We start from the raw sequence: 213,586 nt of genomic DNA, 5'->3' as shown, positions 1-213,586 counted from the left end.
AAGGCTGGATAATTTATAAAGAAAAGAGGTTTACTAGGCTCACAGTTCTGCAGACTGAAAAAGCATGTTGCCAGTATCTGCTTCTGGTGAGAGCCTCCAGAAGCTTCTACTCATGGCCAAAGGCCAGTGCAGGGCAGTCATCAAATGCCAAGAGAAAGGAAGCTAGAGAGAGTGGAGGGCGGAGCCAGGCTCTTTTAACAATCAGTTCTCGCAGAACTAATAGAGTGAGAACTTATTACTTGGAGGACAGCACCAAGCCATTTATGATGGAGCAGCTCCCCTGACTCAAACACCTTCCACCAGGCCCCACCTCTAACATTGGGGATCAAATTTCAACATGAAATTTGAAGGGACAAATATCCAAACTATGTGAGGCTGTGAGCTGCTGTGTCCTAAGCAGCCCTATGGAAAGAGCTTCATGGTGAGGAACTGAGGCATCCTGCCATCAGCCACGTGTGTGAGCTTGCAAGCAGATCCTCCCACCCACTCAGGCTTCAAATGACAATAGCCCCAGCCAGCATCTTGACTGCAACCTCGGCAAAGACCCTAATCCAGACCACCTGTCTACACTGTCTGGATTCCTGCTCCTTCCTCAGAAATGGTAAGATAATAAATATTTATTGTTTTAAACTGCCAAGTTTCAGGGTAATTTGTTACATTGCAATAGATAACTAATGCAGTAATTGTCTCAAATTTCTACACACTTGATTTTAAAGGCTGTCTAGCCTAATGCAGTTTCCATTAATATTTTATCACAATATACCAAAAGGGGTTAGGGTGGTTTCAGTTGGAAATTAGAGACTACTGTCAACTCTATACTTCGATACTGAGTCTGTAACTAGAGTGGTTTCAGGATGAAGCAATTTACAGACAGCTACCTGCCATTTCCTTATCAGTTAATAGGGCCACAAGGTTGTCACATGCATTCTTGTCTTGGACTTTCCCCTAGTATGTATGTATGATCCACGTATTTATCAGCTAACCTATTGACCAAGTACCAAGATACCCAGGACATAGATCTTTCATGGTTTATAATACTACTAATAGCCAACATTTATTAAATACTTATTATGTGCCAGGTGCTACTAGGTTGGTGCAAAAGTAATTGCAGTTTTAGCATTGTTGAAATTTGCCATTGGATATTGGAATACGTTCTTAAATAAATGTGGTTATGTTATAATATTTTAATGTACATTTCTTGCTTTGTGTTTTTTTGCTAATGACTTATTACTTGCTGTTTATTTGCTCTTTATTTTAGACTATGGAAACAATGTTAGACAAAAAGCAAATTTGAGCGATTTTCTTATGTGAGTTCAAAATGGGTCGTTAAAGCAGCGGAGACAACTCGCAACATCAACAACGCATTATGCCCAGGAACTGCTAACATGTACGGTGCATTGGCGGTTCAAGAAGTTTTGCAAAGGAGATGAGAGCCTTGAAGATGAGGAGTGCAGTGGCTGGCCATCAGAAGTTGACAATGACCAACTGAGACCAATCATTGAAACTGATCCTCTTACAACCACACGAGAAGTTGCTGAAAAACTCAATGTGGACCATTCTATGGTTGTTCGGCATTTGAAGCAAATTGGAAAGGTGAAAAAGCTTGATAAGTGGATGCCTTATGAGCTCACTGGAAATAAAAAAAATCTTCTTTTTGAAGTGTCATTTTCTCTTATCGTAGAGAACAACAAGGAACCATTTTAGATTGTGACATGTGATGAAAAGTGGATTTTATATGACAACCGGAAATGACCAGCTCAGGGGGTGGACCAAGAAGCTCCAAAGCACTTCCCAAAGCCAAACTTGCACCAAAAAAAGGTCATGGGCACCGTTTGGTGATCTGCTGCCAGTCTGATCCACTACAGCTTTCTGAATCCCAGTAAAACCATTACATCTGAGAAGTATTCTCAGCAAGTCCATGAGATGCACCGAAAACTGCAAGCCTGCAGCCAGCATTGGTCAACAGAAAGGGCCCAATTCTTCTCTACGACAATACTCAACCACGCATCACACAACCAATGCTTCCAAAGTTAAACGAATTGGGGTATGAAGTTTTGCCTTATCCGCCATATTCACCTGACCTCTTACCAACCAACTACCACTTCTTCAAGCATCTCAACAAGTTTTTGCAGGGAAAACACTTCCACAACCAGCAGGATCCAGAAAATGCTTTCCAAGTGTTTGTTGAATCCTGAAGCATGGATTTTTACGCTACAGGAGTAAACAAATTTATTTCTTGTTGGCAAGACTGTGTTGATTGTAACAGTTCCTATTTTGATTAATAAAGATGTGTTTGAGCCTAGTTATAATGATTTAGAATTCATGGCCCTAAACCACAATTATTTTTGCACCAACCTAATATCTTTGTCATAGTTTAAACATTTTTTTCCAATGGTAGATACCTAGAAGTAGAATAACAGTGATTAAAGACATAAACAGAAAAGAAAGCCATAATTAAAGGAGAGAATACAGGTGAATATTTTTAAACACTTTCAATGGGGATTGTCTTATTGAGACAACAAAATAGCAGCCTTTTTTTTTTTAATTTTTAATTTTTTCTTTTTTTTGTGCCGTGACTTGGTTAGCAGCCTTTTTTTTTTTTTTTAATTTCAAAATATTAAGGGGGAGGTACAAATGTTTTTGCCACATAGATGCCTTTCATAATGCTTAAGTCGGGGCTTTTAGTGTGCCCATCACACAAATAGTGCTCATTGTACCCAATAGGTAAGTTTTCACCCTACCCCTTCTCCCCTATTCTTGATTTCCAAAGATATTTACATTTCTTTATGTCCATATGTGCCCATCAATTAGCTCCCAATTATTAGAGAGTACATGTGATGTTTGTTTTCCATTCCTGAGATATTTAGATTAGTAAATACCTATTTGAGCCTAGTTATAATGATTTCAAATTCATGGTCCAAGACTGCAGTTACTTTTGCACCAACCTAATATTTTTGAGTGATTTTTATATATTTACTCATTTATTTTTATTCCCATTTTATAGATGACAGAAGTTATGGTTCACAATCATTAAGTGTCAAAGCTAGGATTTGAACTCAAGTAAACTGCCCCACTATTGACCACTATGTTAAAATTCTTGTGAGGCAGAAGTTACTCTTAGAAGAAGATAGAAGGGTTTCAAGGGCTAACACCCACCAAGTAAAGGGCAAAAGAGTTAGCAGCAAGTTAAGTTTATCTTTCTCCTGATAATGTTCTCCCAACCCTGGGAAATTACAAAATGTTTTTTTGGGGGGGTGGAGAACTCTTCCCCCACCCCCTCCTTAAATAAGCATTGTTCAGAATGTCCATTTGGGATTTAGACTGGAACTTTCTGTGCCCTAGTTTCTATATTGTCCAGCCAGGCAACAAAACAAAACAATTCTCCTAAGGTTCTAGCAGCCATATAGATCTCAGTCATCTTTTTAGTCACACTGGGACTCACAAAGTCCTCTTAACTGAAAAGGATTCCTGGCTGCCTATCAAAATGCACACGTGTTATGCTTTACATCTGGATTAAAGTAGTCAGCAAAAGCTGGTCTCAGAGGAATTTCTTCCTTTAGAGCAGAGGCAATGTGTGAGATTTAAGACTTGCGTATCTGGCAGACCTTTCTCTTTGAATCTCAGCTCACTACTTGACATAGAGTAAGGAACATTTCTGAATTTCATATAAATCAGAAAATGACAGGACCCAAGCTGGTGCACAGCAAGCACCTAACATTGTAGAAGGCATTCAATAACTGCTTGCTATAGAGTAAATAAGTGCTTGATATTCATTCAGCAAATAAACGCTTGATATTGAAATTATTATTTCAGTCATTGATCCATGAACGACAAAATTGTGCATCATAAACATTTACTCTTGAGCAAACATCGATTATTAAAAACATATGTTCAAATTCTATTATCCATTCTATTTAATCAAATGCTTGAAGCTCTTGCAGAGCTTAAGTTTGTGATTTGAGCCTGTTTGCTTTTCAAATGCATCTTTCTGAAGAGATTAAGAAACTGCAAGGCCGGGCGCGGTGGCTCACGCCTGTAATCCTAGCACTCTGGGAGGCCGAGGCGGGCGGATTGCTCGAGGTTGGGAGTTCGAAACCATCCTGAGCGAGACCCCTTCTCTACTAAAAATAGAAAGAAATTAATTGACCAACTGAAAATATATATACAAAAAATTAGTCGGGCATGGTGGTGCATGCCTGTAGTCCCAGCTACTTGGGAGGCTGAGGCAGAAGGATCGCTTGAGCCCAGGAGTTTGAGGTTGCTGTGAGCTAGGCTGACGCCACGGCACTCACTCTAGCCGGGGCAACAAAAGTGAGACTCTGTCTCAAAAAAAAAAAAAAAAAAAAAAAAGAAACTGCAATTTGAACACCCATCAGTGTAAGGTTACCTTTTAATATAGAATGTGCGAAATGGTCTATTGTGGGATCGGGTATCAGGTGATCTCACTTTTAGCGTCTTGATGTTCTGAGATATGGCACAGCCACTTTTAAAATACATATTATTGCACAGTAGTAAAAACCTCTACATGTTGAGTGCTTTCCTTGTGTATGATTATGTAAACTATAGACGAAAAATACCCCTGGATTTATGTGCGTGTGGACGTACAATCCGAGATGGTTGTAAAAGCTTGAAAGCGAGCCCAGCCTCTAAAGACTGGTCCTCTGAGTCCCAGCAGTGGATTTACACGGTCGCTAGGCAGGCCAGTGGCCCAGACGAAAAAGCCAATCTCGGTGCTAGGGACCCAGTTGTCTTCCCGCCCCGCCCCGGCCTAGCAGCCCCGCCCCGGGTCTCGGGCCACGCCCCCAACTGTACTGCCTGCATCTCCCGTGAGCCTCTTCGGTTGTCCCTCTTCAGAAAGGAAGTGACGTCTCACTGGGGGCTGTTAAAGTGCCAATCACCGTGGTCGTCGGCCGTCGCGGGCCAGGCGGGAGGCGGGGCTTCCGCTCCCTCGCGCGTGCGGCCGTCAGGAGGCGGAAGCGCAGCGGGGGCGGGAAGGTTGTAGTGCCGCGCGCGTAGCTCTCCTTTTGCCTGTCTCTGAGTGGTCGCGCCCCCCTTGCGAGCTGCATTAGCAGGCTAGGCAGGCCCGGGCGCCCTCGCGTCCCAGGTAAGTAGGACAGCCTAGCGGCGCCGGGGAATGGAAAAGTGTGGCTCCCGCGCTGACTTGCCGCCGCCGTCTTTGTTGCCATAGGGCAGCGGCCTCCCCGCGACCTTGCCACCAGATGTTTCTCGCCCCCCACCTTCTTTCTTCCATTGTAGCTGCGGCCCAGCCTGTCCTCCACGCCCGCAGGCAGAGAGTTTCTGGGACGCCAGTCCAAGCACTGTCACATCCGTGCTTAACGTTCACTCTCACAAGATGGCCCTGTGTTCCTCCAGCCCTAACCCGGCTTTGCTAGGCATGTGCTTCAGCCGCTGAAAGCACCTAACGACTCATTTATTAAAAACCGACATCTGTTTTCTACCCCTTGTCCCTTTCCTGTGCTCCCTGGAAGGCATCACTCATTACTCCAATAGAATTTGTTCTCTGCCTCCTGGGCACTGACATGCCTTTTAAAGAGCGCGTTTATTAAGCTTTTTTTTTAGTGTGGTTGCTTTTCCTTTTTAGCTTTTAGTGTACAGTTCTGGGTATGTTTTTTAAATGAGTGTAGGAGAGGCACCATAGTTGAGTCATTTTTCTTCCTCACATTGTGATCATGTTGATCACATATCAATTGCTTAATATATTTGGTAATATTTGGTAAATACAACGTGATATTTGTTAAAGACAGAGTAATATTAAATGTTAGTATTAGCATCTGCAAGAAGAAACAACATTACTTAATTAAATGCTTGAGGCATTTGCAGAGTTTAGAGTTGTGATTTAAGTCTGTGTGCTTTTCAAACGTATATTACTGAAGAGATTAAGAACTGCAGACATTTCAGCTAGCTTTTCCGGACAACTTTTAGTTTGTGATTAAAATATAGTGCATTTTATGTGTGCACACGTATTTTTTACAGGTGATTGTAAAGTGCTTATTGGTTGCCACTGGACATAATTGAAACATTAGGAAGATGGCAGCAAATTCTTCAGGACAAGGTAATGCATGCTGGAATTCCTTTCATTACTAGGAACTTTTCCTCCATATAGTAACTGTATTTGGTTAGGAGAAAATTAGCATAGGGAAGTTACTGTAGCCAGAATAAGAAATGAATGGCAAAGTAAAACCTCACATTTGAAATACACTTATGTACTACATAATGACATTTCAGTCAACTCTGGACTGCATATACAGTGGTGGTCCCATAAGATTACAGTGGAGCTGAAAAATTCCTGTCCCCTAGTGACATCTTGATAATCCTGACCCTAGGCTAATGTGTGTGTTTGTGTCTTAGTTTTTAACAAAAAAATTTAAAAAGTAAAAATTTTTTTTTAAATTTTAAAAATAGAAGAAAGCTTATAGAATAAGAATGTAAAGAAATAAACTATTTTTGTATAGCTGTACAAAAATATTTTTATTTTAAGCTAAGTGTTATCACAGAAGAATCAAAAAGTTAAAAAATTAGAAACTTGATAAAGTAAAAATGTTACAAATAAGCTAAGGGTAATTTATTATTGAAGAAAGAGAATTTTTTTTTTTTTTTTTTGAGACAGAGTCTTGCTTTGTTTCCCAGACTAGAGTGAGTGCGGTGGCATCAGCCTAGCTCACAGCAACATCAAACTCCTGGGTTCAAGCAATCCTACTGCCTCAGCCTCCCAAGTAGCTGGGACTACAGGCATGCGCCACCATGCCCGGCTCATTTTTTCTATATAAGTTGGCCAATTAATTTCTTTCTATTTATAATAGAGACAGGGTCTTGCTCTTGCTCAGGCTGGTTTCGAACTCCTGACCTCTAGCAATTCGCCTGCCTCAGCCTCCCAGAGTGCTAGGATTGTAGGCGTGAGCCACCGTGCCCAGCCAAGAAAGAATTTTAAAATACATTTAGTGTAGTGTAAGTGTATGGTGTTTATAAAGTCTATAGTAGTGTACAGTAATATCCTAGGCCTTCACATTGACTTACCACTCACCTCCCCAGCAACTTCCAGTCCTACAAGCTCCTTCATGATAAATACTCAATACAGGTGTACCATTTTATTATTATTTTTTAAGACACAGGGTCTTGCTCTGTCACCTAGGCAGGAGAACAGTGGCTCAGTCGTAGCCCACAGGAACCTCAAACTCCTGGGCTTAAGTGATTCTCCTGTCTCAGTCTCATTAGTAGCTAGGACTAAAGGCATGTGCCACCACACCCTGCTTTTTAAATCTTTTTGTACTATATTTTTGCCATCCATTTTCTGTGTTTAGATATGATTAGATATGATTAAATGCACAAATTCTTAACATTGTGTTACTATTTCCTACAGTATTCAATACAGTAACATGCTATATTGGTTTATAGCATATGAGCTATAAAAACTCACAAATCTAGGTTTGTATACGTACACTCTATGATGTTCATCATTGTGTGATGATGAAATCTCCCAATAATGCATTTCTGAGAATGTGTCCCAGTTGTTAAGTAACACATGATTGTGAGTCCAACATTGTATTGGCTATATGGTATCCTTAATATTATTAATACTATATTTTAATCTGTGTTAAGATTATTCATATTGAGATTATAGTCACATTGTAAACCCTATATCCTCCTATGACATACCTATTTTCTTGCTCTTACTCAAAATCAGAACCACTTTTAAAGAAGTTATGTTGTCATTAGGCAATTTCTGTGCCTCTGTCTTCATTGCTCTAAAAACTTTTGTAAACATTTCAATTGTGTTAAGATCTCTCTGAAACAAATAAGCTAGACACATTTGCTGCTGTCAAGGAGTTTTTATTTGAAAATGTTTTATAAAAGTAAAATTTAACCTTTAGAAAGTATTAAATTCCACTTTGTAAGTAGTTTCCTACTTAAAAACTTGAAGGAAGCCTATATTTCCTTTCTGTATCAAGTTTGAACACATGTTCAAATCTTGTGTTTGACCCTCATAATATTTTTTTATTACTCACCTCTGTTTTGATTTTGTTGTCTTAGTTTTGTCTTTTTTTTTTTTGAGACATGGTCTCACTCTGTTGCCCAGGCTATAGTGCAGTGGCATCCTCGTAGCTCACTGCAACCTCAAACTCCTAGGTTCAGGCAATCCCCCTGCCTCAGCCTCCTGAGTAACTGGGACTAGAGGGGCATGGCTGATTTTTCTGCTTTTCATAGAGGTGGGGTCTGACTCTTTTTCAGGGTGGTCTTGAACTCCTGAGTTAAAACGATCCTTCCACCTCAGCCTTCCAGAGTGCTAGGATTACAGGCATGAGCCACCTCATCTAGCTTTAATTTTGTCTTATCTTAATAGAAAGAGAATCATGAAGTATGTACTCCTTTGTGTCCAGCTTCTTTCACTCACCATACACTCTGTGAGATTTATATATATATATTATGCCTGGATCAATAGTTCACTTCTTGTTTTTGTGGAGTCGAATTCCATTGTATGAGTATATCTCAGTTGATTTATTCCTCCTTCTGTTTGTGAATTTTGAGGTTTGTGAGCTTTGGGGTTGTTTTAGTTTTGGCTGTTGTGAATAAAGCTGCTATGGGCATTTGTTTATAAGTTTTGTTTTGTTTTTGTTTTGAGACAGAGTATCATTCTGTTGCCTGGGCTAGAATGCCATGGCATCAGCCTAGCTCACAGCATCCTCAAACTCCTGGGCTCAGGTGATCCTCCTGTCTCAGACTCTCAAGTAGCTGGGACTACAGGCATGCGCCACCATGCCTGGCTAATGTTTTCTATATATTTTTAGTTGTCCAGCTAATTTATTTCTATTTATAGTAGAGATGGGGTCTCGCTCTTGCTCAGGCTGGTCTTGAACTCCTGAACTTGAGCGATCCTCCTGCCTCGGCCTCCCAGAGTGCTGGGATTATAGGTGTGAGCCTTTTTATTTTTTTAATGGTGTTTTTATCCTATGTGTAATATGTTCCTTTTCTCTAGCTGTTTTTAACATTTTTTTCCTTTGTATTTCAGCAGTTTGAGCATAATATACATAGAGATGGTTTTCTTCCTTGCAGTTTGTTGAGCATTTGGATCTGTAGGTTCATGTCTTTTACTAATTTTGGGATGTTTTCATGCATTCAAAAAATTTTTTTTGATGGAGCTTTTCTTCTTCTTCTGGGACTGAAATTATACATATATTAGATAACTTGTTATTGGCCCACAGATCTTGGCCCCAAGGCTTTGCTTATTTTTCCTCAATATTTTTTCTCTTTGCTTTTCAGATTAGATAATGTCTGGTGCTCTAATGTCAGGTTTGATGACTACTCTGCCATCTCCAATCTGCTGTTAATTCAAACCAGTGAACATTTTGTTTCAATTATTGTACTTTTTTAGCTTTAGAATTTCCATTTGGTTCTTTTCTCTACTTCATATTTCTCTGTTAAATGCCCCTTTTATTTATGATGCGTCTGTTTTCCTCAAGTCCTTGAACATATTTATAATAGCTGATTTTAATCGTCTGGATCATCTTGGACCCATCTTGGTTTCTGTTGACAGCATTTTTGTTGACTATGGGTCATATTTTCTTTTTTCTTCCTACAATTAGTGATTTATTATTGGATACTGGGCAATATATGACTAATACATCGTAGAGACTCTGGATTCTGTTGTAGTCTTCTGAAATGTGATTTTTGTTCTAGCAGACATCCTCGCTCAACTCAAATTCCAAACTCTTGTCTCCCTTGTGTTGGGCAGCAGCTGAAATCTTGCTCAGGTTTTTCAGCTTCCAGCTGCTGATTTATTACCTGGCTCCCTGGAGTCTCACCTATATGTATGTAGTTCCACAGTGAAAGAGTGGATTTTATATGCATGGATTGGGCTTTATTCCTTCTGCTTTTTTCTCGCAGGGGTTTCCTCTAATTTTTTGGGTGCTCTGCCAGCCCTGAACCGCTGATACTACAAGCTAGTAAGGCGAGAGTAAGGCAAGGCTATCTAAGCTGTTTTTGGACTGGATGGGGAGTGCTTCAGGCAGAAGACCACAAATTCCCAAATTTTATCATTTTATTTATGGCAGGGTTAGTCCAACTAAACTACTCTGCCAACTGGAAGTTGGAAGTCTGCTGATTCTGTTTTAGTTTATCAGTTGTATGTAGGACAAACTAAAGGTTATATAAGTTTTATAGAAGAGCAGTATTGTGAAACGTTAACTATGGTGACAGCTTTACCAGCTGTAACCAGCTGATACTGTTCTATTTTCCTCCCAAATAATCATATGTGATTTTTGTGCTCTATGGACTAATCACAGGTCAACATTCCCTTATGGTAGTTGGCCTCTTCTTTTTTCCATTAACTTATACAGGCTCAGATTTAAAATAATTTAATTTTAGCTAAAATGAAAACTAAGAGAAGTCTACTTTGGAAAGAAAATATACTGCTAAATGCAGTCCAAATGAAAATACATTTTCTATATTTAGTATGACCACCCTTTGAAGTTGTTACTATTATCCTCATTGGTCCTAGTACATGGTGAGGTGATTTTCCCAATATTAAATAGTAAGTGGTAGTACTGAGATGAGGACCCAAATTGATTCTGTGACCAAATTCCTTGTTCATTCTGTCTTTCTCATACTGCCCTTCAATTGGCAGATTAGAACATTCTAGTTACAGCATCTAAGAAAAAAAAATGGGAGCTCTAGACTAGGAGCAAAATACCTTTTCTTAGTCTTATACCTCTTCCGCATTGGTTATTAAGCAGAAAATCCTTAAAATGAAAATGACTTTTGAGTTTATCTGTAAGAAAAAAAGAAAAATTGGCTGGGGTGGGAAGAAAGGTTGATTCATGCAGCAGATACTTCATCATCTCATTTAGCCAGTCTTGAAGAAGAGAAACTTCAGATAGAAAAGGTGGCAGTAGCTTAAGAGGGGCAAGTCCTTGGGGCCCAGGTGAGAGAGAACATGAACACAAGGAGATCATCTGGGCAGACATTAGGGCTTACTCCTTTTCTTTGATATGTATTTTCAGTAAATGCCAAAAGGCAGCCAAGGGTTGAATAAATTTTTAATCTTGCAAGATATGTGAAACATTCACCATTAACTAGATTTAGGAAAGGGCAAGAAAACGGATTCTCTCCTAGTGACTCCAAAAAGGAATGCAGTCCTGGCAACACCTGAATTTTAGCCAAGTGAGACTTCTCACTTACAGATCTGTAAGATAATAGATTTGTGTTCTTTTAAGCCACTAAGTTTGTGATAATTTATTACTTGAGCAATAGAAAACTAATATATGATCTAACTACATGAGCCAAAGATCTAGGAGCCATCCATGACTCCTTCCTCATTCCTTACTTCATATTCAATCCATCAGTATTCTATTGATTTAACTTCCTAAATAGCTCTTGGATCTGTTCATGTCTCTCCATTTCCATGGGCACTAATAGCTTCTATTATCTCTAGCCTGTTCTGTAATAGTCTTCTGACAATTTTCTCTTGTCTAGTCTAATTTCAACATTGTGGCTAGAGTGATCTTTTTAAAGGGGGAATGATTGGTTATTCCCTCCACCCCTTTAATTAACCTAGTTAACTTATTAATCCTTTAGATTTCAGTTCAAGCATCACTTCCTTTGGAAGCCTTCTCTGACACTGTTCCCCCCAGTCCCAGTCTAGGTCAAGTTTATTCAATATTCATTCCTACAATAATGATTGTTACAAATGCTCATAGAATGGTATTATTTCAGACTAGTCATCTTAGATCTTAATATTCATTTGTGTGATTATTTGATCTCTATTTTCACTGGACTGTTTGAAAACCACGAGAGCTAGAATCATGTCAATTTTGGCTTATCATTGCATCTTTAGAACCTTAGTGCCTGTATATGATGGATGCACAATAAATATATATTGAATCAATAAATAACTTAAAACATGTTGAGCTAATAGTGCCACAATGACTTTCCTCTAATAGTAAACGTAGGTGTCTTAAGTATGATACTTTGATTTGCCATACAGTTGTGAAGATAACTTGTAGGATAACCACTTGAAAGGATTTAAATATTTTAAAATATCTTTATAAAATCATTGTTTTAAAAGTGATATAACAAAAAAAAAGTGATATAACAGCTGTGATGGGGAAATAAGATTATCCATTATCCTACTGATCCAAATAATTTTCATTCTTTAGTTTTAGATTTTTTTCAATAAAAAATTCCAGTTAGTTAAAAGTGTGAGAGAGCTATTAAAGAAAAGCAAATACCAGCTTTTAGGTTTTAAATGCAATTTGTTATGATACTGGTTACTTGAGAATGTTTTTAGTGACAAATGTGTAGGAGTTAAATGTTTCTATGAATATATGAGAAAAGAATATACATGATTATGAATGGAGATAGGGTTATAGTTTTAAAAGTGGAAATATTTTTACAGTGTGCTATTTGGTTCTTAGAGAAGGGGTTAGTTACAAAAGGATGTGAAATAATTACTACTGTACATGAGATAATACATTAAATATCTTTAATACCCTTGTACTTCTGAGAATGAAAAAGAGGCATATTAAATTATGGCAGGAGACCATATAGGTTTAAAAAAAACTCTCATGTAGTGAGTATAATATAACATTGTTAAAAGTCACATATTAATTCCCTAGTTAGAGCAAGTTTGTATGAACCCTGAAGGTGGGAGAATCTTATTATAGAAAATTATACTTCACATAACCAGTTAGACCACCCTATCTGTGGACTTTCATGTACTTTTATAACATAAATATTTTGTTCAAAAGTGACATGTAAATTAAGACTAGGTTATTTTTTATAGCTCAAGAAGGAAGGATAGATTTACACTAGGATTAGACAAGATCAGAAAATAAAAGCCTAATACATCTGACCATAGACAGTCCTTTCCCTGTAGTACCTCTTGTGGCTCCCGGCTACCTAGAGATAGACCATAAGCTTTAGAATGTTATGTAACAGATAACCTTGCCTGAATTAGACTGTGGAATAGCAATTCAGAGGAGAAACTATTCTAGAAACACTTAGGTAAAATTGGTTGTCCTAGGTGATTGGATGTGGATAGAAAGGAGGAGGTGGGAGGCATTATAAAGATAAAACTCAGGCTTCAGGGGGTGAGAGGAGAATGGGGTATTAAGTGAGATAATGAGAGAGAGTTTATCCCATCTTAATCAAGGAAGGAACTGATCATTAGGAGAGGTTAAGTAGATTCACCCAAGACCACATAGTTAAGTAAAGGAGCCAAAATTCAGATCAAAGCTCTTGGTCCCAAAGCTTTTTTTTTCTGCTATACCAACTGTCTGCAACCTCAAGTCAACATGTTCAAAATATAAAGGCATAGAGAAAAACTAGGCTTTAAAAAAAAAAAAAAAACAAAACATGTTCAAAATAGAATAGAGTCTTTCCTTGCTTCGCCTCATTTGTATTTGATCACTGGTTCCACCATCTAAGTCCATTTTATCTAGAAGTTACTATAAGCACAGTGCTTACGGCACTAGCTTTTCAAAGGTCTATATAAAAATGTTTGAAACCTGAAAAAATGTTTGTTTCAAAATACAAAAGTAAAACTGAAATTTTGAGATAAATGAATGCCTCAAAAGTGAAACATTGTGACCTATACAAAATGTTTAATAGTCTTTTAAGTTTTCATTACATTTTAACACCACATGTGAATTTGATATTTTTTTGGTTTGTAGGGATTCCAGAGTATTCTGTATGATTACCAAGCAATTCCAACTAATTATAAATTAAGTTACTTATAGCCATAATTTCAAAAGCAAAGAAAAAAAATCCTTTGAAAAATTTTATTTTTATTTTATTTCTTAAAATTTTTATTTATTTATTTATTTTTTTGAGACAGAGTCTCACTCTGTTGCTGGGCTAGAGTGCCGTGGCATCAGTCTAGCTCACAGCAACCTCAAACTCCTGGGTTCAAGCAATCCTACTGCCTCAGCCTCCTAAGTAGCTGGGACTACAGGCATGTACCACCATGCCCAGCTAATTTTTTCTATATATTTTTAGTTGACTAATTAATTTATTTCTATTTTTTTTTTTTTTTTTTTTGAGACAGAGTCTCGCTTTGTTGCCTAGGCTAGAGTGAGTGCCGTGGCGTCAGCCTAGCTCACAGCAACCTCAAACTCCTGGGCTCAAGCGATCCTCCTGCCTCAGCCTCCCGAGTAGCTGGGACTACAGGCATTCGCCACCATGCCCGGCTGATTTTTATATATATATATATTAGTTGGCCAATTAATTTCTTTCTATTTTTATGGTAGAGACGGGGTCTCGCTCAGGCTGGTTTTGAACTCCTGACCTTGAGCAATCCGCCCGCCTCGGCCTCCCAGAGTGCTAGGATTACAGGCATGAGCCACGGCCTAGCCCAAAAATTTTATAAAAATAAACATTTTAATATGGGATATGAGCTCATTTTAAAATGTTGGTTTTGATGTGATATGAACCTTCTATAAGTCAAAGCACCCAGGGTTTTTAAAAGCCTAATATAATAGTAACCCTGCAATCACCTACTAGTGATTCAAGCTATAACCTTAGAGTCATCTTTTTTCCCCCCTCTAGTCTTGTTGATTTCATCTGCATTATTTCTTGAATTAGTATCTATCTCACTGCCCAGCTTTGATCCTTGATTAACTGATTTCTCTGTGGCAGGTCTCTTCTACCCGGTAATCCCTTCTCTTTCACCACCAGAGGGTGTTCTAAACCATGCAGAGAATGATCTCTGCCTTGTCCCTTTCTAAATACTCTTAGTAGCTCCCCATTGCCTATTTGATAACACTTAAGATCTATGTGTAATACAAGGTCCTTAAATATCTGGCTCCTTCTCATCTTCTCAGCTTCTTTCACTGCTTTTTCACACATAATTTGTTTTAGAGTTACTTGGATTTACTTGACAGTCCACAAGCATTACATTCCATTTGATGCTTTATTCAGTTCTTTAATGTCTGAGGAGATTTGGGATGGAGAAAAATGTTCGTCCCTGCTCATAATTTAATGTTCATTTTATTACACCTGCTTATCTAATACCCTAAAATTCTAAAATAAAAATTTAAACATTGAGACATTAATTGCAAGCTTATTTAGTTAAATTATCTTTAATGACAGTTTAAATTACAACTATAATTAATATAGTTTATATAAAATATTTCACTTTATGTAGTGATCACAAAACTTCTTAAAACTTACTTAAAATTAAACCTATTAAAATATTGACCCATTGGTTTAATTCAGAAATATAGTAATTTTTCTATACTTTCCTAGGGTTATGGCAATCTTAACATTACTAAAACAAAGCAAAATTTCAGATTAGACAGAGTTCAAGGCTTTTGGTGGAGTTGATTGTTAGTTAAGACACAGTTTTTGGTTATGCCCAAAGCTTAACAAAAAGCTGTGTTGGCCGGGCGCTGTGGCTCACGCCTGTAATCCTAGCTCTTGGGAGGCCGAGGCGGGCGGATTGCTCAAGGTCAGGAGTTCAAAACCAGCCTGAGCAAGAGCGAGACCCTGTCTCTACTATAAATAGAAAGAAATTAATTGGCCAACTGATATATATATAAAAAATTAGCCGGGCATGGTGGCGCATGCCTGTAGTCCCAGCTACCCGGGAGGCTGAGGCAGAAGGATCACTCGAGCCCAGGAGTTTGAGGTTGCTGTGAGCTAGGCTGACGCCACGGCACTCACTCTAGCCTGGGCAACAAAGCGAGACTCTGTCTCAAAAAAAAAAAAAAAAAAAAAAAAAGCTGTGTTGATGGCAACCTAAAGCTGTATTGGTGGCATTGATTCCCTTTTATAATATAACTTTACCTGCTAAGTTATTGCTATTTTTTTTAAAACTCATGCCTTTCTCGTAGACATAGTTTCTTGCAACTTGGAGTTATTTCCTGAATTGAAATATGAAATACTCTTTTTTTTGTGTGTGACCAGTGTTTCTTAACCCATTGTTTTGTTATCATTATGAATTGCCTTTTTCTGGTAGCATTATTGCCAGGAATTATACAGATCTCCTCTTCAAGAGATCAGGGATCAGGTCTGTGCTAGTAGCTGTCTTTAGGGTATTCGACTGATTCACCCCGTTAGAACTCAGTTTCTACTTGGTCATTGTGTGTAACCATGGGTGCTCAACAGCCACTGGATCTCCTTTGAAATCGTGTGTGGCGCTGGCCCTGGTGGCTCAGGCCTATATTCCCAGCTGCTTGGGAGACTTTCCCTTTTGTATCTCATTATGAATTCATAGCTTATCACGGACTCATTCTATTTAGCTGTAATTATTGTTATTCTCTTTTTAATGTTCAAATTGTGATAGCCGGGCTGACCTCAAACTGGCTTTTTTGTCCTTTTAGCACTATCTTGGATCTTTTTTTAAAAAGTCTTCTTGCTTTCTGTCAAAATATTCCAAGCACATCTTGATTTTTTCCCCCCTGACCTAAGACATGGAACTAGTGTTCTCCCAAAAACTCTGGTTCCTTTTTAATGGGGAATAGTATTAGAGACCAAAATCTGTTCCATGTGGAGTTGACAATAAGGAGGAGGCATTGTTGCTGGGCGTTGTGGTAACAGAACAGGAAAGCGTGTTTCTTTTGGATCATATGTTCATCATGGCAGTCCAATTTAACGTTAACATTACTAAATCTTTTTCTGTCTTACCATTTTTCTTCACTACAAGGTTCTGTTCACCAGTAACGCTATTATATTGACTTATGGGGCTGTCAGGAAAGTATACAGCCGTGTAACCGTTCTGGTTATATTAACAATGGCTGGATACTTTCTGGGAAGCCTTTGTATATCTTTCTATATGAAGCTCCCGGGTCCAGGAATGCCTCCTCCAACCCCTTTTGACTACTTGGCAAACTTCTTTGTAAAATGAGAGAGGGGGGAGAATAAATTTTATTTAAAGCTCAACCTAGGCCTGGCGCGGTGGCTCACGCCTGTAATCCTAGCACTCTGGGAGGCCGAGGTGGGTGGATTGCTTGAGGTCAGGAGTTAGAAACCAGCCTGAGCAAGAGCAAGACCCTGTCTCTACTATAAATAGAAAAAAATTAATTGGCCAACTAATATATATATAGAAAAAAATAGCCCGGCATGGTGGCGCATAGTCCCAGCTACTCGGGAGGCTGAGGCAGTAGGATCACTTGAGCTCAGGAGTTTGAGGTTGCTGTGAGCTAAGCTGACGCCATGGCACTCACTCTAGCCTGGGCAACAAAGTGAGACTTGTCTCAAAAAAAAAAAAGCTCAACCTTGTTCTGAAATGTTAAACAGAAGCAGAGCAATTGAATAGTCTTATATATCTTGAAATATTTTTATTGAACTCAAGGTTTTCTTCCATTAAAAAAAAATCCTGTAAACAATATTCAATCCAGCTACCCTAACGTGACAGCCTGTTGTTTTATTTGAAAATCATTTGCATAATTATATTATACTCTTACTGTCTGTAAATTTTTAGTACTTCTAAAAATTACTGTTTTTTGTGGGTTTTTTTTTGAGACAGAGTCTCACTTTGTTGTCCATGCTAGAGCGAGTGCCATGGCGTCAGCCTAGCTCTCAGCAATCTCAAATTCCTGGGCTCAAGCGATCCTCCTGCCTCAGCCTCGCCAGTAGCTGGGACCGCAGGCATGTGCCACTATGCTCGGCTAATTTTTTCTAGATATATTCGTTGGCCAATTAATTTCTTTCTATTTATAGTAGAGATGGGGTCTTGCTCTTGCTCAGGCTGGTTTCAAACTCCTGACCTTGAGCAATCCCCCCACCTTGGCCTCTCAGAGTGCTAGGATTACAAGTTCGTAGTGCTAGTTTGAAAGTTTTTGTTAAATCCTTGTATTATTTGGAATATGAGCTTTTTATACAGCTTTATTTCCTCTTTCTAATGCTGTCTCTTAGGTGCTTTGGAAACAAAAATATTTTTGTGAGATTGTAATTTTCAATATTACTAATCAGATTGTAGACATTTAAAAAATAATTTATATAAGTTTATATACATTGAAGGGCATTGAAAAACTCATTGTACTCATATGCATGTGATGACCAGATTATCTTTATGTTGTCATTTTAATGCTTTTTTCATTATTGTCTATACTTCATATAATTTCTATTGTACAATTACTTTACTGACAGTGGCCCCAGAATATTTTTGTGTAAACAAATTAATCTTGAGGGAGATTGATATTTCTGTAAATAGCACATCAGGACTTCCCAGTGTAGTGACTTATTTTGATCATCACAAAATTTAGATATTATCAGATTTTAAAATTTGCTTTTCAATAATTTTTTATTTTATATTTAAAGTATCTCTAAAACTCTAAAAAATGGAACCACATAATTCTCTTCTAAAAATGCATTAGCCTCTTCTGAGTAAAGGAAATAAGTCTTGTCCTATTGTTAGAAATGTAGCTAGTGGTGCACTTGCCTTAAACATATGCAATTCATATATATAAATGAGAGAATACTAATTTTCCTTGGAAAACATTCTTCACTTTACAAGAACTCACTTTTGGATTCCTCTAAATAACACATTCCAGTATACTTGAGTCTTTCCATAATTATCTTACCTTAATTTGTATTAGCTAACTTTTAGGAGAAATTCTATTGTATAAAATCAATAATACCTATATTCTACACTTTCCCATTTGATCCATTGTCAGAGTATGATTTATTTATTTGGTTTATAGGCTCACTATGAGGTAGTAAACAAATTTGAGAACAACAGAGCTCTACTTAGTCAGCTGCTTTTATAACTATATTAATATATAGTTGACTAACAGCCAAAGGAATTGTATTAATACTAGTTTAGAGCCTACAGTTACAGATTTTCACATTTGATTTCCGCAATAACAGGAAGATAACTATAGCTACCTATGCTCTCTGATTGTCAAACATACATGAAATTTTTAAAAATGAGGCTATTCCCTTGACCAAATGAAGCAAGACCTATAAATATGTAATTATAAAAAAAGTTGGTGAATCCTATCAAATTGTTTTTGTAGGTAGAAAATAGTCAAATAATAGGCAATGTAATAAGTTTTAACTTAATGCATAAAAGTTCTCTTGTAGTAATTATGTTTGTATAATATCCCTTATATAAACATGAGTCGATACTTATGGTTTGTGATGGCCATACTTATTGGAGAAAAACATCTAAATCTATGAGGCTATTTAATTGTTAGAAGATATTTTATTATACCTTTTATTTGTATAGTACCTAATTTGTAAATCCTTTTGGGGGATTGATAAAATGGGAGAGAAAGTGCCATTCATTTGCTTTGCTAGTGGTTGAAGAAAAAGCCTAAAGCTGTGGTTAGCAAACTGTACACCATGACATCCCTAGGACACCATGGAGATCCTAGAGGCCTCATGGAAAATTATTTTCAAATGAAACACAGTAATACTTACATTTGCTGGACACCACATGAAATAGTTTCAAGTAGTTTACAGTTTCAATAGTGCACTGTATTCCTTTCAATGACATATCTTTACAAAGTTGGGTTTTTGGCAATTGCTTTGATAACAAGTATTGTGTGAAAATCAGTATGGAATAGGGAGTGAGGATTGGTGGTATCTGAACTGATTCCAGGTTTTCAAAAATTGTGCAGTGCCCAGGCACACGCCCATTAATAAGAGATTATGGTTATTTTAAAATGAAATTAAACATTTTTTCTTTGAATTTATATGTATCATTTCTAAAAACAACTACAAGATGGTAGGACATAAATACTTATTAGGTTGTTTGGACCTAACTATTTACTAAGCAGAACTGTTAAGTATTTCTGTGTCCGGCAGGTGTCATGCAAAAATTGCTGAGATACTGAGGACACACTGTGAACTGGGAAAGTTTGGGAATCTCTCGTTTAAAGTAATTAGACTATTCAATCAGAATTCATGTGGCTGACCAAGTAATTGATGGACGCACACATGCAACTTAAATTTCTAATGCATAAAATGTTTTGAGTTTTCACCCCATTCTACTTGTTGTATTATGTGACAAGCATCTATGCAGTAGTCTAGTCCCTCCTTATCTTTGGGGGATACGTTCCAAGAACCCCACTGGATGCCCTGAAATTGCAGATAGTACTGAATCCCATATATACTTAGGCATAGTTAAGAGATTAACAACAATAACAATAAAATAGAATAATTATAACTATACTATAATAAAAGTTATGTGAATGTGGTCTTTCTCTCTCAAAATACCTTATTGTACTCAACTATTTTTGGACCATGGTTGACCACAGGTAACTGAAACCGCAGAAAGTGAAACCGTGGATAAGGGGTGACTACTGTACATATTAAATTTAATTCTGATTTACTATTACAGAGAAAGAATCCTTTTTAAATAAAAATAATAATGCAAATAAAAAATTTCCTGAAAGATGTCTCACATATTAAGATACCTAGAAATTCAGAAAATCAGTGAAAAGAATACTGTAGCCTGGAATTCAAACATTATTGAAGTCTGCAGAACAATGGTCTTCTCTGTGGCTGTTTCTAGGGAGACATACAGCCATTAAATGAGAGTCACTATGGTATTCCAAAATGCCAGAAAGAGACAGTCCATTTTTCTGCTTTTCAAAATAGTTATCTGATCAGCATTGTCTTTAAAACTGGGAATCTGAGGATCTCTTAACTCCATTTTGTCTTGAAGAAAGATATTAATACTAAGATAAACAATTGCACGTCACATGGCAGTGGGGTTGGTCAGAGTTGGGGTACATTTTATTTCTGCCCTCATTTCTCTATGCCTGCCAGGTAGTTGTTATTTCTAATTCTCAAGATCAGTGGAATTGTAATTATATATTGCTTGCTAATGATGTTTCCCTAACAATATTTTGACAGTTTCAACTGTTATTACATATGGCACCTTTTACCATGTACTACTATTCACAGGCATAAATATCACTAATATTAAGATAGCTGAGAATTTTCAGAGGGGCAGGCATTCGGGGAAGATTATGGAATCTTCATGTGTTGGAGATGGAAAGAGCCTTTGAGGACTACTTTAACCATCTCTTTTTTTTTTTTTTTTTTTTGAGACAGAGTCTGACTTTGTTGCCCAGGCTAGAGTGAGTGCCATGGTGTCAGCCTAGCTCACAGCAACCTCAAATTCCTGGGCTCAAGTGATCCTACTGCCTCAGCCTCCCAAGTAGCTGGGACTACAGGCATGCGCTACCATGCCCAGCTAATTTTATATATATATATATAATTAGTTGGCCAATTAATTTCTTTCTATTTATAGTAGAGACAGGGTCTTGCTCTTGCTCAGGCTGGTTTCGAACTCCTGACCTCGAGCAATCCGCCCACCTCGGCCTCCCAGAGTGCTAGGATTATAGGTGTGAGCCACTGAGCTTGGCCTAACCATTTCATTTAACATGAATTAATTTGCCTACCTTTGGAGACTTTAAGCAGATTCTCCTAAGCAAGTAACAACTGTTTATGAAAGGATTTCCATACGTGATGATGCTTTCAGAAGTCTGATACTGAGACTGAGAGGAATTTTTCATTGATTCAAACTTCGATATTACCTACTACTGTTCTGCCTCATTTCTTCTAAATTCATTAATTCATATCCTAAATTGAGATAGAAACATACCTTCTTACTGTCCTTTTAGAAATAACCAATTGTGTAAATAGTACTTTCATGAAATTTAACTGTTGTAATATTGTGATATAATAAAAAATATAGGTTTGGTCTTTGACCTCTGGTTCCTGACATAGAGCTCCTAAAACCCTTGTAACTTCCTGAGCACTAGGATCTTTTGTTCTGATATTTGGTCTTTTATCCCATTTCCTAACACAGAGCTCCTAAGACCTTTGTAGTTTCTTGGTTATAGGAGTGTCTTTTGTTCTAATGAGGTGACTCTTGGTGGGCTCTGGATGGAGGCTGGTTGCCAGGGGAACCAACCTGCAATTAGAGAACTTTCAGCCCCACCCTCTGACCTCTGAGGGGGAAGAACTGAAGGTTGAGTTAATCAGTGGTTAGTGATTTAATCAACCATGCCTATCTAATGAAGCCTCCATAAACCCCCAGAAGGACAGGGTTCAGACGAGGTTCTGGATAGCTGAACATGTGAAGATGCTCTGCTGGGGAGAGGGGCAGAGATTGGCCAGGATGGTGTAGGCTGTGTAAGGAGCGTTCTTACTGAGATTGGGCTGAACTAGAAACAGCTGAAATTGGCAGTGTTTTCAACTAAATCTGCTCTTCAATTTGGCATTAGCATACTGGCTGTGGCCGGGGTTACAGGCAAATGTGTTTCTGGCACCTCCATTTTAGGAATCTGTCATCTCCTATTTTCCCCCTCTGCCCACTCACGCTATATCACCAAATTCTGCTAATAGCAGGCTCCCTCTTTTTGAATGAGATCATTCACAATACATTCTGGTACCTCTGAAGAGAGTTGTATGAGCCTTCCAGGTGATTCTTCATCTACCCTCATCCTAACTCCAATACCCTTTTCCTGCCCAACCTCTTAGTCTTCAGGGGGAAGAAGCTCCATGGGGCCTTTACAAGCCCCATGATTACTCGCTCCACTACCCTATAGACAGGCATGTCTCAGGAGAAGCCTCCTACCTAAGGAAGCGTTTAATCCAGCTCTGAGAGACAGAGGAAAAACCAAACTCTTTTTCCTACTCTCTACTCTCACTCAACACAACACTTCTGGCACCAGATGTCATCAAGCACCCCAGGAGAGGAGGAAGTATACATCCTACCAGTTCTTCCTCTTTATAATCAGCGTGAACTTTTTAGAATCCCTCATGTGTGGGTGCCCTCTCCCCTGTATTCATTCTTCTAGCCTGGCGATTCTAGTCTCCTGAGCTGTAGTCATAATCGTTTTCTTTTTTTTCTGCAGACCTGTCCAGTCCTTTAATCCTTCCATTTGTTTTCTTCTAAATTAGGGATCAGGATTGGGATTGTAATAAGCTGAAGAGTGCCCAGCTAAAGAGGACCATTATTTCTTAGTTCTAGTTAATTGTTGCCATGAGGACATACCAATCCCTTGTTGCCAGATTTTGATTTATGTTTCAAGAGAAGCCAGATTTATGTTTCAAGAGAAGCTAGAAATCTGAGAATTTACTGTGCAGTTTCTCATTGCTGACATGTTGGTTTTTAATTCAGATTTCTAAAACATAGCTGGGTGCTGCTCCTGGTTCAGGACTTTGCAACCTTTGCTCTAGATGTTATGAAAGTTTGAAGCTCAAAATCAAGCTCAGTATTAAGTGTTTGATATAGGACATAGCTATTTTGTTTTGTTTTCTTTTTGTTTGTGTTGCCCAAGTTGGACTCAAACTCCTAGGCTCAAGTACAGGTGCATGCCACCGTGCCCAGCTCAAGGACATTTCTCTTAGTATCCTGTCAGTTATGCTCCATTTCTTTCTCAGGATTGCTTTCTGGTCAGTTGGCAATTTTTTGACATGTTCTTTGAAAGATTGTGTGTCATTTCTAAATGGAAGCAGTTGAGAAAAAGAAATACTGTTTTGATCTGAGAGTATGTCTAATGCTTTTTCCCCCATGAAAGAGGCATTCACAAAGAGGCCTAAAATTGAGGACTTAGAAAATCTTCACTTGCAGAGATTAATGTGCAGGATAGAGACTGGTCCCTGAGCATTTTGGGGCTCAAAGATTTTGTTAAAAAATAAATGCTGTAACTTATACCTTGGTGATAAAAATTCTTTAAAACCAGTCTTAAAAGGCTTCAGTCAGTATTATACTCTAAATATAATATATATTATACTTTGCATATATATCCATGTATTATGCTATTAAAGGTGCTGGGAAATAGGCAGGAGGAGAAAAGTAACCATTTAGGAAAAGTACTTACTAGTGAGTTCATTATCATGTTAGAGAGTAGGAATTTTGCTTTCTGAGTTCTAGATGGCCTAGGTATATAAAATAGATCTAAAATGTTTCTCATTTCTCTCTCTCTCTCTTTCTTTTCTCCTCTATCCTCTTCTCTTTTTGTAGGTTTTCAAAACAAAAATAGAGTTGCAATTTTGGCAGAACTGGACAAAGAGAAAAGAAAATTACTTATGCAGAACCAATCTTCAACAACTCATCCTGGAGCTAGGTATTGACTACTATTTATATTTTTAGGAGAATAGATGGAAATATTTATTTTATTTTACTTTATTTTTGTTAGGTACACAAATTTTAAAGAAGAATAATGTTTTTACAGTCAGTGATATAAAAAATTTATTGGACCAGGTAACTCAAATTGGTGGGCAGTGGTTTCTTTCTTTAACACTGCAATTTATATGTTGTGTTTTGTTTCTGTAGGGGAGGCTAGACTTTACCTCTACCCATCTTAGTTCTTAGTTAGGATGGGACCCTGTAACAAAAGACAGATTAATAAGAGAAAAATAAGTTTATTAATGTGTGCAGTGCACATTATTACAAGAGAAACCTCAATGAAAAGTAACTCAAAATGGTGACTTGGATGGCACTTACCATCTTCAACAAAGAGCAATAAATTTGTAGAGAAATGATCGGACAAAGGAAAGGGATTTTAAGCTTCCAAGGGTAGGAAGCTGTGAGAAGAAGGTAAATATATGGGAGAAAACTAATGGAGTAAGGTTTGTTTGCAGATTCCTCTGGTGCTGTCTCTGGATTAAGAATCTAGAGTTGTCCTCCAGTAAAGGAGAATTTATACCCTGGTTTTAGGCAGAAAGAGGGGAGGATAGAGAGAGCTTTCCCTTAGTTTGCTGCTGCTTAATTGATTTCTTTATGTCAAAGAGACATATTTTGGGTGACATATTCTGGCTTTCTTCATTTTCTAGTTAGACTTTTAAAAATTAAACGATTTAATTAATTAAATTCTAAATATTCTAATATGAATATTTAATTTTCAGGTTGGGCGTGGTGGCTCACGCCTGTAATCCTAGCACTCTGGGAGGCTGAGGCGGGAGGATTGCTCGAGGTCAGGAGTTCAAAACCAGCCTGAGCAAGAGCGAGACCCCGTCTCTACTATAAATAGAAAGAAATTAATTGACCAACTAATATATATAGAAAAAAATCAGCCAGGCATGGTGGCACATGCCTGTAGTTCCAGCTACTCAGGAGGCTGAGGCAGGAGGATCGCTTGAGCCCAGGAGTTTGAGGTTGCTGTGAGCTAGGCTGACGCCACGGCACTCACTCAAGCCTGGGCAACAAAGTGAGACTCTGTCTCAAAATAAAATAAAATAAAATAATAAAATAAAATAAAATAAAAAATTTTTTTTCAGTATGGCTTTCTTTAAAAAAAAAAAAAAGAGTCTTGTATGGTGTTTGTTACTGAAATTGTTGCCAGCGGACTGGGCGAAGTGGCTCACGCCTATAATCCTAACACTCTGGGAGGCTGAGGCGGGCGGATTGCTTGAGGTCAGGAGTTTGAAACCAGCCTGAGCAACAGTGAGACCCCGTCTCTACTATAAACAGAAAGAAATTAATTGGCCAGCTAATATATATAGAAAAAATTAGCCGGGCATGGTGGCACATGCCTGTAGTCCCAGCTACTTGGGAGGCTGAGGCAGCAGGATTGCTTGAGCCCAGGAGTTTGAGGTTGCTGTGAGCTAGGCTGATGCCATGGCACTCACTCTAGCCTGGGCAACAAAGTGAGACTGTCTCAAAAATATATATATATTGTTGCCAGTGGCCCACTTTTTAATCATTCTGCAAAGTAGGTTAAATTTAGGTAGCTTAATCCTCTTTATTATACATAGTTAGTCTCTGCCATATTCAGTATCTTCCCTCAGATCCATCATCCCATTCAGTCACCAACCTAACTCTCCTCTCTCTCTTTCTCTTACTTTCTCTTAAAGTAGTTGTCTGTACTCATCTGTACTTACTCAATTATTCACTCCTCAGCCCACTGCAGTCTGACTTCCAGGCCCTCCTTTTCCTTCCACCAAAGAATATGTTCTTGCCTAGGTCACTTGTAGCCTCCTTGTAGACTCAGGTCTAGCAGACCAGAAACCTTGTTTTATCAAACATGTTGGTGTTATTTGACACCACTGATTACTCCCTCTTTCTTTAAGTTCTTTCTTTCCTTGGCTGCCATTTGCTCACTCTTTGAACATAAAAACCAACAGGAGGAGACTATCTTGATTTCTTTTGCAGGCATTTCTCCACTGCCTGTCCCTTGACTGTTGACATTCCTTTGAGTTCTAGACCAGGCCTTCCATTCTATATCTATTCATTGGACAGGTGCATCCGCTCCCACAACATGTTACTTATGTGCTGATAACGGAAACATTTGCAGGTCTAGTCCAGTCCTTCTAAGTACCACACTGCCTCTTAGACAGCTCTACTTTGATGTCCAACAAGCATTTTAAATTTAGAATGTCCCAAACTGAACTCATTCTCCCTTCCCTCTCTCCAACTAACTACTTAATATTCTTAGGTTCCCTGGCTCCGTGAATGGCACAATCTACCATGTACTAGTTACCAAATTCAGAAATGTGAACTTCAGTTGTTTATTATTTCTTTTCACTTCCATCTCTAAGCATTTACCATTTTCCTGTAATTCTACTTTAAATGTATCTCAAATCTGTCCATGTTTCTTCATTGCTATCCAGGATATCTGATGCTATCCTGGTTCCTGGCCGCTCTCATTTCTAGCCTCAATTACTACAACTGCTTCTTCACTAAATTTCCTGTGGTCTTATTCCTCTTGAATACATTCATCAATTTTGTCAGTTAGGATGTTTTATTCTGGCAGTAACAGAAAACCAACAAAATTGGCATAAATATCAGTATATATGTTACCCAGGAGTGTAAAAATAAGGTAGTTTCAGAGTGGCTTAATTTAGTGGCCACAACAATGTCATTAGTGATGCAGCTTCCTTCATCTTTCCTTTCTGCCTTCATGGGTCAGTGGCTCAGGTCCAAATATGACTGCAGTGGCCTAGTCATCAGCTCCACACTGAGCTACCAGAAAGGTTCCTATGCTATGTCCTATTTGTAAGAGGGAGGAAAACATTCTTAGAAGCCTTCTAACAGACTACCCATCAAGTCTGGTTTCTTAGATTGTGTACCTTTCTCTTGCCTAAATCAAAAACTAGCAAGGGGAATGGCATTATCTTATACCAATCAAGGTCCGCCACCTGTGGCATGAGCCTGACCTGCCCTAAAGCATCTGACTGCTAATAATTAAACCAAGTTTGGGTTCCATTAGCAAGGAGGAAGGAGATAAACAGCTGTCAAGGAGGTGACCAACACTGTCAGTAGTGGTCTTCCTGAACCACAACGTGATATTCTGATCATGTCACTCCCCTGCCACTTAACACTTTTCTGAGGACTCCTATTACTCTTAGGATAAGGTCTACCTTTTATAATGTTTTCCCTGACCATTATCCTTTCAGCTATTACTATATTAAGTGTCCTTATTCCCCCTTTATAGCATATATCACATCTCATCATAATTGCTATCATCTGTGAGCTTTCCCTGGCATATTATCATATTCCTCGTGTTTAACACAGTGGTAAGCATCTAGTAGCTGCTCTAGAATCTGGTGAAAAAGTACCTCTGAGCTTGATTATTCTTAACAGTTCAGTCTATGTGGAACATGGTTATGATCATTTAATTATTATACAAACAAAAAAATGTGGTTTTACTGTTGATGAATATCATGTGATTTAATTATTTTAATAGTAATTAATAGGGATTATGATAGACTGTATGTAGTACCTCAAATCTGTTTGAAGTAGGGACCATAAACTATAAATTTTTTTGAAAATTCATTTGAAATCCTAATCAATAACATAGGCTTTCTTCACATAAATCAATGTAAATAGCGGGAGAAGGAAACAAGACTTAATTCTGGGAGATCTTTTTTATCCTTTTAAAGAATATATTGCATGTACTACTAGTCCTCTATAAATAAGTAAGTTTAAAGTAAAGCAACTTGAAACTCTACACAGGGCTTGTTTTCCAAAGAAGTATTGTTTAGAGGAGCAAAATTATAAGCCCTACCCATATGTGTTGTAAAACTGTTTTGAAAAGTGAGGCTTGTGAGTAGAAGTGTAGTGCCTGAGTCACAATCCACTCAAAACTTGTAACAAATACAGATAAGTTAAAAAGTTGGAAAAAAAAAAGGAATATATAATGAAAGATGTGATTCAGAAGGACATCACTTTAAGAGATTATTGAACAGCATGATGACTATATTTAATGATATATACTTGAAAACTGCTAAGAGAATAGATATTAAATATTCCCACAACAAAAAATGTTAAGTATATGAGGTGATAGATATGTTAATTAGCTTGATTTAGCCATTTTACAGTATATACAAATATCAAAACATCATATTGTACACTGTAAATATATGCCATTTTTATTTGTCAGTTATACCTCAGTTAAAAAAAGATAATGTGCTGTTACCAAAAGAAAAAGAAAAAGTAAGGATGTCTCTGCCTGAAGTAGCCAAGTAACTGAGATTCCCATTTCAGCATCGCACTCTCCAGACCTTCTCTGAACAAGGACTTCCGGGACCATGCCGAGCAGCAGCACATTGCAGCTCAGCAGAAGGCAGCTTTGCAGGTAAGCAAAGTGTAACTGACATTCTTGTCTCATTGGAGATTTCCTGGGTCTTAGAAGCCAGCACAGTAGTTATTTTATATTTCAGTAGAGCAATATCAATAATGTTCCACACATAATTGCAATGGTTTGCTGATGTTCAATCATGCCCAAAGGATTTGAAGGACCAATACAGCAGTAATGAAAGTATCTTTTATGGTGTCGACCCGGTCATGATTGATTCTGTGTTGAACCTGCCAAGGGATTGCTTGTGCACAAAAGAGTTTAGGATAGTTGGATGGACAGGAATGATCTTAAAAATTGAACTGGCTATTTTAATGGTACATATATTTTTTTCAAATTTGTCATTACATCCTTTGATAGTCTCTTTTTTTTTTTTTTTTTTTTTTTTTTGAGACAGAGTCTCGCTTTGTTGCCCAGGCTAGAGTGAGTGCCGTGGCGTCAGCCTAGCTCACAGCAACCTCAAACTCCTGGGCTCGAGCGATCCTTCTGTCTCAGCCTCCCGAGTAGCTGGGACTACAGGCATGCGCCACCATGCCCGGCTAATTTTTTTTATATATATATTTTTAGTTGGCAAATTAATGTCTTTCTATTTATAGTAGAGACGGGGTCTCGCTCTTGCTCAGGCTGGTTTTGAACTCCTGACCTTGAGCAATCCGCCCGCCTCGGCCTCCCAGAGAGCTAGGATTACAGGCGTGAGCCACCGCGCCCGGCCTGTTTGGATTTTTTTTAAATGGTCAGCGTGACTTATGCAGGAAATATTTTAAAGCTAACTCTTACTGTAGGATTAGGAATGTGATGCTTCACCAGTTTAAAAAAATATTCTTCAGAGTAATAAATGGTTTTTTTTTTTTTTTTTTTTTTTTTTTTTTTTTTTGAGACAGAGTCTCGCTTTGTTGTCCAGGCTAGAGTGAGTGCCATGGCGTCAGCCTAGCTCACAGCAACCTCAAACTCCTGGGCTCAAGCGATCCTCCTGCCTCAGCCTCCTGAGTAGCTGGGACTACAGGCATGCACCACCATGCCCGGCTAATTTTTTATATATATATCAGTTGGCCAATTAATTTCTTTCTATTTATAGTAGAGACGGGGTCTTGCTCTTGCTCAGGCTGGTTTTGAACTCCTGACCTTGAGCAATCCGCCCGCCTCGGCCTCCCAAGAGCTAGGATTACAGGCGTGAGCCACAGCGCCCGGCCCAATAAATGGTTTTAGTGTTAATATTCATCTTGGATAATTTAAGATTCCCAGAGACCTTGAACAAGACATCTTTTTTTTCCTAGGCATAATTTAATTGCCTCTACTTTTAAACCTTATAATCCCAGAATTGGAAGGGACATTATAAAGACCATCTCACTTTAGATGACCTAAAAACAGTCCTTTTTCTAATGACAGAGGGAAGTCACTGGTGGTTTTCTGTTATTTACATTCCAACATTCTCTACAAAATGTTGGTATTTTAATCACCAGTAATTACTTCCTTTTCTCCCCTCTCCTTCCAGCTTTCTTTCCCTTCTTTCTCAGGCTCATGCTTTGTTGATCAAGAGCAGAGTACTTTGGGCCCTTTAAGGCTAATTTTCCTCCCTCCAAGGAACAAAGCAATTCATGTCTTTGACTCATTTATTGACTGAAGAGAATCACTGGGGAGATAATGGGATGACAAATGTGTACCTGGTGCAATTTGTTAATCCAAATTTTGTAGTATTATCCATCTCCCATGTGTTTAAATAAAATTGGCAGCATAAGAACTGATTTTTAAATAAATTTGGTCTCAAGCATTCAGAAAGGATAAGTAATTTTAATGCCTTGGTTTAAAAAATTGTGACTCTTAGTAGCTTAATTGCCTTTTTTTTTTTTTTTAATCTTTCCCAGCATGCTCACGCGCATTCATCTGGATACTTCATAACTCAAGACTCTGCATTTGGGAATCTTATTCTTCCTGTTTTACCTCGCCTTGACCCAGAATGAAGGAAATATTTGTGATGAAAGTGACTTTGTAATACCAAATACCAAAGCTACTATCATTCAGTGCTATACAAACAGTGACTTTCAGAATTTCAGTGAACTTTTATATTTTTTGCTTCTTTAAAAGAAAGCAATATGTAAGTAAGTGAAAGCAAAAAGAAGGGTAACTAGGATGATGAGAGCTTTGGAAGCTGTATTGTCTGAGGAATTGATTATGCTGCCCATGACAGCAACTGTTTTGAAATGCTGTTTGATTTTAACTCTAAATCAGACTCTGAATTGGATGGTCACATAAAATCACGCCCTAGCCCCCTGCAAGTTTAACTGAATATATCATGTCCATAATAGATTTTCAAGAGCCATTTATAGTACTTAACTTTAAAGAAATGAGGGTGCTTTTTAAACATATGAACCAATAGGCTTAAATAAGTTACATTCACATGTGATGTTTATAGGATTGGTATCAGTATACCTTTTGAGTGTATAGTTAACATAGGAACCCGAAATATTCTTTGTGAACTCGTAAGTACTTCCCCTATCCTCAATTCTAAACAAAAACCCAAGATAAGACTAAATTACCATCTTAAACATCTTTTATAAACATATGCCGTTATAAACGATGTGACTAAATGCTATTAAAAACAATTATAAGAAATGTGGTGGTTTTTAAATTTGTACATGCTCTTAGTGAGTATTACTACATACATGGTGTGCTTGTGTGGTTTTATTGTCCATTTTTGTTCTAATTAAAAACTTATGCAAGTTGAGCCCCCTATTAATGCCTTTAAGTAGGAAGTAGTTAAGCATGTTTCTCAACATGACCCATCATTTTTAACAGAACCTGGGGTGCTTATTTAAATATGCAGTCCACACTGCCCTTCTCTAGTCCTACAGAATTGGAATCTGATTCAAAATAAAGTCTGAAAACCATGGGTTAGAGAATTCTATAATATATATTGTATACAATTTTCATTATATATTTATATACTCTTGGATTTATAGATTCCTAAAACTTGGAGGTCATTTATTAATAGCTAAAATCTACTTTTTTTTTTACTTTTAATAGGATTGAAATTATATTTTATACTATATCACAGATAAACTATTTTATATAATTTTTTATAACTGACCTCATTTTGGCCTTGAGTCCTGTCCTCTGGTGGTAGGACAAAATTTAAACTTAAAATTCCAATTTGGGTTAATATTTAGTCAAAGTTCTCTCTTTTCAAAGAGTTTCTTCTCCCCTTCCTTCCCTAGATATTCTCACCAACCACACAGCCCCATTCTACCCAAACTAAATGAAGCAGGGGTGGACAACTCTAGAGTTGGATGTGCCATTTAGATTCTTGAGAATTTGATTTCCTTCATTTGGGTGAGTTGGCAGCTGTCTCTATTGTAATGGCCACCATTATAGCAAAGAGCGCCTTTCTCCTGCTGAGGAGCTACTGAGGGAGTTCTGGCTCCTGTCTCACCTCAGTTTCCTCCAGCTATCCGTGGGCCTCCTTATAGTAACCCTCATTTTTGAATTTAATTTACTGTTTCTTTTCTCTGATTGCAACATACTGACATGGTTCTAAATCTCTGCTGATACTAGGGAGATAAAATATTTGTATAGTTTTTACACTACTGAAGACTTTACCTAATGTGTGACTTTTGTAACTCAGGTAAAGGGATCTTTTTACCAGTAGTATCCTTTCTAGTCTCTTAGCCTTTTAAAAACTGGCCTAAATCCTGCAGTCCTGGCTAGGAAGCACTTCCCCCACCCCTCTGCTCTGAGTCACTTACAAATTCAATTTAATTTCTTATGTATTTATTAATACCTGTTCTGTAAAGCACTGTGCTTTGGGAGACACACAGATGAGTGAGATCTGTCTGTCTTAAGGAGGTCACAGTGAAGAGGCCCCTATTCTGGTACACCGGTAGTTATAAAAAGCAAGCCTGAGTGCAGTAGTGGCACGAGAGAGGCATCCTAGGGCACGGCACAGTCTGGGTAGTCTTAGAAATATTCATGTCATTTTACCTGGCAAGGGAGGGAAGAGCTGCCCCAGGCAAAGGTCAAGATTTCATAACCAAAGGGAAGTGGGAACTGAGCCAGTACGAGCACCACAGAAGATGATAGAAAAGGCAGCTCTGGGGTAAAGCTTCAGCATTGCTTCCCTCAGATTGTCAGGGAGTTTGGGTAGCTCACTTAGCCTCTCTTTGCATGTCATTCTATCTGTAAAATGGGAACAGCACATGCTCTGCCTTTATCAGACATGATTGTCTAGACCAGCATTTTTCACAGTGTAACTCTCAACTCACTGCTGAGTTGAGAAGCCAACTTAATGGTTTAGTGGGGTGTGACCAGCTTTTAAAAAAAAAAAAATAGAAAACATCCAAGTGTACTACATGTAGTGATAGGTAGTTTTATTTCATGAATCTTCTGTTTCTATGTGTTCGTTATATGTGTGCATTTTACTTATTTTGTTTATTGCCTGTTCCACTAGTATGTAAGGTCTTTGAGGGCAAGGATTTGTTTCTGTCCCTCTTTTCCTTTCTTCCTCTTTTACTTTGTTCACTGCTGTATTCTGCATAGAATAGTATTTGGCATATGGTAGGTCTTCAGTGCCTACTTATTGAAGGAATGAATGAAAGAATATACATGACCTGAGTTGTGATGTAAAATGTATTTTTTTTTTTTTTTTACTGTGAGTCATGGCAAAAATGCTTTGAAAGCCACTGCTAAATAATACAGATGACAGTGCTTTGTATGACCCTGGAATAAAAACTGTAATGACTCAATAATTTCAAAGGCAGATTTTTTTTTTCCTGAACAATTTGTGAGCTGTTTCATTAAGTTGTCTCAGTTCTTTGCTTCACTTTGACAATAGAAGCTCAGCCATTATATGAGTTTAAGGCCTATGGAGGCAAGAGATTTGGCAAATATGGTTATACTGAGAACAGAAGATCAATAGAAGAGTGAATTCACTAGTGCAGTTCCACCCAACTGCCGGAATCCTATCAGCTAGCACAAGTCCCATTTCAATAGCATTAAACTCAACCAATATTTACTGAGTGATTTTTTTATTCACCTCTGTATGCATGGTGACTGGTACACAGACACCCACAAATTTTTTTAAATGGGCAAATAAAGAATCAACATATACAATGAGGAGGAGGAGAAGGACACAGTCACTGTCCTCAATCTGACAATCTAGAGCAAGACAAGCACACAATAATACTGGGAGCAACTAGGGAGGAAAGAATGAGGACATGAACCTGAAAGCACCAGTGAGGGCTACATCAGAGAGCAAACATTTGAACTTGGCTTTCAAGATGAGAAGATTTCAGCCAGGAAAGATAGGAGAGCAACATACAAAGCAAAGGCAACGCCTGCATAGAGGCAGGAGCAGAGCAGGTGTAGGGGCCATCGTGAAGCAACCTGAAGTCATCGTGAAGCAATTCAGCTGGAGCACAAATAGGTTTGTATGGATGGATCATTAGAAATAAGGCTAACAGGAGGCGGAATTCATCCTCCAGAGCGTCTTGAAGCCCAGGGTGAGGCAAATATCTTTAGCTTGATACACAGCTGGGAGCCATTGACCACTTTGGGAGGGTAGGCAGGTATAGGGATGAACCCACTCAGCCCTCATCAGTTCTTGGGAAAGGGGAACTTGGGAGGTTCCAAAAGAATATTACTCTTAATTTCTGAGAATTCAGAGACAAGTATGTTCTATTTGCATCCACCTATCAATTCTAGCCCCGTCTGCCTTTGATATGCCTTCCATCTAGTTTTGGACCCTTCCCTAAATCTCTGCTCACCTTCCCCACCCTCCCTCCAACTACCTTTCTTCTCTCTTCCAGTTTTCTTCTATATCTCTACCTCCAAAAACCTTTTAAGAAGGAAAAAGCAAGGCATCCTCAAACAGTATTCATTTAATTTTCCCAACAGCTCAATGAGGTATGTGGCGATGCTTAGTAATCTGCTCAGCACGACTTCTTCCTTTCCCCCTTGCTATTGGGGAAGGGGGAAGCTGTGTCCTCCAGGGGAAGCTGACTCGGCCCCAACAACAGGAGTGTGCCTTACATGCTCCAAACCAATCAGGATAATTCCCTTTGGCCACAGTGATTGCTTCAGGTAACTTGTGCGCACACCAGTTAGCATGTGGTATTTCCAGACTCCAGGAAAGATTTGCTGAGCTTATGGAAAGGATGCATTTTCACCTTTCTGAGAACATTACCAAAAGAAACTCTTTCTAGATGTGTAAGATGCAGCATACAGTCCCCATGGTTGTGGGCAGCCGTCTGAGACCATGAAGTGAAGCCAGTTTTAGGATGAAGCCACCACCCTAAAAGGTACAGCAGAGAAATATAAAGAAACTGTGTCCTTGATGACACCATTGGGTTGCTTAGTCAAATAGTTCCTAAGGTGCTAGCTACTCCTCTGGAATTCCTAGTTAGGGGAGGTAATAACTCCTCATTATTGTTTAAGCCAGATTCAAGTAGGCTTTTTTTGTCACTTGTTGCATAAATATCCTAACACAAGGTGTACTAACTCGCTAGCTCTTAGCCACACAGCTAAGCAGAATCCCAAAACTCCAACCTCTCCCCATGACCACACCATGCTCCCCTCTACTCCCTTCCTATGCCCTTCTTGACCATAACCAGAGTTGGCTGCCTGTGTATCCCTCCCCTGCAGGTCACTCTCCTCCCCTGCACCTGCTGACCTGACCCTTCCACGACACACCCTTTCCTGCTGATTTCCCTCCTGTGATCGCTGGAATCCCTTTGGTTCAATCATCAAAATATATCTGTGCATTTCCAGTTTCCTCAGTGCCCCCTTTGTCTCCATTCTTAGTGATACCCAGCTTTCTCAGCTTTCTTGTGACATCTGCGGGGCCTTTTGTACCTCTAAGAGGGAGGCAGCTCATGATGAGCTCACATCCTGGCTGTAGACTCAGCCAGCTTCTGGCTCAGTCACCATTGTCGCTCCAGAATACTGTTTTAACTTTATTTCAAAATTCACTTCTTAAAAACACATGTCTTTTCCCCCCTTAAAAAAAGCCATGCTAAGTGTCATCATTGCCAAGTTCTGTGGTGGGGGGGGGGCACTCCCTCATATCCCTCAAGGACCTTGACTCTTCACGGGCTTCAATTCTGCATTACTCCTGCTGCTCTCCTGAGAACACTGATAGCCACCTTGTATGAGCTGAGCAACCCCTAGTCTCCCAGGTGCTTGACATCCTCTGCTCCACAGGCTGCCTTCTCCCCTCTGTAGTCGCCACACTGGCCATTCCCTGAACCTGGAGTCATATATCCACACTCTCCTCCCCAGTTTCTGCATCCTATTCTGCAGCCACATACCCTGACATTGCACACTGTCAGTTACGTCCTTCTGCTTCCACCTTTCCCCAGAATCATGCTTTCTGCATATGTTAATATATGTGCATCTTCCAATGATCTTACGCCCTTTTTAAACCTGGACTACTCTAGCCCTTCACCACCAGGCCACACCTCCCACAACCACCCCTAACCACTCTCCTTGCATTTGTGACCATACACTCTTCCTTTCTTAATTAATGGGTAGATGGCTCTTGCTCTCTTTGAAGGCTACATTGTCTCCCCACGACCTACATCCCATCCCATTATTGCTCCACTTCTTGGCTTCCCTGTGTAACAAACTCCCCAAAAGATTGTATTAGCTGTCTCCAATTCCTCTCTTCCCACTGTCTCTGGAACCCACCCCAGTCAAGCTTATGTCTCCACAAATTCACTGAAATTATTCTCGTAAAACCACTAGTCATCTCCACTTGGCCAGATAAAATTGTCAATCTTCATCTCTTTTACTTAAACTCTCAGCAGCATTTTCTACAACTGGTTCCTTTTCCTTCCTTCCTCCTTTCCCTTCCCTTTCCCTTCCCTTTTCTTCCTTCCTTTCCTTTCCTTTCCCCTTTCCTTTTTTCCTTTCCTTTCCTTTTTTCCTTTCCTTTCCTTTTTTCCTTTCCCCTTTCCTTTCCTTTCCTCTTTCCTCTCCTCTCCTCTCCTCCCCTCCCCTCCTCTCCTCTCCTTTCCTTTTTTTGAGAAAGGGTCTCACTCTGTCACCTGGGCTAGAGTGCAGTGGTGTCATCATAGCTCACTGCAACCTCAAACTCCTGGGCTCTAGCAATCCTCCTCCCTCAGCCTCCCAGGTAGCTGATACTATAGGCACATGCCACACTAGGCTAGTTTTTCTTTTCTTTTCTTTCTTTCTTTCTTTTGTAGAGATGGAGGGGGTCTCACTCTTGCTCAGGCTGGTCTTGAACTCCTGACCTCAAGTAATCCTCCCACCTTGGCCTCCCAGAGTGCTAGGATTAGAGGCGTGAGCCACCATGCTGTGCTGGGCCTATCCCTCTTTCTTGGAACACTGTTTCACTTGACTTCACCAACACCACACTCTCCTGGATCTCCTCCTATCTTATTGGCTGTTCCTTCCTATTCTCATTGGCAACCTTACCCAGCAGCACAACTTTAGGTACCAACTAACTTTTGATTACTTCCAAATTTATGTCACCATCCCTGATAGCTCCCTTTGTGGTGGTTAGTCTCCAACGATGGCTGTATTGATTCCTCCCATCCCTTTAGGCATATGCCACTGTTCTCTTCAAAAGGTGGAGTTTGTTTCCCCTCCCTCACATATGTGCTGACCTTGTGACTAGTTTTGACAAATAGGATATGGCAAGAGATGCTATGTCAGTTCACAGCTAGCCTTTAAGAGGCCTGACAGCTTCTGCTCTTGTTCTCTGTGGAAAACCAGCCATTACGTAAGAAATCTGACTCCATGCTTTGAGGAAGCCCAAGCTGACCACATGGAGAGGCCACATGGAACACTGGGGTGCCAGACATGTGAGTGAAGCCTTCTTGGATCTTCCTGCTCAGCACAGCCACCAGCTGAATGCAATCAAATGAGTGTCATCAACTGACATCACATAGAGCAGAACTGCCCAGCTGAGCCCAGTCAACCCACAGAATTGTAAGAATTAATAAATCATTGCTGTTTTAAACTTCTAAGTTTTAGGGTGGTTTATTATGCAACAAAAGATAACAGAAACACTCTTGATCTCCAAATTCCTATATCCATTGTCAACATCTCCACCTGGAAGTCCAGTAGGAATTCAAACTTAACATGTCCAAATTGGACTCTTGATGTCTCACCCTCCCAGCATACACTTCCCCCAGCATTCCTCATCTCAGTAAATGGCCATTTGCATGGACCTAAACATACACAAGTGTCATGGCCCGATTGCAGGATGAGGGATGAACACATAAGACATAGACATAAGACACAGGACAGAGTTGGCTGCAGTCCCAGAAAAACAAAGTACACAGACACAAAGACAGTTGAAGACTACAGCACCTTAAAGCACCAGTTGTTTTATTTTTATAGTTTAATTGGGCAGGCGTCCCGCAGCTATTTTCTCATGCCAGTGATTTTCCCAGCTACTTATTGGTACGTGACTTCCCACAGCCAACAACACCTGTTTCTCCAGTCAAAGCACAAGAGATGCTCTTCAAAGATGTTTACATTCTCTCTTCACTGTCTGTTACCGTGTCCGGATAACAAACTTAGCTCGTGTGCAAAACCACAGGTTCTTGGCCATCTGCAAGGTCTGGCACCGCGTGCAGGATACCAGACAACCTTGGCTTGCATGCGAGACCACAGGCCCTTGGCCATTTGCCCAGAGGAACAGTTTTCTCTGCTGGTCAACAAGTCACATCCTGCTAATTGTGGGAACAAGCAATGGGTTCCCGTTCTGCTGACTTTGAGTCTTGGCCAATCTGACCCAGGGATGGCTTACGTCATACAAGTCATTCTAGACTATTCTTTCTCTCACATTCCTCTTTCAGTTCTATCAGCTGTAGCCTCAAAATACATTCAGGGTCCCATGAATTCTTACCTCCTCCACCACAATCATCTTGTTCCAGGCCACCATCCTCATTTGCCTAGACTACTGCAACGGCCTCATAAATGGTCTTCCACCTCCCTTGTTATTTCCCCTGCCCTCCATCCCACCCCACAGTTGGGGATATTCATCATAGCAGCCAGAGTGGCCCTTTAAAAGTAAGTAAGGCACATGAAAGATGGTCAATATTACTAATCACTACAGAAATTCAAATCAAAACCACAATGAGTTACCACACCCCACCCAATAGGATGGCTACTATTAAAAAAAAACAACAAAAGCAAAACCAGAAAATAACAAAGACTGGTGAAGATGTGGAAAAACTGGAACCCTGTGTGCTGCTGGTAGGACTGTAAAATGGTGCAGCCTCTGTGGAAAACAGTATGGTGGTTCTTCAGAAAATTAAACATAAAATCCGTCATTTGATCCAACAATTCCACTTCTGAGTGTATACACAAAAGAATTGAAAGCAGAAACTTGAACAGATATTTGAACACCCATGCTCATCGCAGCACATTATTCACAATAGCCAAAAGGTGGAAACAACCCAAATGTTCATCAGTAGATGATAAACAAAATATGGCATATGCACACAATGGAATATTATTCAGATTTAAAAAGCAATGAAATTCTGATACATGCTACAACATGGATAAACCCTTAAGACATTATGCTAAGTGAAATAAGCCAGACAGGAAACAACAAATATTTTATGATTCTACATATATAAGTTTCCTAGAATAGTCAAATTCATAGAAAGCAGAACAGTGCCCAAGGGCTGGGGGTAGGGGAGAATGAGGAGTTATTCTTTAATGGGTGCAGATTTTTAGTATGGGATGAAAAAGTCCTGGTGTCAGTTTGCACAACAATGTGAATGTACTTAATGCCACTGAACTATACGCTTAAAAATGGTTAAAAAGGTAAAATTTATGTTAAGTATATTTTACCACGATAAAATTAAACAAACAAAAAAAAAAAACAACTAAGGAGTTTTCGGCTGGGCATGGTGGCTTACACCTATAATACCTAGCACTCTGGGAGGCCAAGACGGGAGGACTGCTTAAGGTCAGGAGTTTGAAGCCAGCCTGAGTGAGACCCCATCTCTACAAAAAATAGAAAAATTAGCCAGGTGTGATGGCATACACCTGTAATCTCAGCTACTAAGGAGGCTGAGGCAGGAGGATCACAAGCCCAGGAATTTGAGGTCACAGTGAGCTATGATGATGCCACTGCACTCCAGCCTGGGCAACAGAGTGAGATCCTGTCTCAAAAAGTAAATAAAGTAAAGCTAAGGAGTTTTCATCTAACTAAGAGTAAAAGCCAAAATCTTTAAAATGCCTTACAAAAGTGGACTGACCTGGGCAGCTCAGCCCTTCCACTCTGCCAGAAGGTGATGGTGTTTTCTTAGCCCCTGCTGTCTGCCTTCATGTCAGGCAAAAGCAACTTTGAAGAGTCTTCTGGACACCTCTGGGACCTCAGGGCCTTTGCACCTGCTTTCCCCTCTCCCTAGCATGCTATTCTTCCCCACACCCATGTAGCTCGCTCCCTCAGCAGCCTCGAGTCCCTACTTACATGTCATCTTTTCAATGATGCTTTTGTGGACCACTCTATTTAAAATTTCTTTTCCCTTTCCCAATACAACCTTGTTTAATTTTCCCCTTAGCAGTTAGCACCCTCTAACATAGAATGTAAATTGCTTTATTTTGTTTGTCTGCCTTCTTCAACTAGAATCTAAGTGTCATACATGCAGATATTTCTCATATATATTTCTCTCTAGTGCTTAGAACAGTGCCCAGAACATCACAGCAAATGTTAAAATATTTTAACACATTAACTGCCGTGTGAGTTATATTTAACTCACACTAACTTTTAGCCTGGGGGCTTGGGAAGTGGCTGTAACTCACGTGTCACTTTTCCTTGGGAGCCGCGTGGTGTGCAGGCAACTCGCTGCCATGCTGCCCCATGCATGTTACGTGCTGGATGGCCCCTGGGCAAAACCCTGCAGCTGATTTGTGAAAATCTTACTTCTTGATGTTCTTATTATTAATACTGACAATTCAATTCTAAAAACGTGGATTAAAGGAATAGAAGTCAATACATTTCATTTTTCTATTTATGTTGACCTCAAAATTACACTTAAGCCTGACAAGAAAAACACTTAACCCTTATGAACTATTTTTCAAGTTTTTACATGACTAATTTTCAAGTTTTTATATTACTTTTTTATTGAAAAAACCAGAAAACAATAAAAAAAATAACAAATTGTTCATTAATTTAGAAAGGATCATTTTGTTTTCAAAGTTTTTATTCTATTTTTGTAATAAAACACCATGGCCCCAAGGGAAAACATTTTTTTCCTAGTGTGGCAGTCAATGGGTTAATGAATAAATGAAATACGTCTGACTGTACAAGGGGAAAAGTGGCATCTCGGTCCTCAGCAGTGGACCCTCTGGACAGTGGCCTGTCTCCCCGAGTGAAATGTACACATGCACATACACAAAAAACTAAGCCTATAGTTTTAGGAGGTCCCTGGACTCCTTGAAACCCAGCCATGGATCCCAGATTAAAACTCTTTGATTAAAAGGAATTTAGCCGCTACCTCACTGGATGCTTCTCCAATACAGTCTTTTGGAAATTGCCTCAATGCCCCAGATCTGGAGCCTGGCAGTACCGTAGCAAATACAGCGAAGCTGGCAGCATAGTTCTGTTAAGGAAACAGGAAGCTTGTGCGCCAGTTCCTCCACCTTCATTGCTGGGCCTATGAATTCCAGTTTTCTCAGGGAAACATCTAGCAGTGAAAATCCAGGCTCTGAGTAGCCGCAAGCTGAGGCACGGACCTCCGTCCTGGGAGGCACAGACCTCCACTAGAGAAATGAGTTCTTTCCCCAATTCAGCCACTTAGCGCGGCAAATGCTCACAGGTGCAAAGCTGCTCCCTTTAATAAACCTGGCTCCTTGGGATGGCAGATGCCTTGCAGCTGGTGCCAGGGGTCGGCTTGCAGGTTCTGTTCAACACTGCTGTCCTCTGAGGCAGCAGAATCCAAGAGGACTGGCCTGCTCCTCAGAGGAGGAGCTCACGTGCACAGCGTGCCAGATGAGAACTGAAGACTAAGTAAGAGATTTGCAAAAGCCAGGCATGATGGCAGAGGAGCAGGTGGGAGCGAGGGAGTCCTAGGCAGGGATGAGGAGGACAGGCAGAGAGGAGGGAGGGCATGGCATAAAAGCAAGACGTGGCAGTCCATCTGGTAGGTTGGAGCTTTTTCAGAAGGGCTTTGGAGAGCCACGAAAGGGGAGATGACAGAGTAAGATTTGTGTTTAGTGAGGTTTTCCTGGGCAGCAGTTGGGCAAGGAGACCACTAAGGTGGCTTTTAAGTGATCACAGGGCAAAAGAGTGTAGGCTGACCAAGTTGGTGGCAGTGAGGAGAATGAGAAGGGAAGAGATTCAAAGGATTTTAAGGCAGGTAGAATGATCCGACAGTGGAAACTGATTATGGAGGGTGGAGGATGAAGGGGGAAAGAGGAGAGGGAGGAGGGAGGTGCTAGAGTAACTGTCAGTTTTCTGGCTTGGGCAACAAGGTGGATATAGGTGGCCGTTTCTTAGGAAAGGCAGGATGGGACAGGGGGTTGAGGAGCCTTTGTCACCTAGGGTTCCACTAGAGAAGTAAGCACTCAAGGCCCAAGGCCTAACTATCTGAAATGAATTAACATCTCTCCCTTGCTTCCAGAATGGTACTAGTTATTAATATAGACCTCAGTTCTCCGTGGGGGACTGAGAAAATAGGCCCTCGGGTCATTTTCTGCATTCTGTAGTTCAGATGAAGAACCCAAGTTGGAAAAGATTTAGATAATCTAGGTGTACTTATGCTAAGGCCACAGGAGTGGATGAAGATGTCCTGAGAAAGTGTATAACATTGAATCCAGGCTGGGCGCAGTGGCTCACACTTGTAATTCCAGTGCTTTGGGGAGCCAAGGCAGGAGGATCGCTTGAAGCCAGTAATTCAAGACCAGCCTGAGCAACATAGCGAGGCCCCGTCTCCTCAAAAAGATAAAAAATTAGCCAGGCGTGGTGGCGCACGTCTGTAGTCCCAGCTCCTTGCGAGGCTGAAGCAGAAGGGTTGCTTGAGCCCAATAGTTGAGGTTATAGTGAACTATGATCGGGCCTGCATTCTAGCCTGGGTGAGAGAGTGACACCCTGCCTTTGAAAACGAAAAAAAAAAAAAAAAAATTGAATCCATGTAAATGAGAGTGTCAAAGGATAAAGAGCCTGAGAAAGAGAATCTAGAGACTAAATGGAAAAATCAGGAGACGGTGATACTTGAGCTTTCATGGAAGCCAAAGAGAAGATCATTTCAAAGGGGGGAATGGGGACAGCTGCTTCCCAAAGTGTGGTTATTGTGCCACTGGTGATGCTAGAGACGATTCTTACAGTATATATGGGCAAACATGTTTAACTTTAGTAGTTACATATTTATATCTATTTATTGCAAGTAAAACAGCATTTATGTAGTAATATAAATAACCATATCTAAAATTTACTATTACCAGGCAGTATTCTAAGTGCTTTATATGTATTAATAGTCTTATTTTTTGCTTTATTAAAAATTCAAGTTAATCAATTTAAAGAAAATATCAAATAATAGAACAAGTGGACTCAGCTATCACAAAAACTGTGAAGGTGGTACATAAATGATTGACACTTGGGAGATGGTTTCCCAGCTGGAAAGTTACATTAAGAAATAATGAGAGAGGAAGAGAAACACATGGTAGTAAACTCTTCATAGTCTACACGTGTACTGAGACTATAGGACCAAAGGAAATGTCTGAAGCATAGTTTTCTCTGCCTGGAGGGAAGTCAAACTGCACCCTTCAATTCTGGGCCATTATCCAAGGGACAGACAGTAACAACAAAGCACAAATACAGTATTAACTATTAACTGTCACAAATATATTTGTTATTATGGGGGTTAGACTCTTTAATAATGTCCTAAAAGATTCACCGGGTTCTTTATTTTATTTTTATTTTATTTTTTGAGACAGAGTCTCGCTTTGTTGCCCAGGCTAGAGTGAGTGCCATGGCATCAGCCTAGCTCTCAGCAACCTCAAACTCCTGGGCTCAAGCAATCCTCCTGCCTCAGCCTCCCAAGTAGCTGGGACTACAGGCATGCGCCACCATGCCCGGCTAGTTTTTTCTATATATTAGTTGGCCAGTTAATTTCTTTCTATTTATATTAGAGACGGGGTCTCGCTCTTGCTCAGGCTGGTTTTGAACTCCTGACCTCGAGCAATCCGCTCGCTTTGGCCTCCCAGAGTCCTAGGATTACAGGCGTGAGCCACTCACTGGGTTCTTTAAATTTGGCCAAACTCTTAAACATTATTACCATAGTTAAGCGTACTCGAAATGTGCTAAATTACTTCCTTGATTCCATTTTGAACATTTCAACAGCTGAGTACATTGTAAATACTCCAGCAGGAATTTTTATTTCTCATCCTTATTTCTTTGGGATCCCCGGAGAAATGCAAGAATCTTGTTTATTGTTGACATACATCTTGTTTAATGTCTTTCATGTCTGTCCCTGGTGTCTTAGCAGAAAAAAATGGCAGTAAAATGCTCCTAAGCAGAAGAAGGGACAAAACAGGGAGATGGAAAGGAGGAGGAAAGGGAATGTATCGGGGAAGGAGGATGGGGACAGGCACCTTCTGAAATAAGCCCAAACGTACTGGTCACGGGAGACTCCCTCCGCCATGGGACACATCAGTGACAGTGGGCACACCAGGCACCCAGATGTCCCACCCACCACCACATCTACCCTGTGCCCCACACCCGTGGTGGTGCCTGCCTGGAGTTGGTCCCCTTTTTTCAAGTAGCAACTCCGAGGACTTGCTATCCTGGGCCCTGGGAGTCCTTGGCTCACTCTGCCAGTTTTCACAGTGCTCTGGTGTGACTGGATTGTGTCTCGGTTTGTCACAATTATAGCTCTCTTAGGGCTGCTGGAACCAACCGCAAAATTTCCATGCATCTACATTCTGTATTAAATGGAGACGACAAAATGTGGTCCCAGGCTCCACCATGTGGTAGGTACAAATGAGGCCATGTAACAACTCAAACTTCACTGGCTCTTGTCATCACGGCTACACCCCAGGTGCTCACCTGAAAATCTGGCTCGTGCCTTATCTGCATTTGTCATTATGGTCATTCTCCTTTCTCCTCCTGTCCCTCCCTGCAGCATGAAGATTCTGTGATTCTATGAGACTGATGAGGAGGGTTGTGGAATCTCCAGTATAGGAGTTTTCTTTCTTTCTTTCTTTCTTTCTTTTTTTCTTTTTAACTCTTCTTTATGGAAAAATTTTAAACATATACAAAAGAACAGAGACGAGAATAATGAACTCTCACGTACTCACTGCTTTCCTTTAACAATGATCTGCTCAAGGCCAATTTGTATATCATCTATACCTCCATGTACTCAACCCCTCTGGATTATTTTGAGGTAAATCTTTAAATCTTTAGAGTATACCTCAAAAAGACAACTGTCTTAAAAATATTTCTAGCGCAGGAGTTTTAAAACCTAGATTTCTGTATGTAAGAAGTTATATGCATATATGCATTTTACTGAGAAAAATGGTCCAGAGCTGTCATAAAATTTTTAAACTGGTCCAGGAGTCTGAAGTTTAAAAATCATTGCTGGAGTAGAACAGTGAGTATAGAGTCAACTTGTCTGAGGGTCAATTACTTTCAATGAAACATCTCATCTTTTCACCATTTCTACAATTAGACTCTATCAGAAATATTTTTCAGACATGTTTCTTAGAAATGAAACATGTTTCTTTTACCTGTTGTATATTCAGAGCAATAACTTTCTACTTTAAAAGTTCTGAGGATTAAATGTAGTCTCCAAAAGTCAAAATAACAAAGACCAGAAAAACATTAATTAGAGGCATGTACACAATGGGTGATATCCGATCACCATATGAGCTTTCTGAATGGGGCCTTGGTCTGCCCAGTGAAGCAAATCCAAGTCAGGGGACCAGAGAGAGTCATGGGAACGACTGTTTCACCCAGAGCACTGGCTCAGAAGCATAGAGTCTAGGTACTGAATTGCTCGTAATGTCCTAAACATTGCAAGCTACAAAGAAAAACATTACTTCCAGGAATGTGATATTAAAGTAAAAGTCAGAAACCATACATACTGTTGAGTTCAAATAATTATTTTAAGAAGACAGACAAAATATACATTAAATTTTTTTATTTTTCAAAAATCTGGGTTAAACAGTCAAGTTGCATATACATAAATGAAACCAAATAACAAATGACAATTAAAAAAAAAACAAACAAACCCAGAACCTTGCAAATTGTTAACAAACTCTACTAGACTATCAACTAGAAGCCTGGACTAGATGAACAAGAAAACCCCTTCCAATGCTGACACGCCATGACAGAAAACAGAAGGGACACGCGCTTCCCACCCACGAGGGCACAGGTGCAGCCACCTGGGGGAAGAAAGAAAAAGTTGGAAATGGTACAATAAAATCATTCAGGTTACAGACCATTTCCTACACCATCCAGGATGATGTTTCCAGTGTTAAGAAATTATGGGTATCCTCCTCTACGTTAAAGAAAAACTACAGAACAGTGAAAACATTAGGACACAGTTTTGTTGCTATTATTTGGAAAATACAGCCACATAGAAAATATTACATTTTTAAATAAAAGCATTGCATTTCTTATCTAAGTGGTTAAATGGAACAGACTTTTGTCAGTCACAGCTAAGCAAGAGGACCCTGGGAAAGGCTATACTTGGAATCTACCCAGAAGAGATTCTTTCCATCTTTTGGGGAAGAAGTTTTGCTGTGTTTCAGAATGAAAAACTAAGCAAACGCAAAGCAATCCATGAACTATTCTATTGCTCAATTTGAAGCAAACATGCTTGTATTGTTGAAAATTTGGAGTTTAAATGGACAAGACAACTTGGGGCACAGATAAAACTTTTATATTGCCAGGAAGGAACTGAGCATCGAAGCCAAAGACACTCTACATTCCTTTGTGTTTTCAAGTCCTTTAGCGCAAGCAAAGGAAAAAACAGAACAACCCACTTCAGTTCTAATGCTGACATTGTAGATTCCAGAATTAATTTTTTTTAACTGCTTTTATTCCCTTAATATCTGAATTTAAACAGAGTTCCATGAAACTTCAAGTACAGCTAAGGAAAGCACCTCTCTGCCCACCAGGCCACCTTCCTGTTGTTGAAATCGAACTTTTCTTGTATTTGTATTCTAAAACAAGTTTTGTTTTTTCTTGATCACTTTTTACAACACGGACATATAGTCCGTAATTTCTAATTTTGTGCATCTTCTTAGTTCTGAGTTTGAGGAGAGTGGGGAAGCACATGGGATGGGGTCAACAAGCTCTAGTCTAGGCTTTCAGACCCCCAAAGCAGGGGACCCCCAGCCTTTTCTTAATTGGAAGCAAGAGACTCTTTCAGGATAGTGTGTTTTACATGGTGTTGGGGAAAATGGAGAACAATTTATATTTTATTAGTAAAATACATATCTGAATTTCTTATTTACACTATAATTATCATGATTTCAGTAATAAAAATGAAGAAACATGATGCTGTGGTGTGGCAATTATTTTTAGATACGTCTTCTTGTATTAATTTAGCCCATTCATGTGGGGACTTTGGGTACTTTTAGACATGTGGCCTCTAGCCCATATTATCTATTTAAAAGCATACATTCCTTCCTTTTAGTGGATAATGACCAGCTATTTAATACCCCAGAGTCCCTTGAAATTATGATACTAAGCAAACATTGTTTTATTTAAACCAAGCTTTGTAGCTTGCAGTACATCTTATTATAAGAATATTACATAGCTGGTATATTTCCTAGATGCTTGTCATAACTAAAAATATAACATATCTTAACATATAAACTGTGTATAAAATTCCAAAGTCACAATTTTTCCCTTCAAAATTCCCTATTGTTTCCTGGCATTTGGTGTTATGTTATAAAGCAGAATTCTGAAGCCAGACTGCTCCTTTGTTTCCTTATAGGCAATTTGTAACTTTTGGACAGGATACCTGCAGGATTTTTCATTCCCTAGGACTTTAATATTTTTGCCGGGAGGTACTTAGGTATTGGTCTCTTTCATGGTTTTGTTTTTTTTTTTTGGCTTAGAATGCAAATTTATGTACACAGATTTTCATTCTTTCTAGGAAAGATTTCATTTCTATAGTCTGATATTCTTTCCTTATAGAGTCTTTCCATCAGAAAAGCAGGCCGGGCTTGGTGGCTCACATCTGTAATCCTAGCACTCTGGGAGGCCAAGGCAGGAGGATGGCTCAAGGACAGAAGTTTGAGACCAGCCTGAGCAAGAGTGAGACCCTGTCTCTACTAAAAATAGAAAGAAATTAATTGCACAACTAAAAATATATAGAAAAAAAATTAGCTGGGCATGGTGGCTCATTCCTGTAGTCCCAGCTACTTGGGAGGCTGAGGCAGGAGGACTGCTTGAGCCCAGGAGTTTGAGGTTGCTGTGAGCTAGGCTGACGCCACTCTAGCCTGGGCAACAGAGTGAGACTCTGTCTCAAAAAAAAAAAAGCAAATGCCAGTAATGTTAGCTACTGTTCTGTCTTCCAAATCTATTCTTCTTCTCCAATTATTCATTTACTTCTTTTAAAGAAAACAGGAATAAAATCTCAAGTTTGTCCTTCACATAATTGACTTGAGTTTTTGAAGCTTCAATATTGTTCTTTTCTGCTTTCAATGTGGATTTCAACCTGCTATTGTGTTTCTGGCTTCCTTGAAATCCTTCTTTCTATTCTTTTCCTCTTTGTTCTATTGCCTTTTTCTCTTAGCCCATTGCCATCTTAAGATAGCTCACTCACTATTGCTGTACAGAAGCAATTCTTCTGTTCTTTCAATTATGACAAGGAGAATCCTACCATTTTCTTGTTTCCTGCATTGTATCACTTTTATTTTCAAGAGTATTCTGGAAGCTGTTCATTTTTTTATATGCCTTATCTCACTTTTTTCTCTGTACTCATCCTTAAATGTGGTCCTTCCTTCCCAGACCCTGTCCACTTGAGTGTTTTGTTGAATCCCCTTTTTTGTCAAATCTCAGGTCCATGGTTAAGGTGAAGTGCATATCTCTAAGTACAATTTCTAGTTTACCACTTTTCTGTGGAAGTAGCTTCCTTTTCCTCTCTATTGCCTGGTTTTCTGGATCTCTGAAACCAACATCATACATGAAAAATCATGATATTTGCATGTTCTGCTACTCGATCATTTATTGTCTGTTTCTGCCTTCACCTAAAGGGCTTTATTCTCAGAACAAACAATTCGTCTAACAGTCTCCCTCTACTTTCTGCTCACCTTTTAGCCCTAGGGTTTAGTCTTGGACTGAATGGAGGTGGGGTTGGAGAGAAGAGAGTGGGATATAGAATCTTTTCACTGTGTAGCATCTGGCTAAGAGCATCAGCCAGAATTTCTCTGGCTCAGGAGCTCTGGCCCAGAGTAGGGAGACAGATATGATTGGGGAAGAGGACAAGTACTAAATAACTTCCAAAGTTTTAATTTCACAGGGCTTCTGTTTCATGAAGTGAAGCCAGGCTTTAAGTTATATCAATTCTGGCCGGGCATAGTGGCTCACGTCTGTAATTCTAGCACTCTGGGAGGCTGAGGCGGGAGGATTGCTCAAGGTCAGGAGTTCAAGACCAGCCTGAGCAAGAGTTAGACCCAGTTTCTACTAATAGAAAATGGAAAAAATTAGTTGGACAACTATATAGAAAAAATTAGCCGGGCATGGTGGTGCATGCCTGTAGTTCCAGTTACTCTGGAGGCTGAGGCAGAAGGATTACTTGAGCCCAGGAGTTTGAGGTTGCTGTGAGCGAGGCTGATGCCATGGCACTCTAGCCTGGGCACCGGAGTGAGACTCTGTCTCAAAAAAAAAAAAAAAGAAAAAAATTATATCAATTTGTTCTAGATTCTAGAATTGAGATCTGGGCTTCTTTTGGGTCTTTATGAGTGTTTTTCTGGGAAGATAGGAGAAGCTCACTGGGGGCTTCTGCTAGCCAGATGGCATTCTATAATTACTTTTTAAAAATCCAAATCTTCCCAGCTATGAGATGAAGGAAAGAGCTGTGGACTAGTTTTCTAGTCCTGAATTCTACTACGTATTGTTTGGCTGACCTTGGATGGGCCCTTTATTATCCTTGGTCTTTAATTTCCTTATTGGTAAAATGAGGGAATATGACTAGATGATCTCAGAGTTACCTATAATCTATTGCTTTTTAAGTCTCAAAAAAGGAAAACAAACATGCCCTGATAGAGGAAAGAACAGGAAACAAATGACTAAGTATATTTGGCTATGAGAGTGCCTTAGCCCTGCAGTCCCCAACCTTTTTGGCACCAGGGACCGGTGTCATGGAAGACAATTTTTCCACGGGAAGGTGGGGGAGGTGGAACTCAGGTGGTGATGCGAGTGATGGGGAGCAGCTGTAAACACAGATGAAGTTTTGTTTGTCCGCCACTCACCTCCTGCTCTGCAGCCCAGTTCCTAAGCTTTACGGAAGACAATTTTTCCACAGACCATTGGAAGTGGGGTGCAGGGGTGGGGTGATGGGGTGGAGCTCAGGTGGTGATGCTTGGCCCCCGTTCCTAACAGGCCACAGACTAGTACCAGGCCAAGGCCCAGGGGTTGGGGACCACAGCTTTAGCTTAAAGATTGTAAAAATCCTCTGACAAAAAAATTAAAAAGCAAAACTAAAAAACCTGATTATGTAATTGTGGCATAAGTTAGGAATGCCTTTATATTTTAAGCAGTGATTCCAGTGTCAAAACAGGTGTACTTTATAAACCAATTGATATCTATAAGAATATACTGGCATGACTATCTGCCCTTTAAGGTAGATAACAGGTAATATAAATTACTCATTGGACAGAGGGTTCTCAGCAGAAAGAAAATATTATATTCACTCATAGAAAACCATCATGCTTTTCAAGAACTATTAAATTATACTGGACGATCAATCAATTAGTAAGAGAGTACATATAAGGTATGACACAGTATGGCTCAAGAAATAGAATATTTCCCAAGCAAATATAAACTGTGTTTAATTTTTAAAAAGTTAAATGGTTTAGGTGGGCAGGGTGGTTCACACCCACAATCTTAGAATTCTGGGAGGCCAAAGCAGAAAGATCCACTTGAGGCCATGAGCTCAGACCAGCCTGAGCAAGAGCAAGAGCAAGACCCCATCTCTCCAAAAATGGAAAAATTAGCTGGGCATGATGGCGTGTGGCCGTAGTCACACTACGCAGGAGGCTGGGGCAGGAGGACAGCTTGAGCCCAGGAGTTTGAGATTCCAGTGAGCTCTGATGAGGCCAGCCTGGGCCACAGAGATTCTGTCTCCAAAAAAAAAAAAAGTTAAAGGGACTTCCGAGGCAGTTTTGCCTAATGGACTGAGTACTGGATTTTGAGTCAGAAGACCTGTGTTCAAACTTAGTACTCCAATTCACTATCTCTGTGAGACAATGAAAAATTTAATTAACTTCTCAGCGCCTGGTTTCTCAATATGTAAAATGGGAATAATTAGACCCTTGTGGAGCTGTTGTAAAAATTAAATGAGAATGTGAGGCAGCTTTGAGAAAGCACTTAATACTGTGTCAGTCAAATCGGAACCTTCTAGAAACTTTTACTAGAACAAATCAGTAGATGTAACAATAACCACAGTTAAATGCGAATTAATCCAATCAATGGACCATAATGTATTTAGGAGCCAATTCCCATTCCCATTCCTATCTCAACGGGGGATGGAAGATCTATCTAATCACTATTAATAGTATGGAACTAATATGTATCTCCATATTATGCAATGATTTTTTGGGGGGTCTTAATAAGTATTTCCTGAAATAATGAATTTCTGTATGAGCTGCATTAGATAAATAATGAAGCACTTTAATTTAGTGTAACAATCTGATTCTGATCAACTAAACAGGGAAATCTCTGGATTTCTTGGACTGTAATGAACTAAAAGTACTCAAAATCATAAAAATAATGGGCAAACTTTGTCTGAAGGATGGGCGGCTTCCCTCAAAGGAGTTTTGGGAAATCCTGTGATATAAGAATACACACGTCAGAAGTAGGAATTTCCAGAGATGTTAGTTTAATTATCATCCCCCACAGCCTCCTCTTCTCTGGGAAAGGGAGCGCAGCTGTAGGTCACAGCCAATCCCTCCCCATTCTGTTTCCTCCCCACTCCTGTTTTAATTAAGGTGATTCATTTATATGGGAAAGTGCAACAAAGATCTCTACTTAAGAACATGGCTAAACAATGGAATGCTTTTCCTTTAACACAGGTCATTAAAAATTCACCCCAAAGGCAAAAGCATTGAAAGGTGTATACAAATTTGAAACTTTGAATGAATTCTTTTGTTCAGAGCGGTTAACAGTTGCTGTATGTATGGGTCTTAGACTTCAATTAGATCATGCAGAGAAAATGAGGTAACTCTTCTTGGAGGTCTTCATTGTTTGCATTCATTGATGCTTAAAGGTAACTGACCAGTTACTACCGGTAGCTCAACATTTTTTAGCAATTCACATCTCATAAAAGCAACAAAGTGATGCATGTTTGATAAGGATAATATTTAGAAATTCTTTTTACTTTAAGTAGCAACAGTGTGGCTTAGCATTAACCTAAGCTGAGAAAAATAATCAACATTCTGTTGTCTAGAGACAGCAAAATAATTTCAGAAGTTGTGGAACTTGAAAATTCAAGAATGGCATCTTGGGCCAGGCGGGGTGGCTCACGCCTGTAATCCTAGCTCTCTGGGAGGCCGAGGCAGGCGGATTGCTCAAGGTCAGGAGTTCAAAACCAGCCTGAGCAAGAGCGAGACCCGTCTCTACTATAAATAGAAAGGAATTAATTGGCCAACTGATATATATATAAAAAAATTAGCCGGGCATGGTGGCGCATGCCTGTAGTCCCAGCTACTCGGGAGGCTGAGGCAGAAGGATCGCTCGAGCCCAGGAGTTTGAGGTTGCTGTGAGCTAGGCTAACGCCACGGCACTCACTCTAGCCTGGACAACAAAGCGAGACTCTGTCTCAAAAAAAAAAAAAAAAAAAAAAAAAAGAATGGCATCTTGTCTTGGGAAGACTGAAATCAATATGAATTTTCTCTGTTAAAAAAAAAAAGAAAGAAAAATCTTATTCCTGTAGAAGTCATCCCCATGTTGTGAGAAGCACTACATTAGGAGATTAACTATCTGATTTTCAGGAATTAGGAATTTTGCATCCTAGCTTTGCCACCTCCTAATTATATGACCTTGAAAAACTGCAGAAGCGTGACATTGTTCACCTTGGAGATGATCCATTCCATTGATCCCACTGTATGGCTGAGGAAAGTGACACCAGCATTAGCCCAAGTGAGGAGTGAAGTAGCTCCTAGTCTAGGAATCTTTCCATTACAGCAAGAGGCTTCAGTTTTTACATGAGTTATTATTTTGTCCAGATTCTCCTAATGACTGTGAACATGTAGGAGAGTGAATGCTATATAGTGCTTGATGCTTTTAATAAGGTTGAATTAAAATAAAAATCAAAGTAACAGAATTTCACATTTCTTCAAATACTATTTATCAGTCAGGGCAGACTAATGCAGCAAAAAAATCCAAGGAAAATTGGAAAAATGCCACATGACCAAGGAAACTATTTTTTTTTCCACAGCTTTGGTTAGGTACTCATAATATTCCTTTTTGCAAACACACTAAACAATGGCAAAACTTTCTCATAAAGCTTCTCAAGCCTTTTCTGTTCTTCCTTAACTTGTTTTTGCTTATATCTGAGGTATCAGGGCTTGTGTTGGAGGTAGAATTCACGGGTGAAAATATGTTAACTTGACCAGATGATTAGGTTTGGTTTCCTCTTCAAGTTTAACATTTTAAGGGAGAGAAAAATCTCCATAATGGAAGAAATAAGTGACATAATGCAGATTAATTATTATCAAAAGTTATAACTAAGATAGGTAACATTTCTCACATGCTTAGGATGTGCCTCGTACTGTGCTAAACCCTTTAGATTTAATTCAATTTGACACCTATCATCTCTGCCAGAGTAAACTTCCAACAGGAGACCTGCTAGACTCCAGGGAGTCAGTATCAAGAAAGCAGGGCTCACGTTAGAGCAGACGCAGAAGGTGCTGCAGGCAACTGGTGCCTAGGTGAACGTGAGAATTCTTGAAATTCATTCCCGCTTTAGAGCATTAAAAACCCAAAGGCAAGTGGAGAAAATGCTCTTAATCGCCCCTCTCCCTTCTCTTGGGATTCTGCTTGCTCCAGCTTAGGCCAAGAGCAGAAGAAGATCATGGAGCCCCCAGCAGGTAAGGTTTAGAGCAGACTGGAAGCCAGCGAGAACACCAGCGAGAACTGCCTACTCTGGCCCCCCTTAGGATCCTCGAGGGACGGCCTTGGCCATGCACATGGACAGGCGCTTTGCCATTTTAGCAATTCACCAGGCTTTAACACGTATAAATTTAAAGTGTGTGAATGTGCACACACACATATATACAAATACATACTAGAGAAACTACCTAGTACAATGTGTGGCACATGGCAACATTTGATGGAAGTGTTTTCCTTCTTGTTCCCATTCCCAAGGAGGCATGTAATGAATGGCATTTAGGATGCTGAGATACAATTCTTTCATCCCATCAGGTATCACTGAAGATGTCCTCTCCTGATTTTTTATTATAATCATTCACTTCAGAACTCTGGTGATTTATAGTACATCAAATAGGTGATAGGCAACAAATCTGAAGCGGAGATGGCTATTCAGCTTATGAAAAGCCACTATCAATAGAACAAACTCTGGATCAGTTATTGCTAGAATTGGAAATGTTAAAATCTGAAAAGATTACTAATGGCAATTTATTCTTGAATCTAAAATAAAAGTGGAGGTTTATTTAATTAGGCTGCAGGTTCTGCCCAATAGTTCACATAGGTTATATTTCAGTTTTAGTGCAGAACTGACAAGAAAATGACCATCTGCTTTCAACAAACAAAAATATCCTTTGGGTGTTCAGCAAACTAAAGGAAACTGTATCTAATGTTTTGTCTATTTCTTTTTCATCAAAACCCTAAAATCACTACAGGGAACCACAACAGAACAGTATACAATATCAAGTCATAACAATGATTATTAAATATTACCTGTTATTTATATACAGATGAAGATATATCAAAATTAATCTCTACTCAGGAAAGGTCAACTAGTAAATAAAATTATCAATGCACAGTAACTCAAAAGGGAACAACATTACACGTTAAGGCAGCATTGGTTGAGTCTTCTCTGGTAAAGGAAGTATTACATATTTCAATGACTAGTGAATGTTCTTAAAAACAATTAATTAAATACTAAAATAATGTTTTGAAAAAGAAATAGGACTGATTTTAAGACTCCTGCAAAATGAATTTGCATTGGAATTTTAATTTGGGATTAGAAAGCATACACAGGAACATAATGGTATAAAGTTGTAGTAGTTTTTCCTCAAATACAAAATAAAGATCCCTAGGAATTATTATTATCGTTAATTAGTACTCTTTGGGCTGCTTATTCATTTACTGTTGCATTCATAGTAGTTATTAGAAAATTCTGCTGATGTTTAAATAATGTGATCAGGTTGAATTTTACCTGAGTGAAATGGTTTCAAATTGCATTAATAATCTATATTATGTTCTGACTTTACAACTATATCCTTAATGCTGGGTTTGCTTACCTGGTAGGTTGTCTAAATCATCATGTCCCAAGCATTGGTGCCAACCTAAAATGATAATATCTATTGTGGCTGAAAAAAGTCATGCTTTGACAAGAATATTTCAAAGCTCTTTAATAAACGTTATTTTGGGATTTGTTTTCATTGCAGCTTGTTTTGTTGGATTTTCTTGGTTAAGCCTGACAATTACCTTTAGTTGTTTTAATAGATCCAGTGCTATATGCTGACAGAACTATCACATGAAGAACAGATTAAAAACACTAAAAAAAATATGTTCAAATGAAAAGAGCTCTCATGTGGTGCTGAGAAATAAAACATAGGCACTTCTGCTTCAGGAGGTTTTCACATTTTGATCACAGATGGCTTTTCCAAGCCACTTTCTTTCACTACTGGAAATTCTCCCACATTACAAACCACCTAGTCGCTGGAAAGCTTGTTCTCACAAACACCCTTCTGGTGCATTAATTTTTTTTTCATGAAATTGTCTCTATTGACAGTCGAGATGGAGTTCCTTCCACTGCAGAGAGCTGTAGGAGCAACCCTGTCAGGTGACTGAGTGTAGCTCTGGGCTCTTCCTCCAGCGACGCTGCTTGCTCCAAGTTATCCACCAGCAAAATATAAAGCAATGTCAAGTGCAATTTTTCTCCTGGAGATAGTTAACACGTCTGCCTCTCTCTAGTTCTTAATTGTGAGTGAGATTCAACAAAGTGTATAGTCTTTATAACATTCTAAAGCTACTGGGCTACTGGGATTTTTTTTTTTTTAGTGACTACTTAAACAGTTTCCTTTTTTTTTTCTTTTCTTTCTTTCTTTTTTGAGAAAACCTGTGCTAAAAAGGCACTAGATAAAATGAATTTCCTCACTCTTGTATGTAGCAATTATACATTGTGTTAGATTCTAAAAGTTAACAAAGGTGACACACATTTAGATAAAACATCTGAATTATTCAGACTCATCTACTTTCATTTAAAAAACAAACCCCAAGTCAAAGGACTAGTGGGCCACACTGATGGAGACCACCCTGACAGTGAAGTCCTGCTTGCCCAGCCCCTGCCTCTCAGAGCTCTGGGGGCCGCTGACTCTGGCCCTGGTGGCCTGGGGGAGCTCCGGCCTAAGAGGATGAGCAGGGCAGGGGGCCGCGCCCAGGTGGGCTCACTGGCAGCAGCTGTGGGAGCCAAGCCTCCTGGAGACCTGAGTAAACGAGACGAAGGTAAAGTTCTCACAGTTTTCCAGCTTGACCTTCTTGGCTAAGTTTGGGACAATTCCCCGAAGAGACCGCAGTCCCATCCTCTGCTCCTCATACCACACGCTGCCCATGTCTGCAGCCTCCTTCCTGGCAGTAAGGTAGAAGGGGGACTTGGCCTCCATTTGGGTGGGTGGCCGATGGATGTACATGTACTTGTAGAGGAGGCAGTAAGGGCACTGTTTGTGTCCCCTGGAATGCTCATGGTAGATTTTCCCATGACACACTCGAGTGGAACCACTCCGACTCTCCCGCTTGACGCTGTCTGTCCGGGCAAAGTAGGGCTGGTTTTGTGGGTCTTTGAGCAGCTCGATGTCACCATACATCAGATCTGCATGCTCCTGCAGCGTCCGCATGTTCAGGTACTGGCTGTTGTACTTGACCACGGTGGACAAGAGGGTGATAGGGCTGTCATCCCCCAGACACCCTGCCTGCCACATCTCCTCCTCATCAGAAAGGGAGAAGTAGACGATGTTGCGCGAACGGGCACCCGACATGCCTGCCTTACTCAGCACCCACAGCTTTTCCTTGAGTTTCTTGGTGGAAGAGCTGAAGGTGCTGCTGGTGATGGAAAAGCCCACACCTGCATTCTTCAGGATGCGGTCCAGGCCTCGGCGAATGGCATGCAGTGAGGTGGCCAGGAAGTCTGAGCCGTCACTCTTCTTAACGGTGACGTAAAAGTTCTCGAGCAGCTCATTCAACTTCACTGCAGGGATCTCAAATGAGACAAACACTGAAGTTACACACTTGAGGACACCCACCTGGCTAGACCCCTCCTTTCTTCTATCCTCACCTGGGGCTGTATTGTGGACATGTTGTGGCCTCTAAAGGGCTGACCCCTTAGCATGACGTAGGGGAAAGAACAGCACATTTCAAGCTGGAAGAACTTCACACTTGCTCCACCTGATCTCTTAAACCTCTGTGTTTCAATTTGCAAAACAGGACATAATAACCAATACCTTCTCATAGGATTGTTGTAATGCTTAAAGTAGTGGACTGTGAAAAGGTCTGCAAATAGTAATGAACACAAATGCGCGCACACACACGTGTGTGTCTGTAAATACATACATATATATTATTATATTATTTTTTTTTGGCCTTTTGTAATTTTCACTATTCCTCTCTGGAAGGCCTTTTCTTTTCTTTGCTCGCAAATCATTTGCTTCCTTCCCCTTCAATAAAATTCAGCCATCTTCTCTGAAGGATTCCTGAACTAAACTTAAACTCTAAATCACTTCAGCATTAATTTCCTTGACATATGCACACACTGTTTGGTCCTGCTGTTACTAAACATAGTGCTCCAGGGAAAGACAACTAATGTCTCCACTTTGCATGGCAAGTTAATGCTCCTTGATTTGTCACTTTGAATTTATCTGAATAGGCGCTGAAATATCTCTGGCTTAATGATCCATAGATTTTCAATGTCAATTATTTGTTAAAAAGAAATGAAACAATGACTATTCTGACAGAGCTCCTTATATGGGTATGGTAGGAAGAGAAGGAAGCTTGGCTAGTTAAGAAAGCTTTATTTTCAGTGGCTCACGCCTGTAATTCTAGCACTCTGGGAGGCCGAGGCGGGTGGATCATTTGAGCTCAGGAGTTTGAGACCAGCCTGAGCAAGATTGAGACCCCATCTCTACTAAAAACAATAGAAAGAAATTAGCTAGAAAATTAAAAATATATAGAAAGAAAATTAGCCGGGCATGGTGGCACATGCCTGTAGTCCCAGCTACTCAGGAGGTTAAGGCAGAAGGATTGCCTGAGCCCAGGAGTTTGAGGTTGCTGTAAGCTAGGCTGACGCCATGGCACTCTAGCCCAGGCAACAGAGTGAGACTCTGTCTCAAAAAAAAAAAAAAAGCTTTACTTTCAAGATGGAGCTACAAAGAGCAAACTAGACCTTGCTCATAGTTTGTTCAGGCTGAATATATATTCTAAGACAATAACAAAGTCTCAGTAAAAAAATTTTTATTGAGTAAAAACTGAACAGATAACATTCATTCATTCTTCTAACAGCCCTGAGTCAAAGAGAAAATAAAAGCTGAATTAGAGATTAAGAATTAACCAAAGGGAAAACATTACATATCAAAATGTATGAGATATTGTAAAATATATTCCAATAACATCATAGTCTTGAATGACTTTGTTAGAAAACTTTATTCAGAATAAGCAAACTGATTATTAAATTCAAAAAGCTAGAAAAAGTAAACCAAATTAAAAAATAATAGAATGAATCAATAAAAATATAATAGACTAGAAAAGATATAAATTGGAGTAGATAAAAATAAACATATGTAATCTTTGAAAATACATATAGAGTCAACAAACTTTTAGCAGGTAACTTTAGAAAGAGAGAGAAAAGGAAGGAAAGAAGGTATGTATACACTTAAACAATATTAGGAATAAGAAAGACTATAGAAAAGGAAGAGATTAAATAATGTAAAAAATCATATGAGTATTACTTTAAAAATCTAGATAACCTGAATAATTTTCTAGAAAAATATGAATTACAAAAGTTGGTTCAATAAGAGGTAAAAGATCTGAATAGCCCTAAACAAGAGAAGAGAGTGCAATAATTGTTCAAGATGGCTTTATCAAGTCAATTCAGCTTTTCTTTTGTATTTAAACAGTATTACGGCATAGGAAAAAGACATTTTTTCTAATGCAAATTTGATCAACATTGCACCAAAACCATAGTATATGAATATAAATGTAAACTTTCTCAAATAATATAGTGGCAATTTTCATTTTATACTTCACTATATTAAATAAAATTTGTGTACATTAATACCATGCAAAGCAAGGACATGACTGAGATATGCACAAGTCCTCCAGTTCACATGGTACCTTGCAAAACAAGGAATGCCTGTATTATCAAGTAAAATTCAGGATGGCAGTATAGCAATACTGCATCAAAACAAGTGGGGATTATTGTAGAGTATAAAAATTATTTGATTTTAATAAATATTTTAATATAATTGACATTCATACATTAAGAAGAAAAATAATATGAACTTGATACTGAAAAAATACTTGAAAAAAATGTGATAGCCATTTCAAATTTTTAAAAATACAAGTTAAATTTAGATTAGAAGAAAAAAGATCCTCTTACTATGATAAAGAGTATTGTACAAGGCAAGAACTATAAAAATTATGCCCACAATGAAACATTTGAATCTTTCTTATAAAATCAGGAATGGGATAAGCATACCGAATATCATTGTTATTATATATAACACTATTCTGGAGAGCATAGCCAACCATATAAGACAAGAAAAATAAATTTCTTTCCTATATAACAGGAAAGAAAAAGACAAAATATAATTGTTTTTTTTTTTTTTTTTTTTTTTTTGAGACAGAGTCTCACTTTGTTGCCCAGGCTAGAGTGAGTGCCGTGGCGTCAGCCTAGCTCACAGCAACCTCAAACTCCTGGGCTCGAGCGATCCTTCTGCCTCAGCCTCCCGGGTAGCTGGGACTACAGGCATGCGCCACCATGCCCGGCTAATTTTTTATATATATATCAGTTGGCCAATTAATTTCTTTGTATTTATAGTAGAGACGGGGTCTCACTCTTGCTCAGGCTGGTTTTGAACTCCTGACCTTGAGCAATCCGCCCGCCTCGGCCTCCCAAGAGCTAGGATTACAGGCGTGAGCCACAGCGCCCGGCCTATAATTGTTTTCTGATAATCTGTTGGTCTAGGAAACTCCAAGAGATTCAGCTGAAAAGCTATCAGAGTTGGGTGGTTGTATACAAAATATAAGAACAGCTTTCTTTTATACCAGCAATAACCAGTTAAAATAATTTTCCAATAACCATTATACTCAAAGTCAGCTGACTTTGGATTTCTATGTTGTCAGTTGCAACTCTCCACTTGCAGGTATTAACCTCTCTTTATACTAGTTGGGACTCCTTTGGTTGCAAGAGATAGACTAAATTTGAAGAAGCCTAGGCAGAGAGGGATGTCAGACTTAGTGGGCTCCAAGGCCATCAGGACTCTCTCTATTTCTCATCTCTGCTTCTCTGTGCAGACTGGCTTTTTTCATATAGCTGCAAACATATACCTAGTACTCCCCAGGGTTTACATCTTAAAGCTTCAGGTTTTTAGCAAGAGTCTAACTCTCATTTTCAGTAGAAAAACAATCTAAAAGAAAGATTCTGATTGCCCCACTCCTAATTCAAACAACTCACCAAAAAGTGGTCCATCCTGCTAATGTGATGGCTTCTATAATAACCATGTGGATTGTGGGAGAGGAATGAATCCTAAAGAAGGGGTGCTGAGGAGAAAATCTTATTTTTTACCTTAGTACTTTAAACGAAAAACCAAAAACCAAACTTCTGATAGCTTCCTGTTGCCCTCGGGATACATTCTAAACTGTTTATGTTGTATATAAGTCTTCCCAATCTGCTTCCATCCTGTGGTAGACTGTTGGCAAAGATAGCTACAACAATTCCCCTCCCTGTGCACCTGCTGCTTGGCAATGTGACTTTGCTGCTTCTCCCATCAAGAATTGGAATCTGTTTTTCTACCCCTTGAAAGTGGCCTGGCCACATGACTTATTTTGACCAACAGAATATGGCAGAAGTGACAGTATGTGAATTCCAAGCTTAGGCCTCAAGGGGTTCTGCTTTTGTAATATAGGTTCTTCCTGGTCTTAGTGCATGGTGTTGTCATATGAGAAAGCCCAGTTAGACCATGGAAATATAGGGACAAGTTGTCTCCTATCTAACATCCAGATGACTGTACTCATATGAGTACTTCAAGGGAGGAAATACTCAGTTGAGCTCAGCCCAAAATGCTAACACAGCAAACCACGAGCAACAAATAAAATGAATGTTGCTTTAAGTTACTAAGTTTTTGGGTGATTACACAGCAATAGATAACTGGTACACACCCTATTTCTCTAGCCTGCTCTTTTGCTCTCTTTATTTTCTAGCCTCATTTGACTTTTTGCCATTCCCAGAAACCAAAAGGCCCTTTCATGCTTCTAAGTCTTTGCACATACTACTTCTTCTGCCTAGAATGCTTTAGTTCTAACCTCTATTTGGAAAATTTCGATTCATTCTTCCAAAATTAGCTCAAATTCTGCTTTCTATATAAAAGATTCTGCACCTTCCCTAGGCAAAGTTACTTTCTCACCTGGGAATCCCACGGCACTTAGTTTAAGTTTTTATTATGGTCCTTTCCATATTGTGCGGTCTGTTATCTATTTCTTTGTCTCTCTCTCAAAATAGACTGAAAGCTCCTTAAAGGTGAGAACTATATCCCATTCATGACTAGGTCTTCAACACACACCAGAAGACCAGAAATATATAACTGGCACCCAGTGAATTGATAATGATGGGTTAAATCAACAAATTAACCTTGGTGTCAGGAGAACCAAGCCAACTTAGGATACAGAACATTTTTCTTAATTTCCACAGAATACCACAGGTTTCAAAGTAAAATCACCACAAAAGCAATTCCTAGAGAAATATTAAGTCACAAAATTTATATTGTTTGCACACAAGAAACAGTTCATTCTGGCCTGTGTTGGCTGCCTTTTTTGTTTTCTCAGACCCAGTTTTGGTTGCTGATTATTCCTCCAATTTACAAAGGTATTTAGTTGGTTAATAAGATGTTGCAAGAAACCATTTTCCTTCATTTAAATGGTCTGAATTGATTTACTGCAACAAGATTCACCATGGATTAGAAACTTGGCTTCCGTGATGTAAAAATGACCAAAGAGAAGTAAGGGATTGGACTGATGACCCCAGGTAGGAAAGAATAAAATAAGAAAAAAACTGACTTGCCTGGCAAACTCCAAAGTTCTAGAAGTACATATCAATCCTTGACACTTGGAAGAGACAGGTGATAAGACAAGTAAAACCAAAAGTTGCTTTTTGGGAAATGCTTCAAACTCTTCTTTATAATAATCTTGTCTCTATTTTTTTCCAATATTGTTTTGTAGTTTGCAATGTATAATCTGGAACTTTTTTGTTAAATTTAATTCTAAATATTTTATTCTTTTTGATGCTATTGCAAATAGAATTATTTTCTTAATTTTATTTTTGGGTTGATGATTGCTACTTTAAAAGCACAACTAATTTTTGCATATTGATCTTATATCCTGCAACCTTGCTGAACTTATTTATTATTTCCGATCATTTTCTAGTAGTTTCTTTAGGATTTTCTATATATACGATCATGCCTTTTGCAAAAAGAGACAATTTACTTCTTTTCCATTCTGGAAGCCTATTTCATTTTATTGCCTAATTGCCCTGGCTTGAACAATGTTCAATAGAAATGGCAAGAGCATGTCTTATTCCTGATCTAAGGGGGAAAGCATTCAGTCTTTTACCACTATGTGTGATGTTAGATGTAGGTTTTTCTTATTAGGTTTCTTATTAGGTTAGATGTAGATATCTCTTATTAGGTTGAGGAAGATCCTTTCTATTTCTGGTTTGTTGAGTTTTTGTTTATCATGAAGGGATGTTGAATTTTCTCAAATACTTTTTCTGTACCTATTGAGATGATTATGAGGCTTTATCCTTTTGTCCTTTATCCTATTAATACGGTATATTATATTAATTCATTTTTAGGTGTTAAACTAACTTTACATTTCTAGGATGAAGCCCACTTGATCATAGTGTATAATCCTTTTTATATGTACTGAATTCAATTTGCTAGTGTTTTAATGAGGATTTCTGTGTGTATATTCATAATAGGTATTGGTCTGTGGTTTACTTGTAATGTCGTTGGTTTTGGTATCAGGGTAATACTGGCCTCATCGAATGAATTGGGAAGAGTTCCTTCCTCTATTTTTTTTTAAGACTTTGTGAAGGACTGGTATTCACCAGTAAAGCCATCTGGGCCTGAGCTCGTCTTTGTGGGTAGTTTTTGTTATTGCTGTTATGAATTCATTCTCTTTATGTGTTACAAGTCTATCATATTTTCTATTTCTTCTTGAGTCAGTTTTGGTAGTTTGTATCTTTCTATGAATTTGTTCATCTAAATTACCTAATTTGTTGGCATATGATTGTTCACAGAATTCCCTTAAAATCCTTTTTATTTCTGTAAAGTTGGTAGCAATATCCCTTCTTTCATACCTGGTTTTAGTAAGTTGAATCTTCTCTATTCTCTAAATGTTAATCTCTCTTATTAACTGCCATAACTTTGTTATCTGTGCTATATTTCAGATTGTTTCTTCAGATCTTTCTTATAATTTACTAATTATTTTTTCATTTGAGTCTAAACCTGCTTTTTAACCCAATATATTTATTTCAACAGTATATTTTTTATTTCCTGAAGTTCTTTTTGTTTTATAGTTATTGATTTAGACCTTTCTTCTTTTATAATATAAACATTTAAAAAAATAAAATAACTAAAAAAAATAATATAAACATTTAAAGCTAATTTTTCTCTAAATATTACTTTAAATTAATCCCACAAAATCTGATTAAATTGTGATTTAATTTTCATTCAGTTCAATATATTTTATAACTTTCTTTGTAATTTCTCTTTAGTCCATGGGTTATTTAGAAACTTCCAAGTATTAGGAACTTTCTAGTTAGCAATCTGTTATTAATATACATTTTAATTCTGTTGCAGACAGAGAATATACTCTGTTTGATTTCAATCCTCTTAAATAATTGAGACTTGTTTTATGACCCAGCATTATAATCTACTTTTGTGAATATTTCATGTGAATTTAGAAAGAATGTGTATTCTGCAGTTGTTGGTTAGAGTGTTGTACACATACCAGTTAGGTTAAGTCAGGTTGATGGTGTTAAGTCCTTATCCCTGCTGATTTTCTGCCTACTTTACCAAGGGAGAAGTGTTGATATTACCAATTGTGGACTTGCTATTTTTCCTTTAATTTTTTTCATTTATTACTTCCCAAACTCTGATCTCTATCTCCCCACAACTCAGAGAGTTGCCAGACTCTGTTCAGATTCCCTTCCCTCATTGCAGTTTAGAAATTGCCTCTAGGGAGAAAGCCTGAGAGATGACAGCACTCTTCTAACTTGCTTCCTCTGTCTTAGGGATCATGTCTTGTGCTCCCTATTCTGTCCAAAAGAGTTATTTAATACATTGTATCTAGCTGTTTAATATATTGTTTCTAGCTGTTAAATCAGGAGGGTAATTCTGGATCCTTTTATTCTCTCATAGCCAGAAGTGAAAATTTCAATTTATTTTCAAACCTGCTAGATCATTTTGGTTAGTATATTGTTTATTTTTATGATTCTATTACTATAAAAATTTCATACATAGTCTATAATCTACTATCTAAAGTCCTTGGTATTGACACATAGAGAAAAAAAAGAAAAAAAAAGAGTAAATGAAGTCCTCGGTGTCTAAATCTGTTGTTTGTTGTTTTTATTAATTCTCATTCATGGTAGTTTATTTCCTTGAGTGGCTGGTGATTTTTTTTTTTAATGAGCACATATTTAGTTGATATTAATTTGCAAAGAACCTGAACACCTACATTTTGGATGTTTCCCTTAAAAATTATTAGCATATGACTGTGGTAGGAGTCAAGACATGCTACTGACCTAGATCCTGAGGATCCTTTCAGGGTCTTCTCCTTAATCAAGGATTCTTCAGTTCATCTACCTGTGTCTTCCCTTCCTTAATAATGTTATCGACATATGCCTTCAGGGAGTACTCTGCCTTTCATGTGTGCTCACATCTCACCGTTCCAGTTTTACCTCTCCTTTGTCTGGGGGAGGGGAGAGCTATGGATGTTTACCTTTCTTTCTGCAAGTACAGCAGGAAGGCCCCTCACACTGTCTGATGCACTGTGCTGCCAGATGTGGAAGCCTGGATTTCTTATTTTATCTCTTGTTGATTTCCTAAACATGTCACCCAAACTCTGAGATCTCACTTGCCTCTGGGCTTCAACTATGACCTCTATTTTCAAGACCTTTCAATATATACTTCCAGCTGTAATATTTCCACCTTGTTTTAAATCTCACATTCCCAACTGCTTATTGGACATGTCCTTCTGATTTAGACTGAATGTAGCCAAGTCAAACTACAGTATCTTTCTGTATTTTGGACATCTGCCTCCACACGTCCAAGATTATTTTTCTTCCATTCACAAACTTCAAACATTTCAAACTTTGGAAGGGATCTTAAAAGCTTCTTTTCAAAATGGAGGAACTGAGGACCAAGGATGTTAAATAACTTTTTGCTTATCACTTCCAACTAATTTCTCCAGAGTACCTCTTTCTTTATGTTCCTTTCTGCTCAAAAAACTTCAATGGTTGCCCTTTTGTCTAACCCTTAAGATGCTTACAGATCTTATGGTCAGAGTGTTCTCCCTATTGCAATAATCCCTTTTCCCCCACTGCAATAATCCTTTCAAATAAAGTCTCGCCCTAGCAAAAACAAAAATAAACCTCAATGACTTCTCAATGTTCACAAGATTTTATCTTTGTACTTATAAAAATCTGATTTTATAGTCTGCTATATTGATATGTGATGCCTCTGCCATAGGCAAGATTTGCCCCAAATTTTACTCTTCCTCACATCACTCAGCCTAGAAAACTCCTGCCCTCACCTAATTCTACTAAAATCCTACCTCTCCCTCAAAATATGGCTGAAATATCAATTCTCTCTCTAGTTTTAACAAATTGAAATCAATTTATCTAACTGAATTTTTCAGGCATTTCTATTTTATAAGTTCATAAAACATGTATTACATTCTGCTTTGTACTGTGAATATGTTTTTTCTATTTTACGTTCTTTAAAAAGTTCCCCAGGCAGACAGCAACTACTCTGTGTTCCCTACAATGCTTATCACAGTGCCCAGGACGTCAAAGCTCAATGAAGTTGGCTGAAAAAAGAAGTAAACTCAAGAGTCCCTTACCTTGGTGATGTCCGTGTGATCTTTGAGCCCGTTGGTCATGCACCAATATCGCCACACATTCAGGGCGTACCGCGTGGCTTTGGTAGTATTTGGGCTTACTGCACTGGTACACAGATCATTCAAGTCATCATTAATATTAAATACAGGAAATTTGTTGAGCTTAGTAGAATAAGCTAGAAACAAAAACAACAAAAGCATTAACATAATTTGCCATTCTCTTCTTTAGAGAATTACATCTTGGGATCATGTTAAAAAAAACAGAAAACTCCCTAAAAGATAACACTTCAAAAAATAAAAAAATTTTCAAGTATACATATATTAGAATAAATAAAATAGGGAACAATATTTATAGCATGGAATCAAGGCAGTAACCTTGCATTTAATCCCAACTATTTTGCCATATATACTAACTTACGTACTAATGTAGTAATAGAAGGGGAAAAAAATGAATGAGAAAAAACAAAGAATGTTCTATCTAAAATTTTCACTGGAAAAGATTAGCATTTCCATAATAACAGCAATCAAAAGATAGAAGGAAAGAAGGCAGGAAGGAAGGAAATAAAGAGAAAAATTATACATCCTTAGCATATGAAGCACTATTATTTCTTTATAATATATAGTCTCAAATGTCTTGTGTGCCATTACTGGATGCCTTGAATGAATGGCATTAGCATATTTCTTTAATCCTTCTCACAAGTTGATAAAGAGATATTTAAAGCTGATTCCACAACCCATCAACTACCTTCAAATTAGATATGGAAGGCCAAGTGAAAGAAATATTAGGGAAAGAGGGAGGAATACTCCAGAGGGCCTCACATATTCTCATTTTTATGAGGAACATATTTTAAATTGTCAGAACTATTTCAGATAAAGACTGGTCTTTCTCAATATGTCCACTTTAAGTTGTTGGTTATCAAAGAGATAACCTAGACCGTAACGATTAGCTGGCCTTTCTTTATACTCTGTGATTTGTTAAAACCAGGCTTAACCTGTTCAAATTATTATCTTTGGAGAGAAAAAAAAAAAAAGTCAAGGCAGACCATCTCAAAGTATAAACATTGCCAATCTAATAGCTCTGACCCTCTCTGGAAAGTTTCTGTATTCAAACAAGGCATAACTGGCTAGGTCTGTGAGAAATGGCAAAATGAAGTTAATGCAATTACCAAGGTGATCTGCAATTGGGGTTAACTCTACTTAACCCACCTCACCTTCACTGCTCCCACTGAGGGGCTCCTCTATCCTAAGCCACCAGTCTCCAGCTGCCCCCAGGACATACACACTGCACCTTCCCTGAGTAATCTCCACGTGGTCTTAGTGCCAACCAAAATATAGTCTTTTTTCAATTTCAAACTAACTTCTACTTAACCTTTCCCACACTAATCCAACTTCCTCATTTCCTTCTTCAATATGTGCCTCACATATCCTTTATTATTTTTTAAGAGTATGTTCTATTTGTGTCCAGATCTCTTTAATTGGTTTGCATGCTTCTTAACACTGTGTCTTTACCCCTTAAGTCTTGATCCTGCTCCAAACTGTTGAACACACAATCTGCTTTAATAAATGTAGCAGGAGAGGAACAAACAACTCCCTGAAGCAACTGTGACATGTATAATAGGTATATTCCTCTCACCACCCCCAGCAATTATTATACATTTAAAAAATTTAAAAAATAGAAATAAAAAATAATACAACTTAGATTATTAACCTCTCATGCTTATGAAAACTATTCTGATCTCCCAAAATTTACTTGTATTAACCTTCAATAAGAATAACTAAGTCTGATTTATTTTGATAACCACTATAGTTTCAAACAGGATGGTTAAATTTTTTTTGAGACAGAGTCTCACTCTGTTGTCCTGAGTAGAATGCAGTGGCATCATCATAGCTCACTGCAGCCTCAAACTCCTAGGCTCAACCAGTCCTCCTGCCTCAGCCTCCCAAGTAGCTGAAACTACAGGTGTGTACCACAACACTGGGCTAATTTTTTCTATTTTTGGTAGAGACAGGGTTTTGCTCTTGCTCAGACAGGTCTCGAACTCCTGACCTCAGGCAATCCTCCTGCCTCGGCCTCCCAGAGTGCTACGATTACAGATGTGAGCCACCACGGCCAGCCAAGTTTAATTATTTACATTAAACAATTATATGCCCTTAAATAATTTTATTGTTTCTTCATTTGTATCACAGGACACAGATTATATATACATTGAAAATGGAAACTAAAATCCTAGTATATAAGGAAACAGGTATAGAATGCTTGTATGCTTATGTAACGGGAAAGCAATTGTGTGAAAATGATTAAATGACATCTATGGTTCCTTCATGATTATATTTAAGGATTAAATTATATTTGCTTAATAAACTACTTTAAGATTTTGGGGGTAGAAGCTATAGTGTTATGCTGCTGAGGAAATTTTTAGGAAACTATATCAACAGAGCAACAAACAAAAGTAAAAATTTGTAACTGGATACAGGAAAAAGAGGGGACTCCTAAAAAACGATCTGAGTTATTTTTTCCACTAGAGAATGGGACAAACTCCGAGCTCAAGGTTAGGAAAAGCTGGGCATGGTAGTGTAGCTTAAGGACTTCCAGACAGCTATGAACGATTATCCTGCTCTCCATACAACCACCGCTTACATCATTTACCACCAGCATGGAAGATGAGGGCAATTTGCTGCAGAGGGCTAACCTCAGGGCCAGAGGGTAAGAGAGAGGAAAGGGGACATTGCCTCAGGTAACTCTGGGTAGTTTCATTAGACACAGAGAGTGGGGAAAAAAGAAAAACAGCTAAGGCCGGGCGCTGTGGCTCACGTCTGTAATCCTAGCTCTTGGGAGGCCGAGGCGGGCGGATTGCTCAAGGTCAGGAGTTCAAAACCAGCCTGAGCAAGAGCGAGACCCCGTCTCTACTATAAATAGAAAGAAATTAATTGGCCAACTGATATTAAAAAAAAAAAAAAAATTAGCCGGGCATGGTGGCGCACGCCTGTAGTCCCAGCTACCCGGGAGGCTGAGGCAGAAGGATCACTCGAGCCCAGGAGTTTGAGGTTGCTGTGAGCTAGGCTGACGCCACGGCACTCACTCTAGCCTGGGCAACAAAGCGAGACTCTGTCTCAAAAAAAAAAAAAAAAAAGAAAAACAGCTAAGAAAAGCAAAGAAATCCTTGAATGAAAAACCATCTCTCATGTAAGTCACTCTTCTCCTGTGTCTACAATTGAGAGAGTTCCAGTTTCCTAGCTTGTTTCCAGCTTATACACCCTGAAAGGAAGCCTATTCATGAGCATTTCTTTGGCCACTCATTATAGCTGGCTTAAGTCCACTTGCACAGCCCTGTGTTCAACTATTACCTGCAGAAGTGAGCTCTGCCCAGATGTAAACAAACAGGAACCTTTAACGATATCTAAGGAAATCCCTATGAGCTACCAATAATGATCAATCTAGACTTGAATTTTAAAAATGTGAATACACAAACATCACTTGGCAATTGAGAAAACCAATAGCATGATAGTGACCAAAGCTACACAAACAGAGCAACTAATTCCACATTCCCTACTTTTTCCCCTGAAGATAGAGTTAACCAAAGAAAAAATTTTAAACATTACAAATATATCATTAGAGAGATTTGAGAGGATAATGCATGCTTAAAACAAGAACAGCTTTCCCTGGAAAAGAAGAAATAGGAAAACAAGAAACACCCAGGAAATTTAAAATGATTGAAAAAAATTTTTAAGGAAAAAAAGCATCTTTATTACAGAGAATAAAAGACCAGGCAGAGGCATTTCTTTGTATCATTTCATCATTTTTTTTATGTGCAATTAGGAAGTACCTGGGCAGATGCACCTGTGAGAGCAGAACCTAGGAATTAGGGGAACCAAATTCAAGCTCAACTCTATAATCCCCCAGCAGGTTTCATCACCTGAAGACAAAGAGGTGGCATGTCCAGTGTCCTCTGAGAGACAGTAAGATTTCCTGAGGACTGGGTTTCTATGATCTTAGCACCCACAACAGAGCTTGACATAGGCAATCAATAACATCTGAATAAAAGATTGATGTTCCAGATCTATGAATCAGTCATTTATATATGATTGTAAGCTACTGCTCTTTTTCATTTTTGTTTTTTGAGGCAGTCTCACTCTGTCTCCTGGGCTAGAGTCCTGCGGAGTCAGCCTAGCTCACACTCCTAGACTCAAGCAATCCTCCTGCCTCAGCTTTCCAAGTAGCTGAGACTACAGGCACTTGTCACCACACCTGGCTAATTTTTCATTTCTGTTTTTAGTTGCCCAACTAATTTTTTCTATTTTTAGTAGAGATGGGGGTCTTGCTCTTGCTCAGGCTGGTCTCGAACTCCTGACCTCAAGCTATCCTCCTGCCTTGGCTTCCCAGAGTGGTAGGATTATAGGAGTGAGCCACTGCACCTGGCCTACTGATCTTAATTGATTGTCTCTGGGTCTCTAGTTTATTGCATCCAGACTTCTCCCTGGTATAAAAACCAATCTGACTATATAATACTGCTACATAAGCCTAGAGTTGACATATTTTCCATTTTTCCAGGAGTGTTCCAATCTGTCGTATGCATATAACTGTATTAGTGCCCCTTTTACTTTCTAAAGTATCCAGTTTTGAACAATAAATGATATGATTCCCCCTAGGTCCCCACCATTACAGCAGAGCTTCATATTCTCACTGGAAACATAAATGGACAGAGGAGATGTAAGAAAGAATATTCCCTTGAACTACTAAATTTTGAAATGAATTAGTTGTAAGGATGGGACAGCTTCTTCTTTGGAGATTGTCAGAAATTAAATTAATCTGTACATCATCAATATTGTTTAAAAATTGTTTTCGTAGAATGGTAAGTAGGAATGGAATAGGAGATTCCTCAAGGTAAGTTGAAAAAATATATTTTAAAAACACTTAATAGAAGAGCTGAGTATTAGAATGAAAGCGGCTAAAAGGCAAATTAGCAATCTAGAAGAAATCTTTCCAACAGGCCAAAGTAATAAAAATATAAAAATTATGATGGTGAAGTTGAGACACATGGAAGGCAGATCCAGGAGATTAAATATCCATCTTAAGAATTCAAAGGACAGGGTGAAAGAAGTAATATGTGAAAAGTTCCATTAATCAAAGTAAAATTTGAATCTTCAGGGTATTAAGGTTCATGAATTATGAAACAGAAATAGTGAAAGAAAACATACATACAAACATATCTTGGTGAAATTTCCAAAGTCTAAGAACAAAGAGAAAATTCTACAATCTTTCTGGTAGGCAGACAAAGCCATCAACAGGCAAGAATTCGATTTCTCATTAGTGGCACCAAATGGCAAAAACAAACAAATAAAAACAATGACTCTGTCTCCCCAGAATTGTGAAGGAAAAGGACTATAAATGGGAAAATGTATTACTTAGCAAAAATATCATTCAAGTGCTAGGGAAAAATAAAGACATTTACTCTTTTATTATTATTATTTTTTTAAGAGACAGAGTCTTACTCTGTTGCCCTGGCTAGAGTGCAGTGGCGTGATCACAGCTCACTGTAGTCTTGAACTCCTGGGCTCAAGCTATCCTCCTGCCTCAGCCTCCTGAATAGCTGGGACTACAGGTACATACCAGCACACCTGACTAATTAAAAAAAAATTTTTTTTGTAGACATAGGGTCTTGATAGGTTGCCCAGGCTAGTCTCAAACTCTTGGCTTCAAGGGATCCTCCTGCCTTGGCATGTCAAAGTGCTGGGATTACACGTGTGAGCCACTGCACCTGGCCATAAATATACTTTCAATCACAAAAGAAGTAGCAAAAGATTAGTCATGAATATTTGCCAACAAAATGAAAAATGGATCACAGAAAGGGGAAGATATAGGGTATAAGACATAGTGAGGAGCAAAGAATTTATTTTTAATGTTAAGTGGCAATAAAGCTTAACACAATTTTTAAGAAATGACTGTATTATATATGTAAATCATATCTCCTTATTTTTTTAAAAAGAGGATAATGAGAATAGATGCAGCATGATGGAACAAAAATCTTGAACTAAAATTCCCCATAATTTCAATAAAATATGGGGAAATGGAAAGGATGATATAAATAATGTGACTGAAATCTCATTCTGTTTGGGCAGGGTAGGGAGCAGAGAGGAAAAAAGAAGAGATTACTGATGTGGATTAATTTTTATATGTAAAAAAACTTATGTTTAAATCTGTTTGTTAAAAATGCACCCTAAGATAAACAACTATTAGAATGTATATAAGATTTTCAAACAAGAAAGTAAATAAAGAAATGAAATATCAGCAGAAACAGAATTAAAAACAAAAATCCAACATCAGTAATCTATCTAGCAACAATCAAAACAGGTTAACAAAAGACAAAAAAAAAAAAGAAAGAAAAAAGAAAAAGCACCAGGAATGAAAACATGATGTATGGAAAACTTAAAATGATGGCAGGAGGACTATAATGAATTAGCTGGTATTATACTCCTCTTCCTGCTGAAGATAAAGCTGGATAAAATGCACTGGAGAACAAGCAAAGTAACTGGAACTCAAAGAGCAAAAATCCCAGCGAGAAGGGAAATGCACAGAGGTGAGTCCTGCACTGGTCGCCATGTTTTTTTCTTGGGGCATTTGCTGAGTTGCAGTGTGGATTATAGAGCCCAAACGGAAAGCAGTAGCCTGGAATCTACAGCAATTTCAGTGGAACAGCTACACAAATATTCAAGTACACATTTAAAGATGGGTTCCTAGCAGGGTATGGTTAACAAATTAATGGGAATTAGAAAATATTTCAAACCAAGTGATAATGACAAACATGTCAAAGTTGTGGGATGCAGTTATTGCAGTGTTTAAAGAGAAAATAATAGCATTCAATGTATAGATTAGAAAAGAAAAGCTGAATATCAACTATACCAAGAAATTATAAAAAAACAAATATACTCAAATAAGTAGAAGGAAGGAAACACTATGATTAAGAACAGAAATCGGCTGGGTACAGCGGCTCACACATGCAATCCCAGCACTTTGGGAGGCCTAAGTGGGTATATTATTTGAGGCCAGGAGTTCCAGACCACCCTGGGCAATATAGTGAGACCCTGTCTCTACAAAAAAATAGAAAAATTAGCAGGGCATGGTGGTACATACGTGTAGTACCAGCTACTCAGGAGGCTGAGGCAGGAGGATCACTTGAGCCCAGGATTTTGAGACTTAGTGAGCTATGATTACATCACTGCACTCAAGCCTGGGTGACAGAGTGAGACCCTTTGTCTCTTAAAAAACAAAACAAACCAAAAAACCAAAACAAACAAACAAACAAACAAAAAACCAGAAATCAATGAAGTAGGAAAGAAATTTATATTTAAAAATGTAATGCAAGAGATGGATTTGAAAAGACTAACAAAATTAATAAACTAACAAGAAAAAAAAAAAGAGAGAAGGCATAAATTATTATGCCAGGAATGAAAAGAGGGTTATCACTATAGATCCTGTAAATAGTAAAAAGATCTTATAAACAACTTTAAAATAATAAATGCCAATAAATTTGAAAATTTGGATAAAATGGACAAATATCCAGAAAAGTCACAACTTACCAAAACTGAATCGGAAACAAAGTTTGAATAGTACTATATCCACTAAAGAAATTGAATCTATAATTAAGAATATCACAAAGAAAACTTCAGATTCAGAGGGATTTCACCATTAAATTCTTCTAACCTTAAAGGAACAAACAATGCCAAATCTATAAAACTCTGCTAGTGAATATAAAAGGAAGGAATACTAGCCAATTTCATTTATAGGGCAGCATTAACTTTTCTATAAAAATATGGAAGAACAATACAAGAAAATTGCAGGCTAACTCAGGTCATAAATACAGACACAAAAATCCCTCACACAATCTCTACCTTATATCATAAATAAACAAAAAAGAACTCCAAATGGATTATGACCTAAATGTGAATGGTAAAACAATCAAGCTTTTAGAAGGAAAGATCAGAGACCAGCTTTATGACTGTGGGGTACACACAGTTTTAAACAAGACATCAAAATCACTATCCCAAAAGTAAAAGATTTAAATTGGATTCCATTAAAATGAAAAACAGACATTTATCAAAATGCACCACTAAGAGGCCAGAAAAAAAAAAAAAAAAAGGCTGGGTACAGTGGCTCACATCTGTAACCCCAGCATTTTGGGAGGCTGAGTCAGAAGGATTGCTTAAGGCCACCCTGAGCAACATAGCGAGACCCTGTCTCTACGAAAAGAAAAACAAAAATGGAAAAATTAGCAGAGTGTGGTGGCGTGGAGCTGTAGTCCCAGCTACTTGGGAGGCTGAGGCAGGAGGATCACTTGAGCCCAGGAGTTTGTGGTTGCAGTGAGCTCTGATGAGGCCACTACTCTAGCCCAGGTGACAGAGCAAAACCTTGCCTCAAAAAAAAAAAAAAAAAGAAAGAAAGAAAGAAAGAAAAAGAAAAAGGAGATGAAAAGGCAAGCCACAGAGTGGGAGAAGACATTTTGTAATACATTTATCTAACAAATAAAAAAGAGATAGTCCAATTAAAAATGTACAGAACTTGAATGGGCCTTGCACAGAAGAAATATAAACATTCTAAGAAACATAAAATACACTTATCAAAATGTCTAAAATGAAAAATGAAATATGTAAATATCAAGTGCTAATAAAAATGTGGAGCAATAGGAACACTCTTAGAGGGTACAAGCATCAATTTGTACAACCACTTTGGAAACTAATTGACAGTATCTACTAAAGTTGAACATACACCTATTCTAGGACCCAGTAAATCCTATACCTGAATATATACCCAACAGAAATGTGTATATATACGTATCAAAAGGCACATATGTATGCATGTTCATAAAAGCATAATTAATGATAGCCCCAACTGGAATAACCCTATATCCATAATAATATGCATATGAAATTATAAAATATTTATACAATGAATTATCACACAATAGTAACAAGGAATGGACTACTGGAATGAATTATATGCAAAAATATGGATGAATTCCACAAACATAATGTTAAGCAAAAGAAGCCAGACACTGAAGATACTGAAAGGGTCCATTTATGTAATTCGAAAAAACACATAAAATGACTCTATGGTGAAAGTATAGAGTTACCTTAGGAAGGTAACAACAGAGAGCTTCTGGGGTTCAGGTAATGTTCTATGTCCTCCTCTGGGCAGTGGTTCCAGCAATATGTTTGTTTCATAAAAAGTAATCAAGCTATACACTAATGATTTATATACTTTTCTTTCTATATAATTCAGTAAGAAATTTTTCAAAAAATCCTTAAAAGCATATACACAAATCTAATAATTGAAAAGTTAGTCTGTTATACTATGTACCTGGATGGGAAGGCTCAATATTACAAAGATGTTTAGTTTCTTCAAGTAATCTTTAAATCCAATGTAACTCTAATTAAAAGCTACTTTTTCTGTTAGTATTTATCAGATTGATTCTAAAGTTTAAGAGAATAAATATATAAGGAAGGAAAGTTTGAAAATAGTAACTGGGAGGTCTTGCTCTGAAAAATATAAACATGTACCTTAACGCTGTAATAATTTAAACTGTAAGTTACTGTTAAATAAGTAGACTAATAGATCATCACTACAGAAGAGTCCAAAATAAGTATGTGCATATACATGTTGAGTGTATAATAAAGGCTTTACTTCAAATTGTTGGTGAAACATGGATGTTTCAATAAAAGGTAGAATTAGCTATCGAGTTGGAAAAGCTATAACAAAAGCAAATGCAGATACCTATTTCATATCATATACACAAAACACATTTCCAAATGGCTTTTTAAAAATGCTGTTTCCATAAAGATGACGATTTTCATGATTTTGGGAGAGAGGAAAGACTTTCTTAACATGACACAACCCAGAAGGTATAAAATGTAGATAAACAGATGAAAATTCTGTGCTAAACGAATTTTAAAAGACAATAAACATAACTGGAGAAAATACTTGTAAAACATGAGGTGGCAAAGGACAAAGGAAAAGCTCCTAAAATCAACAGGAGAAAGATAACTCACTAGAAAATGGGCCCCAGATATGACTGGCAATTATTTGGAAATATAAATAATGGAAAGCATTAATAATAGGCATTATAATTTATCAGACTGGCAAAAATACAAAAAGTCCCGTATCTAAATGTTAGCCAGGTTGTCAGGGAACCTGCACTCTCAAACAGTGCTGGATAATGTGTACATCAGTACAGCTTTTTGGTGGGCAATTTCAGCTAAATGCAGAAATACACAAATATGCAAAGATAAATGAACAAAGATGCTCGCCAAAACCATTAATAGAGGAATAATTAAATAACTGCATATATATTTACATGTAGTCATTAAAAATTATGCTACTCTCCTACATGCTAACATGAAAACTGTTCTGCAATATAGGAAAAAATTCATTTTAGGATAATATGCATAGCATGATTCCATTTTTTATAAGAAAACAAAATTTAAATGATTTATAATTTTATAGTAAAAATTTTGGATGAATACATACCACGTTAATCAGTAACTAGCTCTGTGGGGCTTTAGGTTTAATAATATGAACATATTATTTTTGCAAGTTATAAAAATCACTAGGACTTTGGAAATGTATATGTAAGAAAAATAAATAATTTTTTTTACTTGGCCCAGGAATTTCTCTTTTAGAAATTTACCTCCTAAGGATTTAATGAGAGAGGTATACACAAATGTATGCTCAAGGATATTCTGGGCAAATTTATAAAAGTAAAAGACTGGAGACAAATCCAATCCAACAACAGCATTGTAAAATAGATTTTGACACATCTATGCAATGGAAAACTATGTAGCTATATAACAATCCCTTTTCAAGGGCTAAAGATCTTTATAAACATACAAAAATAGTAAATACATTTAATTACAATTTTTGAACTATATCTATGGAAGAAAAATTTCCAAAATAAGATACCAAAATGTTAAAAGTTCATATCTATGAGTAAGAAGAGTCCTATGATTTTTATTTCCTATTTTATATTTATTAGTATTTGCCAAATTACTCATAATGAATATTTATTTATTACCTTGGCATTTTTAAAGCATTATAGATCTTAATAAAGCAAATGCTGGTTTTACTTCCATTTTTAAAACAATAATTCAGCCTGAAAAGATTTGCCATCAAATTCAGTGTTTGCTTTTAAAATTATCTTTTGAGATGATATATCACCAGCATTAAATATTTTATACATATTAGCTATTTTAGTCACATGAAATCCTGTTGGAAAAGATTATGAATAAATTAAAAATATTTTTTAAAAAGAAACATTTTGATTTGTAGCTAAGTATTACTCAATTTGAATTCTCATATTCTCTCCCCATCAAGGAAGTAAGATTTGTCACATTTTAAATGTATAACTTGCAAACACATTCAAAGATGGGTTCCTTGTTGGTTAAAGTACTATGAAAAGATAAAGTCATAACTATTTATAGTTTTAATAAATCTAAACTACTATCATACAAAAATGCAGTCACTGTTTCTATTTGGAATACTCAGCTATGAGTAAAGACTTTAGTGGATTATTCAGACGTGAAAGAAATACATTTGCACTTCTGCAAAATAATTGTAAGAGAAAACATTTTTAGATGTTTTAATACATTTTTTCATTATTAATTTTAGTCACACAAAAATGATGTCTGAAATTAACCAACTTAGTTATAGTTATTTTGAACAACCATTCCTATTCTGCTCAAAGAACACTGTCATATGAGCTAAATAATGGCACATGGAGAATTACAACTGACTAAAAAGATTCTCCCCAAAATAAGGAAGCCCAGAACACAATATCCCCATAGCTTAGTATAATTTTGCACCTATTTAAAAAGCATCTGACAAGGACATTACTGGAGGTAAAGAAAAATGGCCAAGAGAGCTCCACAGATAGACAATGAATTCATTGTTTGGGACTTTCTGCTCCATTAACAAGATTTTCAGGCCTGGGGCTCCAGGAAACCTTTGATTAATTCAGTCGTAGGTCCTTTACAAAAGGATTTTTGCTACCCTATGGGCTGTGTTTGAGCAATCACGTGCACAGATGCTTCGCCTTCCAGGATTCATTCCCCTCAGTGGTTAGGAACACCACAGGGATGCTTGGCTCAATATGCATTGACTATATATCCTGGAACCCATGCAGTGTTCAGGCCAACATAGTTTTTTTCAAAATGTAGTTGAACTTCTTTTTTAAATTGTTTGTTGTAGCTACAAAAACCAGCCACCTTTGCAGAAACAATTTATTAAATGAATGAAGACTGGTCATCATACCCAAATATAGACATAATACTGTGACTAAAGCATGCTCTCATTATAGAGACATCATTAACACTCATTAGCTGACTTTATTGGATTGCTTTTCTTATTTCCATAAGTTTTAGGCTGTACCAACAAATATCAAAAACAATAGAAAATTACACCACATTAGAGGCAAACATTATACACACAATGGAATAAACTACTGGGACATAAAACTAGAATTTTATTAGAGCACAAGTACACAGACAAATATGAAGCAAAAACAGTGAGCTGATAAAGATGAAAACCTCTTGGTGTAAAAAATCAGTGAGCAGCAAAATAAAAATGAAACCAATAGTGTACTCTTAATGAAAGAGGTTCTATTATTATTACAAATATCAACCAGTGGATTAACTGACCAAGAGCATCACAGTCACACAATATATTAACAGAAGTTTTGCTCCATTTCAATTCACTTTTCTCTTCTTTCTTTCACAAATTATAATTGTAGCAGCTTAAAAATGTTTTAAAATATGATTTGATTGCAACAGGCACAAGTGTTTTTCACATAAATTAGTTAAAAGTCAAGTGGCCAGAGAATATATGTAAAAATAACAATCTATCAAATGGGGGAAAGTAAATGCAGCCTCAAAGAACAGTAGCATATTTTTTCATAATTTTTTTCTAAGTATTAATTGTGGTTATTGTATTTCCAAACAGATGCCTGGTCTTAAATTATAGTGACTGCATTAATAAATCTATCTTTTTATTCCCAATTAACTTTTAAGTGACAAGAGTAAAATAAACCTTCAAAACATTCTAAAAATTTATAAGAGGGAAGACCTTATTGAAGTTGAATAGAGCATTCACTCTACTAAACCACAAAAGTTCCTCATTTTCACAGATAAATGAATCATACATAGTGATTCTGTTGAATCAACATGCTTCCAGTCCCTCTCTCACCAGGTTTCAGGCCTATGGGGTTACAGTTACATTTTCGGATTACAATGTAAAAGGTACAAACTGTACTTACCATGAGGTTAATCTGGCAAGTCTATGTCTATTTTAGCAGTGAGAGCGTTTAAAGTCATGGGGGACATTGGAAACTCCATAAATTAGAAACCCAATAAGTATATATGTATTATCTGATTAAAAACTGCCCTGGGCAAAAAGGCCTCAGGATAGACATACAAAATGTCCAGAAGACCCAAAGATGCGAAATATATCCAAAGGCAGGATTCAAATAAATGTGCCCACTGCTATCTAATAGAAATTGTTAATCATCAGGACATATCATGCCATCATCTTTGGTGTTCAAAATATAAAAGGAATTCTTGGTGCAAAGACTTTGCCTGAAAACCCCAAATATAGGAATCAAGAAATACTTTTGTGTGACTCTGGAGGCCACTGGACAGAGGCAGAACCATACACAATTGAATTTATTTTTATTGCTTTATCACCTCACTGAGGGGCAAATGTTTAAAGCATATTCTAGAGAAAAGGCTCACAGTTAAAATCCGCCTTTCTTTTCCTTTAAGCAAAGAAATGGTGGGGGCCTTGATGAATTAGTTTTAATATTCTTAGAATTAAATCAGTAATTTCAGCAGAAATGTGTCCAAATACAGCTTTGGCTGTCGCTATGTATCTGACAGTCACACAAAAAGCCTTTCTATAATTCAGGAGATTATCCCTTTATTAAAGGAATCTTATAATTATAAGCCCATTGAACTGACAGAAGGAAACCCTGCATGAAGTAAGGAGTTTTGGCATGTTGGTGTAAAAAGGCTCTTCAGGAAGCAGCCCTCTTTCTTTAACATTTTATGATAGCTTTCCCTCCCTTTTAAAAGTATAAATAAAAGCATAATGATATTTCCCCCATGTTGAATTTTAACAATGTATAGTAGAGTTAATCTGTTCAAACAATTTTCTCTCCACTTTCAGAGTTTGTTTGGAATTGCTGAGGCAAGATGGAAACACGAGGAACCAAGCTAGACAGGTGGGCATGAAAAAATCCTGACGGTCATAAGGCAACCAAATATGTTAAATAAGTCCATGCAAATGCTAAATGTAAAAGTTGACATTTGGAACTGCAAGGCTTCAATGGTCCCTTATAAAGAAAATAAAATTACTAAATACTCTTATTAAATGCAATTCAAACAATAAGCCACGGAAATTAACAAAAATAATGTCTGTACCTCTTAGTACTCTGTTGTTACATTGTTCAGTTAAAAAATATCCAGATCAAGGGAAATTCTGCTGCTCTGTTGTCATTCTATTAGACTTTTCTGTAAGGTGTTCAAGTATCAGAAGAAAAAAAAGATTCAAAACCCTAAGGGAGGGAGCACTAGAAAAGTTCAGAATTCTTGCTTTCTTTCTCTTTTTGCAGATATTTTGTTTTTAAAGAGTTGGTAAAGTGTGGGAGAAAAGCTGACCTGGCCTGGAATTATATATATAACACAAGATTTTCAAGTTTGGCACCACTTTGATGACTACAATATTTCCTTCTGTAGAAGCCACTAAGTGCTGGCTCAAAATGTTAAACAACAAAGTACATACTTACTCAAGTTACACATACAAATGTTGACTGGCACAGCCTTTTAACACAGTTTTTCAGTTTAACTACAGTAAGTGATAGCAGCAATTATGGTTAACAATTCCATATAAACACCACAAACACACACATGAAAGAGCACCTATAACAACATGCAAAATCTCAACAATGACATCACTGAATATTACACAATGCATAGAAATTGTAATGGTTTTTGGCAAGATGGGTTTTTTTTGTAACAAATGTTTTATAAAACAAAGTTCTTTTGTTAAAAATGTTATTTAAAAAGTTGTAATATAATGGACTGTAGATATAAAAGTTCAGTTAGATAAAGTTAATCTGAGTGGATTAATACTAAACATGGACCTGCTACTTCATCCAGTATAAATAATCAATTATAAATTAATTTCTAGTGAAAGTACACTAAGATATTTGATTTATAAAATATGAGAATTACAGAAAATAAACAGGCATAAAAATCACTAAATACAGTATGCACAATTACTGTTAGGAGTCTATATTGCTGATTCCTATCTTCCTAATCCTATTTACCACAAACAAATAAATTATGCCAAAGCATTTTCAAAGCTCTTGTTGAAATGAATGCAAATGGTAAAAATGCTCTCTAATTCCAGTGTAATACTAAGACAAACATTAGAAATCTAGCAAAATTCAACATTCCATAAAAAGATAAATAATTACATTGTACCTTTTTTTAAACAGCCTAGAATTTGATCTTTTTTCAACTATGATCTTGTAATTTATAAAATAAAAATTGTGAAAATTTTAATATTTATGCTTGAATTCCTTTTCAGAATAAGCAATACAGAGAAATACAAATAGTTTGTATTTCTACATCTTCCTGGTGTAGCACTTTTTCATTAGTTCCAATTTTTCCCCTTAGTATTTCTAAATAAATTCACTTCAGAAACATTCTAATTATGTTGACAGAAATTTGATCCTCTTGACTGAGGGTATGTCCCAAATTTTCAAATATGAGTTTTAAAACTTTTCATGGACTAAAAAAGGATTTTGTAGACTCCATTCAAAACCAATAATATAGATGCTAAATAGCTGGATATCCAAGTGAATACCAAATTAAACTAAAATTTACTTTCTAGTTCACTACCTAAAACTGAAATTCATATACTTGAAGATAGTGGATAATTTATTTTCCCTCCATAATTGAAAGCTAAATATAGGCTGGGCATGGTGGGTCACTGTAATCCCAGTACTTTGGGAGGTCAAGGTGGAAGGATGGCTTGAGGCCAGGAGTTTGAGTCCAACCTGAACAATACAGCAAAGCCCCCCATCTCTACCAACAAAAAAAAAAGAAAGAAAAAAACCCTAAATATAAATGGGGTAGGCTAAGAGATGTTTGTTATAATAAAAGAACAACTACATTTAGAGATTATCCTATCAAATTTCAAGAAGTTGCTAAAATCAAGATATAACACAATGAAAAGTGAACCTTCACATTTAAAAATAGCCTATTGGAAACTGGCAGTTTGAATCTACTTCTGATAGAAATTGGTGGGTTTAAGAAACAATTATAGGCCAGGTGTGGTGGTTCACACCTGTAATTCTTGTACTTTGAGAGGCCGAGGCGGGAGGATCCCTGGAGGTCAGGAGTTCCAGACCAGCCTGAGCAAGAGCGAAACCCCATTTCTACTAAAAATAGAAAGAAATTAATTGGCCAACTAAAAATATATAGAAAAAATTAGCCGGGTATGGTGGCACATGCCTGTAGTCCCAGCTACTCAGGAGGCTGAGGCAGAAGGATTGCTTGAGCTTAGGAGTTTGAGATTGCTGTGAGCTAGGCTGATGCCACGGCACTCTAGCCCGGGCAACAGAGTGAGACCCTGTCTCATAAAAAAATAGAAGAAATTACAATTTGGAAAACAAGAAAAAAAAATCTTTCTAACCCATTAGAAATGTAGGGTTGTTTTCCTCCATAAACTCTATGGACAGGAAGTCAGGGTGCCTAGGTTCTAATCCTGGCTTTAATCATAACAAAGTTAAGGCTCACACCCTAAAAAGGTGTGAGCACCTGGACATTGGTCTCATCTCTCTCGGGATTAGCCAGCACACCTGAAGGATGCACAATAGAGATAACAGCATCTCAGTCTAGTAAGTCTCAACAAAGAAAGGTAGGGACATAGGGGACATGAGAATTCCTGGGGAATATGTGTTTGAGGATGTCTTTGTTGTTTCCACCCCTGCCCTTTCCACTCCCTTCCTCAGAGGACATGGTAACCCCTACTCTTCACAGCATTGAAAATCACTGGGCTTGATGATCTCTTGGGTCTTTTCCAGGTCTAGCCCCTGTGACTGTAGTTCAACAAAGGCAATGGCTTACATTAATACTCTGACCTAATTAATATTCTGATCAAATTAGGACTCTGACCTAATTAATACTCTGATTCTAATTCAACACAGTCACAGTTTACATAAAAACTCAATTTAAATGTACTAAAATGCTATCTTTTGAAAAATAATGCAATCTTTAGCTGGGCATGATGGCGCATGCTTGCAAATGTATTATTTTGGGAGGCCACAGTGAGAGGACTATGTAAGGCCAGGAGTTCAAGACCAGCCTGAGCAAAATATCGAGACCCCATTTCTACAATAAAATTAAAACATTAGCTGGGCTTGGTGGTGCATGCCTATAGAGGATTGCTTTAGCCCAGGACTTTGAGGTTGCATTGAACTCTGATGACACCACTGAACTCTAGTTCAAACAACAGAGTAAGACCCTGTCTCAAAAACAAACAAAAAACCCCAAACCAGGTCTTTCGCTCAGCATTGGCAGGTCTAATTAGTCAATTTACAAATGAGAAATTTTTTATATCTTCCTTTTCTCTGTTTAGAAAAGTGAAATCAGAGTTGTATGTGGTTTATATCATCCCTTCTTTTCTATTATATCACTAGAAATATACCAACCACCAACAGGATGATATCTGCAATGTATTATTTTTATCTCAGTTCTATTTCATGGTAAGGATCCATAAATTATTTTAGCTTCATCACTTTGCTTTATGAAAAGGTATGTACTCACATCATCTCAGCCAGATCCAAAAGGGAAGGAAAAGCAATGTTTGAATACCACAAATTAAACAAAAAACAAAAACAAGAAACTGAGGATGCCCTTGACAATTAATAAGTAACTGTCTATCTGTACTATATATGGTAGATGTACAGAGATATATCTTGCATAAAGGAATTCTATTTGGGAAATATTTACTAAACTGATTGACAGAGAACTTTAGTTAATTCTTTAGTATTTATAACTATTTTTTAATGAATGAACCTTTAAAAAAATCTTTCTATAACAAATTATCATACATTCCCCTTGATTTTCCCCAGAAGCTTGGAAATTTATTTCTTCTATCATAGACAGTTTTTATTCATAGATGCTAAGTATTATAGTTTTATTTTGGCTAGAGAAATAAAGATCAAAATACAGCTTTCCTATAGGTAAAGAAAACCAGCCAGAAGAGGGCTGATTAAAATCAGAAGTATTTGTCTCTTATTAAACTGTGGAAATAGTCAACAAACTAGAAAAAATCTGAACAGTTTCATAGTCTAATTCTAGGACTCCTAAGGACAGTATTTTTTCCCTAAAAGCTGCTATAGTAATCATAATTAACTAAAAAACAAAAACAAACAGCAACAACAAAATCCTCTACTAAATACTGTTCATTTGCTGGCACCAAATTTGCAGGCAAGATCAAACTCCCTGGTAGCAGCCAATATTTAGTGCTGGGTCGATGGCAGTACTGGCTTATAGGCATTCTCTGCTCAGACCCTCCCCTTTCCCTGTCTGAATTATAAAGAATTCCCTTGAAATTGGGTTTTTGATTTTATTAGGGGAAAAAATAAAGACAGTCACTTAACTATATAATCCTTTGTGTACATACACAATCACCTCCATGACAAATTTAAGTGTTCTTTAAAGACTGCTACAAACTTCTGCTCTCTACCGGTGGCTGGGGGAAAGAAATGCTGCTGAATGTCCCATGTTAAAATAACTACAGTAATGGGGCCTAAATAATGTGCTAACAAACATACCAAGTGATGGCACTGATCTCAATTCAGAGCTGAATGAACACTGATGATTTTATTATACTAGAGATTTAATTTATAATTTATCACTTCAGAGGGTCTATAGGAACACAGCAAATTGCTTCTTGAACAAGCAGCTGTAGTAGAAAAGGACAGGGCTTAATGGGATCTAGATCTAGTTTCAGATACTAATGCTCTTTTGTATTAACTGTGACACGGGCAATCCATTTGACTTCTCTGGATTTCCTCCTTTATAAAAGAGAAATAATGATACTTACCTAATAGAACTATTGTGAGAATTCAGTGAAACAACTTATAGAAGCACTTAGTACAATGGCACACAGTAAGTGCTTAATAAATGACAGTCACTGATGACAGATCTGTACATTCTTATGCATCTGTGCACCTATGTGAACACCATGGATGGTACAGAAATGCCTTTATGTAATTATTGATTTTAAAATAGGCTCTAAGGAAGATGCTCCACAAAATGCTCATAGCAGTATTATGTATTCTACAGAAAACCAACATATTCAATTAATAAATAATGGACAAACTGCATGAGTACAAAGTTTGGAAAACTATGCAAAATAGTATTGGCATAGAGCTTTCTGTGGGCTCTTAAAAATGAAATAAAGCTTTCATTACAATGTCTTTTATAAAGTCTTTGAGAACAGGTACTATTTTATACATCTTTGTTCCACTCTCAGTGTCTAGACCCTAGCTCTCAATAAACATTTGTTGATGTGACTATAAATTTTCATCTCAATAAGCTCATTGATTTCATGGCATCTGGTAAATAAGCCATATAACTTATTCTAGTAAATGCTATGAAAGTTTCAGCTAACAATAATCTAACTGAAAAACCAAACAGACCTGATCTATGCTAGAAAATTTTCAGACTATTCTTTTGTAGATCAGGCAGTGATTTAAAATAGGGAAAATTTAACATAGGGAAAAAATCATAAAATAAATATCTTAAATGGCTGATATATATTTATGAATGATATTATGAGCAGCCCTAATAACCATAACAAATGGAATCTTAGAATAAGCTGTCTTGGATAAATATCCTAAATATCTCTTTTTCAAACAGTTTTTAAAAATGATTGCTAATATCTATGGTTTTCAATAGATAGTCACTTACATAAATACAGAAGAAAGATCAAATTACATAGCTATGTTATCCAAATGCTGACAGACGGGTTCAGTGTTTTTGTTATAAACAGTGCAAAACTTCCAGAGTCACGTGAGGGACACTGGAGAATTTCTTATATGCCGTTAAGATCTTAAAGTGTAAACTTTGCAAATATGGTTTTATTTGAACCATGGGATTGCCTGAAAAGGTAGCACATTCAATTGTAGTGAACACCTGCTGAAGTATTCGATTTTTGCTCATATACAATTTTGGCATCTACCTCTGCCACAGGGTGAACATAATTTTTTTTAATTTAAAATACCAAAGAATTAAAAAAAGCATCTGGCAGTGGTATATTCTCAGTATTGTTTAGATAAAAACACAAAATTTAGAGGTAGTTGCAAATTTTTCATATTTTAATCAACTCAGATACTATAACGTGGCTATAGCTCTGCCAAGCCATTTATCAGAAAAACAGTTCTCTGAATCTAAATGTCACAGTGTTCCTATTTGGTTTGAGTTATCATAGTAAAACATAAATAAATAAAAAATAATTCACATTCTCAATTTAATTGTATTCTTCTAAATGAAAACCCAATATGCTAAAGCAAGAGAGATTTTCACTTCAGTACCTCAATAAACACAAATACGGATTCAAAATTTTCTAGTTCTTTCTCAGTGCATACTAACTGCCCTTCCTCCCTAAGACAAACTTACTCCACTGTCAAAAACATATCAAGAATTTAGAAACTATGTCAATTAAAAAATATAATGCACAATCACACTTTTAGTGTTTTACAGAGACCTTTTTTTAAAAAATAAAAAGGAATGCACAATAAATAACTTTATTTTTTAAAAAAAGTTCCCTTGAAGTAGGCTGGCTGGTGCACTTATGAACCAGCTATAGAATAAACAGAACAGGAAGGTTTTGGAAAGAGAACTGGGAGAAAGAAGCTTTGTGATTCAAAATGTCTGGGGGGAGGGAGAGGAACTAGAGGACACAGTGCCATCATGAAAGATCACCCAGCATTCCTTTTAATGAGACAGCCTTCAGAGATGGTAATATATTGTATCTCCATCTCTCTGGCTCAAACCACTGGAAAAAATTCTGGAGTGAGATGACAGATTGCCATTTCCTTAGCTATAATCTAACTGACCTATCTCGACCTCACCATAAGATGGAGATAACTCACCTTCTTTTCAAAGTTGCCGAAAGGATTAGCATAATGTATATAGAAATAAATATGTATGTACTGTAATGTGTCTGAAGAAGTATTTGCCAAAATGTTAACAGTAGTTATCTTTGGCTAACAGATTGATGAGTATATATTTTGTTTTCTTTATCCTTATCTGCGTTTTCTAAATTTTTTATAATTAGTAATTATTCCTTACATATGTGATACATGTAATTCATTTAGCACAGTGCTAGCACATGTACTGGCTCAAAAATGGCAGTTATCATCATTATTAATACAAGAAAATAAAGCAAGGCATCCTCTGATCTTTCTTCTTGTTTCTGCATATATAAATGAATGCTTCTCTATGAAGGAAAAGTTATGAAAATGAAGTTAATTCCACTACACAAGTCCATGGCAGACTTCCCACTCCTGAGCCAAATGAAAAGTCAGAGCTTAGAGGAATGGGTCTTCATATGCTTACGACTTAGTGCTGCAAAGAGCTGCCTAGCCATGGGCAAGCTCAGCTCAGTGACGATTTAACAAACCAATCAAAATGAAATTTATCCTGGTTATACAATAAATTAATACATAAAATACCACCTACCTTTCTAGCTAATGTGAATTATAAGGTTGCTTTGAAGGACAAATAGCTCCCAATAGAATGTCTATATCCAACAAACCAATAAAGGTTTGGAGTTTGTGTATGTTAATGATTATATAAAGTAGGAACCTCGCTCAGCTTTACTGTGGTTTTAATGTCTAAATTTATGTTATTTTTAAAGTATCTTAACTAATATTCACCACAGCCTTCAAGACTTGAAAACAAAGACCTTGGAAAAACCACCACAAATACTTAACCAAAATTATTATTATAATAATTGCAGGATATCACAGATAAATGCATTTATATTCAATGCAGAATAAACTTGCACATTTTCAAGAATGTTTAGAATTCAGCAAAATCTAGTAACAGAATATTGTTACCTAAAATGAGTGTCAATATTCCTTTGATCTCAACTAGAGTCAAGTAACCCCGTAGGGAAAAGGGACTGAAGTTTAATGTGTATAAATAAATAATTCAGGGATTTGAACTTTGAAGAGGATGAGTTTTTTTGTTATCTTGACTACTGCTTCTAGATTTTTAAAGACTTTTCCATTCTCTACCTTGTTTTTATGCTTGATATTCAATTTAATACTTGGGAACATTTTCAAAGCTTTGGTAGTTTTAAATATCTTGTAATCTGATAATCAAACTTCATTTACATTGATTTCTTAGGGACAAAAAAACATTCTATCCAGGCTCAAGTACAATAGTAAAAAATGAGCTATGTAACAGTCTTTTTGCCATGATATTAGACTTTGCATATTATTTTAAAATTATATGTCTTCCAAAAAGAATGGCACCTTTATTCCCTCCTTCTAACGCTCTTCTTCCAAAAAGAAAAGATGGTAGCTAAACATCTAGATTTTCACACACAAAAAATGAGGCACGGTAGCTAAAATTCTAATAAGTTAAAAAAAGAATATGTAAATAGATGATGTCAAGCTTATACAACACTTTCATACTCTGGATCTGGCTGAATACAGTTTTGTATAAACAGTAAAGTTAGTGTTGTCTCCTCTTGATTGATATAAAAATTTTAAAATTAAAAAAATAAAGCCATTTATTAAGGACACTAAAAATGAGAGGTGGGGTGGGACAGAAAAGCAGGAGTTGAGGACACAAATGTCGAGGATGACTCTGTTTCCTCTTTGACAGTTTAGAAAAAAACAAAACGGAAGTCCTTCTCTACTTTGTGTTGCCTGAGAACCACTATGGTTTTGTAAAGTCTGTAACAGTAATTACATTTAATCACCCACAAGTACATTTGTCTTAAGCCTATAAATACTATGTTAGTCATACTAAATTATCTCCATTGGCTTATTTGTAAAAAGAAAAATATATATTTATATTTTTATAAAGTTAATTAACACTGAGGGGAGAGGAAAGGGAAGGAGAAGCAGTATGTAATCCATCACAGTTTCTCTGGATACAGTAACCAAATTGGGGTCTTGCTCAAGCCACCTGGTCAAGCAGTGTCTGAGGAAGAGTCATAGGAAGCGGAGACGATGAAATTGCCGCTGTTGGAGTGCCCAGCCACCGACTGGGCAGCCTGCTGACTCAGATTGTTACAGATAAGCACCAGCTGATTGCTTTGGGCCTCGGACAAGGTGCTGCAGCTCTGATACACACTGAAGTTGGTTTTCCTGCCCGGGATGTTGCCCTTCTCACACATGGTCTTCACCATCTTGGCCAGCTTGTTCTTGCCAAGGGCCTGGCAGTTGTACCAATGCAGAGCCGCCAAGTTCACGACTGGCTTGATGGACAAGTAGAAAGGGGCATCCTCGTAGCGCATGGCAGGAGGCCGCCGCTGAGCATACTCCTTATAGTCCTGTACTGGGCAGGTCTGTGGGGCATGCTGGGTGGCATACACACGGGAGTCTGTCCCCCCTCTCTTGGTTTTGGCATTCAGGTCCCCTGTGTCCTGACCCATCCACTCCAAGTACTCCAGCCCTGTTTCTGTTACCCGGAGCCGGATATCACCCCATTTCAAGGTAGATCCATGGAATCCTGTGCAGTGCCCAAAAGCTTTTGTGTTGTTGAGCCAGACTAGGTTGAGCAAACCCTCAGGATTATATCGGCTTAGCAGTCCCCTTTTCCTCAGGATGAGCTCATCAGCAAAGGTGAGCTTCATAGACTTGTGTGGCTTATTTCCTTTTCCTTTGCAACGGAGTTCAATTTGCTTCTGTTTCAGGGCCTCTTGGGAACGCTTAAATTCCTTATCCCTGGTGATGCTGTAGCCATACCTGTGTTCTTTTAGATACCGTTCAAGCCCACACTGGTAATTGGCCAAGCTGTTGGGTTCGTATTCAGACCCATCCTTCTGCCTGGCATCAACAAAGAAAGATGCAAGGTAGGCATCCAATTCCTTGCAGGGGATGACATAAATCTCTCTTGTTTCAGAAGGGTACTTGGAGATGAGGAACTCACGGAAATTGCGGAGCGCGGTCTGCGTGCTCCGGATGGTTTTCTCGTTCTGCTCCCTGCTGAGCTCAGCTGCTCTTTCATCCTGGTCTGCAACAAATTGGGGGGGGAGGGATAGAGAGGGTGTTGATGAGTTCAGACAATGTACTTGCTACTCTGAAATAAAGTTTCCTTTTATTATGACAAGGGAAAGACGGAATCAGTTTTACAGAGATTACTGATAAATGTTATTTACATACCTATCTAAGCCAATTTCAGTTTTACAAATGATGCACTAGACAAGCATATGGCCCATTACAAGCAAAATGAGCTTCTCACATCATTGAAACATAGTTTAGTGCATGAAGGTTTGTGGAAAGAGAGTAGAGACAGGTTTTGTTTTAGGAAAAACGTGGAACAGAAATGTGCTATTTATCCTACGGCAGTGTGCAAGGGCCCCATTAATGCTGACAAACTCATTCTGAGTAACTTCACTTGTGAAACCAGAGGTTGTACTGGTTCCATTTTGTTGAATTAAACTCAAACTATCTATATTTGTTATTTTAACACATAACTAAAAATCTATCTAATAATGACTAAACAAATCTTTTATGGCAATTAATTAGATACTTGTTCTTATAGAGCAATTCAGGTAAACACAGCTTGTGAATATTCTGTATTTAATTGCAGGGCAGTTTGCAATAACTGATAAAAGTATTTGGTATTTTGGAGGGTAAAACATCATGGCTATAAAGGCTAGACAATTAAATATGAATTAGTTTATTATAGTCAAGATGTAAGAAAGTGGCTATGTCTCCTGGATACATCATTTTATTTTATTAATTTACTATTTATATTCTGCCATCAAGGACTTGAGGTGCCTCTTTCTGGTATTAATCATCCATGATTAAGTAGCAGTCCTCACACTTTACTCTGCTTCAGATTTGCTTAAGATGCTCGAGCAAAATGCAGACTAGGAGGCAGGTCTACAAATATCAATTTTAATCAGCACCTCTGTGCTCATGATGAAGTTTGAGAGAGCACATTTTGCCTGTATACTAGGCAAGAAATCCAACTCTATTTTGACCAATTTTTTTTTATAATGGTTAAGTTCAATTATATCATATAAATGGCTCCATTTCAATAAAATGTAATTTAAATTTAGGATCTTAACATTAACAATAAAGACATCTTGTCAAAAACCACTACTATTATGTTAGACACGATCTGGGTGAAACTCAAAAGAGAAACCCTAAAGATGAAATCGCACAATAAAAACGTAGGCTACCCTATTGACTTCTGAGAGACAAACACAGGGATTAACACAAAAAATGTAATTTCTGATTTTAAAGTATAAGGTAAAAAGTATTTTGTTTATCCCAATTGTCTTATTTAGGAAAACTTTAACTTGTAAGGTTGCTCACATCCAGCAATTAAAATAAGATTTCTAATAAACTGAATTTTATTCAACAAGCACACCACTTTTTGGTTAGGCACGGTGGCTCAGGCTTCTAATCCTAGCACTCTGGGAGGCCGAGGCAGGAGGACTGCCTGAGCTCAGGAGTTTGAGACCAGCCTGAGCGACCCCCCATCTCTACTACAAATAGAAAAATTAGCTGGGGGTGGTGGCATGCAGTTATAGCCCCAGCTGGTGGGGAGGCTGAAGCAGGAGGATTGCTTGAGCCCAGAAGTTTGAGGTTGCAGTGAGCTATGATGACTCCTCTGCACTCCCTGGGTGACAGAGCAAGAGTCTGTCTCAAAACAAAACAAAAAACCATATACTACTTTTTGTATTATTATACATATTTATGAATAACCATGTTATTATAAAATGACAATTGTTATGATATAATTGCCAAGGCCGGGCACGGGTGGCTCACACCTGTAATCCTAGCACTCTGGGAGGCCAAGGTGGGCGGATTGCTCGAGGTCAGGAGTTTGAAACCAGCCTGAGCAAGAGACCCTGTCTCTACTATAAATAGAAAGAAATTAATTGGCCAACTAATATATATAGAAAAAAATAAGCCGGGCATGGTGGCGAATGCCTGCAGTCTCAGCTACTTGGGAGGCTGAGGCAGCAGGATTGCTTGAGCCCTTCAAGCTTGAGTCCTTCAAGGATTGCTGTGAGCTAGGCTGACGCTACAGCACTCACTCCAGCCTGCGCAAAAAAGCGAGATTCTGTCTCAAAAAAAAAAAAAAAAAAAGATATAATTGCCAAAATCCACATAACTTTATAAATAAAATGAAATTCTCTAAATTAGTTAGATATTTTTATAGGCCCATTTTTGAGAGATCACATTTCCAAAAATCAAATATACAAAAGCATATTTTATGCTTCAATAGACTTAACTTTCAGTTATGCTATTTTCTTCCAGTAGAAATTACTTATATATCAACAATAAAAATGTGTATCTTTCCATCAAAAACACAGAAGCCACAGGTTGAATGTAACCTTTTACATTCAATTACATGTTGGCTTCCTTGACTGTTTACATGTAAAGCCAAAGGGGCCAGCACATGTTTATTTTGGCTACTTGTTCAAATATCTATCATAGCAGTCTTCAAACTTCAAACAAACTTTCTAAGAAATAAACATTCACAGACAACTTTAGGGGGAAATCTTCCCGCTCCTCAACTTTCACATGGAATCTTTCCTAATAGTACGTGTCTGAAATGAAGACTGACACACATACTGCAAAATCTACTATGGGACATGCTCTGGGGTGTAAAAGACTTCGAGGAGCCAAATAAAACGTATAAATCAGTGAACAACCCCACAGCATTTCCTGTTTTAGGAATATTAGGAATTCCTGTATTAAGAATTTCTCTGTTTTAGGCATATTCTGATAGAGGCGAAATCTGCCATCAGAAACAGGGATTTAGGCCTGAATTGGGGTGTCCTAAATTCAGGATGTATGAAGGGATTACAGGTTACTGAGGTTGATTCTTTTAACTAGAACTGGAATATTCTGCAGGACTATCAAGAACTTCATGATAAAGTAATAGCTTAAAATTGCATTCATTTCTTTCATATAATTGTGTTTTTTATTCACACGGTATTTAATAACTTATCAAATCATGTCATGAAATACTGATTCTAGTTACAGTCAAACCTCATCTTCATGTTATAAAATATTCACTACTTTCTACCTCCTTTTTGGAAAACTAAACTGATTGAAATTTATGTTGAAAACCTTTGGGTGCTAATTCAAAAGTGAATGATTGGTATAGAGGTTTTTCAAAGTTCTTTAAGGGACATGTGAACAAAAAAGTTTAGTCTGTTGGGCTTAATTCAGCAGCCTTGGTTAGTGTGCAGTAAGTAGAACTGGTGAAGATGACCATGGAAGGATCTGGAGTCCTGGCCTGGGTGTTATCACCTGCAACAGTTCCCTGGGTGAGATGGCCAGTTCTCCTACTTCTGGATCTCCTCCGCATTTTTAGCATCATGCTAACACATTCAAAATTAACTGACTAATTCACATCTTTTAAACTCATTCTCAGCCTAGCCTTGTTTTTAAGTCTTTCCCTCCTTTCCACTGGGCCTCAATCTTAGTTAAGAATCAGCCATTCCATCTGCAGGGAAATAAAACTAAATGGAAATGTCCCACTGTCATATCCTTTCCGAATAGCTTAGAATGTGCCACAAGAGGAGGTTGGAAGGGTAAAGACACCCTCATTTATTTTACATGAATAAGGGGACAGAAATATTTTAAAGTAATAACTTTTTCAGCTAATAACAAAATCAAATAAGACCAGAGAAGATTGACAATAAAATACAGAACTATTATAATTATCTTGCATTTATCTCTATTTTTAGAAAATTTTCTGATCCATTCCTTTTAAAAACTTTTTATTAGCTGTAACATACATACAATGAAATAGACTAGTCATTAAGAGCATGCGATTAGTTTTCATAAACTGAATACGCTTGTGTACCCGAGATCAGCAAAAAGACTATCACAAGCACCCCAGAAGCCTTCCTCATGTCTCTTCTTCCAGTCATTCCCTCTCACCAAGAAAAACCGCTACCCTGACTTGAAACATCATAGTTTTCTTTGGCCTATTATAGTAATACATATGAATGGACTCTTAGAAGGTAAACTCTTTTGTATCTGGCTTCTTTTGCTCAATACCATGTTTGTGAGTTTCATCCATATTGTTGTATATTTGTAGATAATTTATTCTCATTGCTCTGTAACATTCCATTGGGTGAATATATCATAATTTGTTTTTCCATTCTATTGGATACTGCATTCTATTAGTTTTCAGTTTTTGGCTATTTCCAATAAAACTACTATGAACATTCTGGTAGTTGTCTTTGGTGATCATGTGCATGCATTTCTGTTGGGTGTATATTTAGGAGTGGACTTGTCAGGTCATAGGAAATCATACGTTCAGCCTTAATACATACTGACAACAATTTTCCAAAGTGGTTGTATCAATTTAATTTTCCCACGATAGGAAAAGGTGCTCTGTATCTTCAGCAACACTAAATACTGTTAATCTTTCTTATTTTAGCCATCCTGTTGGGCATGTAGTAGTACTGTAGTGTGGTTTTCATTTTCATTTCCCTGATGACTAATGATGTTGAATACCTCTTCATGTTTATTGGCCATATGGATAACTTCTTTTGTGAAGTGTCTGTTCAATATTTTGCCCACTTTTCTATTGGACTATTTGTCTTTTCTTATTGTTTGTAGGAGGTTTTAACATATTCTGGATATAAGTCTTTGTCAGATAAATGTATTGCAAAAATCTTCTCCCAGCCTGTGGCTTGCCTTTTCACTTTCTTAATGGTGTCTTTTAATGAACAAGAGTTCCTAATCTTAATACAGTCCAATTTATCCAATTATTTTTTTCTTTTATGATCCATGCTTTGTGTTCTGTTAAAAAAAAATCTTGCTTATTCCAAGGTCATGGAAAATCTTCCATTTCTTCCAAAAGCTTTACTGTTTTACTTTTCACATTTCAATCTACGATCCACCTAAAATTAATTTTCACATTTTGATCTGCAATCCACTAGAACATCTACCTATATGTTCTGAGATATAAATTAAGATTATTTTTTTTCAATTTGTATCATGACCCATTTGATTTTAATTAATAAAATTTGAATAGGCAATATAAGCACACATGGTAAAGTATCTAAAAGCTACAAAATGGGTATAGAGTGAAAGTTAAGTCACCTTCCCTTCCCATCACTTTGTCACCAAGTTTCCCTCTTCATGGCAACCAATGTTACCAATTGATTTGGTATAATTTCTGGGATATTCTATGCATGATACTTATTCTTTAAATTCTTTTCCTTTCAAAATGGGTATAGGAATATACTATATACCCTATTTTACACTCTGCTTTTTGTCATTAACTAAGTATTAGAGATAGTGCCACATCATTACATATACAGTTGCCTCAATCTTTCTAATAGGTGCATTATATTTTATATGGATATACCATAATACATTTTTCCAGTTCCCTAATTCCCTGTGGATGGACATTTACATTATTTCCATCCTGCTGCTATTACAAACAATGCTACAATAGGTATCCTTGTATACATGACATTTCTGAAGCATGGGCAAGTATACATACAGAATGCATTTCCAAAGTAAAACTGCTATATTGCTTTTGCCCTGCACTATGCTGTACCAATTTATATTCCCATGATAAAGTATAACAGTTCTGGTTTAATCACACCCTCCCAGACCAGATATAATGTATTAGCAAAGAATTTCCTTTTTTTTTTTTTGAGACAGGGTCTTGATCTGTTGTTCCAGCGAGAGTGTAGTAGCATCATTACAGCCTCCAACTCTTAGGCTTAAGCAATCCTCCCACCTCAGCCTCCCTAGTAACTGGGACTAGAGGCATGCACCACCACACTGGATAATTTTTTTAGACACAGGATCTTGCGATGTTGCCCAGGTTGGTCTCAAACTCCTGGCATCAACCAATTCTCCTGCCTCAGTCTGCCAAGTAGCTAGGATTATAGATGTGATCTACCTCACCCAGCATATTATCAAACTTTTTAATCTTTGCTTATCTAATTGACAAAACATATTATGGTTTTATTTATTTTGCATTTCTAAGTGAGATTTAACATTTTTTTTTCAAATACTGATTAGCTCCCTGAATTTTCTCATTTTTCTGTGAATTCTTTTTGTCCTCTGCCCATTTTCTTTTTTATATTGATTTATAGGAAGTGTAGGTGTATTTAGGAATATTTACATTTATGTTTAGTCTTAATTCTTAATATTATTTATATATTTACTTAGCCTTATTATTATATTTTATATATTATACTTAGTTCTTTGGTATATATAGTGGTATTTTTTCTCTAAACTTTTAGTTTGCTTTTTATATTTATAACTCTTATGTTTATGGGATTGGATTTATCTTTTAAAAAAATATTTTCTAGCCGGGCGTGGTGGCTCACGCCTGTAATCCTAGCACTTTGGGAGGCTGAGGCGGGCGGATTGCTCAAGGTCAGGAGTTCGAAACCAGCCTGAGCGAGACCCCGTCTCTACCAAAAATAGAAATAAATTAATTGACCAACTAAAAATATATATACAAAAAATTAGCCAGGCATGGTGGCGCATGCCTGTAGTCCCAACTACTCGGGAGGCTGAGGCAGTAGGATCGCTGAGCCCCGGAGTTTGAGGTTGCTGTGAGCCAGGCTGACGCCACGGCACTCACTCTAGCCTGGGCAACAAAGTGAGACTCTGTCTCAAAAAAAATAAAAATAAAAAAATATTTTCTATATTTTGTGCTATACTTGGAGAATTTTCCTCACTATGAAACCATAAAACAATTCTTCTGTTTTCTTCTAAAATATTCATTTTTAATATTTAATAATCTGAATTAACTTTTGTGTAAAGAATAAGATAGCATCAATTTGATATTTTTCTCAACAGCCACCGAATTGTCCTGACACTACCTACTGAACAATTTATTTTTTCATCACTTATATGATATGGCATCTTTATCACATCCTAGGTTTCTATATTTATATGGGTCTATCCTGAATCTTTAATTCTCTTCCATTAAATAGCATCCTTATTAGTACAAAGTATACTATCATTTAAAATAAAGTATCACAATAATTTGTTTAATAACTGATAGGCCTATTCAATCCCTTCCTTCCTCTCTTTTTTCCAGACATTCCAGGATATTTTTAAACTTTTATATAACAATAAGCTTTAGAATTAGCTCTTATAGTTTCAAAACTAAAATCCTGTTAGTATTAACATTGATAAAATTAAATGTATACTAAATTTAGGGAAAACTGACACATTTATGGTAGAGAATCTTCCTCTATTAGACTAGATTTATTGCTGTTGCCCATTTTCCATATCTTTTATCATATATCTAAATATTTTTTTTTCCAGAGACAGGGTCTTGCTATGGCTGGACTCAAACTCCTGGGCTCAAGTGATCCTCCTGCCTCAGCCTCCTGAATAGCTGGGAATACAGGTGCATGCCACAGCACCCAGCTTCTAAATTGTATTTTGATTTCCTTTTCTTTTTAAAAGAGATCTTTTTTTTTTTTTTGAGACAGAGTCTCGCTTTGTTGCCCCAGCTAGACTGAGTGCCAGGGCATCAGCCTAGCTTACAGCAACCTCAAACTCCTGGGCTCAAGCGATCCTACTGCCTCAGGCTCCCGAGCAGCTGAGACTACAGGCATGCGCCACCATGCTCAGCTAATTTTTTCTATATATATCTTAGTTGGCCAATTAATTTATATTTATAGTAGAGATGGGGTCTCACTCTTGCTCAGGCTGGTTTCAAACTCCTGACCTCGAGCAGTTCGCCCACCTCGGCCTCCCAGAGTGCTAGGATTACAGGCGTGAGCCACCGCACCAGGCCTTTTTAAGAGATCTTGAAGAGTTTTTGTTAGATTTATTTATTCTTCGGTATTTTGTGTAGCTGTTGTTTTTATTATAAATGTAGTATTTTCTTCCATCATATTTTCTATCTGTTAATTGTATATAAGAAGGCTATTGCCACGGCCTAGCCTGGGCAACAAAGTGAGACTATGTCTCAAAAAAAAAAAAAAGAAGGCTATTGATTGTTGTATATTTATATTGTACCTACCCAAATTACTCACCCAATATTTTCAGTTGATAATCTTAGGTTTTCCAAGTATACAATCCAAGTATTCCAAGCATATAATATCATTTGCAAAAATGATAATTTTACCATTTCCTTTCAATTTTTATGCCCCATATATCTTCTTTTTTTCTATGTACTTCCAAAACAAGTTCCTCTAGAACATGTTGAATAATAGTGATGGGTTATAGCTCACTACTGAAATTAATGAGAAAGCCTCCTATTAAAAAATGATACCTTTGGGGTTACATGACATATTGATATAGATCTATTTAAGTTTTGCTAAAGAGGTATCTTTCTATTCATATTTTAATAATGGGTTTCTTAAAAAATTCACATTAAATTTTATCAAACGAGTTTTCAGCATCTATGAAGATGATATAATTTTTCTTTTTGCTCTATTAAAAGATTTCCTAATGCTGAAGCATTATTTAATGCCTGTTATGAATCTCACTTTGCTGTTGTGGTGTATTCTTTAATGTGCTGTTGAAAAATTTTTTTTTTTTTTAGCTAACATTTACTAAGCATGTAATGTGCTGTTGAATTCTGCATGCTAATATTTTATTCAGTATTTCTGTACTGGTATTCATAAGCAAATTTTGTCTGTTATTTTAGGCTATTTTTGTTAGGTATTACTATCATAGTTATGCTGATGTCATAAAAAGAATTTGAATGTATTAGCTATACATGAAATTTCTGGTAGAATTCACCTGTGAAACTATCCGGTCTGATGCTGTATGGTGGAAGAGGTACTGGGGAAAGGAAGCTTAGCTCTTTGTTAATTTACAATTTCTAGAAAATCATCTATTTCCTCTCAGGCTTTTATATTTATTTGCACAGAATTGTACAAAGTAATATCTTATAATAATTTTAATTGTTGGATCTGTGATTATTTCCTTTTTTCATTAATTATTTATATATCTGTGCTTCTTCTTCCTAATCTTCCCTCCATACCATTTTTGGCTATTTACCAGTTTTGTTTCCTAATATTGTTTAAAATGTCTAATTTTACTTCATCGTGTTCTGAAATGCTATTCCTGCTATTTTCTACTTTGGAGAATTCGAGATTTTTTGCTAGTATTCCAATACAGTGGAAGGCCTCCACACTGTTGAAGAATAAAGTATTATTCACGATGCCCATTCCCTCCACTTTTCTTCTCCTTGGCTCAATTTGGCTATTTACTAGTAATATATGAATTTTCCCAACCTTTGTGCATTTTGCCCTTGTCTATGTAATTAAAAAGGTTAAATCTTCCTTACATCCTTCTCTAGTCACATAACTTCACCTTAAAATTTTTTTGCAGTAAATTCCTACATTCACTGTAACTTATAATCATTTATTAGAAGTTTATCCAGTCTTTTAAACCACACTAGTATTTTTCTTAGAATTAGTTTCCTAAAAAAAAAAAAAAAGAACTTGTTTTTTTTTGTTAGTTATCTGATTACAAAGTTGTATGGAATTTTAGTCTGCCATAGCTCTGTCTTTTTTTAGTGTGCTAACTTTTTCAGAAATGCTGCATATACTATTTGATAACAGTAACACCTGGACCCATATAGCTGGGTTTTAATTTGTGATCCAGTTTAAGAATCTCTACCGAGTTTATCTCATTTATATTTGATCTGGGCTCAAGCGATCCTCCTGTGTTGGCCTCCCAAAGTGCTGGGATTACAGGCAAGAATTTTTTATTATTTATTTGAGACAAGGTCTCACTCTGTTGCCTGGGCTAGAGTGCAGTAGCATCATCATAGCTCACTGCAGACTTCAACTCCTGGGCTCAAGCAATCCTCCTGCCTCAGCCTCTAGGATACAGGGATGTGCCACTGTACCCAGCTTAAATCCTCTTTTTTTTTTTCAAGACAGGGTCTCACTCTGTTGTCTAGGCTAGAGCACAGTGGCATCATCATAACTCACTGCAGCCTCAAACTCCTGGGCTACGCTCAAGTGCTCCTCCTGCCTCAGCCTCCCAAGCAGCTAGGACTACAGGCGGTGTGCTACCATGCTTGGCTGATTTTTCTATTTTTCATGGAGATAAGGTCTTGCTATGTTGCTCAGGCTGGTCTCAAACTCCTGGCCTCAAGCAATCTTCCCACCTTGGCCTCCCAAAGTGCTGGGATTACAGGCATGAGCCACCATGTTCAGCCTAAATCCTCTATTTTTATACGGCATATATTGATATTCCATTATAAGTAATATCAAAATTAATATACCATATGCTTCCATTTCCTTTTTGAACTAACCATTTTCTATTATATTACTTTTCTTGGTCCTTATAATTATTAGCTTTGAATTCCATTATTTTATTTAGTTCTTTTAGGGTTACCTTTATACCATCAAATATTTATATACTCTATTACTTGAATTATTAGCTTTAAATAATATCTTTTGAATCTTGGTTTGTACTATTTACAATATTCTCTCTCCTATATCTTCCCAACTTTAAAAATTACACATTTCCACATTGTCATGGTTTGTAATAATTACTATAAATATTTATGAAATAATTTATAATACTCTATTTTGATAATAATTTCCATATTTTGGTCTTGGTCTTGAAATTAAATAGATAGAATCAGTACTTACTATGAATGTTTTGCTAGTTTCCATCTCTCAGTTGGCTAAAGTTTGTCCTCTAATAGATTATTCAAAAAGTATTTATCCCCCATAATATGCCGAAATAAAAAAAAATTTAAAAAAAATGCAAAAAAAAATTCTGATTATATGCTAGTATGAATTATCTATACCAGTTTGGTTTTAGTTTTTAATAAAAGTAATCCTTTCCTCCTCCTCAAAAAAAGTATTTATGAAAACTGTTTTCCTGAGGTCTTTCAATTCTGAGAATATCTTTAGCCTTTTATTGTTTTTTATAACTGAACAACAGTTTGATTAGGTTCAAAATTCTTAACTATATTAATATTACCCCTGCTCTGCAACATTAGTTCACCTGTCCTCTAGAATTCAGTGCTGTTGTAGAAAAGTCAATGGTCAGCATGATCTTCCCATCTTATAAATCTCCTGATTGCCTCTTTTGGGGGCGTGAGGTGTTAGATATGTAAATGATTACTTCTTTATCTATGAAGGGCAATAACTTTTCTAGAAAATATCTCAGTGTTGATCATTATGCATTAGTCTTTTTTTCTAGTACACAGTATGCTTTTTTCTGGTACACGGTATGCCTTTCGAGCCATAAATTCAACTCTGTACTAACTTGTCTTACCATCAGACCCACAAAGACAGTAAATGTGTAAGTGTTCTGTATTCCACCCTGCCTCCTGTGCTACTCTCTGGTGTCAATCAGGGTCCAGGGATGCTCTACCAACCCAAGCCCATTGTTCCAGTTCTCCAAAAGTGATTGCTAATTTTGCCACTTAGCGTGCACCAGCTCAGTGAAAAACTAGTCTCCCAATTCCATCTGAGATCTACATTTACCTGACTCTTGGTGTCATATTCAAATTCCAGTCTGATCACTGCATTTGGCAGCCCTTCTTTATATACTGTGGTTCTGGGTTACAGAAGACTTCTAGTTTTATTTAAGAAAATGTCTTTTTTCTGTTTCTCTCTGTTTTGAAGTGATTTCAAAGAGAAGTGGCTGAGACATCTTTGTTCTGTGTTCTCAAAGCCAGGACTGTGATCTAGTTCTTTGTATATGAATGAAATTAATATGACTTCTAAGTCCTAACTTGGCGCCTTCAACAACAGGCATCCCATAAATGTTTGTTAAATGCTTTCTGATCACATGAAATCTATAAACAAGGATTACATTCTTGAAGATCTGGGTATTCACTGGTAACTCAGTAGTCAAACTTCATTAAAATTTTGTTCGAATGTATGTGGTAAGAAATATAACTTGAGTTCTAAATAGCTTTGTTGTTGAATGCTAATGACAAGAATTTTTTTCAACACGAAAAGATATACTATAAAAATGACTTTTAATTTTCTGAAGTATGTATGTGGTTCAGCAGGCAAACTGAATGAGTCACTGTTACTAATGAAAAATACATGCAATGAGATGGGCAAAATGGTCTCATTATATTAAGAAGTTGTGATTAATAACAAACTTTAAAAACTGAATATAGGTAAAATCTCAAAGGCCTAGAAAACTGAATGAATGACAGACAAAAATATGTGAGTACAAATTATTTTTTTCTAAGTACATCAGGTATTTAACAATAAGAAATGACATTTTATAGATGGTGAATGAGCAGGCATCGGAATGTCTCCTATGGCTTCCATGAGCCTATGCATCTAACAGCCTAATCAATATATGTACCCAGACCTAAAATGTAATTTAAGATCTGTCCCCACAAACCTGCCCTTCTACCTTGTCAGTGTCTCCCTCACTTACCCATGTGCTGAAGCCTGAACCTGAGGACGATCCTCGATAATTGTTTTCCCTTTCTCAGACACCTAATCAATCAGGTCCTGCTGAGCCACCTCATTCATTCATTCATTCATTCAAGCACACTTACTGAATAACTGATACATGCCACGAATTAAGCAGGCTAGGTCTACAGGGATGAACATAATGAAAACAGAACTTGTGGAAGTTGCCATTTAGTGGGAGAAAACAGACAATAACACAAATAAGTAAATCTTAGACAAACTGGCACAAATTTAATGAATAAAAAGAATAGGGGTATTACAAGAGAAGATAACTGCTTAAGGATGGATGTTCTAGGAAGGTCTCTCTAAAAGACCTTTAAGGTAGGACCTAAAAATGAGGAGACAGTTATGCAAATAGCAGGTGGAAGAACAGTAAAGGGAACAGTACATGAGAAATTCCTGCAATGGACACAAAACTTAAGAAACCGAAAGAGTATCAGTGTGCCTGGAGTAAAGTGATAAGGAACAAGCATGGGATGAGGAGAGGTGTAAAAGCCCACTGGGGCCAGACTGTGCAAAACCTTGCAGGCCCTATGACCTTGTATTTTATTCTAAGATGACCAGTTGGTTAGAAAACTACATGGTCAGACTTACTCTGCTCTGATATAATATAAACTTACCAATCTCCTCCCATTTTAAGAAAATCTTCAACAAACTCTGCCTTGTGTAAGTGGGGTCTTTTCCTTTCTTTTTCTAGAAATGGAGGGCAGGGGCTAAGTTCATGTCTGGATGACCTGTGTGAAATATTCTCAGACAACAAAGTGATCCGTAATCGAACTACCTAGGTGGAAGCAGGTCAGAGCCAGAGGAAACAAGAAAATATCAAAGACAACCACTACCTCAACCTTTCTCCTCACCCACTCACTGCCCCCCAATGGAAAAAACATATCAGAGTTTGTAAAAATTGTAAGATAGAGATTTGAGCCAATCTTGTCCAAGTCTTAAAGGACAGGGAGACACTAGCTGATTACACTCATGTTGTTCTGCATATTTCATTCCATCTTGTACCTCTCTGTTATGCTGGGCCTCTTCAAGGAAAAAGGAATGTTTAGAGATAGGCTCAGTAAAATTTTTAAGCAGACGGCTTTTCTATACTTATGTATATAGTGTCCATGCCCCTGCTAAGTCAATTACTTTTCATGTATTTGTCATCTGTGAATCCTAAGTACCCAGCATATATTCTGAATAAATATATGAACTACTAAAAGAATTCTAAATCCACAGATTCACCACATGTATTTCGAATGACTGACATCCCAAGCTTCAATCTGAATATAACAGGAAAGGGAGAACTTCTGGACATGCATGGTTTTCAAAAATGTATTTTAAAAATGTCTGTCTTTCTCCCAGACTTTTCACTTATATTAGCTCCCTTCTACCTATATGCTGTATCCTCCTGGGCTACTAGTTTTTTTTTTCTGATTATGTGCTTTATAGAAATTTTGTAAAATACAAGGAAAAATTAAGTAATTCACATTATTATCATACAGATTTTGGAAAATATTTTTCTAGTTAGCTGATGTTGAGCAAATGGCTTGGAAAATCACCAATAGGTATCATTTGGTATAGGGTGGACCATAGTTGCACAGATCCTTGTCCTCTCACCACCTTGCAGAAGGGTGTACTTGGGGGTAAAGCTGGACACATCAAGGGCTATTTTTAGGTATAGACGTAAAATCCAAATGTTACAAAGGGATATGTAGTGCAAAGTAAATCTTCCCCTCTTGTCTTTTAGCCACCTAGTTCACCTCACCAGGCAAGCATTATTATCAACTGATTTTACTCACTCTATAAGATGACTGCTATGGTCTGAATAAATAATATATCCTCCAAAACTCGTATGTTGAAGCTCAATTGTCAGTGTGACAGAATTAAAAGGTGGGGACGTTAGCAGGTGATTAAATCAGGACGACAGAACCCTCATGGATGGGATTAGGGATTTATATTAATAAAAGGGCTTGAGGGAACGGTTTTTTTTTTTTAATTTCAAGAAAATATGAGTATGAAAATTTTGGTTGTATCATTGCCTCTCCCTAGCTAGGGTTAGAGGTATGCCCTACCCCTCCACAATGCTCACCACATCCCTCAGATGTGGGTCTACCTCCTTGACCCCCGAATCCCCAAACCACCATTTGAGCAGCATAGTGTTAATCAGTCAGTACCAATTTGATAGTGAGTACATGTGGAGCCCATTCTTCTGATCTTGAGTCACCTCACTTTGGATAATGGGCTTAAGCTCAATCCGGGATAATATAAGCAGTGCTAACTCACTGTCGTTTCTTAGAATTGAGTAATATTCCATTGTAAACATATACCAAATTTTAATAATCCACTCATGAATTGATGGGCACTTGGGTTGTTTCCATGTCCTTACAATAGTGAACTGTGCTGCCATAAACATTTGGATGCAGATGTCTTTATTATAGACTGTCTTATGCTCTTTTGGGTAGATACCTAATAATGCAATTGCTGGATTGAATGGTATTTCTATTTTTAGCTCTTTGAGGTAACTCCAAATTCTTTTCCACAAAGGTTGAACTAATGTGCAGTCCCACCAGCAGTGTAAGAGTGTTCCTGTCTCTCCACATCCTCGCCAGCATTTGTTGTTTTGGGATTTTTTGATATAGGCCAATCTCACTGGGGTTAGGTGATATCTCATTGTGGTTTTGATTTACATTTCTCTAATGATTAGAGATACTGAGCATTTTTTTATATGGGCTTGCTGGCCATTATTCTGTCTTCTTTGAAAGGTTTCTGTTCATTTCCGTTGCCCATTTCTTGATGGGTTGTTTGATTTTTTTCTTGTTAATTCTTTTGAGTTCTAGATAGATTCTTGTTATCAGACCTTTATTGGAAGTGTAGAGAGCAAATATTTTCTCCCATTCTATAGGTTGTCTATTTGCTCTAATGACAGTTTCCTTGGCTGTGCAGAAGCTTTTAAATTTGGTCAGATCCCATTTGTTTATTTTTGTTGCTGTAGTGATTGCTTTGGGGGTCTTCTTCAAGAATTCTTTGTCCAGGCCAATGTCTGAAAGGGTCTTCCCAACATCTTCTTCTAGGATTCTTAAGGTTTCATGCCTTAGGTTTAAGTCTGTTATCCATCTTGAGTGGATTTTTGTGAGAGGTGAGAGGTAAGGATCCAGATTCATTCTTCTGCATGTAGCTAACCAGTTTTCCCAGCACCATTTATTGAAAAGAGATTCTTTTCTCCAATGCATATTTTTGACTGCTTTATCAAAGATTAGGTTACCATATGCCGATGGTTTCATCTCTGCAATCTCAGTCTTGTTCCAAAGATTGATGCCTCTGTTCTTGTGCCAGTACCAGGCTGATTTAATTATTATTGCTTTATAATACAGCTTGAAGTCAGGAAGACGGATGCCTCCCAGTTTGTTCTTTTTACTTAAGATTGTTTTGGCTACATGAGTTTTTTTCTGGTTCCATACAAAGTGAAGAATTATTTTTTCTAGATCTGTAAAGAATGATGATCGTGCTCTGATGGGGATTGCATTAATTCTGTAGATGACTTTAGGTAATATTGACATTTTAACGATATTGATTCTACCAATCCATGAACAAGGTAGATTTTTCTTATTTTGTTTACATCTTCTACAATTTCTTTTTTTTAGCATTTCATAGTTCTCCTTGTATAAGTCTTTCATATCTTCTGTTAAATATATTCCTAGATATTTAATTTTCTTTGGGGCTATAGTAAAAGCTATTGCATTTTTTATTTGAGTTTCGGTTTGCCTGTAATTGGCATATATGAATGCCTCTGATTTGTGTATATTGATTTTGTAACCTGACACTTTACTGATTTCATTTACCAAATCTAGGAATCTCTTGGACGGATCCATGGGGTTTTCTAGATATAATATCATATCAGTGGCGAAGAACAAGAGTTTGATTTTATCTACTCCCACTTAGATGCTCTGAATACCCCTCTCTTGCCCGATTACTATAGCTAGGACTTCGAGCACTATGTTGAATAGAAGAGGAGATAGTGGGCATCCTTGTCTAGTTCCGGTTTGAAGTGGGAATGGTTTCAATTTTTCCCAGTTCAGTATGATATTGGCCGTGGGTTTGTCATAAATGGATTTGCTAATTTTAAGGTATGAGCTGCCTATGCCTATTTTGTTAAGAGTTTTTATCATAAAGGTGTGTTGGACTTGGTCAAATGCGCTTTCTGCGTCTATTAATTTACATTCTTCTCAGCAGCCCATGGATCCTTCTCCAAAATTGATCAGATACTAGGCCACAAATCAGATCTCAACAAATTCAAAAACACAGAAATTACACCATGTGTCTTCTCTGACCATACTGGTATAAAAATAGAGTTCAGTTCCCATAGAAACACTCAATGCTTCACAAAGTCATGGAAACTAAACAATCTATTATTGAAGAATTATTGGGTCAAGGAGGAAATTCAGAAGGAAATCAAGAATTTCTTCGAACTAAATGATAACGGAGACACATGTTACCAAAACCTGTGGGATACAGCAAAAGCAAACCTGAGAGGAAAACTAACAGCAATAAACGCTCACATCCAAAAAACAGAACACTTAGATACTGACAACCTAATGAATAGACCCAAGGAATTGGAAAAAGAAGAGCAAACCAATTCCAATCCTAGTAGAAGAAAAGAAATAACTAAGATCAAAGCAAAACTAAATGAAATTGAGAACATTAGAATTATATGGAAGATCAACAAAACCAGAAGCTGGTTTTTCGAAAAGATAAACAAAATTGATAGCCCTCTTGCTAGATTGACAAGAACTCAAAGGGAAAGGACTCTAATAAACTCAATAAGAAATGAAAAAGGAGAGGTCACAACAGACACCACAGAAATACAAAACATTATTTTTGATTACTATAAAGAACTATATGCCCCAAAACTACATAACGAGGAGGAAATGGACAAATTACTGGAAACATATAACCTCCCTAAGTTCATATCCAGGAGGTAACAGAATCTCTCAATAGACCAATCTCAACCTCAGAAATTGGAGCAGTAATTAATAACCTTCCCAAACAGAAAAGTCCTGGACCAGATGGCTACACTGCAGAGTTTTACCAAACATACAAAGATGAACTCATATCTATACTACAGAAATTATTCCATAACATTGAGAAGGATGGTATACTTCCTAACTCATTCTACAAAGCCAATATCACCTTGATACCAAAGCCAGGAAAGGACACAACAAAAAAGAAAATTACAGACCAATATCCCTCATGAATATAGATACAAAAATCCTCAACAAAATTTTAGCAAATAGAATTCAGCAGAAAAGTAATTCAAAAAAATAATTCACCATGACCAGATGGGCTTTATTCCAGGGATGCAAGGCTGGTTCAACATAAGCAAGTCTATAAATGCAATTCACCTAATAAATAAAAACAAGGGAATGTGTTTGTTCTCCTCCACTCTTTCTCCATGTAAAGACAAAGCATTTGCTCCCTTCTTGCATTGCATCTCTTCCACTATGTGAGAACATCTAGATGGCGCCATCTCTGCTGGGCTACTATTGTAAGTAGGTAGAGTAGATAAATTCTTTTTGTAGAAGGTATTGGTGATCTTGCTTCTTTGAATGAATGGTTACATTTCTTGCCCATATCATTCACAAGAGACATAATATTTATCATTTAAATTTATTCTAAGTTTCTCAAAAGGAGAAGCCATCCCATAAACCCTGTACAACGAAATGAGCCTTCAGCAAATGTAGACAACATATTGAAAGGTTTTAGATTACTGATTCCAAGAGATCTGCCACCTCGAGAGGGGTCCCAGGAAGAGCCTGATCACCGGTTCAGGAACACTTCCTGACAGCCTGAGTAAAGTTTTTATGCAGACAGCTTTACTGTACTTACTCACAGTCTCTATGCCCCGTTAATCTAATTATTTCCTCTCTCGGTAGGAGATGGCATGGAAAAACTCATTATTAGTGCAGTATCTTATGTTTTCATTTAATTTGAGGAGATTTATGTTAGATTTAAATTCAGATCCATTTGTTTCTATTGCTACAGTATCCAATTTGAAGTAAAAACAAACTTAGCTATCACATCTCTTCATGGTTTTATTAAAGCAATATATCTGAAGCAATAAGAAACATTTCCTGGTGTTTAACTTTTCCTTTATTATTTTCATTTAAGAGAAGAGTATTTTGTGTCATTCTTCACTTGATAGAGAAATGATGTTCGAATTCTCTTTACAAACCAGTGATTGATAAGTCCATGAGCTCATTAAATAAAAATGTATTTTAAGTTTGAAAGGTAAAAAGAAATCTGGTGAGCAGATTTATATTTATGAAGCTGCAGTTTAAATTAATATTTAATCCACATTTGTGAGTACCCAGTGTGCCCTGTAGCATTCCAAGACGACCTGTGGGGTATAGTCAAAGGCAAGTCCCTGATGGTTATTAAATTGATATCATTGTTAAAGAGATGACTAACACACATAAAACTAATTAAAAAGACCATACATGACACTTTGTAATTAGGCACTGAGCTTGTGGCATGGGCTCTAGGTCTTAAAAGCATCTAGAAAGAGGAAGAAGAGAGAAAGAGAAATCAAATAAAACTTGAGCTGTGTTGGAGCTCTAATCCATGGAAGAACTGGGACTTGGGCTGGGTTTAAAAGATGGGTATCATTTGGTTAAGCAGATGACCATCGGGAATGGCATCCCAGGAAGAAACTGCATGAGCCAAGGGAGAGATGGGAAGCTCATGAAGACTATAAAATGTCGATCCTGGTTTTGAGATGGCATAGTGTTGGAGTGGGAAATAAAGCTAGAAGAAGGCTGAGGCAGGAGAATTGCTTAAACCCAGGAGTTCAAGGCTGTGGTGAGCTGTAATTATGCCACTGAACTCTGGCTTGGATGATAGAGCAAGATCTCATCTCTTAAAACAAAACAAAACAAAACAAAACAAAACAAAACAAAACAAAACAGACCATAGGATGGTCACATGGAAAATCTTATATAGTAATTAAATATATACATCAAGGAGAAAAGACTGAATATGTTAAGTGCAAAGAACCTCCAAATGTCAAACCTTTGAAGAGGTTGCTTTTTATTTTAATTTTTTTCAGAGATGGGGTCTTGCTATGTTGCCCAGGCTGGACTAAAACTCTTGTGCTCAAGTGATCTTCTCACCTCACCCCACCCCTGAATAGCCAGGACTACAGGCATACATCATGGTGCCCAGCTGCTGCTTTAAAAAATAAAATAAAATCAACATCCATTTTTATACCTCTAACATTCTTTATTCCTTCTTTGCTGTTATTTTCTTCCATACACCTATTTGTTTACTTGTTTTATGTCTGTCTCCCCCCAGTGGTCTGTGAACTCCATAAGAGCTAAGACATCACTGCTTTATTCTCAGGGTCTAGAAAAGCACTTGAGAAATGTTATTAATAATAGTAACATTCAATAACTATCTGTTGATTGAATTAACACCAAAGCTGAAAGGAAAGTTACTGAGATAACTATGTGTGTAATTACACAATCTACTTCAAACCAACCACAGTGATTGCATTTAGAAAGCATTAAAAACAAAAGTGAGTGGTATAAAATTAAATTCTGGGACTCGCAATCAGAATTTCATATATTTACCTTATCCTTTGTTAGGACTCTTCATATAGTCAGGGCAGGTGGTATGCGCATCTATAATAATGGTATAAAATGACTTACAAGACCACTGGAAGCTTTTCCCAGGGCTAGTTCGTTCAGAAACAAGGACCTATCAGCTGTTGCACAAATTGCTACAAGACGGTATGTTTATCTTATTATCAGAATAAGGAAAAAACAAATAAAATCTTAACAAAACTCCATACCAGAATGAATATATCCATAAAATCAATGGAGAGCTCCTCTCCCATCCCCTCAACCTCCATTTTAAAAAGAGATTATGCTGATATTACGGTGTTGTCTATTAGGAGTACTGTATATATTTCTTCCATAGATGTATTCATCTGAAAGAAGTCAAATTTTCTTATGATTCTATGTTTGAGGAAAATGATCTTGGTATTTTAAAAAATATGATTCCTGGTTGGTGATTTCAAGAAAAAGGCCATCTTCAATTTTATTTGTCAATGGTCACAAAAATCGTACCTGCCAACATTCATGTTTCATTTTTGAAAAAAGCAATAGCTCCTAAACCCTGCAATTTACTGGAAAAAAACCAGTGAGCTATATTTATTTTAAAAGTGGAAAATAAACTGTGATAACCTTGTAACTACCATAAAATGTATTAAAAACTCAGTGTCTTCTTTTTTCTTTAAACACTTAACTCCTTGCACATTTTTATGCTTTCTCCTAGAACTTTAAAAAGCAGGTCATTTTCTAGGATTGTTAACATCACTAATTGAAGCCAGATTTGTATGTTATTACAGCAATCTGACCAGCAAATTATTTTTATGCTCAGTTAATCTTTTCTAATAGTGGAAGTAAAACACATTTCTCACATACATTGAGGAGCTCTAAATTTTGTAACAATGGTACCAGTTAGTCCAGTATGATTTTTGATAGTATTTTTCACTGAAGCAGAAATCACTTAAGTAGACATTAGTCACTTGCACATTTCTCCTAGATGTATGCCATGTGACTCTATAGTCTTTGTGGGATTAAGCCTCCTTAATAAAAATTTAGAAAATAGAAAATAGAGCACAAAATTTACCAGTATTTATTAAACCAACACAGAACCCTAAAATACAGGGAAAAGGCCTCCTTCTTTTTCTCATCTGTATCAACTGTTGCCTTTATAAATAAATTAAATCAGCCCAAGGGTCTGTGTGTGTTGAAAGATGGAGTAAGACATTGCATATGTAAAAGAGACTAGGCACTGACCTTACAGTTCTCACAACAGGGAATAAATTTATGGCCAAATAAGGTGCAGGAGTCTACATTTTTAACAAGTCCCCAGATGGTTCTAATATTGATGTGGTCCATTTGGCCACACTCAAAGACACAGTCCCCCAAAACAGTGGTCCCCAACCTTTTTGGCACCAGGGATTGGTTTCATGGAAGACAGTTTTTCCACAGACTGGGTAGAGTAGCCGGGTTGGGGGAGGTGGAGCTCAGGTGGTGATATGAGCAATGGCTATAAATAGATGAAGCTTCACTCACTAGCTGCTCACTTTCTGCTGTGTGGCCCCGTTCCTAACAAGTCACGGACTGGTACTGGTCTATGGTCTAGTGGTTAGGGACCACAGCACCCACCGAAAGACCTAGAAAATTACTCTTCTTCCCTTTTTTTTTGAGACAGAGTCTCGCTTTGTTGTCCAGGCTAGAGTGAGTGCCGTGGCATCAGCCTAGCTCACAGCAACCTCAAACTCCTGGGCTCAAGCAATCCTCCTGCCTCAGCCTCCCTAGTAGCTGGGACCACAGGCATGCACCACCATGCCTGGCTAATTTTTTCTATATACATTAGTTGGCCAATTAATTTCTTTCTATTTATAGTAGAGATGGGGTTTCGCTCTTGCTCAGGCTGGTGTGGAACTCCTGACCTCGAGCAATCCGCCCACCTCGGCCTCCCAGAGTGCTAGGATTACAGGTGTGAGCCACCATGCCCAGCCTCTTCTTCCTTTTTTTAAATTTCAAAATATTAATTAAGGGGGTACAAGTATTTCTGTTACAGGATATCAGATATAAGCACTTGTATAGTGCTTAAGGCAGGGCTTTTGGTATATCCATCGCCAAAATAGTGTTCACTATACCTAACAGGTAAGTTTTTATCCCACACCCACCCTCCAACCCTCCCCCTTCTTGGTTTCTCAAGTCCTTTATATTGCTTTGTGCCCATGTGTACTCATATATGTCATTTGGTTTTCCATTCCTTAGATACTTCACTTAGAATAATGGTCTCCAGTTCCTTCCACATTGCTGCAAATGACCTTTTGTCATTCCTTTTTGTAGCTGTATAATATTCCATGATATATATATATATATATATACATACACACACACATTTTCTTTAACCACTCATGAATTGAAGGGCACTTAGGTTGATTCTACATCTTTGGAATTGTAAATTGTGCTGCAATAAACACTCGAGTGCAGGTATCTTTTTGATAAAATGACTTCATTCCCTTTGAATTGATACCCACAAGTGAGACTGCTGGATCAAATGGTAGGTCTACATTTATTTCTTTGAGGGATCTCCATACTGTTTTCCATAGAGGTTGTACTAATCTGTAGTCCCTACAGTGTATAAGTGTTCCTTTCTCTCTGCATCCACGCTGGCATCTATTGTTTTTTGGCTTTTTAATAATAGCCATTCTGACAGGGGTAAGGTGTTATCTCATTGCAGTTTTTATTTGCATTTCCCTGATGATTAGTAATGTTGAGCATTTTTTCATATGTTTATTGGCCATCTGTTTATCTTCTTTTAAAAAACTTTTTATGTCTTTTGCCCACTTTTTGATGGGGTTGTTTGTTCTTTTGTTAATGATTTGAGTTCTTTGTAGATTCTGGATATCAGTCCTCTGTCAGATGTATTGTTTGCAAATATTTTCTCCCATTCTGTAGGTTGTCTATTCACTCTGTTAATTATTTCCTTTGCTGTACAGAAGCTCTTATTCCTTCAAATAAGCCTCAGCCCCCCAGCCTTGCCTCAGTTACAACACCTGCTACACTGCTAAAACAGCAGATTTTCTGGTTGAAAGTTTTTTATTTCCCAGGCAGAACAGGTGCTAAATAAATAACATTTATTTAAGTGATTTTTGTTCAGTGAAAAGTACTATCAAAGACCATACTGGACTGACTAGTACTACTATTAGACAAAATAATGAAAGAGTTAAAAAAATTACTTCACTCTGAAACTCATTAGATTCAGACCCTTTCTTTCTTAATTTTTCTGAACTTAAGAATAAGTTCAATACTGTTTACCTAATTGCCAAAGACCATTTTTCAAGTCTTATCTTGCTTGATGTCTTTCAGGGCACCTGACATAGGTAGTGTAGCCAATGGTTAATGGTTCTGGCTTTGCCAATATCTGGGGGTTTAAATTCTAGCTCTGCCACTTAACTAGCTATGTGAATCTGTGTAAGTTTTGTAAACTAAGTCTCAATTTCTTCAATTATAAAATGGGTATAATTGTACCTAATATCTCTTAAGAGTTGTACAAGGATTGAATAAAATAGGAAACTGCTTAGCTCAGTGTTGGGCATATAAGGCATCAAGTTCAACTCTTTAAACATCGCTGCTTAGAAAATGTGTTCCAACCCACTAAATGGAAGTCTTCTTATCTTGCCTGAGCTCCTCCTCTATTAATGCTTTAATTTGTGGCAAATATTTGCTAATTCTTCCAAGGTAGACTCTATAAAGGCCACTGATATTAGCCACTCATGTATCAATGAGTATCCTGTCACTGACACATGTGAATACCTGGAGTTAATCTCTCTCTCTAAAACAGCCCTTAGGAGACCTTCCCTTCCATAGACTGAGAAGCCTGTGATCTGATAAGCTTACTGTGTCATTGTAAGGAGACACACCGTGTGAATTCAGTACAGTCCTAAACAAGGGTATAATCATTGAATCTCTAATAATGGTGCTTCTTAAATTAAATTTGAAAAATGAGGATTTGTCCTCAATTGTTCCTTCCCCTCAAAACGAGATGTAGCATTGTAGGAATGACCTAACGAGCTGTGAGGACAGCCTTGCTATGCTAGAGACCGCTCTGGGCTAGCCACATGTGCTCAGAAGGGAGTAAATTCAAATAGGCTTCACATATGGAGAAGATGTAACAGCAGGTGAAACCTAAGAAGACACAAAGAGACAAAAAGGAGACCAGATGACAGGTATGAATAAAAGCTAGATGAAGCTCCTCAGATCTCAAACTGAATTTCAAGTCACAGAAAAGAAATTATGCATTCTGCACCAGAGCAAAGGTGAAAGAAGAGTGGAACAAGAGAATAAATATTGTACTATATTAATCACAATAAGAAGCCTTTCATCTTGGCCAAAATATATTCTTAAATCAACTTTAGAATGTGGCTGCATTTGCAGGGTTAGCAGCATGAAACCCACATGACTGTAATTAATGCAATAAATCATGCTGTGGACTTTTCTGCAGAATCTGACAGTACTCATTGATATATTGCTTATTAGAGACTGCAGAAAATTTCTTCCCCACTTTTTTATTATATACCAGAGACACTGAATCAAGAGTACCTTCTTATGACTTGTCTGAAATATCTGCTGCTGGTGTAATACATAAAACATATAGTGAGCTGTTGCCATCAGACTTTGATATACAAGACATCATATACAATTTCCAAAAAGACTCTTGTTTTTTAACTCCTTGACTTAAGGTAGTCATAAAAGACATATAGATTCATTATGAAGATGACATTTACATTTTCCAATGTTTCAGTTATGAAGCCACCACTTTGCATATGTGGCTCTCCTTTTCAGTTCATTCTTTAATGACTTCATTAGTATATAGCACAGAATATTTTAAACAGGCATTACTGCACCAATCTATACATGTTCTTTCATTGTTTTCAACATGTGACTTTTAGAAAAAAATTTATTGGATATCAAATTGCTTCCAAAGGTAAAAAAGAGTCCTTGCACAGCTCAGGAATTCAGCCGTGACTATATTTCACCTCAGTGAGTTTACAAACCCTTAAAGTTGCTGTGCATAAACATCTTCTAATTTAGAAATATCTGAAGTTTAAAAAACAGATGGTTTAAAGGGTCACTATTCACATAAGAAAAAAGTTACATTATGTATTTTTCCTCTAATAAAAATAACTTCATTTGTTTTACCATAAAAGTCATATATGGTTAGTATAAAAATTTTCCTTAGAAAATATAAAAGGTATAAAGAAGACAGCAAAAACAGTCTGTAAATCTATCATCCAGAGGGAGCCATTGGATATACTGTGATGTATATTTCTCCAATTTAAATTCTTAATTAAAAATATTACTCTTCAGGCCGGGCACGGTGGCTCACGCCTGTAATCCTAGCACTCTGGGAGGCCGAGGCGGGCGGATTGCTCAAGGTCAGGAGTTCCAAACCAGCCTGAGCAAGAGTGAGACCCTGTCTCTACTATAAATAGAAAGAAATTAATTGGCCAACTAATACATATATAGAAAAAATTAGCCGGGCATGGTGGCACATGCCTGTAGTCCCAGCTACTTGAGAGGCTGAGGCAGGAGGATTGCTTGCAGGAGTTTGAGGTTGCTGTGAGCTAGGATGATACCACAGCACTCACTCTAGCCTGGGCAACAAAGTGAGACTCTGTCTCAAAAAAAAAAAAAAAATTACTCTTCAATTACCAAGAGCCTAGTCCATTTGGTCTTAACTATACACTTCAGTTTTCTTTTGTGACTTTTCTTTGGAAATACTGCTTTGTCATATGTTGAAGAGAAAAACTACTGCTAACACAGATAAATTCTATTTCTGACATATTCCTTTTAAGCATATAATATCATATATTTTAAGACTCAAATAAGGATTTGGCATTGGATTTACTATCCATTGGTGACACAGAAATTTCTTCCTTGGCTACTAAGAATTCCCTATGCCCACGCTTGCCCCCCTTCCAACTGTTTTCCACACAGCAGCCTAAGTGAATGAGCTTTCTAAATTCCCAGTCTGTCCATGTCACTCCCCTGCTTAAATTCCTTCCATGAATTCCTATTGCACTTAAGTGAAAGTTCAATCCTCAGTATTTCCCACAAAGTTATGGTCTACCTCAGCACTCCCATCTGAAACCAAGCTCACCTGGTTGCCTCCACTCCAGCCACAGTGGCCTCCATGCCAGTTTCCAAATGTGTTCTCCTTTTAGTATCTCAAGGGTGTCTCCTCTTTCAAAGAGTCTGAATAAGCTGGTCCCTCCATCAGGAAATACACTCCTGGCCTCTATTTCCAAACCTCTCATCCTTCATTCTCAAGTCAAATCTCACTTCCTTAGAAGATCTTCCCATATCCTCCCCTTACCCCAACTAATTATCTGTTCTGTCCTATCAAAGCATGTCTAACAATTTGTAATTATCTATTTATGTGATTATTTGACTAATATAAGGTCTATGAGGAGCTTACACTTGAATGTAAGGTCCATGAAGGCAGGAACTTTTATTTTCCACGGATTCATCCATGATTGAAGAAATGAATAGCAGGCAGTCATTAATATTTATTAATAAGTGAATTAACTTGACTATCAGAAAAGATACACTAAAACTATATAAGAAAAATATGAAGCCAAAAGAAAAGAGTAAAAATCAAAGTTATCTCCATTCCTAGAAATTATTTGCATATTTGCTTCAGCACTCAATAAAAATACATTCAGCACTTCAACATGGTAGGCATTGTTTGAAGCACATCTGTACATGTCTTCCTCCATTGTTAAACACTTAGATTTTCATCCATCCTTGTGGAGACAGCAAAAGCAAATGGAGGCTGGGACTAGAAAAGGATGAGCAGGAGTAGAAGTTCTGGTGATGAAGTTTTTGGAGGAATAAAGCAAACTGACAGAAAGTTGGGTCCAGGTCACAGAATAGCTTTCCAGCTAGTAGGGAGGACGCTGAGATACACATGAGAAGCATCACCATGGCAAGTGGGCCCGGTGGTTAAGAGAATCAATTTGCCTGGGTCAGAATTCCAGCTCTCATGTCATCTTACTGTACGACTTCTAATAACTTTAATCTTTCTGTGACTTAGTTTGTTCATCTGTAAAATGGAGTTAATTATATTCCTAACTTCCAAGAGTTTTGAGAACTGAGTTAATATAAATAATCAGTGAGATAATAAGCACTCTGAAAATGCTGGCAATTATTATTGCTATTTTGCATGCAGTAATCAGAGAACAGCATATGACACCATGCACTAAATATTTGGAAGCTAAATACTATAAGAATCACTTTTTGTTAACAGCACATCAGTATGACACAACTGAATATTTGAAAAGCGCTTTTCATGAGTTTATTGAAATTCTTTGGCTGTAACCTTGTAACATACAAGGTATCATCTGATGAATTTAAGAGATGAAATGCTATTCCACAATAGAAACAGTTATTACACTTTTTTTTTAAAGGACAATAACAGAAAACTTTAATGCCTCATACTTCACCTATGCCCCAACTGTCATGGTACTAAGACACAGTCTGCTATATCATTTACACTGATTCGTTACCATAGCACACAACAAAATCTAGCATATCCTCCTACTACATTCCTCCTCATCAAAAAATAAACAATCACACAAAATATCAACTTACCCCAAATAAAAGAAATAATAGCCTAGGGATTCTACTGTACTATTACTACACTAACCCATGATATTTTAATCCTCTTCCTATTTACAAAATATCCTCAGAGAGTTCTGGATGCATTATAAACATTGGTGCATTAGATTCTTCTTCTTGAGGTAGTTCAAAGTTTAAACACAGCAGATTTACCTATTTTTCTATACTACCATTATGGGGCAATTACCATAAAATGCTTACAAACTAAATCCTCATCCCCATTCTCAGACTATGATCCTTTTTTCCCTCAGACAGAACAAACTAACCTAACAACTGGAAAGATAAGAGATGAAAAGTCACACAAAAATTTAAAAAGCAAAACAATCTGTAAGTATCATCATGTAAAGCGTGTGGCAAACTGTCTGAAGCTGCCTTACACACTGGCACACTCTCAGGCTGCCACCATTGCCTTCTCCCTCAGGTCAGCTTCAGAGGTACAGGGATAGTGGCTGACGCCTGTTCCAGGCAGTCCAAGGAGACCTGAGTGATGTCTGGCTTTTTGTGCTGCAAACTGATGTCCTCCAGCACCTGCTGCCAAGGCATTGTAGAAAAAAACCATTCTGTCTTGCAATATCTAGAATTTTTTTTTTTTGAGACAGAGTCTCACTCTATTGCCCAAGTTAGAGTGCCATGGCATCAGCCTAGCTCACAGCAACCTCAGACTCCTGGGCTCAGGCAATCCTTTTGCCTCAGCCTCCCGAGTAGCTGGGACTACAGGCATGCGCCACCATGCCCGGCTAATTTTTTTTCTATATATTTTTAGTTGTCCAATTAATATCTTTCTATTTTTTAGTAAAGATGGGGTCTCGCTCTTGCTCAGGCTGGTTTCGAACTCCTGACCTTGAGCCATCCACCCACCTCAGCCTCCCAGAGTGCTAGGATTACAGGCGTGAGCCACTACGCCCGGCTAGAAATTTCTTGATACACTGATCAACACCAGTTCGAATTTCTTCATGATCAGTGCCACTGATGCAGTCTTGACTCACCAGAGAAGCAAAACAAGCCGTACTCAAAAGATGACTTCAACTCATCCATCAAAGTACTGTTAGGTTTCGGAGTGCCTGGCGCTGCCCAAAGAAGCAAATCCTGGCCTGGGAGTCCCGGTGGAGGTGGTGGAGGCCCCAGTGGCTGCCTAGAGAACATGTTGGCTAGTGGAGCCGTTGTGTCCGGAATCAGCTCCTGCCTTTAATAGCGCTGCCTGTAAGATGTATGGAGGCCAGGCTGATGTTACAATGCCCTTCAATCAGAGCTTGTTCAGTAGGGCTGGCTGTTGGAAGATAGAGCTGAGCTGTAGCAAGACATGCTCTATGTCCTGGAGATACTGCTTAGGTCTGTGGAGTTAAGAGCTTTGTGATAGCAGTCATTAGACCTCCCTTCCAAAATCAGCTGCTGTGGGGCTCCTTGTACTCTTGTACTTCTTTTTGGATATCTTATTTCTGGGGGAACAATGCCTGGAGTAGGGGTTGGGCAAGAGTCCCTTCTTCTGAAGAAGAAATTGCTTTCAGATTTTGCAACTCTTGTGGTTTTAGGGATGCTCTTGCTACCTTTGTGCTTGTTCACTTTTCACTCCACACTCAGGCTTTTCCAGAACACTATATAACCTACATAGTCAGGGGTTATAACACATGTGGACACTGCTTCTCAAAAAGAAGGGACCAAGGGACCAACAACTCACAGAACCTTTCAGAAGACAGGTAACATGGAGGCTTCTGGAGGGGCCTTTGCCTTGGGCTTCTGCATGGGTACTGTGGACTACTGACCTATGCCTATGGCTTTCTGAAACTTAGCACTACTTCCTGGAGCTGCATCCCTGGTCCCTCTCAACTCGAAGCTGCCGCCTTTGAGCCCTGGGTTGATCTGAAGCCTCTTGGTGCATGTCTTGCCCCAGAGACAGCAGCAGTGGCTGTTGCATTTGAGCCCCGGGTTGTCTCTCTTGGTAATTCTGAAGCTGCTGGTGCTGCTTCAGGTTATATTGCCAATCATTCTGCTGCTGTCCTTGCAATGATGAACAATGATGACCTTCTTTCTCCTGTTCTTCCTGCTGCTTTATCACTCCATACTCACTATGAGCATAATGTGAATGAAAAACTCTTGCATGCTGGCTTTCCCTGGTCTTAGTCCTTTTCCTGACAAAATAAGGCACAGAAGATGTAGGAGGAAGAAGGTATGTTTCTGAGGTATAGCTTAGAAAAGGACAGGGAGGAGAATGCCCACTTCTTGTGTCACCTTGATCCTCCAAAACACCACCTGGTTGCTTTTTAGTGCCTAGGCCCAGATAGGAGCAACTGGAGTCTGCTTGTTGACTGGGAACCCTCTGTTTCTCCAGAGAGGAGCAATCAGCTCTACCTATCAAAACCTTCTGGGCACAAAGAGGCTCTGCTTGGCATCATAGATGGGAACTGCAGCCTGGGTATCCTGGAGGCTTAAAAGTGAATGGACTTGGACTTGGAAATTTTATTATTTCCAACTATGAAATATTCTGCCTTTCTCCTCAGGTGGAAGTCTGGCTCTATTATTCTGGAACTAGTTGTCAATGACGTTCACTTGACAATGAAAGTTTTTGGCTAGTTCATCTCTGGTTGTAAAATCAGGATAAGGGATATGTGTAAATATTTCCTTAAGTTTCTGCAGTTGTTCCATAGTAAATTTATGTCATTGTTTTGTTTTTCTTTTTTTCTTTGCTCTTATTTCTTCCTTATGACCATCCTCTTTATCTGAAAAACCGTGGGAAGCCATGTGGACTCTCTCTACACTTTAGATTAGAAATCATTTCTTCTTTAAATTTACATTAAATTTATGTAAGTGCATTATACTTATGTAAGTGCATATCTTAATCAGTAATGGTCAAAATATGAAGGCATCTTTTACTGAAAATGCATAATAAAAAAACAAAAGGAGTTATTAATCAACTTGAAACAAAAGATGTATGGCACATAAAGCAAAATGAAAACAGATAACACATAAAAATGGAAATGCATAAAATTCTAATAAATTACCTCCCTCTCTTCTGAGTTAGGCTATTCATATTCATTAAATTCCACCCAAGAAGTAATAACCTAATGGATAGGAGGATGCTAATTTCTCTAAGTGGGTCAGTGGATAACAAAACATTTTTATTTTTATAAAAGTTCTTTATAAAATAAAAATTGAAGTATTTTTATATGAATTAGCATTGTTACTCATTTATAAATATTGGCAAACAGAAAAATAAAGCTTTTCTCTTAGCGATAAAATAGATGGCTGCTTCTCATAACAGAGAATAATAATTTAGCAGCATTAATTATACAGTATACAAAGTGTTAAAAAGCTAGTGATCTGTAACATAAATCTTAATATATTCTAGAGACCAAAACTATTTTGCAAAATATAATTTCAGGTATTATTTTTCAAGAAGATATATTTATATCCATTGGATTAAACCCTAAAGTCAAATTCACAGAACAGTACATCCTAGAATAATGAAGATTCTTTATTATCCCTATGGAATAAAGCTAAAGATAAAAAATTAAGTAATAGTTAAGTTTTTTTTTAAATTCTCAACTATAATAAGCCATTTCATTGTCTTTGTTAGAGGTCTTCAAACTTTTGTGACATGTAAAAACAATAAAACAACAGTCCTACTGTCAACCAATATACTAAAGGTTAGTAAAACTTAATTTCTTTCTTAGTTTAAATAAAAAACAGGAAATCTAAATATTTTCTGCCGGCACCATGATGGATCATCATGTGACTATCTTGGGCAACACTGAGCCATATCACTCAGTGATATATCTTTGTCACTTTATGTATTATCCTGCATTTGTACCTAATTGTTTTTCTATTATTATTATTATATTATAGTTATGTGTACTTTTATAGGGAGATTAATAAAATTCTGTTTGTATAAATCACTTTGAGAAATGAAGAAAGGAGGTCAATAGGCCTACTTATGTATAACAGGTACATTTAAAGCAAAAGTACTAACATTTACTGGTCACTACTAACTTCAGTGAAAAATATGGATCTTATGTTTTAAAATTCTTATATTAAAAGTGACAGAAACATGAAAAGATGCTCAAGATTGTCAGTCATTAGAGAAATGCAAACTGAAACCACAATGGGATACCACTTCACACCCACTAGGATGGCTATAATCAAAAGTCAGAGTGCAACACATGTTGGCAAGGATGCGGAGAAACTGGACCCACATAAACATTGCTGGTGGGAATGTAAATTGGCAAAGCCACTTAGGAAAACAATTTGGCAGCACTTCAAAAGGTTAAACACTTACCATATGACCTAGCAACTTCACTCCTAGGTATATACACAAGAGAACTGAAAACATATGTCCACAAGAAAGCTTGCACATCAATGTTCATAGCACAGCATTATTCATAGCAGCATAGAAACAACCCAAATATCCATCAACCAATGAATGGGTAAACAAAATGTGGTATGGCTATACATGGAATATTATTCAGCCATATAAAGGAACAAAGTACTATTATTACATACTATAACATGGACAGATCTTAAAACATTATGCTAAATGAAAGAAATCAGACACAAAAGGCCACATATTATAGGATTCCATTTATATGAAATGTCTACAATAGGCAAATCCATAGACACAAAAAAGTAGATTAGTGGCTACTGGGGCAGAAGGTGAAAGGGGAGGGGAGGCAATGAAGTAACAAAATGTTCAGGAATTACTCAGTGGCGAAGGCAGCACAGCCCTGTAAATGTACCGGCAACCACTGAATTGTATACTTTAAAAAAGGTGAATTTTATAGAATGTGGATTATATGTCAATATATTAGAAAAATTGTGGCAGAAATTTCTGGCTGTCTACCAAAATCTGTTCTCTCTATATACCAGAACTTCCCAGCTTTTCTACTTTTATAAGTCTCCCTTGAAGCTGGTACTTGAGGGAAGTCCTCAATTTCTGCCCAGTGCTGGTTCTCAACAACTTGTTTAACTTACTAACTATAAATGTAGTCCCATTCCATTTCTGGTCAGACACGTAACTATCTATCCACTCAAATTACAGAACATTCCTTTCAAATTTTGTCCATTCTGAGACCAATAACCTAAGCAAAAAAAAGGTGGGCATTAGGTCCAGCTACTGCTAAATCTGCTATCACCAAAATTGTCTTATACAATTGTTGATCTTTTGTTGATCTCTCTTTGGCCTCTGAGTTTGTGACTGGGAACTGGTTATGGGCCAAGCTGTATGAATTTCATAGTCAGTGGAGTTAATGATGTCTATGCAGATCCTGCAGTTTAATACCACCACAGAGACAGAGTTGGAACCCTGACAATAACACTGACTGGTGCAAATAAGAGATGTGTGAGCCCCTTTGCTTTCTGTCACTTAAAAAAATTGTTATTTCTAATTTTTTTGTTTGTTTGTCTGTTTGTTTGTTTGTTTTTGAGACAGAGTCTCGCTCTGTTGCCCAGGCTAGAGTGCCATGACATCAGCCTAGCTCACAGCAACCTCAAACTCCTGGGCTCAAGCAATTCTCCTACCTCAGCCTCCCGAGAAGCTGAGACTACAGTCTTGTACCACCATGCCCAGCTAATTTTTTCTGTTTTTAGTAGAAATGGGGTCTCGCTCTTGCTCAGTTTGGTCTCCTGAACTCAAGCAATCCTCCTGCCTTGGCCTCCCAGAGTGTTAGGATAATAGGTGTGAGCCACCATGCCTAGCCTGCTATATTTAATTTTAAAAAGTAATACCTATTATAAAAATTAAAAACAAAAAAGTATATAGAATAAAAAGTTGAAAGTTGCCCCCCCCCCGCCTCAAAACTCTTTCCTCAACTCCCATGCTTCAGGAGTAACTACCATAAACCATTTAGTATGTATCCTTGCCAACCTTTTTCTATGTGTATTAAAATACACAGATTTTTCCTTTTATAAAAATGGGCTATTATACAGATATTTCTGCCAGTTTTTAGACACAAGTCTATTTCAGTATATATAGATGCTTCTCATTCTAACTACAACATATTGTACTGTTCCATTACCTGAAAAGCACATGCCCCATTTCAGAGTGTAGCTGCTACTCAGATCTAATCAACTATTGTCAAAGGGAATTTTCTAGGTTTCGGCACTATTTTACCCATGCTTCTATTACCTTTTTCTACTAAGGCGTCTTCTTACTGCCTTATTTTTACATGTTAACCAGGGTAACAAATGAAAACTACAATTCCCAGTATGCACTGTTATCAAAGTACTTCTAGCTTATGGTAGCAACAGCTAACAGTTATTGATCATTCACTATATACCAGGCATTTCTCTTTAAGTGTTTTACCTTTATTAACTCATTGTTCCTCACAATAGCCCTATTAAACCATACTATCATTTTCCTTATTTCTATAGATGATGAAACTGAGAACGAGAACATTAAGTAATTTGCCCAAAGTCACATAGGTACAAAGTTAAAGCTAGGCAATCTGACTCTAAAGTCCATATGAGTAACTACTATACTATAGTGCTTCTTAAGAATGATATGTAATCTAACATGACAGTTGTATTCTTTAAAAAATCCACTTATTAAGTGCTGAAGTAAAAGAGAAATGTGGCTAGGCATGGTGGCTCACACCAATAATCCCAGCACTTTGGGAGGCTGAGGCAGGAGGATCACTTGAGCCCAGGAGTTTGAGGCTGCAATGAGCTATGATGACACTGCACTTTATTTAACCTGGGTGACAGAGCAAGAATATGTCTCAAAAAAAAAAAAAGAAAAGGAAATGCTTCAATAACAAATAAAAAAGAGGGGTTGAAGCTGTAGAGTTTTAGATAAATGATAATATAATTATTCTTTCCTATATAAATTCAAATATTAAAGTTTTCTTTTATTGCGTTAAGTATACAGCTATAAAAGCTAATCTCTAAGCAAATTCAGCATTTCAATGTATTCAGCTTTTGTTCAAGAGTTATAGCCCGGGCCGGGCGCTGTGGCTCACGCCTATAATCCTAGCACTCTGGGAGGCTGAGGCAGGCGGATTCCTCGAGGTCAGGAGTTCGAAACCAGCCTGAGCAAGAGCGAGACCCCCATCTCTACTATAAATAGAAAGAAATTAACTGGCTAACTAATATATATAGAAAAAATTAGCTGGGCATAGTGGCTCATGCCTGTAGTCCCAGCTACTCGGGAGGCTGAGGCAGCAGGATTGCTTGAACCCAGGAGTTTGAGATTGCTGTGAGCTAGGCTGATGCCATGGCACTCACTCTAACCTGGGCAACGAAGTGAGACTCTGTCTCAAAAAAAAAAAAAAAAAAAAGAGTTATAGCCCTTCTTTTCCTACCACTACCAGCAGTAACAGAGCAGAGTTCTTACATGTTCCTCTCACTTGAATGCCTGAAATTTATTCACTGGGATGCAATACTGAATTCTGGAAGATGTGGTTAGGATGAATGCCCTCCCCCAGTACTTACTGTCCAGAAATTTTTTGAGACTCCAGTGTTTAACCAGAGACTAAAGGACGGTGTTTGGAGTTGGGTGGGTCAGTGAGAGCAAGAGGAAACATCACTTGACTTTAACAAGGGATTTTAACAAAGCTTTGGAGGATGGAGAGCTAATAGACTTGAACTCAGTTCTCAAATCTTAAAGTGAATAAAATCAGTCAGGTACCTCATTAAAATGCAGATTTTGGTTCAGCAGGTGGGGGGACTGAAAGTTTACATTTTTCATCAGCCCCCAGGGGATACTAATGGGTGCTGAGGTCACACCATGCAAAGGCTGTACTATGGTGGAGGCGGAGCCAATCACTCTGTGGGAACCTTGTAGAGGCTCTGGGTTTAGGGAATAACTGGAAGAGAGTGGTAGTAAGAAATGGAGCTGAACCCGGGGGATTAATGAAAGATTTATAATAGCTATACTAGCCAGTACCTCCCTAACCTCCCAACCGTCCCACCCTGACTACCTTCCAGAAAAAAAAAAAAAGAAGAAGAAAATCAGACAAAACTTTGCTAAGTATACGCAGTCTATCATGTGGGAAAGCGAAAATCTTTAACTTGGGTGCTGCTGTCTGAGACCTGTCTTTGGAGGGAGCTCTGCTAGTCGCCACATCCCACCCAACTTTTCACTCAGAGAAAAGGCCTAGGGGTTCGCAAAACTATTTACAACAACTGCAGCAGAAACCCACGCCACACTTCTGTCCTGTGTTCTTAAATGTGAACAAATAAGTAGACAAGGCATCAGAAGAAAACTGGCAGTATCAAAGAGAAAAATGAGGAAAAGGGAACAGAAAAACTGAAGGAAAATATAATTCATGAACAGAAGACAGCTTTTTAAAAAAATTTCTAATTAAAATTTCCAGAGATTTACGCTATTATTATAGCTATAATCCTTGTAAAAGGAACAAGTACTGAGGGTAAATCTTTTTCAATTACATTAGAAGACAAGAATTTCCAGCAATTTAAGGACTCAAAAATTTACTTCCTATCTATCCATTCTTGGGAAATTATTTGATGGATTCCAGTAAAATGAGAGGAAAAAAGAGGGAAACAAGAAATTCAGAGAACAGTGGATACAACTGAAGAGAAACCTCAGAGGAGGAGGATTACCTCAGGTTTAAGGCAGATCAACCATTAATAGTTCAAAGTGCAGCGGGAAGACTAAAGGCCCAAAATGGGAATCTGGGGGATGGGGGATGGCAAACAGATATGATGACCGCACATTGCTCTTTTGCCAAGAAAGGCTACCAAAATTTAGGAAAACACACACAAACACATAAAATAACAAAAACAATCTCATATTTCAATGATTCTAAGATGTACTTCTTCATGTTTTAATAACTCTGAAATTTATTTCATAATTCCTGGGGATTATAGTTTAATTGATAGCATGCTTTTTTTAATTTGTGGAACATAAAATAATGGTACATCTTACAATCAATGTCATTTCAGATGCGATGAAATACAGTACTAATAGTAATGCATGGACAGGCTTATTGAAGACTTACTCTCTGTACTAGGTATTCTCTGTACTAGGTATTACTCTAAGCCCTTTGCATGGATTAAGCCATCTATCTATCCAACAACCCTTAAGAACATTCTCCTCTGTATGCCAGATGTCGTGAAACTCAACAGGATGGAAAGAAAAGCAATCTTAGAACACTAATAGCTACGAACAATGTTTACACTGCCAAGGATAACATAAAAGGTATTACTGGTTCTGAATATTTAGAATCAACCTATGGATAATGCAGAATAAGACTTAGTTATAGCCATAAGAAAGAATGAAAATATTGACAAACTTATGAAAATAACATGATGGTAAGAAGGGAGGAGAAAAGAGCAAAAAGAACAGGGACACTAAGAGCCTCATCTTTAGATGGAAGAAGTATATTTATTTCCTCTTTCATTATTTTTAATTTTTCTATTCGTTACTTGTATATTTTAATAACCTAACAATCAAATGGAAGGTTAGTGAAAATGGGTTAAGTCCTCATCTTTCATATAAAAGAGGCTATGGATATTTTATGAAGGTGATAAATCAAGAAACAGAGAGAGATGCAATTTGTTCATAATTGTAGATGGAACAAAAACAGAAGGACTTGGCTAGGCATGGTGGCTCACGCCTGTGATCCTAACACTTTGGGAGGCCAAGGCAGGAGGATAACTTGAGCTTAGGAGTTTGAGACCAATCTGAGCAAGAATGAGACCCCATCTCCACAAAAAATAGAAAAATTAGCTGGGCATGGTGGTACCCGCCTTTAGTCCCAGCTACCCAGGAGGTTCAGGTAGGAGGATCACTTGAGCCCAGGAATTTGAGGTTGCTGTGAACTTTGAGATGTTGCCACTGCACTCTATCCCTAACAACAACAACAACAAAAGAGCAAGAAAGAAAGAAAAAAAAAGAAAGGCTCAAAAGAAGTTTCCTTTGAAGAACTGGGATTATGGTATGACGAAAGCTAAGGCGAAAGACTGTTACTATTCAGCAATATTATTTTATTGATTGCCACATACATGTATTGACTTGATAAAAAAATTCAAAAAGGCCGTAAAAATGTTTTTCTTGGTCTAAGAAAGCAATCCTATAGACTTTAAGGCAATATTGAAGAAGTAGACTGATATGTGTACCAGAACAGTTAATACACTAACTAAGGTGCATTAAATCAGATTTACTTGATTTTTGTAAATCTGGTCACTGTTCTCACCCAAAATAAAGCTTAAAATTGCCTTGGAGCCACAGAAGCATAATTTTTCATTTTCGCTATGCTCTATAAATACTTGTGGTTCTAAGACATGCTTTTGGGAAAACAAGCCATTAGTTACATAAATGAGACCTAGATTGAAAGAGAAGTTATTGCTGGACCTAAACTGAAGTGGATCACCTGCTCTCTGCCTATCCCTGCAGAGACCCAATGGTCAGACACAGTTCTACCTGTGAGGAGGCGGCGGCAGCTGCTTCTCTAATGAAAACAGATATAAGAATGACATTTGAATTCACAGGATGCTGGAACTACGACTTCAGGGTCCCGACATTGACTTGTCTGCCCTGAGGTGGTACATTATTTCATCTTCTCAGACCACAAGGAATGGATACCAATTAAGAAAACCAAGGTCAATGCCTCAGTTGTAAAGTAGTTCCTGGCCTCCTAGCAGTCTTAGTCAAATCCAAATTCAGTGAAAGAAAATTAAACTCTTAAGATTTATAGCATTTGCTAGTTTACTGTATTTGGGTACATTCTGCACATTGGGAAGTCTCAATCATACGTAGGTGAACTTTAACCACTTCGGTAAGGCGCTCACTGCCAGCGAAACCTTGCCCACAGCCGGCACTCATAGTCTGTCCGACAGTTTGTGCTGTGCATTGACGAAGAATCGGTTTTGCTCTTGTGTGATGAGGAAAGCTTGAAAGCACTGAAAGCTTGTTTTACTTTACAGGCAGCTTTACTTGTAATGTAAATCAGAATAGGTAACATATACATATATGTTTTCATTACCTTATTTTTAAATGTTCACAATTTTATTTTGATAAATGAAAAATTAGAAAAGTCATATCACGGCTGTCAGCTAAAGCTGATGCTCGGTTCATCTGTGACTATCAACCGACACTCGGCTGTGCGAGTTCATCTGTGGCTATCGACTATAGTTGATGCTCATACCGAAGTGATTAAATACATGTAAATAACAGAGTTTTTACTTCATTGGTATAATATGAAAATGCCCGTAAAGAAATAAATAGCCAGTTGGGAAGATTTTTGTGTGAAATTTTAAAACAATGATATTAAAAAAGGATGTGCAAGCACTCAAAAAATAGCTAAAACATATTTTTCTCAGAAAGCTGTGTATTTGTACAACATAAAGCAATTAACCTGATTTTCTACTTTTGTCTTTCAGAAAACTAGTAAACAATTATATTTTTAATTATTAAAGGTAACTAGTCTGCAAAAATAAGCAATATATAATTTTAATATAACTAGGTTTGCTATTTTTAGCTGAGTAAAAAGTGTTTCAAATAAATTATGATGTGGAATGGGTTGCCTACAGCCTACACTTTTAATTTTCATCTAAGTAACACTTGCCTTTCATTTATCATAGAGGCTTAATTGTTCATTTAACCACTGTTAGTCATATATCATCCTAAGAACAGTCTTAATAAATGTGTTATCTAAAGGCAACTAATTTAATCTTACAAAGTCATTCACAGTTCGATTAACAGCATCTCAGTTCAGGAAATATTTGAAACACAGTTTTGCTTTTTAAATTTGGGATATCTTGAGAGGGCAAGAGTGTCTCTCTCCCATTAGAGTACAGGCAGCATGAGAACAGAAACTGTGTTTTTGCCTTGTTTGTTGCTGTATCTGAAGTACTAAGTCTGAACCTGGCACTTTACTCTATAGGCTTCCAATGGATATTTTTTTAATGAATGGATGAACAAATGATCACGCATGCTTCAGAACTCCTCCTACTAGTTTATCCTACACATAGAGGACTTCGCATTATGACTGCATTATAGATCTTTGTGCCCTGAAGACTTTTTGGTGTAACCTGAAACAGAGCTGTGCCTTTGGACAGGGAACACAGGGATGGTAACACCCAGAGGCCATCAAGTTCTGGTACTTTAACTCCTGAAACATCTCCACGTCTCCTCCTCTCCTGTACCTTTACTGTTGACTCATGTGAGCACATACTGCCACCACCCACCTGGACTACTGTAATACCTCATAATACAGCTCTCATGTCCCAGCCTCCTTCCCAGGGCTATCAGTGTGATCTTCTAAGACAATGAACTGTGCCCCTCTGCTCCCCACGTAAGACATTCGTGATATCGCATGGAGAGCCTTTCACAGATGGCTCCAGCCCATCTTTCCAGTAGCAACTCCCCTGGCTCTGTTGAAATTTACTCTCAAGCCACACTCAACTCCTTGCTTCCCTAAACATTCTGCGTATGTTCGTGCTCTAATGTCTCTGCTCATGTTGTTCCATCTACCTGAAATACCTTTCCATGTGTTCCCTGAGGCTGAGTCAACTGTTCTTCATATATGTTCCACTACATTTTATATACCTTTTTCTATATACTTGAAGTTGAAGTTGTTGGTTTCTCTGCCTCCTTCTCTAAAAATGCTATCCTGAGGGCAGGGGATTTGACATTCATCTTTGTATCTTCACCAGCCAGCACAGTGATTGTCATATAGTTGATCCTGAAAAAAGGTTTGATAAATTGAAGTGCAAGTGACTTGTCCAGATGCTTAGTAGAAAAAAGACTAAGACATATATTGACTATATCCCTGCTCCTGATACAGTCAACGCTCCTATTAAACCCTGGGTCGTTTTAAAAATGGTTCTCAGAAAAAATAAATTGTCTTTTTAGGATATAATCTATCAGCCTAAGCTTTGGATAAGTAATAGGTATGACTTGAAATAAAAGAAGGGGAAGAGGAAGCAATCAGCAGTTTAAGCTATTCCTATACCAATACAGGCAGAGGACCATGGTGCAAAGCAGCAATCCCAACCCTCTCAGTGAAACAAGTAGGAGACCAGGCTCCTCCCCACTCATCATAACTTCCACCAAATCATCTACTTTCCCTGTGCCTCAGTTCCCAACAGGAAAATAAAGGAAAAACCTCTTTCTTTGTGGAACTTGGGCAATGTTGATCCTGGAAATAAAAGTGCTATATAGATAATAGAGGACATTTTGTTTTTGTGTTTTTTATTTTTTCCAGCATAAGAGCTTTAGAAAACTTTCCCATGACAGCATCCCATAATAATCCTAAGGAGAAAACCTATAGTGTTAACATTTGTGAGGATAATTCTCAAATTCTTTGTCCATAAATAAGTACACCGGAAGACATGGTAATGAAGTTTACTTTTTAAAAAAATCTCCACATTCAGTAATAATGTCATAATGCCTTCATAAATACGCCACAATCAATTTTATTTATGCTTCACAATCTATATTTAAAAAGTAATCACATTATAAAACATACAGAAAAGTATACAGAATAACTAACGTATGCTCATCATGAACCAAAGGGCTTCATATGGATTAACTTAACCACTTCGGTATGGCGCTCACCAGCGGCGAAACCTTGCCCACAGCCGGCACTCATAGTCCGCACAATAGTTTGTGCTGTGCATTGACGACGAATCGGTTTTGCTCTTGTGTGATGAGGAAAGCTTGAAAGCACTGAAAGCTTGTTTTACTTTACAGGTAGCTTTACTTGTAATGTAAATCAGAATAGATAACATATACATATATGTTTTCATTACCTTATTTTTAAATGTTCACAATTTTATTTTGACAAATGAAAAATTAGAAAAGTCATATCATGGTTGTCGGCTAAAGTTGATGCTCGGCTGTGCGCCTTCATATCATGGCTGTCGGCTAAAGTTGACATTCGGTTCATCTGTGGCTATCGACTATAGCTGACGCTCTTACCGAAGTGGTTAATCAATATATCAACCCTATAGGACAGATACATTATTATCTTCGTTTTACAAAATGAGAAAGCTAAGCCACAGAGAGGTTAACTTACCTGCCAAAGTTACCCAGAAAAGGAGGGGCAGAACTGGGATTTAAGCCCAGGCTGTTGTGTGTCTGGAGTTCTACTCTTACGCCTGTGCTAACGTTGCCTCCTGTTAACATAAACTTACGTTTCCACCACTCAGATTTAATAAATGTTAACATTTTGTCCTATTTGGTAGATATGTATTTTAAAAATGTTATAGATATAGTTCGAGTTTCTTGTGTACCCATTCCCATCCCCCACAAAGATAACCACTACCACGCATCTAGAGTATCTACTTCCAGTCCATACTTAAGTGTGTGTATGTGTGTCTGCATAACATACAATACATAGTAATGTTCATGTTTTTCTAAAAAGATATGGTATTCTAATAATATTTTAACATAATAATATTCTGCAACTTTGTTTTCAAAATTTATCTATATGTATATATATCTATATACGAATATGTATTTGTTTCCTTTGGAGACAGGATCTCGCTTTGTCACACTGGCTAGAGTGCAGTGGCATCATCATAGCTCACTTCAACCTCAAACTCCTGGGCTCAAATGATCTTCCTGCCCCAGCCTCCTGAGTAGTTGGGACTACAGGCATGCACCATCACATCCAGCTAATTTTTTCTATTTTTAGTAGAGATGGGGGTCTTACTCTTGCTCAGGCTGGTCTCGAAATCTTGGCCTCAAGCAATCTTCCTGCCTTGGCCTCCCAGAGTGCTAGGATTACATACGTGAGCCATTATACCTGGCCAAATTTATCCATATTAGTAAATGGCTGATTCTTGTATTCCATTGAAAAATATACCACAATTTATTCATTCATTTCTCTATTGATAAACATTGAGGTGTTAACTGACTTTTCCCCTTGTTATCACAAAGTTGCAATGTATATCCCTGCACATATCTCCTTTTATATATCTATGAAGAAGTCTAAGGCAGATACTTAAAAACTGAATTCCTAGGTTGTATGATATGCACACTTTTAGCTTTATTAGATATCGTAAATTGCTCTCCAAAGTAGTTGTACCTATTTATATTCCCACCAGCAGGTCACCATTTAATTAGTAACTTTTGCCTTTCTGATGGAGTAAAATAGTATCTTGTTGTTTTAATTTGCATTTTCCAGAGTCTGGTGTGGGTACATTTGACTGGCAAAGCCTAAAGTCACAAGACTGTGACCTTGCTGAAATATAAACTTGGAAGCTAATACAAACTTGGAAGCTGGCCTCTCCTTGAGGAAGTGCAGGTGCACAAAGGAGGAAATTCTCTCACACAGGAAGAGAGTTCAAAGTTACTAGGTGGCCAGATGGAAGGACAATGTGGCCAATAACTTGGATCCTGCATTTCCTAGATCACTGCTTCTCAAGCTTTAATGTCTTTATTGTGCATGCAGGGTTACCTGGAGATCCTGTTAAATGCAGATTCCAATTCGGTGGGTCTGGGATGGGGTCTGAGATTCTGCATTTTTAATATATTCCCAAGTGATGCTGGTGATACTGGTCCATGGACCATATTTTAGTAGAGGAATTGGTGTAGCTGCATAAAATCAGAATCTATTTCACTTCTTAAAGAGTACTGAACACAATTAATGATGATGATGATAATGGGGAAGTAAAAATACTAATAAGGGTGGAAATAATCCATTTATTAAATGTTTATCATGTCAAGTACTCTCTTTAGGGCTATACTTATATTTTTGCATTTGGTCCTCACAGTAACCTTGCAAAACAGACATTATTACTTTACAAATGAGGAAACTGAGTTTCAGGGAAGTCAAAATGACTTAGCAAAGATCACCAGGCCAGCAGGAGGTTGGGCTGGGAATCAATTCAGATACATCTGATTTTAAACTCTAAGTGGCCAGGCTCCACTATCACAGCCCAGAGCTACCTGCCATATTAATCTTCAGATATGCACTCCTTTGTTATAAGGAGGAAAATGATGGCCAGAAAAAAAAAAAAAAGGCTGAATTTTTACTTTGTCTCCCTTATCTTTCAAAATTTATGTCTCAGGTCTTCCTGCAGGAAACTACAGGAAAAGGTGTGAACAAGAAAACAAAATTTTAGTCTTGTTTCTTCTTAAAAGAAGTATACATTTCTCATGGAATAAGGAAATATATAAAATAGTATGTGTACCTATATATATGCATATATATATACATATATATATACACATAAGCATACACATTTATACTTATTTCTACCCTTATATTTGAACATGGTTCCAGCATACTCTGCCTTTGAATGAAATGCATAACAACTCTTCCTATCTGCCCATATGAAAAAACTAAATGCTCAAAACAAAACAAAACCAAAAAAACCTCACATAAGTAGAAGTAGGTACTGGTTTGCTGTCCCTCTCAAGAATAATACTTAGAATGTTCTTAGAAGAACACACCCATCACCCCCATGCTCAGCTATGTGGTTTGCATAGGACTGAACTCAATACTCTCTCCAGGGTAGGGGCCTAATGCCCCTGTGACTGGGTCAGAGTCAGAGGTTACAGAGAATGCTGTGGACATAGGTTCTGTCTACTGCTAGATGTGAAATCTGGCAGCACAATCATCTTGAGTCCATGCAGCGATAAAGTATTGTGGGTGAATCTAACATGGAAGAAGCCGAGGTGAAAAATGGCAAGGGGAAAACTAGATGCTGTCTAAACCTTGGATGTAAGCTTGTTTGAAGATCTGTCCTTGGACTATAAGGCAATTAATTCTCTCCTTAACATATTTTAACTCAGGTTTTCTGTTTCTGACAAGAGAAACCACTGTTTATTGTATCAACAGAGACCAAACCACTGGAAGTAATAGATATCTTAATCAATATTTTAAAACTTACTGAATTCAATTTTATATGACTAATTTTTCAAAAAAGTATATTAAATGATTTAGACTACACTACTCTTTCTCTCTGAATGCACTGTTTTGCATAAAATATAATCAAACAGTAAAAATTATCAGAAAACATAAAGGGATTCATAAAAACAGAACTGAAAACAAGAAGGAGATCCAATAATAAACAAAAATGTGGTATATGTGGTATATGAATCAATTCAGTGGGGAATGGGAATTATTCAACAAATAATGCTGGGGCATGTGACTGCCTGCAAAAGTAATGACATGAGATTCCACCCCAAAATATATACCTAATTGTAGAGTTAAATGTTAAAAAAAGAAAGGGGTGGGAAATGGAGAGGAAAAGAAAACCATAAAAGAACCAGAGCAAAATACAGATATTTGTGTGATCTCAAGGTAGGGAAAGGACTTCCTAAGCAAAATACCAAAGACAGAAAAGATGACAAAGAACAGTCTTCATAAAAATTAAGAAATTCCATACCTCAAAAAAATGCCACCAACAAAATTAAAAGCTAATGGTAAAGTGGGAAATGTATTTCCAACATACATCATAGACTATGAGTTATTATTTCTAATATAAAAAGAACACATGAATATATTATGAAAAGGTAAAAATGTGTATTTTCAAAAGAAATATATAGATATATATTACAAATCTGATAAACAAATATTTCTTGCTACCATAAAACTTCTGGGAAAAGAGTTGATTAATAAAAGGGAATCTTGCACAAAACATAAGAAAACTATGTATGTGAGTATATTTAATAAATATACATATAAACATAAAAACCCAAATCAATGCAATAAAGATTTAAATTTCATTATGACAAATGCCAAAAATTTACATAAAAATCTCAAAAATTAATGGAATCCAAGCTACTGGTAGGTAGTCAATAATTCTTCTAATAATATATGTCCTCTTTACTCGTTGTTTGCTAAGATTTGAATTGAGCACTATGACATGGTTGACATGAAAATTAATGATTTTATCTACACCTTGATTAACATTTTATAACTTTATGAGTTCAGTTCTGAACAGAAATAAGGATGATTTTCCACTACAGGAATAGAATTTAAATGGCCTTAGTAAAATTAACAAAAATAGAACAATTTTTCTTTGTTTCTGGTAGACTCAATAGTCATTTGTCAAATTATTATTTAAAAAATATTATTTAAAGATATGCAGTAATGATCTAATAAAGACTCGAGCTTATATAGCATCCATTTCAAAAGAGCCTGATTTAGCTTTCAGCTAGTTCTTTCAGAATCTTTCTTCTTTGCTTAGTCTCAAGTGTGCTTTACATATTAACTATGTAAGGTCCATCTGTACAAAGTCATTCATATACATTTGGACATGTTAGAGTCTAAATTTTTAAAAATCTATGTTTAAAATGATTATCTACTATAAATAAATATGCAACACAAATAAATGAATAAAACTTTAGAACACGGAACCTAGTTGGGCGCTAGAGAACGTAGGTAACTTATACAGTAACTCTATACACCTCTGACAAAAGAAAAACGTCAATCAGATTTTTATTCATCCCACTGCTGTTTCTAGTCCAAACAGTGTTTCTATAAAGCTAATGACATCTCAGCAATATGATATCCTTCCACAGAACAATGGATCAAAATATGAGGACCAGTCCTTAGGAAATCCCCATCACCACTTCTTCATATTGTGTTTTTTGAAGGTTCAATTCCAAGCCAAACCAGTCCTTCTGAGAGTAAAGCCAAATCACAGTTTATGATTGTATATATTATGTGCTATCCTTGGCCATGCCTGCTTTTTACAGCTATTATAAGATATGGATGGCTAGGCACGGTAGCTCACACCTGTAATCCTAGCACTCTGGGAGTGTGAGGCGGGCGAATCATTTGAGCTCAGGAGTTCAAGACCAGCCTGAGCAACAGTGACACCCTGTCTCTACTAAAAATTAGAAAGAAGTTAGCTGGACAACTAAAAATATATAGAAAAAATTAGCCGAGCATGGTGGCACATGCCTGTAGTCTCAGTTACTCGGAAGGCTGAGGCGGTAGGATCACTTGAGCCCAGTAGTTTAAGGTTGCTTGTGAGCTAGGCTGATGCCACAGCACTTTAGCCGGCGCAACAGAGTGAGACTCTGTCTCAAAAAAAAAAAAAAAAAAAAAAAAAAAAAAAAGACATGCAACTTCCATGAAGGAAGAAAAAAAATCTAAGAGAATGTAATATACACAATAATAAGTGAATTAAAATTATTTCTCTTTCAAATGGGCTGAATTTCTTTTCCCAGATAATTATATAGTAAGATATATATGGTTTAGTAAAGAGCCTCAGTGTCTCATTTACTATTCACTAGGCAGATGCAAGAAAGTCTTGCCCCTTACTTTGCAAGTAAGTTAGTGGAAGGGTGAGCGACACAAATAATAATCTTATCAAACTTATTCAAACTGGTATACTGGACCACTTTGTAAAATACATTTCTGAATTCTAGCTTCAAATATAATGAAATGAAAATATAGAAAACTCAAGGTAAGTCTATTTATAAAGACATATATAAATAAATAAAGATAAGAGGAGGTGCAAATATTAAGTGAAAAGGTACTATGTATATTCATGTATATCAACAGTTAGATTTCTCAGAATAAAGACTTTCGCCAGTCTAATGAAGACAACATTTTGTCTAGTGATGTGAATATTAATCAAAGACCATGTCATTATTCAATGATTAAAATAAAAATTTTTTTTTTGAGACAAAAGAGCCTCGCTTTGTTGCCCAGGCTAGAGTGAGTGCCATGGTGTCAGCCTAGCTCACAGCAACCTCAAACTCCTGGGCTCAAGCAATCCTACTGCCTCGGCCTCCCGAGTAGCTGGGACTACAGGCATGCGCCATCATGCCCGGCTAATTTTTTCTATATATATTAGTTGGCCAATTAATTTCTTTCTATTTATAGTAGAGATGGGGTCTCGCTCTTGCTCAGGCTGGTTTTGAACTCCTGATCTTGAGCAATCCGCCTGCCTTGGCCTCCCAGAGTGCTAGGATTACAGGCGTGAGCCACTGCGCCTGGCCGATTAAAGTAAATTTTTAAAAAATATTTTTTAAAAAAGACAACCCATAAAATGGAAGAAAATATTTGCCAATTATACCTGATAAAGGTCTTATATCCAGAATATATAAATGACCTCTACAACTTACTAATAAAAAGACAACCCAATTTAAAAATGGGCAAAGTATTTGAATAGATATTTCTCAAAAGAAAATATACACATGGCCAAAAAGCACATGGAAAAAAGCTCAATATCATCAGTCATTAGGGTAACGCAAATCAAAAGCACAAGATACTACTTCACGCGCCCAACAGGATACCTACAATTTTTTAAACATGGAAAATAACAGTGTTGGTGAAGATGTGGAGAAAAAGGTACCTTTATACATTCCTAGTGAGAATGTAAAACGGTGGAGCTGCTTTGGAAAACTGTTTAGCAGCTCCTTAAAAAGTTAAACATAGAGTTACCGTAGGACCCAGCAATTCCAGTACTAGGAAGCTACCCAAAAATACATGCCCACATAAAAACCTGTCATAAATGTTCACAGCAGCATTATTCATAATAGCCAAAAGATGGAAAAAATCCAAATGCCCATCAACTGATAAAAGGAAAAATATGATATATTCATACAATAAAATATTACTTGGCAATGAAAAGGAAAGAAATGCTACAACATAGATTAACCTTGAAAACATGCTAAATGAAGAAGGAGGTAATATATGATTCCATTATATGAAATGTACAGCATAGGCAAATCCATAGAGACAGAAAGATCAGTGGTTGCCAGGCTCTGGGGGGAAAGGAAGAGTGACTGCTAATGAGTATGGGGTTTCTTTCTGAGGTGATAAAAATGTTCTAAAATTAGATAATGGCGATGGCTGTACAACACTGTGAATATACCAAAACTCAATGAATTGTACACTTTAAAAGAGTAAATTTTATAAGGGAATTATATCTCAATAAAGCTATAACTTAAAAAGAAAGAAAAATGGATAAACTGAAAAGCAGAATATTCACTCATGATATAAATATTTTCTGTGTATATTTTATGAGTCATATCATGATTGTTTAAAAAATCATAAATGGAAGGTTTCCTTTGGGGATCCTAAAGTTGACACTAAAATTGGAAAAACATGTTTATAGAGCAACTTAATTCTGGGAAGGTTCAGGGTAAAAGCACAGGTGCCTCAGGCTTCTAGGAAGCTTTTCCCAAAATACATGACTTTTTTGAGAAGTACTAAAAGAAACCAAAATGTGTCACAGATTTCTGCTTTCAATGTTCTCTGCATTATCTGTTCATCCTTGTCGATGTTTCTACTTCTAGCCTATTAGACTTGAATCATGAACCCAAAAGCATGAGACCAAATCCTCTTTATATAATAATAGCCCAGAATGAATGTCAGAATTAAAGAACATTAGAATGTGAGAATTACAGATACAGGGACCTCGTACAATTATTTCACTCTCCTCTCAATTCATTACAGTTAGGCTCACATATTCCAGAATTGCGTGTTACCTGATTCTTTGAAATTTTAAGAGAAAAGATCAAATACTTCTTTCAGAAATGTTCATTGCTTTTAAAAAAAAAAAACTTATTTAAACTACCACAGCAACTAAAATGAATAGCAATGCCAAGTTGGCTCAGGCAAATAAATAATTGAAAAACATCAGGTCTATTGTCATTATATACCCTACTCAACATCATATTGGCTTCAAAAAGCAACTAAATACCTTGGTACTGACAGAAAAGCATCTTTAAAAAACTTTCAAAAATAACTTTACTGTATAACAATTGAGCTGACGGTCAGATATCAACCTTAAATCTAACCATGCAATAGCAACAGCACAATCTAACAGCTGTCCTCTCAGCCCTCTCACCTGGATGCAATACATTTCATTGTTTCTATCTTTCTGAGACTAACAAAAGACTAAATTCTAGCAAACTGAGCCAATGGTTTGGGAAGTGCTGACGACGCGGAATTCTGTGATGCACGTGGAAGAGGGACTTGCTGTCGCCTCACATGCCATACCTGGTATGCACTGTGCTGTGGCCTCAGTGGTTATGGTTGGAGCAACTGGGGCCTGCTGCTGACTGGAGCTCACTTCTGGCTCTGTGTTAACTGAGGGAGAAAGGGCTACCTCACAGGAGGAGACCTGGCTGGGCAGATGGGACAGGAACTCTTCAGAAGCAACATGCTCATCCTGTCCAGGCAGCTGAAGGGCAGACAAAGGGATACTGATCTGTTTGTTAGGGTGGGATGTGCTCACAGGCATCTGCATGGCCACCTGCTGGCCATGGGCACCAGGGGGTCCTCTGTTTGGTGAAGCCAGAGATACCCTAGCAGTCTTCTGGACGATTGGTCTGGAGATCACAGAGGGGGATGCAGACATACCGTGTGGGTCTAGCTCCGTGCTGATGGCAGATGTTACATGGGGAATCAGCTTAGCAGACCCTACACAGGAGGGACCAGCATGAGTCTGAGGCTTGGGTTTTGCCATCTGCGTCAATGACAGGGCTGGTCCATCAACCCCTCCTGTAAGCTCAGCATTTGCCACAATGTAATAATCTTCAGGAATCTCTTGTTTGATTTTCTTGATAATGACATCATTGCTGCATTCATCTACCATCTGTACCTGGGAGCTTGAATGGAGGGAAGACGGGACTATTCCAGGCCTTTTGCGACTAATGCTTTGAGGCCTTTGGTTTTGGGGTTCAAAGTCACTATCCTCATCTGTAACAGAAGACTCACAAACCATGTCAAACAGGGTGTTCTCATCTTCATATTCTTCAACAGCTTCATCCAGTTCAGAGGGCTCACTGCAATAGGAGAAATCACAAGAGTCTCTGGTCCGGTTACAGTCTAGCTTTGCTTTCACTGGTCTCCCAGGGTACCTTTCAACAGGGCTAGTCTGTGTCTCAGAAGGCACCCCGATTATACTGGGACTATCGGAGTTGAAACTTCTGTTATCCTGGAAACAGACTCTCTCTTGGGACCCAGCTCTGCAAGTAGCTGTGAGTGGCCAGTGATAAGCATGGCCAGCACTACAGCCCCACATTGCTGTCAGGTTCCCATGGGAACCTTCTGAAAGCAAGTGTTTCAGGTTTGGAATGAGGCTGCAAATGGTCCCATGGCTGTGGGCCCAGCTGACCAACTTGGACAGATTCTCAGATGAAGTATGAAGACAATCCTCCATGTTCCAGGATCAGCAGTGTCTTTCCTAAAAGGAAATAATCAAAATAAGAAGGCATTATTACCCAAGACATTCCCATATCTCATTTCTTTCAACTACGATCATTTGGCATAAAAAATAAACACAGTAAAAACCAAATCTAGTTAACATCACTGCATACAAGCAGGGACTAGAAGAGAATACAGGGAAAAGTAAAAACAGCTGATAACTTATGGTTGTGGGATTTGGAGAAAAATTGTGTTAGTTTCCTTTACTGTTATAATAATTCCTGCATAAGAAAAAAAGAGGGAAAGCAAAAAAGAAACAATTAAGCAATAAAAAAGAGGGGAGATTTTCATAGGACATTTTACTTCCAAGTCACACAGAGAAATATTCAGTCAGCCCCTTAATGATAAAATGTGTATATTACTTGTATTAACCAAGAGAATGCACTTCCAATGTCACCCTTAGTCATCAGAAACATCTAGTAAGGCAAAAACAACAGAGGAGGCTTGCATCCATTCTAGGATGGATGTCAGAATAGGGAAGTCAATTCTCAGCTGATCATCAGAAAACAATGCAACTGGGAGTCCAAGGAGAGAATGAGGAGCTAAATTTGGGAAGTGGGAAAGAAAGTCTCCAGCAGGGAAGGAGAACACATTGGGAGAACACTCGTTGGAGGGGTAGGCTACAGACCGGAGGCAAAGATGGTAGGCATCAGCACTCTCACCACCCTTGGCAGCAGCTTCCCACCTCCTGGCTGTCTGAAATTCCTGAAATACTGCCTTTCATCCCACAAGTAGAGGTAAAAGGCATGTCTGATACATTCTACCATCTGAGGGTCCCATAAACCCCATAACAACTAACTATCAAATAGGAGTAAATTATTCCTTACTGAGCAGGAGACAAAAAGAACTACTTGTTATGAGTCCTTGGCTGCGTAAACATGAGGACAAGAAGGACAGGAAAAGTGAAAGGGGTGTGTGTGGAGTCTGCAAGTAGCTGGAAAGGCTAAGTAACGCTCTGCGAGGAAGGATATCCTGGGAGAATTGGGCAGGGAGGCACAAGGATCTTTGTGTGTGGTTTAGTCTGCTCTGGTCATTTGCAGCTATGGTGACAAGAAATACCTCTCCACTCAGACACCAAGGCCTAAATGCAATGCCAGGTGGTCATGCCAAAGTACACACCTGAGTCTGTTTCCTGCCCTTATTCTGTTGCTCCCCACCCCATCAGCAGGGTTAGGTAAGTTCAAATCCTTTAACTTATTATTATTATTATTATAATTTGAGACAGAGTCTCACTCTGTTGCCCAGCCTAGAGTGCCATGGCATCAGCCTAGCTCACAGCAACCTCAAACTCCTGGACTCAAGCAATCTTTCTACCTCAGCCTCCCAAGTAGCTAGGACTACAGGCATGCACCACCATGCCTGGCTAATTTTTTCTATATATTTAGTTGTCCAATTCATTTCTATTTTTAGTAGAGACAGGGTCCTGCTCTTGCTCAGGGTGGTTTCGAACTCCTGACCTTGAGCTATCTGCCCGCCTCGGCCTCCCAGAGTGCTAGGATTACAGGCATGAGCCAATGCTCCCAGGCCAAGTCCTTTACCATATTATTGAGGTCTTTAATGATGGCCACAGTCACCTCTCAAGCCTCATTTCCAACTACACCATGACTTTTTCCTACTCTTCTTGTCCCCTCTTTTCTAAACACAGTTTCTCATCCCACTGAGCCTCTAAAAACTAATTCTTTGGCTTGACATGCAGCCCTTCTCTTTCCTCCCCTGCAAGTCCCTTCAAAGCTAAACTTGGAGCTAGGCACAGTGGTGTGTGCCTGTAATCCCAGGAGGCTGAGGTGAGGAGGCTGGGGCACAGGAGTGCTTGAGCCCAGGAGTTTGAATTCAGCTTGGGCAACTTAGCAAGACCTCCAACAAGAAAAGGAAAGAAAGGAAAGAAAGGAAAGAAAGGAAAGAAAGGAAAGAAAGGAAAGAAAGGAAAGAAAGGAAAGAAAGGAAAGAAAGGAAAGAAAGAAAAGAAAGAAAAGAAAGAAAAGAAAGAAAAGAAAGAAAAGAAAGAAAAGAAAAGAAAAGAAAAGAAAGAAAGAAAGAAAGAAAGAAAGAAAGAAAGAAAGAAAGAAAGAAAGAAAGAAAGAAAGAAAGAAAGAAAGAGAGAAAAAGAGAAAAGGGAGGGAGGGAGAGACAAAAAGAGAAAGAGAGAAACAAAGGAGTAGATTTGGCATGACAAGTACTCTTTTCATAGCTTGCCTAGAATAAAAGAACAAAACCAAACAAACTGAACTTGAGGCCACCTCCTGTTGAAGTCTTTCTAGTCCGTCTTCCTGCCTCAGAGATTTATTTAGGTTCCCTTTAGCCATGCCTCTGTCACCTCTTGAGAAATGTGCCTTTGCTGTACTATCATCATTGACTTTTTTGTCTGTCTCCTGGACCCGACTGGGGATTACCTGAGGGCAGGACTATGACTTAATTGTTCACTCATCCATGAGGACCTACTTGGGGACACAGAAATTAATAAGACATGGTCCTGCTCTTGAGATTTTATAATCTATTTCTGGCATATAGCCATTGCAGAATAAATTAATAAACAATGAATGAATATATAAATACTGCCAGTGCCACCAACACTAACAAAGTGAACACATAAAACTCTCAAATAAGAAACATGAAATTTCCTCCCATCACATTTATTGTGATCAAAGGATTAGAGGGTTTTCTCTCTGATGGCATAACCAAAACAGCTGCCTTGTGTATGTATGAGAGTTAACATATGAGCAATCAGAGTTCACAAAGCAGCACAGAAAATGGAGAGAACAAATGACCAATCAGGGAGTCGGAACTTCAAGTTCCAGGCCTGGAACTGCTGTCTGGGGCACCTCAGACAGGTCACTAATTTTGTCTAATATTTAAATGACAGGACTACATGATCCTATGCTTCCCTCATACTCTAGCAATTTAGGGACTTATTTATATATCTTTCATACAACTTTTGTTAAAGTAGAAATGCATATAAAAGAGAAAGACTGGTTTGTGTGTTTGTTCTAAACTTCTTAATATAGCTATTTAATTAGCGTAGCAGAGACTGTTATTTTGCCTACCCAATGTTTGTTTTCTCTTAGTCCTTACAGAGAGTCCCAACTTGCTGGGGCAATAATGTGCTCACTAAAACTTATTTCTCAGTTTCCCCTGAAATAGAGATAGCCCTGTGACACAGTTCTGGTCAAGGACATGCAAATGGAAGGGGTTTGGATCATAATCCTGAAAGATATAATCCCAAATGCCATAATTTTGAATGTTGAAATCCTAAAACACCAAAATCCTAAAGGTCTAAAATCCGCAAAATCACAATCACAGGACAGTTGCATCACATGGGGTGGAACTATTAGCTTGTTATTGTGTTTATTTGGAAACTAAATATGGTTTAAGGAGATGTGTATGGGTGCCAAATTGACAAGTGGTGGATTTGTGGACTTAATTTTAGGCGTCAACTTGACTGGATTAAGGCATACCTAGAAACTGGTAAACCATTATTTTGAATGTGTCTGTGAGGGTGTTTCCAGAGGTGTGTGAATCTGAGTGGAATAGGTGGGGATGATCTGCCCACAATGTTGGCAGATACCATCCAATTGGCTGGAGACCCAGAGAGAAAAAATACTAAAGGTGAATTGGTCTTTCTCTGAAAGCTAGGACAGACTTCTCTTCTTTTACCTTGGACATTAGAACTCCAGGCCTGCTGCCCTTTGCACTCTGGACTGGGCCACGATGATAGGATTCCAAGGTCTCTAGCTTGTGGGACTTCTCACGTGTATATACGAGAGGGTATCCCCTCTCATATACATGCATGCGCGCGCGCGCGCGCGCGCGCACACACACACACACACACACACACACACTCCCCCTATTGCTTCTGTCTCTCTGGAGAACTTTACAGATTTGTCATTGGGGAAGCTGAATTTTATTCTCTCTTACTATATTCCTTACAACACAATAAAAGACATCTGTGAAACTGTTCCGTCACGAAAAGACTGTGATAAGTGCATGAGACTACATAATGGTGAAAGATAAAAGTTTAAAAGCTAATCATCATTGGTGCTGCAAAAGGAGAACACTGCTTAATTGCAAAACAGCCAAGCAATAACCAGACTTTCAAGTGGACAGCATATACTTATAAAATTTGTAGATCACAACAACTCTCCAAATACAAGTGCAGTGAGTACCTCAAAGATCACAGAAGTAAAAATGCAGGCAAAAAATATAAACATATCTCCTTTGACAAATTATTCAATTACGTACTTCTGCGTCTTCACACATGGTGCCCCTGCTTGTCTTCAAAGAAAATCCTTCATTAGAAAATAAAAAGAATTCGATAAGCTCAGCAACCTACACCAAAGACACTTGCTGATACTGAGGTTCCTCCCGTGTTACAAAACACATTAAATGGTAAATTACTCTTGATTACGGATTTGACTATTGAAGCAGACAGACTTATATTTGCCACTAAATCTAATACAGAAAAACCAGCACATGCTTCACTTTGGCTAATGGATGGCATTTTCAAAACTCTCCCCACTGTTTTTTAATCAACTATATACAATCCATACCCCTATTGGATTGGAAAATTCTAGAACTTATCCACTCATATATGTATTAATGACTGGAAAAAGTAAAGCACTTTATAAACACTTATTTGAAAACTTGGTGAACTTTGCAGAAGAAAATGGATTCAATTTAATCCCCAAACTATAATGACAGATTTGAAATTAGGTACAATCAAGTCCCCTAAAAGTGAATTTCAAGGTGTTATCAATAAAGTTTATTTTTTCCATTCAGCCCAAGGCATTTGGCAAAAAATTCAGATGAGTGGATTGGCCAACAATACAGCAATGACACAAACTTCAGTTTTTTAAAAACTGAAGTTTTTAAAACTGTATTAAATTTTAATTAAGTTTAAAACTGACAAATCTGTATTAAGGTTCTCCAGAGAGACAGAAGCAATAGGGGGAGTGTGTGTGTGTGTGTGTGTGTGTGTGTGTGTGTGTGTGCGCGCGCGTGCATGCATGTATATGAGAGGGGATACCCTCTCGTATATACACGTGAGAAGTCCCACAAGCTAGAGACCTTGGAATCCTATCATCGTGGCCCAGTCCAGAGTGCAAAGGGCAGCAGGCCTGGAGTTCTAATGTCCAAGGTAACAGAAGAGAAGTCTGTCTGAGCTTTCAGAGAAAGACCAATTCACCTTTAGTATTTTTTCTCTCTGGGTCTCCAGCCAATTGGATGGTATCTGCCATTTTAATGTGTCATGTGGCTGGGCGCAGTGGCTCACGCCTGTAATCCTAGCACTCTGGGAGGCTGAGGCGGGCGGATTGCTTGAGGTCTGGAGTTCGAAACCAGCCTGAGCAAGAGCGAGAACCCATCTCTACTATAAATAGGAAGAAATTAATTGGCCAACTAATATATATAGAAAAAATTAGCCGGGCATGGTGGCACATGCCAGTGGTCCCAGCTACTCAGGAGGCTGAGGCAGCAGGATTGCTTGAGCCCAGGAGTCTGAGGTTGCTGTGAGCTAGGCTGATGCCATGGCACTCACTCTAGCCTGGACAACAAAGCGAGACTCTGTCTCAAAAAAAAAAAAAAATGTGTCATTTGTCTACACTGGCATTCCTTCCAGCAGATGACATTCCAGGAGCTTTTAATAAGTTAAAGCCACATTTGCCTGAAAAAGCCAGCAAAGTTATTAACTTTGCTGAAAAGTCAAAAAATAATTACGTGCATAGTAGGATAAGAAGGCACTTACACAACAGTGCTGCTGTTTGATCATCAGTATTATTTCCGCCAAATTTGTGGTGTACATATGAGTGCATAGGGAATGGATTTCCATGAACCCAAAGCAACACAGATGCATGGCACGAAAAATGGAAAAACTTAATAGGAAATGCTCATGTCATTGTATACCAAATCACAGACGAATTTCGAAAAGAGCAGTGCCACATAGAAAATGAATATGAATGTATTCTCTGAGGAAAACCATGTACTAAAAGAAAAAAAGCAGCTATTCATGGAGATGCAAAAGACTTCAAAATATAATCAATTATAGGGAAAGTCAACCAGCTCTTATGGACTACCTCTGTGCAACTGCCCATAATATATCCCTGTAATGTACCTTTTCACATGTCACATTTCCTTTTTAGTTTTTTCTTTTTTTTAGTTTTCCCCCCACTATTTTAAACTGTCAGCATTATTTTTTACAATTCACTATGCTAAGTATTTCATTTCCACATCATTTCCAAAACTGGAGGCATAAATTGTGTAAAGATTTTTAGAGAGTTCTAATTTATTTTATGTACTTTTTGCAAATTTGACTCCAAAAAGGTACATTTTCACAATGTTGACTTTATGTGTGAGCACTGTATGTGTACATAAAAATGTTGAAACTTTCTCCATAAGTGAAGAGATGTTATTTTTGTTCATCTGCATTTGTGAAAGATAAAATTTCTCAAGATCTCGGCTCTTTGGGTGACAGCATATGCAGTGGTCACCCACTGCATTTTTTGATAAATCTCATCAAAAGACTTAGGCTGTCACAGTATTTTTTTTTTTTTTTTTTTGAGACAGAGTCTCGCTTTGTTGCCCAGGCTAGAGTGAGTGCTGTGGCGTTAGCCTAGCTCACAGCAACCTCAAACTCCTGGGCTCGAGTGATCCTTCTGCCTCAGCCTCCCGGGTAGCTGGGACTACAGGCATGCGCCACCATGCCCGGCTAATTTTTTATATATATATATCAATTGGCCAATTAATTTCTTTCTATTTATAGTAGAGACGGGGTCTCGCTCTTGCTCAGGCTGGTTTTGAACTCCTGACCTTGAGCAATCCACCCGCCTCGGCCTCCCAAGAGCTAGGATTACAGGCGTGTGTCACAGTATTTTGAATGACATCAGTTATATAAGCTATTTCTTTATAGATATGGTTTATCTGCTCATAAATGTTATATCTATGTGACTGTCATTAGTATACCTCAGTGTTTATACTTAGAAAACTATGTTTATTATTGCCTATCTTACTGTGTAAAGTGACCTATGAAGTGTTCTCTTGTGTTACGTTTTTCAAACAAATCCCCTTTTAAAAATGTAAATAAGTATCTATGAAAGAATTTTTTAAATTGTTTCCAGAATCATATTTTTAGAATTGTGATTTTCAGGATTTTAGATTTTAGGAATTTTGATCTTTTAGGATTTCAACATTCTAGATTATAGCATTTGCAACTCTGTCTTTTGGGATTATGATGGGATTCCAAATGGAAGTCACAGGGTGGGCTTCTAGGAAAGCCTTTTGAAACACCAATTTACCTGTTTTTTGTCTTTTCCGGTTAGTACTTCCCCTTTCTCCCTACATAGAAAAAGATATGATGGCTAGAACTCCAGAGGCCTCTTGGGAGCATAAAACAAGAACTTAAGGATGGGACAGAATAGTGAGAAGGAACTTGGGTTCTTAAGTGATACTAAAAGCCACCAAAATCAGCTCTGCACATAGGCAAGACTCATTATTCATAAGGGAAAGATAAACTCCTGACCTTGGTTAAGCCACTGCTGGAGTTTTTTTATTACATATAGCTGAACTCAATTACTAATACACACAAAATAATACATTCATCTCTGGTTTCTGACACCTCAGAGCAGAATCTTTCATTTTTTTTGCACAATACTCCACTACAATTGTTACGCACATCGGACGCCACAAATAAATTCTTGGGAGGTCTTTAATTCTATGTCAAATATTTTTATCTGTTTTTACTTTGATCCTAATAAAAAATGCAACCAATGAACATATTATAAATCATCTAAATAATCGCCTTATATCCAAGTATTGCCCTGTAATTTCAGCATCACTTTGTCTTTATATCCATACTCACATTAGAGCCCATAATCACCTAAAGTGATGTCACTCAGCTTCCAATTCATTGGGAAACCTGTTCATGCTATATTCATTTTAGCAGATGTAAATAAAAAAATTCTCTTTTGTACTAATAATTTTCAAACAAAAGGCACGTGCTATGACATATAAAAATGACATAATGTGATGGTGGAACAATAGACTACTTTAAGTGTCACTGGGCAATTAGAAAAGGAGTTGAATAACATATTCACAGAAAATCATATACATTATGGCACAACACTTGAATGAAGATGTTGCTACAGTTCAAATATGTAAAAATGTCACAGAATCAAAGCAAAAAATTTTAAAGGCATGTAAAATTCAAAAGAACCTACTGTCCAGGTAAAAGCTACTATATAATAGTAAAATAGTACCTTTGCTGAAGGCCCCATAACCAGAAAAAAAGCCAAAAGAAAATAAATAAAAGACAAAGTGGATAAAATTATAAATTTTATTAAAGCTTATACACTTAATTCTATAATATTCACCAACCTTTTAAGAATCAACAGGCAGTAATAATTAAGTCACTTTTATTACATTCTGAAATTCACTGGCAATCTCATGAAGAGGCTCTTAAACTTTCTTTGAGTACTATAAAATGAAAATATTTTTCCAGAATTACTATTAATATATTTCAACCTGGCAACCAATGTTAACTGGCAGTTTTGAGAGCATAATTAGCTGATATATAGGACAACTGAATAGATTGAGGAATAGTTATCATTATACTTCAATATGTTCTAAGTTTAATACAAAATGGAATCAACAATAAAGCAAAGTATTTTTGAAATACTGAGAATAATAGTTTCTAGAATTTACTGATTTTCTTTAGCAGTCTAATGATGAGCTCTATGCTCAAAAACAATGCCTTTTCTACATTTTTAAAAATTAAAAAATAACTTTGGATGGCATTTTCCCATACCAGACATGGTCAAAGACTAGATTAGATACAGAGTTATCAAGTGACACTTCAATAAACACTGAAATTCAAGGAGTCCTGGCTGGTGGAGTTTAGATTAGGTATAATATCCTAAATTAGCACAAAAAGCTATGAAATTATTAATACCACACATTATTATATGTTAACTTAGGTAAGTACACATTCTTTGCATTAGTATTCATATTATTAAAATCAGAATCAGCAACACGTTAAATATAGAATCAGACTTTCTACCATTAAACCCAACATTGATCATTAGGTTTCAGTAAAGCAATAACAATTATAATTATAGCTAATATTTATTAGATAATTCTTATTTGCCAGACACTGTTCTAGGGCTTGCCATGTCTATAATATAATCCTAATTATGCCAATTATTCTCATTTGACTTAGTTAAATCATTATTATCATTTTATAATAAATAAGTCACTTGCACAAAGTAATATTTGAACTTATGCTATTATTATTATGTCATAGTCTGTGCTCTTAATTATACTACATTATTATAATATCTCTAGCATAATAGAAAGATACTGTCTCAAGCTTGGTTCCCTAAATCACATCACATTAATGTTGTTACTTTGAATTTATGTTGGCTTTATAGATTTAAGTTGAATTTGTAGGTTTGTTTTGGATTACAGTTATATCAAAACTATACACATAAGTTTTATGTTTATACATACTTAAGTAGTATTATAATAAAAATTATTTAAGCCAGCACCAGGCATAAACAGGGTCCATGAAAATATTTTTTCTTTCAAAAGCTTGACAAGAATTCTTTACAGAAAAAGAAAATTAGGTGTAAAAAGATTATGTTGCTTTTCCAAAACCTGACAAAGCTAGTTAGTAGCCAGATAACAGTGAGTGCCCAGTAAATTGGCTTCCACCTGACTTCATTTAAAACGATATGCCCAGGAGTCCTTGTAATCTTTCTCTTTGTAAGGTTCTAAAAGAGTCTGATGTTACTGTGTTCTAATACCACTAGATCTCAACTGCTAATGGATGACAAAACTGACACAAGAAGAAACACAAAATCTAAGTAGCCATATATCTATAAAAGAAATTGAATTTAAACAAAACAAAACAAAACAAAAAACCTTCTCCAAAAGAAAGCTCAGATTGTTTCACTGGTAAATTCTGTCAAACATTCAAGGAAGAAATAACAACAAAATTATGCAAATATTTTTCAAAAATAAAGGAGGAGGAGGAGGGAGCACTACCCAACTTGCTTGAGGAGGCTAGCACAATTCTAATACCAAAAACCCAATAAAGCCATTGCAATAAGGAAAACTACAGATCAATATTCCTCATGAATACTGATATAATAATCCTTTATAAAACATAAGCAAACTAAATCCAACAATGTAAAAAAATGGGTAATATATTATGGCCAAGTAAGACTTATCCCAGGAATGCAACGTAGGCTGAACTTTCAAAAATAAAAAAATAAAAAATCAATCAATATATTTCAATGTATTAACAGTCTATAGGAGAAAAACCACACGATCATTTTAATAGATACAAAAAAGTATTTGACAAAACTCAATATCCATTTATGATAAAAACTCTTAGCAAACTAGTAACAGCAAGGAACTTTCTCAAACTCATAAAGAGCGTCTATGAAAAATCTACAGTTCATACCAATTATTTCCTTAAGATTAGGAATAAGGCAAGAATGCCCACTTGTATCACTTCCATTCAACACTAGAAGTCCTAGCACTAAAATAATACAAGGGAGAGAGAGAGAGAGACAAAAAGAGAGAGAAAGAAAACAGAAAAATTGGAACAGAAGACGTAAAACTAATACTGTTTGTAGATGATATGGTGGTTTATGCAGAAAATCCCAGGTAGTTCACAAAGCAACTGCTAGAGCTCATAATTAAAATTAGCAAAGTAACAGTAGATGAGATTAATATTTTAAAAAATCAATTATTTTCTACATACTAGTAGCAAAATACTGAAAAATTACATTTGAAAAATTCTACAGTACTACTTATAGTAGTGCCAAAATACTAACAAAACAACTGTTAGAATTGTTCGTGTATCTAAGACTTCTATATTAAAAACTATAAAACAATGCTGAGAGAAATTTACCCAAGTAAATAGAATGACAGACCATATTAGCGGATTGGAAGATTCAACCCTGTTAGGTTGATAATTATTCCTAAATTGATCTATAAGTTTGATGCAATTCCAATCATGAAGGTCTTGCAAGTCATGCAAAAACAAGACTTTTGACTTTCTAAGAAAGTATTATATAGTTATAAGCAAGAAAGTGACTTTAGAATCATCACTCTGATTATAATTGGAAGAGGTTAAGACTAGAGGCAAGAATCTAGTCAGGGGGTTTGACACAGTAATTCAGATGAGATAGAACAGTAACCTGCCTTAGACAGTGGCAAATAGATTGAAAGATGAGGATAGATTTGAAAATCAAGTAAGAAGTAGAAGGGGAAAGATTGAATATAGAAAGTGGGAAGAAGGAAGTTATGGATTCTGATTTGGACACTGAGAAAAGGTTTCATTTATGCCATATTACACTGAGGTGCCTTAAAGACACCAAAAGGAGGTATCAAACAGACAGCTGGATATACAGATCAGTATAAAAAGATTGATAAAATTATGCACTACAAATACACAACATCTATGAACAATTTTACACCATCAAAACATGAATAATAAAACTTTGATGTACAAAAAGACATTGACAAAAGCCCCTGGGGGCTCTTAAATGGAGGAGTTTGAGTTTATATAGACATTATGCAACAAGCTCATCCTCATTGGCACTTAATCACAGGGTGGCTGATCCTTCACTCAAACTTAGTCAGCAGTTGGGAGAAGGGGTTCACCTTGCTAAATAATGGCTAACCTTTCTGTATCTTAAAAGTGATACTTTTTTCCTATGTTTGTATTTCTTTGACCATTTATATAGAAAGTTAAGATGGAAGGGAATTAAATGTTGGAGCTTAGACTGTGATTGAAAGACATTCCATTTGATAGATGTCAACACATGTTGAGATTTCCTGTAAACCTTGTTTTACAAGGTTCCCAGGAGGATAGATACAGAAGTAAGTGAGATCATTCAAGTACCAAGCAGAGAATCAACAATTGTAGAAGTCGGAAGTTGTAGATAAATATGAATATGTGAGGATCACATCAGACTTTCTAGAAGCTCAACTGCCCTCTGCCAAACTCAATCCTTTATGCATAAAACTTAAGGAGTTCTGCCCATAGACTATGCTGAGTGTGTGAGAGGAACTACCTTATCATGTGCGCTGGAACACTGCAAGCCTTAGAAGCATGAGCTCCACTGCCAGATGGCCTGGGCTTAAATTTTAGCTTTGCTGATTGCTAGCTATATGACGTTGGGCAAGTTACTTTGCCTCTCTGTGCCTTAGCTTCCTAATCCATAAAATGATGGTAAGCAAAATACTGACCTCACAGTGTTACTGCAAGGTTTAATGAATGTATACCTGTAAAATGGTAAAAATAATCACTTGATAATTGTTCACCTGAAATTAGGAGCTATTCCCCCATTTTAGTGGTCTACAATGTAACCACAGAGAACATACAACACAGCATGATACATTCATGGAAAAATGAGGCCCAGAGAATAAACAAAACAGCACAGCATACTCAGGCAAGAAGGAGGTTCTCAATTAACATCCCCAGGACTCCACAGACTAACACAGACTCATCAAAGTCACTCCTAAATTTAAAGCAGCATTACAAAACAAGGCTCATTTTACCCAGACATCTCTGGGAGCCATGCAAATAGGCCCTTAGATCAGCTACATGACCTATTCTGCAACCACCTAAAACAGCAGTCCTAGAGTTTCTTTTAAAAGAAATCATATGGGCTTTTCAGTGGCATCTTTTCATTTTAAAAATATCAAATGACAGTGGGGCACTAGGCACTGGGAATATAGCCATTAACAAGACAGTCATAATCTGTGCATGTATGAAGCTCATGGTTACAGAGCGAGAGGGGACAAACAAATATTAATAATTATACAAAAAATAATTTAGTTGCAATTTTGGTAAGAATTTTATAAAAGGCAATATACTGAGTACTAAGAGAGTATCAAACCAGAGGCACCTGCTCTATTCTGGGATCAGAGAAAGCTTCTCTGAAAAAGTGGTATGTAAGCTAAGAGCTGAGGTAGGAATTCATAGATGAAGGAGGGAGGGAGCAAACAGAGAAAAGTATTCCAGGCAAAAGGAAAAGCATAAGTTAAGGACCTATGAAAGGTTCTGGAATTTTCTCATGATATTGACAGAAGTTATCCATCCTTAGCAACTACCCTGCAACATTCTAACATCCCACAGAGGGTTAGGATAAGAGATGCCATGACCATTCCACTGTACCTCACTTACTCCCTCCTAAGAAATGCTGCTCAAAGATGACAAATTGATCCAGTTTAAGTCCTAACTTGAAATACATACTTATATCATGCAAACTAGTTATATCTTTGCCAAGAAAATTAATTTTAAAAATAATTTTAATATGATTTCTACTGTCATAGAAAACAAACACCTTAGTCTTTGTCAAGAATTTGATACTATATTGTCTTAAAAATGCTTCAAAATTATCAGTGCATCTATTTTTTTTTTTTTTTTTTTTGAGACAGAGTCTTGCTTTGTTGCCCAGGCTAAAGTGAGTACCGTGGCGTCAGCCTAGCTCACAACAACCTCAAATTCCTGGGCTCAAGCAATCCTGCTGCCTCAGCCTCCCGAGTAGCTGGGACCATAGGCATGTGCCACTAATGCCTGGCTAATTTTTTCTATATATATTAGTTGGCCAATTAATTTCTTTCTATTTTTAGTAGAGACAGGGCCTTGCTCTTGCTCAGGCTGGTTTCGAACTCCTGACCTCAAGCAATCCGCCCGCCTCGGCCTCCCAGAGTGCTAGGATTACAGGTGTGAGCCTCGGCGCCCTGCGAGAATATATCTTTTAGTGTAACATTGAATCTTCAGTGCCTTAGTATAGTGTTTGCTACATACTAGTTTTAATAAATATTTTTGAAATGAATTAATGATTTTGTCATCTTTCTTTCTTTTTTTTTTTTTTTTTTTGAGACAGAGTCTCACTTTGTTGCCAAGGCGATAGTGAGTGCCGTGGCGTCAGGCTAGCTCACAGCAACCTCAATCTCCTGGGTTCAAGCAATCCTCCTGCCTCAGCCTCCCGAGTAGCTGGGACTACAGGCATGTGCCACCATACCCAGCTAGGTTTTTCTATATATATATATTAGTAAGCCAATTAATTTCTTTCTATTTATAGTAGAGACAGGGTCTTGCTGTTGCTCAGGCTGGTTTCGAACTCCTGACCTTGACCAATCCACCCGCCTCAGCCTCCCAGAGTGCTAGGATTATAGGCAGGCGTGAGCCACCACACCTGGCCAGTGCATCTAAAATACTCATAAGAGCCTCAAAATTCTTACTCTCCCCATTATTCATGTTTTTTTATTTACAGTTTACATTGAGTAGGTTTTTAGAACATACTATCAGAAAAGGATTAAAATTAATTACAATGGCATTCCATTCATTCAAATTGTTCCTCATGTGTTGACTAGTAATATTATTCAATCACATTTAAAAGCAGTTTTCCCATCAATGGGCATGATTTGACATGATGATTCATGCTTTGCATCCATAGTAAATAGAAAACCTGAAAATTCTGTTACAAAGTGAGTGATGTTAATATTTTTAACCACCTTTAAATTTATATAGTCTCATGCTCCTGATGGAATTTTCCAAGACTTAACAGAGTAGCAGTGTCTTATAACAAAGAATCTGTCCTAGATGCTGAAAATACAGCCCCACCTCAGTAAGTAAACTAAAGGCAGGCTGATCTCAGATTTCAGAGAACAATGTGAAAACTGCTCTGACCAAGGTCACCAGCTGACACTCCTCAGTCCTCTTCTCTTGGCCTCTCGCAGCTCTCCAGCTCTCGAGTTGTTCTGCCTTATTTGAAACACTCTTTCCTTGGCTACCACAAGATTGACATCCACTGCTCTGCTATTCTCAGTTTGCTTTGCTGGAGCTCATCACCCTGTTTTTGATCTTTAAAACTAGAGTTTATCAGTGTGTTTTCTTCTCATATTACGGTCTCACTAGATAATGCTCTCCTCCACCCCCATGGACCTGGTTATCAGATACCTATGCTGACAATTAATATCCAAATTAACATCTCAATAAATGGCATCACCATCTCCTGAGCTGCTGAAGCCCAAATCCTGCAAGTCACCCTTGACTCCAACAGTCCTTCGCATCTCTGTGCAGAGGAACTTGCAAGGCTGGTTCCATTTCAAGAACTCATCCTTGGCCACTGGTTTTCAAAATTATAAGTTTTACAAAGCTTCTGGTTTATATCACTGCTATACTTCTGAAGCTTGTAGAAAAAGATGAAGCATTCAGACAGAGATGTACTTTCTTTATGCACAGTGAATAAACTTTAACATTTTAAATGTGGTAATAAGTTAATATTACTTATTGCATACAAAGTATTATATAATATATAAATTAATACCTATATCTTCACTAGCTCTCAGGAAGGGAGGGCAGGTCTTTCTTATTATTGTGAAATATCTGCTCAAGGGAACATGATTTGAAGCTACTGTGTATGCCATTTTAATAGTTCTTCCATTCTGACTATTATTTTTAGGAATGGGGATGGTGAGTACTGAAAGTGGTATAATTGTTCCAGATGAGATGGTGAGTCAGTGACAATGTTGGGAGTATGAGTAACCTATTTTTATTCATCAAATGTAATATTTTAGAAACTGAAACAGGCTTAACAGACATCAAGATGATTTAAATTTCAGGACACTGGTAATAGGAGTAAACCTTACAATTTGGGGCCACAGTATTCATTTTAGAAAATATCCAAAAAAGGAGAGAGAACATTTTCCTGAGAAATGCAAAGGAATTAAAATTTTATATGGTTTTGATTATTATGGTCCCTTTGTAAAGCACAAAAATTTCCTTACTCTCCCAGGTATTTCTAGAATTTATATTCAGCTTCATTGATCTATTTATCTATTTTACAATTAATACTACATCATTTAAAATTCCTGTAGCTGAGTATGTTTTTATATTCAGGAAGGCAAATCCTTTATTATCCTTATTTTTCAAAACTGTTTTCTAGGCTGGGTGTGGTGGCTCACACCTGTAATCCTAGCCCTCTGGGAGGCTGAGGCGGGAGGATCACTCAAGGTCAAGAGTTCGAAACCAGCCTGAGCAAGAGTGAGACCCCATGTCTACTAAAAGTAGAAAGAAATTAATTGGCTAACTAAAAAAATATACAGAAAAATTAGCTAGGCATGGTGGCACATGCCTATAGTCCCAGACACTCAGGAGGCTGAGGCAGGAGGATCACTTGAGTCTAGGAGTTTGAGGTTGCTGTGAGCTAGGCTGACGCCATGCAGCACTCTATCCCGGGCAACAGATTGAGACTCTGACTAAAAAAAAAATTGTTTTCTAATTCCTAACTTCTATGGCAAAGCATCCAGTATTGCCATAGCATATTAAGTATGATATTAGATATTTGTTCCTAATAAACTTTCTTAACTATGTTAAAAATGTTTTTTTAATTGGAAAAGATGTCAAATTTTATCTAGAACTGAGTCAACTATAAACATGATATTTTCCTTTTTCATGTCATAAGTCACATTTACAGATTTCTCAGTGTTGACCCATCTTCCACTCCTATAGGTACTTCTCAATTTCTGTCACTGGCCCATCACCCTCTTTTTGATCTTCAGGTTCATCAATGGTCCTGGTACTCTGCTTTTCTCATGGTACCTTCTCACAAGATGATGATTTCATCCACCCCTGAATCTGATTAGCAGAGATGTGCAGCCTAATGTTTCCCTAATTAATGTCTTAATAAACGGTATCACCATCTTCCTGGCTGCTGAGGCCTGAATCTCAGAATTAGATTCCTAAACATTTTCTAGGATTTGGGGATCTTTATAGAAACACACTGCTCAGGGGATGGACAGATGTATGCCAGTCCCCAACATCTTCTTGCTCTACAATCCTTCTCTAAGCAATGAATGCAGACTACTAAAGAGTAGAAACTGTCCAGCACTGTGTCTTCAGCACCTCTGACAAAGCCTAACATACAAAAGGCAGTCAATAAATACTGAATGAATACTGAATGAACAAACTCAGTGAGTTCTCATGATTCTTTATGTCTACCCACCTGTTCTGTCCACCTGTCAGCTCAACCATCTACTTAGCACTGTGCATTTCCCCTGCCCCACCCCCTCCTGCCCAACCTAAGAAGAGCAGATGGCGTGCCTGCCCCTTTAGGACTGCATGAAGCACAGCAACAGTTCAAAGAGGGAGGGGGCCAACAATCCAACTAGAATGTTCACTAGATAAAAATCCTTTAACAAGTATGCACCATCTTTTTTATTTTTATTTATTTATTTATTTATTTAGAGACAGAGTCTCGCTTTGTTGCTCAGGCGAGAGTGAGTGCCGTGCTAATTTTTTCTATATATATTAGTTGTCCAATTAATTTCTTTCTATTTATAGTAGAGACGGGGTCTCACTCTTGCTCAGAATGGTTTCAAACTCCTGACCTCAAGCAATCTGCCCGCCTCGGCCTCCCAGAGTGCTAGGATTACAGGCGTGAGCCACCACGCCCGGCCTGCCATCTTTTTAAAATTTATTTTTATTTATTTAATTTTATTTCTGAGACAGATTCTCACTATGTTGCCCCAGCTAGAGTGCCATGGTGTCAGCTTAGCTCACAGCAACTGCTAACTCCTGGGCTCAAACGATCCTTCTGCCTCAGCCACGTGAGTAGCTAGGACTATAGGCATGTGCCACCATGCCGGGTAATTTTTTCTATTTTTGGTAGAGATGGAGGTCTCACTCTTGCTCAGGCTGGTCCTCGAACTCCTGAGCTCAAACGATCGCCCGCCTTGGCCTCCCAGAGTGGTAGGATTACAGGCGTGAGCCACCACGCCCGGCCAGTATGCACCATTTTTAACTGCAATAATTTAGACATTACTGAAAGCTGACTCAAAAAGCCTGCTACAATCTTCACCTGGTTCACTGGAGAAGCCTACGTGAAGAGGGCTGTATGATATCCAATTCATAACAAAATTGAAGAGTGAAGATATAGGCCTGTGAAATAAGTAGAAGCATATGAATATGTGAGTACATCTTCTAATTTTTCACAGGGGTTAAAGACTTTTCCTTGGCTTGTGTTAGGTGCTCAGCAATAATTAGCATTTTGGGTAGTCTGAATCTGATTCCTTCTTCCCTTCTTCCAGGTTGTGTGTGGGTGTATGTACGGAGGGTTTCTTTTGAAGTCCTCCTTTCTTGTTTTCTAGGATTCTTTTTTTTTTTTTTTAGTTGGCATTTCATTTGGTTTTAAAACCATTGGCTCAGCTGACTGAGAGCCAACGCACAACTAGAGAGTAACTATGCAGTGGGGTTCCCAAATCAGGCTGTGTATTGATATCATCGAGGGTTCTTGTTAGAAAATACAGGACTTCTACTTCAAGTTCTCCCCAAAAAAAAAAAAAAAAAAAAATACAGGACATGTTTCTTAGCTCAACTCTAGAGATTCTGATTCATTGATCAAGAGGCTGGACTTGGGAATCTGTGCTTTATCTAGTGTTTGCAGCTAATACGAGAATCTGCATTTGAGAATCATGGTTTACCTGATTTTTAAAGATGAGTACACTTTAATTAGCCAAGTATTTACTCTGGACATTTTGCTTTGCTCAATTCCAATTATTCACTAACATAAGTGCTATAATGAACATCTTTTTATATTAACCTTCTTATTTGCCTCTATGTCATTTTTAAAAATGCCTAGACATAGAATCAAAAGGAGAAACTTCTTTAGTTCTTTTGGTCAAATTGCCTTCAAGGCAGGATCCACCACAAACTGCTCCCATGTATAGTATATGCTAGTCTATTTCCTCTGCCTACATATGACAGCACTGTTTTTTAAAATCTTTGCTTAAAAGATCTGAATGAAGAAGTGAGATGACATCTGCAATAAGTTATTTACTGAAATGAGTTATTTTATAACTGTAAAAATACTTATTTATTCATTCAATAAATATTTCTTGAACAGTTATCAGGCCTTGTGAACAATGTGAGCAAAAACAAACATGGGTTCTTACTCTTGATTACGTAAAAAGTATCATTAATCCAATAACCAAATAAACCTAGTAAATGTTACTTATTATCAACACTGTGATGAGTTGTGCTATTAGATCTTATAAAGCAGAAATCTAACCTATTTAGAAATGTCAGAGAAGGCTCCACTGAGAATTGAAGTTAACAATAAAGATAACAGCACACACTGACATGGCACTTTTACTGTGTTCCAAGCTGTATTCTAAGCATTGACCTTTATGAGGAGGTACTATTATTAACTACATTTTGCAAATTAGAAAACTGAGTCAGAAAGTTTAAGAAACATGTCCATTGCCACATAACTAGTAAATAAAGGAGTTTGGATTGAAAGCAAAGTGATCTAACCCAGAGCCGGTGCTACTAATAATGATAATGTTCCGGAGCCCCTTGTGCACACCAGGCTCAGGGCTCCCTCTTCCGCCCCATCAGAAAGGAGTGATGCACTACACTACTCCAAAGGAGTAACACACAAGCTCTATGACAACCTGGAGCTCCTAAGAGCTGCAGAAGAATATTAAGGATGGATGCCTCCTCCTTCTTGCTTCCAGAGCGCCAACCAATGCTCCACGCCCCCAATCCCCCAGTACCTAAGTTGCTGGACAAGGAAGAAGGAGCATTTCCCCTGTTTTTAAATTAGTAATCCCAAATTCACTGGTAATCACCTCCATGTTACAACATATTTGAACATTAAGCATCACTATTTCATGATGGCAAGAGGAAAAAACCCAACCATTTCTGACTTTTAAACCTCTTATAATGAACCTACCTGACACAGGCCTGGTTCCCACAAACTGGCAGTCTATTTTTCTATTTATATTTAACACATTAGGCCTGAGAACACTAGGGTGGATTACTTTGAACACAGTGTAAGCTGACTCGGCATTAGAAATGAGAACTGTGAAGGCTTAAAACCAAAGATCCTTAATCCTTTGTCAGTCTGCCAAACTTTCTGAGAGTTTAAAGTATGACAACTTAAAGAAGTATGTTCCAGGGGGGAGGGGGACATGGGCAAAATATGTAACTTAACACTTGTACCCACATAATACGCTAAAAAAAAAAAAAAAAAAGCATGTTCCAGAGATTTCTATGAGGAATATTTACTCACTTTGGGCCCTGAATGAGTGAACTAAATTCTGTAACAGATTGTTGAGCAAACACTCACTACTCCCACAAATAAAGTATAGGAATCTTCACTATCCAGATGCTCATTAACCATGACTCTATAATCATGAGACTGTGGAGAGAAGCAAAAGCTGTCATACACAAAAATATTCATCAATAAGTTGACCAGTCCCCACTCAAACTCCCCCCTAGTTCTGATTCTGCAAACCCATTTGTCACTCTGATTTTCAGATGCTGCAAACGTCAAACTATAAAGCAGGATGAATGTAAACGGAAACTACAAACTGCCAAAGATGCAGGATTTGGACAAGTCACTGAAAAATGCTAGAGAACTGCTTTAATCATATGCAAAGCCATTTTAACAAATGAATGCCTAGCAGAGCTAGACCAGATGCAATTAGACCAGAGAGCAATTGTGGAGAATTCTCAAGGATGATACAATAGGTACTTCAAAAGAGAACAAATTAACTCTCTAAGAACCAAGGCAGAGCCTTGGGAAAACTGAAGAAGCAAAAGAATATTTCTGTAAAACATCCCTTTCTTCCTGACCTAGCTGAAGAAAAAGTAACTGGTAAAGGATACTGCATTATGTTCTTATGTAATTTTGTCAGAAAAACTATGTCCCCAAAATGAGCACTCAAGTCACTTCTTATTCATTCTAAGGATTAATACAGTTTCGATTACATAAATTTTGTTAAATATTAAATTTTAAAAAAATTCTCACGGGTTTATTTTTCCAAATTAAAGCCTGTGCAGTATCACTATTTAAAAAAGAATACGATTCTAACACATGCTACAACATGGATGAAACTTAAAGACAGTATGCTAATGTAATAAACCAGATACAAAAAGATAAATACCATACGATTCCACTTATATAAAGGTACCTGGGATAGTCAAATTCAAAGAGACAGTAAGTAGAATAGTAGTTACCTGGGGAAGTTATTTTTTTAATAGGTACATTAAATTTTCAGTTTGAGGATGATTAAAAAGTTCTGGATATGGAGGATCGTGGTGGTTGCAAAACAATGTGAATGCACTTAATGCTACTGAACTCTACACTTAAAAATCATTTAAATGGTTAAGTTTTATGTTATACTGGTATATATTTTGCACAATTTTCAAAAACTCATAGTAAAGCAGAAATAAACTGTAACTCCCTTAACTCAAATTTTTAAAAAAGCCTGTGTTGTCAAGAGTTAATTCAGCAGCCTATGGGTGCTCAAACCCTGTAAATTCCAGCAAAGGAGAACTGGCCCATGACAGGCTCCTGGGAGATAACCTCTGAGTTCATGGAATGTCTTGCCTGATAGGGAGTATTTTTGTATGCCTGTGGCCTTGAGCCACATTCTATCCATTTGGCCACTGAGGAGATGGAGACTGAGTAGCTCAGTCACTCAGGTGCTGCATGTTTATGTGACTGACAAATAAAACTCTGGATATCAAGGCTTAGGTAAGCTTCCCTGATTGGCAATACTTTTTGTCACACATTGTTGCTGGGAGAATTATTCCTGCTGTGACTCCACTAGGTGGGCATACATGGAATATTATACCTGCTTTCTCCTGGACTTCAACCATCTGCCTTTTCCCTTTGCAGATTTTAATCTGTATTCTTTCGCTGTAATAAACAATAACTGCCAGTATAACAGATTTCTGAGTTCTGTGAGTTCTTCTTAGTGAATCACTGAGCCTGAGGTGACCTTGGGGAGCCCAACACAAGGCCCTAATCAAGTTCCCTCACTATCTATGATAAAATTTTTAGCTCTACTTTAAGTGAGTTCACTTTAAATGCCCTTTCAGTACTAGTTATCCTCAGCTAACATGGACCTCCATTACACAGCCTCATAAATGATCCTTAGAAAATGAGTAACCAGGAGTTCAGACTTGCTACAAAGTTGTTCTTAGCCACAGTGCTTTACCACAGGTGTCTGCTGCTGAACTCAGGGTGGCTACTAGGTACAATGCACTAGAGTGTATGAACTGTTTACCTGTCAATAGATGTTCATTAGTGTGGATTTAGGTTCTGCCTACAGTAACATTCTCCATCAAAGACTCCAAATAGCCAAGAAGACATGCCAATTTATCGACATGGCTTCTGAGGCCCATGAAATCTGGGCCCTGCCAGACTTACCTCTCAAGCCTAATTCCTTTCTATTCAAACGCTGAGCTTTAGCTGCATGAAACTAACTCAAGTTTGCCAAACTATGGTATCTCAACTCTAGATCTTTGCAAATGCTGCCATTTTTTTGCCTGACTAAAGACCTTTTTACTCAATCTTTACAACTTGCTTTAGAAGGGTTTCTCACTCTCAGAGCTATCGACATTCTGAACCAGATCATTCTTTGTTGTGGGAGACTGTCCTGTGCACTGTACTATGTTTTACAGTGCCCCTACCCACTAGATGCAGGTAGCACATACCCTCCAAGTTTCAACAACCAAAAATGTCTCCACTGTCAAATGCTACCATCCCCCATCCCCATTTGAGACCACTGATTTAGAGTCACTTCTGCAGCTCTTCCCCTCTCCCCACCCAAGGCTTAATTAACTGCCTCCATGATTTGCTCCCCTGGCACCCTACGTCACCCTACGTCACCCTACTTAAATGTCCACTCCTACCACAGTGGTAGCTCCTTGAGCACAAGGCTTATGGTTTTAATAATAACTACATTTTCAGCTCCTCGACCAGTTTCCAACATATAATGAGGCCTCAGTAGATACTTGTAGACTGACAAAGAGGATATGATTAGGCTATGTAGAGTGGGAAGCTGATAAAGGAAACAGTAAGTGAAGAGAAGAAGGTGGGAAGTTCAGGATGTATAGAGAACACCAAACACTTTCATTTGCTTGAAAATACAGTAGGTTGAGGGAAGGAGCAAGATAAGAGTTGAGAAAAATAGGTTGGAATAGCATGGAAAGTTATAAAGGCCAAGCTAAATAGCCTGAACTTTACTGGGAAAGAGAAATGAGGAGATGGAAATAGATAACATTTATTACCATCCTTTCCACAATCCCATTAATGAATTTATATATTTCTCACACAATATAAAAGTGTATATTTAATTACCATATTGAATGAAATCTCTTCTTGACATCTCTGAAAATGAAATACTATATAAATCTGGCCATTCAGATATTTGATATTATGCTTATATTAATCTACTAGAGCTGCTATAACAAAATACCACAGACTGACTGCCTCAAACAACAGAAAGTTACTTTCTCACAATTCTGGGTGCTAAAGGTCTGAGATCAAGGTGTCAGCAGGGATGGGTTTTTCTATGTCTTCTCTCCTTAGTTCCTAGATAGTTGTCTTCTTCTAGTGTCTTCACATAGTCTTCACTCTGCGTGTGCACGTCTGTGTCCAAAATTTCTTTTTATAAGGATACCAGTCAAAAAGGATAAGGGCCCAGCCTAAAGACCTCATTTTAACTAATAACCTCTTTAAATAATTTATTCCCAAATACAACACAATTATTAATATATTCAGAGGGTTAGGAGCTTAACATGTGAAGTTAGAGGGAGGAGGACACAATCCAACCTGTAACAACATTGTAAAACATTTGGGGAAAGAAAGATGACAAAATAGGCCAGGCGAGGTGGCTCATGCCTGTAATCCTAGCACTCTGGGAGGCCGGGGCAGGCGGATTGCTCGAGGTCAGCAGTTAGTTCAAAACCAGCCTGAGCAAGACCCGTCTCTCCTAAAAATATAAAGAAATTAACTGACCAACTAAAAATATATATACAAAAAATTAGCTGGGCATAGTGGCACATGCCTGTAGTCCCAGCTACTCAGGAGGCTGACGCAGTGGGATCGCTTGAACCCAGGAGATTGAGGTTGCTGTGAGCTAGCCTGACGCCACGGCACTCACTATCGCCTTGGTAACAAAGTGAGACTCTGTCTCAAAAAAAAAAAAAAAAGAAAGAAAGAAAGAAAGATGACAAAATCATTAATTCATTTCGAAAATATTTATTAAAACTAGTATGTAGCAAACACTATGCTAAGGCACTGAAGATTCAATGTTACACTAAAAGATATATTCTCGCTGGGCATGGTGGCTCATGCCTGTAATCCTAGCACTCTTGGAGGCCGAGGCGGGCGGATTGCTTGAGGTCAAGAGTTCGAAACCAGCCTGAGCAAGAGTGAGACCTCATCTCTACTAAAAATAGAAAGAAATTAATTGGCCAACTAATGTATATAGAAAAAATTAGCCGGGCATGGTGGCGCATGCCGGTGGTCCCAACTACTTGAGAGGCTGAGGCAGGAGGATCGCTTGAGCCCAGGAGTTTGAGGTTGCTGTGAGCTAGGCTGATGCCATGGCACTCACTCTAGCCTGGGCAACAAAGTGAGACTCTGTCTCCAAAAAAAAAAAAAAAAAAAATATATATATATATATATATATATATATATATATATATATATATGTATATATATATATATATATTCTCTGTCCTCACAGAGCTCACAATCTAAGAGCATGAAATCTAAACAAAACAAATAATAATAATGATGTGGGTTATGAAGGGGAAGTGCAGGCTGCTGAGGAGCACAGAGAAGGGGTAGCTAACTTAGGCACCAAAGAGTCAAGGAAAGATTCCTAAAGAAAGGACAGATGAGTTCAGAGCAGAAGGGTAACAATCATTAAATTACACAAGGGCAGAGAGAGTGAGAGTATTCTAAGCAAGAAAGGGCATGGAACTCTGAGAAACACAAAATTCAGTATAGCAGGAACACACCATATCCAACGATCACAATGTTTGCTCAATTCAAACTATATTCCTTTCTAGGTCACCCATACTATACAAATTTGCCAGCCTGAAAGTAAGTATAATTTTGGCTAACTCAAGTACACTCTACTACTTGCTGCTCTAAAGGGTCTTCAGTTAAGATCAGGAGAGTTAAGAAGGCTTAGTGTATTCAGTATATCAGTATATCAACAATACTCAAATCAATAAAAGCCAAGTTCTAAAAACTATAGCCATTATTCTTCACAATTCACTAGTAAAAAACCGGTATATCATGAACGAAACATTTCTCTAAAAAAATTAAATGCTAAGACAAATCTTTCAGGAATATGGGACCTAAAAAGAAACAAGCAAAAAACAATGACAAAAGTGTTACCCAGATGGAAGCCTACCCTCGCAATTCATCTCCATGATGCTCTATAAGTAGAAAAGCTCCCTCCTGGCACATAGCAGCACAAATACTAAATGTTAAAAGTGACATGTTGGCCGGGCGCGCGGTGGCTCACGCCTGTAATCCTAGCTCTCTGGGAGGCCGAGGCGGGCGGATTGCTCAAGGTTAGGAGTTCAAAACCAGCCTGAGCAAGAGCGAGACCCCGTCTCTACTATAAATAGAAAGAAACTAATTGGCCAACTGATATATATATTAAAAATTAGCCGGGCATGGTGGCGCATGCCTGTAGTCCCAGCTACTCGGGAGGCTGAGACAGAAGGATCGCTCAAGCCCAGGAGTTTGAGGTTGCTGTGAGCTAGGCTGACGCCACGGCACTCACACTAGCCTGGGCAACAAAGCGAGACTCTGTCTCAAAAAAAAAAAAAAAAAAGTGACATGTTTCGAAGGGATGAGAACATTTCCATTTCCGTGTATTTTTCTGCTGTCTTAATAAGTAACAAATATCAAATATAAACATATCATTTCATATAAAATAAAGTACAAAATATACACATTTTAATAGAATATGTAACATGAAAAGCCACACCCTGACTTAACTGTTTATTCCTTTCCAGTCTTTTCAATCTTTTCCCCATTCTCTCTTACTAGTGTTTAAATTCTGCTTTCACATTAAATACCTAAGCTCATGCGTAAGTGAAGCAATTACCATACAATCAAAAGGTGAATATAGGTAGTATTGGGAACCTGCAGTAAAACACACCCATGTCCACAGGGTTACACTACAACCATAGACTAAAACCTACGAATGAAGCTGAAAGGATCACGGATGACTTCGCAAGATACTATCTGAAGTCACAAATGTCCAGTACCAACAGTCCTTGAGGTTTTATAGGTACCTCTTCAAGAGTCAGAGTCCCTCACATTAATGAACTCTCTTCAAGAGTCAGAGTCCCTCACATTAATGAACTGAACCCTAAGCAGAGTTTTTGATTGCTGGGGCAGTCTTTTGATTTCAGAAATATTACACCTAAACAATAAGATTAAAAATTAGACTGCAACTGGGTAAAATTTATTTTCCAAAGACTTGAAGTTTCACTGCTTTTAAAAATGGAAACATCTCTGTTGAAAAGAACTCCAGGCAAAAATGAGGGTGGCATATCCTCTAGTGTTTCCTTGGCCAGCTGCTTTCCTGTATAGCAGGAAACGTGTATATTGAAAGACAACACATAGAAATGTGTAAGTTGCAGAGTTTGACATGCACTTAAGAAAATTAATCATTTCTACTGACCCTGACTCTTCAGAATGGTGGAGTAGATTATAAAACTCTAGCTTTTAGTGTGATAAACTAGGATTCGACAATTGTGGGCTGCACACTAAATAGCCATGTGACTTTCAGCGAATCCCTTTACCAATCTTTATTTATTTATTCATAACTGAACCATTAACCAAACACCTATTCTCTTTCAAGCACTGTGCTCAGTGCCAGAAATACAGCATTAAATAAGGCAGATGTGGTCCCTATTCCCACCGAGTTTAAAGTCTAGCTAGAAATGCCTAGAATTAAACAAGCAATTACAAAACAGCATAGCATGAATTATAGTGTAGAAGTAATGAGAACTCGGAGTTCTTCATCAGTAAAATAAAGGGGTTGAATAGTGGTCTCTCAGGGCCCTCTCAGATCTGACATCCACTTCAAGTCTAACAGTACAGAAAATTTTTAAAACTTTTCAAGTCACTAAACACTTTCCTTCCATGTTATAGTAAAGAAGGCCACAGAGAAGAGACAAGGCTTATCACTCACATCCTTTAGTTAATGGGCAAAATAGCAACATAAACATAGAGAAAATAGAAATTATTATAGGAAAATTCATGTTCCAATGACCTAGTATTTCAGCTCAAATCTCTGATAATCATTTACAATAAGCTATTTCCACGACAGATATTTCATATATTAATTAAAAAATAAATATTAAGGATCTTCTATGTTCAATAAATTGTGCTAGATGATATAGTACAATAAAAATAAATCATATATAGGTATTAAGAAGCTCAAGAAGCTCCCAGCTTAATAGTAAAGCTAATGAAGGAGTTAAGCACTTCATAGAATTCTTAGTCAAACATCAAAAAATTAGTATTGCACAAAAAACACCATATAACCAAGGTGTTTACAAGATCTAACCTATTCAGCTCCACTTATATTTAATGGTTAATTTTTTACTCAGATGTATATGTGAAATTGATGGTTATTTCTGAGTACCCATAAAATGTTAAGAGGTTTTAATAATATTTGGACCTTTGGTTTTTCCAAAAGATGTGTCTATAATGTATAATGTTTTGCTTTTTTTTTTTAGTAAATGGGCTGAGAAGTTTGGGTTGTTGCTGGCAGGAATTCTCTGGGTGAGTACTGTTCAGGCTCCCCAGAGCTTCAATCAGCTCAAGATGGACACAGGTCATGAAGAATGCTTGATTTAGGATGCCATCTCTGTGTAGCAAACTATCTGAAGCCTCAGAATTTCATTCTACACTACCAAAACACCAAGATGAAGTGAGAATCTCACAAAGCAAACCATGTAACTTTCCAATTTCCCTCTATTTTGAGTAAAATTAAACTCTCACCATTTTGCAGATGTTAACTACACTAAACTCCTCAGCCCCAAAATACTACCAAATCAAGGAAATAGTAAACTGCAAAGAATCATCACTTTCAAGTTTGAAAATATATTAAATTATCCTATAGCAAAAGAAAAAGACATGCCTCCTAGGTACACCCTACTTGTGTTTGCAATCTGATATAACTGGAACCCACCTCTCAATGTTAAATGGGAAGGTTTGCTAAGCATCTAATATAGTACTTGGCACTTCGCTAAGAAGAAAAGAAGCAGATTCCTGAATGGCCTGCAAAGCCCATTCTAAACTCACTCCATTCCAACGTCTCCAAACCATATCTAAACTAAAATCTATTAACATATTTTGGATGACAGCTCTCTTAATATTATCATGTATTTTGTTGCTAAAACTTTTTTTTTTTTAAGATAATGGTCTTTATTGGAAAATAAAATAAAACTAGCATTTACAACTTGGAATGGACATAAATTGTAATTTCTTGAACAGCAATGTTGATGGTTGTGCTGAAGTCCACAGCCACAGCCTACTCTGCAGACTCCAAGTCATGGTTCAGAAGGTTTAAAAACAGAGAGTCCAAAGATGCTCCCTTGGTAAAGGTTTCTTATTAAAAATCTGTGTGAACAGTGACAGCCTAACACCCATTGCACTCTAGTACCATGCAGACAACGCTAAACCAACATACTCAGGCATGCCACCAGGGTGTGTCACCATCACCACGGGTCAGAGCACACGGAAGTACGAGAGGACCATCCTACCAGTGGGGCTACATCTCAACAGTTTATCCTTCACTCATTTTTCTGCACATCATCCTGAGGTAAACCAATTTTAAATGTGTCTGTTTTCAGTAAACCAGCTAGGACAATTTATACTAAACAAATTGAACTAGAACCCATTTGAATAGGTTTTGAATTTGTTTTTTCATTTTTCATTTTTAATACAAATGCCTGACTGTGCTCAATCGTCAAGCTGCATGCATGAAAAACTGGCCAGCCCAAACAGTGTATTAATCATTAGCAAATGGAACTTTAAGGAGTCCTTATCATTAAGGTAGTACAAGTATTTATATTGTAAAACTGATGTGTAGCTTGATCTTTAGGGGACAGGACCACCAACCAATACATGCAGATTTTGCGTGTGTGGACAGAAGGTACTTTTGACATTCAGTTTTGCTATATAGAAACAGAATGAATAAATGAACTTTTTTATTTTTTTGCAAGAGGTAAGTAAAAGATTCAATTTGATTCTTCTAGAGGGGGGAAAAAGGAGTTGAAAGTAGGTCTTCATTTTGCAGTCATCATCTGTACGAATTCTTCATAGTTGACTTGTCCGTCTCCACTCCATCAATATCTGCTTCTCTGATCATTTCATCTACTTCTTCATCTGTTAGTTTTTCTCCTAAGTTTGTCATGACGTGACCTAGTTCTGCTGCGCTGATGTAACCATTGCCGTCCTTGTCAAAGACTCGGAACGCCTCACGGATTTCTTCTTCGCTATCTGTATCTTTCATTTTTCTAGCCATCATAGTAAAAAATTCTGGGAAGTCAATGGTGCCGTTACCATCAGCATCCACTTTGTTGATCATATCCTGCAATTCGGCTTCTGTCGGGTTCTGACCCAGTGACCTCATGACAGTTCCAAGTTCCTTTGTTGTGATGGTGCCGTCACCATCTTTGTCGAATAGGGAGAAAGCTTCCTTGAATTCAGCAATCTGTTCTTCAGTCAGCTGATCAGCCATGGTGCAAGAGCGAAGGGAGGAAGAGCACAGGGAGCAAGGGCGGCTGCACCAGCGCAGGAAGGCGGGGCTGGGGCTGCCTCCGCGGTTGCTGGTGCTAACACGCGCTGTCTGTTGCTAAAACTTCTTTTCAGCATATTTGTCTCAAAGCAGAGATGTGTTAATACCCTGTAGGTACTTAATACACAATAACTGATAATTATTTCAATAAAAAAGTTTGAGAAATTAGTATATGCATTCACAAAAAGCAGAATGTGAACAGTCATTTCTAATAGCCAAAAAACTGGGAACAACCCCCAACCACGAGAATGGATTAAAAATCTGTTGTATATTCATACAACAGACAATAAAAAAAACAATATATTACTGATACACACAACTACAACGAATGAACTTCAGAAATACTACACTCAGTGAAAGAAGCCAGGCACAGAATATATATTGTATATTCCAGGTATATGAAATTTCCAGAATAGGCAAAACAATCTATGAGGACAGGAGTCAGAACAGTCGCTACTTGTACAAAGTGAGTATGGACTAGGATGGGGCACCAGGAAACTTTCTGGGGTGATGGACTGGACATATTCCACATTTGATCTTGGTTGTGTTTATGAGGGCGCATACATATGTAAAAATTTATCAATCTATACATTTTTAATACTTGAGCATTTTACGACATGTAAATTATACCTCAATGTTAAAAAAATGTAAAAGAGTCAAGGTACAGGGCCAATAAATGGAGCCTGGTTTCAAATGCAGATCATCTAACTCCAGACACCTATCTTCCCTAAACTATACAGTCTTGTGAATGTGAATCCAACACTCAGAATGAACAGGAACTTGAAATAAAAATGTCTGGCCACACTCATGGTAGTGGCTTAAAGACTTCCCTTCCAAGAGGTAACATTATAGCTTTAGTGCTATTAATCAGTCTTTTCTGTGTCCTCGGACTAGCCCAGCTGTTTTCAATATCCCCCTCTTTTCTGCCTTGGTTTTCCTGGAGCACATGCTGTAATAAATAATGGTTCATTTCATGCTAAGAGAGAGGGTTCTAAATCAATTTGCTAAGAATTACTCAGTAGGGGCCAATTCATAAATAGATCAATTTGCTGAATATGTCAAATTTATACTTTTTTGCTTTTTTTAAGTTTTCAGTGAAATTTTAGTAGACTAATTTTCACTTTCCTTCGCAGCAGCATTTTAAGAACTATTAAATTTGTAAAAAGCTAAGAGTTGTAGAGTGGTTTAGTCTTCTCATGAATATATTCCTCTTGAATATATTCAGCAAATGTGAATATATTCTTTAAAATAATTATATTCATGAATATATCCTCCTTATGAATAGATTCATGAATATATTCTTCTTTGCTCTATTGGGAAAACTTTTTAATACAGTTTAAAATTAATGAACATGAATATATTCATGCACGTTTTCATAGGTTTATATTCATATTCATGAGCTATGTTCTTGACCATATTGGGACATTTTTGAACCTGGTTTAAAAGTTAATGAAGATTAATATATTCATTAATAATATATTCATATTTTCATCAGCATATATTCATATTCATGGCCTATACTGTTGACCATATTGGGAAATTTTGAATTCAGTTTAAAATTTGATGACTATCAATAGATTTAAGAATTTATTCATAAGAATACACTCATATTCATTCCAGAAGTGTATACTTGCAAGGAAACTAATCCATCCAGGAAATTTAACCTTTGACAAAATGAACATTCCTTAAAGCAGTGCTAAGAAAAATATATTTGCTTATTTTTAGCAAATTGGCATACTTTCTTGTAGAAGGGCTTTTATCTCTAAGCACACATCAGGCCAAGGATTTACCCAGTGAAACTCAGTTAGGCATGTGACAGTGGTATCCCAGTATCTCTCACATCTCACAGGCTCTGTAACATCTGTTTTTCTTGTTTTTCTAAGACATTGATTTGGGATAGATCTAGAACTAACAGTTTTCTTTGCCTGAATGTAAGAACTTCTGGCAGTCCCATCAGTGATTATCACTTGCTACCTTCAAATACCATTTTGCTCTGTTTTTTAGGGTTGTTTTTCATCAGATTTTTTTTTCATTTAATTCTTTGATTTGGCTGCTCTGTTTCACTTAACTATTTTAATGTTAGAAGAAGATGTCTTTAACCCAATAAATAATATTTATCAAAAAACAAAACTTTGGGCCGGGTGCAGTAGTTCATGCCTGTAATCCTAGCATTCTGGGAGGCCGAGGCACAAAGAATGCTTGAGGTCAGGAGTTTGAGACCAGCTCTCAAGAGCAAGACCTGTCTCTACCAAAAACAGAAAAAATAAGCCAGGCACAGTGGCATAAATAAGCCTGTTGTCCCAGCTACTCAGGAGGCTGAGGCAGGAGGATTGCTTGAGCTGGAGCTTTGAGGCTGTAGTGTGCTATGATGACATCACTGTCCTCTAGCCAAGGGGACAAACCAAGACTCTGTCTTAAAAAAAAAAAAAAAAACAAAAACATAAAACTTTGAAACTGGAATAAGAGATTGCCATTAAAAATTTAAATAAGAATGTCTATTCTCATCATCATTCAGAACTGTTCTATATGTTCTAGCCTTTGGAAAAGAATAACAAAAGCAGCATTATTTCCAGATGATATGACTGTCTACCTAAAAAAAGAGTAATGGATTAAAAAAAATCAGAATAAACATAGACTATGAAATCCCAAATAGCTTAGAGATTTAAACAAAAATGAAAAGGACTATAAAAATAACTCCATAATTTAAAAATGTTTAAGGTATTTTTCTGTTTAAGTATGGTTAAAAATTTTAAATATGTAATATTTTTTATTACAATAATGTGATCACAGAAAACATTCTGGTGGGGCTTTCCCCCCTATTTTTCATAACCCCCACATAGAGTTAACAATTGTTAACATTTGGCCATATTTGCTTTATTTATCCATCTATGTATGTATACATATGTTTACATATGTAATTATACACACATACATACTTTCTTGCTAAACTATTTGAAAGTAAACTGCAGACATGATATTAATACATCATGGGTTTCTTTTTAAATGCAGGTTGTCTTCTTTTCCTATATTGCATTGCTACCTCCTTCCTCCTCTAATCCCCCTCCCCTACATTAGCACTCCCCTATCCAGGTAACCCATATTGGTAACCTAGTATATATCCTTCCACATTTATCCTATACTCCTATAATTACATATACACATATATTCATACATGCAGTATTGTCATTATTTAAAAAAAAATGAAATCATATGCATTTTTTCTGCATCTTGCTTTCCTTACTCAAACATACCTTAGAGACCTCCTTTAAAGTCAACTAATGTATTAATAACTATAATTTTGTTTTTAATAACTTTATTAAAATGTATCTCACATACCATAAATATACCTATTGAAAATCTACAATTTGGGCTGGGCATAGTGGCTCATGCCTGTAATCCTAGCACTTTGGGAGGCTGAGGCGGGAGGATTGCTGGAGCTCAGGAGTTCCAAATCAGCCTGAGCAAGAGCAAGACCCAGTCTCTACTAAAAATAGAAAGAAATTAGCCAAACAACTAAAAATAGAAAAAATTAGCCGAGTGTGGTGGCCCATGCCTGTAGTCCTGGCTACTCGGGAGGCTGAGCCAGGAGGATTGCTTGAGCCCAGGAATTTGTGAGGTATCAGGAAAAAACCAAAATATCCATTTAAAATTTATAATATTTAAATGCACAGGCACAGTGGCTCACTCCTATAATCCCAGCTACTCAGGAGACTGAGGTAGGAGGATCCCTTGAGCCTAGGAGGAGTTCAAGGCTGTACTGAGCTATGATCATGCCACTGCATTCCAGCCTGGGAGACAGAGTGAGATCCGATCTCAGAAAAAAAAAATTTACATTATAATGTTTTATTATAAAATACATAATTATTTCTCAATTTTGAAACAGTTCTGTGAACAGCCAGCCGAGTTTTGTTGCACTGATTTTTAAGAGATATTATGAGGGCCATGATCAAGAAAAGCAGCATTATAATTTTGTATAGTTCTTTATTATCATTTTAGTGTACAGCTAAATCCCATTATGAAGAATTCATGGACAGACTGCTGAAAGGTACACTAGCTTATCAAGGCACAGGCAAACCTATACCACATACAGTGGCATACCAGCGGACTGAAGGAACTCATCCCACTAGTGTCATGAAATGAGACTACTTGAATCCTGCCCCAGTTTTTGATGCTACAATCCAAACTCCAGAGCTGGGCTAACAAATGCTGTAGTAATCCTACCACTGTTTTATATACACATCAGAATCTTTTATTAAAACAGACTATACCCCTAGGAAACTGACAGGGAAATGATCACTCCAGCCCCCATTTTCTTGCATACCATGATATTTCCCAGTGATAGAAAGAATATGAGGTAGGAACTAGCCACTACCTATGGGCAAGAGCTATATTAGAAAAAATAAATTTTCCTCTGGCTTAAAAAAGGAAAAAAAATGTTCCTTTGAATGTCTCTCTAAATGTTAAGTTAAAAAGAAAAGTATAATTTATTTTATTTTTTTAAAAAAAGAAAAGGCTTCACTAAAAGATTTAAATGCATCTACCTTTAATTGTGCTACCCTTGCAAATGATTTGAAGACTGGAATAGGTCATTTGTAAATCATAACCTTCCATATATGACCCATCCAGAGGACACCAATAGACATCAACCTGCAAAAACCACTCTGCCACTTCCAAGCCTGAGTTATGAACTCAATTCACCTCCTCCTCAACGACAGAGGCTAAAAAAAAATTAGAAGCAGCTAGACAATGCTAGGTATTTTTAATCCTAACAGTCTCCCCAAGGTATCTATTGAGGCCATCAGTCTCCTATGGGAGGAATGTGAGGCTGTCCTTCACAATGAGGTCCAATAGTACCCAGGACAGGCAGCAGCAGAGCCAGGGCCAGTGCACATGCTCTGCTCCACAAGCTTTAGGGTTCTCAGTCTCCAACTCTATGCCACTTGAGCTGACATTAGTCAAGTCATGGTTTCACTACAACAACACTGAATTTGTATGTATAACTGAAGTAAAAATCCATTTGATCCAGATTTTTAAAAAAGAGTTAAGTCTAAAAAATTTTTTATACTTTAAAGATTATTATTATCAAAATAAGAACTGGTTCACCAGTTCATCAGTGGAAAAAACCTATTGGAACTATGGAATATATTTTCAAAAGACGTTTTGACTTTAGTATCTAGAATGAAACAAACAAGTTAGCTTCTTCTCCCTAAGCTTAAAAAAAGCCTCCATTTTCCTCATTAAAGAAATAATACATGCCAGTTTATTTTTTAATTAGAAAATAACAGAAAAGCAGCGTCACACTACCTAATAGATATTCGCTGTTAACATTTTGGTATTTTTCCTTCTAGTCTTTTATTTGTACTCAGGATCACTGCTGGTTTCCTTTTAAACAAAGGTAAAATCAAACTAAATATACCTATTCACATACTGTTATCTTAAGCATTTTCTATGTTGCACAATCACATGTTATATGTTATTTCATCAGCTGTAACTCAGAATAAGCTGAACATAAAATATATAATGGAATTACTGACAGTTTCATAACAGTTTCTAAAATATTTAGTTAGAGACAAACATATTAAGAATTCCAGGCTTCTAAAAGCTAAACTTAATTTCTGGCAAGCATGACTGGTAATTATAACCAAAAGCCAAATATTGTGAAGTCCTTTTTTTAGACTAAGCAATCTTACCACTCAGCATATATAATCACTGAAACACTTCCAGCATAATGATATCTTCAGCTACTGGCAACCATAAATGTCCCTGAAAGCCAGAGAAATATAAAAATTCCCCAATATGATTTGCAAAGCGAAAGTTGTATCTGCAAAAACTGAAAGTATAAAACTGTGGTCATAAATACAATATTTACCAGAGAAAATTCATAATAATATATATTTTCACCCATGAGAAATAGCTATATAAGTCATCACAAAAAGTAAAACTGATTCAAAATTGATGAAAATTTAATCTATTCAATAGTCTGAGTCCCTACAAGTACACTGAAGTATTTTCAAATTCTGTGTGAAATCAGAGGGGAAATTATTTAAATTTTTAAAACTAGATACTTCAGCACCTAGCTGTACCAGAAAATAAGGAAATGTTCAAAAAACAAACTGATGGGAGTACACCAAAGAGACACAGGAGCCAACTCAAAGAACTCCTGATGGCTAAAGCTGGAACAATTTGAGCAATAAAACAAAGCAGTATGAATTCTAACTCAAAGTATAAGGTAAATTTCCATGAGTCCATATAGATAAAAATGATTATTGATATAAATATATGGGAAAAACAGACACTACTATACAGAAGAATTCCAAACAACTTATGTAAATACTGCCTCCTCAAGAAGGCGGAACACAGCTCCTCACCCCTTCAATGTGGGCTGCACATGGTGATGTCCTTCCAAAAAGGTGGGGAAAGAGTACTTTATAGTGTATTAAACCTGACAAACACTACCCCTGCCAAGTGCTCAAGGCATCAACAGTGATAATTCATGTTGATAGCGTGTACTGTTGATATCATGTAGTAAGAATGGCACTTTACTTCTGTGGTCTTACTCCCAAGAACCCATAATCCTCATCTATTCTATGAGAAAAATATCAGACAAACACAAATTGAAGGGAATTTGCATTCTCTAGAATACCTCACCAGTACTCCTTAAAACCATCAAGGTCATCAAAAACAATGAGGATCTAAAACACTGCTATAGCTCAAGGGAGCCTAAGAGAGCATAATGTTTGAATGTAATGTGGTACCATGGCTGAGATCCTAGACAGAAAAAAAGATACTAGGTAAAAACTAAGAAATCTGAATTAAGTATGGACTTCAGTTAATAACAATGTATCAATATTGGTTCATTAATTATAACAGCTGTATCACACTAATGTTAAGATGTTAACAATAGGGGAACTGGGTGTGGGGCATATGCAAACTTTCTGAACTGGCTTTACAACTTTTCTGTAATTCTAAAACTATTCTAGAAATTAAAGTCTATATATTAATATAATACATACTATATATGCATTGAAATGAATGTATGGTATAAGTAGATAATACACACATACACACATCTAAATTCTAAGAACTCAGGGACTTTGTTTTGTTCACTAGTATACTCCATTGACAGACCATCTCCTGGTACTCAATAAATATTTTTGGAATGAATAAATGAACACATGTTTTATGACACTGATTTTATTTCTATAATTCTTCATTATTCTTTTTTATTCCTGTAATTCCATTTACAAAAACTTTTAGAAAGGAAAAGCATCACCTAATATTGGTCAAGAAAGAAACATTCATTAACAGATCCATTCAACAAATATTTATTATACCTCTACTGTAATTCAGAAACTATACTGGATACTAGGGACTCAAAAATAAATAAAAACATGAAATAAACAGTTTAATTGTGAGAGAGGAAGTTGAGGATCTAGCTGATACACAGATGATAATGACATTAAATGGTTAAGTATGAGGTACCTGCTTTGGCTATCATGGGAGACTATACCAGGAGCACCCTAACCCTGTCTGCATGGAAAAGGGCAAAGGATTCATGAGCAGAGAAAGGCAAGCAGACCCAAAACAACTGATGTGTAGGGAGATGGGGGAAAAAGTCTGTCACCCAGGGCACTAAGTGCAAGGCAAAGCATATTGATGGCTGGTGCTTAGAAGGCAAAGTGGTACTTGACCATCAGGAGGTCTGGGGAGTCACTCAGGCGTTTTAAGGAGGGCAGTGAGATGGATAAGGTAAGACAGGTGATTTCAATCAATCACATGTCTCTGGGGAAATAGGGAAGCAGAGATTGGGCAGAATGATCAGTATGAAGTTGTGGGAGATCAGGCAAAGATGGGGAATAGGGGAGAGAGATTATATGTATTTAGGAGGTAACAGAGGCAGACTTTGCAATTATTGAATATTAGATGGCCATGACTCTTAACTCATTTTTCCATTTCACCCCTTGCCCTCTTCAAACCATTCCCCCAGTCCCCCAACAGACAAAATTATCTTTGGAAAGCATAAAGCAGATCATTTCACCCCTGGTTTAAAACCTTCCATTGGCTTCCCATTAAATATTCCAAAGCTAAACTCCGTAGTGTGGGCTCCAAAAGACAACATAACCAAGTTCCTACTTTCTTCTCCAACTTTATCTTATGCTACCCTCCTCTAGCCACATCGCTTCTTTTCTTTCAATTCCTTAAAAATATCAAGTTCCTTCTTGTTTTAGAGTCATTCCTTTTGCTAAAATACTCTTTCTCCTATTTGTTCCATGGATCTCAAATGTTACTTCTCAAGAGGACCACCTAAAGAAAAGGTCCCAATTACTCTCCATCACAACATCCTGTTTCTTTCTCTACACTTAATTTGCAAGTACAGCTGATTCTTATTTGTGGTAGTTACTTTTATAAAGTCACTGCAAACACTGAGTAAGTGAATACTTAACCTTTACTCCTAGAGGAAATACAGGGTAAGGTTCCTACAAACCTCTGGTCATAACATTTTCACCAACCAATCAATGTATAACCTTGTTTTATGTGTGTTTCTATTTAAAGACACCTTATTCAGTATAGATGTTGATTCACTAATTGTTGATTCACTAATATTGAATTAATGGCTAACGGCACTGTAAGGCAAGCCTCAACAAAGCTTACCTAACACAAGCATTTTCTTCATAGGACACATCACAGTATTCTTACACTCAGGAACTCCAGAGAACATGTTAGCACTACACTGGGAACCACTGTTATCAGCAAAACTGCCAACAAAAAATACAAAAATGCAAAAAAATGTGGCACTAAACAGATGACAAAAAAGATACTCTTGTATAAAACAATAAGGCAGTGTTGCCTTGTTCAATCTCAGATGGGAATGCACATGCATCAGGTGACTCAAATCTCCAAAGAGTGTACATGTCCACAAATGACTGCAAAAATGCTCAGAGTACTGATTTGGAGGTTACAAATTAATTTTAGCAAATACATAGATTCACAAATACAGACTCTATAAATAATGAGGGTCAACTGTATTTGATTACCACTATATGCTTTACAATTTATAAACCCACAAGGACAGGGGAGGGGCTAAGAATGTCCATTGTCCCAGCATCTGGCACACAGTAGACATTCAATAAACATTTGAGAATAAATAAATATATGAATGTCCATCAGGCAGATAAATAAGCACAAAGAGCAATCATTGGACAAACTTAAGATAAAATGAAGACATGTTAAATAACCATGGATGTGATAATTGGTGGAAAACTATGTGAACAAAGCACTACAATAGAAAATTATAGGGGGACTTAATTAGGATGGTCAGGGAAGGCCTTTCTGAAATAGTGATTCTTAAATTGAGAACTGAGAAATGGAAAGGACCTAGTTATTGAAGCAAAAGTATGTAGAAAATTCCAGGCAAAGAGAACAATAAGTGTAAAGGTGCTAAAGTAGGAAAGTGTCTTAATGCCTAAACAATACTATTTGAAAGTTAAGATGAAAGGTTGGTACCTACACATTAATGGCTGAATACGTTCATCATAAACACCTTCCAGGCTTGTAGAAGCAGTAACTTCAACCTGTTCAGCACCTCCCAGAGCTGTACAAAGATTCCTTTCTCAAAACCCTCTAAAGCACCTTACACAAATACAGACACTGCTATGGTTTCAATGTCTTCCCCCTCCAAAACTCATGTTGAAATTTAATTGCCAATGTAACAGTATTAACAGGTGGGACCTTTAAGAGCTGATTAGGGGCCGGGCGCGGGCGCTCACGCCTGTAATCCTAGCACTCTGGGAGGCCGAGCCAGGCGGATTGCTTGAGGTCAGGAGTTCGAAACCAGCCTGAGCAAGAGCGAGACTCCCATCTCTACTATAAATAGAAAGAAATTAATTGGCCAACTAACATATATATATATATAATTAGCCGGGCATGGTGGCGTATGCCTGTAGTCCCAGCTGCTCAGGAGGCTGAGGCAGCAGGATCACTTGAGCCCAGGAGTTTAAGGTTGCTGTGAGCCAGGCTGACGCCACGGTACTCACTCTAGCCTGGGCAACAAAGTGAGACTCTGTCTCAAAAAAAAAAAAAAAAAAAAAAAGCTGATTAGGCCATGAGGGTTCCACCCTAATAGGTTTGATTAGTGTCCTTATAAAAGGGTAAGTTTGTCCCTCTCTTGCTCTTTATCACCTTCTGCCCTCTCACCTTCCAACCTTGTCAGATGCCGGCACCTTGATACTAGACTTCCCAGCATCCAGAACTGGAAGCCAATAAACTTCTGTTCATTATAAATTACCTAGTCTCAGGTATTGTGTTACAGCAGCACAAAATAGACTAAGACAGACACCAAGACTCCTGAGAGTCAATGATTAGGATTAGAATTTATTAATGGGGATACGCCAGAATAAAGAACATAAAAGGACCTTTCCAACTTGTCTCACTTCCAAGGGCCCTAAAATCTGTCCTATTCCTTCTCTTCTGTGCTCACCCAGATTCAATAAATTGCAAATTTGTTTATATTTTGGTTATGCAATGTAATAAGATTACAAAACAGTAACAATAATCAAGGATACAATGTGGCTTTTCTCATTCAGAGGAAGTAAAACTATGGAATCCTATGAGGATTAGGAAATTACATAAAAAAGAAATATGTAATAATTTCCCCTTCATATAATAGGTACTAGACAAAATTACTTTTACATATGAATAATTGCAGCAGTAAACACTGATAAAACAGGAGTAATGGCATCATTAGGAATAGTAAAATTATTCGGGCAATGAACAGACCACTGGTGGTCCCCAGAATCAGTCTACTTCCACCATTACAGGGAACATACCATTATGAATAAATGAAAACCACAGGATATGCTCATTTTCCCAAGATTTGTATGCTTAATAGAGAGGTCAACTGCTGTGGATTCCAGGACAGCAGAATGTATTCTAGTGTTTATGGTCCTGAGAGGATGGGTAGTGCTTTACTGATGAGAAATTGGAGCAAAGAAGAGGAAATGTGTTAAATGTCAACTCATAGCAAGCCAGGTACAAACGCTCTCTGATTAGTCAGTATATAAAACATATACCTGAACCTTTGCTTGATGAAACAATCTCTGACACACCAGTTAAAGACTCAACGTGCATTGAGACTTATATACAATGTGTAGTAATGACCAATGGAAGGAATTCTAGGGAAACAAGTGGCAAGACTATTCCAGGAGCCTGAGGTCCAAAGATTAAGTAAATCAACTGGTTTAAGATGGTAAATAAACCAGTTTAAATAGTAATACAAATCAGGATTTTATCATAAAAACAATGTTTACATAGAATAATTAGGTTGTCAGGCCACAAAAAAAATCTCATTTAGCCCACTCTGCTGACCAGAAGTATAGGACTAATATTGCTACCTAACACAGCCAACTAGAATTTTATTATATCCATGAGAAAATGCAATCCTAGTTTATAACAGTGGCAAGCCTTGATTCCTTTGGAGGCATAAGAGTGATACCCACAGCAACCATAGGTAGATTTCCAGAGCTGCACTATGATCATTAAAGACTTGCCAATCTTTTATTGACAGTGGTTATATTTAAAATAATTAAACATAATTAAAAATTCAGTTCCTTACCAGGGCACATTCCAAGTGTTCAAGAGCCATGTGGCTAGTGGCTATCATATCAGACAGTACAGAAAGAAAGCATTCCTATCATTGCAGAAAGTTCTACTGGATAGCACTGCTCTCTTTACAAAGGAAGGTTTCTCACTTTTCTATAGCATCATAAAAGAAAGCAGCTATGGCTGACTGGTGGTGATGGCAGCACAACAATGTGAATATACTTAATGCCACTGAACTGTATACTTAAAAATGGTTAAGATAGTAAATTTTATGTTATGAACTTTTTTTTAAAAGGCAGCTCTCTCAGTTACACTCTCCATAAATTCCAAGGGATGGGACAAACTGTAACTGGTCACTAAACAAGACCCATTCAAGTATGGAGCATGCCAAAGCCAAGAATTTTTAAGTGATCATAAGTACGCAAAAAAGAGACAATTCCCATAGTCCAGTTTTGCCTGTGCTTTGGTTTTCTAAGTTTTCACATGTCCTTGGTTGGGCCTTAGATCCCCCCACATTTTAACAGTGCTACAACCAGAACCCCTTCTCAAATCTCCCACAAAACTCTCTCCTTCAGAGCTGGGTTAACCCCTTGAAACTCTAACATCAGTGCCACTGGTGACATCTTGTTGGCTTTTGGATATGTGGAAATATGGATGGTAAACAATTGATCAACATAAAAAAAGGGCTGAAATTAACAGCAGAAATAAGATGGCCCCACCCCATCTTATTTCTTATTGGGGTATCCATACACATACTCCAAAATCTCATCCTTTAGAAATTTGACTAAAAGAGATAAATATATTTGCTAGAAGAAGAGCAGCAAAAGCCTTGTGTATATGTGGGAGTGGAGTGGGGAGAACAGGAAACAATGACCCCAAAGTCAGAATAACTCGAAATCTCTGCAATTGTGCTTAATCACCTACAAATCTCTCTGTGTCCTCAGGTATGAAATCTTAACTCAAGAGTCCTGTCTTAAATCATTTCTGGGGTTTGCATATGATGTAGGCTCCCCGTTTGGGGCATATTTGATGTATGAAGTGACTTCTAGGAATACAACTCCTCATGTAAACAGTGTCTCTCCACCCATGAGGTCAAAGAGTAAAAGCAAGTCACCTGAATGCAAGCCAAAACTACCTTTTCTACGGCTTCCAAAAGCGTTAACATAACGTGAGGAAATTCTAGGCCAAAGACGAGATCTGGTAAATGGCTTAAATTTCATTTAATCCAGGGCAAATCTAAAACCACATGTCTGCTGGTTGGTGCTTTAAAATCAACACATCCAATAATCCAGGTATCTGAAAAACCTCTGCATCCTGAAAGGACTATCCTCCATTCCTAGCATCTGAATCTAATGTCACTTCTCAAATTAGTTGTCAAGTGCAAAAATGAAATGTTTCTGGAGGTGGCTGTGATGATGGGTAGTTATGATGGTAGGTAGCTTGTGCTGTGAGTGGAAAAGACATTGCCCAGCTATCATCACACAGGCCTGTACCTTGCTAATCCAGTCTATCCATACCTGTTAACTGGGGCAGGTATTCCCACCATCTGCTCTAAAAGCAATCTGAGCCATGTGGATTCAAACTTCCACTCCCCTATTGTAATCAAGGGGCAGACATTGGAGGCAGTGCCACTAGGGGTTAGCCAAGACCTCCTTAATTAGGGGTTTAGTACATTCATCTTGCCTAGCTTTAGTCCCAAGGCTGGGTAAGGGGGCTGAGCTTCATGGCCATAACCAAGAATAAAGCCCTAAATAAGTAGATATGGTAAGTGTAAATAAGGAAACTGGTCCCAACTGGGTCAATGAGGGTAGGGTCCAAGGTCATGGCAAGCAATGAGAATAACTGCACACATAAAGCCAGGCATATCCTTGGTGTGGAACCTAGGAGGGAATCATGCCCCTTCAAAGGCACCAGGATAGGTGCCTTGGTATGGGAACTGGAGAGATACCAAATGTGACTCGGGTGACAGGAAAGTAGACCCAGAGCTAGTTAGAGATGGGAGAGATATTAAACAAACAGGATGAGGTAAGACTTGGGTGTTATTGGACAGCAGTATTAGGGATAAAGCACTAAAAAATATGAGACCTCTTATCTGCAAAATGAAATATTAGAGGATAACAAAGATGGTTTACAGTTTCTTAGGGAAAGGTTCTTTAAAATCAGAATTCTATGCCCAGCAGTGATCATTCAAGTGTGTGGAGAAAAGTAAAGACATTTCATTTAAGGAAGGGTACATAAGGGCATAAAGTAATCAGCCCAAAACACTTTTACATGAGGGAGAATAGAGAATGTATTCTAGTGATATAAAAACTAAACTGGAATAAAAATTCAAGGCAGATATAAAAAAATCACAATAACACAATTAAACCTGAATATATAAATTTTTTTCCAAAACAGAATATATATTCTTTTCCAATGCCCACAGAACATTTTTCACATTATCATGCAATATGTCACAAAGAAAATCTCAAAATTCCAAAAAGCAAAAATCATATAGGCAATATTTATGATCAAAATGCAATAAAGGGGCCGGGCGCTGTGGCTCACGCCTGTAATCCTAGCTCTTGGGAGGCCGAGGCGGGCGGATTGTTCAAGGTCAGGAGTTCAAAACCACCCTGAGCAAGAGCGAGACCCCGTCTCTACTATAAATAGAAAGAAATTAATTGGCCAACTGATATATATAGAAAAAATTAGCCGGGCATGGTGGCGCATGCCTGTAGTCCCAGCTACTCGGGAGGCTGAGGCAGAAGGATCACTCGAGCCCAGGAGTTTGAGGTTGCTGTGAGCTAGGCTGATGCCACAGCACTCACTCTAGCCTGGACAACAAAGCGAGACTCTGTCTCAAAAAAAAAAAAAAAAAATGCAATAAAGGGGCTGAGCACAGTGGCTCACACCTACAATCCTAGCACTCTGGGAGGCTGAGGTAGGAGGATTGCTTGAAGCCAGGAGTTCAAGAGCAGCCTGAACAAGAATGAGATCCATCTAGACAAAAAATAGAAAAAGTAGCTGGGCATGGTAGTGTGCATCTGTAGTCCCAGCTACTTGGGAGGCTAAGGCAGGAGGATCGCTTTAGCACAGTTATTGGAGGTTGCAATGAACCATGATGATGCCACTGCACCCTTGCCCAGGTGACAGAGCGAGATCCTGTCTCCTAAAAAAAGCAATAAAACTCAACATATTTTAGTTAATTTTTAACTAAAAATTAAAGAAGAAATCTTTTTCAAAATACTATTCTAAATAATATAGACTATTTAGAAACATAAGACACTGCAACATTAAAACCCAAGGAGAACAGACAAATCAAGGGACACAGGAAGATGGAATGTCTTATATGCTTTTATTAGAAAATTTTTAAAAGACTGAAAAACAAATCAAGTAAATATTAAACCCAATAAAGTTGTAACATGTTAAAATAAAAGAAATTAGAAAAAAGGGCCTATAAGATGAAGAAATTAAAGAAACAGAAAACAAAATAAACAAAGAGATGGCATAGATTGCATCATGAAGAAAAAAAGATCAAATATAAACATCATTCATTTAGCACTTCCTAACTCCAAGTACTGTATGCCAGGTGCTAGGGATATGTTTCATATGCTGAAAAGGACCAACATATGCTGTCTGGATTCAAACCACAGATGGTCTGAAAAGGATTCCTAGAAGAAAAACTCAGGACATCAGTATTTCTACAATAGCTTCTATTTTTATTCTTTATATTTTGACTTTGTTCTTACTGGAAACTAAAAATTAACATTTATTTGTATTCAATATTTTCCTGATGGTCTAGATCTCCTCTTTTAGAATCGCCTACAGTACACAGATACAGTGAAAAATCCATGTACTTCTCACAGTTTCAACATCCTGTTCATTTGCCTGCTTCCTTTATCATTCCCCTATCTATAGTTTAAATTTGAGGATGTTAATTTACACAGAATACCACCATAGCTCTTCCTGTACAATAGTTAACCTAGGACCAATATATCCACTCCTTTGGTGTCTAGAGTATCATGCAGATGGTGGTAAAAGCATCAGGCATGTGCTGTTGCTTTATCAGATACAATAAATAATACACAACTAATACAATATATCAATTTCATTCTGTCTCTAGTTATTTGATACTATACAACATTCATTATCTTATCTAAAACTGAAGGTAGTAATTCTACTCAAAGCCAGTGCTAAAGACTGAATTAGAAAATCATAAGCAGTAATATGCACATAGCATGTTTATCTATCTTTGTCTTTTCTATTTTCCATCTTAAATGTTTTGGAAATGTAATAGCAATTTAATTTGTTGACTTTTTTCAACTAATCAATCTAATCAATCAAACCAAGTGTAAAATGACAACTATTTCCACTTTGCCATTTTTCCAAACACACAAAACTTAAGAATTCTTTGATCTCAATTAAAATGACATATCATCGAAGGGACTGAACCCCCTCTTTTCTATTATACTGGTCCACTTCCTGCAATATTATATAATTAGGAAAAAGAGACAAGGTGAGGTATTTGTATCAGCACTTACTGAAATACTAATTAAATGCTATAATAATAAGAACAGCTACATGAACATAATCCAGTGGGGTCAAATTAATACAATATAGTTATTGTTTGTTTTATCAGAAACAAGTTGGTACAAAAATGTCTTTGAACTCCAAAAGGTACATCAGCATTTCTCATTTTTATGACTTGCAGCAACAATAATCTGCTGGAAATGCCTCAGAGAACTGAAGGATTTAGAATTTATTTTCATGATCACCATGCCTCTCTCACACAATAGTTATTAATTCAATAATCACTGAGCAACTATGTACCAGCAATAAAGAAAGCAAACCTGTGTATATTAATGTTGAGAGACATTAAAGTCTCTGAGACATTAAAGTCTCTGAAAGTCTAAAAGTCATCTACATTTGTCTTTGATATGGCTTTAGTTATTGAGAAATTATATTTAAATACTAGAGTATGTGATGTCCTGGTGATAACCAACACGTAAAAACTAAAACTTTCCAGTGTATCCTGACAATAGCTTGGGAAAGCTATGAGCACAAGTTCAGACATCATAAAGAAACATCCAATTTATGTTATTAAATAAATCTCCTATTCGTCTGATAATAGCACACATTAGTAAAAACCTCATGATGTTTTACAGAGAAATTATGAACTAAAAACAGCAAAAACAAGGCTGGTTCCAAAAGCCAGCCAATACTGTTAATTCTTTTTTTAGTTTCCCAAAAGTTTAATTTCTACTGTCATCTGCTTAGTAATGAGCTATATGTCCAAAGCACGTGGGACTTTTTTGTTTGTTTCTTGTTTTTTTTTAATAGACAGGGTCTCATGTCACCCAGGCTGGAGTGCAGTGGCCCAATTATAGTTCACTGAAGCCTCTAACTCTGGGGCTCAAGTGATCCTCCCATCTCAGCCTCTCATGTAGCTGGGACTAGAGGTGTGCCATCATGGTCGGCTAACTTTTTAAAAAAAATTTTGTAGGCTGGGCGAGGTGGCTCACACCTGTAATCCTAGCACTCTGGAAGGCCGAGGTGGGAGGACTGCTCAAGGTCAGGAGTTCGAAACCAGCCTGAGCAAGAGCAAGATCCCATCTCTACTAAAAATAGAAAGAAATTAATTGGCCAACTAAAAATATATAGAAAAAATTAACTAGGCATGGTGGCACATGCCTGTAAGTCCCAGCTACTCAGGAGGTAGAGGCGGAGGCAGGAGGATTGCTTGAGCCCAGGAGTTTGAGGTTGCTGTGAGCTAGGCTGATGCCATGGAACTCTAGCCCAGGCAACAGAGCCAGACTCTGCCTCAAAAAAATTTTTTTTGTAGAGATAGAGTCTTGCTATGTTGCTTCTGCTGCTCTTGAACTCCTGGTCTCAAGCAATCCTCCTGCCTCATCATCCCAAAGTTCTGGGATTACAGGCATGAATCATCACATCAGGCCCTATGTTACTTTTTTAAAAAATGCCTTTATTAGGATATAATTTAAATACAATGAATTGTACATATTTTAAATGTACAATTTGATAAGTTTTGACATATGTAAAAAATAGCCATGAAACCATGATCAAAAAAATGAACATATACATTACTACCAAATGTTTCCTTAAGAACCTTTGTAATTCTTCTCTCCCACTCCCCCACCCACTTCCCTCTCAAGGCAACCACTTATCTATCCAGCTCTACAAATCAGCTTGCATTTTCTAGAGTTACAAATAAATAGAATCATATCATATATACTCTTTGGCCTGGTTTCTTTCACTCAACATAAACATTTTAAGAATCATCTATATTACTGAGTATACTAATAGCTCATTCTTTACAGTTTTCTTTGTGGGAAGGTTTTTTAACTACAAATTCAATTTCTACAATATTAATAGGTATAGGACTACTCAGACTTCTATTTCTTCTTAAGTGAGTTTTGGTGGTTTGTGTCGTTCATGAAATTTATCCATTTTGTATAATTAGTTGTCACATTTACTGCCATAAGGTTGTTTATAATAGTCTTATCCTTTTAGTATTTGTAGAATTAGTATTGATGTTATCTCTCTCATTTCTGATATTGGTATTATCTATATCTCTTCTCACTTTTCTGGTAAGTCTGCCTAGAAAACTCTTATGTTTTTATGAAGCTTCTCAAAGAATCAGCTTTTAGTTTCATTTATTTTCTATTATTTTTTTGAGACAGAGTCTTGCTTTGTTGCCCAGGCTAGAGTGAGTGCCGTGGCGTCAGCCTAGCTCACAGCAACCTCAAATTCCTGGGCTCAAGCAATCCTCCAGCCTCAGACTCCCAGGTAGCTGGGACTACAGGCATGTGCCACCATGCCCGGCTAATTTTTTCTATATATAATAGTTGACCAATTAATTTCTTTCTATTTTTAGTAGAGACGGGGTCTTGCTCTTCCTCAGGCTGGCTTCGAACTCCTGACCTCGAGCAATCTGCACGCCTCGGCCTCCCAGAGTGCTAGGATTACAGGTGTGAGCAACTGTGCCTGACCTATTTTCTATTATTTTTTATTTTTTAGACAGGGTCTCACTCTGTCACCCAGGCCAGAGTACAATGGTGTAATAATAGCTTACTGCATATTTGAACTCCTGGACTCAAGTGATCCTTCCACCGGAGTGTCTCAAGGTGCTGGGATTACAGGCATGAGCCACCATGCCCAGCTCTTTTCTATTTCATGGATTTCTGTTTTGATACTTCTATCTTTGGCTATTATTTGCTCTCTTTTTAGTAATCTAATTTCATAAGATAGAAGCTAAGATCATTAAATTTATTTGCTATAAATTTTCCCCAAAGTACTGCTTTACTTGCATTCCACAAATTTTTATGTGTTTTTGTTTTTATTTAGTTAAAAATAATTTCCTAATTTCCTTTTTAAATTTCTTCTTTGACCCATGTGTTACTCAGAAGTGTTACTGACTTTCCAAATATCTGGGGATTTTCCAGATATCTTTCAGTATTGTTTTTCCCTCCCTCCCTCCCTCCCTCCCTCCCTCCCTTCCTTCCTTCCTTCCTTGTCAAGTGCAGTAGTGAGGAAGGGGGGAAAATAGTAGAGCAAGGAATTCAATCTATAACTGACTGTGAACAATCAAGTGAGATAACTCACTATCTTCAGACCAGCCACATTACTGTTTTTCACTGTGGTCACAGAACCTACTTTGCATGATTTGAATTTTTTCCAATATATTGAGACTTACTAGGCCAGAATATGATTCATTTTGGTCAGTGTTCCATAAGCATTTGAAGGTAATGTGTACTCTGCTGTTGTTGAGTGAAGTGCTCTATAATTGTTAATTACATAAAGCTGGTTGATGATGTCTTTCCAGTCTTCTGTATCCTTACTGATCTGATGGCTACTTGTTCTAGCAATTATTTAGGGAGAGGTGTTGTAATCTGATTGATGCACGACATTTTAAATTTTAATGAAGTCCAATTTATCCATTTTTTATTTTGTTGCTTATGCTTTTGGTGTCACATCTAAGACTCCACTGCCAAATCCAAGGTCACAAAGATGTTCCCATACATCTTCTCAAAGTTTTATGGTTTTAGCTCTTATATTTAGGTTGTTTATTCACTTTGAGGTAATTTTCATATATGGTGTAAGGATGGGGTACAACTTCATTTTTTTGTATGTGGAAATCTAGTTGTCCCAGCATCATCTGTTGAAGAAGAGACTATTCTTTCCTTACTGAATAGATTTAGAACCCTTGTTCAAAATCAATTGGCTATAGATATATTGGTTTATTTCTAGACTTTCAATTCTATTCCATTGTTATATATTTCTATCCTTATGCCAGTCCCACACTATTTTGATTATTATAGCTTTATAGTAAGTTCTTAAATCAGGAAGTGTGAGTCCTCAAACTCTGTTGTTCTTTTTTAAGATTGTTGTGGCTATTCAGGGCCCTTACCAATTCCAAATGAATTTAAGGATCTGTTTTTCCATTTCTGTAAAAAAGGCTGTTAGAATTTTGACAGGGATAGCTTTGAGGAGTATCAACATATTAACAATATTGTCTTCCTATCTATGAACATGGGAAGTATTTTCATTTATTTAGTTCTTTAATTTCTTTCAGCAACGTTTTATAATGTTCAGTGTACACATCTTTTACTTCCTTGGTTAAATTCACCCCTCGGTATCTTACTCTTTTAGATGCTACTGTAAATGGAATGGGTTTCTTAATTTCCTTTTCAAATTATTTATTGCTTGTGTATAGAAACACAACTGATTTTTGTGTGATCGTGTAGCTTGCAACTTTGCTGAATTCATTAGTGCTAGTAGCCTTCTTGTGAATTTGTTGAGATTATATACACACACACACATATATATAGGATCATGATATCTGTGAATAAAGATGGTTTTACTTCTTCCTGTGAACTCTACAAACTACAAACTCTAGTGTCACCTTGGCCTCCTCAGACTCCCAGCCCCGTCATCTGAAATCAGGGAGATTGGCAAACTCCTCCTGGTTTGCCCTCCTGTACCACAGTCTGAAAACCGCTTCCAGGTAGTGAAGCAGGGCAATTATAGGATTCACCATGTTTGTTTCTAACCTCTCAGAGATCACAGTACTTCATTGCCCAATGTTCAATGTCTTGAAAAATCACTGCTTAATTTATTTTGTCAGTTTTTTTAAATCATTTTAGGTGATGGTTAATTTAATGTGTCAACTTAACTGGGCCACTGGGTACCCAGATATTTGGTCAAACATTATTCTGAGTGTGTCCATGAGGGCGTTTACAGATGAGATTAATATTTGAATCAACAGACTGTGCAAAGTAGATTGCCCTCCCTAATATGGGTGAGCCTTAACCAATCAACTGAAGACTTGAATAGAACAAAATGACTGAGTAAGGACCTCCTACTGCCTGGCTGCTTGACCTGAATCAGCCTTTTCCTGCTTTTGGACTCAATCTGAAACATCGGCTCTTCTTGGAAAAGAAATTTGCAGACTTCTTGACAGGAGCTGACATCAGTGGCTCTCGTGGTCCTCAAGCCTTTGGACTCAGACTGGAACTATACCAACACCTTTCCTGGGTCTCCAGCTTGCCAATTACAGATCTTAGAATTTCTCCGCCACTGTAATCACATGAGTCAATCCTTATTTAAAAAATCTCTTTACATACAAACATACACACACATCCTGTTGGTTCTGTTTCTCTGGAAAACCTAAAATACAGGTGGAAAGGCAAATCTGCTCCTAGTTACTCCATCTTGGCCAGAAGTGTAAGTGTAATGTATTTTTAAGAGTATTTTATTACAAGACAAGTAATTACAATGACAGTCATGAATATTTTTTTCTTACTCTTCTGCAAGATTCATACTTTCATCACAGCCATGAGGTAGGGTTCTTTGCACTATCTGAATAAAATACAGGATACAGAAAGAGAGGAAGGTACTATAGGAAAAAGTGGAGGGCACAGATTAGGACATAGGACTTTGTAATTTACAAAACATTTCCATATATATTTCTCATTTCATCTTCTGAAAACCTGTGAGGCTAAACTGTTAAGTACTTTTAGTCCCACTGTACATATATTAAGTTCAGATGACTTTACCCAAGGCCAGATAGAATCATGACTTGAACTCAAAACTGGTGACTTGAAAGTACTTGCTCTGACATATGATTTTGAAGTCAAGAAACACTGGCTATGGAGACACTTGACTGAAGGAAAACCATTGGGATTTGCAATCAATCAGACCTATGTCAGAATTTTTTTCTGTCTTAGACTTTGACCCAATTGATCCTATCATCTTTTCACTCTCCCATATGCCCTGTCCTCACTTCTTTCTTTATGTAACTTAGATTTCATGGTACCTCAAGACCCTCATCCTTTTCTTGTTTCAACATAACCTAATGACTGTTTTCATGTCAAATTTAAGACCACTAAACTCAAGTGGGTCCTTAGTGCACTATGCTTATTTTCCTAGTCCAGTGGTTCTCAGACTTCTTCGTACATCAGAATAACCCAGAGGGCTTTTAAAACACAAATTGTTCACCCACCCCCACAGAGTTTCTAATTCAGTATGTTTGGGATGTGCCCCAAGAATCTGCATTTCTAACATATCCTCAGGTGATATTGGTGCTGCTGGTCCAGGAATCATATTTTGCTCAAGACCATAAGCACATTTCTACTTTCCTAATTGAGCATCTCTTCAAATCTTCAATTCCTTCTGCCCCATACTCACTCTCGCTGAGGAAACAGAAGCAAACGGAAGGTAATTTCTATGTGCTCCCAACACCACACTGACCTACCTGTCTCTCTGATGTCATCCCCTACTTGGTCATTCTGATCCATCTGCAAAATCTTCCTTGCTTTTCTGCAAATGTACCCACATTGTCCCCACTTCAGGGATTTTTCACTGACTGCCTGGAATGCTTTTCTTTCTAGATATTTGCCTGATTTGATCCTTTGCTTCCTCCAGATCTGCTTACATGTCCCCTTATTAGAAAGGCCCTTCAAGATCACACTACAAAAATTAGCAATCCTCCCCAAAATTAACCTAGCACCCCATCTTCCCTGCCTTGAATCACTTTTCTCCCCGGCACTTATTCTCACCTGATAGTTTACTTAGTTGACTATTTGTTTACCATCTATGTTTAGCTCTGTGGAGACTATGAATGGAAGGGAGGTATTATAGAAGCAGCCAGATTCCCTGGGATTAGAGAGAGTTCATGACAAGAGAAGAGACAGCATATGTAATCCATTTACCTGAGAAATCTGAGAAAGAAAGGAAAGAAACAGGAATAAGAAGCAGCAGGCTCAAGCAGAGGTTTCTTAAGATGCAAAGGCAGACCTGAAGACACAGGGGTCAGGACCAATGCAAAGAGAAAGTTTAAAGATGCTGAATACTGGCCTGATGCAGTGGCTCATGCCTGTAATCCTAGCACTCTGAGAGGCTGAAGCAGGAGGATTACTTGAGCTCAGGAGTTCAAGACCAGCCTGAACAACAGCAAGACGCCATCTGTACTAAAAATAGAAAAATCAGCTGGGCATGGTGGTGTGTACCTATAGTCCCAACTAATCAGGAGGCTGAGGCAAGAGGATTGCTTGAGCCCAGGAGTTTGAGGTTGTTGCAATGAGCTATGATGATGCTACTGCAATCTACCCAGGGTGACTCAGTCTTAAAAAAAAAAAAAAAAAAAAAAAGATGCTGAAAACTATAAGGATGTGTAGGTGAAAAAGTGGCTTAAATGTCTGAAAGAAACAGGCTCACAGAGATTTTCCCTTTGTTTTTAAAGTAAGTATCTATGAGTTTACTACATGTAGGGCACTGTGGGGAAACAGTTCATACTCATTGTGACATCAGATTCAGTTAATCTTCCCAACAACTCTAGGAAGTAGGAATGATCACCTAGGGCTTTTTGCACATAATCAAAGACATCCCACTGACAGATCTCCACACTACAAAAATACCACTCAAACTTCTCCTCCCGAACAGTTCCATCCTTCCTTTCTCCCTCCCCTTACTTACAATTGATCCTATAAGGTCTCTAACTTCAGGGCCTCATGCATTCAAACACAAGATCTTCGGAGTAAACTTTCGTGGAAGGGACTGAACAACAGCTTAACCACTCAGGTAGTTATCAAGCTGTGCACACAGAGAATCACTAATACTCAAAGAATCCAAATGCCACTCTGACTCACAGGATCCACCTCTGTTGACTGACTCCACAGTGTCTTCATATTAATTCACCCTCAGATGAGTTCCTGGAGCTATGCCAAATAATTTTCCATCACAGCAGCTGCTCCAAATCCATTCTTCACATTCTTTTTAGCTGTCCAGTTTCACCCTCAGCCCCTCCACTTTCAGCAGAAAGCAGTCATTCACCAAAAACATGGAGGACACCCAACAGAAGCTGTTTCAACCTCCCCTCCACTTCAAACTTTCATCTTACTCTGAAGAATACTCTTGCTCTCGGCCTTAACGCCATCTTTGTAGAAACCTCCGCGCCAGGAGAGCCAAGTGGAGGAAGAAGCGAATGAGCAGGCTGAAGCGCAAAAGAAGAAAGATGAGGCAGAGGTCCAAGTAAACCGCTTGCTTGTGCACACGTGAAGGCCACAAGATTAGAAACATGGAATGCCAGAGTCCGGGGACGCTAGTAAAAGTTGTTGGACTGCATGCTACTGTCTAGAACTTGCCTCTCAGTGGATCTAGAACTTCACCGCCATCTGTTCGCCAAGGCCACCTCTGAGAGAACCATCTTGCTCATACCAAAACAGTCCCTACTGGTCCTTTGCCCTGGACCTGACATACAGGACTAGTTCTGTTCTCAGTCGTGGCGGAGTGTAACAAGTATACAATAAATCACCTGCTGTTTCAGCTGAAGAATCAAAAAAAAAAAAAAAAAAGAATATTCTTTCCTCTGTCATCACTATTCCTGCAATTGGTGACAAACATACAGATTCCTTTCCAACATCTGTATCCCATTCTTGCCTTATCTTACTACATAGACTTGGACCTCCAAAACAATAGTGATAATGACCACCCTTATCTTGCTCCTGACTTAACCTGCAGACCTTCAGTGTTTTCTCATTTAGCCATACTTTCAGTGTTTCCCCATTAAGAATGGGCCTGGCCACTGATTCTCACAAAAAATGCTTAGTTTTTTTTGTTTTTTTTTGTTTTTTTGATTGATTAAGACAAGGTTTTGCTCTGTTGCCTGGGCTAGAGTGTGGTGGCATCATCATTGCTCACTGCAACCTCAAACTTCTGGGCTCAAGAGATCCTCCTGCCTCAGCCTCCCAAGTACTAGGATTACAGGTATGAGCCACTGCACACAGCCAATGATGTTATTTTAAATGTCTCAAGGATAGAATATCCACAAGGAGTCAGTTCCAGGCTCATCCAAAACCTCTTTTCTGTGATAAAGCTTTTTCTATATACTATTCTGCTGACACTGACAGAGAATACATCAAGTATATTCACATTACCCTTTTAAAATTTTTTAACATATATTATCTTTTAGGCATTTTAATCACAAGTCAGCTATTAGCTGAAATGTTTATTTTAGTATCTTCTTTATCACCAAATAATTTTCTTTCTGAAATGACTATAGATGCAGGATACATTTGCTTATTTTGCAAAAAGTACAAATAGGTGAATGGCCTATAAAAGTGAAAAAATTATAAATTGAACCATATAGTTTAACTAGTGGCCAGCAGGGCTGAATACTCTTAGGAAAATCTTACTAGAAAAAAAATTAGACAACCAGCTTTATGACATAAACCAGCCAACAGAAAACCAATTTCAAAAACAATCCTCAGATGTTTAATAATGTATATTTTTATGACATGACTTTCAGCTGTTGTTTCACCTTCCAGCTAGACTGAATCAGATTTTAACCACCCTTATGGCATTGTACATATGCAGGAAGCAAATGCAATCTATTGAAGCGAAGCAGTGTGTGTAAAGGGCTCAATTAAATGGTAGAATGTTTCTTGTAAATTAAAGCCCTATTGAATAATCATCTTCCATGCAAATTATCTTTCGTAGGATGTTCCAACAATGTGCCATCATCATATGTAGCTGCTTTAATACATGCTTATTTGCAATGCTTGACATAATGAATTCTCCCTCTTTATTCCCTTAGAAATGAGAATGAGAATTTAAGCTTTTTAATTTTTCCTTGCTAGACTGCCTTTGTGAATATACCAGTAAGATACTATTTTTCCATAACCTACAGTGCAAAAGAATGATTTAACCAGATGCACACTAGTACATTTATCAGAAAAAACAAGTTATAATGGATTTCTGATGGAAAAATACCATATTAATCTCTCCTCCCTCAAAAAAATAAATTTTCCCTGGAAGCCCAGAAGCTCACTCTTAATCCTTATCTCAAACCTTTAAAGTTCCTTAGAAGAAAGTCATATGCTAAAATGTAAATACACAAAATAGAGAATGTTTGCATAATGCATCAGGAGAGTCCACGTTTTTTAAAATGTATACAAAATTGTATGTTGCATGTACAGATATGTGCATTTTCTGAGACGAGTCCAAAGTTTTTATTAGTCTCAAAGAGGTCAAAAATCCACAAAAATATTAAGAATTACCAAGAAACCTAAAAGATACAGTATCTCAGGGTCATACTTTGATCTTACAGGTACAGAGGTTTGATTGATATCCCAGTAGATACTTATTTAGTTACCTTGCTGCTGATGCTGCACATTTGTCACACAAAACAAAAATTCCCATTCAAAAGAACAAACTTAAAATATTCAATTGTAGTCATTTCTTAAAACGTAAAGAGAGATTCCACATATCCTCCCTGAGCAGTCTTATGTGCATATGATGTATTAACCTACACCCTGAAAAGAATGATTGGCAAAGGTGTTACAGGGGGACTCTGAGAGTCATATGCCACTCCGTAGACCAGAGCCCTCATGCATCAGCAGAAAGCTGGGAAAGAAAGGCTAATTCAGTGTCACAATTTCATGCTTCATCAGAGTCTCTGTAAATGTATGCCTTCTTTCCCTCTACCCCCAAATGCTTCTAAAAGTCCTTAGCTTAACTATTAACTAAATCATAAATATTGAATTGCACTTAAAAAAATTTTCTCAGAGGTCTAATGTAATGGGCTAGGAAAATCCAAGTGACCTTCGGGTTCAATTAAATACCACAATTGCTACAATAGCAATGACCACCGAGTATGTAAGTACCTGAGTCCTGTTATAAACTCACTACCAAAACCACCACACTTCTAGTTAAGCACAATCTCAGGTTCTATTCAGAATTAATGTGCCCACAGAAACCCTAAATTACAACCCATGATCCTGCAAGGAAGGCAAAAACTTCCTGATAAAGCTAGTGTGGCAGAAACACTGCAGACTATCTGCATTTACCCAGCTGTGGGGGGGGGGGGGGGGAGCAGCTAGAACAAGTAAAACTTTTGAAAGTTTAAAATTAAAGAAAATAAAATCAGCACTGCAAAAAGATTTCAGATTTTTCCCAGTAAAAAGAAAATAGAATCTTGTGCAATCCCCAAGCAGTCACAAACACAAAACGTATTAGGGACATACTTATGTACACACTTAATTACCACAAAGAAAAATAATCAAATGCTTGCTTTCACAAACTGTCATTGCACTATATACACTAAATTTCATTTTTCTTCATACTTTAAATTTTACCATATATTTTCTTAAATAATTTATTTTATAGAAAAATAACAAATTTGTTCATTCTTAATTATATCTATTATGAGTCCAGTGGGTCCTCATCCTCTTTGTGGTTAGGGGACATTCAAATGTTATGATTTTGGTGGCACACTTCAAAGGACAGGGTTACATACTCATTCATCACTCTCTACTTGATCCCTCTTCACCATTGTGTGTCAGTTTAAATAGAGCTTTTTACTGCCCTGACCTACATACTTACAAAGCAAAGTTCTTGCCTGCTCCAGTAAACAAGCAATCTTTCCTAGAGCACACTGGACCTGTGCTTTGCCTTTCACCATGCATCCTGGCCCACTTTTCATCACCTGACCACTCAGGCCGTTTGCCTCAATCACAGTATTTCTTCTACTGAAATAAAAATGAACATCCTTTTCTTCAAAATTTGATAACTGTCTGTGAAGGGTTAATAGCATAAGGTGCTACAACAGCACACAATTTGAAACCACTATGCTAATTAAGATGATCAGTTTTAAAATATTTTTAGTAAATTACTATATGTTACCTACAAAACCAAAGTAGAGAGACATATATAGAGTTTAAACCCTACAATTCAAGGATTTTCTCTGGTACCTAGTGTTCAAATACACTCTCTGCTAGATATTTAAGCCTCAATAATAATTTATCCTATGTCCCTGGCAATCTACCCACATGAATTCATTTAATCTGCACAACAACCCTGTGAGCTACATATAATACTTAGTATTATACCCATTTTATAATTGCAGAAACTCAAGCACAAAGAAGTTACACACTAACAAGGACCAGAACAAGATTCAAATCCAGGCAGTCTGAGGGCAAAGTCTGCTCTTAACCAGGGGACTCATTAGAATCCTGATTCTAATTCATTATTGGTACCATATTTGCTATAGTGGTTTTATCACTGAGAAGATTTGAACAAAACAGATTCAGATTTTATCATTTTCAAATACTTTCTTTGCATGACAAAGATTAGACAAATTATTAATCACAAAAACCACTCAGGTGCTGGATAGTCTCAGACTAAATGGTGATGAAACATACAGACATCTACAAAAAGGAACTCAAAGCTGAGTTCCTTCACTTCTCCAGATCATTTCCCCACCTATAAAATAACAGGGTTAAAATAGGTCATCTCTACAGTTCCCTCTGGTTAAAACACTGAACGGTTAATACGTAATTTAAAAACCAACAATTTAATAGATGATTTAAGGCACTGCTGCCCACCATCAATAAGGTCAAGTTACAATCAACTTGGGAAAGATCTAAAGTACATGATTTCTAAGTTACTCAAAGACATAAATATGCTATATACTTCAGGTTTCTAAATATGCTTTTTATTATCAAATATAGCCAAATTATGGAAAATGTGGCAAAAAGAAAACAAAAAAAAGATAGCTCATAACCTGGGTTAACACTATTAGCATTTTAGGGTATTTTCTTCCAATCTTTTCATTATGCATAGCTTTATTTATTTTTTTTTTTTACAGTTCATTCAGCATCAGAAATGCATAGCTTTAAATGATAGTCATAATTAGGGAGGAAGGGAAAAATGGAAGGAAGAAAGATCGTTCTTTTTTTTCCCTACTTGAACAACTTATAATAGGGATTTTTCATTGTGCCACAGATTCTATGTGATCTGCCCTCCCCACCATTACTACCAATTAGGGTATTTTCAACCTGTTCAACCTCTTGCAACTAACTCTCTTCCCTGTGACTCTCCCCTTCCTTCACTCCACTGCAGCCCTTGATATTCTTGTTCTTAGAACATGTAAGGCACATTTCCAACTGACCCTTTGTACTTAATGTTTCCTTTGCTTCAAATACTCTCCCTCAAGATACCTGCATATCAAGTTCTTGCTTATTTTAAGTCCTTACTCCAAAGTCACTTTCTCTAAAGTGAGATCTTCTTTGGCAACCCTACCTAAAACATCAAGACCTCACCCTGAAATATTTCATATCTACCCCCCCTACTGTTTTCTTCTTAACACTTATCCTTTACATGTTATTTTACTTATTATTTACATGTTTATTTTCTATATTCACTACTAAAATTTAAGCTTTATGAGGGCAGGTATTTTGTCTTTATTGATTTCCTAGCATCTAGCAAAGTACCTAACACATGCCAAATGCCCAATAAATATTTGCTGGTTAAATAATCTCTACAATCATCCAATTAAATGGTTATATCCAATTTCATCAAGGACTTTTCTAATAATTCCCCTACTGATGGACATACTGGTTACTGACAATTTTTTACTAGTCTAAATAATGCTCTAATGTAGGGGTCGGCAAACTTTTTCTGGAGAGGATCAGATAGTAAATATTTTCTGCTTTTGCAAGGTCTCTATCGTACCTACTCAACTCTGCCACTGCAGCACAAAAGCAGCCACAGATAACAAATGGTTTCGGGTCACAGCAGGCCAGATTTAGACTGCTTCGTTGAATGTTTTTGTGCATGTATCTTTTTCTATCTTTTCAATTAGTATATTTATGGTTCTTGATATGCTCTGTCAAATTGCTTTTCAAAATGAAAATTATAAGGAAGCAGAGCAACTGGAATACCCACGTGGTGCTGGTAGGAGTATAAACTGATATAGCTACTTTGGTTTTTATTCATTTTTTTTCTTTTTCTTTTTTTTTTTTTGATAAAGCTACTTCAGAAAACTGGCAGTAACTACTAAAGCTGAGTATGTATACCCTATGACTCAGCAATCTGTTAAGATATTTATTTTCTTTCAGAAAGGCTGTGTTAGATACTGGAAGGAGCACAAGGGGTGCCAATAATGTCCTGTTTATTGATCTGAGTACTAGCCACATGCATTCAATTTGTAAAAATTAATCAACTGTATACATTGATATGTTCAATTTTTGTATGTACATTAAACTTCAACATTTTAAAAGGAAAAAAAGATGAATACCATATTCCCATCAGTAAAACATATGAGAATAACCTCCTCTCTCTATCCTTCCACTCACCAGAAATAAGTATTGTTTCATTTGATATTTTTGCAAATTTGATAGGTTAAAAAAAGTTTCTGGGTTGCCATACTATTTTGTGTTTAATCCTAGCAAGGCTGAACATTTCTCGTCTTTAAATTATTCTTCATTTTATCCATTATTCACTGAGTTTTATTATTTTTTGGTAAACCCTGTGAAAATAAAACAACAATACAATGTCATAAAGACATCAACTCTTTGTCATGTTGCTGCAAATATCTTTTTTGTCATTGTTGTTCATGAAAGAGTGATTTTTATTAGGACCTACTGCATGTGAGCCCCCACATTGGACCCATTAATGAACAGTTATTAGAAGTCATAGATGGCCATGAGGGGTCTGGCCTTAAGGAATGCTTAAGTAGTCTTCCAGTGCTGCGAGGCAGTCTCTTTGATTTTTTAGCTGGTATTATACATTCACTTTGTTTCACACTTTATGGTCTATGTCTTCCCACTCTACCATGCATTGGAACCAATGTCTCCTATGGCTCAAGTTTACCCAGGGCAGGCCAGTGCCTGCTGCAAATATTTTCTCCAGACTTCTCCCTCCTTTTTAATTTCATTGTTTCTTTAAAATGAAGTTTAAGTTGTCATATGGCCAAAATGACTGAACTTCTTACCAGTATGTCTCTTTCTCAAAATCATAGAGATAGAACTACACTTATTTTCAATAAAAATATTGTTTATTATATAATGTGTAAGGATATGCTTATTTCTCAGGCCAACAGTATGCTCTTATACAATTAAATAAAATACTTATTTGGATGATTAACAGGAAAGCATCAACTAAGAAAGATATTAAGGCAAATCAATAGGATGAGTTTTGACATCAAAAATAACTTTTAATAGGAAAAACCCTAAACTTCTGAGACAATAACTTCGTTAATAGAAAGTATAGATTTTGTACCTTATCTATGTATAAACACATCATTAGAAAAAGAACAATGGAAATTTACTTTGTGGTAAGACTTCTAACAGAAAAAAGGCAGCCAGCTAGCCAAAAAACAATTTAAGACTACAGATATATATAATCTCAAGAAAAGTCATATATCAAATATTTTCATAAGTGAAATATATTCATAGATGGGATATTATTTATAACAATATATACTTTTCATTGAATATATTCATATTCATTTTCTATATTCAAAAGGAAAATATATGACTACACTAGCATGTTATCATTAGCTTTCAAAAGCATAACATTCCTTAAAATGCTGCTCTGAAGGTAGAATAAGAATACCTTCAGCTAAAATTTCACAAAAATCTTCAAAAGCTGTTCATTATGGGTAAACAATATGGAGGTTTCTCAAAAAACTAAAAATAAAACTACTAAACAATCCAGCAATCCCAGTACTGGATATACATCCAAAGGAAAGGAAATCAGTATATCAAAGGGATACCTGCATCCTCATGTTTATTACTGCACTATTCACATAGCTAAGATGTGGAATCAACCTAAATGCCCATTGACAGATGAATGGATAAAGAAAATGTGGTGTATACACACAATGGAATATTATTCAGCCATAAAAACAGAATGAAATCCTGTCATGAGCTTGGAGGACATTACGTTAAATGAAGTAAGTCAGGCACAGAAAGATAAATACTGCATGTTCTCACTCATGTAGGAGGTGAAAAAAAATTTTGAGATTATGGAAGTAAAGAGTAGAATTGAAGTATTAGAGGCCAGGAAGAATAGGGGAGAAGGGAGCATGGGGAGAGGTCGTTTAACAGATACAAGCTCACATCTAGATAGGACAAATGAATTCTGATATACTTCAGCACTATAGCATGAATATGGTTAACTATAATTTATTGTATATTTTCAAAAGGCTAGAAGAGAGGATTCTGAATGTTTACAACACAAAGAAATGTTTGAGGTGATGGGTATGCTAATTGCTCTAATTTGATCATTATACATTGTATACACATATTGAAATATCACTGTATCTCATATGTACACTTATGGGTCAACAATAAAACGGAAAAAATGCACTCTACACATTAAGATTTTATACATGTTATGTATGTAAGTCATATCAATATCAAAAAAACTAAAATCTTCAAATGCTATTTAAACAAGATTTTAATCATTTTTAGTGAAGATGTTCCTCAAATGTAGTTTAAGTAGGAGAGGCATTTCAGTTTGATTTTGGAAATATGACATAGGAATCCTTTTCTGGCATCTGGGTGAACCCAAGCAGATATGGAAAAATTTTAAGCAGGGAGAGTTGGAGAGGCTGGTGGAAACAGGAACCTAAACAGGTGATACAACTGTACTGAACCTAGCGGAGTACCAGTGAAACGGGAGATCTAATTAACAGTAGTGGGTTGTATCAATATCCATGAATCAGTTTGGTAGGGTTGCCATAACAAAGTACTACAAACATGGTGCCTTTCTGTTGTTACAGAAATTTATTAATATTTCAGAAAATTCTGGAGGCTGTGAACATGCTTAGTTTCTTCTGAAGCCTCTCTCCTTGGCTTGCAGATTGCTGCCTTCTCACTGAGTCTTCATATAGCTTTTCCTCTGTGTGCACCCCCCAATATCTCTTTGTGTGTCCACATTTCCTCTTCTAATAAGGACACCAGACTAAATTGCATCAGGGTCCACTCTATCAGCCTCATAACTTAATCACCCTCTTAAAGAAAAGGTCCTGGCCCGGGCGCGGTGGCTCACGCCTGTAATCCTAGGTCTCTGGGAGGCTGTGGAGGGCGGATCGTTTAAGCTCAGGAGTTCAAAACCAACCTGAGCAAGATCAAGACCCCGTCTCCACTATAAATAGAAAGAAATGAATTGGCCAAATAATATATAGAAAAAATTAGCCAGGCATGGTGGCGCATGCCTGTAGTCCCAGCTACTCGGGAGGCTGAGGCAGAAGGATTGCTTGAGCCCAGGAATTTGAGGTTGCTGTGAGCCAGGCTGACTCCACGGCACTCACTCTAGCCTGGGCAACAAAGTGAGACTCTGTCTCAAAAAAAAGAAAAGAAAAAAGAAAAGGTCGTATTTTCAAAAACTGTCATATTCTGAGGCACTGGGGGTTAGGGCTTCAATATATGAATCTGGAGGGACACATTCAGCCCATAAAAAGTCAATATACTGGTTGTGATATTATAAATATAACTTTACAAAATGTTACCATTGGGGCCGGGCGCTGTGGCTCACGCCTGTAATCCTAGCTCTTGGGAGGCCGAGGCGGGCGGATTGCTCAAGGTCAGGAGTTCGAAACCAGCCTGAGCAAGAGCGAGACCCCGTCTCTACTATAAATAGAAAGAAATTAATTGGCCAACTGATATATATATATAAAATTAGCCGGGCATAGTGGCGCATGCCTGTAGTCCCAGCTACTCGGGAGGCTGAGGCAGAAGGATCACTGGAGCCCAGGAGTTTGAGGTTGCTGTGAGCTAGGCTGACGCCATGGCACTCACTCTAGCCTGGACAACAAAGCGAGACTCTGTCTCAAAAAAAAAAAAAAAAAAAAAAAAAATGTTACCATTGGGGGAAACTGAGAAAAGTATGCAAAGAACCTCTCTGTATTATGTCTTACATTGCAAGTGTATCTACAATTATCTCATGGGGGGGGACCTATAGATGGTAAAGGATAACAAAACCAGGTGGAAGATAACAAAAGACATGAAGTTCAACAAAACTAGGTGATAAGGTGCCCCAGATAAGCAGTCAAGGCTAAAACACCCACAAAAATAGGACCCACACTAGATCAGCAACTGGGCAAATTTTTGTTGTTTAAGCCACGCAGCCTGTGATTCTCTGTCATGGCAACTCTAGCAAACTAATATTGGGGGAAAAAAGTATTCCTAGCTAGTTAAGAATTAACAGATATTATTAACTCTGTCCTAGAAATATGAAGTCCTGTAACAGAAAGAGGAAGCTTTTGATATGTGGTGATTATGCCTTAAATAATGCAATTGATAAAATTTAATAATAATAAATATTTACAAGGGAAAATATAAGGGAAAACTGAAGGGACACAATATTTGCAATGAGAAAAGGACAGAAAAGGTTAAAGTAGTATCAGTTTTGAGGAAAACCAGAAAGAAACCAAGATGTATCCTATGCCTGCAACAAAAGTTAACCAAAAGGTAAATGAATAATCCAAAAACAACCCAGCAAAGCAAGGGAAAGTAACAGAGGCAACTTTGTATAATCCTTTAGAATTAAAAAAGAGTTCTGTGTATTTTCTTTTAATGTTCAGCTAACAAAATCTTGATGATTAACAAACAAAAAACATTTTTAAGCATCAAATGAAAAGACATTTGCAATGGGCTTTAATGGAATTCTGGTTCTTTGCAGGGTTGTTTTTTTTTTTTTTACAAGCAGCTAAGAATTACTGGCCATTCAACAAATATTACTTTTTGTTCACATCTAGAGCTACAGAGGCCATATATTTTAATAGGAGAGTAAGGCAGAAGGGAAAGCTATTCTTTAAGGAGCAGCTACCAAGAGGGAATCTGTTCCCTGGTCCTAGGCCAGCCAAAGTTCAGGAAGATGAGAAGGAAAAAAGTTAGAGTAAAAATGGTTCATTTTATGGTAAGATTTTTAATGTTTTAAAAGATATTTTAAATGTTTTAATGTCTTCTTAAAGTTTTTTTAAATTATATTTCATGTGAAGTGTGTAATTTTCTTTTAAGACATACATGTTATTTTCCTTTCAATACAAAAGTATTGCTGATGTTCTAGACCACAACCCTTTACTTTCTATGTTATTTGCAAGTGTGATAACGTTTCTGAAATATATCCTCTTTTTCACTACAACCATTAGTATTACCAGTCTGAATTACCAGAGAAAAAAAGGTCTCCAAATGTTTAAGTCTAAGACTCTGCAAAACAAACTTGAATGCAGCTACATAATTTGCCTTTCTCCAGAAAAGCCTATTAAACTTTGTTGGCACTGGATACAAAATAAAATTCAAAAATTTGCATTTTCAGTTCTTTTGGTTTCTTGACCTTTATTTGAATTTGAGACTAAGCTTTACCAAACAACAGAATTTACACAGTAACTAGCCAACCACAGTCCTCATTATGGAATCTATGCAGTGCATTTGTTACCTAGGAAACGGACCAGAGCACAGGCAGAGTGCAATTTCACTATAGCAAAAGAATTCTCCAATCATGCTGGTAAATAAAGTCCATAAATCAACTCATCAGAAGCAAAGTCAAGAAGTATCGCATAAAAGTTAAGCTCAATGGAAACTTTTTTTAAAAGAAAAAAAGAAACCTGTGGGGCTTCTTTAGGCAACTGTGTAGATCTCTTAAGTAAATATTATGAGCAGGTTTCTTTACAAACACAAACTGTCAGAAAATAAACTGTTCAAAATAAATGGCTTCTCTCCAATCTTCAGCTACTCTATTTTTGACAGTACTTAAGAGAAAAAGCTTCTTTAGAGCCAGCCTCATACATCTGGTACAAGAGTATTAATCCAAGAATGAATTCTGCATTTTCGGCAAGCAGCATGCGGTTTGTGCTGTTCTTAATGCAAGAAGAAAAAGGCTGGAATGAGAGGTCACTCTCCACACCTCTCATGGTTAGACCTGCTTCTCTACCAGACTAAAAAAAATGTGAAAAAGGACTTGAAAATCACAAATCTATTATAAAGAATAAAATTGTTACTTTTCAGTTTTCCATTTCTTACTACTAATAATACTAGGTATTTGAGGGTTTTAGTTTATATAAAGTGGCCATTTTAAGTTTCCTTTAATGATACCACATTGATAACCAACAAACAGAAAAATGCCAGAAAAGTCCATAGATTGTAAAGCTATATTTAAAAATCCAATTTTATACAAATTCAAATTCCTGGAAGTAGTATTTGTCATAAGATAAAAAGCAGCAGAAAAAAATGTCAACCATGAAAAATGAAAAACAATTTATATGCCTTCCTGAACACCAGCTTACCAAAAGGGAAATCAGTTGAAAATATGTAAAGTTGTCTGGAATGCTTCTGGATTTACACTGAAATATTATTAATTACACAAAAAGCAAATAATTAATATCCACATATCAGTATTTAAAAAAAACAAACCTAGATATCATCTTTTAGCCAGCCTACCATAAAGACCACAGTGACATCCCAGAAAACTGTAAGCACAACTACAACTTTGTCAAAACAATTCTCAATACAGACCACACTTTGTTAATGTTTACACAGTGACTCTTTGTTAAAACTTATCACTACCACTGACAACCTAATAAATACACAAATAAGCAATTACATTTGCTAGCTTATCTTTTTTAATACTTCAAAGAGTAAATAAAGAGCATGTAGATCTAAGAGCTGAAATTCTGAGAATAGTCTAGAACTCCATTCCTCCATTCACAATGCCTGACCAAATTCCATCACCTTTTCTCTTTGGGCTATTCTTAATGGAAAAGGAACAGGAACATTGGTCAAGGGCCTACCAGAGCCACACATGAAGCTCTGTGCCTTTGTGGAGAATTTAAATTCATTTACGTAATCTCACTGGAAGTCAAAGCAGAAATAAAATTTGATCAACTCAAAGGGCTCTGCTTGATCACTGCTAAGTTTTAAGTAAAGAGTGCATAAATGTACATGCCAGGTATTTATAAAATTAGGTATGCAATAATAATCTGTTAATGTAACTAGGGCAAGAATCTAGGATAATTTTTTTCTCCTAGAAAAAACCCACTATATTAAGTATATTAAACTATTTCTTTTTATACTGATAAAAATCAGTTTGCCTAATTAAAAATATATTAAATTTTATATTGTTTTCTGGTTAATTTCTACATTTTACTTGATGGAAATTTAGATAACAAATAATTTTCCATCATAATGTTTTTAGTTCAAGTTTAATTTTTTAAAGAAAGCCTCCATTTTCTACATATAGCTGTACATATAATTGTCTGCATGCCCCCTAAAACTGCTTTTTTTAAAAAAAGGATATTGGTAACTGTCAGACTTAAGTTTATCAATATGGATTCTCACACAGTGGGCAAAAAAAACCCAAAAAAGTTTCCAGAAGTGAGCTGCAGATTGAGATCAATACAATGATATAAACCCACACATGCACCAAGAAATCCGAATCTGTAAAATTAATTTTGAGGGTACTTATACAACCTCATTTATTATTTGAATATACAAATACAACTGTTCACAAAGAAACCCAGCTAGCTAATTAAATATGAGAAATCAGAAATATCGCCCTACAGTGCTTTTCGAAACACTGTACCCAACACAGACAATCCTATCGTTGGGCTACATACATGTAATACGTGGAGTAAAATAGGGAAAGCACAATCATAGGTGGAAAAATCGGTTCTAACATCCATGTTCTTCTCTTACGTTGTGAAAGATCTCCTACCTTAAACCAGCAAAAAACGGAAAGGTGGAGCATTGTTTATTGCATTCCCATTTAACGCCCACCACGGAAGCAGTCACTACCTGACTCGCTTGTTAACTGTTTATCTAATAGGCAGAGGCTTCTGTCACGCTAATCCTAACAAGTCTGGGAAAAAACAAAACTTTACTCCAAAACTTCAAAAAAAGAAAACAAAACCCCAAATAAATATATATAATTGTAAAAATTACAGCCATGTTCTCTTCCTTCAAGTGTTTACCTAACCTTAAAAAAAAGAAAGAAAGAAAGCCATCAGAAAACCAAAAATCATATCCTTTGCTTTGGGTTTGATTTTGACTTGATGCTGGTCAGTCCAACCTCCTGCTAACCAGGGGAATCATGTCTTGATATATTTGATAACAAACACACATCACAGTGCGCGCAGCCTCAGATGAGGGTGGGGGGCGGAAGAGCCCTTCTGGAGAAAGCCCTCCTCCGTTAGAAACAATAAATAAGGGAGCGAAGCGGTGCACGTTCCTCCACACACGCCCCAAACGCACCTCAGCGTGCCTCCCGAGGAGGGAAACAAGTCGGGCGAAGCCCTGAACCACCTCTCTTTCTCCACAACCACCTCAAGACTTGGAAACTAAGGGGACAGATCTTTTCTTCCTCCTTCCCGCCCTCGTTCCCACCTCCAGCAGACCGGGAGCAGGAGAGCCGGACCCACGCAGCGCGCCCGCGGCCGCCGTGGCCAGCGGAGCTGCCGGGCGAGGGGCCGGCCCGGGCAGCCAGACCCGAGCGGCCGCCGGGGCTCTCTGCCCCTCACAGCCCCGAGCCCGCCGCCGCCGCCGACGGCCGACCGCCGGGTCTCTGCCCTCACTACGGCCTCGCTCCCCCCAGAGGAGACAAAAGAAGGGTTCGGCCGGGTCACCGCGCGGCCGCTGAGGGGGAAGCGGACCGGCCCCCGGCGCGGCCGCCCCCCACACAAAGGAACTCCCCGCCCGGGTCGCCGCGTCGGCGCGCTCGCGCCCGCCCCGCGCGCGGGCTCTCACCCACCTGCAGGTGTCTGTGCGTCTGTCCATAGGAACGCGGGCGGCGGGGGGGCCTGCGGGCGCCGGGCGGCCGGGGCTGGACGGGGCGGGACGGAGGGGAGCGAGGGCGGGGGGAGAGCGGCCGGAGAGCCGGGCGCCGGAGGCAGGCGGAGCGGGGAAGGCGCCCCGCGGGCGGCGGAGTGAGGCGCGGGCCGGGGGGCGGGGGCGCCAGCCTGGCTCGGCCGACCGGCGCGCGCCGCTCCGTGCGCCCCGAGCTCCGCGCGCCCGGCTCGGAGCGCGGCGGGCGGGCGGCGGGCGGGCGGGGGGCGGGGCGCGGGCGGGGCGGGGCGGGGCCGACGCGCGGGGCGGGGGCTCGGACCCGGGGCTCCTGCCGGCGCCGGAAACGCGCCGCGGTCGGCGGGACCCACAGGAAGTGTGTAACGACACCTCCTACGGCACGCACCGAGCTCGCGGCCTCGCTGCCCGGAGGAGGTGTGGACCGGCCCTCCCGCTACACACACGCGCGCACGCAGCGGCCGGCGCGCTGGCCCGGGAGCTTTGGAGCAGCCCGCCCTCCGCGTGCCCAAGCTCGGCCCCTGCTGCCCGACAGGTGTGGAGCCCTTGGTCCACGCCGCATTCCGAGCTGTGCGGCACCGCCTCCTACCACGCGCCCCGAGCCGCGGTCCCGCTGCACCTCGGGGCTCTGTACGCCTCCGCCTAAACGCCAGGAGCAGACAAAAACCTGCTCCCTTCTTGGATGTGTTATAACACATTGAGAAGAGTCACTCTACACCCAGGGATGTGCAAGAACACCTTCCTTCGAACGACATGCTAAATGCAGCCCGCAGTCACCAGCCACCAATGCCAGGTGGAGGTGCCTAACATCCAACTGCAACGCTGCCTGATAACACCTAAAACACGCTAAGACTAGGTCCACACCAGGGACACAAGAACACCCACCACCTGCACGGCTCAGCACGGCAAAGGTGAGGCTGGACATGTTACGTGCTACCAGGCTTCGTCCACCTTTATTTTGCCTGACACTTTCATAGAGCTTACTGTATGCCCAGGGTTGGCACTAAGTGCTTAGCAAATTCATTTGATCCTAAGAACTCTATGAAGTAGGTGCTATTAGCATTGCCATTTATGGATAAGGAAACTGAGGCACAGATAAATTAAGCTCAAGATCACATAGATAACTGAAGGAGCCCAGATTCATTCCAGGAGTCCGTGCTCTTAACTCCCTTTCTACTTACAGCACTGAGCATCTCCAAAATAGTGATAATGGTAATATAAACATTTAGAACATTGCCCACATCTTCGCCTCACCCCACCTGTGACAGATGAATACCTCAGTCACTCCTACCCTTAGGGTAGGAAGGGGAGAGAAGAATATGACTGAGGCAGAGAAAGAGGCTAACTGCTCAACAAACGATAAAGGATTCAGGATCCTACAAAACCCAGCAGGTAACTTCCATTGCCAGGCATGTTCTTTCCTGTATAGTAGCCTCCACCAGCCCCTGTCAGTCTCCAGAGCTGGTTCAGGTTGATGTTCTTAATACCTTCCTTCCTCTGTCAACACTATTCCTGGTCTAAACTGAACTTAAAAATCTGCACAAACATTTTTGACACAATAATGTTTGTACGAGAAAACCCCCCAAAAAACCTACATAGTTAATTGCTGTGTGTTCCAAAGATGCAACTCTGTGGAGAAATTGAAACCCTTGTCCAATGCTGATAGGAATGTAAGATGGTACAGCCACTATACAAAACAATATGGAGAGTCCTCAAAAAACTAAAAATAGAACTACTATATTATCTGGCAATCCCACTTCTGGGGATACATCCAAAAGAACCGAAAACAGGATCTCGAAGAGGTATCTGCACTCCCATGTTCATTGCAGCACTATTCACAATAGCCAAGCGATAGAAGCTGCCCAAATGTCCATCAAGAGATGAATGGATAAAGAAAATGGGGTATATACACACAATTGAGTATTACTCAGCCTTAAAAAGGAAGACAGTACTCTCACATGCTACGAAGCAATGAACCTGAGTGAAATAAACCACTCACAAAAGGACAAACACTGTACGATTCTACTTAGATGTCTAGAATAGTCAAAATCACAGAAACAGTAGGTAGAACAGTGGTTACTAGCAGGTAGGTAGAGAGGAAATAGGGATATGATAATGTTCAGTGAGTACAGAATTTCAGTTTTGCAAGATGAAAATGTTTTAGAGATCTGTTACACAACAATGTAACTGTAGTTAACACCACTGCATTGTATGCTTAAAAGTAGTTAAGAGGGTAAAATTTATATTATGTGGGTTTTTTTTTACCACAATATATTAAAAAAACCAGATGCAATTTTATTTGTTTAGAGGATATTTCCATCGTAAGGAACTTATTAAAAGATGTAAGCTTCTAGTTATGATGGAATACCTTGTTGAACAAACTAACTCCCTCACTGAGAACTTTAAAAGCTGTTTTAAAAAATAAATAAATAAAAGGGCTGGGCACAGTGGCTCACACCTGTGATCCCAGCACTTTGGGAGCCTGAGGTGGGAGGATCACTTGAGCCCAGGAGTTTGAGGCTGCAGTGAGCTTTGATTCAGCCACTGCAATCTAGACTGGAGGACAAAAAAAATAGAAAAAAAGTCTGTTTAAAGCTATTGGAGAGAAGCTTTGTCAGCCAGAGCTTGAGAGTCCAAGAGCCCAGGAAGAATGGAACTGCATTAAAGTGAGTGCTACCTTCTCAGCCACTTTTCTTTCCAAGACATTGTTGATTTGTGTCTAGGATAGAAGCCAGAAAGAAGCATTCTAGCACCACAGTCTTATTGGCCTAGAGATATAAAATTTGAAGGTCAAGTCTATTAAGGCAACTTGGACTTAAGAAGCCAAGATCCCAGAGAAAGCAATCACAGTAAAAATAGTTAATCACTCTACATGCCATTTCTCCTCAAGGCATTTGCTGATTCCTACCCTATACAAGCAAGGGGCAAGAAGCCAAGAAACCAAGCAGAAAGCAACTACTGAGAGAAAAGACAATATAAGCAGAAATCTCTGGCTGCCTTATGGTACTGGAAAGAATTAAAGAGAAAGGAAGGATCCTGGTAAGTACCCCAGACTTTCAGTCAAGATCCTTTAAGAACTACACCTTAGGAGTAAAACAAAATCAGAAATAGCCCCAATAATGCTTAAAACATAACCTTGAAATACCTTCATCCCTAGTTAGATTAACATGATCTTTCCATGTTCTCCCTGCCCCCCCCCCAAAATAATCTTCTTTGGTGGAAGGGCACTTATAATTTTTCAAATACAGTGTCTGGCATTCCACCAATAATTACCAAATATGCCAAGAAAAAAGACTGAACAAAAGCCAAGAAGAAAAAAAGGCAATAGAAACAGATGCACACATGATCCAGATATTGTAGTTATTAGATGCAAACTTTCAAATAGATATGATTAATATGTTTAAGGACATAAATAACAGAATGGAGAATTTCACTAGAGAGCTAGGATCTTTTTTAAAAAAATAAATAGAGCCATCAAGGGAAGTGCAAATCGAAACCACAATAGGACACCACTATATACCTACCAAGATGCTTATAATAAAAAGTACAGTGACAAGTGTTGGTGAGGATGTGGAGAATCAGAACTCTCATTCATTGCTAGTGGGATTGTAAAATGATGCAGGCACTTTGGAAAACAGACTGGCAGTTCCTCAAAAGTGTAAACACAAGGTTATCATATGATTCAACAATTCACCTAGGTATATAACCAAGAGAAATTAAAACATATGTGACCACAAAAACTTGTCCATGAATGTTTATGGCAGCATTATTTGTAATAGCCAAAAAGTAGAAACAACCAAAATGTCCATCAACTCATAGAAGGATAAAATGTAATATATCCATACAATGAGATATTAGTTGGCAATAAAAAGGAACGAAATAGTTATTATTGTGATTTTTATTGTTATGGTTTCTTTCTAATTTGTTCTTGAGAGTGGCCATAAGCCAAGATAGCCACTTTCTAAGAGAGCCTTGCCAGGGGAAAGTTAAGTTCAGGTGTGTCAGGTGAGACACAATGAGGAG

At 37.6% G+C, this 213,586-nt stretch overlaps 3 protein-coding genes across 4 annotated transcripts; 1 reads left to right on the top strand and 2 right to left on the bottom strand.

Annotated features, from left to right (window-relative positions):
• The first annotated feature begins 4,935 nt into the window (after positions 1–4,935).
• On the top strand, positions 4,936–31,106 carry INIP (INTS3 and NABP interacting protein). The gene is made up of 5 exons (XM_012768919.2): positions 4,936–5,104; positions 5,995–6,073; positions 23,942–24,044; positions 28,406–28,496; positions 30,359–31,106. The coding sequence occupies exons 2-5, from the start codon at positions 6,049–6,051 to the stop codon at positions 30,452–30,454; spliced, it is 315 nt and encodes a 104-aa protein (XP_012624373.1). The 5' UTR covers positions 4,936–5,104; positions 5,995–6,048; the 3' UTR covers positions 30,455–31,106.
• Positions 31,107–33,110: 2,004 nt separating this feature from the next.
• KIAA1958 (KIAA1958 ortholog) lies at positions 33,111–209,596 on the bottom strand. Of its 2 annotated transcripts, XM_012768924.3 has the most exons (5): positions 209,514–209,596; positions 140,025–141,213; positions 90,445–90,528; positions 66,220–66,392; positions 33,111–57,086 (listed from the first exon to the last, which is right to left on the bottom strand). In XM_012768924.3, the coding sequence occupies exons 2-5, from the start codon at positions 141,187–141,189 to the stop codon at positions 56,280–56,282; spliced, it is 2,229 nt and encodes a 742-aa protein (XP_012624378.1). In that variant the 5' UTR covers positions 141,190–141,213; positions 209,514–209,596; the 3' UTR covers positions 33,111–56,279. The 2 variants fall into 2 exon arrangements, with proteins under 2 accessions (XP_012624378.1, XP_012624375.1); XM_012768921.3 differs by lacking the exon at positions 90,445–90,528.
• On the bottom strand, positions 169,992–170,898 carry LOC105873726 (calmodulin-alpha-like). Its single transcript, XM_076008938.1, is given in 2 exon segments — positions 169,992–170,430; positions 170,433–170,898. Coding segments are annotated over 2 exon segments (453 nt in total). The 5' UTR covers positions 170,829–170,898; the 3' UTR covers positions 169,992–170,373.
• Positions 209,597–213,586: the final 3,990 nt, after the last annotated feature.

Source organism: Microcebus murinus, chromosome 12 (genome assembly GCF_040939455.1).
Source record: "Microcebus murinus isolate Inina chromosome 12, M.murinus_Inina_mat1.0, whole genome shotgun sequence".
Taxonomy (NCBI): domain Eukaryota; kingdom Metazoa; phylum Chordata; class Mammalia; order Primates; family Cheirogaleidae; genus Microcebus; species Microcebus murinus.
Note: the sequence above shows the minus strand (reverse complement) of the source record. Positions and strands in the feature narration are given on the sequence as shown.

Coding starts and splice junctions, on each gene's coding strand:
- INIP (XM_012768919.2), top strand. CDS start 6,049: ATGGCAGCAAATTCTTCAGGACAAG. Junction 6,074..23,941: donor AGCAAATTCTTCAGGACAAG/GTAATGCATGCT, acceptor CTCTTTTTGTAG/GTTTTCAAAACAAAAATAGA. Junction 24,045..28,405: donor ACAACTCATCCTGGAGCTAG/GTATTGACTACT, acceptor TTCCCATTTCAG/CATCGCACTCTCCAGACCTT.
- KIAA1958 (XM_012768924.3), bottom strand. CDS start 141,189: ATGGAGGATTGTCTTCATACTTCATCTGAGAATCTGTCCAAGTTGGTC. Junction 66,393..90,444: donor GACCGCGCTCCGCAATTTCC/GTGAGTTCCTCA, acceptor TTTTGTTTCTAG/CTTATTCTACTAAGCTCAAC. Junction 57,087..66,219: donor ATCACACGGACATCACCAAG/GTAAGGGACTCT, acceptor GTCTCATTTGAG/ATCCCTGCAGTGAAGTTGAA.